Source organism: Lonchura striata, chromosome 10 (assembly GCF_046129695.1).
Source record: "Lonchura striata isolate bLonStr1 chromosome 10, bLonStr1.mat, whole genome shotgun sequence".
Taxonomy (NCBI): Eukaryota; Metazoa; Chordata; class Aves; order Passeriformes; family Estrildidae; genus Lonchura; species Lonchura striata.
The window spans coordinates 23,572,251-23,819,392 of NC_134612.1; the positions used below are offsets into that span (position 1 = coordinate 23,572,251).

Here is a 247,142-nt window from a genome sequence, read left to right on the forward strand (position 1 = left end):
AAGGAGTCCCTCAGCGTGGGGCTGTCACTCAGGATCCATGTGAAATATCCAGGATGCAGATATTGAGCATAAATTTTCCTGGGATGCATGGATGGGTTTCCATGGGCATCACCTCTCTGTTTTGTGCCACCCTGCCCTGTAGACCCTCAGTGAGGAGTGAACACCAACCATGTCCAGAGTGGGCAAGGGCTATATTTATTTATTTATCTATCCATATTAATTTCTCCCGTATTATCCCATTTATTGTTTCTCCACCACGCTTATTTGGATGGCATTGATTTGCTCCTTGGGCTTTCCCAGCCCTCCCTCCACATCAGATGCATCTCCACTGCTGATAATCTTTCCCAAGACAATTAAACCTTCATTTGTTGCTTCCTTGCAACTACAGATTTTAAAACTATACACTTCTTTTTTTTTTTTTTTTTTTTTCTGTTAGGTTAGGATTGCTTCCAACTTCCAATCCCCAATTTAGATTACACGCTCAGAAACTAACTCCAAACATTTACTGCGTTTGAAGGTCACAGTGCTATTGATTGATTTCCAGTTATAATGTATGTTGTCCTAACATGAGTTAAAAACATTCTGGGCTAAATCCAAAAATGCTGGGATCAAAGCATCTGGACTTGTTGCTTTCATGTTTGGCACATAAAGGGGCTGGCAGTCACCAATGTGGTCTTGGCTGGGCTATAGTTGTTTTCATTCTCTGATGTGAAACAGTTGGGAATCACAGACCCTCCAACAGTTATAGTGGACTAAATAAAAATTGGCTTAAAAACCTGCCAAGCATTTGAAAGTGCCAGTCTCCAGAGTTTTTCACAACTTATTGGCTATGGCATGTTTTTCTTTTCATTTCTCTTGTGTTTTTTTTTCTTCCTCTCTCTCTCTCTCTCTCTTTTTAAGAAAGAATTTTCTGCAAAATTAGACTTTCAGTTGGGTATTTGAAATAGGTAAAGTCTTCATCTCATCAGGCACAATTTATCATCTTTGATCTGACTTCACTCATTCCTTTGGCCGCTCCATCTGATTTTATAATTAAAAAAAATACATTTTTGCTATTGAACTTATCACATAAGAAAATAAACAAGGGCCAATTTCTTGGCTAGCCCATCTTAAAGATATCCCAGCACTGCATCTGCATGTCAGCTTTTCACTTTCAAATTCACTTTAAACAGATTATTCCTAAAGTTTTTTCATTAGTCTCCTCTAAAAGTCTTCTATTTATATTTGCTGTTTATAAAAACGCATCCAGAGGCCATTGTGCAACACGCTGCACAGAGTCAAAAGCCATCAAGCCCTTGAGACAAACAATGGAAACACTTTACAGATGGGAGCTGTTGTACAGATGGAGGATGGGGGCAGGAGGGACATGGAGGTTGGGAAGAGGAAGAATTATGGATGTTGGCCATGCTTGCGAAAGAAGCCAGTGGCAGAGCCAGCCACTTAACCCACATTCCCATCCAATTGCTTCCCTACTAATTAATTTTCCTCTCTTATCCTTTTAAGAAGGCACATTATAACTTTTACCCCCTTCTCTCGCGTTTCTAAAAAAATAAAGTGCTGGCAGTGGAAAAATCAAATTCTTCACCAATGTTATGCATTTTTTCAGTCACTTTGGCTAATTTCTAGGAACTGTGTTAGCCTTGGGAGGGATGCTTTGGATCAGGCATGGGGGTGAGGGCAGCACCAGGAAGGTCACTGCTGCCAAAGCTAAAGAGCTGCTCCCGTTATTTCCAGACAGACAATGGCACCTCGCTGCACACTGGGTTGAGGTTTATGCTCAGACAAGTTTTAGTGCAGTCTATCGGTCAGAGGGAGCAGTGCTGCTCCTCCTGCTTCCCACCCTTGACAGCTAATCCACAGGAAAAGGGAATTTATTGTGGCCCCATCAGTGGTTCAGCCCTGCACTACACCTCGGCCTCCAAGATTGATGCCGTCAATGTTCTTTGCCCATCCCTCCGTGCCTTAAGCAAACCTCTCCCAAGGGACCACGAGCTGCAAATCCCCTTTCTGCTGCCCAGACTGAGCTGAGATTCCTTGGATTCAGGCAAGTGATATCAGAGCAAAAAATGGGAGGAGGAGAAGGACTATATGATCCTTCACCTCTGCATGAGAAGCAGGGTCTTCTCTGACTGATTTTTAAAGAGACCATTTTCAACATCTCCAAGAGGCTTCCAATCAGTTCTGGGACAGTAAAACTTGGATTGAAGAGAGGCTAAAACCAGCTAAAAGTAATGTTTTAGAGACAATCAGGACATGAGGGATGAAGTGTTAAAGCAAAGAGATGATTTCAGTTCTGGCACCTTTGGCAAGGCTGAATATCTCTTCAGGACTCATAGTAACAAAAAAAATGAATGTTCCACTAAGAAAACCAACACTCAGCATAAAACACATATTTACCATTAATATATAGTCTAGAGCCATCAAAAAGTAAGATTACCTTATAGTAAAATGAATATAAATTTGGCTTGCTAAAGAATTTTGAGGGCATTTTTGTGTTCAGGTGAAACATTATCAATTGCTGCTGTGTGGGGCTGCATTTATACAGTTTGCTTTCCGTATTGCCATTAGAAAAACCCGTGCACATTCTTTCCATGTAAAATAATTCTGTAAAATAACTTAGTCCAACAGTTACACCTAGTCTGAGTATCAAAGATTTTTTTTCTATTTTTAATGTTTTGATTATAAGTGAGTAAATGAGCATATGTGCAATTATATTTTGGGTGCAATAGCTTCAGCCGCCACATTTTGGCATTTTATTTTATTAGCTAAAAGCTCACATATGGTTTCCATGTTTCCAATCTGGCTTTAAGGATGCAATGGCTGAATTAAGCAATGTTTCTCCTCACTCCAATTCCCTTAGATATACTTAAAAAGTCCATTCAGATTATAAAAAAAGTAAATTACAGTTTATAATATTCAGAAGGTGGCCCATGGTAGTGAATAATACAGTGCTATCTTGTAAGTCCCCTTGCACCCTGCAGAAACTGTTAAAGGCCAAGTTTCATAGCTTAAAATATTAAATCAGTCTGTGATCCTGTGGGGCAGAGTCATGCCTGAATCCCAGCAGATTTCTTTTATTAACAACAATGCCATTATATCAGCATGAGAACCCCCAGATAATGGGTCACCCCACACGGCCACCGGGATTTGCAGGTCCTCCAGCACCTCCTCACCCTGGACCTGGAGGATTTGGGGAGGATTTTGAGAGTCTCTGTTCGATACAGTCTGACAAAATCTAGATAAATGACCCGGAGGAAAGAGCTCAGATTCACTTGATGAGTAGCTGTGAGAGAGGTCAATAGGAATTTTTGGGTCTGGGAGAGGAGCACAGCTCCAGAGGGTTTTGGAAAGGGCAAGAACAGCTCTGTATCCCACAGGGTTTGTGGCAGAGGTGCTGTGGCTCAGACATCAGGCAGTGCTTCCCAACCACAGACACCGGAATCCCTAAATGCAAAGAGGGAAGTCAGGGAGTCCCTTGGGAAGAGGTTTGCAATAACTGCAGGCAAACACACGTCAGGGATGGTCTTGGCCTCAGTGCAGCAGCTTGGCTGAGTGACCTCCCAGGTCCCAGCCAACCCCACATTTCTGTGAGCTCATCAAAACACGTCCAACACATCTGGGAGCATGGGAACTCTCCGGGACTTCTCTGCTGAAGTGGTGAAAAAGAAAATCATATCCAGGATATCCCTCTTCTATCCCAGAATCCTGGAGTGGTTTGAATTGCAGGGGGGCCTTTAAAGACCATCCCATTCCAACCCCTCACCATAGGCAGGGACACCTTCCACTACCCCAGATTGCTCCAAGCCCTGTCCAGCCTGGCCTTGAACATTCCCAGATATGAGGTAGCCACAGCTTCTCTGGGCAGCCTGTGCCAGTGCCTCACCAACCATCCTAATACAGATTTCCCTAGATCTTCAAGTTTACATCTAAATCCATCCAAATCCAACCATCCTAATACAGACTTTCTTCTCCAGATCGTCAAGTTTCCATCTAAAAACATCCAAATCCAGCAAAACACGCAAGTTTGAACATAACCCATATCCATAGGTACACTTAAGCATGGGATTAAACGGTTTTCTGAATGGGGTCCCTATGTTGCTAAGGATTGGCTGTTAGTCTTGGCTCTTTTTTTCAGCTAAATTGAGATGGGAAAAGGTTTCCACGCTAGGATGAAGCCAAGGGCTTTTTCTCTCCATTTCTCTCTCTTTTTTTCCACCTTTTCTTCTCCAATAGAACAAGATAGATGCCTGACAACTTTTTGTATCTTACTAATATCCTGGAATTTGGGCCTTTGGGTGTGGGAAATTCAGGACTAAATCACTGCTCAGACACGTTCAGAACACTGTAATCCCAGTTCTCACATCCATGAGCTCTCCTGACCACTGGGATGTTTGAAGCAGCAGAGTTCTTATTCTTTGAGTAAATCACAGAGTAAGAAGGGGAGAAAATGTAAGGCATGGTCTAAATCCATCTGATTTTTCCCAGGGTCTCGGTGGTGACAAATAATTTTCTAAAGATTTGTTTTAACTGAAGTGTCCTAATCAACTCTAAACATTTGACTGACATTTTAAAGGGCGACCATTATTTTTTTCAGTTCTTTGGAGACATCAAACGACCACAACTTTGCCTGAAGTCACGGAGAAGGAGGTGACCTCAGCTTTTCTGAATATCAGCTGTACATATACCGTGTTTGTGAACAGAACTGCTGTCTGCAATCACCTTTAAAAATGTCAACCTTGGATGTTCTCCCTTTTGAGTACCAGTAAAATGAACTAATCAAAACATCGGGAGCTTGGAGAACAAGTGGATATTGTGTTGGGAATTCCACACAGTGCCTGGACATGGACACACAATCTGCAAGATCAAGAGATGCTTCAGCCCTTCTGCCGACACTTGAAAAAAAAAAACATTATAAGGTTTAAGGAGGAAAGCAAATTAATGGAAACATCCGCTTAAAAGGACCGTTTCCAATCACTGGTACTCCATTCATTACAGGCCTGAGTGGTTCCAGAGACAACAGAAAACTATGCATTGTTGCAATGCCAAGAACAAGAGGAGCAATATGGATGTTGTGTTGCTTCTCACTCATGGCAATCTGAATCTTTTCATGCCCTTCCCATCAGCCAGAAAATTACTGCCACTGTCTCCCTCGTGACCAAATGGGAGACAGGGCTGGCGTTTCGGGGCCCTTCCAGCCAGACACAGTTGGGTTGGGGTGCTGGCACTGGGGATGTGTTGCTTGCACAGCCCCAGCAGCAATATAAGGCAGGAGTTCTGCCTGATGCATCGTCGAGCTAAAAACCTTTTACGGGAGGCAAAGCTCTTTATGGGAGGTAAAAGCACAGCAGTCGCTTAATTACAATACCTCAAAGTCTCAGAGAACCACATGGCTGAAGTTTTCCCAGGGCCACTGTGATAACTTGTTAAAATTTGGTCAATGCAATTTAATCTTTGCTCCACCAGCCATTTCCCCAGCATCCCTGCAGTGTGGCAGTGACATTATGGCATGGACTCTTCCAGCATGGTGAGGATTTGAAAATGTCACCATATGTTACAGATATCTCAAGAGCACATGGAAAAACTTCATCTCGAGGCCTGGCAAAGCACACACAGTAACACTTTTTCAGCTTTTTCAGGGCTATTTCAGAAAGCGAAGCAGCATTCTTTCAGCAGAGCTTGCTTCCAATCCACGTCTAACAGAGGGGAGGGTGCACCATTTCTGATTAGTCCTAAGGAATCTGTACTCAAAATACTCACCAGGTAAAGCAGAAATAACTCTGCAATATCCAATATTACCTGTTTGAGGTCAACAGGCCATAACCAGGAGCAGGACATCAGCTGCCACAGCCCAGTGCAAAGTCCATCACAGTCTACCGGAGTCACCAACTTCTGTTGAGCTTGATGAAGCCAGAATGGGTTAAGAAATGGGCATGTGTGGTGAAATTGTGCAACTTGTATTGTTTTGGCACTACGTATATTCTAAACAAACAATCTTGGCTGAGTTAGACTTTTTTTTTTTTTTTTATCTTTCCTTTTAGGCCTCTTGTAATTTAATCTTACCCCAAATGTATGGAAATAATACCTACCCACTTTATGCCAATCAGTGAGGATTAGTCTTTGCAAAGACTGTTTCTTCCGTGCTATTTTGCATCTTGGTGCAGTTTTCTAGATCTCTTAAATGCAAAAATAAACAAACATCCATACATCTGGGAGCTGATTTCCAAGAGGAGCCCAGCGCCAGCTTTTTTTCCTGTTCTGAGTGCTCAGCACCCACAGCGGGGCCAGTTCAGCTAAACCAGGGCCAGGTTTCCATAGGAACACGGCGATCTGGAGGCTCCCATCGTGACAAATATGCGCAGATTCATCGTTTAACTCATCCTCCCACCCAGGAACGATAAAATGACTCAGTGCTGCAGCAGCAACAACATCAGCTATCGATAACAGCAGCAGCGACCCCGTTATGGACACATAAACAGCTGGGAGGAATGTTGGCCCTGCAGGGAGATTGCTCAAGTCCCCAGTGCAGACCTGAGTGTTTGCTTATGTTCCTGCTTGGCAAGATACGACACTGAGGAGATACTGGTCAGTGCTTGGGGAAGAGAATTATTTCTGCCATGTCACTGATTCCTAAGAAAACCATGCAGAAGGGAGATACAGCGTTGGTAACTGCTCTTCCTTGCTGATTTACTGGGCCTGATTTATGAGGTGCAGCTCTGGACAGGATGCTGCCAGTTGAGGCTGTGTGCTGGATGTCAGCTGCAGGATTTAGGGATGACCCATGTCCTGCAGGGAAATGGCTCTGCACTGGGCAGGAGATGGTCTGAGCAGGTGTTTTCCATCTCCAGCTTCTGTGGTGAGTCGAGTTATTCAGTCTGACAACTGCCAAGTGCATATTTAATTGGGCAGGAGAGAGAAGTTGGGTCAGCAAAGCAGAGAAGCTTTGCCCTTGTTCATACAAACAGCCTGATGAATTTCTTTCTGCTATGGTCCCTCCTTATTTTGCTTTTCCTCTCCACAAACATTTGAATGAACCAAATTCATGGAAAAGCAACTCCATGGTCTCATGCAAAAGAGTCACTTGAAATCATTTCTGCACACAAAAGTATTCAGGCTTGTAATCAGGGGACCATAACCTCATGTGCCAGAGAAGCCACATGATGTTGAGCTTCTGACCCTATAACTGAATATGCACAGAATCAGAGAATCATTTGGGCTGGAAAACTCTCTAAGACGATCAAGTCCAACCATTAACCCAGCACTGCCAAGCCCACCACAAGCCATGCCCCTAAACACCAAATTTACATGTTATTTGAACAATTCCAGGTGTGGTGATTCCACCACCGCCCTGCTCAGCCTCTTGCAATGCCTGATCACCCTTCCAGAGGAGACGTTTTCCCTAATATCCAACCAAAACTTCTCCTGGCCACAACTTGAAGCCATTTCCTCTTCCCATATCACTTATTACCTGGAAGAAAATACCACTCCCCACCTGGGCTCAACCTCCTGTCAGGGAGTTGTAGAAATAAGGTCCCCCTGATCCTCCTTTTCTCCATACTAAACAACCCATGCAGGCAGATTCAGCTATCAAACACAGGAGTGGTGAAGAGTCACACCAAAAAAAAAAAAAAAAAGATTTCTTGATAAATTAGTCAGAAAAACAATTTAGAGAATTACAATTGCATAGATCATCTTCCTTGCAAGAAATCATACAGCATGTTGGGAACAATTTTCAATGGGTGTGACTGCTTTGCATCTCACATCTTTTTTTCATAAGAGTGTTTTCCACAACATTATAAAAAAACCCCAAACATCCAAACCCCCACAGTTATTTCCTCACTGTTTGTAACACTCTGCAACTTTAAAAATTCTTCCTCCCCAGTGCAAACATACTTCCTCAGAGTGCCAGCAGCAGAGCCCCGCTAAGATGCTTAAGAGGAGGTCAAGAGAAAAGCCATTTACCAGGGGAATCTCTCTCAGCCCTTAACACATTTTTATTGCTACCTATGCACACAGTGTTCTCTCAGAGGCTAGATGAATAAATATGCCTCTTTTGAGCAAACATTTATAATGCTATTTGAACATGGGGGAAAACCAGTTTCAGCTTAAAAATGATACTCACACCATGTTTACATTTTTTTTTCCCAAGCTGCAGTTAAAATGAAGCTGTCCAGACAGACATTCAGCATGAGGCTCAGGAAAGCATGTTTCTTTTGGCCCCTTTCACTACAGAATTTCACCTAAAAATGAAATACAAAAGACTGGGGTTTTGGGGGGGAGAAATACAAAAGAAAGATTTGTTTGTAGATGAATTACTCAGTGGAAATTCATCCAAGAACATCAGTGTAATTGCTCATTAATAAGAGAGTTGGAAGATACTTAAAAATGTTTATTTTCCTTTGAACTTTCTGCAGCCTAAGAGTTCCCGAGCTGGAGATGTACTTTTGCATGGACTTCACTTGGAATGAGGGGCTGCCCCTTTCCTCCTCCTCCACCCTCCAAAACCCAGCAGATAATGCTCTGATCTGCTTTGGGGCACTCTGAGCTCAGCCCTCGGTGGCAGATCTTCCCCTGGGCAAGGAACTTTCTCATTTTCACCTCTTTGCCACCAAATTTTAAAATCCCAGGGCTGGGGAGCAGCTCTCATTTTATCAGATGATGGAGGAATGAGCTGGACTCTGGACACTGTCCCAGGAGCATTCCTGATGCCAGCTTTAAGAGGACTCCTCACACACTGAAAGTTAAGGAGCTCTGAAGGGCTTTCCTGGCTGGACTGGAGGAGAGCAATTAGCCCCTGTAAGGATCCCTGTTCTCCGAGCTGTGAGAAACTTCAAATCCCACTGACTTCACTGGCACTTCAGGGCACTCAGCACCTCCCAAGATTAATTCCTCAAGCAGGGAGAGGTCTAGAAACATATATATTAGAGCACTTTACGTCTTCAGCTGCAGTAGGGCTCTTTCTGGTGAGCTTGACAAAGGACAGATTATATATTATGCCATGCCATAAACTTCAGCAATCTAAGAATTCTGAAAATACCCCGTTCTATTACTCTCCTCGCTTTGACATGAAATATTAAACACCGCTTACCAAAGTGATGTTATTGAACACAGATGTCCACTATCACATTCAAATTGTTCAAGTCAATCTAGGTTTATATATTTTCTTTACTTAAGCGTTTGTATAAACCCAAGTGTGCCCTGACAGTAATGATTTCACAATATACTATACTCAATTAAGGAGACAAATATGCATTTACATTTTTACTGAACTTGTTTCACACACACACACACACACAAAACACTCACAGGCTCCAGCTCCAACTTATTTTTGACATTTGGTGGAAAATAAAGGAATAGAAAGGGTGCCACCTACTGAGTTGCTCAAACATTTTTGGAGGCCAAAAAATAATTGTGCAAATTACCAATATGCTCATTCCAGTTAAAAATAAACAAACCTTCAAACTATATTTGTAAGCCTGTGGGAAGATAGCCATAAGGAGTGCTCTGGTTATCAAATCACTCAGTGACTGGAGCTCTTACCAGGGTGTAGGAGACTCCAGTCCAGCTCTCCCTTGGCTCCCTGCAGGTTTGAATCCACCTATTCCTCTGGAAAAACCAAGCAAAATTAATCACTCTGTGTCATTGCAGTCCATGAACATCTTTTGCAAGCAGTGGATGTCCCAACATGTGAGAATGCAGCATCCAACAGGAACTGCTCCGTGGGAGCCGCATCAATGATCAAACTGACAGGAGTTGGGAAGATGTGTTGCCAAGTAGCTCCTAAACTCTATCAGGCAGATGAAACTTAGGCAGATATCTAAATTTACAAGCTGAAAAGGTGAACCAAGGTTCAAGAACAAAGACAGGCTCTCAGTACCACTTCAAAAGCCAACATCACCTTCTGACATCCATCAAGGCACAGCCTAGTCTTTAAGATCCTGCAGAGAGAGGCTGCAGTTTCCTCACCTGGGGAGGATAAACTATCAAAATAAGCTGCAATGTTGCCTTGATATCAGACAGAGCAGCTACAATTTGTGGGGTTTTGTCAGTTGTAAAGGTCAGCCTCATCAGCTTTGGCATCCACATGGGGAAGGCAAGCAAGAGCTCTGTAAATACACTTTGAGGCAGGAAGATCACACCTGTGGTAAATCATGACTTTGTATCTGGTACGAAGCCAGTGACCAAGCAACACCTTCGTGGGGATGGGGAATTACAAACAATCCCTCCTGACTGGCCCCCAACGCTGCTCTCCTTCATTCCCCAGAGCAGCCTCTGTGCAGGAAACTGGGATGTGACTGCCATGAGTAATTTGGGGTTTAGCTTTCTTCCATAAAAGACAAAAATAATGTTGATTTTCTTTGGAAAAGTTGTAGTTATGGCTGACAGAGCCCCAGCTTTTATTCATCTTGACTGCAGTCAGAGTCATCCCCAGACCTGCAGATGTGCAGCTGTATCTTGGTCTTGGCACATGCAGACAGACCAGAGGTTTCCACAGTTATTGTGTATTTAATATGTGCCAGTTTCTTGTGTTGGGGACTGGTGCAGCAATTAAATACTTGGGAAAATAATTGTGAAACATTAACAGGTCCTTATTGTTAACAGGTACTTCTGGCAGAGATTCCTTCAGGGCAACTTGGACAAGGCACTCTGGTGGAGCTGGCAATGGAATTTTTCCTCAGAGGGACCTTCAAGCCCTCTTGTGTGGGGCTTTGTTTTGCTGGCAGCAGAGGCAAGAAGAACAGCAGTTTTCAACACCCTCCTTCATGCCCACTCAAAGTAAAACATTAATTTATTGGTCATGATGCTTTTCCCATCTCCCCTGCCTTGGAACGTGATGCTGCAGCACCATTTATGCACTTGAGTTAACAAGAGCTGCAGATCCATCCCTTCTCAGCTCCTCAAGGGTCCTGGGGATTTCTGCTTGCACAAACCCTCACTGGGACATGTATCAAAATGGATTTCTACTGCTGAAATCATTCTGTCCCAAGTGCTTACAGGCATTTTTGGGATGTTTCTCAAAGGACAAAGCCCTGCCTCTCTAGAAGACCCTTGCGTGGTGGTTGGGGCTCTCCACATATTTTTTAAAAAGGCAAAAAAAGCCAAGGCTTTTTTTTTTTTTTTAAGCTAGAAATCAAAAATAAGAGAAAATACACAGCAAATTCAAATACTTTTGCACCAAATCACACATCTTGTTGCCCCTTGTAGAGAGCACATTATCAGAGCACTCACACTGAACTACCAAATCAATCCTCAAAACTTCCCAAGGGAAGGAAACCCCCAGCTAACACCCGACAGCAAAAGAGTTTGCACCAAGAAATCAAACCCATCCAGCCCCTACCAATGCTCTTTTCAAATACAAAGATTTCCAGGTGCTTGACATCCACATTACTTTTTAAGTAATAAAACTTGAGGAGAGGATTCCCGTTGGATCAGAGGGGAGACTTTGCTACAACAATAGCTGTGCTGGCAAACTGACTCCTTTCAACACATTCTTGAGTTTGTATTTTAAGTGGTTTTGCCACACTGGCAGCCAAAAATAACTATTTTCTGATCAAATTCACTGGTTCTTGTAAAATGTTTTAACACGCTAACTATGACCGTGAGCAGTTCTAATAGTCTTTCAAGCTGCCTGTTCAGACCTCTTACTTTTGAAAGGGTGAAGGGCTCCACAAAAGGCTCCAGCAGAGTGATGCCATCCATGGCTGCTGCTCCTGCAGCATTCCCACCCCTCATTACCCAGGGATACAGCCCATATTTAATGTGATGCTATTTGCAGCTTTGTATTTCATGCCTACCCTTAATGTAAAGTAATAATTAAGAGCAGCCTTCCCCTGTGCCTGGTAGTGCAAGGCCAAAATCCACAACAGCTACAACAGCTGAAATGTCAGGGAAAAAGGAACAAAAGCAAATGGACAGGCAGGAATTACCCCACAGTCTCTACTTGCACCAATCTTGCTCTTTGATGATGACGAACAGCAAGAAATCCTAATGTGGTTCTTGGAGGAGAAATAAATCATTTAGAAACTGGATTTCTGGTTGAAAAAAGCCTCCTCCAGCTGCAAAAATCAGAATTTTCATTAAGTCACTTTGTAAGTAATTGATGGCAATTTTTAAGACTTACCAAGTAACAAAGAAATGACAGGCTGGTTTGGATGGGAGCATGGGGCATTCCTACCCCAAAAAAGGCTCCACTTACCCAGCCACCATGAGCCCAGTTCACAGTGCTGCTCCCACTGGGAAGCCTCCATGGCCACCTCCAGAGCAGGGGACAGAGCTGAGACAAGCCCTGAATTTCTGGATGAACCAAGGGCTTGTAGGCAGAAAGAAAACCCAAAGCACAGAACCCACTTCAAATGGCAAAGCTGCAACTTTTGGACCACTTTTGGTGGGAGGTCAGTGAGGTCACCCGAATAGGTGGATCTCAGTTACTATGGACCAACATAATGGTCTTGAATAACAGACCTTAATTAATTAATTGATTGATTAATTAATTAATTACCATTAAGCTCTTGGAATCACTAGAGGGAGAAGTGAGCACATGCCTTAAATCAGCATGTTACATCTGGATGGGAAAAAACACCCAGCAGACGATGGCATGAAGCATTTAAGTATTAACTATAATATCTACACCACATGCAGCTTCTCAAGATGTTTTGCTGTCGTCAGCTTAGTAAAAGATAAAGATTTATTGGGCTATTACTGAAAAGGAAGCTAGATACTGCCAAATGGCACGGACAGTTAGATGACTACTTGCTGACATCTTTATTCATATATAAAACAACACAACTGACTTGTGTTTTTTTTAACTACCATGCTTGAAGGAATCAACAAAGAAGTGCCTTATCATACAGCACTTTAATGACATTTTTAAACCATTCGTGGGGTTTGGATGGTTGTTTTTATTGTGTGCATACAGAATATTCTATGAGCACCCCGTGAACTTCTAGTACTGACTACAAGAAGAGATAAGCAGTGCTGGCTGCAGATTGGGATGATGATTTCTGAAGGTGCTGAGGGACAATCCCATGGAACAGTGCTCCCTGGACACAGCCACAAGGTCATTCTGGTTCCACAGATCCCAGACATCAGAAAAAAAATCTTTACTGTGAGGATGATGAGGCACTGGCAAAGGGTGCCCAGAGAAGTTGTGGCTGCCCCATATTTAGCTGGAAATAAATGATCTTTAAGGTCCCTTCCAACCCAAACCATTCCACGATTTATGCACATTTCAAGTGCTGCAGAGGCATGGCTTTCTAAAGGTTTAAATCACAGATCAATGCTAAATCTGCAGAGGTTGAGAATATTCTAGTTTTTGTTCAGCTTTAAACAGCAATCTGAGAGGTTAAAATCAACATGATATGTTGATAGCATCACAGCTTCTTAGAGCAGTAGGAATATGGCTTCTAAAAAAGAAATTACTGGAAAAATTGCAAGGATTATAGAATTATTTTTAGAACATATGTCAAAAAGATGACAAACCAAATGAACTTAATTATTCTGTTCTTTGTTGAAAACTGCAGGAAGAGTGAAGTAAATCAGGCAAGACAGAACCCTGCAGTATTACACAACTCCATTCTAAATGTTTGCCCTGAAATTTCCAAAGGAATCCAAGCTTGCTCTCCCAGAAAGCAGCAAGCCAGAGCTGTCCACTTTTCCTCTTGACAGCTTGATCTACTGTTCCCCCTTTGTTACACATTTTGAATTCAATTTAGCCTGCTACTCCCAATTAACCAACACACTCTTACTGCACTATTTGGCATTAAGCAGGCACACAGGTTCCTTCAGCTCCTGCCAATGTGAGAAGACAATACCCTGAAGGTGAACCAGGCAATTTGTTGGCAGAACTGGGCCCTGGGCAGTGCCCGAGCAGGCTGATGGAGGCTGCAGGTGTGTGGTTTCAAACGCCTTCAAAGTGCTCTGTGCCCAAGCCTTCCCAAAATGTCACACTTCACAAGCATCCTCCTCCAGCAAGGTTCATGCTGTGTTTTGAATATTTCTAACACTCTGGAGTGCCAGAAAGCTCCATTTGTCAGGCTCAGTCACTGGCCAGCCTGCCCTGGTCAGGGATCATACACAAACCCACTTGGGCACAGGCCATTATTTATTCTGTACAAACTACCAAAGCAGGTGTGATTTCAGCCTGTTTGCTCTGAATGTGAATTAGTTCAGTAGAATAAAGTCTCATCCACAACGTAAGCCTGTTGCTTCAAAACTAGCAATAAGGGAAAAACAAGACCAAGTTTTAATGACATGTTTATATATATATAAAAAAAAAATCAGCATCCTTTCACTACAACATGTCTACAACAAAAAGTACAGTACAAATCTGAGATATACCCCACACATTTCTTGAAGAGGGATTACAAATTCACAGAGACATAACATTGCTATGCAAGTGCTTATTAAGAGCAATAAAAAGAACAGAACGAACAATTTATGCTCTACAAGGCTGAGATTTGGTGTTTACTGCTGGAAATTGCTTTACACAGTGTCAGAATTTAAAGCTGTGACCCTGCAAAAGAATTACTGTGCACAATTGCAGCCCATGCATGAAGCTGCTCAGGTCAACCTGAAGGAAAAGTCCTTCAAAAACTGGTGGCTGAGAAGGTTACTAGCCTAAATATAGAAATATTAACACAAGAATGGGAGGATAGAAGTTTCTTGGTCCATCAGCACTCTGAAAGATTGTTCCTAAGATTTACTTTGCTCTGATAAGAAGCTAAATTCTAACAGAGTCACTGTTTGATCTGCACAGTGAAGCCACGATGGCTCCCAAATGTGTCTTTGCCTCTTCTGGGAAGGACATGAAGGTTTTATTTCCATGTTTGTCCCGTTGGCAACTCCTGACACTATGCTGGTTATTACTTACACAAACAGAAACCTGCAGCCAATCAAAATAATATGGTTGGCAAGGAATCTGGGCAAACTTTAATAGCTATGGTTCTTCAACATAAAAAGGATAAAAGTAGAATAATAATTTTTGGCAGGGCAAGCGGGGAATTTTTAAAATTCTGATTGTTTTCCTATGAGGATAGTGTTAGTGAAATCTAACTTAAAACATGTTGTCCTGGCTTCATGAATTCACAGAAAGTGAGGTTCTGCTGGGCCCACTGAGTTACACTCAGCTCCTTCCCACTCCAGCTGAAGTTATCTGGAACACACAAGGTAAGAGAGGGGGTCTTGGCACGGGAGCTGCATGGCTGAAATAATCCCAGTGTCTTTCTGAAAGGAGCTATCTGCACGTGCAAGTGTGCCACAGAGGAATACACAGAGCTCTCCCTTCCAGGAAGTGTGATTAACTTCAGCCCCCTGGGAGCCAGCAAAGGCCTTCACCAAGAGGAAGATGGACATCAATTTAACTATGAACCCCATTGTCACTGAATCAATTTAACTATAAATCCCATTTTCACTGAATTTTTAACTTCCATTTTCAACAAGCCCCAGTGCTGTGCTCAGCACTACATTAGCCTGACACTCTTGCACTGGAATCTGATGAAGCAAATAAGCACAGTTGTGCTAATTTAGTAGCAACTACACTCACTTGCCACTAAATTAATCTCTGGGAAAGCTGATTTAGTCAGTTTTCCATTAAAAAAAATCCATCCTGTCTAATAAAGTTTGTAGGCAAAGAATCAGGTATATGTGTTGAACTGTAGTAAGGAGCAGAATAACAATAATAACAATAATATCAGAAAAAGAGTAAACTTCTTAATTAGTTGTTAATAAAGTTCTGGCTCTTCTAAGAAACAAAATTTTGTAAACATTTTCTCTACCTTATGAAAAAAGTAAGAACCAAGATCGGACATTCCAACTACCCAAATCAAAATTCCTCTTTTAAGATTTTTATGAAATCTTTAATTCTGATTTTTACCTGTATATGACTGCATTTTGCTTTGGAACAAAAAGTCATGCAGAGCCACAAATCAGAATGGTCTGTTTGATGGTACTGAAGTGAACTTCTTTTCCCAAGGTAATAACATAAAGCCAAGAAGCATTTTGAATAAAAAAGCCTATTGCATATGGAGTGGTTTGTATGAATTGGCATTTTTTGATTTTAAAAAAGTTTGCTGAAATATTTCCCAAAGCAGATCTACTTGGGCCCTTAATTCATTGGCATAGGCTCAGTATCAGTCACTTAAAATATGTGTTTCATCATGTACCTAAAGTCGTGACATCCTTTAAAAACACGTCATACAAAAATCTTTTATTTCCTTATACTGCATATTTACAATTCTATCATCAAGATACTGTAGAAAATGTAAACAAGTATACATGAGTGTAAATAATATGGCTTGATAAAGGTTTCCCCTTGGATTAGCTGCTCAAATCACACATCAATCTACAAAAATAAGAAAAAAACAGTACATTTGATACATTCTGCTGTCTAACAGAAGTGTAATGGGTTTTATGCTGCTGAGTAACCACGCCAGTCTCTGGGCAGCTGGGATGAACTGGAATGTCTGAGGAACTGGAATGTGGCCAGTGGATGGGGGGGTCTTCAGAAGAGAAGAGCAAGGCTGCAGCAACTACCCCATGGGGGCTCTGGGGGAGAGGAAGCCAAAGGTTCCTCAGAGATCCACAATTAAAGGATGAGAAGCAGTGGAACAAAGATGAAGCTGAAGAAATTCTGATGAGAAACCAGGGGGAAAAAAAATGAAGAAAATGAAATCTCCACTAGAACAGGTTAAAAGAGGTGGTGGGATCTCCATCCTTGGAGATGTTCTAAACAAGGTGGGAGGAATCTCTGAAATTTGACTTGAATGATGAATCTCTGAGCCATTTGACTCTGGAGCTGACCAGGCTTTAAAGGGAAGCTCAGACCTCCAGAGGTTTTCTGCAGCTTTTTTCACTTGATGATTCTACAAAAAAATCTTAAGTGCAGTGTGACACCTGCACTACTGTTGTAGTTTGGCTCTGCAGGAAATACAGAGCTAAGACCAAAATATGTCAACTGTTCAACTTCAATTGCTCTTCTCCAGCAGCTGCTAAGACTATATCTCATTGTCTCACAGGAGATTTACCTTGCAGGTTCCTGTCCAGCGAAACTGCCCAAAAGTCACATAACTGTAGGATCAGACCCAGGCCATCACACCTCCAAAAGAACATTTAAAATATCACTTCCTTGCTGAGAGTCACACACTTCTGGGACTGTTATTTTGCCACATTTACATTGAATGAACTTTCCAGTGACATTCATTGAGCTCTACAGAAGAAATGAAAAGGGATCAGAATCAGCCCCAGTGATTTTCTGGCTGAAAGCACAGTTATTTAATGAATTTTGATGCATTCACAAATACCTTTACTTTCAATACCTACGAAGTGATGAATAATTGTGACCTCACCTTCCCATCCAACCTCCTGGATCCTACGTCACCAACTCATCACCTACCCAACCACAACAACAAACTTCTCCAAAAATCCCAAATTACCATCAATTAATGTCATTTTTCTTTTCTCTTACAAAACAAAATCCTGCTCTTTCAGAGCTGCAGTTTGCTCTGGTGGTGAATGGAGCATCAGCACAAGAGCTGGAACTGCCCATGCTCTGTGTCTACCACTGTCCTGATGCCTCTTCTTAGAGTGGACTTTTGATACAGTCAGAATCAAGTGGTTACTACACAGATTTTGTAACTCCCAACCTAAAGCGAGGTATAAAGAGGCACTGAAAACTTTTAGTCTGGTTATCTCAGAATATTAAAATACAGAACATAAATTTCTTTATAATGACATAGTTCTATATCAAAGGCAAAACCTGTCTAAACAGACAAAATAGCACCAAATGTCTCCGTTCTATGAGGTGGCCACCAGCAGCTGTTGAATGGTATCAGGAGATGCTGTGAGATGACTTGATAAAAAAACCAAATTGCTCAATAAAAGCACAAACCCCAAAGATAGTATCTTTAAGCATCTCTCCTTGGTTACTATCTGCTTTCTCCATTCAAGATAAAACCTCTTCTGCATTAGCAGTTACTCTTTGATGAGAAGTGCTGCACAACCCACTGAGTGAGAAATTTATCTGGTAAGATGTGAGAACACAGAATTCCAGGAGAGCCTGGAAGATGACGCCATGCTCTTTGGAAGACAGATTCAGACAGAGACCTTCCAATCAGTCAAACCACACTAGAAATCCAGAAGATGCTCTTAAATAAATTAACAATATATTGAGGACTCTTGTCGGATTGTAGTGGATTCTTCTTCAGCTGCAAGTTCAAAATTAGACTGCATGCTTCTCCAGAACACACCACTTTATTCAAAGAGGAATTAACTTCATGAATCCCTCTAGTTTCTGTGCAATATGATTTTGCAATGAATCTGAAGAGAAATAATCTGTGGAATACTCAGACTTGGTGCTGGTTGTCAAGTGGGTTTAGAAAGTCCCTGATAGGGAGCGTGGCTCATTCCATGGTGATGTGTTACACGCTGCTTATCCTGATACTCTTTGGAGCTGGTCTGATTAAAAACATGTCCAGGCTTTCAAGCAATGTATTATATTAATACCAGAAAGAATGTCCAGAGTAGATTAATGGAGGGGCAAGAGGCTAGGAATGAGCACATGAAACAGATTCAACTCTTTAAAAGGATCCAGCTACTAAATGGCCTCTGTAGTCTTCCATAAGAAGTGTGAATACTTCAGTACAATTCAAGCTGAATTGAATAACTGTTTTCATATCCAAATTCAAATACCGTCTGTGCATATAAAACAGTTCATTTATTAGTCCAAATGTTACTGTTGTAGAGCTCTTGGAAAAATACTCCCTCTTTCTTGGGCTTGTTCTTCATAAAAAGGAAGCTTTGGAGGGCCACCTAGAGAATTAAGTAGAAACACGGTTTCAGGTCCATATAATCTAATACTGAAATATTATATAGATTATACAATTTACACTTAAATAATTCAATAAATGGTAGTCTTGAAAAGAAGGTAGAGGAGGGAGTTACACAGAGGCAGAGAACAGGGAAAACTATAAAACACTTCCAAATCAGAAGGTTCCCAAAGTTTTCCCTAAACTAAAGGAGGAATTGTGATTACACTACAACTGAGAGGAAACTCCCTCCGTACTCTATTTCATTGAGAAGAGAAATTATCCAAACGATCTCATGGGTCGACCCTCCCGTCCAAACCGCCCACCAGCATGGGCCAGAGGTGTTTTATCCCAGCAGGAAATGCTGGTTACCTTCTCTGCAGGTCGGGCCCATCCCGGAGCCGGGGCAGGCGCAGCTCCCGTTGCGGGGATCGCAGCGGGATCTGCCGGCGCACTGGCACCGCAGGGAGCAGCCGGGGCCGTACCTGTCCGCCCTGCACCCTGCAAGGACAGGAGGGTTTGGGACAGGGTGAGCACTCCTGGCAGCCTCCCCCTTCGGGGGATCAGGAAGCTGCTCAGACACCTACATCTGTTCACGTTCAGACGCCACATTTGGGAGAGACAGCGCGGCAGCCATCGAGTTTCGTCTGCCACATGATCTGCACAACTTCAGCCCAGCTGTCCTCAAGAGGTTCCCAGAATGGAAATCATTACTAAAAACAGGGGTTGACAGCCCAACAGAGAACATCTTAGGATCTGCTCAGGAAAGTTGCTGTCAGCATCCTGGATCCACACTTTCTCCTGCCCCTGTCTCTCCTGCATGGCTGGGCTGTCAGTACATGCTGGCCAAGAGCCTTCCCTCACAGAGTGTGACACTGAGAATTAATGCATTTATAGATACTCATGTCTTGCTCTGATTGCACAATTCTGCTGCATCCTGGCAAATTAAACTCACAGCAAAAAAAAAAAAAAAAAAAATCTCACTTCCAAATGCAAATACATTTCATACCTAGGCTGGTAAATCTTCACTTCAACTTTTTATGCATCAGAGGACAGGCAGGAAAGGAAAGTGAGCAGCAGGGTCACAAGGCAGGGTGTGAAATACACAGCAAACAATGGCCCTCTTTCCCCCACCTGAAAAACCCTGTAACCAGGGAATTTGCCTTCTCCCACGAGCACCCTCAGGTAAATGAAGTCCTGCTGAGCCCTGCATCAGCTGCAGCCCCAGCACGTGGGAGAACTCGCCCCGTGCGCTCCGAGCTTGGCCTTTTCAATTAGGAAATGTTATGAGAAAAGGTCTCCCCAAACACCTCTGGACCTGATTTTAATTTATGTAATACCACATTTTCATGTTAATAACAATGTGTATTTAAGACATCTGTTTGAAAGTCTGCAATGTTAATTTATTACAGAAAAAGAACGCCCATAAAAGTCTGTTATATTCTCTCTCTCTCTTTTTTTTTTTTAATTAACATTTTGCCTGTTTAATGGGTGCTTTACCAGAGTTCAAATTAAAATCAGGCCTTTTATCTTTATGGCTGCTGCACAGTCACAGCTGCTCACAGTTATATCACAGATGAACTGAGCCTAATTGAAAATAAAAATGCAAATAAAACCTATCCCATAACAGCTTTTCATGGATGGGGGCTACCCTAGCTGATTTAAAAAAAATAAAAATGACTCGCAGAGATTGTGAGGAAGAAAACCTCAATTCCCATTTTTGGTGCTGAACTTCCCCCTTGCGTTCCACTTCTGCCTAAAATTTTACTGGAAAGGCCCAGGGACACCCAGTGGTGTGTGGGCACTGAGGGTGGCTCATGTTCCCACTGGAACAGTGCTCCAGACTGGGAGCTTCATTTCCTGACCACAGGACACTGCACAGAGGGAATCAGATACTTTTCCATTTTAGTTTTGCAAGTTGCACTAATGCTTAAGCTCACAGCAATTTGTATTAATAACAGCTTGCTTAAATCTATTTCTGCCCCATCCTAGAACAAAAGGAGAAATAATTTTCCCCCTCTGCTCCAGGAGCTCAGGGGGATTTTGGTTCCTGGTGAAGCTCCACGGTAGCACATGGATGTTCACTCCTTTTATCTTGTTTGTCACAGCACTGGGATTACAAATGCTTTCCTACACTCAGTTAAACCACTGCAATTCCTTTTACTCCACTGATTACACTAAAACTGCTCCATCATAATCACAGAATAGGATAGGATAGCTATGGGTTAGAAACCCATGTGTCTCCAACCACAGGCATGGGACACTTTTCACCAGACCAGGTTGCTCCAAGCCCTGTCCAGCCTGGCCCTGAGCTCTGATCAGAGTCACAGCTGTAACCAGAGAATCTGCCATTGCTGCCCCTCAACCCCACCAGGGTACAGCAGCGGGGCTGGTTTTACCTACAGGAAAAATTCCTCACCTATTTTTATATCCTTGTTACAGAAGAATTCTGCTCCTGTGGGCCAACACACAGCCCAAGTGCCTGTGCTGCAAAGGAGGGAATTACATCTGGGTTAAAAGTTCCTGCTGAAGGCCAGGGCCAAGCACAGCTGCTGCAGCTCCACTGCCCTCACCTCTGGGGACTCCATCCTGCTTCCAGGGAAAGCAAATCCAGAGCTGGACATACTTTTACACTGGTCTGAAAAGGCTCACAAATGTCAGTGTGATAAAACACACAGCAACTGGAGCCCTTGGTGCCCAACTGCACCCTCTGGAGTCTTCTTAACTACATTTGCAAAACTTCTTGGCCTATCTTCCCCAGCTTGTGTTCTCCAAAACTCAAGGCAAATGACATTTTACAGCTGACCCATGAACAGTGTTCCTATCAGGATATCAATTTAAATATTGATTAAATCAAGAGGTACAAGCCTGCTGATAAAGGTGTTAATAATCACAAACAGCAATTTTCTACAAACAATGTGTTCTTGAACACCAACTAATGTCCTTTTACAGTTATTCCAAAACCAACAGGTCAGAGTGGTATAACAATACACAGTCCAGCCCTTAAAAATATTGCCCTTACCAATGTCACACTTGTCTCCAGTCTTCCCAGGTGGGCAAAGGCACTTCCCAGTCTCTGGATCACAAGGAGCATCTCCACAGTCACACTGATGCTGGCAGCCCTCACCAAACCAGCCCCTGGCACAGCCTGACAGCAAGAGAACCCTTTAGATGCACGTCTGAGTGGCAAGATGTAACATGAAACCCAGAGTTTTCCCAGGATGTCTCAGGGGAAAGCTCATAAATGAAATCAGTGTAAATGCCAAGCTTAATGAAAAAATCAAACACAGCAGAATGGGCACAATATTTAAATGAGCTCTCCTTCTGTTGGGGTTGTCTAATCTAACTTCTCAAAGGTATCTGTAAATCTGTCCCAGAAATGTGGCTGGCACTTATTTCTATTTTTAATTAGAACTCTCTAGAAGACCCCTCCATAACACTCAACAGGTTTGACATGCAGCTATTTAATAATCTTATTTGGAGTTTTAGAAGCAAATTTAGAATCAGTAAAAGGGACTTATTTTTAATAAATGGCATGTGGAACTCATTGCTGCAAGACATCACGGAGACCAGGACTTTCACTGTATTAATTGGAACCAGATTAGTTAATTTATAAGGGAATGGGAACACCCAGCTGTATAACAGGAAATCTGTCCCAAATTCAGTATTTCAGGATATTCATTAAGCTCAAAATATGGAAGAAGTGGCTCCCAACAAATATTTCAGTAATTATATGAGGTTTTTTGAGTTCTGCTTTTGGCTTTTTTTTTTGGTGTTTGGGTTTTTTTCTGGTTTTTTTTTTTTTTTTTTTTTGTTTTCTTTTCCTTTGTCTTTTTTCTTTCCAAGTACCTTTTTCACAGTGGACACCATGATAACCCAAAGGACAAAGGCACTGTCCTGTCACTGCATCACAGCTCGCTCCATTTTTACAGGCACAGGCCTGAAGACAGCCCAGTCCATAAAATCCCAGGGGGCACCCTGAAAAATTAAAATGAAGAAGGTTCATGGAGAAAATCACACACACCATAAAAATCCTCCGTGTTCTCTATGACATTCCCTGGCAGCCAACAAAAAATGATATTTATCCTTAAGTCTGCTAATTCCATGGACTTTTAAACTTCCATCACCCAGCACCAGAAACTTGCAAGATCTAGAAGGAGCTGGATGATCTGGGACATCCCCAAAATTTTAACGGAACTAATGAGGTGTTTCTTGACTCCTCTGAAGCCCCAAACCCGTGACAATGACCCCGAGTGCCTCCGCTTACCGTGCTCACAGGAGTGGCCGTAGAAGCCCTCGGGGCAGCTGCAGCAGCCTGTGAACCTGTCACAGGTGCCATCGTGCTGGCACGGGCAGTCCAAGGAGCAGCCAGCCCCATACTTGCCTGGGAGGCACTCTGCTGGCAGGACATGGACAGAAAAACAGACAAACCATCAAGCAAACAATCACTGCCCTCACCCACGCTGCCCTCAGATTGCGTTGCCAAGAGATGATACCCAGGGAATAATTTGCAGACCAAAGAGTATTTGTTATGAAGGCACAAAATTTCTGCACAACTATGATGCTTTTGCATACTTTGGTGAGAAATCTTTTATGTTATTTCTTCAGTTTTAACAGTCTGCCTTTTTCAATTTCTTTCACAGACTCGATGCTGAACCCACACCATGTGTTGTAAAGCCTTGTGGTGAATGGCATAAATTAGATTTTCTTTTTTCTTTCTTTATCTACAGCAATATTTTCTTTTAGGCACTTAAAAAGTGTGAAAGAAAACATGAAGCTCTTCCTCCTCTGTGTTATCACACTATTCAAATTCCTAATAAAACCAGGAGGATCTTTTTCACACATAGCAACAGTCTGTCCATGTATAATGAACTATCTGCTTTTACAGAACTAAACACATCTCAAATTACTGAAAGCCAAGTCATGCAGAAGGGACTGTGCCAATATAATTAACCTCAGCATCATCTCTGAATAAGTTAACTTCCCACTGCTGGGATAATTTGAATCTGGGCAGACGAACTTAAACGAGCGTGGCCGTCCAAATAATCAGATGGAGAACCCTGCAAATGCCAGACAGGATCTTCCAGGAACATCATATCTAATCTCTATTCAAAGGATGCCTGATTAGCTGTCTTTGATTTCCAGTCACAACACACTCCAACCCACACTGCTGTGGAGATCAAGACTCAATTTTCCAATAATTTCATTCCCTGTGTCAAAAGATAAATCGTGAAACTCTCTCTAGTGGTACAACACACAGTTCCTTATACAATGTGTGCATGTTTGCCCCCTGTGCTCCACTCCAGAGATGTTTTATCTATGAGATACACTCGCAATCCACTACTCCATGTGGGGACATCTGCACGATTTAATGATGACATTTGTCCTGAAAGTGTACTTAGAATTATTTACTTGCATTTCATTCCAGTAAACTTGTGGTTTCCTAACATTCAAGTCCGTAACTATACAGATATCTCTTACCTACAGAGAGAAATAGGAACACAGAAATGCAGAATGGTTTTTGGGAGATGGACAGGACAGTTGTGGGAAGACTGGGCTGACAGGAGAGATTCTGGAGTGGGATATGAGCTTATTCAGTTAGTGTGCTTTGTCTTGCTCAAGGGACAGGTGTCATGGAGAAATAAGGGTGAGAGAGCAGGACAATCTCAATTGCTTTGGACAGATGTTGTCAGAACATCTGGGAAGTCTACACATGGGAGGCTCAACTCCAGTCCAGAGTCAAATAAAAGAGAACACAGCCACTGAGGAGGAAGACAGAGGCTTCTCCTGCTCTGAGGATCACATGGAAGAAGACAAAACCCAACATTCCTATGGACAAAGAACACAAAAGTTGGACTGGAGAAGAAGAAGAAATAAGAAGTGTGTAAGGTAATTCATGAGCAGTACTCAGGAGAAAACTGTTTTGAAAAAAGACCTGAAGCTCTAACTAGGGACAGTTCTGAAACTGTCCTTGTCTGTGTGTGTCTGGGGACACTGCAAAGCCCCTCTTGAGTGCACAAATCCACTGCCATTGAAGCAGGAAATCACCTTCCTCACAGGATTTTCCTGTCCAGCCGAGCCCGCAGGTGCAGTTGCCATCCACGTGGTCACAGATGCCACCGTTCTGACAGGTACACCTCAGGTGGCAGTTGGGGCCATACTGTCCCTGGGGACACACTACAGAGAATTAACAAAGTTTGAAAAAACCCCAAAATTAGCACCCCAAGGAAAGGATGAAGGTGACAGGGAATAAATACAAACACATGCTCCCCACATGTATCCCAAGTGATTAGGGTCTCCCTGGGGTGGTGGGACACTACTCCATGATTATTATTAGTTTCACCCAAACACTGTGTCCTGACAAATTCCCACAGCTTCCTGGAGAAGCCAGTGGCCTGGCACCGAGGGTGGCAGGGAGGTGTGGGCAGGATTAGGCTGGGTGATGGAGCGGGGAGGGACAGAGGCTGAGCGCCCCAGACCTCAGCCTTATCAGCAAAGGCCCTGGGCAAGGTGGCTGTGAACAATGCCTGGCACTGAGTTTATTTGCTGTATTTTAAGTGTGTCACCCACTGGCGAGGTGACCTGGGTCCTGCTTGATTACCTTGCTGGCAGGCAGGGCCCGTGTGGCCGGGGGCACAGGAGCACTCGCCAGTCCGTGGGTCACACTGCCCTTTGCCACAGGCACAGAGCTGGGCACAGTCCTTCCCATACCGGCTCTCAGGGCAGGCTGAGGGAACACAGGATTTGTTAAACACCCAGAGGATCCAATGGCAGTTTTCATTTTTAACACAGCCAAAGTCTTAGGGGAAGAGCTGGCTTTGTTTTGATTCCCCCCTAACGCACTTCAAAGTATCAACCATGAAGCCAAACCCACCCAAAGACATGACTGCTTTTCCTTGTGAGACTACTTGTGATTATAAATATAACCCATGATTTCACATGGAATATTTACTGTCTTTCCCATCAGAAGAGTGAATGTATGACTGAAATATCAGCTGCTCATCCTTCCAGCTTAAAACATCTTTCCCTCAATATTGATGCTGCCCAACAATGAAGAGCAAAGCTATGGGCAACCAAACATTCAAACATTGCCTTTCTGTGAATAAACGGAAGAGAACTTCACAGAGACCAGAGCTTTGGAAGCAGCACAGAAATCCAGCCACACCATTTAGCTCTGAAACAGAGAAGTAACAGTAGGGTTGCCATGGAGTCTTTACCAGTTTTGCCATGACAAAACTTGATTTTTTTCCCATTTATTGAAAATAATGGCACCATAGTGTGAAGCAAAATATTGAGATAATTTCTCAACCTCAAAATTTTGGACAGGAAGAAGGAATTTGAGCAATTCATGCTGAGCTGGCTCTAGAAATAATCTTGGGCAAGCAGGTTGCAATCCTGGGGTAAGTGTCCTTGCTTCTATGCATGCAGCAGCGAGGGAAAATATTTTGCAAGAGATTTTTTTACAAAGCTGGAATCCTGATTTACAATTCAAGGAAGAGGTAGCTGAGATCTGTCTGTTTTTCTTCAGACAAGCTCTTATGCAAATGATTCTCTCTGCTGTGTTTTGACAGAAGCAGAACATGAATGTTGGCTTACTTTTGCTGCAGTTGGCTCCGATGAATCCGGGAGCGCAATCACAAGCTCCCGACGCGGGGTCACAGTGGCCTCCGTTCATGCATTTACAGGGATTTTGGCAGTTTGAACCGTAAGTACCTTCTGGACACCCTGTTTAAGAAGAAAAAATAGCCAGCAATTAGGTTAGGTTGCTACTGGGCCTGTTGCATTTCATGTCTTAAGCACTTTGTTGCTTTCAAAGTTTGATTTTCATTTTCTAATGTTATTCACTTCCAGTGGGCCAGTAGTAGGCACTGAGGAGCAGATGGCTCCTCTGGACAACATGCCCTTGGGACAGCAATGATTGAAATGTCAAATGCTGGGGAGCTGGACTGAGTGCTGCTGCTCCTGGCTCTGTGCTCTCCCATTCCCCTTATGTGACAGCAGCAAGAAAAACAAGCCTTGTTCTACAGAGATTTTCCTCTTGGGATTTCTGCTCCAAATGAATGTATTCCCTCTTTCCCTCTACACAGGAGAGATGGGGTCATTCTCCCTCTTCCTTTGGGCAGCAGCCACCTGGTTTGTCCAGGTCAGTGAGAAGCTGTGAGCCATTTCTGCCTCTTTTAGCAGCTGTTTCATGGATCTAGGGTGGGTCACGTCTTCTTAAAACGTGTAACTTGGAGAAAGTTTGTTTCCTTTATAATCTATTCCTTCCCTGCAAACTGGAGCTGGCATTGTTAGTGGTTGCCCTGAGAGGCTGTGGATTCTCCATCCCTGGAAATGTCCAAGGCCAGGTTGGAGCCACCTGAGATAGTGGAACTTCCCTTCCCACCCTGTGCATGGAAGACCATGAAAATGTGCACATGACAGCAACACAGAATTTCAGAAGACACCTCCTCAGAAGATAGATATGGGAGGAATATTATTTAAATGCAAAGACAGAAAATTCTCTGAGGAAAAAAAAAAGCATCTGCATTTTGTAAGACTGGATGGATTACTGAGGCAGTGTTACATGGCAACACTGGAGAGGTTTTCCACGTAGTAATGAGGATTTCTGATTTCTTTTTGGGATAGCTAATGTTCCAGGAGAATCGAACAAAGGATCAGAAAGATGTAAATGCATTTGCCATGCTTAGTTAACATCTTCTGGATGATCTTTCGTGATGGAGGTTGGAACCGAGGGGAAGAGCTGGGCAGAGCTGCTGAGCATGGGCACCATTGAACCCCCAGTGTGCCAGCTCTGAGCTCCAGAGATGCACGTTATTCTCCTAATTTCCCAGAAGGAGTAGCTGGTGCTCGAGCAGCATGATCATCATCCAACAGTTCCACTTGTGCTACTGCCTCCAAATGACATTTCTTTGCTCACCCTTCTTTCTCTTGTCTGGCAGAAGGAAAGTCCATGGCTACTTTAGAAACCTGGTTGAAAATATATTTGCTCACGTCTCCAAGCAACAGATCCCTTGCAATCTGTGCATAAATAACTTCATGTATTCTGTCTCTCCTAAAGGCACGAAAGCAGGGCCTGAGTGGCTGGAGAAATTTCTGGCTTTTCTGAACTATTCAATAGTGAGGGAGAGCTTATGGGAAAGCTTTGAAGGGGTGCCTTTGAAAATAAAACTGAACGTTGGCTTCTGCTCAAACCAGGATAGCAGGTCATCAGGACTAAGCAGATACACTTTTATAACATGCAGATACTCTCCCCAGCCCTTCTCAAACACAGATTCTTCTCAATGAACACTCTGTCATCAGTGCTTCCATCTGCCAGGATTCAAAATCTGTTTCACGTGCAAGCCCTGGCATCAAGGAGTGAGCCCTGCAACACCCCCTTCATTCCCACCAAGACTTGAAGTCAAGGACTCATTCAGATTCAATGATTTGGTGAGTTTCTCTTTTCCTCTTTCTTTTCCTTTTGGTAATCTGGATTTTCTCCTTTAAAAAAAAAAAAAAAAAAAAATTCTCCTTTTTAAAAAATATTTTAAAAAATTCCCAGACTCCAAAAGATGCTGCTTCTCCCTGGCAAGGCTTTCAGAGCTATTCCTTAGCTCAAGACTAGCTGTAGTTGCTCCATTACTGAACGGGATGCAGTAATTCCCTCCTTTCCCATTTGCAGTATTTTCTGTATTTTGGCTCGAGAAGGAGCAGCACAAGCTGGGCATGTTCAGCTGCTGCACTGTGCACATGCTCCATAACAAGGCCACCTCATCTGTTAGTACTTTGCAGAAGAATTTTGATGCAGGTAACGAGGGCAATTTGCACCATGTCCCACCATTTCAGTAGGCTCTGCCTTTGCACAGAGGGCTTTTCTTGCACCACCAGTTATCTCATAAAGACATTTTCTAATTTAACAGTTTCCCGTGCCTCTGACTTACGTTTTTTTTTGCGAACAAAAGAGTGGCAGCCAGATTTCCACCTCATTTCCTGATTTTCCTTCTGCTTTGAGTGGATTTGTCATGACCAAGAGCTCCTAAATCTTTCCATAGCAATTGCACACACTGAGGCTTTTCTGACCAATGCTATTAAATCACATTGTCAAATAATCCCTTCTGACACATCCTGTCACCTACAGCTTGAAGGTGAAGCTGTTGAGATCTTTCTGGCTCTGGCTACTCCCAACCCAGTCAATGTCACAGAAACATACCGTGCTTTTTAAAAAAAAAATAATAATTTCACCATCACTTACTGCTTTTTACTCCTTTTAACAAGTAGATCTGCCCATCCACCACATTATGGACAAGTGATGGGAACCTTATTGCTAGTTTGTCTGCTTCCTCTACACCATGCCAAGAGACTTTTTCAGCTCCTCACTCCAAAATTTGTGAACATGAAAGCCCCGTTGCTCTTGGCTCCTGGAAATTTGACTTCCCAGCCAGCTACACCTTTTATAGATACTTTCTTGAATCTTTTTTTCATAAATACAGCAACAGTTGCCAGAAACTGTTTCCAGCAGCATCCAACCACATGTTGACTGGAGCAGAGCCCGTTTGGGAGCGGCTCCCTGTGCTGGTTTAATATTCTGTCGGGAGCTTCTTCGCCCTGGAGCAGCCCCAGCCTTCCCTGCAGGCAGAGCAGCAGGAACTTGGAGTATTCCCACCAAAGTCAAGTGAGCCATCCTTGCTTTTCAGCCAGCCACTTCAGAATCAGGCCCACAATGTCTCCCTCCACTGACCTGAACTTAAAACAACGCACAATTAATTGTTTTCCTTCTATTTTTTGTGTCTGTCTACAAGTGGCACAGGGGACAATAGGAACAACACCAACATAGATGAGTGTTTTTCTGTGAACTTCCATAATTTCATTATTTCTCCAATAAATATCTAACAAACCCGTGTTAAAGAATTTGCTGTACATTTTTGGAATCTCAGAGTACAAAACACCATGAAATCTCAAATCTCGTGTGCTTTAGGTTTAATCCCAGCTACACAAAAATCCATGGCAAAAATCCCCCCTGAATGCAACAAAACTAATTTTCTTTTACAATGAGTCTTTTTGTCTTTTTATATCTTTACCATCAGAACTTCAGTGTAATTGTTTAAGCTTTAAATTTTAAAATTCCGAAATGAAACCTGAAATATCTAAGTAAGTTTGAGGACATTTACTGTAATGAGAGGTTTTAGTGCTATACAGACACAGGCATTGAATACTGAGAAAATGCTACATAAAGGTAATAGGCTGACCATGATTAAGTCTTTTAAAATGCTCCTGTTAAATAGTTGATCTCCACTACTGCTCTCCTACAACATTTATTACAATCTAATGTATAATGGATCCAGATGGCTCCAGCCCCAGTGCTGAAGGCCAGATTTCGATCTCACTTACAGCAAAAACCGATGCACAGAGGAGGACAGAATCAATCCTTTCTATTTTATTTATAATTTATATTTTAAAGAATAACTTGTGATTACATGATGGCAATACAAAGACCCATCTCCAAAGCGAGTCTTTCTCCTATTTCTGCTCAAGGAATAAAACAGTAGTTTAACCCTTACTGGGGCTGTGCATGTGACAGCTGGCTTTTGTATCCAAACTGTCACCCCAAAAGGTAATTAAGCCAAAAAGAGCTGTGCTGGATTCCCAAGAAAGGGAAATCAGCACTCGCCAAAGAGAGAAAAAAACTGAGCAAGAAAGACAACAGCTTTTTATTTTTTCTTCCCTTTTTTTCTCCTCTAAATGATACTATTACAAGCCGTGGAGTAAAACCAAAATTAAAGTTGTAAATAAAAAGGTAATTAACTGTCTCCTTTATTGGCTGCTTTGGTATATGTTTCTTATCAGTTGCCACATTCCACCAAAAACAACTTTACAGATGTCCTAAAATACCGGCATGAGCCATGTGGATCTGGGAATATTTTTTATGATGGAGCATTGGGCCAATTGGCATTTTGTCCTCTACACTAGTCACCATTTTTCAATCCAGAGTAACAGTTGGTTTAATTTGATTGTTCCTCAGAAGGCTCTGTAACTGAAAGGACTTTATGAATCACTTGGATTTATTGCCAATTTCAGCTTGTTGTTTTCTCATAACCATTTGTCCTTACTTGAGCACGCAGAGATTTCGGGAAGTATTTTGGACTTGGTATTTGGAAATGAGAGAGCTGCACAAAATCCAGGTGTAGCTGAGAGAGGCAATGCAGAGAATGATCTTTACATTCTTTAACGTGGCATGAGGTTGGAAAGAATTTAGCTGGTAAATCTGGTGGGTTTAAAAATTAATTTGAAGGATTGAATTAATTACATTTTTGAGCTAACATTATCAATGAATTTTTTTAGATTTTTTTTATTTTAAAAAAATTAAATTAAGTACTTGCAATAGTACTACTTTTCTTTAGTGTAAATTAACCCACCCTACGCTTACTTCTTCTACTATAACTTATTTGTAATACCATAACTTTTATAGTATAATTAGCCTCTATTTCTCTCACCGCTGTAATGACACAGAAGAACCCAAAGTTCCAGCAGATGCTCTCTGTCAGAAAGGCAGCAAACCCCAAAAATACTCACGGAGGTGGCAGTGGGCCCCATGGTAGCCCGGGCTGCAGGAGCAGTGGCCGGTGACAGGGTGACATTCCTGATTCTCAGCAGAGCACTGGCACACTCCTTGACAGTCCTGCCCATACGTGCCCACTGGACAAGCTTTGGGAAGAAGAAATGCAAACCAATAAATTAAATTTGTCTTGGTAATTACAGCGCTCAAACAAAGAGCGGGCTGAAATTTATTAAATAAAATCCCTGCCTACGGAATGACGCTCTCCTCCGGGACTTTGGATTTATTACATTTACTTGGGGGTTACTTGAATGCTTGATTTTGTTTTGTTCAGTCAATTTGTGCCCAACTGTCGAGGGCCAGATACAATTTTCTTGTCACTAGAAAAAAAATCATAGGGAAATGTCAGGTGAAATTGACTAAAATAACAGTATAATTCCCAAGGGACCAGGCGTGTGGATAGAGACATTCTACCTTTTGCAGAGAGTTTAGACTTGCAAAGCTGCTGAAACATCAACAGGTTTCATTCTGCCTGCTGACAGCCACATTGCCTACAGGTTTTGGACCTTCCACATTTAATTTTTACATCTTATTTCCATCTAGCTGCCCTGGTTGTGGGTCAGCATTTAGAGTCCTCTGGTGGAGGATAATGGACACCGATGTCAGTTCTTTCAATTCTTATTTATTGCTGGTTCTCCTTTGGCTAAAACAGGGCTCAGGCAAAGTTTTGTAGGGAGGAACAAAATCAGGGTGTTGCAGCTGGGGTCAGAGCAGGAGCCTGCTTCCAAAGACTGCTCTGCGGGACCAAACTCCATGCTAAGAAGAGCCAGAAAATATCCTTTCCATGAGCTCTGGGAGCAGGAATAGATAGCCTAGCACAGGGACAAGGCCAACAGAAGCTGGCTGTGGGCAGGGCAGAGCTCCACTGGCACATCCTCAGCCAATTTGGTTCCAGTTCAGCCCCCGGCTGCCCAACAGCTGCAAACACAGAGAGGCCAAACCCCAGCAGCCCAAACTGCGCTGGCACAGAGCTCAGAGCTGGCCAAACCATCTTGGGCAAGGACCAACCACCCCTTGGCCATCTTCCCACCCGCCAGCTTGCCGTCTCCCCCCTCTCCAGGCACCGCACCGCCACGTCCTGAGTCCATAAATCCCTTTCTGAGCGCGCTGAGCAGGGAAGCTGTGGCGAGGAACTCACTCTTGTGGCAGCCGTGGCCGGCGAGTCCCGGGGGGCATCGGCAGGCGCCCGTCAGGTGGTGGCAGGGCCGCGCGGCGGGGCAGCGGCAGCGGTGCGCGCACCCCGCGCCGTAGCGGCCGGGCGGGCAGGCTGCGGGACAGAACGGTCAGCGACGGGATAACGGGACACGGGCACCTGCCACAACCCTGCCCACCCACACACCCAGGGCCCCGCGGCCTTGCACCTGGAGAACGCTTCCAGAGCGCCTTCCAGAATGGTGGAACTGGGTTTATGAGTGTGCAATTTGAATAGAAGGGTGTGGTATCGCTGGGTGGAAAGCCCAGAGCTTAAAGTTTTAAGATATAAAGTTTTAGAATACAGGAATATATATAGTGTAGAATATATTTAGAATACAGTATATATAGAATATATATTTTTATATGTCTATATATAGATATACCTATTTCTATAGATATATCTAATTTATGTATGTATTTTTATATAGATTTTTATATTTATATTATTTAGATATTTATATATATTTATTATATATATTTTAATATATTATATATATTATATATAAATAATAATATATATTAACATATATTAATATATAATACTATTTTTATTATATCTATATCTATTTTTATATCTGTATCGATCTATATCTATGTCACATCTATCTATATCTATCTATATACCTATATAAAATTTTTATATTTATATCTATTAAATAATAATATATATAATCTATATATTTAGAATACAGTAATATACATAAGCAAGATAGAGGTTTTATATCCATATCTATCTATATCTATCTATATAGAATCAATCTATTTTTATATCTTTATATATCTATATCTAGATCTATATCTAGATCTAGATCTGTTATATAATGATATATATAATCTATATATTTAGAATATAGTAATATACATAAATCAAGATAGTTTTCTATCCATATTTATCTATATCTATCTATATATCTATATAGAATAAATCTATTTATATCTATATCTATATCTATATCTATATCTATATCTATATCTATATCTATATCTATATCTATATATCTATATCTATCTATATCTATATCTATATCTATATCTATATCTATCTATATCTATATCTATATCTATATCCATTATATAACAATATATATATAATCTATATATTTAGAATATAGTAATACACATAAAGCAAGATAGAGGTTTTAGGGTGGAAACCAGTCCTTCTTCTTCACTTTCTTCTTCATGGGTTTTGGGCAGTATTATGTAATTAGATAAAAAAGTGCACATTACAAATCACAAGTGGTTAGTTATTAAGCTAAAAATAAAAATAAGTATCATTTCTTAATTAAGACAGTCTATCCTTAAAAAACCTTACCAAAAAAAAAATACAACTCCACTTTTAACTTATTAAAATAAACTCCTATAAACCTCACGGTTTGTAAAACTATAATATAAATAAAACCTCACAGATACCTAAATCCAAACAAGAAACACCATCTCACACACTTAACCCCACCCAACCTTAACCAAAAACCCCCCAAAATCTCCACCCGCTCCATGCGAGCACCGCCTGCAGAAGGAGGGTGCGAGAATGCCCAGCGCGGGCCGAGAGCTCTGGGCTTGGGGGGCCACGGTCCCCGGCCTGAGCTGCTGCCCCACTCGGGTGTGTCCCAGCCACTCACGTTTGTCACAGTGCCTCCCTCGCCAGCCGCTCTGGCAGCGGCACGCGCCGGTCTGGGGGTGGCAGGACCAGCCGTGGGCGCAGTCACACCGCTCCTCGCAGCGCCGGCCAAAAAATCCCGGGGGGCAGGCTGGGGGCGAGCAGAGAGAGCAACGCCAAACACAAATCAGACACAGCCGCTCCACTTCACGTGGAAGTCGGTATGGGAACCTGAAAGTCAAACGTTCCAAATGCGGAACCTGCTGCAGCAATGTGCTGGCAAGGCTTAGGCCACAGTCTGCTCCAGCCAGGCTGCTTCTAGCTGTTCTTATCGGCACCCTCAGGGATTCCTCAGGGTCACTAAGATGTAAATTGTGCTAAATCGAGGAAGAAGAGGCTGAGAAACAGAACACCAAAACTGCAAGAACTAGATAACAGAGCGCTGTGAAGCACCTGGACTGGAACCAATCACATACTCTGAGAATTGCATGCAGAATGCATGGACAAGATAGAAGCACCAATCAAGAAGTGGGCAATTAGCATGGGCAGTAGTTTGTAGAATGTATAAGTATGTGGCAAGCACATTTCTCTTCCTCTCAGGATTTTTTCATAGAGGTGCACAGAGAGAAATGAAAGAGAAAACAATTTCTCTTTCTGCTCCTTGTTTTTCCCATGTGGAATGTGTTTGGAGAATTGTTTCCCTGGAGTGAGTGCTTGGTTGGATTCTGGTGAGGATTGTTTGAGCCTAGTGGTCAATCCAACCCACCTGGGGCTGGACTCTCAGAGAGGGGCACGAGTTGTGTTAGAGTCAGAGAAAGTAGTATGTAGTTTTAATATCCTCCTTTTAAATAGTATATTAATGTATTTTAGCATAGTTATAACAAAGAAATAATTCAGCCTTCTGAATTGAGTCAGACATTGTCATTTCTTCCCATTGGGTTCGCCTGCATTTACAATATAAGTAGGGTAAAATGTCAACAATGAATGGCTTCTCCTTAATCATATTGGTTAGTGGTACAGGAGTCCTGCTTCCCACAACCTGCTGCCTGGGGAGCAGCCTCCGCTGGCCCCCAGCCAGGATCCTCCCTGCCTGGGCTCCTGCTCAGGAGGATATTTAGCAGGCTGCGTGGCCAGAAAATATCAGTGAAGATATTAAAAATATTAGAAGCATTTAACGCTGGCTGCTAGTGAGTCTGCACAGGAAAGCTGCAAAGACTGAGTCACAGCCTGGAGTGAAAATCCAAAGAGGTCCAAGGAGAGGGTGATGCTGTTTGCTGTGACACAATATGCACACAGGGACAGCTGTTTGAGCAGTGGGGACTGTGCCCATGAACTGCTTCCACTTCCCAGGTCCCTGCAAAGTGACCAAAGGGAAAAGGAGCTGGGCAGGTTGTTCTGGTGGATGAGGCTTTGTGAGTCCTCAACACCCCAGGAGACCTCAGAAAGCTGCCTGTGACTTGCTAAAAGCACAGCACCATAGTGGCTGAGCTGAAATCATGTTTTGAGTCACCTGTGTATGAGATTTAGTCCCTGTTTCAGGGATTCAAATGGCTCTAAGCATGCCAAAGAGCTGTGTCGAGTCTGGGTCGTGTGCCACATCTGAACTATCTGAACCATCACAGTCCAGTTTGCTGAGCTCCCCTCAATGACCCACGGAGACCCAGCAGCAGGGGGCAGATCTGGCAAATTCTCCTTAAAACTCCCTCCCTTTCCTGTGCTCTTCCTTGTGTGTGAAAGGTAGAGAAATACCTTCATTTTCTTAAGCAGGCAGGGAACAGGGGTAGGAGGAGATAAAATGATTTGGACAAGGGCATGGCTGGGCAGAGAGCTGCCTGTGGGCCTGAGATGGGGTGAGAGTGCATAAATCCTGTCTGGCCTGCAGAATACTGGAAATCTAAGACAGAAAAGAGAAAACTGGCAGGAATGGCTGATGGTTCAAATGAAGGATTTGCAGAAGGAGCTGCCCTTACCAACATCACAGCGGTCCCCAGTCCAGCCAGCGTGGCAGAGGCACTTCCCTGAGGGCTGGTCACACACCCCGTGGTGGCAGCTGCAGTTCTGCTCACAGCCCTCTCCAAACTGCCCGTCCCCACACTCTGAAACGGGATGGGGGAGGCTGATGGGGAGCCAGGCTGGAGCAACCCCAGCAGAAACTCCCTCATGCCTCTGCAATATGATGAGCCACCCAAACTGGGCCTAAAAACCTTCAGTGAAGGAAATTTTGAAGCCTCCTTTGGCAAAATTCCATAGAAATGCACCATTTTCTTCTTTTAGCACTTTTCTTTGTCCTTAAATGGACCTCACTACCTATCTTCCCTGTTCCCAGCTTTTCTCTGCCCAACAAGTTTCCAGCACCATGGATATGTTCAAGTACCAATATCATGTCTCCCCACAACATTCTCATTTCTCACTAAATAACCCCAGATTTTTTAACTCCTCCCTGTCGCCCTGATTTTTTAAGATTTTCTAAAGCTTTCTAAGTTTACGTTTCGTTGGAGAACTTTCTCACACAACTTTCTGTAAACAACCTATTGTTTTGCATTCCTTCATAGAGGTGGAGAAACTTGATGTACTAGTAGTTTGTCCAATGTCATTGGAGAGGTGGCATCTTCACCCTCCAATCCACTGTTACCTTTAAAAAAGTATAAATGCTGGACTCAGAAAATAAACTCTCTCTTTTTCACCTTGCAATAGCAGCAACTTACATCATATTTTCACGTGTCCTACAACAACACCTCCCCGCCTGGTGTTTTCCACCCTTTTTCCTCCGGCTCATCTCAAACTGGCACAACTGAGCTCCCTTCCAGAGTGCCTGAACGAGGTGCTGGAGGCTGGAGGGGGTGGTGGGACTCACCCAGCTCACAGGCTGTCCCCGTCCAGCCCTGGGGACACTGGCACTGGCCGCTGGCAGGGTCACAGGTGGCCTGGCCGTGGCAGAGGCAGCGCTGCTGGCAGTTTGCTCCGTACCACCCGCGGGGACAGGCTGCCAAGGGGAAACCTTCCATCAGGAAGTGCAGGAGGGTAGGAATGTAAAAGGTAAAAGACTTTAGGAAAGTGCAAAAAGTCCCCAGAAAGTAGACATAAAGCTGAGAAAGGCTGGGAAATTTCAAAACCTTCTCATGGGAAGCCAGGAAAGTAAGAACCAAGTGAATACATTTCTATTTATCATAAGGAACAAGAAAGAACAAGAACTTATTGGTAGTTCGAGATGTGAAAAATCCTAGAGATATACTTTGCAAAGACAGAGAAAGTTTTCAATCTTATATAAAGAATTATTGTGTATTGTTTGAGGTTCATAGAAGTCCTTTTGTTTATGTTAAACCCACGTGGGTCCTTTTCTTATTGGTTAGAGTATAACGACTTTACACCTTTTCTTTTATGCTGTTGGTTCAAAGAATATGTAGAAAAAGGCTTTGCATAAGCTGCCATCTTGTCTCTGATCTGGATTTGCATGGATGTTGTTATTTTCTCTGTGTCTCTTGCTTTTTACTCGTATGACACAGTCAGATAAGAAATCCTGAGTCTGTAACCAGTCCGGGTCCCAGAGACACAGATCGGTCTGGCAGACAGGAGAAGGACACAGGGCCAACACCCCCTGTCCCACCTTACAGCCCTTCTGCCCTGGGAGATGCTGTGGGAGGTACAACCAAGCAGAATTGGGGATGCAACCACTAAGGAATTACTCTGATCATTGTAAAGCTGGTCTTGGAACAAAGAAGGTGATGAAGTGAATTAGTGGCTCACCAAATAACCTTGAGACTTTCTGTTTATACCTACAAAACCCATTTTTTTGTCCCTTCCAGCTTTCTCAACACTGGGGAGTGCAGTTCTTGATATCCCTGTTCTCAGAATTTCTTTGTACACTCCTCTTAAAATCACAGTTCCTTCTCTAACTGATCCTGCTGCACACATCTGGCTGATGACATTTCACCATTTACCTAATTTTATTTAGGGAAGTCTATTAATTCCTACCACAACCAGTTTCTATGGATAGAGCCTAATTTTTTGGAAAAAAAACCACACACCTCTGCCATGTGCCGGAGTGATACCTCTTTAAGATGGAAAGAGGGGCAAGCTGTCACTTTGGAAAAGCACAGGCACCAGAGGATGGCTCCTCAAGCCTCACACAATCATTCTACCTTATCGCTTCAAAGATAAAAGAAATCCCCAAACATGTATTTAAATAGAAAAGGTGTGTGTGAAATGGCTTTTGTAACTTTCATTTTGGTTTTGTATTTGTGGCTTTTAAACAAAACAAAAAATAGGTACGTCATCAAGAACAGTTGGGTGCCTTCCCAATTTTTAAATCCTTCAGGAAAGCTGTCTTCATATCAAGTTTTAAAAGGGGAATGTGCTAAATTTGAATATCACTCTACCCCTGCCAGCTTTCATCCCTTTTCCCTAACAATCCCCTTGGGATGCTGAAGGGCAGAGTCAGAGAGGAGGTGCTGACTCCAAATCCCAGCTCACCCAGGAGCACCCACAGCAGCATTCCCAGCTCCATGGCAGTGCTGCCACCCCAGGGACCTCGTGGGGAAGGCACAGAACAAGGAGGCTCTGCAAGGGGGATGGACAGACTTTTCCCACTGCCTGGGCTGCATGGATTAGGATGTGCAATGCAAGACACAGTGCAGCCTTTCTTTGCCAGCCTCTTCTTAGGGCTCTGTGGAGCTGGGCTTAAGCCTCTTGTACGGCTCTGATTGCCAAGGCTGGAAGGCTCAATGCCTTTCACATGTTCTGGATTTAGGCTCTGTCTGGAACAGCACAAGGTAATGCCAAGGATCAGTCTGGTGCATGGGACAGTAAAGCAGCCCATAGAAAAGAAACAGAGCTTCATTTCAGCGTCATAACTGGGAGTTTTATGGACCTTTTCTCCCTTCATCAGCCTTCAAAATCAGCTTTCTTCCCAGTTTATGGCTGTTTCCCCCCTCTGCCTTGTGCACACTGGGATCCTACAGCACAGTGCCACGGATTAATTTAATGGACCAACTCACGTCACTGCAGATCCAAACCCAGAGACAACTCAGGGCAACGAGCTGAGAGCTAAAATACCAGCGGGCTTTCCCCAGAAAAGGGTTTTATTTTTCCCTGCTTTAATCCACAGGTAGGGGGTTGAATTTCCAACTGTACCTTCTTGGCAGGTGGCTCCTTTCCAGCCCGGGCTGCAGAGGCACGCCCCGGTGACGTGGTGACACAGAGCTCCGTTGTGACAGTGACAAGTGTTCCTGCAGCCCGGCCCGTAGCTGCTCCCCTGGCAGGCTGCAACGACAGAATTCCATAAAACCCCATCAGGAAGTGTCCAAGGAACAGGGAAATCAGGTTGGAGCTGTGCTCCGATGACGCTTTTCACATCATAAGGGTGCCTAAGTCCATATAAAATCATAGAATATTAAAAGTTCTTCAAGATCATCAGGCCACTATTTGGCCAAATAACATGATCCTTAAACCAAATCACAAAGTGCTGTGTCTACATGTTTTTTGAACATTTCAAGGAATGATGACTTCACCATCCCTGGAAATACATATATATATATCTAAAACCCCATATATTAACCATGTCTAACTCTAGAAACAATAATAGAATCATTTAGGTTTGTAAAGAATTTTAACATCATCATGTTCAACTGTTAACTCAGCACTGCTAAGTCCACATTAGCAGCCAACACATAAACTGAAAAAGGCATTTAAAAAAAAAAAATTCTTCAAATTAAGATCACACAAAGTGCAATTGCTCTGCAACACTCGCAGTTTAGAGATAATGTGTCTTATGAAAGCCTAACCTAATAATGTGGGTTAATAATACGTCTCACAGCCCATTCTGCAGAGGTTTCTATGGAGGGGCTGGTTCACTGGGGGTGATGGATCAGCTGCCATCCCCTGCTCTGCAGAATGTCTTTGTGCTAAACTAATGGCCCAGCAGAACCAGCAGCCTGACAGCCCCGGTATTTATTTGCATCCTGGTAAGAGAACTGACAACTTCATTGTTTTCAGTGTTCATTTTGCACAGCTGGGTGCCTCTGCTCACCCAGACTCTCATTCTTTGGTCAGAGAGGGGTGATATTTTCAGTGAGTTTGGTTAAGCTGCTGGCTCCCAGGTGAAAACTCAGCGCAGTCATCTGGCAAGCAAACGCTCTGCATTCAGTGCTGCTGCCCGTGAAAAATGGCAGTGATAAAATTCCTGCAGTCTCCACTGCTCTGGAGATTTGGACAGCTTTGAATGGTGGAGAACAGACAGTTCTGCTCCCCTGTTTTCTTCAGGTATCACCCAAAATAATACAAAGGGGGTTGATGGAGCTGCATCGCCTCCTTGCACAGTTTTTGCTCTGCACTGCAGGAGCTCCTGTCAGAGCCTCTCATCCCTGCAGCACCTCTGGCTTGCACTGGAGAGGCAAAGAAAGCCTGGATCCCTGATCCAGGAGAGTGTCTTGCACTTGCTGAATGTGACATCTTCCAGGTTTCACAGCCAAATAGTGAATTTTCACTCAAACTTCTCTGCCTTGCAGGGTGTCAGTGAACATGGTGCAGTGCTGTGGGAGAGCAAGTCCCTGGGGATAGAAGGGAGGTGTGAAACCACCTTGATCTTGGAAGGGAACTTGGTTGACAGTCTCTGACCCATTTTCAGCCCTTTTTTCCCCATCTGAGAAAGGCTTCCAGCTTCCCAGCCTGGTTCTCAGACACCATTTCTCCCAGGACTTCTTTTCTACATTGCTTGTTCTTGTCATCACTTGGAGCCCATCCATGTTGAAACCACAAGAAAGAGCAGGAGCTCAATCCCATCACAGCTAAAAGTTTGTTCTGCAAATGAAGCTTGGTTGCCAAGTGAAAAGTTCAGCACATCTACAGAGCTCTGGCTCGGGTTTTGGGAGCAGAACTAAATATTTCCACAATACAGAACAGAACTATAGCACAACCAAGCCAAAGGAAAAACCAGCTCATCACCAGATCTCCTGACTGGTTACCAGTGGTTTGAGGGAGGTTTATGGAGTGTATGTGCAAAGCTCTTGTTACACTTACCAAAAAGACAATAGGGCGTTTCAGTGAAAATTCTGATAAGAATGCAAAAAATTGTGGAGAAGAAAATTTTGACTATTCTACTGGGTAGACACAAATGTTGCTTTGCTTCCTGGTGGGATAATCTTGATTTTCAAAGTACTTTTCTGAAGATTTAGGGAAAAAGTGATATACTGAAACTATTTGGTGGAGTTCCACAACTGAATGTACACATACCCCTGGGCCTTTCCTTTCTTCATGATGAGAGAAGAGAGATAACTTAATCCAAAAGTTTAAATTAATAGATTTCTTCCTGGTTCAAAATTTTCCTCTTGGTATCTTTCCTCTGCAAGAGGAGGATTTATTTGTTTGCAGTCTTTAAAATACCTTTTTGCATGCAGAGTAAGGAACACAAGAAACTGGAGACTTTTCTTCCAGACTAGAAGTCAACAAAATTCAAAAGTGCCCAAGAGCACAGGAAAGTGATGGGCTCTAATGCTCTACATGGTGTCCAGGAGCTTTGATTTCAAGTTACTTCTGTGGATTATTCTCCACAAAATGAAGCTTTAGCTTTAAAAGGACAGGGAATCTGCAAATTCAAGTGCTCACACACCATGAAATGTCAAACCCCTCTTATCAGTGCCTCTGGCTGAGCAAATTTTTCTGTAGTCATTTATTTTCAAACCAGTGTGGTCTCTTTTTTACCACAAGAAGCCACTTCCCAACAGCTCCAGAAAGAGGCATGTATAGTACTGACAGAATTAAGGCAAGATTCAGAGGTTGAAGTGTGTACATCTGCTACAGACCATATGCAGTATGAGATTTTTGGAGGGTTTGGTTGGGTTTTTTTAAGTTTGCAAACTTTGGATGAATTTGCAGTGAATCAGAATGGTTTGGGTTGGAAGGGGCCCTAAAGATCATCAATTTCCAACACCTCTGTCATGATCAGGGATGCCCTGTCATGATCAGGTTGCTCCTTCCATCCAACCTGGCCTTGAACACTTCCAGGGATGGAGTATCCAAACGGGAAAGTTACATCTCTATCACAAAGAAATGCCAAATGTCAGGTCCTCACTTCTGTATCACTGAGGTATCACTGCACTCAGTGAAACAGTTCATTAAAACAACACAACAACAACAACAAAAACCAAAATCTAAACAAACAAACAGACAAAAAAGAGAGAGAATAGGCAACATACTTTTCCTAAGCCTCTTTCTTGGAAACCTAAAATACCTCAGGTGGACACTCAAAAAAATCCCCAGATAAAATCTCCAAGCACAAACTGAAGCTGAGGCAGAGCTTGCTTGGCAGATTTCAGCCCAGATTAACATAATTCATTTTCAAACAACTGAAATCCACGGTCTGGTAATGGAAAGCATTAGGCAGCTTCAACAAAAGGCATCACTGTCCCTACTGCCTGTAATTAGATAGCAGAGTATAAAACTCACTGCATGGCTGGCTTAGGATCAATTCAAATCCCATGATGCCAAAATTATTCCTCAATATCCTCCAGCACATTGCCTGCAATCTGATTACTTCCACACGAGTGCTGTCCTTCCAGCTGTTGGAGCTGCTGGGTCCCAGGAACAGGCAAGGTGAATATTAAACACCCTGGGAGGATGGGGAGGGCTGAGCTCTCTCCCACCCAGAGCTGCCGTGGTCTGAGCAGCTCTGGAGCAGCGTGGATGAGGCCCAGGTGTAAAATCAAAATGTAGATCCCTCACTTAGCCAAGGGGAAAGGAGGAGACACCCTGCACTGAGAGCCGACCTCTCTCTCTCACTCATGGAGGCCTCGGGGGCTTTGGCACCTTCACCAGCAGGAGGAATAAATCAGCCCAGCACAAAGTTCTAATGGCTCTGGCTCAAGACAATAAATAGGATTTTTTTCCCTAATGTGAGTAAAGCAGGGCACCAGAGGCCATAGAGAAGGAGCTGCAACTCTTAATTGAATTTCATGAAATGTGCAGCAATCCCTAATGCTAAGGACTGGGGAAGGGGCAAGGTGACACATTGCCAGTGCTGGACAGGAGAAACAGGCTGTGAACAAGGACCAAATACTGAACATGCTCAGCAGCAGCTCTTCTGACCTGTGGCATGGGAAGGTGGCTCTGCTCTGCCTCTGTTGTGTGCTCACTCCACTCATCTACACTCAAAAGCTGTGCCACCACCGGCATCTCCAGGTGGTGGGAGGTGGAGAGCCAAGTGCTCCTGTGGGAGGGCACGAGGAGGGAAAACACTGCAGTGGTGGGATGTGAGGAAAAGTGTCAAAAATGGGGGAGATTCAGCAGAACTGACCCACCTGCAAACAAAAGAGCAGGGGATTGTGCAGGAGAAACCTTCTCAGAAGATGGGCTGTGTTGAATGGTGATGGAAAATATTATGAAGAGTGAGCACTGCCCTCAAACAGGGCTGATGATAAAAGTGTATGGCTGAAGAACAGCATTGCCTCAGTACAAGCCATATTGCTCTCTATTTTCTAAATTAAACCACTTTTCGACTGCAGAAAGCCATGACCTATGGACTAAAGAAGTGTTCCCTCACAGAGCTGTGAAGCTGCCCTGCAGCCCAGCTCTACACCCCAGTCCTGCAGACAGCACTCATATTTTCAAAAGGAAGTTTAGACCATGACATCATCCTAAAGGAAAACAAGGAAGCTGAGAAGGTAAAACCTGAAAACCTTAAAAAAGCCCACTTATTTGCTAAACTTTGCAAATAGGCTCAGTGATTTCCATATGTAATGCCATGCAGCTAAAGAAAATGACCTAATTTCCCATGAAATGGAATGAAAAATTTCTCAGAATAGCCAATTTTATATATGTATACATACAAGCACTTTGTTAGCTTAAAAACTATGGGATAATCCACACTTGTGAACATCTGGGAAGCTGAAATTTATTTTTAAAACAAATAACTTTCCTAATAACTATTTTAAAAACTATTTTGTCATGCTCAAATAACAAAATAGCCCCAGCTCTCATTTTTCCAATTTGCACATTTGTAATCTGACACTTCACAATTGATAATTAGATGAGATACACCAGAAACAGATACACAACATTTAATCTCTTAATGTCACACAAAAATAAAAACCAGGGAGCTGTCATATGGCAGGAGACAGCTCTGCTATTTAAAAACTGATGCTTATCATGTTTGACGAGTTACAGAAAGAAAAAACATTGAAGAGAGGTGGTGATTTTACACAGCCACCAAAAATTGCTCCCTTTTTTGGCATATTTGGGAAGGGAAGGTGATCTATGTGGAAGTGTGGCCTGGCAGGGCATTGCCCCATTCCCAGAGGAGGTTTGTTTTGTAAATGCAGGTGAACCCAATGGGAAGAAATGACAATGTCTGACTCAATTCAGAAGGCTGAATTATTTCTTTATTATAACTATGCTAAAATACATTAATATACTATATAAAAGGAGGATACTAAAACTACATACTACTTTCTCTGACTCTAACACAACTCGTGCCCCTCTCTGAGCCCAGCCCCAGGTGGGTTGGATTGGCCACCAGGCTCAAACAATCCTCACCAGAATCCAACCAAGAATCACCCCAGGGAAACAATTCTCCAAACACATTCCACATGGGAAAAACAAGGAGCAGAAATAGAAATTGTTTTCTCTTTCATTTCTTTCTGTGCACCTCTATGAAAAATCTTGAGAGGGAGAGAAATGTGCTTGCCACAGGGGTGGGAGCAGGGTGTACCAAGGAGGTTTGGGTGGGAGCAGGGAGTACCAGGGCAGGTTTGGGTGGGAGCAGGGAGTACCAGGGCAGGTTTGGGTGGGAGCAGGGTGTACCAAGGAGGTTTGGGTGGGAGCAGGGAGTACCAGGGCAGGTTTGGGTGGGAGCAGGGTGTACCAAGGAGGTTTGGGTGGGAGCAGGGTGTACCAAGGAGGTTTGGATGGGAGCAGGGTGTACCAGGGCAGGTTTGGGTGGGAGCAGGGAGTACCAAGGAGGTTTGGGTGGGAGCAGGGTGTACGTACGCTGCTCGCAGCTCTCCCCCAGCCAGCCTGGCAGGCAGTGGCACAGGCCCAGAACGTGGTCACAGCCAGCAGCATTCTTGCACTTGCACACCTGGTGGCAGTCAATCCCAAAGAATCCGTCTGGACAAGCTGGAAATGCAAAACATTCCTTTTTTAGCACACTTCTTTTTTTTTGCATAAACTCTGTCTCGTCTTTTCACAGATGCTTAAGAACTGAAGTCCCATCAAGGGTTAAGCCTGCCCAGCTCTGCTACAGTGCATCTTGGAAAAATGTGACCCTTTTCCACAAGCAACAGATTTCTGCACAGGAAAATAGGGCTGAGAATATTGAAAAGCTATAAAACAAGTGAGAGAATGGAGCTGGGCTGACACAAGCTGTTCCTTGTGCCTCTGTAATGGACAGAGGAAATAATTCAATGTAACACAGGACTCCAGGGCCATCCCTGCTGACCTCCCTCCCTCTGGAAATGCAAAACTTCTGCTCCCATTTACTGTCCTGACACTTTTCTAAAGATTCTTTAACAGTGAACCTAAAGCCACAGTGGTGCAGATCAGTGGTGGAATGAAAAACTGGCAAAGCAAATGAGCAGAGAAAACCAAGACAAATTAAACAGCAAAACAACCCCAGGGAGCTGAAGGAGCTCTGCACCTACATCTGGAACTGAACCTGGACTAAGGAAGAGCAACCCCATGGATTCAGTTTTTATCTGTACCAGGGCTGACAGCAGTGAAAATAAGGATCAGTGCTTGTCAGTGGACCATATCACACCCCAAATGCTGCACTACAAAAACACTAAGGCTGCTATGCAGAGTTTAAAAATGTATTCTCCATGTAGCCTTAATTTAACCTCTGTATGTGTGTTTAGATTGTCTAAGTGCGTATATTATGTCACACAGTACAGGCTATTATGTTGCACTAAGTTATAACAAATCTATAGATACACAACTGTGCATCATTCTTGCCACAGAATCCCTGAAACAATCTCAGGAGTGATGGTGCTCGCAAAATAAGCAGTAATTCAGTAAAATAAGCAGTAAATTCAGTAAAATAAGCAGTAGTTCAGTAAAACTTATCTCTTTGTCCTCCTTGCTCAATATAAACTTTTATTTAAAATCCAATCCTCACACTTCTACCATGAAATCAGAGTGACTGGATTCCCAAGAGAACTTAAAATGACTGCCACCATCAACACTGACCAACAACCCTCCACACTAATTCACAGCTCTCTACCAGGACAGACTAACACTGGTGTCACTGAAAGGGACCTTAAAGATCATCTGCCACTAGACCAGGCTGCTCCAGGCCCCATCCAACCTGGCCTTGAGCATTCCCAGTGAGTTCTCTGTGTGCATCTTCCACTCTTGGACTCTTCTGCCCCTTTTCTTGCCCAGGGCTTCTTCATGCCCAGGCTTTTTGTCCAAGTCAATGATACTGCCTCTTTCACAGATGCAAATTCAGTTCTCCAGCCACTGCTGGCTGCTCTGGCTACAAGTGGAGGGAATTCTCTATCTGTAGCTTTAGGAAAACCTGGACCATCATCCAGCAACAGTGCAAACCACTGAACATCTGCTGTGGCTGCTCTGCTGCTCAGCTTGTGACTACACATGGTTGTTTCATCCACTCAAAATCAAAAAGCTGCTCTTCCCTTTGTCCTGTCCAGGCTGCAGCTTCTTCCCTGGCACATGAGAGGTTTGCTGCCCTTCCCAGGTTTGTGCTGCCTCAGGAGAACAGAGAAAGGGCTTCATGGCAATGGAGCATCAGCAGCCTCTGCTCAGTGCTCAGCAGAAGAGAGGAGCTAACAACGTGCAACAAGAGCCACCAGGGTGAGGTTTAATGAGGTTTATTCTGTTATTCCCCATTCCCTCTGCTTCAGCAGCAGACATGGATGGGCTCCTCCTGCTGAACCCTCAGTGACTTCAAAGGCTGACCAAGTTCTTCTGAACCCTCAGTGACTTCAAAGGCTGACCAAGTTCTTCTTTAACACAGGGGCTGCACAGCCTTGTCAGCTATTCCTCGACGTGCACTTAGTGCTCACTTTCCCCTTTTATCTCAGCAAAGCAGCAATCCTGCTGGGCTCTCCTAGGGTAATGATTAACCTCTGAAACTCCAAGGGAAGGGTCCAGTCTGTCCATCCTCTGGCAGGGCTGATCCCACAGCAGTTCAGATGCAAGAGCCAAGTTTGGTGTTCCACCAGGGTGATGTGATATGTTGTTGTTATTAATGCATCAATTAATAAATATATTGTAGAAATGCTCTGAGACTCCTTCTGCCTTCAGTTAGTGCACTAATTGTCTGGTATTTTGGGATGTTTGGACAGATGAATCAATGACCTGGATAATTCTTCTGTTGGCCTGATCCCAAAACTGGAGACAAGCTTTGGGTCATTCAGCATATACCAGGAGCCCGTGGCTCAGGCTTCTTGCATGGCAGATTCTTACATTTAGTTAGAGTAAGCATTGATGTATTTATCTATTTATCACAATAACGACTGGTTTTGGGGTTGGGATTCTTTTGGTTGGGGTTTTTTTTTTTTGCCTTGCCTCTTTAGCTGGAATTGCATTATAACCCCAGCCCTGCAGCAGTGGGTGAACACAGAAGCACTTTTTCTGGAGAAGATTTCAGGTTGTCTGTGCTGAGAAAGGACTTACACAGGCACCTTGTGATCCCTGCCCCTGCAGAGCCCAGGAATGCAGAGACACTGACTGCTGCTTCAGGTCAGGAGCAGCCAGAACTCCCTGTGTCCCTCTGGCACCTTCTGCCCAAGCACACAACATTCTCCACTCACACATGGAAGCTGGCTGGTGGCACTGCTAGCAGCATCCACCAGAAATTATTCATTTTCCTTTGGTACTGCGAGACCTTGTGAAGAAACATACATTATTTCATCAGTGTTCTGCTTGTATCGCTTGCTGCTTTCAAGAAAATTCAAAGGAAGCCTTTCCTAGATTGCTCTCACAGACTGAAATAATTTCTTTGTAGATTATTTTGTTTTCAGCCTTATTTGCAATCGTTACCTACTCTGCAACTGAAGCAGTTTTGCTGCTTTTGAAACTCCTTTGAAAGAGTCACAAGGTTCATTTTCACAAAACACTGAGCAGGGCTGAAAGATGGAGCAGGCATGTACCACCTTCAGAAACGTCTAATTTTCTTTCAGAGAGTGTCTTGATAGCTTTATTCTTCCCCATCATTATTATATGTGACCACAGCACGAGTGCAGAGGCAGCAGCACCACTGAGAGGTAGCAGATGAAGAGCAGCTGATCAAAGGTGACTCAGGGCAGAGCAGAACTGAGATGCTGATGGACAGACAAAAGTACTTTGAAGAGTGTGAGGTCTTTTGTCAGCATCCTGTGGCTCAGGGCACTGAAGTTCAGTCAGCTCCTGAATAATTCACAGCAAAGGTCTCATGAAACAGCAGCCCTGGAGCAAAAGTCTCTTGCTAGGAGTGAGCTGGGAAACTGTCCTGTGCTTCTGCGTGATGAAGATGATGATGATGGTGTGGCTTTGGCTGTTATCTGTGTTACTGAGAGATGATATAAATAGAGACTCAGCAAGGACTAAGATTACATTAATAATTCCAACAAATATTGATGAGAGATTTGGAAATTTGTGGCAAATAAGCTTGGAAATGGTCACTGAAGTGGTGTTTTGCAGCAGCCTTAATTCATATTGAGGGCAGAAAATTAATGAAAATAAACAACAGCTTCCCACCAAAATGGGAAGAAACTTTCCCCAAATGAAAACCAAAAATTTGAAGGCAAATTTTGGGATTTCTGCAGTCTCAGATCCTGTGCTGCCACAATGCAAAATACCAAAAGCAACCACTGCAGGTCCGAACACCCTGACTGTGCAGGGGTAAAATTAATTATTAATATCAACCAAAATCACATTTTGTAAGGGATTGTCTTCTCCCAGGACCTCAGACTTAGAAGGGTGCAAAAGTCTCAGTCTCAGCACCTCTGTGATGATGGAGAAGCCCTTCCCAGCCACGGGCTGAAGCATCAGCAGCACGTTTGAAGTCCAAGGCAGCCAGGGCTCGATGTGAATTTCTGCCTGCAAGGCACAGAGCCTGGCCAACGTGGGTGGATTGCCAAGAGGACAGCAAAAAGCACATCCCTGCCAGAAGGAAACCCTGCCAGTCTCCCAGGCACTCGGAACAGAAGCGCTGCAGCTCCTCCCAGAGAAGGTGCCAAGAAGGTTCTACCAAGGGCAAGCCACCCACATGTTCTCCTCCCTCGGCGTCTTTTGGAAGCTGCCAAACTGTTCTGGTTGAAACTTCCTAAGTTAAGAGGTAACCTGGGTCAGCTGAGAGCAAACACTCTGCCTTCCTGAGAGAAAACACATGGAAAACGGTGTTTTACGGAGCCCTGAATTTCACTCTCCCCTCCACAATCTTCTTTCAGGAATTAAAAAAAAAGACAAAAATGTCCAACGTGACTGATTTGGAAGCTGAGATTTGTTTTTTTTTTTTCCACCAACAGAATCCCCCAGTCTTCTCCATATTCCTCATACCTATTCTGGCAAATGATGTTTAGCCTCTTTGTTCCCATGATAATTCCTGCTGAGATGAAGAGATTTACACAACACAGACAGCTGCCTCATTTTTTTTTTTTACAATAAAAATACAATAATTAAAAAACAGATTTAGTAGATTTAGGCAAACAGATTTCAGCTAAATTATATTAAAAAGGGACATAGTGGAGATACCATGAATTGCGAGGTGCAATTTGCAGCAGAACCTTGGAAAGAATTTTTATTTTGTATCATAGTCCCTGATAAGCATGAGAGGGAAACAATAACAAGGAATGTCAACTCCAGCCTGTGGGTGCCTTGCCATATTCCTGGTCAGGCTGTGGAGCATCTTCCTTCCCATGAGAGGGCAGCAGCTGCCTGCAAGTGCTGTCACTTCCCTCCATCCTCGCTGCTCAAACTGGCTGATTAAGCTGCTTTCCATGCAAAACAGTTGTGACTTTGGTTCAAATACCATAATCTGAAGAATCTTCCATCACCTACACTTAACTTTCACAGTGTCTGAATGTCCCTGTGTTGTTTCTCTTGTATTTTTTTATACAAAAAACCTGCAAAATGATACAGCATGACAGCAACCTCCTGTGATAATGCCACAGACTGACTCACCATAATGTAGCTAAATAATCCAGTCCAACACTTTACCAAATGACTAAGTGATAGAATAGAATTGGATTTATTTAAGTTAGAAGTGAATCTGTTCTTAAAGAGTTCCACAGGGATGATGTACACATCCATGTTTTTCTCAAAATCACTTCAGGGAGGCACTGGAAACAAGCAAGCAAAAGGCTGAACAAGCTTCTCCTTGCTCAGTGCTCAAATAGGGGGACTCTGCTTGAAAAGAGTCTTCATAAAGACTCACAGAGCAGAAGCCTTAAGCATATATCTAATTTTATCCACGTGAAAACACGTGCCCAGCCTTTGGCACCCAGCAGGATGCTCTGCTGAGTTAGGAGAGGGAAGTTCACATTTCAGTATCGGCTTCCAACAAAGTTCAGTGCTTCATTTAGATCCAGTGCTGTCAGTTGTAAAACCTGCTCTCTGAACAAAAACCAAAACAAATTCTCCCTGAATCCTGAAGGGGCCAGGGGGAGCAGCAGTACCTCTTTCACAAAAGGTTCCTGTCCAGCCCGCCGTGCAGGTGCAGGCTCCGCTGACGTGGTCGCAGGCAGCTCCGTGCTGGCACTGGCAGCTGGACTCACAGCCCGGGCCAAAGCTCCCCTCGGGGCACCCTGCAGCACAGGAATCACAGCCAGGTGATGGGTTAATGCCAGAGCACATCAGGGATCAATGCGGAATTTATACATGCATGGGAAGTCTGACTATTTCCAAAATAATCAAGGTGTAAAGGTAACGGCTTAAAATTAAGACTCGAGTGTTTCCCTTGAGGTTCAGGTAAGTTGGGTTACATTTAAGATCTTATTTTAGAAAAATTCTAGAGTGTTGAAAGACCAAATTCTGCGCAGAAAGTGAACACCTTCTATTGCAGAGCCTGAGACTTCACAGGTTCTGCATGATGACGCTTTGCCCACTGGTCTGGAGTTGCTTATGTGCACATCTCCTCTGGGACTTCATCAACTGGGAGGGGAGAAGCTCCCCTGTTTTCCTGCAAATCCTCTTTCCTAAGAAAGCTGGATAAAATATGAAATGTGTTGCTTGCCTTCACAAAGCTCCAAATTGAATGCTGCATGCTTTACTTTCATGCTCTGCTTTGAAAGGTTCAAGTGAAAACATCACATCTGGGGGACAGATTAACAATTACATTTCCACAGCAGTTAATGTGAGGAGTTTTAAAAGATTTGCACGGTACTTGCTATCAGCAGAAAGAAAACATTTGAGAATGAAAATAATTTCTTCCAGGATTATAGGAAAATCAATTAAGACCAGGGCCAGTTGCCTAATTCACATTGGATATTTCGGACAGGCTGAAACACAGAGATAGACTTGGCTAAATACAATATTACAGGGCCTCTACTCATGTTTGAAGGTCTTGTGAACATCCCTCTGAATGAGTTATGGAGATTATTGCCAGATCTCTTCTACAAGTCTGTGATTTTAGCATTTACAGCAACAAAGTGATTTTCAGGCGATCTGGAAGGAATCAGAGAGAACAGAAAACAAGAATCCTCAAAGACAGCTCCGTGTCTGGAACAGGGGGGTGGGTTTGGTGTTGTTTGTTTGGTGCCATGGGTGGGCAGTGATTGGAGCTGGCAGGAATTCAGGTGCTCCTGCAGATCAGTGACTCTGCCAACTGTGTGTCTTACAGAGGAGCTGGGATGGGAGATGAGAGAAGAGCAAGGTACCGTAAGTACTTCTTAGCTTTCAATAAGTCAAAAAATGGGACTTTGTTTAAAACATGTTAGAATCTCTTTTTTTGCACTTACAGGTGAAATCCCTCCCTCTTCCCAAAGCTGCACATCACTGTTTAACAAATAAATACATAAAGGTGCACCTGTGCCTTAAAAGCTTGATCCTTCTCCATGTTTCCCTTTCAGCTGAAATTTCAGTCAGAGAATCTGTGCAAGGGAAATGGTGCTGCAGTGCAGCAGGAGGTGTGGGGCTCAGCACAGCTCCCTTCAGGCCCACAGTGTTTAGCCCAGAGCTGAAGCTTTTCAAGGTGATGGCAAAGGGTCAGAGCACTTCACAAATGATTTCACAGTCCACAGCACAGAGAATCTGCCCCTGCTCCAGCAGGCACAGGCTGCTGTGATGCGTGTCAGGATCCAGCCACCCCGACAGAGAACCTGAGCTCCTGACAGGGGAAGGAGCCCAGCCTGCAGGGAGAAGGAAGAGATGCCTGGAGAGCAGAGGAAATATCCAGGGATAGTGAGGATTTCACCTCCAAGCTAGCATAAAATTATGTGAAGAGCTATGGTTTTGCACACACACATGCACACACACACATATATATATATGTGCAATTTTAAACATACATATACACACACACACACAAAGGAGTAAAAAGCAGACTAAAGTGAACAGAAAGAACTTTAGGGACTATCAGATGTTTTGTCAGTGGCAATGGCTTCACTGATTCCCTTCCCAGCGAGGCTTGCAAGCAGCTATTTGGCCACTCTCTCTCTGCAGAGATGCTATTTTGAGAAAGATCAAGAGTGAAGGAGAAGCAGAGCTGGCAGCTCCTTCTCTGGGAGCTGGCCCTCCCCACACACTGTCCTTCCATTCCCTCTGTGCCAACAGCAACAAGGGCTGCCAGATCAACTTTCCAGGCTTCCTTGTCTTAGGTCACGGGTCCAGATTAATTGTTTTGACATTTCTGTGTGACACCAGCAGTTAATCCTGCCCACGCTACTGAGACTCTGGTAGCTACATCTGTGCTATTGTAAGATTGTTAGACTAGTAGATAGAATGTTTGTTTTATTTAACAACATCAATATAATCAATAATAATAGTAATAGCAGCTTAACTATGCAACTTACTGACACAAGATGAAGTGGATTCCAAATGCTTGCATGAAATGAAAAAGAAAATAGGCACATTAATTGGAAAAAATTTAACAGTATTAAATATAGAGATATTGCTTTTGTCTCATGAAAGTCCTGAATGAGAAATTGATGGCACCTGGGGAGAAATATGAGGAATTGACTATGAGCCTGTTTTCATATGCTTGAAGCATCTGCTACTGACCTCAGTTAGAGGTGAATGTTAAGGTGAGGGCCATGGGCCTCTGATAAGACCATTGCACATTTTTGTTGTTAATAAATACAGGACTCCAAAAATTCCTAGATTTACTTCTGTTATGTACATATGAAGTATTTCTATATGCCTGACCTGAAATAGTGATTTTCAAAGGGTAAGTGCTGCCCTAAAACTGAATAAATAAAACCAATACGGAAACTCTTACGCCACAACCCAAATATACATCAATCCTATCCCTCTGATGAGATCCTAACATTAAAAATAGCTGATGGATCCAAAACAAAGCTGAAAATATCTTTTCTGGAAGTCCAATTAGGGAAAGCGTCTAACCCTGGCGAAACGCGAGAGCGCGGCGCGGGGCAGAGCGGGGGCGAACAGCCTGGGAGCGTTCCCGCGGGGAACGACCGGGACAACACAGCCCCCAGGGAGCTGGGATTTGGGAGCTCCGTGTGCTGGGGAGGCAGGCACTTCCTGAGCTGGCAGTGCTGCCCGGTGAGTCCCGGCTGGCAGGAGCAGGCGCCCGTGGCGGGGTCGCAGCCGCGGCAGGCGCAGGAGTTGGCGCAGCCCCGGCCCCAGCGGCCGCTGCTGCAGGCTGCCGAGGGAAACGGGGTCACGTCCAGCACCACCCCCAAACTCTGCTGCACCTCCACGTGAGAGAACATGGAGTACATAAAATAACACGGGGTTAAACTCCCAGCTGCAGCGCAGGCGCTAATTGTGGAAATGAAGACCATTTTTGCTGGCAGGACGCAGGCAGATATTACCCTATCCACATAAAACTAATAATTCATAAGCTGGGCCAAGGGACATTTAGGTTAGATGTTAGGAAAAAGTTTTTTGCTGAAAGAGTGTGTCCTGGTTTAGGGCAAACTTGGGAGAGAACCTTCAAAGGAGTTCCTCTAGAAAGCAGACTTGAGTGGCACATTCAAGTGGCTGAAGAGTGATAAAGATATTACTCTTATCTTTATCCAGAGTGATAAAGTTCTGGAATCATCTGCCCAGGGAGATGGTGGAATCACCACCCCTGAGTGTGTTTAAAAAAAGACTGGATGTGGCACTCAGTGCCAGGGTTTAGTTGAGGTGGTGTTAAGGCATGGGCTGGACTCGATGATCTTAAAGGTCTCTTCCAACCTAGTGATGCTGTGAATCCACACCCATCAGTCACAAATCTATAATTTAATGGAAATAAAATATCAGCTATTGACTCACTCAACGAAAATCTGCATAACCAGAATTAGTTAATGGGTTTAACCAGGCAGATTTGGGAGCACCTTCCATGCTTTCCCCAAAATACTGGGAAATGCAGCATGGACACAAAGGCATCTCACAATGTTTGTTAAAGGAACTTACTGCTTTCATCCTAAAATCACATAGCACTGTCACAATTACACCAACGTACCACAGCATGTCCCCTCTTTCGAGTAAACTATGAAGATGAAAGTGCCAATTAGGGCAACAGAAACCTGATTTTGGAGTTGGGAATCTGTTTAATCTGGTCTGCAATAGCTGGAAGAGCTGCTGTACCAAGATACCGCTGCAAAACAATTTTTCTCAGATCTTATCCTGAGTAGAAATAAAAGCTTTCCTTTGTCGTGGTCTCTCAATTCTCTAGACAGCCCAGAGAGTCGCCAAAAGCCATCTCAGTGGCTCTACACACTACCAACTGGCTTGATTTTTAAAATATGCATATGGGTGGGCACTTCAGATTTTCCCAGCATTTTCTTCAGCACAGAGCCTGAGAAGTCAGGTGCAAAACTTGCTGCTATCAACACTGCCAATTAAATGATTTTATGTGTATAACACCAAGTTTAGAAAGAGGTTTGTCTTCTATTGGCTTTTTGCAAGAGGCATCACAATGAATCAAGCAGAAGAGATGTGTCACAGGAAAAGGGAGAATAGCATCACATTTATATGGTGCCATCCAAAAAGGGCAAATCTACTCTCACACAGCCACCAATATGGAGAACGATGCTAAAGTCAACAGAAGGATGCTCTGCTCTTCCAGAGAACAGAATTTTTCACAGCATTTATATTCCTAAGTTAAAAAGTGACCTTTAGACACACGACTCTACATGCCACTCACTTGTTGAATAAATCTCCCCCAAACAAAATGAGAAATGGAGAATTAATCTCAAAACTAATCTGCACTGAAAATGAAAAACAAAACTGTCTGTCAGTCAAAATGCTGACGGGACAGATGGTATTGGGCAAAGGGATCCATAGTGTTGAAATAAGAGCTTATATCAATACTTTGCGCTTCATCAGCCATCTATTTCAACGCTTTGAACCTGGATAATGAAGGATTATAACCACCCAGGCTGTGCAAACCCACAAACACACCGTTTCAGAAGCAGTAAGATTAGCAAAACTATATTAAAAAACTGTAATAAACTAAGAGCAAACAGAGCAAACGTGCAGTCCCCAGAGGTTCTGGGTGCCCTGACTTACGGTGTTTGCAGTCGTGGCCAGTCCAGCCCGGGGGACAGGAGCACTCTCCAGTGACGTGGTGACACTGAGCACTGCTGCCACAGCTGCACAGCCACAGGCAGCCCTGTCCGTAGTGCCCGTCGGGGCAGGCTGCAAACAGAGACAGGCTCTGACTTCACCCAGCTCACAGCCCGGCCACACAATCATCTTCCCAAACACAGAGCAGCAGCTCACCCCCTAAAACAGGCTGAATCCAGGGATCAAAACGGCAACACAGAAGTATCTGGGATCTACTCACACCCTGGGTGTCTGGGGCTGAGTCTTGGAACGTGGGAATGCCTGAGTACAGGACTGGAGGAGGAAAACCTTCCTCAAAAGCCATTTTATGACTAACAAGAATTAAAAATGTGCCACCACCGAGGTCTTGCACAAAGCAGAGCTGTCCTGAGAGCCTCTGTGCAGCTCAACAGCCTCTCTCAGGCAGCCTTTTAACACCCAGAGGCAGAAGAGCAGCACAGAACAGTTCCTTGAATGTATTCCCATGGTCTCTGGCTGCAGGGATAGCACTGATACTGCCCCCTCATCTTCAGTATTATTTAATCCTAAGTGATCTACACCAAGGAGTGCTGCTGCAAATGTAACTCAAGAATGATGCCACGTGGGCCAGCTGGTCACACCTCTTGCCAAACAGCCAGGATTACACCACCAGCAGCGTGGCTGTTAAACATTGCATTTCCAAGTACAGCTTGCCATAAATTAGGTCTAATGATAACAGCCATTTGGGATGCAGCTTAGCTGATCACGTGCATTTATCTGCAACCTCCCTCCCACAAATAATGTCACACCCAAGCTGGGGAATTCCTGGAGATGAAGGGCACTTAATCTCAGAGCAGCGTGTTTTATCTCACAAAAGAGTAAGGCAGAAATCACACCATAACCTGACTTTCTTTTCATGGGGAGGGCTGAGGCAAGGACTCACTGGCAGAGCAGGATGGCCCAGTGTAGCCAGGGGGACAGTCACAGGCTCCAGTTTCCCTGTTGCACTGTCCCCCGTTGGCGCAGGGCTCGCAGGAGTTCTGGCAGTCTGGTCCCCACTGGCCATCTGGGCAATCTGGAGAAAAAGCACATGAGGTGTAACCAGTACCATTTTCTGTTTCAGGACAGTTGTAGATTTCTGCTGTTACTCCGAAGAATTTAAAAATAACAGTAAAACTGAGCTGGATTGTTATATTATCTCTACAGCCCTACATCCCTATCAGCCCAGTCATTAAACTGCAGCACAAAAGAAAGCTGAAGAGAGACCAAAGGCTCTCTCCCAATTTCCATCACAGTTTGTCTGTTTATTGGTTTGGGAAACAGCCAAATTCTACTTCACGTCACATCTTCCAACGTCAGGCACTCCCTACCTTGGTCCAGCACCTCACACACCTTGCTCACAGGCAGCACCAGTCTTCCCAGCTGGGCAAACACACTGCCCTGTCCTCGGATCACACGGGGCTCCTCCACAGCTGCACCTCTGCCTGCAGCCCATCCCAAAGCTGCCAGGCTGACAAGCTGGACAAAAAACCCCAAAGTCATGGTTAGGAGCATTTTGAAGACAATAGGAGGAATCACGGCCACCAATTTTAAACTGAGCTGAGCTGGTAGAAGTGATCAGTGTTAGCAGTAGTGTCTGAGAAACCGGTGGTCTGAAATTAATTTTGCAGCAGTGCCCTGCAAAATCTATGCCTGTAGCTTTAAAAGCAACTATTGTTACCTGGACAAATGTTAGTTTGGGTAACTGGCCTCAGCCTTGTGCCTCGACCTTTGCAGGGAGAGAGGGAGAAAGAGAGACAGCATTTGCCAGGCTCCAAATATCAGCCTGGTTTCAGTGGGGAACTGCCAACTCCTATACACAACAAATGTACCTGTTTATCTTCAACTTCTATATTTGAATCTAAGTTTCCTGAATAAGCTTTTCCATCCCAAGTGTATCTCCCAGGGAAACATGCAGTGAGTACCTACACAAATGGCATTTTTCTCCATGAAACCCAGCTGGACATGGATGTTTGCAGGCTCCTGTCTCAGGATCACACAGAACATCAGGAGGGCAGCTGCATCTCAGTTTGCAGCCAGCCCCATAAAACCCTGGGGTGCACTCTGAAAATAGAAGCAAATACAGAACATGTATAAGAAAAAGGAAAAATTAAGAGAACTGAACTAAAATGAGAAAATAATTTGGAAGAAACTTGCAGAGAATATATTACAATGTACATTTTAGAGGTGTTAAAAAGTGTAAATAATAAATGTTTACATTTCAAAGAGGTTACTGCTTAAATGTAACCCAGAAACAGAGTGGCAGAATGCTTAAAGATTTATTCAATTAGAATACTTGAGGATGTATTCAATTAAATACATTATGGAATTCTCCTCTTTGATGTCTAAGTTCTGCTGCTCTTTGCCTTGTGCACAGCCAGGGCTGGGCAAGGCATGCTCCCTGTCAGAACTCAGCCCATCAACAAGAATTATAAAAATATTAAATACTGTCATTATTGTTCTCCACCAAACCCACCAGAATTACTGCCATAAATCCAACACAGTCCTGCCTGGCCAGAGAAAATGTGAAGGGAGAATCTTTATTGTGTTCTCCACTGCTGTCTGGAAAGGGCTACTGAGACATGCAAACATGAATGCGGGATACAATTCTCTTTGAACTACCCCCAAAAACTACAAAGAGTAAGTTGAATTCAAAGAGCTGCAAATCTGAAGGAAAAGCTGCATTACTGAACCTGCTTACAAATCACCCTACTGCCATAAAACACAGATTTTGCCACTTATTTACTGACTGTGTCAAAAAAGCACAGAAATGAAAACTCAAACCATCTTCATTACTTAATGTTGTATTAGGATTTAGGTTCTGGATTTTTGTTGTCATTTGACCAGGTTAAAACTCCTCCAATTCCTAAGCTCACCTTCAGTGTCCCTGCAACCTTAGCAGGGTTAAAACCCCACAAAATCATTCCTAGGATACGAATATATGAGTAGCAGCAGCCAGAGAAAGCAGATGGGTGGAAGAAGGAGAAGTTAGTGGGACAGAGGAAGAAGCAGATGCGGGGAAGCCAGCTGGGGGTGGTACCTTTGTGGCACTTTTTGCCGTGGTATCCGGGCTGGCAGGTGCAGGAGCCGTTCCTGGGGCTGCACTCCAGCGTGTGCTCCTTCACACACTGACACTCCTCCGAGCAGCCCGCGCCGAACGCCCACCGCGGACAGGCTGCAGCCACAAGAAAAGGAAGCATCAGCTCTGGAATTATGCAGGAGCTGGCTGGAACTGCACACTGCTGCAGGATGCAACTGCTGCAAGAGGCAAAACCTCTGTCTGGCTTTCAGGAGTACGCCCCTGCTCCACAGCAGCACTTGTGCATGCATGGGTGGGTGGAAGAAGGGTTTACATGATCCCTGGGCTGGGCCTTCATTTTGTGTCAAGCAATACGTGGTGAATGCAAGAACCAGAAACATTTCAAAGCAAACTCAGTTGATTTTCCGAATGAAAAAAAAAAATTGGGTGCACTCCAAGACAAAAACTTCCATAATCAAACCCAAAACAAAATAAAACTAAAGATTTTTGATCTTGCACAGATTTTATAAACAAAACGTCTCAGTACAAAGAAACTCGATAATCTATTTTGCAAAATTTTTGTTTCAATCCTTTTTATTCCATCTAATGTCTGATCCTCATCCTGTCCCAGCCAGCCCTGCTCCCCAGATACCACTCCAACTCATCAGCAGTCACCAACCAGCTCCAACCAGATTCCAACCTCAACAATAACCCTAATGTTTACTTGTCCACCCCACCTATAATCCTCAGCTTTGAGCATCAGGAAATCTCAGTCCTCACAGCAAAGATTAATCACTAGAGTAAAAGATTAATGAGGCATCTGGGGCTTCCTGGCACATCTCAAAAGTCCTGTCCTCCTGCTACTCCCAAATTATTGCAGAATCCAAAGTCTTGATCATTTTATCACAGAATGTTTTGGATTGGAAGGTAATAAATCCCATCTCCTTCCATCCCCTGCCATGTCCAGGGACACCTTCCACAGTCCCAGGCTGCTCCAAGCCCTGTCCAACCTGGCCTTGGACACTTGCAGGGATCCAGGGTCAGGCACAGCTTCTCTGGGCACCCTGTGCCAGGGCCTGCCCACCTTCACAGCAAAGAACATTTTTCTAACAGCTAAGCTAAACCTCCACTGGTTTAGTAAATCCATTCCTTCTTGTCCTAGCACTGCCTGACTGTGCACAAAGTCACTCTCTTTCCTTTCTGCCAGCCCCCTTTAAGTGATGGGGAATCTTTTACAGCACACATTGAGCAGACCCCAAAAACCCCGGGGACTTACTGAGGTGGCAGAAGCGGCCGTAGAGCCCAGGGTCACACAGGCAGGCTCCATACAGTCTGTGGCAGTGGCCATTGTTGGCACAGTTGCATGGTTTGTTACAGTTCTTCCCAAATAAACCTTTTGGGCAACCTTTGGAGTGCACAAACACAGGAAGCATCAGCGCCTGCAGGTCAAACCCGGATCCCAGAGCGGTTTGTGGCCGAGCTCTGCGCAGCCTCGCCAGCAATGGCTTTTCTCACCCTCTGTTCTGCTCAGTATTTAAAACAAAGGAACACGGGGGCAGAGCTGGAGCCGTACCGTCCTCGCAGAGCTGGCCCTGCACGCCGGGCGGGCAGCGGCACTGCCCCGTGCCGGGGTCACACCGGCCTCCGTTGCGGCAGCCGCAGACTCCAGCACAGCCTCTGCCGAACGTGCCGGGGGGACAGGCTGAGGAGAGAGCAGTGAGTCAGCACAGCCAGAAACACTTCCCCTCCTGTGGGAGTCCAGGGCTTCCCTCTGGCTGCCCTGGCAGGGGTCAGGAACCCCCCTGGACAGAGCCCCCAGAGACACTGTCTGGGATCTCTGTCCATGAAAAAGGGTTTTCAATCTTACAGGGTGAATTACAAGCTCTCAGGGTTTGATATAAGTAATAATTAAGTGTGGTGTGGGCGCAAAAGTAAAATTTTAAGATTCTAGATAAGGGGTCCGAAGGGGACAAGCTGGAGGAAATTGGGTGTGCCTTGTCCTTTTTCTCCTTCTTCATGCCCTCCATGTCTCACTGTGGTGTTGGCATTTTTCTGTTGGTTCAGGCTGGGGACACACTGTCCAACGTAGGTGACAGATATTGGCACGTTCTTGTAAATCCAGCCCAGGGAGTTTCTGGTATTTAATGTTTGTCACATCCCACTGAGGGCAGAGCCCCACACGCTGCCCTGCAGGACAGAGCTGGGCAGGGCAGCAGAACATGGTAGAGATAAACAGAATAAACAACCTTGAAACCAGCACAGACCAATTATGGCTTCTTCTTTGACAATGGGGCAGAAAAACAGAGACTTTCTACAATCTCAGAATCATCAATACCTCAGATTCCAACACCCTCTGCTGAACAGCCAGCAAAACACGGCTCTGGTCATTGAGAAGGGCAGCAAGGCTGAGGAAGGGTCTGGGACACAAGTCTTGTGAGGGAGCTGGGGGTGTTCAGCCTGGAAAACTCATGGGAGACCTCATTGCTCCCTACAACTGAGAGGAGCTCTGAGAGGAGCGTGCAGCCAGGTGGGGATTGATCTCTCCCAGGCAACCAGCAACAGGGCAAGAGGACACAGCCTTAAGCTGCACCAGGGGAGGTTCAGGTAGGACATCAGGAGGAATTTCCTCAGAGAAAGTGTGATCGGGCATTGGAATGGGCTGCCTGGTGGAGTCACCATCCCTGGAGGTGTTTAAGAAGAGACTGGATGTGGCACTCAGTGCCATGGGCTTGTTGAGAAGGTGGTGCTGGGTCATAGGTTGGACTCGATCTCAAAGGTCTTTTCCAGCCTTATTGTTTCTTGTGATTCTGTGAAAACTGAGCAAGGAGAGAGTCCTTTTATTTGAGCAGGCTCTAAATGAAGTCATATTCTTCTGTAAAGTACATCCACCTGATGTTTACTAGGACATCTCAAAGGACACTGAATTAACCAAGCTTTGGGAAGCACTGTCACGTATCCAACCCTCCCCCTGCACATGCTCCCCTCCCCACAAAGCGCGGGCTCAGAAACCATTGCCTGTCAAGTCCAAAGCTTAAACATCAGAGCACAGCTTTGAATGCTCAGAGATAAATATTTTAAACATTCTTCTTTTCTCTCCCAAACGCTATTATAAAAATAATATCTTGTTTTTCAAATGTAGTTTCTGAAACTCCCCAGGTAATCATGGCAGCAATGGATCCACAACAGCAAAAACAAACTGTGAGATGCAGCCTTGCTCTGCTGTTTGCAGCCTGAGTGAATACAGTTGCTGGAGTCATCTGACTTCACTGACGTTTTATCAATGTACATTAAGAAAGTTGACATTTCACATCAATTTCCATTTGGCTTCTTTGGAGCATTATTAGAGAAATTTAGTTCTAGTTTTCTCCACTGTTTTAGTTTAGCCTAAACCTGCTTGCCCTAAAAACATGAATTGTGCTGTATATTAAAAAATGCAAGAGAAAAGAGTGAAAGCAATCACATATAACTAATTCATACAGAGAGATATTGTATTTATCACTGTCCCTGCTGACTTCATCAGACAGCAGGTTTAGCTCAGTAACACAGTCCTATTCAAATTCTTTAAATTCCAGAGGTGAATTCCATTAGACTACATGCATGGAGATCTAGTGCAAATACACATCACAAATGTTGTTATTCATGAAATGAACTAAAGAATTTGGATGCTGCCTTGAAATTTTTATAATCTATCCTGAACTACCAGCACACCAGGGACAAAAGTAAGAATATCCTCACTTGATAGCTTGAACTGTCTTAGACAGACTGGAAATTATCCTTTTAATCTTCCCTATTCTATTCTCTTAGCTGCCCCCAGTGTTTACAAACCAAAGCCAACATCAGTCTCCCAAAATAACCACAGGCAGACTGCTGGTTTCAATCACTTGCTTGATTTCTCTACATTTCTGTCCATGTGATGATGTCTCCTAAACAATCTTGATGGCAATTAACCTGAAGAGTGCTGTCTAGTGATGTCAAGTAATAAATTTTCATCGACTTTTTGTCTCATCAGTGACAGCAAAGACTTTCTGAGAATGATGGGCCATCATGTCACACACCACGAAATGGAGGGACCCATCTCAAACAGGAAATCTGCTGTATGATGTCTCAGACAAGCAGCAGACAAGTTTTGCCAAACTGCAGATGAAGAACAGCACATCAAGAAATCACCACTCTCTTTCCAATGGATTTTGACACATACTTCTGAATCAGAAAGATCTTCTGCCAGGAAACACGAGCAAGGAGAGTGAAAACCTGTTATAAAGGGCACTGACTTGGCAACGGAGTTCTGAAAAATAGCATTTCCAATGTGAAAAATTAACTGCTCCGAGAAAGTAATGCTAATAATAAAAAGAATGATAACTAAAAAGAAATGGAAAACATAAGAAAAAAATTTAAAAGGCAATGTCTTGGGATGCTACAATGGAAAACCTCAAGTTTAGCATGCATGTCCACTGAGAGTGTCACACCAACTTCTGGGACAAGACTTCTGGAAGTCACCAAGGTAGGCTGTGGAACGAAGCATGGCCAAGAAACTTCAGATATTTAGGACAAGGATGATTCTGTCCTGACCTTCACTGGAGTGCAGGGACCTCTGTGTACTGCAGCACCACTTACACTCCTACCTAATGTGCCCCAGCAGAGTAAATTCGATTCTGACACAGCTGTGCTCCTTCAGGAGCTTCTCAGATGAGAAGTAGAAGGGGTTCCTCCATCCCCCAGCTGCAGAGTCCCCTCCCAGCCCCTGTACTCACTCTCGTTGCAGATGACGCCAGCCCAGCCGGGCGGGCAGACGCAGCCGCTGCGCTCGCTGTTGCAGCGGCCCCCGTGCAGACAATCCTCACAGCTCAGGCTGCAGTCCTGGCCAAACGTGTCACCCAGGCACACTGGCAGCAAAAAAACCACACGGGGCTGAGTGAGCAGCCAGGCAAAAACTCCTCCACGAGCTCTTACCTACGGCCGGGCTGCGAACGCCGCCGGTTTGGCACAAAAGCAAAATAGGCATTCCCGAATTCCCCTCTTCATGTTTCCAAGCAAAAGGAAAGCTGGGTGTTCAGCTGGAATTTCCTCCCCTAAATGCTGTCATTCTCCAGCCAACAGCACTTCCAGCTACCTTTTAAAAGCAAGAGTTTTGCCTTCGGAAAAGGTGAATTTGCACCCAATGCTTGATAACATCGTATATAGCTGTAAGAATTTATTGGGACTTTCCTTCTCTCCTTGCTCCTTCTCTCTTCCCTGTTCTTTTATTGCAGTAAGTGGATGTAGTGCTACTTAAACATAGTGCAGTGGTATTTTCAACCACACAGTTTGAGTGCTCTAGGAAAACAAAGCAAAATACACATTTATCATGTCTCTTCTCTTCATGGATATGAAGAGTTTTATATAGGAAACCTGATATGAAAATGCATTTGTTCCCTCTCCTTTCCCACACTCCTTTTATCCCTTGCACCCTCATGTTCTCTTTGTTGGGTATATTGAGACAGGCATGCAAAATAAAATGAATGTCTGGTAAAATACTTCAGTGGCATTGAAGATCCCATCCACAGAGTTTAGAGCCTTCAAGGCTTTTTGGCTGTGGCTGGAGACTTTTTGGAAGGGGATTTTTAACAGCACCTGAAAGTGAGCTGGCAGCTGATTTCAGCCTTAATTTCAGTAAGTTACAGGCTGGTTGCATTTCACCAACAGTTTTCTGTGTGAGGCCAGATTTCCTCTAGGTTTGAGCACCCAACTGTTCTCTTTTTTGTAGCTGAACAAATGCCCAAACTTTCAGGGACATTCAGAATCCCACTGCTCCCACTTGGAAAAGGGTACAAATTTATACTTCAGGAGAAGAATACAAACTGCCATTAAAATCATCATGCTTCCACCTTAAAAAGTCATTCAAGTTATAGAAAATACTTAATTACTTGCACCAGCTTACTGTTAAAGCAGGCTTTTTTATAGTACAGATAGCAGCACACAGCCATGTCTGAAAACACAACGAATAAATTACTATTCAGAAGGTAAAAGAACTTACTAAACCATTTAAAGTTCCTTTTCTCCATCACCTTTTCATACAAACCACTGCATGCTGCAAAGCCTGAACTCTAGAAAAAGTGCAGCTGCTCAGCTGTGACTGATAATACCCAAATTTCTGTAGCTAAATATAAATAAAACATGCAAAAAGTGGCCAATAAATATTTGATTGTGGTTTCTAGGCCTGATAATTTTGCCTGTGGTTATCTCATTTATCAGTTTCCCAGCTGGTTACCGGTGTCGTTGAGTCCGGCTCTACACTGCGTGATTTGGGAGGGTCCTAGCAGTTTTGTTCTTAAAAATAAGGTGATTTTTTATTAAAGTCAAGACCAGCTCCTGATTTTTGCCCATAGGGCACAGTCCTCAGATGGGTAATTGTAGAGTTTATATAAAAATCATGGACACACATAGGAAAAAAACAGAAATCCTCCCTGGTGATTCACCAGCACTCAGCACAAAGCAAATAGAGGGTTTCACCTCATAAAACTCTTAAAATTGTGAAGTTTCCACCTTTGGGTGGAAAGACTGAATCATGCAAAGCCCAGGTGGGTGCAAAGCTGTTCTGCACCCACTCCTGTGACTGTGGGTGCTCCTGTGCTGTGTGCCACCATGTGAGCTGAGCAATACATGGATGGGTTGGTGCTTTCCCCAGAGAGTCAAGGCAAGCCTCAATCTTCAGGGGATTGTTTTTAACACAGACAAAATGCAAATATCTTAAACAAAAAGCCTCCAGTTGTTTTGAAAGGGTTTGTAAACAGGGACCCATGCTCCCAACTCTAGGAGGAAGGGAGTGTTTCCCCAGGGTTTAGTGCCCTGCAGGAAGCCATGGCATCCTCTCACCCCTGGCATGATGAGCTCTCCCTGGGTGCTGCCCCTGGGGCTGTGAGCATCCTGCTTTCCAAGCAGCCTCCCAGCCACTGCTTGCTGTGCTGCTCACTCTTCCCCTGCCTCCCTCCCAAAGCATCCAGGCAGCCTCCTGGCTCCTCCAACAGGTCCCATTTGGGATGGAACATGGACACAGGCAGGATGCAGGAGTGCAGGATTAACGCTCACCCCTCCTCCCGACGCTGAGCCCTGGCAGCCCAGCCCCAAATCCTCTCCCTGGGATGATTCCCCCCTGGTTTCTGTGCTGGCCCAGGGCCCTGCTGCTCACTCACCGACCCTGTGCACCAGGGTGAGCTCTCCTCGGGGGTCTCCATCCTCGGCCAGGGCCCCGAGGGCGAAGTGGAGCAGCTGGGGGGGCCCTCGGAACTGCAGCCCCGGGGCCCCAGCCAGCCCTGCTGCCTCCTCTGCATCCGCCTCCTCCTCACCTAGGGCTGGACAAACACAGCCATCAGCACCCCAGCCTGCCTCCACAGCCTCTCAGCTGCATCTTTTCTTACTACTACGATGCCATTAGATGTTCCACTGACCCCTCTTCCCAGCAGTCCCAGCCCAGGCATTTTCTCATCCGGACTTACAGAGTTTTACAGATGCCCTCCCCACCCCATCTTTCCCTTTTCTTTCTTCTGGAAAAAACTCTGCTCCTGGAGAATCAAAATTAAATGAGGAGATTCATTTTCCTCACTTGAAGTTTGAGATTATTTTTAGTTAATGAAGGTCATTACTCTTGCTCGTTTTGGAGATGACAAATAGAAAGTGAGGCTGGCTGAGCAATTTATTTTCAGAAACATTAAAACCTGGGCCTTAAAATGACGGGAAATCAGTTGGCTTTCTTTTTGGTGTTGGTTAGAATATCAAACTCTGGCTTAAGGTTTAGCAGTTGCTAAACTTGGTCATAAAACTGAGTTGCTCTGCTAAACTCTGGACTGGTTACACTGGCAGAAATCCAGGATAACGTCACTGACTAATGGAAAAGTTGCCATGGTTGATCAAAGGAGAATCTGGCTACCCTCGTTTTTTTCCCACAGGATGTTAAACTTCATCAAATAGTGCAAGAGAAGTGTCAAGATAGTATTTATTTCTAAACCAGGAGCTTTAAGTTTTCAAACACGTCCAGGGGATTTAAGTGTTCATCTGCCATTAATCTTTGGCAAAACCCATTACTGGAGGATGAATGTGGATCCACGCACTACACGTAGCCCTACCCTGGCCACGTTCAAAAACGGCTCAAGCTGGGCTCCCAAATTCCCAGGATCTGTGAAAATCCCCGTTCCAAAATCACTTTTTAAATCGGTGGGAAGTGTTTAATGACCCTCAAGTTTTGAGAAGAACTCACCCACGCAGGCCCATCTGCTATCCCCAAGCCTGTAACCCTCCTTACAGGCACACTCGTAGGACCCCAGGGAATTCACACAGAAATGGTCACAGTTGCCATTATCCAGACGACATTCATCCACATCTAGAAAATCCAGACATAAATGGTGATTAGGAGCAAGTACTTCTGCTTGGAGAGCCCATGCTGTGCCCAGCTGCATCTGACAAATTATTCTATACATAAGAAAACACAATTTTTCTTATGTGTTTTGGGGCTCTCCGCTTCTCTCTGGTATTGGAGGCATGAAAACATTTCAGGGCAACAGGGAGCAGATTATTTCACTGAAGTTTTTGTCTCGAGTGAAAACAGATGCTTTAAGCTGTTAAGCTCAGTTGATCCTTCAGTTATTTTGAGAGCTCTTTTTTTGTGGAAGGAGTGTTTTAACACACATCAGTATAAAGTGTCCATGGAGAGAGGAGGGAAAGTTTCTCTCTGCTGGCTCCTCTTCCAAATCCCCACTCCCCCACGCTGGATGCTGGGTTATTCCTGTATCCCAGCTTCACAAGGAGGAAATTGCACATTTGTGAAACCTTATCAGCAAAGCTGGCATAGGGTCAGTGACTCTCATTAGAGCAGTGCCCACAAAGCCCTGCAAAGGGCTTTGACAGCATTTCTTCTGCCTAGGGCTGTGATTAGTTAGTTCAAGCCACTGGTACCAGAAGGCTTTTGACAAGGGCGTGGAATGATGCAGGACAAGTGGGAATGGCTTTACACTAACAGAGGGAAGGTTTAGACTGGATATTAGGAGGGAATTCTTGACTCTGAGGGTGGTGAAGCCCTGGCTGCCCAAAGAAGCTGTGGCTGCTCCATCCCTGGACAGGGTTTGAAGCAGCCTGGGACAGTGGGAGGTGTCCCTGCCCACAGCAGGGGTGGAATGAGATGATCTTTGGGAGCCTTGCAGCCCAGTCCATCCCATCCCATCCCATCCCATCCCATCCCATCCCATCCCATCCCATCCCATCCCATCCCATCCCATCCCGCTCACCGTCGCAGGCGCAGCCGTCGGCGCTGAGCTGGAACCCCGCCTTGCAGGCGCACTCGTAGCCCCCCGCGTAGTTGATGCAGAACTGGGAGCAGCAGGACTCTCCAGTCTCACACTCGTCCACATCTGCAAGGAAAGAGCAGCACGTCCAGCCCTTGAGACACCCCCAGCTGCTGCCACAGCTCTGCTGGGAGCTTTTGTGCTGCTTTGCACCTTCTTTCAACCACATAAACACTGGCTGAATCCTGAATCCTGACAGCAGCTGCCTTCTATCTTCTCCCAGAGCAGCCAGGACCCTCCATGTCCTGGGAGAGGCATCTCCTCTACAAGTCTGAGCTGCCATGAGGGGATTTACAAACACCAGCTGGTCTTGCGCGTGATCAAGGATAGGACCCAAGGGAATGGCTGGAGGTGTGTCAGGGAGTTTTAGGTTGGATATCAGAAAAGGTTCTTTCCCCAGAAGGTGCTGGGCACTGCCCTGAGGCTGCCAGAGCTCCAGGAGGTTTGGACAATGCTCCCAGGGATGCACAGGATGGGATTTGGTGTGTCTGTGCAGGGCCAGGGCTGGGACTCAACAATCCTTGTGTGTCCTTCCAACTCAGAATATTCTATGGTTCTACAAAAAGAGACAACAAGGACTCACCAGCCCTCAAAACCATTCTGTATAACAGCAACCTACATCTGACCATTTAGACTTTACATTCAACCTCATTCAGTGCAAACCAACGATGCTCTGATCCAACCAGGCACTTGCTGGACAGCAGCAGCTTGGAAGGTTCAACTGTAGTTTTTGGTAACTCATTTCCTGTTGCCTCCTCCTGCTCTGTGCCTGCTCAGAAATTGGTATAATTGACACCACTGTTCTGGTGATTAGATAGGAGAGCTGAGCTGTTATCTGTGCACTGCAGGCTCCTGGCTGCTGTCAGGCTGCTGAGGAGGTCAGTGGCCATCCAAGGGCCACCTTGTCAATGCTGAGTCTGCAAAATGCTTCTGAACATGGCCTGGCTGAGCAGCTGCAGATGGGAAAGGTCAGTGTCTCAATTAACCTTGGAAGGAGCACCAGCTTTATGAGGAAACACGGACAGGAGAAAGAAAATGTAATTAATCAATCGAGGTGAGGAGGTCAGTGTGAAAATGATTAATGCAGGTTATTTGAAGGCAGTGTTTTCCAGAAATGTCACAAGCTGAGCTCCTCTGCAGTGCCATCAGGTGATGCCTTGCTCTGGGTTCCAGCAACAGCCCCTTGTTTGTGCAGGAATGCAAAATCTGCATCCAACAAAAAGGAGATTTTTGCTGTTAAGAGCAACTTTTCATGTCTTCAGCCTTCCTCTGCGTTCTCCCCCTTCCCTTGCTGTGTCTGGAGTATCTGCTTCCCTCTGAGCTCCCCAGCAGCAGGTCACTGAGCTGGGGTGTGGGCAGGAGGCTGCTTTGCCTCCTGTCAGCTCTACAGACAAGACTGTGTAACCCACCCACCCCTGAGAGGCTCTGGATCCAAATCTGCCTCCCAAACCTTTTCTGGTTTTGCTTTTTAAGCTCCATCATCACCCACCCTTGCAGCCCTCAGTGCTTCCCTCCTCCTCCTCTCTCCTGCACTTGGCTTTTTTTCCTTGCAAGACTCCTTTTGTCTGTAATGCCTCTTACACTCATCAGTGCTCCCACTCTCTACCTCTTCTCATCATCTCTTATCTCACTACACTGCTTTGTGGTGCCTGTTCCTTTTTCCATTCTCCCTCTCTTCCTGGCTATTCTTAAAAATTGTAATGGCACAGTGACAGCAAGCCCAAAGCAGAATGAGATACATTTTGCATGACAAAAGCCATAAACAAAACAAAAACACAAAATACACACATAAAAAAAAAACCTTGTAGTAGAATCACTTAAAACATGAATGACTTTTTAAGCTCTTGTCTCAAAATAAACCCAAATCTAACTCTGCTGCTTTCACCTCCCGAGTGAGACTTCTCACAGGCAGAAGTGCAACAACCTCATCACTGAGCAGATCTGATAGAAACACAGCAGGCTCTGGAGCACCAAGTGGAGTTTGGGCACCAAGGACTTGGGAGTGGCTGTGCTGCTGTTCCCACCACCAGCTGAGAAGGGGAGGGAAACAAAGTCAGCTCTGTGATGCTTGGGCTGCCCCGGGTGAGACACAGCCCTGGTACCAGGCGATGCACCAATGTCACGGATGCACCAGTGCCACTGGTGCATCAGGGACCCGTCCCAAGCCGGAGCAGCGCGGTGTTAATCAACACCTGCAGAAGGAGCGGAGGCACGCGTTTCCCTGAGCGACAGCTCTCCTGCGGGCTCCCCGGGCCCTTCCAGCCTGCTCCCTGCTCCCAGCACGGTTACCTGGGCAGGTTTTGGCGTCCCCGGCCAGGCGGTGGCCGCGGCGGCAGGAGCAGCGCGGCCCCGCCGCCGTGTGCTCGCAGCCGTGCTCGCAGCCGCCGTTCCCGTCCCGGCAGCTGTCCACGATTTCCATCTCGATGCCTTGCAGAGGAAGAAATCAGAAAGGGTGTTAAAAGGATCAGCCTGCTGGAAAGCAGCAGCCATGGGGGCTGTAGCAGGGAGTGTAATCAGCTCACACCCCCTCCCCAGCGGAGCAGGCTTTGGAGTCACTGAGCTCCAGGTGCTCGTGTCAGAACAGAGAATTCAGCCAGGTAAAGCTGGTTCAGTGATCAGCAGCCACCTCCTTCCCAGGTTTCCTCAGGTTTATGCTTTGTCTGGACACAGTGCTTTCCCCAGAGGAGGAACAGAAGCATCTGAGGAGCCCTGGTGGTGCCCCTCAACCCAGCCTGACACAATTCCCAAAGAGCAGCTCTGAGTTTTGCACGGCAACGGCAAAGAGCTGGGTTCTGAAACATCCCCCAAGCACAAAGGCACTGAAACTTCCTCAGCAGAGCCCTGCTGGTGGAATGGACACCCAACAACAATGCAAAACAATCCCCAGGTTTTGGTTCTTGGGTGTCCCTCCCAGGGGGACACAGCAGCTCCTCTGCTGAGCCTTTGTCCCCTGCAGCTCAGGCAGGGTGGCACAGTGCCACTGCCAGCCCCCTTTGCCCTGACAGACTCCCATGCCCTCCTCATGTGGCTGCACTGGACAGTCCTCAGAACACCCTGGCCATTTCCAGTGAGAGCCCTCACATGGAAAAGGGAACACCTGGCCACCTCTCTCCCACCCAGCTACTTCATCAGATGGTTTCTCCAGGAAAAAAAGAAACCATAGAAGTTCTCATATAAAGTTTTTCATGAAGGATTAGCCAGCTTTTGTTACAGAGCTATTTGGAGAGAAAATAATCTCTCCTGCTATGTAGAGAAACTGAGAAACTCCCTTCCTAAAGGAGTCACTGTACCCCCAGAAACACCCCAGCTCAGAGTGGTGGCCATCAGATCTGGCACAGAATTTCCCCAGACACATATATGTTGGTGGGCTCTGGTCCTACCCCTCTCTGTGCTCCCAGGGAGCAACCTGCTTGCCAACAAGAAATGTAATTCCAGCTGGAGGAGAGTATAAATTAAGAGAATAAATATCACTACATCTCATGCATAGTGTGATTATTTGCACCAGGGAGAAGAAATCGTGTCTCCTGTCCAGTGTGTTAAGCTGGGATTTAGTAAACCTAGCAATTAAATCTGACTTCATACACAATCTTCATCATTTACTTTGTCTCAGCTCTTCATCAGTAAAACTGAAATACCAGCTCTTCCCCAGTCACTGGGGAAATGAAAGAATAAACAAGGACTGTAAATTGCTCAAACACTGGGATAATCCTGATCATAAATATATGCAGAATGTTTTTATTTTTATTGTTTGCTCTGCAATATTGTACATGAGGCAGAGAGAATCACCATCCCCTGAGATCTGCTGAACATCCAGAAATATTATTATCAGAAAAGCACAATGAAATCTAAGTGGTCTAAACCTCTTTTTTATGCCTATGAGAGAAGATTTCATATCTATATATTAATCACATTTCCTCTGCCATTGCACCACTCACAGTTCCCCATCACCTATGAAATAACTCTCCAGGATGTCTCTCACATAATTGGGTTTTGTTTTTAATGTATGTTAATGCTTTGAAACTGGATTTCATTCTTAATAACTATTTCTTACACACACATTCTTAAATAAAGCACTCATTCTCTGGCATGCAGCGTATTTTCCTAAGGAAGCTCTGCTGAAAGCTCTTGCACAGTATTATTAGATTGAATGATCTTTGCCCACCTCTTTGCTAAAACAGGTCATGCTTTTGTCTGCATTCCAGGCAGCTTATGTTAGGTCCATAATAACCCCAAGTCTTCCACTTCACCTCCTTTATTAATCTAAATTTGCCCTCGAGGGCAGGCCAGGGATCACCTATCAGCTAACAGCACTGGGAGCCAGTCCCCCTCTCCAGAAAAGCTGTGTTGATTAAGAAACCCTGCTGGCAAGAGGTAAGCAAAGACAACAGGGCTCGCTTTAGATTGGGATGTTTGAGTGTTTCAACTGTTTTATCATCCCAAATCTTCCTTTTTTAGTTGCCTTTTGGTTTTTTTTTTTGTTTTTTTTTTTTTTTAAAGCATCCTCTTAATAGTGTCAGCAATCTCAGAAGAAACATAAGCAAACCCAGATAGGCAAAGACAAGAACAGAACATCGTGCTGGTTTTCTCTTGCAGAAGGGAGGAAGAGGAGGAAGAGGAGGAGGAGGAGGAAGAGGAGGAGGAGGGCAGGGATAAACACATTTCACAGAACAGCAGCAATCTGGTAACTCTGCAGCGGAATTCAGCAGACTCTGAAGATAAACCAACGGGGCTATTTGCTCTTTGAAAGGCAGTAATTAAGGTCTGTGAACACAGGCTTAAGAGCTCCTCACCCTGCAAACCCAGCAGCAGCAGCAGAGGAAGGAAACAGTACGAAGCCTGATCTTTTGCATACATTTACTCTGCTGGGGATGCTAATCCCAGAGAAGCAGAAGCGAGGCCTGGCAGGGAGCAGGGCTGGGCAGGGATGGGCAGGGCTGGGCAGGGCTGGGCAGGGATGGGCTGGGATGGGCAGGGATGGGAAGGGCTGGGCAGGGATGGGCAGGGTCACTTACGGTAGCAGCGCCGCCCGTCCGCGCCCAGCTCGAAGCCGGGACTGCAGGCACAGCTGAAGGAGCCCGGGGTGTTCACACAGCGATGGGCACACCTGGCCCTGCCCTCGGCACACTCATCCACGTCTGCAAGCACAGAGAAAAGTCCTTCAGCTGGATGCTGAAATGAAAAATAATGCTGGTCCACGTGGACGTGGCTGCGTTTCCAAGTGTCTGCTGGAAGGATTATCCTACACAGGACAGCACCCGATGAGCCCAGGAACATCGTACTCACAGTATTCTCCAGAACAATCTTTTTCTGAGCACCATTGCCCTTGACCTTCTCAGTGTGAACATTTACAGTATCAAACACTGTATTTGCAGTATCAGCCAAAGCTACTTATTTATTATTCCTGTAAAAAGAGCCACGGCAAAAGAAGACCTCATGTGAAGAACTCGGAAGAAACTTCCAAAACTCTGAAATTATCACCATGCCATCCAAGCCATTATAGTTAAATTAATGGAACAGGAAACAGCTGATTATTTTCTGAATGTCGGATGATCTGGATGAAGTGGTGGTTGGGTTTCAGCAGGGACCATGGAGACAGATCAGCCCTGTCCCTGCAGCTGCTTTACAGCAGTGCAGTGGGGAGGCACCTGCTGCAACCACAGCAGCCCCACCAGCCCTGTGAGGAAAGGAAAAGCTGCAGAGCCTCAGGTGGGGAGGCTGCTCTTCCCCCAGGCTGCTCCTCAGCTTCACACTTGCTGTATTCTGGAGTTAAATGTCCCCAGAGGTGCCCATCTTCCTAAAATCTCAGCAGAACATAAAAGTACTTTTAAGGAGTTAGTTAAAACTTTTAATTAGTTTAAAAACAAACAAACCCACAAAAATTTACACTAAATACAGCTGCACAGAACACCGACCTCTATGCAAAGACTGGTATCACACATGGCAAACTCCTGATGCATCTCCTGTCCCTTCCCATTCTGACATCTTTCTGGCAAAATGCACATTATTTATTGCACCGATGCTGGGTCAGTGTCTGGAAAATGGCAGGGAGCAATCTGACGTGCAGCTCTTCACCTTTCATCCCAGCAAACCACACTTTCTAACAGTTTTGCCCCTCCACACGTGCTGTGCCCAGTGCTGAGCTCGTGGCCCCTGCACTTGAGCACAAGGAGCTTGATGGATGCAATCAGGCTCCTTGCAAAGAGAGGCCCCAGGCACTGCAAACACCACACACTAGCTCATGAAAATTTCAGGACAAATGACAGCTTCTCTGAAGCAGCCATGGGAGCAGCTGCTGCTTAGAATAAAATGGGTTATTCCTCCTTTTTCTCTAATTGTCGTTTTGTGAGTACGCTGTGCTGGCCAAAGTTGTAAATACTCTTTTCTCTTCTTCTTTTTAAATAGAAAAATAAGAAGTTGAACCACAGCCACCATCCTGCACAGGTCTCTTCCTGTCCTACAGCTAATAGCTGAAGTACGACACTTCAGCTGCCCTCTCTCTCCTCCCAGCTCGGTTTCCAGAGAGTCAAACAGCTTGAATTTTGCAAAAGGCATTGAGTAACTTCTAGGAGAAAAAAACAATAATTGTATATCCATGTTAAGACATGCTGCTTAATGATTCAAAAGATTGTCGCCATGAGGTTGGGGAGAAAATTTGTTCCAATATATAACACTGCAAGTTAACTCAGTGACTCAGTTTATACATAAATCAACAGAAATGTCAATGTGCATCTGAGATAAAACAAATAACAGGCTGACCCTACTGCTAAACCCACTGTTGTTTCCATCCACTCATTATCAGTTCATTACTTGAAAACAGTTTTTATTTTCAGCAATTACTCATGAGTAAAAGAATCACTATGATGTGACACTCTACTCACAGAAGGGCTTACAGGCAACTGAGTAAAATACTCAGGGTAGGAAGTAAATATTTTGAAAGGCACCCAGCACCCTTTATATGAGACAATAATTGGCAAGATTTTGGCCAAGTTTTCAAAAGAGGAGTGTAAAATTAGTGCATATATATACATATACACACACAACCTGATCCTGACTTGACTTAAAAATCTGTGCACCATGAAGTCCACAAATGCTTTTTATTTCAGAAAATTGCTAAACTACCTTCCAAGAGTTTCACTGAAAGGGAGAAGAAGGTATTTTGATCCCTAGCTCCCCCAAACTTCAGGTCAGAAATGCTACAGATTCTTTTGACATCTCCAGACTAAACACAGGCCTTTAGAATTCAACTTTTTAAGCTCCTCTCTTTGGAAATCTTACACATCATGATTTCTTCCTTCACAGTAGTTTCTCCATTAATATGGAGACAGTTCTCCAGCTAAAAAGCCCTTTGAATTCTAAATAGGTTTTCAGTGACCTGGTTCAGAGTTTTACTTGAACCAGTTTTCCAGGAGCTGTATCTGGGACATTATTTTAAAGAGACCCTACAAGAATAACACCAGAGTATTTGCAAATCCACTTGCTAGAAATCATGACTTAAGAGATGACACAGAAATCTTCATCACTAAAAAAAACCTTCAAGACTATGGGCTGATGTGAACATCACACAGAGGAAGGCTGTTTCAAAATGCACACATATATTTGTCTAATATATTCCTTTCCCCTCACAGCTCAGTAAGCCAGAGCACTGATTAATAACATTCTTCACAATAAAGAGTGCAGAGTTTCTTACCTAAACAGGACTTTTTGTCTGCAGCAAGAGAATGCCCTGGATGACACCCGCATTTTGCAATTCCTCTCTCATTCTGACAGATTTGTGAGCATCCTCCATTCCCACTTGTGCAGGGGTCTATCACTGAAACCAATTAGAGCACACTGTCAACTGAAAGGTCACTTTTTGCCTGAAAATGGTCTTACCTGCCATTGTTGCAGCTAATGACGAAGTAGCTGTAAGAGATTAGACTGGGAAAAAAATGTGAAAGCATCTGGTGAGTAAAGCTGCTGTTTTTCTGGATGGTTTTTGTTGCTGGACAACATTTTTCACAGAGCAGCAACAAGGCTTTAAACAGCAGGAAACCGAGCTTGTATTACATTGGAAGTAGGACAAAAAAGTACATTTTATTGTTATTTTGCTGTATCTGAACAGATTTCAAGAGTTCTCTAAACAACAGCAATTAGCACTCCAGTATGTGTGAATCCATAAACACACACAATGATGGAGTTCACCACAAAACAATGAATATTTAAAAGGCTTGAGAGGAAATAAACACTGAAGAGCCCCCAAAGACATCTTTCAGTCTATAAACATATGCCATTCATGTTGTACATCAAGGCTTTTTCCTCTTCTGGAACAATAACATACCTTTTCAAGGATAAGCTGCCCTAAGTGGCAAGTACTTAGGAAAACTTTTATGAAGTGCCTACAGAAGCCTCCATCTCAAAGATTTCACTGTGTTGTATGGGTTTATTTCTGGAACATGTACCTGCTGGAAGGACACTGCCCAAATAGAGACTTGGCACACCCCAAAACAGACCCACCATGACTGTTCAGACAGGTCTGACTTGGGTTAAGATCTGACATTCTGCACCAGGCTGAGGCTTTGTTTTGGAGCATTCATTACACCAAAATTCTGGTGAATAACATACACAGGTAAACACTGAGAACACCTTGAAAATGTGTCCTCTACAGTTCTGCTTAGCTTCAAATAAAATGTCTAAAAAGCTATACTTGTTTCCCTACAATTCCAGCTCTGATTCAGTTTTAGCATTTCACTAATTACTGCCTGATTTGAGACAGATGACCAATATTCCTCACTTGCCCTGCTCTGTACAAGCCAGCTTCTCTCAGAGCCCCAGAGGAAAGCCACCATCAGTTCAACAACACTGGAGTCAGGGTTTGAGGAACCCTGGGAAGGGCTGAAGGAGATTTGCTCTTCCACTGGCTATGCAAGAGAAGGGAACAGGAGAGAAAAACCTCCACTTCATGTGGATTTAAATATGGGGCAAGGCTTTTTTTGGTCAGTTTTCTGTGCAGCCAAGTGGCATTTTGTGCCACCATCTAGTAAAGGAGGAAGCAGCCACAGAAGATCCTCAAACTGCCTGATGTCACCTCCTGCCATCCACACAACACACAAACCGTTCCAGTCTGCAGGGCCGAGTTCGACTTGACAGTCTTAAAAAAAAAATAATAAAAAAAAATAGAATATAAGCACGGTTAGGGATGTAGAACTGAAATTGGACTTCTGACACGATAGGTTGCAAATAGGTTTCCAAGGAACAGCAGCACCTCATCGTGCATGACACTTCCAAGGCTGACAACTTGGCTCTGCAGCTCGACAATTTGCGGTCTACAAAGGATTTAGCTCCAAGCAAGAACTCACTCCTTGCTGATATGAAATATTGAGTTATTTGCCCATTCCTTTTCTATTTGGGTAAATTAAATGAAATCACTATCAAACAGCATCTGTTAAACCTGCATATTATGAAGGTTTTCAGAGCAGCTAAAGCTTTAACTTGAGAATGATTACAGCATGGAGTAAAGCTTGTAATGCTCTGTGACATGACAACAGGCAAACAACAAATTACATGGTAGATGTTAGTAAAACATAGTAATTCAAATAAAGGTAGCAGCCTTGGAAGTCCTTGACTGAGGTAAGTTTGTAAAGGAAAGATGTTCAGGACATAAGGCAATCAGCGACTGACTTGCTTTCCAGCGATATGTGTGTTCCTGTTAGCAGCAGGTTTCAGGAAAAGCCAAAAATAACTCATTAGTGTTCTTTTTTCACACATTTGCCTCTTACTGGTTCATTTAATAACTTTACTAGATAACAGACTCCATCCTGCAAAGCTCTACTCCAAGCTGTTAAAGACTATGGTGAAAAATTTACTGGCATGGTTTCATTTCCCAGGTGCCTCAGGGCACAGAATCCCAGAATGGTTTGGGTTGGAAATGACCTTAAAGCTCATCCAGCCCCATTCCCTGCCATGGGCAGGGGCTCCTTTCACTGTGCCAGCTTGCTCCAAACCCCATCCAGCCTGGCCTTGGACACTTCCAGGGATGGGGCAGACCTTCCAATCCTTCACTTCAAGGCTGCAAACAACAGGGTCTCCAGTCCTATCTGCCACAACCTCTAGAGCACCTAAAGAAAAGAGGTTTGAGCCTTATCAAATTAATTTTCTTGTTCACAGCAACCATGACTTCACACTGGAGAAAATATGAAGTGGTAAAGAGCAAAACTGCCAGGCTGGAGTGTTTCTCTAAGGCTCTGCAGGGCTGTGGGTGCAGTATTAATTCACAAGGAGTTCACAGGGATGAATCCACACCTGCAGAGCACCCACACCTGCTGTGGCACACACTCTCATGACACTGTGGTTTCTCCTTCCAAACCATGACTCCAGCAGCCAAGCTTTGGTTGGAAAACAATAAAACCAGCCAGACTCACCTCCTTCCACCTCTTCTACTCAAAATATCTCTGAACTGACAACCCAAATGCATCCATGACCACTTCACTCTCATTTGTTCCTGTAAAAATCTCATCCATGGGCTTACCTAGCACTTTTCTCTCCCAGGCATTCATTCACTTAGGTATTTATTGGGGGGAAAGCATCCTACTCAATCCTCATTTTGCAAGCTGAGCTCTGCTTACAAGGCAGATCCTCCTTCCCCCAGGCACAACTGCTCTCCTGGGGAGGGCTGCACTTATTTAATTTGGTTCTAACACCCTGGGGTGAGCAGGCACCCAGGGAATGCTCACCTGCCCCTCTCCAGAGATTAATAACTACAGGCTGGTGACAAACCACTGCTTTTGGTGAGTGGCTAACTCTCTTCAGCCCCACCATGTGAGGAGGTGAACAGCAAAAACCTCCCCTTTTAGGGGGTCCCAGCTGAAAGACAGCATGGAAGTGGTCCATGGGAGCTCCAGGAGAACTCCCACCCCACTGAGCATCACTCAGACCCCTCTGACCCACCCACCTCAAAGTCCCATGCAGGCTCTGCACAGCCAGCTGGCCAAACGCATCTCGAGATGTTTGCAAAAGGGATGGGGAACAGCAGAATAATCTCTCTGACATCCCCTTCTCCCCAAACCTCCCATTTTTTGGCTCTTTCTGATATTCTCAGGGAAAAAACCTGAGAGACAGAGAGGCCAGGAGGCTGTGGGTGCTCCCTGAGTGCAGTCCCCACTGAGGGCAGCATCTGGGGAGGCCCAAAAACGAAGGGGAAGGGTTCTCTGCAGCCAGCAGGAGCTGGGAGCCATCTGAACAGCAGGATTTACTGACACTTCATCCACAGCGTATCAAATCTCCAAGCAGAAGAGGAGCCATATGGAAATGGTTTTGTGACAGGAATTTCAGCTCAATAAATCCATAAATTTGGCCTTATCTTTCTCTGGCATGTTTGAGGGTGTGTGTGTGTGCTTGTGTTGGGGAATGGAGGGGGGAGGGTTGCCTTCAAAACTGATGAATATGTTAAGATATACAGGAAAAGAAAAGCAACAATCAAACCCAAAGGTAGCATTGCTGTTCTGCTTGAGAGAGGGCTTAGAAACCTGAAGGGGAGGATGAATGAATCAGCCCGTGATAAGCCAAAAGGAGATAAAGAGAAGACTTTTTGTAGAATAAAATATGTAATGCAGGCCAACTCTATTTACAACTTGATGATCAATAAAATGTTAGAATTAAATCACTATGAAGTTCCTAACCTATGTCATCACCATCATTGTGCAAGGAACAGCCAGGGATCTAGGAGGCCAAAATCTTACTCAAAGTTGTGATTCAAAGTGAACTTCACACCTCAAACACGTGTTATTTTAAAATCCTGTCAATAAGCAATTCCTAAAGCTGCTTTTGGCCCGCAGGGGGAAATAGCAATGAACACAATGACCCCAAAACACCATCCTGGGGTCTTTTAAATTGCTTTTACTGCATGTCTTCAGGCAGGTAGCACAGGACTCACCTTCACAGGATTTGGCATCTGTCTTCAGCTGGTAGCCTGGCTGGCACTGGCACTTGTAGTGGTCCTCACTGAGCTGCACACAGTCCTGCTCACAGCCCCCGTTGTTAATGCTGCAGGAATTGACAGCTGGAGCCAAGGAAGCAGCAAGGGAATGCACGTCAGCAACCTGGGAGAGCTTATTGCCTATTTTAAATACATAAACGACAGCAAAAGCAGGCAAACCCGGCTGGACAGCTTTCAGAAATGCACCTGTCCCCTCCCCTGTGCTCACGGAGCCTGGCTGACAGTGTCCCACACCACTGAAATCCTGATTCCAGGGAGAGGCAGGTGAGATCTAAGGGCTGTAATGCTGACTGAAGCACAGCACCCTTTGATCTGACAGCACCAAAGCACTGCCAATCCACCAAGGCAAGGAGGGGAAAAAAGAACAGCCCTGCTGGCACTTGCCCATTGATTATCTTTTTCTCTCCTTGCTTTCATTGATTAAAAATAGTAATTGTCTTTCAGGCTGATTTCCTCAGCCTCTTAAATAAAAAAAAAAATTCAAATAACAGAAGCCACAAGCTATGCAGAACAGAGGGTCCTCTGTGCATCTTTAAAGATGCTGCTTCTTTCACCCAAGCAAATTAATATTCTTTTTTGTTTAATATATATCCCCGGCCTCTGGAGAAACATTTCTCCTCCTGACAAAACATGTCAACACACACCCACACCTATTCACACGCTGCATGTAAAAATAAGAGTGATGGTTTGATCCTGCTATTGTGCTGTGCTGAGGGAAGTGTGTGTGCGTGGCTGCAGCGAGATGGATTTCCACAGCACCATGTAGCATGGAGAGATTTAAATGAGATATTAGGAAGAAATTCCTGACTCTGAGGGTGGGCAGGCCCTGGCACAGGTTGCCCAGAGAAGCTGTGGCTGCCCCATCCCTACAAGTGTCCAAAGTTGGATGGGGTTTGGAACAACCTGGGGTAGTGGAAGGTTAAGGGTGTTTTAAGGTCCCTTCCAACCCAATGAAGCCAGGAAACAGCTTTGATATTTATTTTTTTCACATTCATTTTAGCAATATTCATATTTCTTCATTTATCTGTAACAGACATTAGTAAATGTTAGCTGCAAAACCCGCTGCAGGATTCCTTTCACCCCATGCCACCAATTAGCAAACACAGAGTTTGTGCAGTCAAGTATGTGTTAAAAAGGTGAAAAGAAAAGCAAATTTCTACATTCTCCTGGCTGCACACACAGCAGGAGGCAGGAGGCACCTCAGTGCCCAGAAACCTGACCCTGGTTTCTGATGTGCACCTGTGCCCAGAGCCCTCTGCCCTCCACACACAGAACCTGAGCAGCTCCTGTCTGCACAGGAGACAGCACACCCACACACCCTGAGCTTCCAGCTCCCTGCACATTCCTAGCCAAAGACCTGTTTTTCAGCAAGAATATTCAAATAAGATGAAAACATTTCAGAAGACGAAAAACATCTTAAATCCAAGTGACAGCATATACATGTGGGCTTTTAAAAGTGCCATTTTCTCCCTCTGTTTCTGGGCACAAGCCAGTTTGGATGCAAGGGGAGATGAGCAGCAGCCTGTCACCATGAGGGTTTGGGAAGATCTGAAGGTGGGAGGGGACAGGTGTGAAATCCTGTGCTGGAGGGACCCTGCATCCCAAATTTGGTGTGGCTGTGCCCAGAGGTTGCTCTGGAGCAGCCAGGGCAGGTTTGTCCCAGCTGCTGCCAAGGCACCAGGCTGGATCCATGAGAGGAGGTGCCAGACTGAAGGAGAAGAGCCTCCAGGGACAGGACAGGATTGTGCTGGTGGCTGCCAGGTGCCAGCAGCACGTCTGAGCAGGGAGAGACTTGGCACCTCATGGGTCTGACTCCAGCTGGCACAAAGGGCCTGTGGCTGCAGGGCTGAGCACCTCCACAGGCAGAAATATGGCCTGACATTCCCTTTGTAAGATTTACTCCTGGGATTTGGTAGAAACCCAGCCCTGATGTGGATTCCAGACAGACTGGGGATGATGCCAAGAGAGGGAGGGGGCATCCAGGAAGGGGGAAAGAGGTGGGAGACACCAGGTGAGAAACACAAGGATCAGAGAATCACAGAATGGTTTGGGTTCATCTTCAAGACCATCTCATTCCAGCCCCTGCCATGGGCAGGGACACCTTTCACCATCCCAGGCTGCTCCAAGCCCTGTCCAGCCTGGCCTTGGACACTTCCAGGGATCCAGGGGCATCCACAGCTGCTCTGGGCACCTGTGCCAGGGCTCAGCACCCTCACAGAGAACAGTTCCTTCCCCATATCCCATCTAACCCTGCCCTCTGTCAATTCAAAGCCTTTCTGCCTTGTCCTGTCACAAGTAAAAACTCCCTCTCCAGCTCTCTTGTAGGCCCCCAATCTCGTAACAGTTAAGAAATACACATTTCTCAACCCTTTTTTTTATAATAAAGGTGGTAATTTCACCAAGAGCTGGGTCTGAAGCCATAGTTAAGACATGCATAGCAACCATGGGGTTAGACAATACAATCTCCTCCAACCTATATTTTCCATCACCTTAAATCCAACCTTGGCAGTGACCAGAAATGTAACTTCAGACATACAGGGCTTATATTTATGTTGGGAAACACAGATTATAGAGTTGTAGAGATATTTTCTTTGTTACTTTCTCAATATATAAGAGCCTTAGTGTGCTAAAATCTCCATAAAAACCTGCATCTCTACAGCTTCTCCACATAAAGCAGACATCAAAGGTAACAGCTGGCACCAGAGATGAATCAGGGTCTAATGGCTGTGCCCTGTTTTCTCTCCTAGGAGTTCAAACAGGAATAAATTCCACTGAAGTCAATGAATCCACAACAGTCCAAACCCACAGCCTGATACTACAATAAACATGTTCTTTCTGAGTTTCAGCTTTTCAGATACCAGCTGGTTAAACTCCAGTGTAGTCAAATTCATCGCATTAACATAACCAAGGCATTACAAACAAAACAAACAAAAAAGTTGGACAGCATTGCAGTGAGTATTTGGTCTGGCACGTGTATTTATAAATTAATTCAATGCTGAGCAAAATCTGTAGGACCAAAAAGCTGAAGGAAGAAAAGGAGCATGAAAGGAGATGGGATTTTATCATGGCACAAAGTACTGGATAACATCAAAGGATTCAGGAATTAAGTAGTTTATTTTCACACACTGGTCATCACTGAGCAAGGCAGCCCACTCTGGAGATTTTTGGGTCTGAGCAGAGAATGGGTAGAGTGCAGAAGTTTCCAATGAGAGCAGGAAGAATGACAAAAGCAGATCTCCTCTCTCCAGTATTTTAAGGCTCACAGTGGCAGAGGAGGGATGGACCACCAACTAGTCAGGATCCCAAACAAAATACCCTGTGAAGAGGTGGCAGGAGTAGCAGATTTACTGGAAAACTTGTGACAAAAGTTCAGTAATACCCCATGAATCACATGAGGAAGTATCTTATCCCAGGTTTTTGAGTCCTCAGATGTAGGCTGAATATCTTCTAAGATGATAGATCCACTTCCTTATGTATGGGAGATTTCCTAGCCATCCAGGCTGCAAAATCTGCTTCCCCTCAAATGATTTTGGCACTTTTGTTCCCACAAACACAGGATTGCCAAAAAAGAAAAGGAGGACGTGGAAAGAATGAACCTAACAGCAATCTGGGCCGGGCTCCTCTGAAAAGCCTGTCTAGAGGGACTCTTGTTTCTTATTGCTGCAGCTGAGATAATCACCTTCCATAAACAGCTCAGTGCCAGAATGTGGTCCCTTTTCATTCTCAGCATGCAGGAGAGATCCTCACATATTCTGAAGCATCCATGGAAGAAATACCACTGCTAATCCAAGCCTGTTTGAAATGCTGGGTGTTCTGCTTAGCTGCACCAGGTCAAAGGAGAGGGGCATTGCTGGTTTGCTTCTCAGCAGATGAGTGATGAAAGCTGGAGGTACAACCTGGTGCTGCACAAGGGGCAAACTCTCCATCTCCAACAAGCAGCTACTGCCCAAATCCTGATCCTAGGCACCCCTGATTTATATGAAATGCTTCTCCCTGCCCTCATCAATTAGTAACTGTCTTGTTCTCCAGTGCATGAGAGCTTATTATACCCATTTGTTTTGGTGTCTTGTCTAAACAGCTGGAACAGGACTCAATATCCTCCCTCAGTATCGTGTACATCCATTATCATGATAGCAGAGCTCTCTGAAACTCCTGCCTCCCATCCTAGGACTTCTTTTTGTTTCTCCTTGATAACTTCTGAGATACTGCAAACAAAGCTGTACTGTATGAAGTATTTTGAACAACTTCTTGAGAATATTTACATTTATGAAACGAAAACTTGTTCTCTGGTGTTGTTCACAGCTCGGAAGAAGCTAAACTGAGCTTTCCAATTATCTGAGGCAAGAGAAATTCTAATTATTTTGTGTCCACAGAAAACTTTTCATATTACACAAGTAAATTCATTTAATTGCCATTAACATCTACTTTTTGCCTTTATCACACAGTTCTCTTTCTCTTTTTCCCCTCAAAGTGCCTTTATTCCCCTTTTTCTATAAAAATCCCTCTTCACTACAAATGAGACTATTCAGAGGGAGTAATGCAGCTCAAACAACACATCTTTCACTTCTGGGTCTTCCCTGGTCAGATCTGATCTGAGCAAAATTAATTTATTTTTTAATTCATTTTCAATTGCTTCTAGTTAACTATGAACCACTCTGCTTTTATATTATTTTTTTTCCCTCACACACTATAGTGTTTCCTTATCCAGTCCTTCACCAACTAAGATAATCAAGAAAAGACTGAGACTTCATCACATTTTTAATTGCGGTTAATTACCAAAACACTGAAAGTCTCTGTAGGTGATAAACCCAAAAAACCTGAAAGGTTAAGTTTTAAAATAAAAAAAATCCATTATTCCCACAGCTTGAGCAGTGGTACCTCCTGTGTCCTGGCTGCATCAGAGAATGTAGTGCTGTGACAATACCAGGAATGACTGATGACATCTCTGGCTGAAGTTAAGCACAACCAAGGGACTTTGTGCAGGAACTGAGACAATGCCCAAACTGTGAGTGAACTTCCTCTGCAGATGTGGTCTGACTGCACTTGACTGTTCTTCCCATATTACCTCAAATCAGGTTTAAAAATGTAAACAAAAGGTGCCCTTTTCTTCTTCCCAGATGATAGAACATTTTAATCCTTTCTGCAGAATTCAAAAATTTGACTTTTGTACTGATTTAAACGCAACACAAGAACTGTGTATTTCATATTATTGTTTTTAACAGCACAAAGAATCAACTCTGGTATGCCTTGTTTCAGGCTTTAGAGTCCAACCTAAGAAACACAGGGTTTATTTCTAACGGCAGAGCTGCTAATCCCCTCCACACAAACAGGCAGTGTGTCATGGTTGAGCTCCGTGGTGCTCTCACTGACATGAGCACACCCTGTAAATCACGATCACTTACCCTGGAAACAACCTCTGACATCACCAAGTCCCAGGGCAGCAGCGCTGGGGATGTGCCACAAAGAAAAAGCACTCAGCATGAAAAAAAAATGTCATTTGAAACAAAGACCCCCTAAACTCTTTAATGCCTCCTGCAAAAGAATTTTCATGAGACAGCAACAACAACAACAACAAAAATAAACAAAAAAAAAAAAAAAAAAAAAAAAAAAACAACAACAACAACAAAAATTGAACCAGAATGGGTAATGGATTGGAAGATGGAAGAGATTGGATTTCAGACTGGAAGAGTCCAGAAGCCTTTGCAGTTAGAGCAAACCCCTGCTGGAGGGTGTGAGGGGTTCCTTACCGAGGCAGGTGCGCCCGTCGGCGTGGAGCCGAAATCCCGGCTGGCACTGGCACTGGAAGGAGCCCGGGGTGTTGGCACAGCCCTGCTGGCAGCCTCCGTTCAGCACCTCACACTCATCCTCGTCTGCAGAAGGAAGGGACACGGTGAGGAAGGATTGCACACACAGACCCAGGTTCTCCTGCAGGGCTCATCCAGAACGCAGCCAGGGCGCTCGCGATGGGTTGTTGTTCGCTGCTTCGTTTTGGCAGCAAAGAAAAGTGGGATTTGATGGTATTTTTCCAAGTTCCTGCAGGCACTGCTTCTGTAGTCTGTGCTTCTGAAGTCCTTGTTAATTAGAGTGATTTGTGACATGGCTCCTTTATTCAGGCCAAGAGAAAAATATAGGGGAAGAATTAGGGTTAGATAACACATCTGAGCCTGTAGGAACTGCTGGTCAGACCTGTGGATTTTATAAAAACTTGCTCTACAAAGATTTCCTTTTGCATCAAGCCTTGAATCCTATTTGTTCTTGGGGGTACAAGCAGGTACAGCTGACATGACTGGCAAACAGACACATTCTCCATCACCATTACATTTTCAACCATGGAAAGCACAGAGAGCTTAAAGAGAAAGTGTTAGAAGAGAATTTGTGCTGCATTTTCTGTGCCTTTTGCCATACAAGCCTAGAAGCACAGAATGGTTTGGGCTGGATGGGACCCTAAAGCTCCTCTCATTCCAACCCCCTGGGCATGTGCAGGGACAACTTCCACTAGACCAGGTTGCTCCAAGCTTCATCCAGCCTGGCCCTGGGCACTTCAGGCACTTCCCAGAAAAAGGATGTGAGCTCCTGCTGATGATACCTTTTCCAAAGCTAAGCCAGCATCGTTTCATATTTCAGGTAAATTTTGGAGGATTACATTCGGTCAAATGAAGAGGGAAACAAGCATTAAACCAGCTTGAGAACACTGCTGTAAAGCTCCAGCTGAAAATGATGGACAATGATGGACAAAGATCAAGAAGAATTTAAATAAACAGGTGAAGGTCTAAGACAGAATCATAAAACTGAATTTCCAGAAGTACCACATAAGCAGTTTTTGCACCTCTTCAGCAACACTGGGCTACTGTAAATAGCATTTGATTGACATGTTGACACCATTACCGTAAAAATCAACACAGGGGTCATTGGAAATAAGGGTCAATTAGTCCATTCCCTGAAAAAATATTCACCTAGCAGATACTTGCCTAGATTTTTTCTGTCCTTTCCCTAGCAGACCCCAGGGACAGCAACTCCACCTCCCACCATCTCCCCCAGGGGCGATGCTTGTCCCAAATTATCCAAATGCCAAAGATATTTTCTTCCTCAAGTCAAGCCTCCCTCCTGCAACAGACATCTCTAAAGAACCCCCCTTTCAACACTGAAGCCTCCTGCAGATTTAATTGCTCTTTAGATCATGCTCTGAAATTATCTAATGGCAGGCAAGTCCACAATTGCTTCTGTGGGGGAAGCAAGTCCACAGTGAAGGAATTTCCCCCCATATTGCACTTGAGGAACAAGGGGTCTGGCTTTCATATCTTTGCTGTGGTTGTATCTGTTTTGCATTTAACTTTCATGGTTTACATTTTTTTTTCATGCTTTTATGTTTATTCCATTTTAGAAAATCTAATCAAAATTAACTGAAAGAGGAAGTTTTAAAGAAGACTTGGAAATGCACAACATCCCACTCCTGAGGAAATGTATTTGTGAAGTTAAATTTTAATACTTCACATATGAATTTTCCTCACCTAAAATGAAGTCCTGGTGTTGACTGGTGTTTAAATTCAGATCATTTGTTAAACATGCACCACTTTTTGATCCTTCTGCTGTATTTGTTGTTTTATTAGACTGTATACTACATACATGTCCTACTGCCTGGAGACATCTGGAATATGCTTCTTTTTTAAACAGAAATTTTGCCTTTTAAAATGCAAACAGTAAACAGGACATGTTATTCACCTTGTTGAATTCCATGCTGCTAAGAACCAGACTGCTGAAAAATGCCAGGATGAAATCAAACCCAGGGAACCCTTTCTATGGAGTGTCAGAGAAATAAAATAAGCAGAAAGACTCAGAAAAAATAGAACATGGAAGCAGCTGAACCACATAGTGCAGCACGTTCTAGTATTTATACCTCAATAAACTCAAACATTGGGAGCTTCAATATTTTAATTTTATAGGCTACGATCAGCTGGAGAATTTCTCTCATATACCAAACGCAGTTTTAAGTTTGGATATTGGCACTTACAAAGGAGAAAAAAATAGTCCAGCTAATAAAAACGAGCTGGGAGTTAGTGATATTTGTTAGCTTCCATTTGGAGATTTAAAGGAGTGACTTGGTTTATGGGGGAGCTCTGCACCAGCAGCAGCTCTTCCCTCAGCAGCATTTCCCTCGTGCTGGCACATCCCAGAGGGCAATAAAGCAGTGACTGTGCTGAAAGGCAACACAATTCAAGGCAAAATAAAAGATCCTAAACCACTTGTGCACATGAGCTAAACCCAGCCCCAGCCTGAGCCTCCCTGCAGCAAGCAAAGGCGAGACCCAGGAGCTGAAAATGCAGCTCCACGACGCCACATCCACGGCAAATCTGATGACAGATGATCCCTTCCAGCCCCAGACTTCCTCTGCAAGATCAATATTTTAAGGATTATATGCTGAAAGATTCCTTCACATCCGACAGATAAAATCAAGAGAAATGCAAGGCGCAGTCGCCTTTCCACGTCTCCTCCATCTCAAGGCCAGGAAACAGCTTCGCCCCCAGTTACAGCAAAAAAATTCCCTAATTATTTTGTCTGGGGAGCAGTCTGCAAAGCAGACACTGATCTAAATGCCTGAACTGCGTTTGGAAGTTTTAAAAGCCTAAACTATTTGGACTTTCACATTTAAATTGCTGTACTAGTAAAGGACACACATAGCAGCAAAGCAACAACTTCTGCTGTCGTAGGTACACAAGTGGTGATTTTTTTTTTCCCACTTGGGAATAGCTATAGAAAGAGGAAATTATTCTAGAATAACAGATGTATAAAAAAATATTTAAAAGCATTCTTGAAATATAAAGCCCTTCCACAGCAATTCTAGAGCATCACAGGATTATGGGAGATTGTATCTGTACCTGTGATTAAATTTGGATTAGTTTCTGGAGCAGATCATACTGGAACACCTTCCTGCTCGAATTTCTATAGTTACAACCCAGGATGCTTATCTGAATAACCTGAATTTCAAGGCACTTATGGTCTGCTTATCACAAGTCAGACTGTGATGAAAGAAACTGCATCCCCACAAGACAGAGGGAGAGCAATTCCTGGAGACAAGAAGGAAAATGAGAGCTGTGTGCTGTCCCCAGGCTGTCTTGCCAAGGAGATGACACTGCTGGGTGAACAAAGCAGAGGTGCTGTGTGGATGTTCTCCTTCTCACCTTCAGAACATTTCAGAGATGCTTTACAGGGGGGTTCCCCACTTCTGTACCTTCCTGTGTCCTTGTTTAATCACCTTTCATCAGCAATTACCTAATACTCAGTCATACAAACCATCTGGGTGTTCCCAAGATGTAAAATATTTTAACCACATCTTCTTTAGCTCTTCATGCCCCTGAGGGCTGTGCACTTGGTCTGACCTTTCCTCCATCCCAACACCTCTAGTTCCAAACACAATAAAAGAGGATGTGATGTACAAATGCCCAATCCACTGCCAGCACCGTGCCCTTTCCAAGGGCAGATCCTACAGGTGGAGTTCCAGGTTGTGAAATCCTCCACACCTCTGACTGAGGGCCCTGCTAATTACCAAGGAGGCTGATCCCTAATTGATTTGATTGACCACATTGATAAAAGTCCATTTGCCCTGCCCAGCCTGTTTCAGTGCAGAGCTGTGTGGCTGCTTGTTTGGAATTCAGGATCGTCACATTAGCAGCTTTTTTCATATCATTATTAAAATGCTCAGGAACAGCTATGATCAATCAGTTCCTCAAAAATACAGAGAGCAGTAATAAATATGGATAATTAGTCAACCTGCATTCATGGTTTTTTAAAAGGAAGAAAAAAAAGCAAGATCCTGCCAGATCAGTTCTCTACCAACAGAAAGCTTTGCTTTTTAGACCACTAAGAAATGCAAACAAGATACAGAACTGAACTCCAAAAAAAAAAAAAAAAAAAAAAAGAAATAAAAACAAGATAATAAGCCTCCATTTTGAGAATCATGAATGGAGGAGAGATGATGTGCCAAAGGTATCCCAGGGATGACATTCTCACTGAGGAGGACACTGCCAGAAGCTCTGTGTGACACAGAGTGACAGCAAGGTTTGCCTATCAAGGAGCTTCCCCCAGCCAGTGGCATTTCTTGAGGGTGACAAATGAACAACCTTTCCCTCCCTTGACTATTAAAATTTGCAGACTGAGAACTGTCCAGAGTCAGTATTTTCTGAGAGATAAGCAGACAAAAAACTTCCTCTTCCTAATGCCCAGATACTGATGGAGAAAGAAACCAGAACTGGACAGTCCCAACCTCACCATTTACAAGAGATTTTGTCCTGGAAGGGGTCGTAAAGCATTGGAGCAGGATGGAGTCACCATCCCTGGACGTGGTTTAATGGTGAACACACTGGTGGTGCTGGGCTGACTGCTGGACTTGATCTTGAAGGTCTTTTCCAACCTCAGTGGTCATATGATTTCAAGGTTTTATTTAATTATTAATTAGTTTTCAGCAAAATCTCTTCACTTGCAGAGAGCAACATGGAGAGGCAGAGACCAAAGAGTTGTGAGCATCAGCCACCCCACAAGCACCAGAATATGGTGTTTTTCCATATGGATGGCATGGTTTCTGCTCAGCTGGCAGAATGTGAGAACCCATTCTGGGTCCTTGCTGGCACCTGCACACCCAAACCCCCACCTCCCCATCTGTGGATTTGGCCCAAATGACTTTCATGAAAGCATAATTACACCCTTTTTATTAAATGCCTAAGAAATACAACATAAAACAGGAATGAATGACACATAAACATTTCCTCTTTCCAGCCACCACAATCCCCCAGCTTGCTGCAGAAAGGATGAGACCAGCAGAAGCAGGGAAACACAAACCCCTACTTGTATTTACTTAGGGAATGGCTTATGCTGATGGTTTTAAATTCAGGTTATAATTAAAAATAATTACAATGATTATTTATTTTAAAAATCCAGACCAGAAAAGAGAAACTAAAGAAATGGTCTAGTCTTTGCATCATTACCTTAAAATTCACTAAAATCAGGGTTTGACCCCTCTTTACACAGGGAGCTCTGTAGACCCCTGGTCCCCAAAAAATATTGTGAGGATCAGCCAGGAATGATGGTGACAGAGAAAGAGGGAAGACTGGATCTTAAGTAAAGTACCACAACAAGAAACCTTAGGAGGCTCTATTTAAAATTATCACAAGTGGATAAACTGTTCAACTCCAACACAGATTTGGAAATAAGTTCCAACAATCTGGCTCACCCCTCCCTGGCCCCAACCAGCTCCCCCAGACTCTTCAGCTGCAGATCATTTTGTACATCTGATAAGAAAACCGATTGTTTGCTATTTAATGTGATATTTTAAATCAACAAAGATGCACGACAGTTCTTTGCCTTCTGTTATTTGTAACTACACTGTTACTACTCTCTTTTCTATATTCCAAAGGCTGTTTAAACCTCACAAAAGTTATGAAGTGAAAATATCATATGGTCTTTCCCCACTAATTACATGGTGGATTTTACACATTATTTAGTGTGTTTTTCAATTAAATAAATTATGTACTCATGGGAAGGAAGGGAAACAGGCTTGGTTCCCAGACATTCTTAAGCTGATCACAAAAGTCAGAACATATTCTATAAAGTAAAACTTAAAATAAGCCCCTGTTACTGTAAGTCTGTAAATTTATAACAGATTCAACTCACAGCTTCCTTTAAATCACAGAACTGCTCAAGTCTCAAGCGCAGAAATGTCCAAAATTTGACAACCAGTGTGAATCCCCTCACAAATGCACTCGCTACAGAGCATGACATAATTTGCTCTTGCAGCAGAAGTTTTGAAAAGGATCTCTCTTCTTTTACTAACACTAAAATGATTTTCAGGGTCTGAAAATTTGATTGGAAGGAGTTTGAAACTCCTGGTGCTATAAAAATATTTGGCCATCTTTTCCACAATGAAAGGAGTTTTACATTGGTATTAACTCTAGGAAGGAAAATAGAGGTTTGAAGTCTGGTCCAAAACAAAGCCTAAAATTAAAATAAACAAACAAACAAAAAAAAAAGAAATCAGTTCATATTAACAAAAAACTTATTTCTTTTTCACGGAACCAAGCTGAGCAGCAAAGATTGAGAAGAGCAGTTTTGGGTGGCTGGGAAGTTTTGAACTGCAAAACTCCTGGTCTGGGGCTTTTTTTTAGTGCTCCACAAAACACCACAAATATGCTACAAGCTCCTTTGAGTGGTTTCTTAGAACCTGGTGTTAAAACACCTCCACGAAACAGCTTTCAGCATAGATAAATGTGCTCCTGCAGAGCCAGCTGGGTCATTTTGAACTGTTAGTGCTCCCAGGCTTTTATTTTTGCTCCTCAGCTATTTGTTCTGCCCTTTGCTGGCCCCTGCCATGGATTAGAGGAGCATCATTGTCTGCTCCAGCCCCGACCTGCAGCTTCCTCACGTTCCTCACCCCCCCAGGTGTCCCAGGCAAGGCTGCTCCAACAGGATTAACTCATGCAATGGCTCCTGCAAACCAAGAGGAGCACCTCATGGCTGCTAAGAGACTGGTTAAAAGGCAAGGTTAATGATTCCTCACCCAATTTAGTCCCTGCAAACCGATTTCACAATGGAGGAGGACCCTTTGTGGCAAGCACATTTCTCTCCTTCTCAAAATTCTTCATAGAGAAATGAAAGAGAAAACAATTTCTATTTCTGCTCTTTGTTTTTCCTAGGTGGAATGTGTTTGGAGAATTATTTACCTGGAGTGAGTGCTTAATTAAATTCTAGTAAAGATTGTTTAAGCCTAATAGCTAATCTAATCTACCTGTGTCAAGATCCTCGAGAGAAGGTCACAAGTTGTGTTAGAGTTATAGTCAAAGAAAGTAGTATGTAACTTTAATATCCTCCTTTTATATAGTATATTAATATATTTTAGCATAGTTATAATAAAGAAATAACTCAGCCTTCTGAATTGAGTCAGATATTGTCATTTCTTCCCATTGGGTTCACCTGCATTTACAATAACCCTTGCTGGAGCAGCCAGTTTTCTACTACATTCCTTCAGCCAGGATTAAGGACAAAGCCACTTCTACCAGCAGCCATCCTGCAGGCACAGAAAGAGGCTTTACAAGTGATCTGATTATTTACCTGCCCTTGAAAATGGGGAGGGGAAGGTAAATAATGGCATTAGACCACCACAGCTTCTTGTACCAGGTTCACTGTCTGTCAGTCTGTCCTCCAGATCTCCTCCTGGAGCTTTGGTCCATTGTGGAGAGGAATCTTCTACCCTGCAGCTGGCACCTTGCCCTACACCTCAGATGCCTTCCCAGGTAGTTTTAAGGACTTCCAGCTTTGCCTAGGCCAGGTTTCACTTCTCTCCTTCTGGCTTCTCTCTCTCTACACAGAAAACTCCAAAGGATGGAAACCACAGAGCTGTGAAACGCTGAACAGCAGAGTCATCAGTGGGACCTTGTGTTAGGTAATAAATATTTATGTTCAGATCTGAAAGCAGATGCATTTCCTGATGCCTGTTTTCAAGGGAAAAGGACAGAGGCATCTCCAAAGTATGGCATTTCTGACAGATCCATGGAGCAGGAATGACAGGAGCTGCTTTTGGGGAGAAGCCTTCTGTGAGCACTGCAAGGGACAATCCACCCCATCAAGTCTAAGAGACCTGGATTTCATTTCCTGGTCTGTCACTGGCCTTACTGGGGAGTAGAGATGAATAAATTGTCATGAGATACCATGCAACCCTTTTAGTGGGGGCCACAGGTAACTGGAAAGAACAACAGTGACCTGATACAGATCCTGGTAATTTGAATTCATGGAATTTGAACTTGGTATGGCAGAGCCTCTTCCTTTCCCTTTCTCCCTTTCCTTTCCTTTCCTTTCCTTTCCTTTCCTTTCCTTTCCTTTCCTTTCCTTTCCTTTCCTTTCCTTTCCTTTCCTTTCCTTTCCTTTCCTTTCCTTTCCTTTCCTTTCCTTTCCTTTCCTTTCCTTTCCTTTCCTTTCCTTTCCTTTCCTTTCCTTTCCTTTCCTTTCCTTTCCTTTCCTTTCCTTTCCTTTCCTTTCCTTTCCTTTCCTTTCCTTTCCTTTCCTTTCCTTTCCTTTCCTTTCCTTTCCTTTCCTTTCCTTTCCTTTCCTTTCCTTTCCTTTCCTTTCCTTTCCTTTCCTTTCCTTTCCTTTCCCCTTTCATTTTTCCTTTCCTTTCAAGGTAAGACTGCCAGCCACTCACAGTGGTGACTTGTTGCTCCCAATGCCTGGCCCTGCCACCACTGTTCATTTCTCAGCTGTCCCCCAGAAGATCTCCTGGACAGAGTGATGAGAAAAGAGAAAATTGGCCAATATTTGCACTGCCCACTTCTGCTTACTCTCCATGCCTGACATGCCACTCTCTCATGAGATATTTAACAGTGGTTTAGCTCAATAAACATCCAAAAGCCCCCTCATCCACAGCTCTAAATGCAAACCATATGCTGCAGATGAAAACCCTGAAGATTATAATTAGAACTGTCCATTCAATTTAAACAAAGTCAAGAGTGAAAACTATTTCAAATTCAATAAACAGGCCATTTCAAAGTGTAGACACTGTGGAGGACAAGCTTAACAACTTAATTGACAGGTAAAGCTTCATTTCTAATCCTCATTTTGATATCATCTGTAGCCTCAGGAGTCAAAACACATCACTGCTCAGTGCTCAAAATATGCAGAGAAAATGAAAATGTCAGCTGAATGAAAAAAAAGGAAAAGCATCTGTTTGATAGCTGTGTAAGCCTGTGATATGTAAACTGCTTTGGAGTCAAGCAGCCCTAATTAGAGTTTCAAGGAATTCTTCATTAAATATAGAGAGACATATATACATACATACATACATATATATATATACACACACACATATACACACACACTTTAAGCAATTATTGAAACCAGACAATTTGCAAGAAAACCAGGTTATAGAGTTAAAAGAATGAACATGACAATTTCACAGGCAGACCTCAGACAACACTGTGATGTTTTCACACAGCTGTGTAGAAATACATTTTTCCATCTTTTCACAAAGCAGTTCGGTATGTTTTTCTCCACTCTAAGTATTTAAAACAAAAAAAAAAGAATGATCATTTTTAGGATCTTGGTGTAGTACACAGCATCTCAGCAAAGAAAAGCCAAAAAGGAAGAGTTGATAGGGTTACCAGCCCCTACAGTGGGGTTAGACTAATAGATATTTTGGCAACTGCACCCTCTAAGCGGCCCCAAATCCCATCAACATGAAACCCACACATATGGACAGAAACTCTCAGTCAAGAACTGTGCCAGGATAAGTGAATGGCCACATGAAATAACCAGGGAGTACAAGCTGAAGAATGACAAACCAGATGAAAGGGTAACTTAGGCTCCTAAATAAACCAAACCCAGCCTCATTCATACCACTGTTTCCAGCAGAAAAGAGGCAAACGTACCAGCTGTAAACAGGGAAGTTGGGAGGGAACCTTTTAAAGACAAATAACAAAATTTTAGGTGATTTCTGCTTAGGACAAAGACTTTGAGATCACCAGTATCATCAGCTACTGCAATGCTCCTGCAAGATTTTCTGATGTGGGGCGGAACAGCAGAGAGAATATTTGTTATAGGTCTCTCAATTTTTAAATACAGCTCCTCAGCACAATCCAGTTGGGCCCTGCTGTGAGGTGGGAGGGTGGCAAAGGAGGAGAGGATCTCTACAAGGGGCTGCACTTAATAAGTGACAGAAAGATACAGCCCAGACTCCTTGTGAGGACTCAGTTCTGAGCTGCATTCAGGAGGTTTATATGTTGGGCCATCAGCAGCTTCTCTCGGCAGGATATGGCAGTTTGCAAGAGTAGCTGTGGAATAAAAAGAGAAATGCCTGATGTGATGAGAACACCTGGATTTTGCTAGCAGCAATATTAATGCACACTTGCTGAGATCTGTGTCTGCTACAGCAGAATGCAGAGAAATGTGTTTTCCACACACAGCAGGTAAAACATGCACAAGAAAATTACAATCATGCAAACACCTTCATAACGTGGTGTTTCCAGCTTGCAGGACGTGTGCTGTGCTGGCTGGAAATACAGATGTGATTTGTGACAGGGAGGGCACAGGCTCCATTCAGCCACCAAGCTCCACCTCTGCCCCTCTAAAGCTGAGCCCACAGCACAGCCTCCAGTCCCTGTGTCACAGCTGGCTCCTGGCACTGCTCTACAGCCATCATTCATGGGTGCCTCTTCAGGTGCCACCACAAGCGCTGATCCCCCACTGGAGCCATCCCAGCCCCAGGACAATTTAAGACATAAATGCCAGGCATCCAAAGACAGCATTTTACACAGGTTTTGTTGCTGTGCTTCCCTTATGACATAAATCACATGTGACTCTGCAGAGATTCCAGCAGGAGAAGAGAGAAGTGACATGAACACACCCCAAACCTATCCATGCCAACTTCCAGAGCTGGATCCTAATCATCCATCACAGAATGGTTTGGGTGGGAAGGGACCTTGAAGAACTACCAGTTCTAATTCCCTTGCCACGGGCAGGGACACCTTCCTCTAGCCCAGGCTGCTCCAAGACCTGTCCAACTTTGAACTCTTCCAGGTACAGGCCACCAATTCTCTGGTGAACTTGTGTCACTGCATCACAATCCTCACAGGGAAGAATTTCTTCTCAGCATCTGATCTAAACCTGCCCACTGTCAGCTTGAAGACACTTCCCTCTCTCTTATCACTCCATGCTTTTGTTGCAAGTCCCTCTCCAGCTCTCTTGGAGCCCCTTTAGGCATTGGAAGGGCTCTGAGTTCTCCCCGGACACTTCTCATCTCCAGCCTGAACCACCCCAACACTCTCACCCTGTCTTTGTATGAATAATGCCACCAGGCACGGAAGAATTTATTTTCCTTCCTTTTTTCTTCCTCTTCCCCAGATTAAAATCCACATCAAATGAACCAGTTGATTGCTCCACTTTTATTAGCTGTTTCTGAACTCCTTGGCTGACACTGAATCCCTTTTGGGACAGGAACTGTTCACAAGGTTCTCAGGTGGGCTTTTCACAGAGCCAGCGTGCAACAACAGCAGGTTCACTTCAAGTTGTTCTTCTAATATATCCCAGCTAAAGCCCTCAGGTACTCCTGTAATTGAAGTCTGAGTAATCCAATATGATGTTGATCAAACTACTGATCTTTTAATAACGCAGTGTAGCTCTCCCAGCAGTTGCTATCTCGCTGACAGTCATGTCTGGATCGCTTCCTTTGGGCCAAGGCTTTGAACAGAGAAGCTGACGGGTTTCTGTTTGCTTTAGATTTTATCACAAATTGTTTTAAAGCTTTTTTAAGGTTGTATCAGATGGCTCATAAAATCCACAGGCGTTTCAATAATAATAAAAATTAAAAAAAAAAAGGTTGTTCTATTAGGTGTCCAGGTGAAGAACAGTATTAAATGCTCCCAAAGAGGAACACAAACACCACTCAGGAGCTGTGCTCTTTCCTGTCCCCGTACCTGCCGTCAGTTCTTGTTTACACAGCCTGTAGGCAAAGCTACAGAGAAAGCTGTAGCCACGCTGCACAATACCCTCCTCTGAAAGGCAAATGTGCACATTTTTCCTCTCACAACTTCCATTTAAAGTAGGAATTTAAGGTTTTTCTAAACCTCGCCTCTCCACACAAGAATAATTCAGCTGCAATTTGCATTTTCGATGTGCTCGAAATGAACACCAAGATGACTCATGTGCTGTTTATAAGATGCCTGTATTTGCTGGTAAATACCTTGCTACAAACAAGCTATAATTTAAGTATTCAGAAGTCTTGCTTCTGCATAAAATTACTACTAAGTGTAATTTTGGAGACCATGACCAGTGCTTCAATTTCAGGCTTGCAAAGCTCTTCCTACACAATGATTCTTAAAAGTACGAGTGGATTTTCTTCTCTGATAACAGCAATCATTGTATCTCTGTAATTGCAGAAAAGATTACCTGGCTTTTAATTCACATTAGTCAGCTCCAACAATACTATGCTTCTTTCCTTTCCTTCAAAATAAACTAATTATTGTCAATCAGCCTACTGGAATGTTAACATTCTCTATAACCTGCCTTTCAGATGTAGTCATAAATGCAAAAAACTAGCTAATATAAACTAATCAGAGCTCTAGAAATATTTCAAAACATATTTGTGCTGCAGTCTATCATTTTTTGTCACATTATTTCCAAATATTATCTTTCATCTGGACAATAACAGCCTTTTCATATAGTTCTATAATGCTTTTCATCTAACTATTCATAGCTCCTCGGTTAATTAAAAGCATTAAGTCCCTGAGTAATACGGCAAACACTGCAATATTTCTGAACTTTAAATGTTCCCACTATCAAAAGCTGATCAATACAGCTTTATGCATCAAGTGGTGTGGACAAAGAAAACTCTCCAGGTCAGTTTTTTGGGTTTTTTTTTGCCCACGCCCAACTTTGTTGTGAGCACGAAGTCACAACAGCAATACCTGGAGTCACTCACAGAGGAACCACAGAGGGGGTGACAATCGCTGTCCCTACACATCCCACGACCTGAAGGACATTCTGTCAGAACTCAAAATGTCCCTCAGACATTTTTGGATGTTCCGGGCCCAGCTCAGAAGCATTTGAGACCCTGGCAGGCAGCTGGAAACAGCTGTGATTTTGGATTTGAACCATGGAATGATTTACCAGCCTTGCAGGAAGAACAAGAAGTCACAGAAGTTTAGATATTAGAGTAGAAGTAGTCACAAAGTAAAGGGAAGAATTTCTGAGTGCTGTACAGGGGGGTTTTTACTTTTGTACATGGGGGTCAGAAGTTTTAAGATGGATTTGGGATCTGGGCCTGCCCTGTCCTCCCTCTTTCTCCTTCCTTACCTCCATGTTCTTGTGATGTTGGCACTCACAGATTGGTTTAGAGTAGAAAAGCACCATTTAATATAGGTAATAGGCATTGGGGAAAAACTGTAAACATGTAACATGTAATGTACCATATAAAAGATAGAAAATCACCATTTAATATAGGTAATGGGCATTGGGGAAAACTGTAACCATGTAACACATAATTTACCATATAAAAGACAGCAGCAGCCCTGGGCGGGGAGAGAAGAAGCAGTCGGAGTCAGAGAGGATGTCAGGGTGTGTGTGTGCCTCTGCCTGAGCTCTGAGCAAACCACAGCAGCTCAAGGAGAAAAACTTTGAGATAACTTGCAATAAACTGCCTTTGTCAAAACCCCAGCCTGGTTCAGGGGTTCCGTGTGGTGGAAAAATCTCTCCTCCAACCCGTGCTTCCAAAGAAAATCTCTGCAGCCTCTTGTAGTTCAGTCTCAATGCAGTTTATTGCAAGTTATCTAAAAGATTGTCTTCTCTGGCTACTGCGATTTGGTCAGTAAAAACCCCTCTGTACAGGTGTTAAAACCCCCCTGTACAATACTAAAAAATTCTCCCCTCTACTTTGTAACTACTTCTACTCTAATATCTAACCTTTTGTGACTGCTTGTTCCACCTTCAAAGTCGGTAACTCATTCCATGGCTCAAACCCAAAATCACAGCTGTTTCCAGCTGTCCACCAGGGTCTCAAATGCCTCCAACCAGGGCCTGGAACCTCCAAAAATGTCTGAGGGACATTTTGAGTTCCAATATGCCTTGAGACAAACAACAGAAGACTTCTGAGCTTTTCTTTGAAAGCACAGGTTGGAGGAGAGATTTTTCCACCACTTGGAGCCACCCCCGAACTAGGGTGAGCTCTGGCAACATTCCTCCCCAAGGATGATGGCAAGTTGAGGTCCCTGCTCCATGTTTGCTTCCAGCTGGTGGAGCTGGAGGAAGAGGAGGTAGCTGGAAGGCTGGGGAGCAATCCCTGTGCCGGGTCTGTGATCAGCTGTGGCGCACGGGGAGCCGCGAGCGCCGTACGGCAGCGCCGTGGAGATGGGGCTCTGCGTGTGCTGTGACACCCAGAAACGAGCCTTCCCCTTCAGATCAGGGACCAATAATTCACCTGATAACTGGAATGCAAAGGGAAAAGGTGCCAGTTTTCCCCGGGGTACGAGCAGTGCTGTGCTTTCTGAGACGCTGGGAATGTGCGACACGGTGACAAGCTGCACTGCACCTAACCCTGCGGAGTCCTGACAAAAACTGAGAATTAAACTGCCAGGCCCACGGTTTGTTTATGCAAAAGGCTGTTATTAAAATGTTGCAGCTGAATTAAGCGTTCAAAGGCAAAAATCTAGGCACCAAAAAACAAGCTCCGTAGAGAAAAACAGATTTACCAAGATTATCTGGAAATAATCATTGAATCCTTGAAATATAAGTAGGCCCAGTCTTCCCCAAAAGTCAAGGGCTTTTGGGTAGGACTTTTTCAACTGTTGCTTTGGAGCCTTGGATTAGGATAACAATACCCTTGACCCAACTGGTGCGCATAAAACTCCTACTTAAAAAGTGACTGCAAACTGACTCAGCCTGTTCTCAGCCCCGATGGATGGGAACACGTACCAGGATAAACGAGCTGAGCCTCCAGTGGCAGCGCTCACTTTGGAGGGAGCTGTCATAACTGTGAGCCTGTCTACCCCGAGGGATGGCAGATGTGAGAATCTGGGTGGTTCAGCTCGCAGCCGCCTTTGTTCGGTGTGGGAGGGAGGAGCGGGGAGCCTTCAGCAACAGCCAAGCAGGAATTGGGAACAAACTAAAGCAGGGCAATTAAAATTCAGCAATAAATCAATTATCAGAGCATCAGATGCTCTTCTCGACACAGAAATACTGTGAAACAGGTGGGAAGTGTCTCTTCTGGCCTGAGTAACGTGTCCCTTCCCTGACTGAAGAGAAACAGACACAAAATTTGGGATTTGCTGAGTTTAGTATTCGATGTATTCAAATAAGATTGAGAAGGTTTGTGTACCTGGGTGGTTCTTGCTGGGGAGGGCTCACAGAAAGCAACGTTGCCCAGACCAAGCCACTGCCAGCCTGGAACAAGCCCCCGAAATTCAGCTCAGGCTCCTGCCTGCTTGGGCTAGCCAGGAATCAGCACAAATTAATTTTAAAACTCCAATCAGCTGAAGTCAGTGTTACCCTTACTACGACCATGTTGTCATTTTTGCTACTAATTTGGAGGGCTTTTTTTGCTGCAGAACTACCAGGAATAGACAAATGCAGACAGATGACACAATTTGCCTGGGAGAGTGTAACAGCTCCATGCAGCTATTGATCCCAGGGAGAGCACGAGGGAGGTCAGAGGAACCTCCAGCCATCGTTTTTTCTCAGAGAAATGCTTGAAATTGAGAATTCCGAAAGAATGACTTGGGAGTAGAAATAAAATTGGATTCCCCATCAGGTTTGCAAATGTAAAATATCTCCAGCAGTTTCTGCCCGGAGCTTCTCTGCAGCCATGCACAAAAACCACACAGTCCTGCCTAAATCCAGCAGTCTCCAGAAAACCACAGAAGTCTGACTGCCAAACAGTGTTTATAATGCACAATTAATCCTTAATCTCACTTAATACAGTTCCCTCTATAAGAGAAGTAGGGGAACTGTTTTTTTTTTTTTTTTGTTATTACCAACTGGGATCTGAAATCAAAAGCAGTTATTAAGCTTTTTACTCATGACTAAAAATAATGATTTGACAGGTAGGAGCAATCATAATTAATACTTAAATGCAAAAACAGATATTGCTTCTTGTTGAATTCACTTTAAATATAAGATATTTACCAGTATTCTGGATGTATAAACTAACAGAGAAGAAAATGCTTACTCTCCACCTGCCCTGGCGGATTACTGTGAGTTTTTTATACTTTGAAACATAAATACTTGAAATTATCTGACTTAGCTCTAAAACCTCAAACTAAAGTCCCAGGATACCTGAGAGCCACTAAAAACACATTTGGAAAAATCAGAAATTAGGCCTTACCTTCTCTCCTCTCATAAGTCTTTTTCTTTTGCCTATTCTTTTCTCTTCTTTTTAGAATTGCTGTAAAATTCCAATATCCTGAAATGCCTCAGTTATCAAGATGTTCCACCCATGGTCTGATAAGGTGAAGAGGTGGAATTGTCTATTCCCCTCACTCTAGGAGGCAAATATTAGGTGGAGAGAGTAATTCACTTACAAATAATTAGATAATTGTGAAAAAAATCCTGCAACTGCATTTATTTCCTTGTCTCAAGACAAGGTCTTGAAATAGAGGAAGATGAAGAGGGTTGGGTGGCTTCACCTCATCTAAGAGTGACTTCACTTGAGTGCTGTAAGATTTGAGCTCAGCTGGTCTGGTACTTGCTACATCTGGAATAAGAACTGGTACTGTTTGATATTTGTAAAATATATTCTCCTTGTTCTCCTTCTGCTGAAGTGTTCCTGGCAATAAGTACCTCAGTGTCATGGCCTGCCAACAATGTGTGTGGAATCAAGTGCAACTGTTAGAGTGAAGATCATGCAAAAGCATCCTGAATGCTTCCAGTAGACTATTTTCTCCTGTTCTAATAAAAAATAAATAAATATAATTAAAAATGCCTTGGCATTTCCCTCCAAGTGCATGGTATTCTGTCCTTCAGTTTTTAATCACAGGACATGGCAGACACCTATACATTGATTTGCTGGGCAGGGAAAACAGCCCCAATGCAGAATTAGCATTTGTTCTCTCCAATAAAACCAGAATTAGACAAGAGTAAGTTGTGTTTCAGACCTTATTAACTTAATAAATGCTGTCACCATATTAATAAACACTTTCTTGCTCTCAGACATGTCCCTTTTAGCCCACCATTAACTCTTCCAAGGCAACAAACAGTGTTTGCAGAGTTCCCCCCTGCCCTGGGACCAGGCTCCAGCAGTGACCCCTCCATTTCTCCATTTCTGGGGTGACCAGTGGTGGCCCTGGCACAGTCACACTCTGGCTCTGGGGGCAGCTGCTCCCAAAGTCCCCCTGGCAAAGGTCTGGAAAGCTGCCAGAGCTCCGAGGTTTGACTGAAACCCCCAGGGAGGGGGCTACAGCCATTGCAATATCACTCTAATTAACCAAACAGGAGCTCTGTCTCATCAACAGTTAATCACAGGACTTCACTTGTCTCTAAGTTCCTGCAGTTGCCTTGACAGATGAGAGCACAATAATATAAATAAGAAATGACAGTTTACCAAAGAAGGTTAACATAAGGCCACGACCTTTTTCTACTTGACTTCTGCAGCTTATTCATGTGTGAAAACACGCTTTTGTAGCTGTAGCTTCAGCATCCCTTACAGATCTGGACTTGTGCCAACAACTGAGCTTTAAAATTACCATTTAAAATACCATTTTAAATGGTATTTATGCTCAGAAAATACCATTTCTGCATTTTGCGATGCTCGAGTAGAACTGCTTCGCATCAGAATAAAATATGAAATGAGGATATCTCTGCATTTCACAGCCTGTCTCCCTGACACAGTGGTGCCTCTGCTCCACAAACAAGGAGGCATTGGGCACACACCCATCTCCTCTCCCTTCCTCAGACCAGGTCACACCTTTCTGAGCAAACCCACAGCCCCTGCCCGGGCTTCCTCAGGAACAGCACACGGATGCACAGGGCACAGCATCAGCCTGACAGTCCTACACTGGTAAATGTCAAATATTAATTTGTCACATTATTTGTGCAGCGATTTAAAGCCAAATCCTGTCTCATCATTCACTTCCATCAGGCACACGAGGAGCGGGAGGGAAGCAGGAGCTTTCTGTCACAATCTGAAATGCCTGCGCCAGGAGCTGCCAGGAAATATTTCTCTGTCAGAGAAGCAAACTGAAGTTGTGAGCATGAAGGCTGGAGAGTGAAAGCTGCAGTACAACATGGAGATAATTAGTTTTGAAAGGCTAATCAGGTCACTGCTCTGGCTGGCATTTCTATAGAGATGCACAAGCCTCCAGCTCACCACAGCTTGCCTCTCCATACGAGTATTCCTCACCAAAATGAAGTAAGACCTTACAAACTGCTTAACTCTGAATGACATTTCCTGCCATAAGAACCCCCAAAGAGCCACAAAAGATCCCTACAAATAGCCAGGAAATATCCCTACAGCCCTTGGAATGAGGACAGACCCCACAGCATGGCTCTGTGCTGCCCAATCCCCTTCCCCATGTGGGTCCAACCAGCCACAGAATCACTCAAGAAGGAGGTTTAATCAAAGCTGCTTGCAACAACTATTTTAAGATGATCCCACTTATTTTGTGCTGTTTTCTGGTGCATATTCATGGAGCCTTGTGTCTTGCACACACCTCTGACACCCAAGAAGGTGGAGAAGTTGAGCACTATCAGCTCTCTCAAGCTGTGAAATTAGGCCTTTGTGTCTCCAAAAAAAATTGCCCTCAAACCTCCAGCAATGCTTGATTAAAACAGCATTGCACTTCAGTACGCTGTTTGTTAGTGAATTTTTATCCACTTTCCCTTCCTTAGCATTAAGCAGCTACAAATGGCTAAAAAAATATTTAAAAAACCCCAACAGTTCTTTCCTGACAGAAAGAACTTTCCCTTTTGTCAGAAGGACGCTCTACTTTGTTTCTGAAAAACACGATCAATCTTTCCAGTAATAATGACTCGCTGAATAAGATCTGTGCTACTTCCATGCTGCTTTTCTAACAATACACCTTATTTGTACCTTGGCTTATAAAAAAACCCCGTACACTGATCGATCATTGCAGGCACCAGTGAAATAAAACCAACCACGAGACAAATAATGGGAGCAGAACAATAGTGAACATCTATTTAATGCCTGAGTTTAGACTAAGGGGTAACATAAAGCACAATGATGCTATAAAGGCAGAAAGAATGGAACAATCCAGAACAACAATAAACTTTATTCCTCCAAAACCACTGGTTAACCTGAATGAGGAGCTGTTTTACTCTTGTCTGCAAAAATGACTCCTTTGAGCAATGCAGGGGCATTAATAAAACCACAGTTCACGCCCTGGAAGGATTTCAGCAGCACTCACAGTTTTGTTTGAGAGCTCACTTTCCCCTCAAGTAGTAACCAGCCACTAAATTACTCATATTGCAACACCTGATGGCCAGAAGTTGGCTGAAGCTGGCCTCCTTGCAGGTCAGTACAGCCAAATTCTGCCATTGTCACCTCTGCAGAAGTTCAGGTGTATTTAGTGACACTATCACATTCACTCTGTTGTATGACTTGCTTCCAGTTCATTGTATTTTTCCATTTTTGCCTGAAGATTAAAAAAAAAAAATGGCCTTAAAACAGCTAATAATATATTCCCCTGCAATTCCTGGTCAGATAGAACATAGTACAAAAATCAAATACCTTAAGCTCTGTTTGAGATTTTAAAGACTGTCCAAAAGCTTGAATTTAAAGTGTATTGTAAGAACTGAATTGTGCAGAAGGAACACTAATTTGACTAACTTATTAAAATAAGACTAGTGTAAAAGAAAAATTGCTCTTGCATGCTAAGGATTATGATGAGTAGGACTCCTGCTTTCAAAAACCTGGGGGTGTGGTGAACTTTTATGCACTGAAAGCAGCAAGTAGTCATCAAAGCACAGACCTGTGCACTGGCCCATGGGCATCTTGCCAGTCAGTCTCCCAAAGAGGCAAGAGAGGTGAAGTAGCAGGGATCTGTGAATCATAAATGATATACCCTGGGTTGAGCTCTCCAAAGGCCAAAATGAAAACATGGAGGACCATAATTAATTACTTCAATCAAAATAACATAACTATCTACAGCTTATATTCACTGTCAAGGTGGATCTCAACTGACAGGCTGTCATAAAAAATAATTCTATTGTCTTTTAGTGAAAAAAGCAGTGCAGCCAAATGAATTTTTAAGTTAGGATAAATCATATGACCACAGACAAGAAATACAGTGCTTTATACAAACCTTTAAAAGTAGCTGGAAATGGTAAAATGAAATCTTGGAAGAAGGGAATTTGTGAGACACTGTGCAATGGGAAAAGTCAGAGAACACAGTTTCTTTTGAGAAGATATTAATACAGGTCATGAAAAGCTACCCTGAGATGAAAAAAAAATCATCACTGATGCATTCACTGCAGCACTGAAAAGCAGGGGAGGTCCAATCCAGGCCCACAGCAGAGCACACCAGGTGATGTGGCAGCACATCCCTGTTACCTGGGTCAGAGAAGAGCTCAGGAAGAAGGAACTGCCTGGGCCTGCAGCACAGCACACCCTGGGTACCTCACACCTGACTTTCTGCAACCCCTGATGCTGCACAAAATGTAGTGACTGTAGGTCAACACATCACCTGGACTTGTTTACACCCACTCTGCTTGCCAGTGAGCCTTTAGGAAGTCTGACCATAATTCATTATGTGTTCTAACATAAGTTTTTGCATAAGAACGAATTTTACCCTCTAATGCACTAACTAGACTTAAATTTCCCTTAGGAAAAAGACAAATGGGTTTACATAGCATGTGGTTTTAAATCCTTTTTTATTCAGTTAATCTCTAGCTGTGGAATTGTGATTGAAATATGAAAATGTATGTGTATTTTCTGATAAGAACCATTTTGCTTAAGAGACAGATGAAATATTATCAAGTGTATACACTTTCTTCAAGTTTTTCAACTGATGACGGAAATCCCATAATCAGAACATGGCACAGCCAATCCAGGTTAAGTGATAACATTTTTTTCAACAAAACAAAACAAAACCCCAACCCTTTGAAGTGTTCTTACAGTTACATCTTCATAATCCAGACATGAGAAGATCTGCGCTCTCGACAACTCTGAGCACACGCTCTCCAGCCGGCTCCACATAAAAGCCACCATTTCCTTCCCCTTCCTAAGTCTGATTCCTTCCTAGCAGTGAGACAAGGCACAAAGCATTACCTGCACAGGATTTTCCATCTTCCCCCAGCCTCTGGCCAGCTGGGCACTTGCAGTGGTAGCTGCCGATGGTGTTACAGCAGCGGTCGTGGCAGCCGCCGTTCCCCGTGCTGCACTCGTTGACATCTGCCAGGAGGAAGCACAAGCAACCAGTGAAGAGAGGGCACCGACCACAGCACCTGAAGATCTGGGGGCAGTCGTGTCTGACTGATGTGAAAAAGTGAGAAAGTTTCTGAGATGACCAGCTCGGGACCCTGAAGCAACCCCCGGATCAGCGACTCCCGGGCCACGCTGCTGAGCCCCTCCGCTCAGCCAGGCTGTGCCAGGGGAGGTTTAGATTTGGTACCACAAAGCATTTCTTCATTGGAAGGATTGCCTAGCACTGGAAAAGGGTGCCCAGGGAAGTGGTGGAGTCACCATCCCTAGAGGGATTTAAAAGACAGATATCATAGAATCATTACTGTTGGAAAACACCTCTAAGATCCTCAAACCCAACCATTAGTGGATGTGGCACATGGGAACATGGTTTAGTGCAGGGGCTTGGCAGTGCTGGGTTAATGGTTGGACTCAATGGTCTTAAAGGTCTTTTCAACCTGAAATATTCTGTAATTTCAAGAGTTGCAGGGGTGGGATTTTCCTCCTCCTTTTCTAAACAGATGAGTGCAGAGCCTACCTGACACCAGCTTCAGGCTCTACCCAGCTCACCAACTTCCACCTCTGGAACAACCTCTACACAGTTATTTCCAGCAGCCTCACTTGGGTATTAGGTTGCTTCTAGAAGCAGTGGCAGAGATAAGAAACCTCTGAAAGATGGTAGGATTTTAAATCAATTATGGTCCTGCTTTCTGTCAGGTGCTGTTATCTACACACATGACTTATTCACCTTGTGAGCTGGTGTTTTCCTGTATGCAAAATAGAACTTTACACATTACAAATGAAGAGCATTAAAGGACTAAATGAAAAAAAAAAATGTAAATAGACAGCTAGTGGCAGAGAAATAAATCAATAGCAAAGACCTTCCCTTACATACCTACTTAAACATCCTACATATGAAATTTCAAAGAAATATGATAGAAACCACCAGGCCAGCAGTGCTGCTCTGCTGAGCAGGAGCAGAAACAACAAACAGTATGGAGGTGATTTCCAAAATAGAAAATTTGTTCAAAGAGGATGGTAAACGTAACAAGCCCAGCAGGTATTTGCTGCACTGATTCCATGCACAGTGAACTTGGGAAATTCCTTCTCACTCACTTTGCTCTCTGAAGTGTTCATGTCCCACATACACCCAAGCCCAGCAGTGCAAGGGTAAGCAGGAATGGACCTGTGTGAGAATAATGGGCTCTGGGGAGCTTGGCTTTAATTTTTGGGCAAATGTCTTGATCTGCCTTGGTGGCAGAGACGGGGCTGAGGGACATGCCACCTCCTCAAAGCCCAGGCTGAGGGTGCTGGTGACAAATTTGATATGCCTTTGGCACTGGGAGAGAGCTCACATTGCTCTCAGGTGAGACAGCAGGAAAGCCAGGAGGAGGAGGATTGAGCAGCAGAAGATAAGCATCATCATGACTGTAAAAACCACAGGCAGTTACTTCGTATTAGTGGCACTCCTCATCCCAAAGGGAGGAATGAGGCTTTAAAAAAAACCATTTAATTAGTTTGCAAAGAAAAAATAATCAAAAAAAGAATTTCACATTCATGCAAGAGAGGTGAGAGCCTTTCGACTGCAACCCTTCGGTGTTAAAGGGTTTCACTAAGATTGACCAAGGTTTGTTAGTTCTTTGATGAGCTCAAGTCTCACTTGACTGGTTCATTTCTGATCCTGGCGAAAAGCCACAGGTTAAAAGAAATTTTTGAGGAGGTTTCAGACTATTAAAAAGCTAAAGGAAAAGTGTATCATGAAACACCAACTTTTGCTGAAGTGTAGCTGAAAAGGCACAAACCCTCTAAAACCACCTCATTTCTCTACAGCTTTAGATTCAATGCAATGACCGACAAAATGATAATTTCTTTGTCCTCAGCGATACTGGAAAAACACTGGCAGGCTATAAAGAAATAAAACAAAATTCAGTTATCCCAGAGCTACACAACAAACCAATTCCTAACTCGCTTGAAGCCAACGAGGCTCTTCTCCACTTCACGGGAACGCGATTCAAACAGAAACTTTTCCAGCAGAAAAACACTCCCCTCCCCTCCTCCTCTCCAAAAACAAACGGCACCAAAATAACAACGCGCGTCTGCTCGCTTCTCCTCGGCGAGAGATGGGGAGAACATATGACAGGAGGCAGATTTTGGACGTGTTCCTCCAAGCTCTGGGAGGAGGCACGCGAGCGCTCGGCGCCGCGCGGCCGCTTCCGAGGGGTTTGCTCGCTGTGCCTCGTGGTGACAAACAGCAGCGAGCCACAAAACAACCCAGCTCCGCAGCTTCCACTTCTGTTCATACTGACAGGATGAAAACTAATAAAATCTCCTTGCTCTTTTCATTATTTAAACGAAATTGAGGGAAGAACTGCTTTATTTTTTAGCGCCCACAGTGCTACGTGACCTCCTGGTGTAAAATATTGACTGGGCGAGGTGGTCTAGGATATACAGCCCGATTTATTAACACCAGTGTCTATATTTTGAACCAAATTATTGGAAGAAAACCTTTCTAGCTGAGGAGCTCATTATTATCCCCTTGATTTCACCAGGGTATAATCCATTCGGAAGTGTATAGTGCTGTTGCATGCTAATACATAGGAAGCTTCTCCTTTGATTTCAGAGTGTTCCTGTTAGCAATTAAAAATATTTTCCTTCCTTGTTCAGCATAAAATGCTGTGGTCCAGCTATTGGTGCTGCATGACTGAAAACCTCATTTCCTCCTCCTTCTAAGCCTACCTTCTTAATGCTCTGTCCAGGATTTCCTTGTCTCTGCCTTAATATTTGTTTTCATCTTCTGATGACATATTTTCATGCCCTTTCTTCGCTGCTTTTTACACCAGAAACCCACCACTTCTTCTGCTATATTCAGAAAACTTGACTTTCCATCTCCATGTGTCTTTAAAACAAACACCTTCTTTAAAACTGATCATTATAAAATAAACTGTGATTTAGTTTCTGAGTTAAGACACTAAGAAAAGCTTTTTTGATACAGCTTTATTAGAGAGCAATCACATTAGAAGGAATATACTGAGTAGGAATAAATCTCACCAGTTTTAGCCCTAATATGATGAAAATTTGCTCTCTAAGCATCTGCATCCTTTGCTCTCCTGTCTCCTGTTCAAGACCTTCCCCACTGCCTGCTCCCTGCCAAGCTGTTTTCTGCAACTCCATAATAAAGGTCAGATGTTGCCTCAGCCCAAAGAAGCACAAAAATAAATGATCAGAATGTGAAGTAATAAAGAATGTGGTTTACATTTGTAAAAGGCCGGGTCATAGAGCTTTTACAAGCCACAATCAGCTGTTCCATATTCCTAGAAGAGAGTAGTCAGGATTTTAAAATCCAATTACAGTTTTGCCATTGGAAAAAAAAAGAAAAGAAGGAAAATCAAAACAAACTCAACAAAAACAATCCTGTCAAATGATAAATTTCTGTCTGCTTTCCATATTCAATGTCACTCAAGGTCGCAAATATATTTTGCCTTTTGAATAGTGAGCAAAATGACAGAAAATTTCTGACACGTAACAAGTCTGCCACGTTAGGTCTGACAAAAGTTCAATGTTATCAGGCCTATCAATCTATCTGTAATGACATGCTGTAGGCACTTCAAAAAAAAAAAAAGTGATGTTTGCTACAGCACTCTTTCACATTTATTTATAGAGCCAATGTTGCAACACAAAAACATTATCCATGGGACATACTGGATGTGAGCCTTCAATCTTGCCATAGGAAAAATAATTGAAAACACCTTGCATCTAGATTAACTTGATATTAACTTTATATATGATCTGTCTAGTGTATATGTGTGGGAAAAAAATACACAATGTATTTTAAATCCAGTAGTATGTTAAAATATGTATTGTTGACATGTGCCCATGTCCCACACTCCCTGCACTTGTGGTATAATAGACAGAACTATGTGAAAAGGTGTCTTTTCTCCAAAAAGCTTATAAAATACTTGATATGGATGGGAACATCCCTTTTTTTTTCATGAAGCTAATCACCTTTGCCCAATTAACCCTGCCTAGAAGCTACATACTAAATGGAGAAGGACAATTCCAATCCCTTCATTTCTCTGTTCTTGTTAATGCTATTCCATCTGAAAATGTCACACATGCTCAGCTCCAGGGAAAACAGCCCTTCATCAAGTTTTTATGAAAATGTAAGCAATTTCAGATTTCTACAAAGAAATGAAGGTTTTATGTAAAAGCAGACAGTGGACAAAGTGGTTTTCATTGGTAATTCCAGCTTGAAATCTAGCAGCAGTGACCTGCTCTATCACTCGCTCTCAAAAGTAGAAAGCAGATGAAGAGAAATCAGTGTGAAAAGCAGAAATATGTGCTGGCATTTGGGCAGAAGTCTCTCCACTGAGCTGCTGGTGAGGGCTGCAGCTCTGCAGGGCTGCACCTGGAGCTCAGTTCAGCATCTCTGGAAGCCAGTGAGGGACTAAACCTGCCCTGGGCACAGGACTGGCCAGAGATGGGCAAGGAGAAAGCACCTGCAATGAGCAGGGGCTCAGCTCTGCAGCAGGAAAACCATGAAGTGAAAGACCATCTAATTTTGGCAAGTTTTTATGTTTAGATCCATGGAACACAGCAGTTAACTCACTGCCTACAGGTTAAGGTAGTTTTATTTTCCCCATACAACAAGTTGAATGCCATATTCATTAATATAAAGACTAATTTTTAAGATAACAAAAGGAATCTCATAACTGCCACACAGCGTTTAAAACCCATTTTCCAAGATTTCTGTATTTATCTGCTGTATAAGAGCAATAACTTTACTTATTGAAGGCAGCCACATGCAAATTTGCCATGTGGGTGCCCAGTTTTGGGGCTAACCTGTGCTGTGACCCTTGAGCCACCAACTCCAGCATGTGTCACAGCTCCCTGGACTTGAAATAAATCACTGAAGTGGAATAAAATCTGTAAAATCATTGCCATTGTTATGGCAATCCTGCCTGAACAAAGCCCACCAGCACAGAGTGAGGAGGTGATTTTGATTAGTTTAAAAGCGTTAGGGTAACACACCCTGCTTCAATCAGGGGTCACAGCAACCACAAAATATTTATTTACAGGGAAGACAACATCCCATTAATAACACTTGGGACCTTCTCCTGGGGACTATGATGAAGATGGGTGGATTTCAGGAATCTAAATATTAAATATCTTTAAGAAAGCAGTTTGATTCCTCTCTCTAACAGGCACTGGCAGCTTCTATTGACTTTTATAGCAATTTAGAGATGTAAATTTCTAACTCAGAAAACACAAATGCTGTTGGGCAAAATAAACCAAACCCTCACCCTCATAATGGTTAGGATCAAAGTCTAAATATAGTTTACCATGTGCACCTCAAATGCTCCTATATGCATACTTTAGTATATCAGAGAGCCTGGCACACAAATGTGTAGAACTGCAACTACCTTACAATTAGCTTTTATAAGGAGGTATGATAGGCAAGTGTCTGCATGTCACAATGCCCATTTGACAACTTCTCATACATTGATCTAAATAACTTGATTCAAGCTGAAGATCAAAAAAAAAAAAAAAAAAAAAAAGAAAAAAGTACCTCCTTAAGTTTTACACACTGTTTTTGGGTTTTTTTAATTACAGCTTGGATGGTCTGCAACCAAAACCATATGTCTAAATAAATCCTGAAACCCGAGAAAGTTGATTTGAACTTTAAAGGCCTCACTCACTGCTACAATGCAATGTAGCTCACATGAGCACATGTGTACATATATCAACATTACATATACGTATCATAAAATGAACAAATTCACTGGACAGGTTGCCAGGCACAGCACTTGCACCCCAAAGACTGCACGTGTCTTTTGGCTCCCTGCAGAAAGCTCTGCAGCAGTTGTCTCTGAGCAGTAATTGTCTCTAAAACAGGAATTACATACATCACTTCCAGCAGTAACCATAAATTACCCACCTGAATAGCAAACAAAGCTGCTCGTTCTGATAGTCAGCGCAGCCCTGCCCGGGTATTGATTAAGCACTCTCAATGCTTTATTAGGTTTTCTTCCCTCACAAAGTCAATACCAGGATGAATATTTCTTCTTGGGCTGTTATGAAGTATCGTAAATCTGAGTCATTATTAACAAGTGCCTGATTAGTGGAGCAAACTTATCAGAGAGTTTGGCACAGGCTCCTGGAGCCTCACCCCCCAGCAAACACCCATCACTGCCACTGCTGGCAGCTGTGGTCCTTGTGCTTCCACAAGTTATCACCTCCTTTTTCCAATTTTTTAAATTTTTTAATTAAAGAAATTACTGCTGCACTCATTGCTCTTTATCCCCGTGTCACATTCCCATATGTAGAGAGCATCCATCACATAACGAGTCTGTGCATGGCCTCTGTTCCCCAGGGATGGGGGTCTTTGCCATGGTTTGCTTTCTTTTCTTACTGTGGCACTAAAACATTTCATTTAATTCAGCTTTGATGCAAAACCAAAAGCAAACAAAGCTCCTTGTTAAACATACTTAGCCAGCATTCATTTCTCCTTATTAAAATCATCATCTGAAGGGAAAAAACCACATTCATCAATCATTTGCACTTGGTCGCATTAAGAACAACTCCTTTGAAGTCAGAATAAAATCCTGTAGGGGGAAAATACAGGCTCAAAGTTTGAGTAGGTGAAATCAGAAGCTCTTAAAAGCCCAAGATGCTGCTGTGTTAGACTGGACCTGTAGCTTATCTCATGCCATTATGGGGAACACTGTACCTGCTGCAGGTACAGCGATGGCCCCTCCCAGCCCAAGCTCTCCTACACCACAGACCAGACTCAGTTCTGAAACTACCACTTAAAAATCTTTTTAAAATCTCTGTCCCTGGTCATGGCAATCCTCCATAACCATATGCATACCTGCCCACTTTTTAAAATTTTTCTTCTATTTTATTCCTAATGTCCTGCACATTAAAGACATTTTGCAACGACTTCCAAAACCAAACTGTTACATAAAAAAAAAAAAAACACCAGCTTTGATTTCTTTTGATCTCTCTTTAAAATTCTCTGCCAAGCAGGAACTATTTCCTAGAAGTGAAATGCAGGACCTAGAACATGCCCGAAGTTTTCCTCTGTTCACTGACTAGAACTAAACTGAGAGGTGGAGCTGGGAGAAGGTCTATCAAAGTACAATGAAACCCTGCAATGGTGCTCATTTTTAAACTATGTTTTCCCAGCCAAGGTATGAATAATGCAACCAAAAGCCCAGAACATCTGAATAAAGTGGCAGCAGCCTAGTGGATGCTAATTGGCAGCAATTGGCGCTGATTGTGGAGTGCGGCTGGAGCTGTGATTACAAACAGAGCTGATGCAGCCAGCCCAAACCTCAAGTACTGCTGCTGCAATTAAAGATATTTTATCAAATTAGACAAGTGTTTGCCTTTCCCTGCTATGATGGTTATGAGCAAAACATAAAAGAAAGCGTGGCTGGCTGTACGGCACCTTCCCCGCTCCGCCGAGGCGAGTTCCTTTCTGCTTTGAGTTTTTATGCCACGAAATGGAACCCTTTTAGAAAGAATTCAGGGCTCTGCAGTGGAATCCTTAAAAGCCCTTGCTTTTGTGTAGAAGTGCTTTTGCCCTAAAAATGCAGTCTTTTTACAGTGTACCTGACTTCCAGCACCGACAAGTGCTGGTTATGCACACACAAACACGGAAAGGCTTTGAACTTTCCAAGTCTGATTTCACAATGTAAGCCCTTAGTATTTTTGCAGGCAGGTGAACACTCCTCAAACATCATTTCCAAGGCAGTGACTGCCAGTGAGGCTTCAGGACTCTTAGCAGCTGGATTGATGTTCTGAGTGCTAAACCCCAAGCACAAGCTCCACAGTTGACTCCAACCAAGCCAAGTCCTGGAGCCCAAAGGAGAGTTCACAAAATGCACCTTGAACTCCAGACATCCTTGCACCTTGCTGCCTTCTGCTTTCCTCAGGGAGGAAGTCACTAAACCACCTGGTCATGAACTAAGGCTGGCTCTTTGCTAATATTTTCTGTTATCACCAACTCTGCTCTCTTGCTTCTGGATCTCAAGAAAATTAACATGAACTTCTGCCTTTTCTCCAGTTTCCTGTAAACATCTATAAAGCAGGTCAGCAGAACTGAATTGAAAAATATACAGAAAAAAACCCCAAAGTGCTGGGTCATTTCTGAAAGCTTAGCATTTACAGTGATTTTTACAGATCTCTGCGAGAACAACAACAACAACAAAAATCAAGGCTATGCAAATGTATGGAAGTTTTCAGGCCAGGACAGCTGGAGAGTGACAGCCAGTATCACATAAAAGTGTGAATAACCTGAAGATACCCATGGGTTAGCCAGTGTCAACATCTTCAGGACCAAACACAAGCTCAGAGACCACAGCACTGACATCAAAAAGGAACAGCAAGGAAGCAAAGGCAGCACTTTGTGTACCCTGCTCAACCTGTACTTTTAAGGAATTTATGATGTCAGGGGCTATGAAGAGCACGGCACTGATCCAACAGAGCAATAACAAAACCAGAGATAAAGATAGATGTGCACGATGGTGCTGCCTTTGAAGCTCCCCAGGATGAAAGGTGAATGAACAATTTCAAACAGAAATAAATGCTTGTTCCAGGTAAAACCTGTAAGGATGGATCAGATTCTACCAATTTAGTGGTGGCATACCACGTGCAACGTGGGGTGTTGAGAAGCTCTGCTGTAATATTACTCGAAAATCTGTGTACAGCAGCAATCTGAGTTTGTGACAGCAGGAGTGTGAGAGGATGAGCTCGAGCCAGCAGGATGCAAGAACAGGCAACCGAGGGCTGCAGGAACAGCTTATCTGGAAATCAGCTTCCCAGCATTCAGGGAAAGGACACAAATCACAGCTTTAGCTTCTAGCTGCAGAAAAGACAACAAAGAAAAGTCCTGTTGGAAGTGGAGAATAAAGTGTTTATTCTAGCTTTGTCCCTGTCTTTACTCTGTCCTCAGAAGAGGAGAACGTCTCCTTTTGTCTACACAAAATGTGGAATAAATGTCTCAAATCCAGAGTGTCCTTGAATCCACTGCAACACGGTGGGAAAGGGATACCTGAAGCACCCCACAACCAATTTTGGTACTTCAAACCACAGCAGGGCACCTCTCCCCTGGCCCAAAGCAGTCCCTGATGCTGCAGTGACCAGGACTGCAGGTGAAGGGTGATGGTGCTGCCACCAGGGAACCCCCAAAACAGAAATGTCCAACCTCTCTCCTGCCCACAGTCCCCCGTGCAGGACCAAAGCCCCAAGCCCAGAAGTTGCTGCTTAACCTACAAACAGGCTGAGTGTTACAATAGGATGGTCTGAGCAAGCTGACAAATTAGGCAGCTTAAATTTGAGGGCATTCCTATTGTAGTAAGCCAGTTCCTTACAAACTGTGCTTTTTCATAATATAATTAACCCCAGCACTATGCATGTGAGCAAATGAGTTCATTTTTCACATGAATAATGGAAGCCTTTTTTTTTTTCTTTTTTCTCTTTTCTTTTCCCAAACCATTACGAGCAGAAATGAATATAAAAAAATTCTCAGCAGAAAAAGGACGATGTGTGCTGGCTTCTAGTTTAGAATAGGAATTCATTATGGAGATTTAAATGGAAGCTCCTATTTTCTTTCCTTATTTTTCTTAATAGTTGTCCTTGCCAGTCTAATCCAAAACTTTGCTCATCATCATCAGATCTAGCCTGGGGTTAGATCAAACAGCCTCAGCTATGGCCTGAAAAGGGTTGAACTTCTCTTCCTTCCCATATCCTTCTGAATATTCTCTCCCATCTTTTGTTTTCCATTTCTAGAAGATCTTTCTACAAGTTCTGTGGGCAGAATTACTCACTGCCCTGACAAAAATCCTGTGCTAACTTTAAATGTAAACTCACTCCACTTCCTACTACAGAAAATAACATTTCTGTCATCATTCCCCACGTGGCTGAAACACAGCCACACAACCAGATCACTGGTTTACAAGAGACACGAATGGGAAGTGGTTATTCAGTTTACAGCAGAGCAAACTGTAAGAACTGGCAGAAGTGCAAGGCATAGTGACTGTGCCTTCCAGGAACTGGAATCTTGTGTGTCAAGGGCAGAGCAACCCATGGGAAGGAAAAAAGAAGATTAAATCCTCATTAGTTTAATTTGTAAAGAAACCCAAGGGATGTCATTATTCCCAGAGACTCCATTGCCTGATTTATCTTATGAATTCTTCCAACTTCTCTGACACCAACAGGTGCTCGTTAACTATTGCTTACTGTGATTGCTGCTGACTCTCCCTGCTGAAAGGGAATCCCTTGAAAAGGCAAAATATGGCATCTAGTACTGAACAGGAGATAAATATTGCACAGGTCTGAATCCTGCTCATCAGAAACGGCAGCCAGGTGAGCATCCTTTAGCTGAAAGGGAATTCCCACTAAGGAATTCAACCAAGGCACTTAAACTTGAATATGGAGCTACATGGAGCTTGAAAAAAGAGGGATGTACAAACCATTAACTCCCATGCAGATTTCACCAGTGACAAGCTCGAAGCACAGAACTGAAGAAACAAGATTTTCTCTTTCCAGATAAATTAACAACGAGGAGCAGAGCACAGCTGGGATTCCCCAGGGCCTTTCCCAGCAGAACAGAACAGCACAGAACCTTCCTCTAAAACAGACAAATCAGGCCCAGCGTGGTGGGGCAAGGCAGACACTCTGCAGAAGGAACTTTTTGGCAGCCAGTCCCCTCAGCAGCTGAACATGGGACCTTCCCTGCTCCGCTCACACATGTGCTCACCACGTGAGCACAGGGAGCAGGCTCAGCCTCACACCCCAGGAATTCTGCTTATAAAAATATGGGACCCCAAGGTTTTTCCAAAGGATCAGTGTCAAAGGTGATTGCTGGCAGAAATTAGAGGGCTGAAATTGTTAATCCTGCATGGCTGAAATTAATTCGGACCAGAGCAGGAAGAGTCAGTCTCATATAACCCAAACTTCACGTTCTGGTTCCCAGCACAAACTAAATTTGCCTTTTAAATCTCTCTGGATGTCAGGCATCTGGTCTTGATGGAAAGTCATACCCTATTTTTTTCAGGGGGTATAACCAAAGAGAAATTTGCATTTATGTTTTCAGGGAGACATCAGCATCTTGTCAGCTTAAATAATTTAAAACTTCAAAGTTACTACATGACTTGGTCTTTTTATATATGATAATTTTACACCTTAAAACATGCGTTCCTCTACCTCTCTCCCTGCAAACAGCTGACATATATTTCCATGTTCCTTGCTATTAACAAAGTGTGTACCATGGTAAAATATTAACATCACACCACACTCCTATAAGATCGTTTGGTTTAGGATAACAAAGTCTGGTTTTTTGAGCCACAGTAAGGTCAAAGTATTAAATTTAATCTCTTTAAACAGAATGTGCATTAGAAATAAACTCAAAGTTTTAGAGATCTATTGAAAATGTTCAAAAAATTAAAAACAGACAGCAAAGGGCAAACACAACAAGGAGAGAAAAATTGAAATAGGGCCAGAAGGCTGTGTAAAAATAAATACATATCCAGCACACACTTGTGTGCAGCACGCCTAAACGTAGGCAAAGACAAGTATATTCCATAGACATGTGTATTGTTTGGAGTCTGAGTCCTGTTTTCAGAAGAGTGAGGAAGTAAATCAATAAATATGTTTACCTTTATCTTTAGCTCACTCTTACAGACCACTCAGAGCATCTCATTTAACCAAAGCTCTTCAAACCCAGCGCTGCCAGCTCTTCAGCTGGTGGAAAAACAGTCGTACAACGCACGTCAGAGGATCCAAGGCTGAACAGCCCGGGCTGGGCACATCCCAGCCTGGCCTGAGCACTGATTAAAACCAAAACCTTTCCAGCCATGTGAATAAAACACCCCCAAACCTGAGCAGCAAGGCAGGGCTGCCGCAGCGCCGCGGGTCGATGCCGGTTCGCAGCTCAGGTTTCCACGTTCAGAATTTCACCCTTCAGTTCCAATCAAAAAAGAAATTCCTCACATTCAACCCAGGCTAATTACTTCTTTGCATGGAAGAGGCAGCCAAATTCCCCGTGACGCACAAAGGGGAAGTGTGATCTACGAGGGAAGCACATCCACCACAACGTTATGGATGGTTCTGGAGATGCGGCCAGAACCAGATGTCGCTCCCACATCGCTGTTGCCAACAGTTACCACCTAATGCTGCCTGAGAGGCTGCAGTGATTTCGTGTTCAAAGGGAAAGGCAAAGCCTCTGCTGTCTCAGATCCCACGTTACTGCTGGCAGCGGGGAGCTCTAACACCTGGAGGATGCTCCTGGAGGAGGCAGCGATCGCCTTCCCCACGTGGGACGCAGCCGCTGCCTGCGCATCCCCGAGGTACCCAAAAAACAACACACCACCCCAAAACCCTGAGAGCTGGCCTGAAGGAACGAATGCAGCAAAACCATCAACTATTCCTCAGTTAGAGGATACTTCAGTTATTAATTTCACTTTTTCTGCCCACTCTGCACTGCCTTTTTGGCCCACATAGGAGTGTAAAACGATTAATTTTACTAGATACTTATAACTCCTAATTTTACTAAATACTTGTGTCTCTTCTCCAGGATACCTGCATTATGAACATTAACAAACAGTGAAAAGAGCAGATTGTGTGTGAGCATTTCTCCATAGTTTTTTTTTTTTTTTTAATACAGAAAAGGCGTCAACAGTGACCAACCCGGATAATGTTAAAACCTGGTTATTACTAGGCCAAAAGACCAGAGGCTCAGAGATGGGAGAGGAGAAAATTAATAGTTTAACTTAATGGGCAAACTTCTACAGAACATAAAGCTAAGAAGGATAACTTGTTAGTATTAGACAACCCAAAACTATTAATGGAAATTGTTAGGATTCTTGAGCATGCAGCCACACTATAGACTTCTGAAATGTACATTTTAAAACATGGCTCCTTTTCTTTTACATCTTTCTCTTTTTAGGGATTACTTTCTGAAATTCCTGTTGTGCATTATCAAAGGAACCAAGAGAGAGCTTTTCCAGGAAGAAATCACTTGGTTTGGGAGAAGACTAACAAATCTCCTCAAGCCAAGATTTAGGCTGTGTTCCAAACTGCTCCCCTAAGCCTGCAAACCCAGAGAGGCAACACTCCCCTGCAAAGCAGATCTCAACTTACAACAATCTGCTTCATCTTCAGGTGAAAGTTCTTCACAAGGTGAAAAATACTATTAAACATTTTGTTTCCTTATTTCTTCCTTCTCCCTCACCTCGACAGTCCCACACTTCCAATTAAATTAAAAACTGGACCAGTGCAGTTTTGTGGGGTTTTCCCCTCCAATGTTAAATATAATTATAAAATGGGGGGAATAGAATTACAAATTCCACCAAGGTCATTAATGTACAAAATGCAAATTGTCTCCCATTTGTCAAAGACCCTGGGGAAGTCTAGAGATAATTGAAATGATAGATGAACAGAGGAGACTAACTGCTAATGGTCTGTATATCAATGAATCAATGTCACATTTATGAAGGGCTTTGGGAAATTATTCTAAATACTTCATCTACAACAGCTGAAGTTTAGCCTACTTTTTCTTTTTAATACTGAAAAATTAATGAAAAAGTTCAGTTTATAGTTACACAAGTGTAAACCTGGGGTAATGTAAGGTGGATGGCAAGAAATTGAAGTGCTCCTTATGTCTGTGCCAGATGTGACCAAAATTCTCAGGTACCAGGGATTATGGGATAAAAAAAGCAATATGTATTTCAGAGATAAATATAGGACCAGCCTCGCCCTCAAAGCATTTAAACTCAGCTATTCACCTCTGTAACTCAATTTCTTCAGAATAAGAATAAACTAAAAAAATCATGGAGTACACATACCACAGATCTCTGTGCTTTCCTACTTTCCTGACATTTTCAATTACAAAGTGAACTGCTCAGATCAGGGCCTGTTTCCAGATGCATTTATGGGGCACTGGCAAAATGGGAATAACAAATGGAGAGAGGAAAACCCAAAACATTTCCTTTTCAAACAAAAGGTGAAGCAAATCCTGCAGGTAACTTTGGTACAGTTTCACAGAAAATCATATTTCGACTTCAAAAGAGGAAAAGCTACAACCAGTAAGTCCCTCTGCAGAGCATTCTCCCAGTTGTGTGCTGGCCAGGCTACATTAGTAAGGGACAGGGAAGAGGAGATGTAAATAAAAAGAACATTTCAACATTAATATGTCACTTTGGTTGAATTTGTAAATAGTTTGGGGAGCTTGGTCAGTTTAGACTGTTTCTTCTGTGATTATGATTATTATTATTACATTTAATATTCTTTTTTTTCTGCTTTTCTTCCCACACACCAGAATGGTCTGGATGAAGGTAAACCAGAAGGATGACTGCATATTTCTTTTGTGAAAAAAATCTTTTTCTAGATAAATAAACCATCACACCCATTTGAGAGGCAGTTGACACTGCAACAGGTACCACCACCACAAAACCACACACATTAAACCCATTTCCATCTTGATTTCACTGTACAAAATCACAGGAAGGGGATGGGGAGAGGAGGTGGGTTTACTTCTCTGTGGGAATGATTTGTTTCATCCAGAAATAGCACCACGATTGCCTGGCTCGTGGAGACATGAACTGATCCAGAAAGACACCTGATTTCCCCAGAATCTGAATGAAATGGTCCTGTCTGAAACCCAGAACTGCTTCTCCTGGCACATAAATCAAACAAGGGAACAAGGCTCTCAGGAAAACAAAATTGAGGGGAAACTTTGCTGCTGTCTGAGAAAAGGTAACAAGTACACACTGCAGGTAAAATGATCGCACTACATTTTCTGTTCATTACAACCACAAATATTCATAAAAAGAATCAAGATGTGCCATCAAGCTGCTGAGAAAACAAGGAGGGATATCCACGTGTTGGAACCTACCTTCTCAATTATAAAATATCACTAAGGATGATGGAGATCTGAAGCAGCTTCCCTTACAATAAACCTTGAGGCAAAACTGGTCAGAAATGTAAAGTCCACGTGAAAAAGGAACCCCCAAGACCAATCTGCTGCGTCACTGACATTAATCAGCACTGGCCATACTGATTGTCTTTTTTAATAAAGATCTGTGAAGAAATACTCAAAAAAATCTCCAGAGGAAGGGGATAATGGGGTAAATAAAATTTGCTCTGGGGTAAAACAAACTTTGCAGTGCCTATTGTGAGGAAGGGAGGGAGGAAGGAAAACTAGCAGCACAAATAAAAGAAGGCGTCTTGCAAACTACAGGAAAGTTTTGTGGAGATTGCCCATTTTGGATGTTTCAGTTGGTTGGCAAAACCTGAAAACACACAAAGCCAGTGCCTGCCTGATGGTGATTTGTTAATATTCTGTCTTTTCTCCCCCACTGCCCTGTCAGTCTTGCTCAGTGCAAGCTCAGACCAACCACTCTAAACCCAGCAGTGTAACAGCCCACCTCAGCCAAAGGAGCAAATATTTGTCTCCTTTTATCAGTTGTTAGATATTTACCAGTTGGAGGGGAGCAGGAGGGATCCCTCTCCAAGGTCTCAGAGCTGCCCTGCCCTTCCACAGGTCCCCTGTCCTCCCCAAATCCTTCCCCTGAGGAGGAGGCACAGAGAGGAGAAAGAGGAAAAGCTACCCCAAAGAAATAAAGCTGAGCTTCACAGAGCTCCATAACTGACACTGAAGGTGGATCTCAAGGGCTTCCTCTGAGCATCTCAATTTTGCAGCTTTCCATCCGTGCTGGACTCCCACCTGGGGTTTCCTGGAGATGCTGAAGGAGCAAAGCCCTGCCCTTTTTGGGTTTTCTGGTGCCAGGTAACCCAAAAGGGCTGTCAGTAATTTCACCCCACAGGTGAAGTGCAGCCCCTCTCTGCTGCTGTCACAGTTTCCCAAGTAGCCAATTAACAGAACACTCAATTCCTCTGTTTGCTGAAGCACATTTGTTCTGCTAGATCTTAATTTTTTGAATGAGTGAAATACGAGTTAGGACAATTTACATGAGTTAATGATACAGTGCAAGTTAACTGATGGGTTATTCTGGCTTTTGGCAGGGAACAATCTGCACGCAGCCTTTTTTTCAGGGCCATAATTACTTGCAATACTAGAGTCTCAGCACACTCTTCCCTTTTTTATTTTTTCTGTTTTACAGATGTGTCACTCTCACAGTACTAAGTGAAAACAGATTACCTGCCACTGATCACCCAACACATCCTCAGAGGAAGGTGGGGGAAACGTCTCTCCAGTGACAAGTTTTGATTTGTGGATTAAATTCTCCTCTTAATTGAGCCATGCTTCTTCTGCTAACAAATTCCTGTGGAAACCCCAGGATAAATTTACCTCTTTGCAGAGTAACTTTTCCTCACGTCACACCCTCCCCTTTCCTTCTCCTTATTTCATTAAGATTTTGAGCTATACATACAAACCCTTCATCTCAAACACTCATTATGGAAATACTGCAAACCCAGAAGATGTCACAGTCGTTTCTTTTACAGCTTTTCTTTTTGTAGGCGACATTCATATTGCAGAATAATTTAGACAGTAATTTAATCACAGGGTTTAGAGGTCCAGCAAATGTTACATTTACATAATGTCAGTCTTTCAGCAGATAATTTGGTCCTTTGCATGTGTTAAAAGACGACATTGCTTGTTAAGTTCATGTTAGTACGTTTAACCCAGCAGATGAATGGCTGGCTCCTTAATCTGCCATATATTTCTAATTTTCCTAAGGATGATTAGAAAATTTTATTTAGAGTAAATTCATGAGCACAGTCATTCTACTGGAGTGACAAATCAAAAAGATTATTAAATCTCAGTGTCTAGAAATCTCCATAAAATGGTCATAAAGTCCTTGTAACACAGAAAGTGCCATTTTTTCCTTATATAAGTACTTCACTGGTCAATGTATTGCTTCTGCCTCCTTTGAGTACGTGACTGAAGTTATTGAAATGTGCCTCATTAGTTTTATAATATTCTCCTAAGGACATATGGGTACTTTGTAGTTTGGAAATGTAGTGTCTTTGTCTTGGCAAATGCTGTTAAAGAGAATGAAACAGGTTATAAGAAATGTGATTTTGTTTCAGTGTACCAATGCTACTATCCTGGACATCCAAAAGATAAAATAAAAGGTGGCAAATCATCATTACCCAAAGAGAAGTAGCATGTCTGTACAAGTGATTTTCCAAAAGTACAACTGTGCGTTTAAACTTAGAAGAATAATAACCTAGGCAAACATCTCAGGAGCCTTAACACTGAATACTTATGTTTAATACTGAATTTCTACCTTTTTATTTTGAAGTTACACATTGTATCCTCACTACTTAACATGTAAATTGAAATCTCCCTTTTAATTTAAGATTGTACAATATTTACAGCAGGAAAAACCCTGTTGCATCATCTGGCCAGCCCATGCCACTGTAGGATATTCCCTTATTTTCCACTGCCTCACTTGTCTGGTTTTAAATCTACTGTAGGTAGCCACAGACCAAATCAATGAGCCAAAAACCACACCAAGAGCTGGGAGCACATTTTGATCACTCAGTTGTAACTTGCACCCTTTAAAATAGAAATGTGTTTACCTAGAGGACACATTCATACACCTCCTATCAATGAACCAGGTACCAGACATCCCCCGTGAGGGGCTGGGAGCAGCTGCAGAGCAAGGCAGCAGACCAGAGTGAGAGGAGACACTCTTTATTCTCCTTAATTCACTCAACTGGCAATTGTCACCAGCCTGACTTCTCCAGCACACAGAAACCCTTCCTCCTGCCTTAAGGTCTTGAAAGGATCACATTTCATTCCCCCTGAAAAAAAATTCATTTATTCCCATCATGCACTTCATGCCAAATCAGTTTTCAGTCTGTATCCTTTATCAGTTATTTTTTTACTTACTAAAGGAGTTGAATGGGAATTTCCATTCATTATTTGTTTTTAAAATTAAATCCAAACAGTTTTTCTCTTATGGCAAGTTTGGGCTGAGGACTCCATGAAAATAAGGAAACCAAGCTTCTTCCAGATGTAAGACAACTGTGTATCCTCTCAGCAATGAAAAAATTGAATTGTTTAATTTGAATTAATACTTAGATGATAAAGCTTGAAAACAATCAGAATTAAATCAGATAAAGATTTAATTACCACTAAGGTTAAAAAAAGGATTATTTGCTATTGCCACTGAAACAGAACAAGTTCCAAATTTAGAGTTGACACAACTGACACGGGCAACTCAGCATGCACTGATAATTTTGTCATCAAAGTGATAAAATTCTAAGCTCAAGGCACTTTCTTTGATTATTCTTTAACACAGTTTGCAGTATGGCTGGATGATCCATCCCCAAATGTATTTCCTTACTCAGCTGCTGAGTTCCTAAGGCAGTTTAAGGAAATACCTGACCCACACGAGGCTGGATCTCCTCGAGAAGGTCCCACCAGGTGACCCCTTTGTCAATGAGACTGGCACAGGTACAACAATTTGTGGATACATTGGAGAAAACGTGCATGATCTGAAACTATGCCAAAAATCAATGTGAGTATTGATGTACAATGAGATCTTTAATGGAAAAATCCTTACAGTTCTTTACATCAGCCAAATAATTAAATTTAAAAGAACTAAATGTTTTCCTAATTAAGCAGCATGAAGTGCCAAATACTGATCTATTTTAATCTCCAACATGTTTCTATCATTTTTCTCCTTGCAGTCCCTGATGTTCCCATATTAAAAAAAAAAAAAAAATTAAAAAAAAGCTGTCTTACAAATCCAAACTAAACCTCCAAGAAAGCACAGAAAAGTTATAGAAGTCACTCTAAAATGTTCTCATTAGCACTTCTTTAGGTTAGAATGAGAATGAAAAAATGAGCTCTGTGAGGGCTGAGTGTCACAGCTATTTGCTGAGGCTATTATAATCATATCAGTGGCTTATTGAATTTCATAACCATGGTTCTACATCCTTCACTGACATCTACCAGAGAGCTTGACTCAAAATAAAACTCCAAGTCAGAATGAAGACATAGACAGAATATGCTTACACACTGAAGAAAATAAAATCTCCAAAGGTCAGATTTATTTTATGGTTAAATAGGGACACACATAAAGCTCTAATTCCTACCTTAACCTAAGTGAAGCCACAAAAGAGTGGAATGGGAGTACATATTGTGTATGCACTCCCTGCTGTGCATCACCACAGCACAATACAACCTGAGAGAGAACATTTCACTGGTTTTATCCTGAACCTCCATCCAGTGCCAGGAATGAGGCTTTAATTCCATTTCTGGTACTGAACTGCCACAAAACTCAGTGGGAATCAAGGCCAGCACCACCAGGATCAAACCTGGAGTGGGAAACAACCACCCACTGGTGTCAGGCACAGGGAGGGCCTCCCTGAGAACTCAAAATTATGAGTAAGTGGAAGCTGGCACGAATCAACCTTGCATGATGCTAACCCAGCTCATCTTCCCCAGACTGCACCACTGAGTCATGCAGTGCAGAGGGAAGCAGTGCCTTCATGATATATAGGTTTTCCTTACACACAGGTTACACATTTAATTTGCTCTTTACTGAAGCCTCCAAGCTTGGCAGCAGAGGGAGACTGCATGATTGCCAAAATGATTGGGGAGAATTAGGACTAGACGGTGCAGTAATGACAAAAGGCTTGGGAGAGATCCCACAGATGTTTCCTGATGCTGAGCAGAAACTGCAATGCTAACCCAGCTAGCAAACAATAAACTGACTAATACAAGTCAACAACCAAGGCAAAAGTGGAATATTCAGTGACTCAGTGTGCAAAACACCTCACCTGCCTGCGCTGGTGCCGTGGCAAAGTCTGGGAGGTGCCAGACTCCAAAGGGCAAGGAGGCAAACAAGGTCTGTGACTTTATTAACCTAAATCTTCAGGGAGCTCCCAGTGACCTCTCACACAGTGTAGAACCACGATTCATTCTTTTAATCATTTCTCTCTGGTAAAAAGCTGTGTCAGTGTTTCCCTCCCTCCTCTGAGTAAGACCGAGGGATGCAGGTGTGTGTGGGTGAGTTATCACTGCCACCACCCCCCTGCTTTCTAAGGACACTTCCAGTCCCCCAGGGAAGTGCTTGCACAGGCAGCACGAAGCCAGAGTCATTCAGCTCTTCCTTGGTACCAGCTGAGTGTGGAGACAAGGAGCAGCTCCCTGCATTTCCCACCAGAAGGGAGACAGCCATACCTCCAGAAGAAACCCTCACAAAGACCACGCTGCCTTCAGAAGGCACATCCAGAGCATTCCTGCTGCCCTCTGGCCTTGCCACCACCTGAAAGGCAGGTCTGATAAATCCCTCCAAGTCCTCCACACGCAGCCCCTGTGCCAAATCCCAAATGAATCCTGTTTACATGCAGCACAAACACTTCATAGGGTTCTTCTTGGGGGGAACGAGCCCATCTGCTCTTGTGTTGGCTGACCAGGAATGGTTCTACCTTTGAGGCACAGCTGCTAATTTCCAGGGGAATTGCCTGTCCATTTGAATGCCCAGTGAAGAGTGGAGCCAAACACGAGCTCTCATCATCAGAATTTTTTATACAAGGCTCCAGCCCCAGGCACACTCAGATGAGGACATGACAATGGACTTTTATGGCACTTGCAACTTTTGGGCCAAGTCCTCGGCAGGCAGAGCTCCAAAGACTCCAGAGTTACATCACGAGAGAATATGTCAATTGTCTGGCCAAGAGCATAAAAAACCTTCTTGTTATTGTTGTTAGAAACCAAATGACAAGCAATTCATTACTGCACTGCAATTCAGTGCAATTTATTGGTTGATTTGCTGCGAGGGATTTTAGCTACATACTAATACACATACTATAAAAAGAATGCAAATTCAGTAATGCAAGTCTAAATGAATGAGACATAACATTTTCTCACAGTTTGCAAGAAATTAACCTTTAACGTCTTTTCTATGCTTTGGGAACAGCACTTGGCCAAAAGCTCTTACAGTAATAAAGCAGTGACCCATAGCAAAGAATAAATGTCAGAGTGAAATGATAACAGCAAGCCTATTTGCCAGAAAGTGGTAATTTATAAGATTTTAATTTGAGATCATCATGGGGGGTCAGCCTTATCAAATAATTCAAAATGTAGGTCACAATTATAGCCCGCAAACTGTGGTTCTGCTCTGAAATGTGACTGCAAAAATGGCATGTTTATTATTTCTAAATGATTTTTTTTTATCAGATGCATTGAGTTTACAAGTAAAATGCTAATGGGACAGGCTTGCTTTTTGCTTTCTCCGTTTTTTACATTTGTGTAGCTCACTGATTTCAGTGCTTATTTCTGATTTACATTCCCCTAAAAGGAAAATCAAACCCATCAGTTTCCCACCTTCCTGCTTGAAAGCCACAGAGCCAAATTACGTCCTTGTTGTTCCCTGTGTCACCAAAAGCTTTCAACAAATTTACACTTTTCTGGGCTAACTAGAATGCAAAGCCCTCCCAATTCTGTAAGTAATAAGGAAAAAAAAAATTCAATCCACCTCTCACTTCAGGCAGATTCTTTGGGTGGTGTCCATCCCATCGATGGAGTGCTCCATCAAATTCAGAGTTCACCCCACAGCTTTCTCTGCAGCACTGTCCTTGGCCTTGCTGGCTCCTCAGTCTAACAGCAGAAGGAGAAAAGGCTTTTAACAGGTTTTTCAATCATCCTGCCCAAATCAGGAACTGTGAAATGCTAACACCTGTCTGGAGCAGAGCACCCGGCGTGGCTGGAATCCAGCCTTTGTTTCAAAGTGAGCCAGACTAGGAGACGGTCCAGGAAGAAGGAAAGAACCATCAAACACATTTCCTACCTTTTCTCAGAGCATTTTCCAGCCCTGTGTTCTCCAGCTCCAGGTGGATCCTTGATGCAATGCAGTGTAATTGTTCATTACTCCCAGCCCTTCCTCAGAGATGCTCCTGGGGCATTTCTCAGCCCATTTCCAGAGAAACTGAATTCTTTCTAATGAACCAGCAGAATGAATTGAGAAAAAGTGAGTGAGGCCTGGCTAAAGAGAAGTGTGTTTGCTCCACCAGTGCCTGGATGGAGACAGGAATGTTTCTTATGTGCAGGAGGAACCTTACTGCACACACAGGGAGTCAATATTGTTACTGCTAAACAAGTTCTGTTAATCCTCATGTGCTTTGAGAATTTGTGCCTTGGCTTCTTCCTCCTTGGAACTACAATGAAACTTATTAAGGCTGAGAAAGCCCTTATTCCTCTCTTTGGCAAAACAAGCTGTAAACATGGAGAACAAAACCCACCCAGAACAAGCTTAGAGTCAATTAGAGTTTGACTTAATAGGATTTAACACAATGCAGGTGAGATGACATGAAACATCTCCATAGTCTTCATTCAAAACAGGGCCATACTCTAGTTTTATCACATCTCTGATTTTATTTAATAATTTTATTCTATAACTAAATTTCTGCAGTAATTCTGTCTTTTGACATCCTTCTTCTGCCGCAGCTTTCTGTAAGCCAGCACGTGCATTCACAAAACTCAACACTGACATGCCAATGGATGATCAAAAGTCTGCATTTGCCTGTCATGGGCTAAAAAACAAACCCAACCACAAGAACAGAGATTGCTGGGCTCAAAATTTCAACAAGAAATTCCATTGTTCCAAAATCCACCTCACCTTCTCCAAGGTATATTCCCAAGAGAGGGAATAACTGGCCAGTTACACAGACTGAAGAGCTGGTGGCATTGTCTGGGGGTGCCAACAGAACCCAGGCAAGCATAACATTAAATATAATACCTTTAATTATAAAACAAGGTAGGAGAAATGCAACATATTATTTCTTACAGACAATTTGTTGCTTAATGGCCTGAAGCAACTCCAAGGGCTGTAAAAGCTGATATGACAGTCCTTAACCACAGTAACAATCTATACACTGGGATTAATGCCATCATAAAGTTTAAGCAATGGTTTATAACTCCAAACATTGGCAGAAGCAACCAATTTTCTGTCTCTTGGAAAGCAAGAGTATCTTACATTAAGAAAATCATAATTCAAAAGCAAGGAGGGGGAGAAAAGAAAAACCCCTGCCCTCCAAATGAATAGATTTCACTTATTAAAGTAGGTGTGGTGTGTTGAAAAAGACCTAATGATGAGTCAGGAAACAGGACTGAGAGAACCTTGCTGCTGCTTTCTCCCAGGCTCTTCAGGCAGCATTTTAGGGCTGATGCACAAGGCTCAGCAGACAGCTTATTTTATGAAAAATAAGCTGCTTTCAGGAGGAAAATGCCTGGCAGTGCATGCTTGGTCACAAATGCACACGAAATGACTGGAGATCTTCCAGAAGCAGCCGATAATTTGTCTCTGATAGTGTGCCAACAAAACCAGCCTAAAAACCACATCCTCTTTAATGGTACCTCGCTCTTCAAAGCTTCAATGGACAGTCCAAAGCTCTTGGAAAGAAAGGGTGAAAACTTGAAGGGTGACAGGGAGAGTCAAAGCAAACCCAAAATCTGTCCTAAGAAATGCTGTGCCCTGGTCAGAGCTTTTAAGAAACCCCACGGGCTCCAAATCGCACCACAGCAAATCACCTCATTCCATCTCCAACATTCAACTTCTGATCCAGACTGGGGAAAAACTCAGTGATCATTTCCCTCCTCGAGTCATCCACTGCATTTGAATTTCCAGATGGGTCTAGAGCAGCTGTAAGTTCCAGGCTGGGTTCCTATCACAGCAGCTTTGTCACAAAGCATCAACAGCAGGTTAATTGATATCAGAGGTATGTTTTAAGACTCATGTGCACTAAGAACTCCAAGATGAAAGCACAATATGTTTCAGTGGGCACAGCTGAGTAGTTTGTATTTTGCTTGCACTGGAGGGACAGTGTTGAGGGACTTGGCAGAGTGGCACCATTTGATTTATCCCTGCTGCCTCCTTGGACAGTGCCAGCACTGGGGCTTCTCTGTTCTGCTGGGTTAAAAAAAAAAAAAAACACCAAAAACCCAAACCAGAAAGACCAAACAGCATTTTTTTCCCTCTTTGCTACTGTAAGTTAAAAAAAAACCATGAAACAACAAATCCCACATTTTAAGTTTTAAGCTTTCAGAAAATACGTTGGTTTTTTGGCACTTCAACACCTTGTATATTATCTCGCCACTTTCTTCTCTCTAAGTGGTTACATTACTCTTGCAAACTAGCAAAGGGTGTGGAAATATTTATTATCATCTACATTTTCTGTAGAGATCATCAAAGGACAGTGAAAAGTATCTGTGTGCCGAGTGGGGGAAGGAGAAACGCAATTACTCCTGCTTGATCTGTTTATTCCACAAGTTGGACACAAGTCATTGCCGTGACATTTTCATTTTCCTGGATACACGACTGGGCTCTAATCTCATTTGTGCTGGTGTAAGCACAGGAGGATCAGCAAGCTTCCCCCCATTTACATTTTGGGAAGTAACAGCAGGAATCAGGCCCCCCTAACCCTTGATCATTAATTCTGATTCACCTCCTGCATGTAACAGTAGCTGTCAAAAAGATTTTGGAAAACTGTCAATCTCTGGTAAGAGATAAAATCTTGATTAATAAAAATAATTTAAAGCTGAGTTTGTTCATTGGAAAGAGAGGTCATTGGCACTGTGGTGTCAAGAAGCCAATATTTTACAAACACATGGTATTCTTAAGGGAAATCAAAGCAAAGTCTGTACAGAGCCTCCTGCCAAGTGAGCTAACAACTCCATTTAACAAAACAAAATCATCCCAATGCTTAGAAGAACTCTATCCTTAACAAATAAAAATCAAAGCAAAATGCAGACCAAAGTGAAATTACTTCCACGATCAAATCAGAAGCTAAGGGCCAAGCTGTGCTGTTGGGGGAAGGGGAGGGAGATGGAGTTTTGCCTTTAACAAGCAAGAAGACGAATGGAAATGATCAGCAGTGAAAATTCAGTTATCTGGGCTTCTGTTCTGCTGGCCCATTATTTGCAGTGAGGCCACTGAACAGATTTGAGTTTGCAGCTCTGCCACAGTGAGGAAGGCCAGAGATAGAGTCCAGAGGAGCTGGGATCAGCTCAGCCTGGCTGCCCTTTGAGCTGCACCCATCACCAGGTGAGCACCTCCTCCCAGCCCAGCTGTTTGGGCAGCACTGCCCAGCTTGCTCAGCAATAACCAGGTTATTTCACCTGCAAACCACCTGGCCTTGGGCACTGCCACTCCTGACCCCTCTGAGAAACCAAACCACCCCACTGAGGGCGTTCCTGTGCTGGGCTGGTGCTGTTTTTGGGGATAAAAATCTCCTTTCCACCTCTGAGCGGTCATGCTATTATAGCAGCACAGTGCACTGATAAAGGGGGGAATTATCCCACCAGTTAGAAGTACAACACTTTTTAGCCTTTAGCTGGTGATAAATTTCCAGGGTACACAGAGATTTTTTTGCTCCAAATTTTAATTTGGATGAACCACCCCCAGATGCAACACAGATCAGTGAGAGGCACCTCCAGCTAAGCTCAGAGAGCAGCTCCAGCGCTCAGAAATTCTCAGATCAAAACCCAAAATACGTCTGCATCAGGTTTTCCTTATTGCAGCTACAAGAGGCTATGCCTAAGAAGGGAGAAATAAAAGTCAAGCTTCATCCTGTGCCTCTCTGAAGGGCGCTCCTGCGGGTAGGAGTGTGTGTCTATGTTGCAGATAACTAACTAGCTACATGACAATATGCATTGGAGATGAAACCAAAGCAAATGCCAGCATGATATATTGTGTCAGTAACATCAAAGGAGACGGGGAGGGGAAGTGAGTGTGAAAATCAAACAGAGTACTTGGGAAAGAAAGCTAATTTTGAGTTTGATGTGCACGAGTGACACTCATTAAAAATTGACGAGTGCATGTGAAAGGATGCCACCTGGGATTATGCAACTGCTAATTAACATTTAACACCATTTTCTAACCTTATAAAATATTCTTAGCCTGCTGAAGGCTTCTTCATAACAAGCACAATGGAGGGAAAAAAAAAAAAATCCAGCACCTAGCAACAGCAAATGGAATGGGAAAACTTTATGAACTTTATAAAGCAACACAGAAGGCACGAAGGGCTTAAAGGGAGAGTGACAAGGCAGCACAGGGGAAATACCTGTGCCTGTACCCTGCTCCCTGTCCTGCACCAAAGGGAAAGGAGCACAGGGATGTGGCACTGGGGGCTGAATGTGTGTCCTGGTGCACTGATGCTCCTGCCCATAGGATTCACTGGATTTCCATAGAATTGTCACTTTTTGGGTTGGAAAAGACCTCCCAGTTCATCAAATCCAACCTTTAAACCCAGCACTGCCACACCCACCTCTAAACCATGTCCCTACGTGCCAGGTCCATACACCTTTTAAACACCTTCAGCACATATTAATATTAAATTAATATAAAATCCAGCATGTTTTAAATGTTTTCCAGCACAGCACCCAATTTCACCCTACATGACACCCTCCTACTTACTGTAAGCCACAACTGAGAGTATTAAGTGAGGTCTCCCACCCTTGGAATTTAGCATGAGCCTTGCAGTAGCTGCTGATTTTCCCCCCAAAAATCCTTCTCCTGGATTCCTGCCACTAGCCAGCAGGGAAATCCCGGGTTTTAGTCTTTTTTAGTCTTTTTCATAATAGTGGTCAGGGGAAATATGGACTCCAAAGCACGAGCATCTGTTCTAGCTGTAAGTTCACATGGATTGGGGGTCCCAAAATAGCAATATTTTTAGAAGCTGAGTAGGAAGTTCTCTAGAGAAAAAGGGAGGATAATTAAAAAGAACAGGAGAAAGCAAGAGAAAGTGAAGGGGAGGCAGATAAGGTGACAAGACCTGAGCCTGGTGGAACAGATCATTGCAGCGAGGGAGGAGAAAGGGGCAGATTTGCTGATTCAGAACAAACCCCGAGGAACCTGGGAACACTCACTCCAGAGCATCTCAAAAAACCTAAGCCCAAAGCAACGAAATTAATAGGTTACATTTGGGTTTGGCTGTTTCAGCCGCGTGTTTACATTGTGTTGTTTTGCAGTTTAAACAAAGAAAGGGAGCCCAGAGGGACAAACCCAAACAGACCTTGCCTTTCCAGGGCCCAGCGTGGGGCATCCCAGCAGATCTCCCTGCTGCAGTGACAATATGGTTCTTTGCAGTAATGAGAAATTTTTATAAACCCAGGAGCCTTCCAATTTTACACACGTATCCCAGAAATAAAGTGCTTTTTAAAAGATAAACAGCTAAAGCTGTCTGTGTACAGTGAAACTTTATGATATAAAAGAGATGGCCCTAACTGCACAATACTGACATATTTAAGTAGATTTTAATTAATACAATGGTATTCATACAGCATGCCCAGGAGGACTCCTGTGTCTTTTTTCACATGCTTCCAGATGAACTTGCTAATTGAATGGTTAAATGCTTTCCAAAGAGGCAAGACATCCCCTTTTCGCTGGGAAAAGGGAATGGGATTAATTCTTACAAATCATTCTGCAGCACAGTCAAAATCTTTCAAAAGACAGTAATACCTCTGCCACTTTTAGATGTGTCCCAGATGAACCAAGCTTAGATTCCACAGATACCAAGAGCTGTTGATGTAATATCGTTTATCCACACCCAAAAGATGTGAGGTGTTGCCTTGCTGCAGTGAACTCTGGTCCTTCCATCCTGGGTAGGGATAACAAGAACAGCACACACTCAGGGAGGGCTGTCAGACAAAAAAACCCCAAAAAAAACCAATGACAAAAACCAAACAAAAACAAAAACAAAAACAAAAAACCCAAAAAAAAAACAAACAAAAAAAAAAACCCAACAGAACACAACAGGGAAGCCCAAGACGGTTGGGGCACAAGCGCCAGCAGAGGCTGCCTCAGAAGACAGTGCTAAAGCAAAGCAGGGAACTGGAGGAAAATTGATTTTTAAGTAGAAAAAGAGTAGTTTCCCCTTGCTGGATTTGAAGCAGTGAACTTTCAGATGCTCAGCTTGGACAGTGCAAGCTCTCCCTGCTGCTCCTGCCCCGTGGCTGCTGTGGGGCAGTGCCAGGTTTGGGAACAGCTCTGGGGTCACCAAAGCTGCACCCAGAGCAGAACCCTGCTCAGCCCAAAGTGAAACCTCTGAAGAGAAATAGAGGGATGTCAACAGACAAAAGAATAATGAAAACTCTGTAATGTAACAACATTTCCCTTCCTTATGAGCCCTCTCCATCACCAACATCCATTCACACTTCTGAGCATGCCTGACCTCCTGATTTCATCTACAAATCCCAGATATTACACTGGCTCTCTCCTTTCAAATTGTAAAATCTGCCCTGATAAAATGGAGAGAATGAAGTTTAGATTTCTTTTTTTAAGGATTATCATTCATCATTACCATTGTTTCAAAACTTTTTTATGTATGGCTTTTTCTGAAATGGCCCCTGTTTAAAACGTGGGACTATATTTTCACATAAAGAGATATTTATTTTCCAGAAAACCCAGAAAGATAAAGCTCACTGATTGCCATGAACTGTCATCTTTGCAGGAAAAAAAAAAAAAAAAAAAGATAAAAAAAGATCAAACACTTGAAAATCTATCCAAAGCTTCCAACCCTTAAGCTAATAAAAGAAAAACAGTAAATCAGCTTTCAAAATATACTACCCAAAATTTTGTATTTCTAGAAAAGCATGTATCTGAAAATTATTACCAAGTATGAGGTAAGCAAAAAGTCAATACCCTGTGTTACATGCCAGAAGGAAATAGGGCAATTAAAAAAAAAAAAAGAAAAAGGAAGAGTCTGGAAAAGCCTGTTCAGAGGATTGGGGAGCAGATAATTTTGATTGCCAGTACGCAAATGAGGAAGGATGTGGATAAATGGCATGCAGAGATGTGATTTTATTTCATTATTTTTTAAAACTCTCGCTGGAGTCTTCCAATTTTTGAGCTTTCCATTTCTATAGTGAAGTATCAATTTAAGGCTTTCCTCATTTCTTTATTTTCTAAGTGTTTGAGCTTGGAAAGCCACTGATAGTGAATTTTGGAGCATATTTAGAGCAGGTAGCTTGTTTTGTTTGAGATTATTGTCAACAACATATAAGGGATGCTTTTATTTGTCCATCCTTCCTTGAGTTATATTTTTCTGTCTGTACCCAGAGGCAAAACCGAAACCCAAAGACATGGAGTGGATTTTCCCTAGCAAAGGGCTAATTCCATGGTCCACTACATTTGTCTCCTGTTTCAAGGGACTCAAAACCCAAGATATATTGGAATAATTAGTGCAGAGGCACCTGCACAGGCAAACACAATCAGATCCACAACCAGCAGAAATATTAACAAGGATAAGAACCACAATCACTGGGAAAAATAACTCTTTTCAATACCAGGCATCACAGACTCCTTCTGCTTCCTGCCAGCTTTTCCTTTGGTTTATTTGGAGCTGATGACACCACAATAGTTTGCTAGAAATTTCCATTCTAATTTGCCAGATAGGAATGTGAGTAAATCTTTAGCTGTGCTGAATGAAAACCTAAACAGTTTTTCCAACAAACTTCAGAAATTAAGATTGGGTACTGGAAGGATAAGACAATCAGTCATTACTATAGGATATATTTTTGATGAGTTTCTTGTATAAAACTGGCATTCTCAAAAGGAGAGCTAACTGAATTTTCTTCAAGAAAATTTAGAGAAAAGTAGGTGCAGCATAAAAAAGAACATAATCCCCTTCCACATCCTAAAATTACTGTAATATAAATTCATCACATTTTGATTTTAGTAAGTTACGTAAAATGGAGAAGGAAACAAAGAAGCTGCAGCCAATGATACCAAGGTGCTTTCCACAAAAAATTGTAGCATCTATGAAGCCTCAGGATAGGATAAACTTCATTTTGTTTCCAATCACTGTGCCTTAAAATCTCCCTTTAAATTTACAACTCATACGACAAGAAGGATGGCGAGATTTCAAACCCTCCCCACCAACAAAAGGAAAGCTGGTATCTCCCAGTGCAGAAGGCTCCCACCACTCTCCATCCAACCTCTCCTCATCCCAGGCTTTGCAGGAAGAGGGGAGGAGCAGAATTCCTGTCCTGTGTTTTGTGGGAGCATCGGGACCCGGCGGAGACGAGCGCCCACAGCCCCTGAAACCAAGTATGGGTCGCCTTAGAGTTTGCTCACCAGGTCTTACCCACCCTTGATTTCTGGAGCCATGGGGCTGCTTGGGCAGAATCTGCACCTCGAGACATTAATTTTGAAGTCTGGGACCGAGACATTAATTTTGAAGAAGGGAAGTTAAGATGATAGTTAAATTAAAAGTTACTGAGTTAGTGGAAGTAGATAAATAGGCTTTGCTGTCGTTAACAACAGCCAGATCTTAGATAAGAGATCCAGGATCTATGAACTCATTGCTTGTCAGCTTTATGTTTGGGTAGCTGTGCTTATCATGAAAAACAGAAAGTGATAAACAGATCTCAGGGACACAAAGTAGTTGCAAACTTCTCATATTTGAGGAATCCATTGAACACAGGAAAACTACAAGGATTCATATGCCACATATGCATTGAAAAAGTAGAAAGGTCAGAATGAGGAAGACTTATTTTTCTTTTTCTTTTGGAGACCCCCTCCCCAAAATGGACCCTCGACTCATTTCAGGGAACAGAATAGCCTTAATTGCCTTTTTGCCAATTAACACACAAGCAGAGGAAGTGACAGGGATATGAATATTCATATTTTGTGTATTCAAGACTTTTGTAATAACAGAGCTTTGTAAGACCTGTGATTTTTACACTGTGCATTAGGGAATTATCCCACGTGCTGCCTGGCCGTCACAATAAACACACACTTTTTAATTTTAAACTGTTGGAGAGTTTTTTTGCATCTCAGTTGGATATTGATATTACATCAATATTCATATTTTAGTAAATCAGGACCAGCGTGAGATGAGGATGATGAGGGTGACATCTGTCTGCACCCAGCCTCACAGACCCCTTACAAAACAAAGGGGTTTTGGCCAAGAAACACACGTGCCTGATTTTGTGACTGATATTTCCTGCACAGCATTCCTCTTACATCATCTGTACTGTCTCCCTTGCACTTTACTGGGACTAATAAACATTCCACACTTACTTTGCAATGCATTTTCTCCCTGCAAGACAACCTACTTGCTATTAGCATGTAAACTGCACACTTGCCAGTCAGGCTAACCTCATCAATCTGTCCAAGGCAGAAGAGCTTGTACCCTCTTACAAGATTTCTGGAACTGTACTTTTTAGTTATTCATCCAGTTATTTGAAAGGAAAAAAAGAAAAAAAAAAACTTACAAGATTTCATCTCTAGACTTCAAAAATAGGACATATTAATGGGAAGAAAAAGGATCACTCGAGTTATTTTTATATTCAAATTTAAATTTTTTCCCCCAGAGGAATCCATTTTTGTGTTTCCCAGAAGAATATAGTTCAGTTCCATCCCTGCTTTGAATTAGGAAAGCAGAATGAAGGAATTAAGATTTTTAAAATAACTATCAAAACCATGCCTTGGATTTCTGTGTTTGTGCTCTTGCTCAGTAATGGCTCACCACTCACCCCCTGAGGAGCAGAATAAATTAAGCATGTACCATATCAACAAGCCTCCTACTCTGGGGCTGACTCCAACATCCCTGCATTGTGTGTGGAAGATGAGCTCCTCCAGGCCTTGGAGAACAGGATTTTAACCTCACCCTGCTGCCCTGCCCTCAGGAAAGGCTGGGAAGGGTCCCCAGTGTCCCCTTGATGGTCACAGCCTGACCTGGGCCAGCATCCTGGCTGGCCAATGGCTGGGAAATCAGCACATCAGGAGGAAAAGCAAGAATTATAAAAGCATAAAACAGCCTGAGTTGGAAGGGACCTTAAAGCCCATCCCCTGCCATAGGCAGGGACACCTTCCATTATCCCAGGGTGCTCCAAGCCCTGTCCAACCCAGCCTTGGACACTTCCAGGGCAGCCACAGCTTCTCTGGGCACCTGTGCCAGGGCCTCACCAACCTCTCAGGCAGCAATTTCTTCCCAATATCCTATTTATTCCTGCCCTCCTTCATTTTGAAGCCATTCCCTGTCACACCAAGCCCTTGTAAATAATTTCTCTCCATCTCTACTGTACTCCCTTCAGGTACTGGAAGGCCACAATTGGGTCAGTCCAAACAATTGGGTCACTCCCTCTGAAGCTTTTCTTTTCCAGGCACCCCAATTCTCCCAGCCTTTCACTGTATTCCATCCTTCTAAACTCTGCTTGTATTCTTTTGAGATTTCCCAAGACAAAACTTGCATCTGGGCCACACAATTCAAGCATTGCAGATGGGAACAGAATTAGTCTGATTTTTCAAAACTTATTTGTACTCTTTTTGGGGGTTCCACACACTGTAAAACTGAGTTCCTTCATTTTGTGTTGCTTGAAAAAGTAATTTTTCACTTTCTCTAAAAAAAGGACACATGGGCAATTTTGTTTTGCACTAAGAAGAGAAAGGCAGAGAAAGATTATGAGCTTCGTTCAAGACTGTAAAGGAAAAACACCAAAATAATAAAAAGACCTTTTTAAATTTCACCCCTGATATTTCAGAACCAAGTTCTGAATTCCTCTGGAGGATTTGTGAAGGAAGAATTTCAATATGTTCCCTCTGCCAGAATTAACATGAGACTTCATTAGACAGAAGTGAAGCTGAAACCTGAAAGATTAGACCTGTAAGTGCAGAAACACTGGGCATTTCAGGGACTCCTTTCTTCAGCAGAGCTGCTCCCTTGCAAAGCTTTTCCAGATGATACTCCAGAAATGGGGCACTGCTCAGAATGTGAACAAAAGCTTTCACCAGCAGGAGCGGGGGAAAGCAGCCACATTATTTCATTCTGAAGAGTGGTGTTGTACAGCAATTACTTTGCATAAAATCTCCCATAATGAATTAAGAACCCCGAGTTAGTGCAGCAGCCAGGCTGACGGAGCAGGCAATCCATCAGAGAAATGATTCATAAATTAAACCATCCCCAACTAAGGCCTTCACATATCACCGTGTAATAGCTCCTAAGGAGTCATTATGGGTATTCTGTCAATAATGCATAAACTTCACGACCCTTTTAACTCCCACCTCTCCTCAGATCCCAACAGTAATGGCCCATCACTCCTTCCCCCACCCCTGATTCCTGGGTGCTGTTCTCCCACCCCATGAAGTCAATGAAAGTGCTGTCATTGATCTTCAGCAACACAAACTCGCCTTTCACCTTAACTCTAACAAACAAATTCAAACTCAGCACTGCCAGGGCTGGAAATGCATGCAGAGGATAGGGAAAAAACAAGGGAATGAAGGATTAAATACCAAATTTTCTCATGCTGCCACAGCTCTGTGCAAGCCATCCTTGGAGTGTTACACAACACGCAGAGAGATGGGCTCCTTCAGTTTAACTGGCACCAATTTCATTGATCCGCCTCGATTTCCTGCCTTCACATCACACTCTCACATGCAGCTTCACTGACAGGTATTAAAAAAGCCATGAGAAAACACCTCATATGTGAGAATCCAGAGCTTCCTTCTGGCTGCCCTGGCAGGTCTGGGACCCTGGCAGGGGTCAGGAACCCCCCTGGACAGAGCCCCCAGAGACACTGTCTGTGATCTCTGTCCATGGAAAAGAGTTTTCAATCTTACAGGATGAATTACAAGCTCTGAGTGTTTGATATCAGTAATAATTAAGTGTGGCATGGGTGCAAAAGTAAAATTTTAGGATTCTAGATGAGGGGTCCAAAGGGACAAGCTGGAGGAAATTGGGTGTGCCTTGTCGTTTTTCTCCTTCTTCATGCCCTCCATGTGTCACTGTGGTGTTGGCATTTTTCTGTTGGCTCAGGCTGGGGACACACTGTCCAACGTAGGTGACAGATATTGGCACGTTCTTGTCAATCCAGCCCAGGGAGTTTCTGGTATTTAATGTTTGTCACATCCCACTGAGGGCAGAGCCCCACACGCTGCCCTGCAGGACAGAGCTGGGCAGGGCAGCAGAACATGGTAGAGATAAACAGAATAAACAACCTTGAAAACCAAGAATTATGACTTCTTCTTTGGCAGTGGGGCTGACAGACAGAGACTTTCTACAATCTGGGAATCATCAATACCTCAGATTCTGACACTCATACAACGCTGCCTACGAGACTTGGTGGCTCTTCTGCAATATCCCACCACAGCTCCACCTTCACCAGATCAAAACCACGGACCAAACATCAACACTGCCCAGGTGAGCCCTGCTGGAAGGCACCTCCTGGAGCATCAGGGTCCTCAGAAGCACCTCAGCAGTGATGCCAAGGAGAGGTGCTCTTCAAGTGAAGCGTTTTATATCAAGAAGTAAGCAAAAGCATCATTTGAAATCTGAAATATATTGGCTAGGGAATGAAATAAGAGAATGTGAGCCCTTGTTTGCAGCCCTTGTTTGAAGCCACTGGTTTGCACATAGTTCTTTCAGTAGAATATACCAGTAGAATTTCAGTAGAAATACCATGGCCACATTCACATATGTGTATTAATATTAAACCATATATAATAGGTTATACTTTATTAGTTTAAGGGCTTTAGCAGAAGGAACCTCTTCTTTCTCTCAAACTCCTGAGTAAGTTAAGCAACCTGTTTTTTTACATGCAAGAAAATATCCTGTAACTTCATATGAAACAACACAAAAGCAACACTCCAAATACCACAGGGATTTTGCTCAGAAGGAAGATTTATAAAAAGAAAATAAGAAATCCCTTTTTAGCACAATGTATATACAAGAGAAATTATACCACCCATAAAATCTCTCAGTTTATAGATCCATTTGGAATGAATGAAAACTAAAATTCTGGGGTTAGATGAGGATGCCCTTTGGTGTGAAGCACAGGGGTTGGTCTGTGCAACCTGCAGCTGCAGACACCTGAAAAGCAGAGTAAAACACAGCCTGGCTCATTACTGCAGCTCCTGCAAGTCATTGCTATTCTCCTTCCACCTTGCAGGGTTCACTGGCAGATCAGTCCCATCAATTACTGCTCTGTGCTACCAGGCTCTGATATTACCTCAAGGAAAGCTCTGCACATCCAAATTCAAAGGCTGCCAAGGTGCAGTCGTGACTTAAACATCATCATTTCGTTTTCACACGCAACAAGGAAACCTATCATTGTGAAAATGGGTAATCAGCCAAATAATCTTGCTTTCACTTCATTTACAGGTCTGCAGCTTGCAGTTTTAAAAACACAGTGAAAGTGTTGGGGTGTTCTAGCAGTAAATATTATTCACAGTATACTGGAATTTTCCAGGTAACAGAAAGAAAACAATGAGAGTGAGATGATGAATACCAACAGCAAGGAACCACACATCCCGGGTTTCTTTCCAGTATTGCTCTTCAGGATGGTTCAGATGCTTCTCTTTCAGGGATTTTATGCATGGTAAGCAGTAAAAGTAACCAGAAATATTTTCATTGCCCCAGCCTTCTGGACCCACCAGGATAAATCACCTCTTAGAATAGTAGCACCAAATACTTCATGTCAGTTCAAACCTCTGGATGCCTAAACCCATCCTTTACTTCACCAGTAATTACTTTTTTAGAAAAAAAAAGAAATATTACGTGCTTGACAACTTAAGCCAGCAGTGACACATTAATCTTTCTCTTCAGGTAGTGTCTCAGACTGAGCATTGCTCCCAGCAGCAAAACCCTGACTTGGGGAGGGGCGAGACATCCCCACACTGGGGAAGGTCACACTCATCCTCACCCTGCTTCTCTCTAAGAGCTGTTAGATTTGGAAGAGTTAGTAATTTTTTTTTTCCCCTAAAAAATAACCCAGATTGAAGTTTTATTTTCGGGGGTTTTTTTTCTGTGTTGTTTCCATACCTGACACCAGGAGCCTTGAACTCTCCCACAGCTCCCAACTGTGTCTGTGCCCAGGCTGACCCTGATGCTCACCCTCTTTAGCACCAGCACAAAACCATTTTTCTCAGGGTATCCAATAACCTAAAAACCATCATTTCCACGGGTAAGAATCTTGAATTGATCAACTCCTTGCGTTCTCAGTGAAAACAAACCAGGGTTTCTGTTGCTGTGCGGGTGCCAAGCAGAAGCTGCCACTGAAGCACAGGAGGCACAAACGGGACAGTCACACACTGACACGGTGCCAGCTGTGCCCGTGCCAGGGACACGTCCCCAAGCGCTGCCAGCACCAGGGAGAGAGCCTGGCAAAGGCAGCCAGGAGGATTTACAGGAGCTGAGCCTCCTCCAGGGTCAGGAGACTTTGTGCACTCCCCGAGATGCTGCTTTTACACCTGACACAGCTGCACAGGCACTGCAGGCCCTCATCAAGGTACACCTGCAATTCTTTAGCATAATAAGTGGTGGGAGAAGCAGCCAAGAAGATGCCTGTGCTGCATGGGGGAGAAGTGCTGAGGGGGGAGGTTTTGTTGTTGTTGTTCTCCTTGGGTTATTTATTAAATATGGAATTCAGAATATGGGATAATATATAATAATATAATATTAGATATTACAGATATAATACATTATATATATTATAATGATATAGTATCATATTATATTTATTATATAATTATAATTAATAATTTTAATTATATTATAATTAAATATATTCTATATATTATACTATATTACATTGTATTATATTATATTATATTATATTATATTATATTATATTATATTATATTATATTATTATATTATATTATATTATATTATATTATTATATTATATTATATTATATTATATTATATTATATTATATTATTATATTATATTATAGTATAGTATATTATAGTATAGTATATTATAGTATATTTTAGTATAGTATCTTTTAGTATATTATAGTATATTATATTATAGTATATTTTAGTATATTTTAGTATAGTACCTTTTAGTATATTATAGTATATTATATTATGGTATAGTATATTTTAGTATATTATAGTATATTTTAGTATATTTTAGTATATTTTATAGTATATTTTTATAGTATATTATAGTATATTATATTTATCATACTATATTTATCATATTACATTTATATAATCCTGGCTGCTCTGTCCCTGCACTGAGCAGTAACTGTTCAGGTTTAATGGTGGCACTGGTGAGGTTGAACATGAGAATTGCCCCTGTGCATGGGTTTGTATGAGGAAAATCAGCTTCACACAGCCAAGATCTATAATTTCAAGTGCATTTGGTGAAACATGACATCCACAATTCAGCTGCAGACTTAGATCCAAGGGGCTGTTGTGGATCTGGAACCCAAGAAAACCAAAGTGCATTGGGCACAACCACCTGACCCCTTTGTGGGCTCCTTGGAAGAAAGAAATAACTCTCCCAGAATAAGAATTCTCCTTCCACTGAGTATTTTATGTACCCACACGCACAACAAACCGTACTTGATCTCTCTGCAGCATTTGCAGTACTTCTTATTCAGATGAGAACACAAATGCAATCCACTGGCTTCACGTCTTTGCTTCCTGCAGATTGGCTTTTTTATACCCTTACCTGGCCTAGTTCCATTTATTAGGAACATATAAAAAATTATTGCCTTCTATAACTCTTCCTCAACAATGCCTCCAGCCTGAAGGCTTCATGAAGTTATAAGCAAAGATTTATATGCAATAAATAATTGAAAATGAAAAATATCCGTCTTCAACAAAAGTAATATATTTCTGGTAACAATGACTTTTCTAGTGAAGGGGAAGATAAAAGTGTATTTAACAGGTATTCTGATACCATAAACTAGAATACAATATTTGCATGTTCAAATATATTACAGAAAAATATGCTAATTCAAATCTGACATTAAGAAATTACTTTCTATTGCAAATTGGAATTCCAAATGAAACAATAAGCTGCACTAGACTTAGCTACACAGTCCACTTGGCAAAGAGAATCCACCTATAACATTAATAAAAAACATAAAACAAAAAGCACCAAAAAAAAACCCAAAAAATGCACATTACTGTTAAAACCAGAAAGAAATACTAGAATGAGATTTCCTGCCCTTGTAGCACATACCTTCTCCCAAATACCCACTCATAAATTTCCCACAGGAGTCTCACATCCACACCCCATCACTCAGTGCATAAAATGGTTCACAGCTCTTGTACAGAGAACCTGCTAAGTGGATTAAAGCTTATTTTTCATGTGTGACTTCATGATTTACTGTGTTTGGACAAGATTCTTCCTTGACTGAACTTGACCTAATCCATTTATGATTTAAAGGGGATTTTATGTATACAAACACACGAACAGATAGTAAAGTACTGAGGTTCATTATACAAGAAAACAACTCTGAGATTCAAACTCCAAAGAGGGTTCTAAAACCTACTGTCACATGTGCTTTTTGTGTTTTTATTTCAAATGAGAATAAAACCATTTTTACTGTTGACTTTGACTCCACAGCTCAGGATCAGATTCCACTAGTTTTAGATGGTTTGAACTATTTCTATATCTTAAGTCACAGAACCTAAAGTGTACATAAAACTGTCCAAACAGAATTTATACTTTCAAATAACAGACCAAGCATGGAAGCCAAAATGGGAATGGCACATTCCCAACAATAGGAATGAAATAATATTGAAATAATATAATATAAAAACCTCAAAGGAATTTTTCATCTAAACTGCAGTGTTAAAAATCTGTGCTATGGTTTTACTATAAAATGTTTCAGTATATTATAATGACAGAAAAACTTTCTAGAAAAAGTTGTTTCCATTCTCAATACACAGAAGGAAAAGAATTGTGTAAAACAAAGGTTCTAAGATGGCTACAGGAGGATAATTCCAGTCTTAGAAACAATTAGTTAACAACCTTATTGCTGCTGAAGAGGAGGTTACCACTTGTGCTCCTGTCACATCGTGAGAATAAACTGTAAATTCTGAATCCCAGCTGGTTCCTGGGATGTGGAACTTGCTGGGAAAGCTGATCCTCTGCCCTCCTCTCACTGCAGAGTTCTCAGAGAACCACTTTAGAAATTCAGTGAAACTAATCCCCGCTCTGTGAACACCAACAGGCACCTACCACTAACTCCAATTTGCGCAGAGGCTGAGAGAATCCCACCTCTCAGGGGGAAAATCTGCCACAAGCCATGCCCATCCAGCTGGAGCTCATTTCAGCCACCTGGGCTCATCCCTTGGTCCATTTAAGCAGGGAGATGGAGTTTGGAGCTGGGCAGGACATCGGCCAACGTGGGAAACCCTCTCACAGCTGGGAGGAGGCTCAGTGAGCTGCTGCAGGAAAGGAGACTCCAAGAGTGGTCACTTGATTATGGAACAGGAAAGGGAAGAGAATGAAATGAAAACACAACAGTAGTCTGAAAATAAAAATATGTAAGGACTTAACTGGCCCACAGCAGCAGAAAATTGGAGCTGGTTACCCAAAATCCTGGCCTTTGGTATTCACCTAGCAGCCCTGGATGGTGCTGGAATTAGTAAATAATAGAGCCACTAGCAACACCCTACTGCTTTTCTGCCAGATTTTTTTGTCTCCCCAGAATTTTAAGAAGTGATACAGCAGCCCTAAATTCCCCCCAAATGGGCACTTCCACTTCCATGGTCCTGAAAATGCCATTGCATCCCACCTCAGCACACCTCTAGGAATACATCAAAAGAATCAGGTTTTAATTCCAGACTTAGTTTTCCTTTCTAGCCTTGTGTACTGCTGACCAGGCTCTGCACAGAATTCAGATTTGCAGATTGCATTTGAAAAAGGAAAGATAAAAACACAAAACCTGCCACATTTTTCCCTACAATGGTACATTTCTGCAGCAAAGGAATGCACTTCCCTCCTACTAGTACTTTTTTGAATGGTCCAGGAGATTATCCCATTCCCAGGAGATCTTCAGGTTTATCTTGATCAGTTTATTTGCTTCCTAGCAATTTCATTTTGAATCTAAAAGCATTATCAATTTTCTTTTTTATGCTGAATATGTTAGTAGCCTTGAAAGATCCTGCTAGCAGAGCTTTCCCAAGGATGGGTGGATTTGCTTAGCCCTGAGAAAAGCTCCATTTCCTGGAGCTAGTCAGCAAACAGAACCTATTACAGCTTCTTCCATCAGCAGGTTGGACCACAAAATACCTGCAGGAAGTAGATCTGCAAGTCAGATGGTGTCATCACTACCTACTTACTCTGAGGAAAGTGCCTGGCTTTAATACCTTCATAATCACAATTTACTATTGAGAAGCTGCCCCAAGCTATTGCCACTTTATGGTGGACACCCACGATGCACAATAATGGCTTGTACTGTGATAAAATAGATTTACTGTCAATATAAATATACTTACTGCAGCAGCTTTTCTTAAATCTTTATTTATAAGGCACACCAGATAGCCCAATGAGGGAAAGGAAGTATTTCTATATACCAGACTTTTCACTTCATTTCCTAGAAAGATTACAGAACATCATGGACACAAGGATCAGACCAAAGGTTACGTATTCTAATTTCAGAGAAAATAAAACACTGTGAAGAAAAGTAACTCTACTGATATCCATGCAAATATTAGTCTATATACCCAGGTTTTACTCTAAAATGAACCCCAGACTTCAAAAAGGAATGGAGTTGAGTTGATGGGCCCTCTGGAGATATTTATCTCATAAAAGACTTTCAAATTATCCTCCCACCCCCTTAAGATATTATCTTCATAATGTACTAAAAAAAAAAAAAAATCCTGGCCTTTGGTATTCACCTAGCAGTCCTAGATGGTGCTGAAATTAATAAATAATAGAGACACTAGCAACACCCTATTGATTTTCTGCCGGATTTGTCTGTCTCCTCAGAATTTTAAGAAGTGTTTAAACAGATATATCCATTATGTGTTGGAAGGAATTTTAAAACTCCCCAGTAGGGCTGTAGTTGATGACATATTGACAGTATCTCAGCCTGAAATAATTTTGGACATTCTGCCTGTGTTGTCTGCAGATGCAGAGCCAAAAACACCCAGCTGAAGGGCAAAGTGAAGGTCAAATGCCTGAAGCACTCAGAGAAAGCAGCTACACTTGAACACTGTTGCTTCAACCCTCGGACATCAGCTTGTGAAGACAGAAGCAATTCCTGTTATCAGCTGTACAAATAAAATTATTAAAGCATCAGACTGTTTTTCCATCGAAAAGAGCGCCCCAAGGACTGAGATTTTAACTCTGCTGCGAAAGAACTGAGGAGTTCTTATCTTCATTTGCTAATATAAACAGAATACCTTCACTAATTCCCCAAAGCAGCTCCAGCTCCTTTGCAGAGCTTTCCTCCAAGTTCCTTCCTCATGCTCCGCTTCTACCGCAGCCCAATGTAAGGAAGCATTTAATGCATTAAAACTGGAAGGCTTCAGATTTTCCATTTGAAATGTAGGGCACCAGAACACTGTTACCTTGCTAATAAAATGGGATGATGTGGTTTCAGAGCCATTAACCAATCCCTTGGAAACTTTTTTTTACATTTTAACGCACGAGTTAAATGGAAGAGCATTTAAGAATTTTGGTACTACTTTGACAGGAGACTAAAACAAGAACGTGTTAATCAGCTGTGTAAATGCTCCTTTTTGCACTGATCCTATTTGCTTCTCCTTTGCTGGAGCAGGAATGTTCTCCTCATTATGGTCCTGATTAAGAAGTTTGATGTGCTGACCTTGAATATCAAATTAAGCTCCACGCTGCAAGCAAAGCATCCTATCTTCTCTAGTGGCTTATAAATTCATTAGACACTTTACACAGAGTTTTAAAATTTGCTGACACTAAATTCACTCAATACGGAACAGAACTGTTAAGATTTATGAGGCAAATCTGCAGTTAAGTGAAACATGCAATCTCCAGGTGATTTCCACCAGGAATCCTTTCCATCTAGGCCCTTGCCTTGTTTTTTAAACAATGCCCTATTGAATTTCAGGCTGTTAATTATCTTCTCCTTTTCCAGCCAAGTGATCAATAGCAGAGGACAGACAGCTGCTGGCACGAGCCCGAGCCAGGAAGGCGACAGCGCAGAATTCGGCGTTTGCCCGGTGCCGTGGCTCCAGACACTCGTGTTGCACACCCCTCCAAAGTTCAAAAGGAATAACTTCTGTGCAGAACCTTGCTTGCTGCTGTGTGGAGTGAAAATAATTTATCTCAGGTGCCATGTTTCTGAAGCAGCTGGATCAGAATTTTAAATCTTTTTGCCATCTATACTCCCCAAGGGCACGAGAAGTGAATCAAGGCTGGTTTTTTACTTTCATGGATTCCAGGCTTTGACAGGAGTTCACAGCAGAAAAAAAAAAAAAAAAAAAAAAAAAAGAGAGAAAAAAAAAAAGTAACTTCTGAACACCAGGCAAGCCCTGTATGCCTGGTCTTTGCTTAACAGACTTTATTTTCATTTTGTCAGAATATGTTTTGTTTGCATTTAAAAAGGGGCATTTGATACCAAATATGAGTGCTTAACTAGAAAGCAGCTCCACCAACAACACCAGCCTGACACACAGGATAAGCCTCACGAAAGAAAGTTAATTCAGTCATTTGTGAAGATTTAAAGGGGATGTCAGGATGTAAAACCTGCTCACAACAGGAAGGAGAGATGGTGAGAGGGAGACACGGGGCAAAATCAATCCTTGGAGTAATATTCTCACAAGACTAATTTATCCGATATAAGGAAGGGTTTGTGTCGCAAACCTTTGCGCTGACAAGAGTTAACTAAGCAGACACACCGCAGAGAAAGGGTCAAGATGAGGACACAGAGGCACCTAAAATACCCAGCAGCCTTCCTAAATCCCCAGCTGAAGTTATTCTCTCTCATCTCGCACATGGTGTGCGACACAAGAGTCTCAAGCCGTATGGCACCGAGGATGCTGATGTGCTCTTCTGCTGCCGTCCTGGCCAGGAACCCAGAGCAGCAGCAGCTGCCACAGGGATGTCTCTTCTTTCACATTGATCATTTTGTAAATAGAGAGGAGCAGCGCAGCTGTACAACTCCCAGCTCCAGGGTGGAGCCAGCACGACTCACACCAAGACTTTCTTAGAAGTCTGGTGTCAGTCTGCAAATTAGTTTGGATGAGAGGATCCAAATTCCAAGTGGCAGACAGGATGCTTAACAACCTGATGAGGCCTGAAGCACAAAAATAATCTTTTTTTTTCTGGTGTAGAATTACACTTACAACCAATTCTGCCTCAAATAAATTTATCAAAATGGAACACAAATACAAGCAAAAATTTGCTACGCTGATAGAAACCACATACAAATAACTGGGATGGAAATTTTTATCTGGAGTGTGACTCAAAGTGGCCTGATGAAGGAGTGGCATCAACAGAACTTGATATCAGTGCTCAGTTGACTTCTCTGCTCTCAGAGCTGTTGGAGGGGAAGCAGATATATCTAATATCAACCTTAACTGCTGGAGCTGCAATTCCAACCAGAATGCCAAGGTGGAAACAGGGGTCATACCTTGACCTTGTAAACAAAGAAAATAGAGAGCATAATTACAGACCCCACAAAACAAACACACAAACATGAAGGGACAGCAAAAGGACTTTATCCCATAGTCCAGCTGGCATTTCTGGGATTTATAACAGAAATTAAGGTTGATAAGAAGTGTCATACAGATAATGACATCAGAATGGAGCGTGACCTTCACCAACCCAAGGAAAAAAGAACTTACATAAAACAGCCAGTTAAAAGATGAGGTGAGAAATTAGATGAGACCAGCAGCCATTTCTGCTTCCTCTTGAACCAGAAAGAGAAAATTAGGGGAAAGAATGGCACTGAAGCCTGTATGGGGTGAGGGGAAAATGTGACCTAAGGTCTTCTACCACAGCTAATCTCTCCTCTTTCCATAGACAAATGTGACTGGATTTAAGATACAACAAAGTGAGATAGTGCCAAGGAGTGTTTCATTAATGCCACAAATCTGCTTTCTGAAAACCAGAACTGATGTACTGTGGTTTAGCCACAGGTAAATAGACAAAACACAGCATGAAAAGTCATACCTCGTGTCCATAAATGTTGTGCAAAAGAATCCAGAGTTTTGCCTGCATTTTTAAAAATATTTTACATTTCACCTACAGCAGAATGTCCTTTAAATGAAATGTCACAGCAACTAAAATAACATCTTCAAACATAATTTCATCCTTGTTCTCCTTCACTTTTTCCTCTTTCCTTTTTAATACCGTAGTTGCTCACATCTGATATTCCTGTTAATCATCACCACAGCATTTTACTTGCTTTTGCCATGAAAGGTTCTTGAGGCTTCCCTCCAACCTGATATCCTGTGATTCACCTCTCCTATTGCTGCCTTTCCCAGATTTAACTGATTCTATCTCCAGAAAAAAAAAAAGCAAGGACTTGACACAATAAGTCCAAGATCTAGAAATATTTTGTGCTCTGAACTGTGTGTTTTACTAAACACATATGAAAATGCAAAATTTCCATCTCGACAGTCAAAGTTCAGTCTTTGGTTCAAATGAGTGTTGCCTGCACATGGGTCATAAAAGAAAAGCATTAATAGTGGTTTAGTCCCTCGGTTCTTCATTTCTTTGCAGTTACATCTGGTACTGAACCAGGAACTGCAAACCCAACAGGAGAAATTTAAGAAAAAACTAGAAATCTGCGTCCACTGCCAGATGGTCTACCAGCAACAGCAATGAAAAAAATATTTAATGACAGTAAGATCTGAAAGGAAGACACAAATACTAGAGCATAAGGTTTATAAAGTAATTGCTTAACAAATTTATAGAGGGATTAATAAGACATATCTGCTCACTCTAGCTGGAAATTCTGTCAGCGACCCAGGAGTTTCTCCCAGTCCTAGGTTTATGTTATTTCATGAGAACCTCTTAATCTCCTATCAGTGTTCTCCTGTGAGGCAAGGAAACAGAAATCTTTCCACTTGAGCAGGAAAGGGGCAGTTTGAGAGCCCTGCCTGGGGAGGAGAATTCAGCTGCCCTTGGCACCATCACACCTCCCTCATTTCAGTCTCGCCCGTGCTGCCCCAAGTCTCCTTGCTGAAACACTTCATTCATTGCTTTACCCACAGTCAAGTCTCAAATTCCACACCTCCCCTGGCTGCTGCCAGGCACCTGCATGTCGTCCTGATTCTTAGGATTTTCTAAAGCCTTCTGAGTTTATGTTCTGTTAGAGAACTTTCTCACACAACTTTCTGTAAACAACATATTGTTTTACATTCCTTCATAGGGGTGGAGAAACTTAATGTACTAGTGGTTTGTCCAATGTCATTGGAGAGGTGGCACCTTCACTCTCCAATCCACTGTCACCTTTGGAAAAATATAAAAGTTGGAGTCAGAAAATAAACCTGCTTCTTTACCTTGCAAATAGCAGGTGGCCCGTGTTGTGCTTTCACGTGTCCCATAGCAGCACCTGCACTCTCTCTGCATTCAGAGCTCACCCCACGTGTCAGAAGCCCCAAAAACACTTTGTTCTTTCACCTCCGCCCAGGCCCTACAACCTCATCTCTATTACTATTTACTTTAGCAAATACCAGCTGCCTGTTCTTCCCTTCTGCCACTTAGCACATTTTCAGCCCCCTCCACCCTCCAGGAGGGATGCTGAGCTGCTCTCTAACATGATCCCACCACACCAGCCATCTTCCCCTAAGTGGTTTCATCTTCTCTCTGATGAAATAATTACCAATTCCACCTTCTCCGAGATCAGTGAATCTCAGTCAGCCCTCATTAGTGTAACTCTCTTATCACAGCACACAATATGACTATCAAAATTACTTCCTGAATCCTTCCTATTCTTATTAACAAGTTAGAAACAGCTCCTGGATGGAAGAGTTAAATACTGAGATGTAATTTACAGTTTACTGCATAAACCTCAGAACAACTTACACGAACTTAAGTACATCAAGCTCTGTGCTCAAATTAAGCTGCTCCTCTTCCACCCCAAAGGATGACAACGTGTTTAAAGAACCAGCAGAGTGGCTTAAACTAAACTTCAGTTCCAAGTTCCTTCTAAGGCAATCAATCAGGAACTCAAAACCTCAGAAAAATTAGCTGCAAAATTATCTTAGTCCTCCAGCAGCTACAGATTCATAACCACCTTCCTGTTTGGCAGCCTGATTCCAGAGGTGAGCCTCACATCCAGGAAATTCATCTCCTGCCGTGAGGAATGCTGAAGCACAGCAGCCCGGTCCTGGTGCCGGGGGACAGACACCCCTCAGCTGTGACAGGCACTTGGCCCAATTTCACTGCCAGGTGAACCCACATTTGCTGGGAAAAGGTTAAAAACCGCCCTTTAGTCCAGAACAAATGCTCAGACTATTTTTTTTTTTTTTTTAATTAAACAGTCCTACAAGGCAATGCCATCTTTCCATGATCTCCTGGCTGCCCGTGTCAGAGATCCTGTGCAGGTTAATGAGAGCCAGGAGTGCAACATTCACATTTCTGCACAGCTCAGCCCCAGCTGCCTTCCAGGGCAGACCCCTAAAAAGCCACCAAAACTCAGTTTTGACCAGAGATAAACCTGTCTTAATCCCTAGTTCACTTTAATCTAACGACTAGATTTCGAGGTGCCTAGCCACACTTTAAATGCAACAAATATGATAATGGCTTTTTTTTTTCTCCTGGAGGAAAGATAAATCTGATAAAGAGGAAAAAAATCAATTTTTTGTCATGCAGCAACTTGAAGTTAATTTAACAGTGTTTCAGGATGACTGCACATGGATTCTCAGACTGTCAACTACACAAGTTACAATCCCTTTACACCTTGGGATCTGCCCATTGTTTTAGTCTCCCAAAATTAGTTTGGAAGCCTTCCTTGCACACAGCTTCTTTTCTCTGTTTGCCATAATTTTACCTGAAAAATGAGCCTATAAATGCTTCTAAGTATGATCAGTGTTTCTGATAAAATTAGAAGGTGCTTTGTGGTATGCTGGTTATGGTTTTAATTTGCTTTAATGACCTAAACTTCTATTTCCTAGCAATTAATTAATTCAGCAACAGGATTTTATAGTTCTCCTGGAGGAAAGAGGATTCCTGGAAGGTTCTCTGCAGAAGACAGAGATGTCTACATGCACCTTTTGTGCTGTTTCAGTGCATCTTCAGCTCCTTTTATCTCCACCTCAGCCCTGTGTTTTATTCAGAATGATGAGTAATGCAAACCTCAGTCATCATTTCTGCCTTTCTCTTTTTTGGACTTATGCACAATGCCTTTAGGAGCTGAGGTACTGCCAAAAAAAAAAAAAAAAAAAAGAACTTGAAAGAAACTGGTCCCACCTATGCAATAAAAAGAGTTTATGTTTGAGGATATTAATTTCTTCTTACATTAGTGACAAAAGGATAGAAGGAAAAATCTGCTAGCAACCATCAACAGAGAGCTGGGAGAAGATTCTAATTTGAATCCTCTAGGGAAATTTAGGCAGAGAAATTAAACATCCCAGTCTTAGCTGGTTATCACATCATTAAAGGGCAATGAGAACCAAGTTTTGGATTTAAAACCTACCACTATCCTTTTACATCCAGGGCTAGGCCTTTGCTCAATGCAGGAAGACACAATCTCTGCTCACACTACATTAAAAAGCAATTTCTGCTTTATCCTGGGTTTAAAGAAAGACTTAAAGGCCTGGCAACAACAGCACATGTAATAGGACAAGGGGAAAGCCACCTCCATGCAGCAGAAATACCAAAAGATTGGTCAGCAAAGATTTTTCCCAGTCTTCTTTAACTTCCTACTCCACAGTGCTGAGAACTTCCAAGCACTTGAGAATCTCTCAGAAGAGAGATTTCAGGACTGCTGGAATTGTACTTTTATCAGGATGATCCTTTCAGACCTGTCAACAGCCCCCTCACATATTTCTCAAAGCCTAAAGTTTTTTGGAATTTGCTCTCAGATTAACTGGGGAGGTTTGTGGCCCTTCCCTAGGAAATGCTGCTTAATTTACTTCAGAATATGCAAACAGGTCCGAAACCTGAGAGACAGCATCCACAAAAATGGATGGTTTTACTTTTGGGACATCAAAAAAATCAAGCTATGTTTTAAAGCTTAATTCCTGAAAGAATTCAGATTTTTAAAATCTTTATAGTCTTGTTGAGAGGTTTCCACCTAAGTCACTCCATAGCAAGGTGTGAGTGGTTTTACACATCAGCACCACTTTAGAGCCTTTTATCACAAAATCCTCCCTTTTCAGGGGGCAGTGTAAAAGGTGTTGCTCCCAAACTTTTACATTTTTTTCTGTCCTGCAGCCCAGGCTCAGTGCACTGGTGTAACACCATCAGGGGCTGAGGAGATGCTCAGGAGCCACTGCAGAGCTGTACCTGGGGACCAGAGGCTGGGCAGAAGGATTAGCCACAGCCTACTGAGCTAATTGAGCACGTTTCACTTCTCCTGGCACTTAAGAGCCAGAGATTCCGAGTGTGCTGGTGAATAAAAGAACATCTGCCTGATAACATCCATTTCATGTGAGTTACAAGTTTCAGAGAGCAATTACATACCATTTTTGTTTCTAATCCAAATCAGATGTTTAAACCATTTTGTGATTGCACAATTATCTTGTTTTATGAGGCAACCCAAACATCGTTTAACAAGATTTGAATGCCACTGTGTATTTTCAATTTATTAACAAAAATACAGAAGCCAAGCCCCCAAACATGACAGGGAGAGGCAATGGGAAAAGGATAACAAGGCAGTGGTGAAAACAACCCTGCTTGGAAAACACCACAGCACGCCTCAACAGGAGCAGAGATGATCCCAGCTCTCCTGCTTTGTTTTTGTAGGATTATTAAGCAGGCAGGAGCTGCTGAGGAAGCAGAGGCAGCTCATTCCTGCCAGCTTTCCCATAGCTGTCACCTGGGGATGACACAGAGAGGGCCAGAAGAGCTTTCCCCACAGCACGACACAAATCCAAACACCGAGAGAAGCTGCTGCACTTAAAACTCCCCTGGATTTTTGGCCCATACTGGGATTTTGGTCTGCACGTCTGGTCAAGCTACGCAGCAAATTGTGAGTACATAAGGTTGGAATCAGTGATTTTTGGATGTCTTTTCCAACCTTAATGATTCTGTGAATGCTTTCTCACCGAGAGACAGAAGATTAGAGATAAACACATCATCCTCCTAATTTGTGTACTCAGAGACCTCCCATGACCTGCTCCAGCACAGAGCCAGGGAAGGAGTGCAGCAGGACTGGGTTCCACAAGTTACTTAGGGATCTGCAGCACAGCCCAGAGTTTTCTCATTCGGACTTTATCCAAATGTAAAATTGGGAAGGAGAATAAGCCAGATGCTGCCTTGGAGAGAAGAGAGGCTGAGTAGACAAACATAATTCTGTTACTCGGGAATTAACTCCCACAAAAACATATTTCTGCCACATTGAAATTGTAATATTCGGCTTCCAAATCTACAAAACTCATTCCAAGATCATTCAGTACAAATTACACCCTTACCAAAAAAAAAAAAAAAAAAAAAAAAGATCTTTGATTTATCACGTCTCATTTATATAACCTCCATTTACAGTCAAAAGCTAATTTAGTGTTTTCTAACAGAAGATTTCCAATGTTACTGTACTGAATTAAGCAGCAACACTGAAAAGTCCAGGCCAACTCTCAATCCTGAGCAGGGCCAACAACCAAGACTTTAAAATCTCACATGCACCTCCCAGTTTTCTCGGCAGGAGCACAAACACGCTCCACGCAGGAATGACCAGTCGTGACCTTCACCTGCAGAATGACAGGGACTCCAAACTTCACTTTTTAAGGTGAAGCTCATCACATCCTTTTAGGCTTTGGCAAGCTATTTTAAGAACGAGGCTTTTCTTAAGAGGTCATGGAATACATCATCCTTGCTGTGCAAGTTGCACTCTCAGCATCCAACTGCTTGGTGCAGCTTTTATTCTTCCGCCCCTGCTTGGACCTGTCTTTCCTTCTCATGATACATTCCCAAAGGCTGGCAGAGCAAAACTCTGAAAAACTCCACCAAACCAGACTATCCTGCAGTGAAAGAGAAGGAGAAGCCAGGAGCAGGAATGGTGCACTGTAAAAAACTTGGAAATGCAGGAGGATCACCCCAAAATCTGGCTACATTCTGCCTAATTGCTTGACAGCACAAGGAGGGAGCCAAGCAGGGCTGCAGCCTGAAAATTGTGGCAGAAAATGAGGGCTGCAGATATAAGGCATTTAGAGAACAATGAAAACCACAAATCCCATAGATAATTATGACCAAAAATAGGAGCGCACTAATTTTTCTACCAGTAATACTGTTAGTAAAGAATCATTACTGTATTCTCTCTTATGGGAAAAAAATGCTTATGGAAGCAGACTAATGTAATCATTCCTCTACATTTAGGAGGTCTGAGGTCCAAGGAACACAGAAAGCAGTGAAATATGTGCTGCTCTTATTTTTGTTTTACCACTGAGTAATTTTCATGAGCAGTATACTCAGACATCATCTCCCTTCTGTAATGTTTAAAAGATGTACAGCACAGAAAATAACCCACCATCAGCACAGGCACGGACCAGAGGACTGAGAGGTCTCCCAGAGCTCTAACTTTTTAACACTCTGATTTTCTGGACTTTCAGTAGAGCTTATATAAGTCTATATAATTTGCAAACACATTTCCTCCTGAGTCATCTTTTATTTACCTTTTTTCTCCTCGCCGACTTACAGAACCAGCTTTGTGACTAAACAATTTTGGTAAGCCTTGCAATCAACAGGATTAAACAGTGTGTGCTGGGTGAACTACAGACAGAATACATTTGTCAGATCCCCAGTGCCCTGACTTTAATCAGGGGTAATAAAGCCAGCAGTACTGCTAATCCAATCAGCAAGACCAATGAAAAAATAAATTTGTTACTGCAGTTCAAAAACTGCCCTTTCACTGTGCAAAGCAAAAGTGGAATGAAAATCTCTCCCTCTCTCACTCCAAAGGTCCCTAATGAACAGAAGAGGGAGGAGGCAGAGGAGTTGCATATCAAAGCCCAGTTGTCCCTTGAAATCCAACTTTAATTATTAATACATGTGATGTGCTGAGCAAAGACAACATGTTTGAGGTCTTGCAAGCTTACACTGCAGAATGTAGTGGCTGCAAAGCCGCATCACTCAAAGCCAAGGAGACTGCCTTTTCATGAAATTTCTCCCAATGAATTGTTGACCTGAATATACTATTTTTCTACTGTGTGCTAAAAAAAAGATAAATTTCAACACTTAAGATACTCCTTCTCCCAGGAAATTGTTTTCTGTGAACAGCTGCTTCTCTAATTCTGTTTGCAGAGGGACAAGGTGCAGCTCAGAGCACTGGAAGCCACAGAAGAGTTGCAAGGACTGAGCAGGTCAGGATGATTAATGAGCACTTGCTGACTCTGCTGGCTCAGACTGATGCCAGGAGCTTCTCCAGCTCACCTTCAGCAGATCCCTGTGGCAGCACTGCTTGGAAGCAAAGCAAAAACTAAGGAGTGGGAGAATTACAGCTCCACCTGCTCTCCACTGCTCCAGGAATTACCATGGGATCACAGAACGGCTGGGGTTGGGAGGGATCTGAAGGATCATCTCATTCCAGCCCCCTGCCACAGGCACACCTTCCTCTAGCTCAGGCTGGTAGGTGTCACTATTTTGGGATGGGATATGATGAATATTTCAGTTACTCACTGAAATGTTTGTGCCAATCATTTATTACACACAAATCCACGGGCTGAGGGCAGAAGCATTTCCCTCCTGGTGGGAACAGACTCCCAGCTTTTACAGGATTCTGTGCAGATCCCTTTCCTTCTTAATGGCAAGGCACCAGCTTCCCAGACACACCTCAATGAGGGCAAGGACTGCAGTAATAACTCTTTCATATGTCACAACTTCATGGCAGGTATTTTCAGAGAGAACCATGCTGGAGGAGCATCATGGAACTCACCTCCCTTGTGTCCTGCGCTCCTCATCCTGAGCTGCCCACACCTGCTGCCTTTGAAATCTGAACTAAAACATTACTGTGGCTTTTGCGTGACCAGAAAGAAAATCCAGTTAATGCCAGTCTCTGTCAAAGGGGGAACTTCCCTCAGAGCTGCTCCTGTTTTTATGGCCCCAACAGCCTTAACTTTCTTTGGCTGATTTACTTCCATGGACAACAGCCCCTTGTCATTCTGGCCAAAACTGAGATGTTGGAATATACTTGTAGGGACATTTGTGTTATTGAGCTTGGTCTTCTTCCTCATCAGACCTCATATCTTCAAGCTTTTCAGGAAATGAATTGGGTGTTTGTCTGCCAGCATCGCCTTCACTTGTTTGTGAGGGTTCCACAGATATGGGAACTCCCTTGGTCTCTCCATCAATTTTTAAAATTATAGACTCTAAGAATGTGGCTGAGAATGGACAATTCTTAAAATAATTTTTTGAACTTTAATAAAATTTCTTTCCAAGGAACAAGTTTTGGGGTTTTTTTAAATAAATTTTTGAAAATACATGCCAAAAGTAACATGGGTAAAAAAACAAATCCCCAGCACACAACACTAAATGCTCTGCAGTTGTGGTAAGAGCCATCCTCTAGACCAGATTTTGAAGGTCTAGTAATTGTTATAAATCAGTAATGAATGCATAGAAATGGGAAGATGAGTTGGCATTAATGACAAAATGGCAATGACTTTTGGAGGGGTTTTTTATTGGAATTTACATTCTTACCTATATAATTGTTACTTTAGCTGGAGAGGTTGTTCCAGACAACAAAGCAGCTGTTGTAAAACAACCACTGCTAATACTTTAATTATAGCCACATCATCATTAACTTGTGCTCTCTCAATCTGCTGCCTCCACCTGTTACTGTTAAGTTTATATTTATCTTATTATTGTATCTGGGAAATAAATTATCTTCCTGTTATGTAGCTTTACAATGCTCAGTGAAACAGGAGCCTGAACGTGATCAGGACCTTCATACACTACCAAAAGAGGAGAAGAATATTTTTTACACTCTCTTTCAGCTTTCTCTAAGGCTACTGGCATGTGATGTAAAGACTGAAGAACTCCAGCCTGCAGGTTAATGCACTTTCACAAGGAGAGAAGCAAAGAAGTTCATAAACACTTCATAAAGCCCACAGGCGCTGATGAAAAGCAGAATATACATCAAATATAAAACGTTTTTCAAGATGCCAACCTCTTAGCAGGTAGGCACTGCCTATTTGAACAGATTTTTTTTTTGCACTGATGATGGTTTAATGAAGTAACTTTTGCTAGGTGTTCAAAGAAAAATCACTGTCTCTTCATTCTGCCTTATTATCAGAGCCTGTTGATCACTGAAGTGGAAGCTCTTTTGGTCCTCTGAGTCACAGCAGGAAGCCAACACACAGCCATGAGTTGATTGAAAGTCTGAAACACAGACTTTGGAGCAGCTCCTCAACAAAGGTATAGTTTTAGAAACAGTGACAGACTGTCTAGAGCTGGAGAAAAAAAACTGTCACACATGACAACCCCAGCACAAGTCCCTGACACCTCACCTGTGAGCTCACTCATAAAACCAGGGAAAAATTGAGAAAACTTTCCAAAACTCTCTCTAGACAACAAAATTACTTCAAATTTTCCCCAGACAATAAAAAGACTTCAATTAATCTCTATTCTGATAGACTGTTTCTGGGCATATTTGTAAATGGCCTAGGGAACTATAATTAAGCAGTTAACTTGATGAACAGCTGCACTTTTTTGAAAGCAGTCATTAAAAGTAAGGACAGAGTTACCTGCCTCATTGTTTAACAAGATCTATTAGAATAAAAACATGAAATAGTAACCCTGGAGGAAAAATAAATCTTCATAAAATATTAGATGGTTGAGCTTGGTTTCCCCACAGAGTTTCTTTCCAGGCTCCATATTTCTTTGGAAAGAAGGCAGCATCTCATTACTGCTCCTGCTCTTTTCAAAGAACAATGCTTGTCATTTAGCTGAAGTGAAGACATTCCAAGGAAGTGGCTGACCTCTAAATCCTCCTTGGATATAAAAATTCAGAAAAGACATGCATGGGTCTGAGTTTCCTCAAATTTTCAATGAAAACAATATTACCAATGTCACAGAGTCACAACAGAGGTCTGAAATGTCATAAAACAGTTCACCTTAAATGGTTTTCCAATGCTAATTTATAATTACTGAAAATTTTATTCATTTATAAAAACTATACATGAATAAGCACAAAAGTTTTTCATGCTATCAGGGTTCAACAAAAGTAACCCAACAGTCTAGGATGCTTCAGTTTTGGAAAAAAGCTGCAACAGACAAAAATATTTTCATTTCTTTGCAGCCAATAGTTCTATCAAGCTGCTATAGAACAGATAAAAGTATCTGAAGCTATAGCTCACCCTTATTAAACTTCATGAAAAATTCCTATTTATTTCTAATATATTCTATTGTTTTTATTTTTTGTATGACCTTGGTTAGGGGTTAATGGGAAGACTCTACTGATTTCCACTCACAATGGTGCCAGAATGTTCCTACAGGGGACATCAAAACCTGGTGCAAGAGAAGCACCATCACTGTTATTTTAAAATATCATCATCACTGTTATTTTAAAATATCAGTTCGCCTTATTTAACAGAGTCAACTTTGGTGGCTTCCAAAGTCTCTTCTCTGTTCAAACACAAAAAGAAATTAATTCAGTAAAAGAAAAATAAGCAGTCAAGAGGTCAACTTTTCATTGCAGGGACAATTAGAGCCTGATCTATTCCCAAAGTAGCAATGGAAAGACTTAAGAGCATTTGGCTCACTGAAGACAGAAGGAGTAAAGAAGCCCTGACCTGGATGCACATTGCAGGTTTCTTTCAATTTATGGTGTCATTAATCTGGAGGGGGAGGAACTGTATTTCAGCTTTTAGCTTTGGACAGGTTTGGTTTAAGGTCTCATTTATGCCCCACTGCACTTGACTCCAACCAAAGCACTGAACACTTGATTATTTACCACTGCCACGGCACCAGTAAATGAAAAACTACTTTTCTGGAACTGAGAAAAACAACTTGCCCAGAGAGGGTGTGGAGTGTTGCTCCTATAAGACTCGTGAAAGCACAATGTGAGCCACCTGCTATTTGCAAGGTAAAGAAGACAGTTTATTTCTCTGACTCCAACTTTTATACTTTTCCAAAGGTGACAGTGGATTGGAGGGTGAAGGTGCCACCTCTCCAAAGACATTGGACAAATTACAAGTACATTAAGTTTCTCCAACCCTATGAAGTAATGCAAAACAATATGTTGTTTATAGAAAATTGTGTGAAAAAGTTTTCTAATGGAATGTAAACTCAGAAGGCTTTAGAAAATCTTAAGAATCAGGGCGACAGAGTGTCCCTGGCTGTAGATATTCCAGAGCCATGCAGACACAATCCTGGGCTCTGGGCAGGGACCCGTGACCCACCTGGTCCCTTCCAACTTGACCCATTCTAGGACTTAACTTTGAAGGCTGTGAACAACATTTTACAACCCCAAAGTCTCCTTTTCAAAGCTGTCAAGCTCACACACCCCAAATGAGTTGCCAGATGGCTTTGGTGCCAGCATTTCTGAAAAGCCAAGCTCGAGGAGCTACCTGCCCTTCAGAAAAGGGAGAAAGTTACCATCAAAACAGGTACTCCTTGCTGGCAAGGGTTAAACCATGCATAGATCAGCACCTAGGAGCCATAAAAATAACTTCAGATAGGGAAATTTGGCTTAATTATTGCTGTTTCCACCAAGTCATACATCCACAACCGCTGAACAACAACGTGCCTCAGTTTTCCATATTTATGACCCAGTTTATACAACACAGCTGCCATGTGCTTACAGAGGGGATGGTCAGGGTCTGTCATTTAAAAATTAGTGTATTGATGCCTGCACCTCAGCCCTGAGAGAGGAGAGGCAGAAAAAAACAATTTGGCAACCAGCCCTGCAGTTCTGGTGCCTCTGCGGCACTTTGGATCAGCCAAGGAGCTGCAGCAGATGAAGCTGCATTCTGCACCTCCTTCATCCTGCAGCTTTTGTGGGAACAGCAAAAAAAAAAATATCCTCGAAGTTCTAACCTTGTGTGAGCATGAAAGGTTAAACAGGCAAAAATCAGGCCACATAATGAGAGACTGAACGGAGGGAAAAGAAACCGTCCTGGCTGAAGGATTCTCTGCTTCTGGAGCAGATAACCAGGCAAAGATCACACAGCCTGCCCCCAGAAGATAAAGTTTCTGGTGCCTGCTCAATGCAAAAGCTTCTGCTTGTTCAGCACAGTATTTTTTGTTGTATTTGTTTCCCTTAGACCTTGGTGATCTTTCCTGCATTCAATTGCTTGGCTCCATTTCTCATCACACTGTGCGCTACAAAAGCAACTATTCAGGACTTGGAGGTGCTGAAACTCCTTATCTTGAATTTTAAGGACAGATTACACTAACCTCACTCACAGTGAGCAGTATTTTGTACAAAGTGTATGCGTCACCAAAGTCCCCAAGAACACCATAGCTACAGAATATGGCACTACAGGAACAGAGATATCACACAGGATGGAAATGTTTCCTTGGTACCTCATGCTGCCTGATAAATATACCAATGAACTACAAAATTTAATGCATACTAGAAGTTTCTGACATTTATTAACAAAAAAAAACTTTGCATTAATAAAATCCATACTTGCACCAGAAGAATAGGGCAAGCTGCATTTGTAAAAATCTGCTCAAATTAACTACTCTTACAATGTTTCTCTCTGACTGGATTGAAAGATCTTGTAATAATCTGAGCAAACCCAAAGGGGAGGGTAGACCTTTCCTGCTTTGGAATAGATTCAGATGCCAAACCACAGGGATTGCTTTGGCTCTAGAAATCGTCTTCTGAATTTCCGTTCCTGGCAAGAAACACAAGAAGTAAACCAGGAGTAAAAAGGAAATACGATGTCATTTCCAAGAAAACAAAACTGCAGGACCTCGTCTGTTAAACTTTAGAAAAGTGGGGATGAGCAGAGTAAGCATTTGTGGGCACAGAGAGGCTTCCCAGAGCCTGCTCTCACAGATGGAGCCGGGCTGGAGACCGGCAGCCCTGCCAAGGTCAGGCTGGCAGCAGGGCTGGACGGCAGGGCCACAGCCCAGCCAAGCGCTCCAGGAGCCAGCTGCCAAGCAAAACTCACACCCTGACCTACAAATTGTGCCCATCAGTGGTCTGCAGGTGAAAAACAAGCACAGAATTCTGCAGTGCAGCTCCCCTGCTCAAGCGTCGTTCGAGTTTCGGACGCGCCGTTTCTCCATTGCCCCGCACTGAGTCACAGGCTGAGCGGTTTATGAGGCTCAAGATGAATTTTGAAGCCTGTGCAGTGCCCCAGAAATCCCATCAGTTCCCTCACAGATGTTCCTCTGGGCCCTTATCTGCCCCACAGTGCAAACAAAGCAAAGGCTTCAGCTGAGTGGGGCGAGCCAAGAGAGAGCCAGGATTCCTGGCACCCCCAGAAAAGCAGCGACAGAAAAGCTCTGGAGGCCACCTTTTAACTCAAACCATCTGTGAAGGTGTATACTTTGCCACAGCATTTTCTCCCCTGCACTGTATTTTTTGGTTTCCAGCTTCACGAATTATCTCAACAAAAATTAGTGTACATGGCCCAACCAAGACGTTGCTTTTTTCCCCCCTCATTAATTAATCTCATGGATCAGCTACCACAGCTTATCTGCTCCAGAGATGAACCTTTTTCATTAAATCCTTGAGAAGGTTAACATTAGTATTCCTTAAAATCATTTTTTAAAAAGTTGTTTTCTTCAAACCTTGGGCTGGGATTAGTTTATCATTTGTGCTTTTCAGTATATTCTGAGAAGGATTGTAGAAAATTTCACAATAACGAATTTTCTATTTCCCCTGAAGTATCATTAGTTGAATGCCACATTCTCATGGCTTTACACATGCCATTAATTTCAATCACTTGTTATTTCTTTGTATGAAGCAAGTAATGATGAGAAGTGAGTAAAATTAAAGACCAAAGGAAAGTACAAAAAGACACAACCTGACTTTATCTTAATCAGCCTGTACAAAACCAGCAAAAATATGGTTTCATTTAGAGGTCTCAGCTGTAAGAACTTGTACAAAAGCAAGCAAGGTGCCTACATAGCACAGCAAATTGCCATTTCCAGCACTTCCCACACACTTTGTGCTGTTAGCTCAGGTACCAGGAGCAGAGTGGCTAAATTAGCTAAAAAAAAAAATAGCAACAGAGTCTGGGGGAAATTCCAAGTTAGCACAGCTGAGAGCACACAGCAGTGAGAAATTGTCCCCATCCTGAATTAGCTCAAACAAACCAGAAAGGAGCAGTAGGAGGTGAAAAAAAAACAACACAGCAAAGCCAAAAGAACTCTCCAACACAGAGCAGAAAGCAATCCTAGAGCCACACCAGGTTTCAGACTGCCCCAGAGATCTGCCACACCACAGAGCAGAATTCTGCAAGGTTACCAGCGAGCTACATCAGCTTCAGGTGTGGGGATTTGTGGCAAGCACATTTCTCACCCTCTCAGGATTATTCATAGAGGTGCACAGAGAGAAATTAAATAGAAAACAATTTCTATTTCTGCTCCTTGTTTTTCCCATGTGGAATGTGTTTGAAGAATTGTTTCCCTGGGGTGGTTGCTTGGTTGGATTCTGGTGAGGATTGTTTGAGCCTGGTGGCCAATCCAATCCAATCCAACCCAAGACAATCCAATCCAATCCAACCCAATCCAGTCCAATCCAACCCACCTGGGGCTGGACTCTCAGAGAGGGTCATGAGTTGTGAGTTAGATATGGTAGTTAGAAAAGTAGGTTTGTAGTTTTAGTATCTCCTGTAAATAGTATATTAATGTATTATAGCATAGTTATAATGAATAAATAATTCAGCCTACTGAATTGAGTCAGACATCGTCACTTCTTCTCATTGGCTTCACCTGCATTTACAATAGTGATTTTTATATTTCTGCACTCTGCCAGAGGGGCTTTGTGCAGGCACCTTCTGCTGAGCAGCACAAGGGATGGGGATTCTTCTTTCAGGTGCAAGAACTGCTCCTTCAAACGCTGCTCTCCCCCCATTTCCAAAACACCAGAGGTTCTGGCTGGCAGGATTAGCAAGGGCTCTTCCAGCAGCCAGGAAATCCCTCCTGGAGCTGCCCCTCTCTGCATCCTCCCTGGCAGTGCCTGGGAGCAGGCACAGCCCTGCTCCTTCTGCCCACAGGGCAGGACGTTCTGCTCCCACTGCCAAAATCACCCATTATCTGTCACCAAAGGACACCAATACCTGAGCTGAGTGAACACAGAAGTGCTTTCCTGAACAGAGAATGTATATTCACTGCATATCCACCATCTTTGTGGAGAAATAACTTATAGACCACAGATGCTGCCCTAAAATAACCAAGCATTAACACAGTGAAATAAGGACAAAACAATACTGAGCAATGGTCTAATACAGTTTTTACCTATCATAAACAAGAAATTAAGGCCTTTGATATAGAAGAAACGCTTTTATAGACTTGAATCCATTTAAAATGGATTTTGTTTAGAGTCACTTCCAACTCCTGCAGCTTTCTTACGAGCCTCAGGATTTCATTTTTAAACAAGGAACCCTTTGTATTCTGTCACACATCCACAGTAGTAAAAGCCAGATGTGAACTGCAGAGTCTCATTAAAAGCATCGTTGCAAAGAGGTGATGGAAGGAAGCTCAGAGGACCAAGCAGGGAGGTCTGAGATTCCAGTAATGGTTGAAGAATACATTTTCAGAGAATAAAGCTGTTTAATGTGAAGCAGCCTTTGAACTTTGGAATCTGTGCAGTGCTGAGAGCACCGCTGCTTGTCACAGAGTGGCAAGAAATAAAGATAACCAGTATTTGTTAGGTTTGTTTTACTCTACATATGCTGAACGTAACGCTGGTTCCCAGTCAAATAAATCCTGTACTCCCACCACTGTTTCCAAAGCTAAATGGCTTTTACCCAGATTACAGCTAATACCTCACCAGACAGAAAATAACCCAAATTTACACAAATTGCAACTGATGTGGGAGCAAAGGCAACTTTGCTTGCAAACATTTCCACAGGGACAGCAGCACTGAAGCACACCTGGTGGTCCAATAACTTGGAAGGATCCAGAGCTGATGTTCCACATGGTTCTGCTTCTCCTCTCACAACAATCATGCTTACAAGGAATATAAAATAAAATGTGGAACCAGCAGAGTCAGGGCTTTAAACACCCCTGGGATTTGTGCTGTGACCATTCTGAATGTTGCTGATGGGGCTCTCTTGGTGGTAATTAGGAGGATGCACTCACTCTGAAGGATGATGGTAAGGCCTTTGTGAGCATTTTCTTGATTCAAGTGCTTAAAATAAACTCAAGGCAACACTTAGGACAGAAACATACCCAGGTTAAATTAACACAGTAAATTCAGCATTCAGGTTAAGTCTTCAAACTTTGTGCCCGTAACAGTCAAGTTATTTCAGTAAAATAACTGAATTTTGAATTTTTTTTTAATTTTTTTGAAAATCTGCTTCTCTTCACATGAAAACTCAAGCATCCCTGTTTCCCTGGATAGTCATTTTAGTTAAAATGAAGCCACATCTCCCCCCCTGCCTCTCTTGGACGCATAAAGAAGATATTGCACTGGAGAGAAACGGAGCAGATTTAGCAGTTAAAACTTATTTCCTCTTTTCAGAACGATGTAAGTGAATTTAATCCAGAAAAACTGTATCATTAATATGTGCTTACAGGCATTTCCTTCAGCTTTCAAGTTTGTAGAACAGTGTGAGTTATCATATCAAAACCTTAAGCACCAGACAGGGAAAATGGGAGCTGCATTATGATTAAACATTAAGATAAGGCGAGTAAAAAAGTTTTATTTTCACATATGTAAGTTCATTTTTCTTCAAAAAAATAAGTGCTAACTTTACCCGCCTTTTCAGCACCACTGCATGACTCTCCTTGTATTAGCTCTACTAAACATGATTAAAGGGGATGAAGTCCTCTTTGTAACTAACAGAAAAAAAAAAAGATATCAGTGATGAAATATTTCCATCTGGTAAACAAAGTGCCAGGGAAATATCAGAACCACCGTCAGCACTGGCAGCAGCAGCAAGGCAGAGATTTCCATCCAACCTTTGCCTTTGCTCCAGCTATCTGAAGTACTTAACATTTTATTCCACTTTAGCAGAGGCTGCTTGAAAGGAAAAATAATTCAGCACTGTCTACGCAGAGAAAGAACAAAACTCTACCTTATTATAGCAATGCATCTTATTTTTTTTTTCATTAAAATTACCGTTTCCTAAGTTTCAGATATAAAAACTGTCCTGCAAGTACCACTACCAGGAGTGACAGAGACAAAAAAAAAAATTACAGGTATTTAACTAGTGATTCAAATCCAAGGATGATAGTATGCAAATTTTAAACTGAAAATCCTTGTGGGTTTTTTTGTGAGGAGTTATCTAGATGATCTTTTTTAAGAAAAAAAAAAAGCAGTTTACTGGCAGCTGTGTATCAGGCACGGCATCGTTATTGTTGTTTTTTTATCTCCAGCTTGCAGAGGCAAAGTATATTAATAAACATCCCCCTTGTCTCTGCCACAGCTTCCAGTTTGCATTAATGTTGTGATAGCTGGATTGAAAATCCTGCCCAGGGAAGGGATTCCTGACCCAAATGGCTGCACAAATTCCTCCTCTGGGACTCGCCCCACTGCACTTCTGCAGCACCTGATAAAACAGGGACACATCCTTGGGAATGCAGAGCCAGGGAATGCTGCTGACAGAGACACATTTCCTCCCCCTGCACATGAAAGGGAAAGCTCCTGGTGCAGGGGGCAGGATCACAGGGCAGAATAACAAAACACTCAGCTGCTCATTTCACCTGAGCCAGAGAAAAGGTGCATTTGTTTCTGAGCAAACAGCGTGGCAGACATGCAATCAAAAGGTTGTAATTAGCTACTAATTATAGCAGCCAGGATCCAGTCATGGTGTAGTCACTCAACAACCCAGATCTCCATTTCAAACAAAAGTTCCTGTAGAAAAAATATTTCTGGGGGGAAAAAAAAATAGAGAATTGGCACTTTCCAGTGTCAAGCATCAGCAATTAAAAGCAATTATAACCAGAGGATTTGCTTGCCTGCATAATCATATTCACTCCAATCTGTCTGCTGGCTGTACAAAGGGAGGGTCAGGCAGGAGACAAACACAGAGCTGCACAGGTCAACTCAATTTATTTGGAAGTCTCAGTGGACTTCCAAAATAAGGGATCCTTATGGAGAGGGAGTGTGTCAGCCACACAGGTCTGAACCTAAACATGTTTCAGCTTCAGAAAAGAAGATACAAAAGAAGTCCACGATGAAGCACAGAACATTAATAGTTCTGGTCACTGTCAGGCATTTGATTCATTTCAAACTGACAAGGTGGGGGGGAAAATTGAGAGCAAAATAACTGTTAGCAACTAAATAATTAATTATTAAAAGCAGAAAAATAATGTGAGGACAGACCCTACTGCAGATAACAAGAGAGAGCATACACTTGACAGTCAGGAAAACTAAGAACCATCCAGTCCCTGGGGTAACTTTTCCACTTAAATGAACTGCTTGAGAATTGGTTCATCAGCTCCATCTGTATTTTCCTAGTTCCCCTATGGTTTTGCTCCAAACAGCAGCTAGTTTAATGCTTGCTCTTACCTGGACATAAAATTCTAAATCTGCTTTTCCACAGAAACTCAAATTCCAGGTATTCCATTTATTTCTTTGCATCCACTTTTGAATGGACAGGCTAATTAAATTGTTTTGATGCTTTAATGAGACTCCAACTCCTCTGAGGGTTTAGCTGCAGTGGGGAGAGCAGGGCTGCCATATTTTCTGTCTAGGTATTATTTGGAGAGAACAAAAGCTACTGCTACACCTTCTTTTGCCTACCAAGCACCTCCTTGCCATCCTGGGAGGTGATCTCCAACTCTGCACATCACTTTTTTCAGGGGTTTTTTTTTGAGTCCAAGCATTGTAATTTCCCTTGCTTATATCCATAAAGACTTGGGAAACCCCCAATCTGGGTAAGGGGCATTTGCAGCCAGATCTCAGCACTTTTTCACTCTTTCTTCTGCTGCTCCTTCATCTCTGCGACACCCAAGTATTTATTTTCTTGCCTTTCCTTCCTTCCAAGGTCCCCAGCAGCTCTGTCCCATCAATCAAGGTGTCAGGCCACATTACCCATATGATAAAAATAAAAGCAAACAGCTCTCCTTGCATATTGTCTTACATTGTCTCTCACCTTGCAGGACCAGGGACTCCACTCTCCCTGAACAATCAAAAACCTCTGGAACAACTTCATCACTATGAAGCTCTGCTAAGATTAATTTGTGTATATGACAAAAAGCCACAACCATACCAAATAAATAGCTTAAATTCTCACTGGTTTTCTACCTGTCTACAGTCTTTTACATTTAAGGTGCAATTCTGAGCAGAGATAAGCAAAATTTGTTTTTATTTTCATCAGTCTCAGGACCTCACCCATAACTGAACTCCGTGATGATGTTTAAGTTAAACACCATAAAAAAATAAAATACTTTTTACCCCTACAAGTTAAACAAGAAATAAATCTACAAAATCACATCTTTCAGAGTTTGATGACTCCTGTATTTTGTCACTTTTTTCCCCAAATCACAAGGAACATCCTTCTCTTTCTCCTTCTGGTCCCCACCCAACCTTTGTGATTTGGCAATTCTTTGCATATTTATACACAAGTACTGTATTTTTTAGTGAAATATTCAAGCCTTTTCAATATCACAATGAGGGACAATGCACTTACTTATGCTAAAATGGTTTTAATACCAAAATGTTCTGTTCTTGCAATGTTTTTAACTGTGGAGTACACAGAGTGTGCTGGGCAGGCACTATGCATTAATCCTACTGCCAGAAAAAGAAATAATTTCTCATTGCAAGCATCTGCTAAAAGCACACTAGAGGCCTTGAAACCATGACTAGTGCTCTTACTATTTGCAAAAAAAAATGAGTACAAATACGCACTAATTTGATTTCCCTGACCCTGTTTGCCCAATAGGAACCATCTGCTTCTGTTCATTGCTTCCTATGCACCCTGATCCAAGATCACAAATCCAGCAGCAATCATCCCTTCTTTGTCTGCAGTGTCTTTGCATTAACTCAAAGCAGAAGATGAAATAAAGAATGTTAAAATGAGCTTTAACAATCTATAAAATTCTTCCATTACGCAGTTTATGGCGAGTGATTATCGCTACACTTTGGATTCCCATAATGAGTTACTTTCTTAATAACCTCCTGAGGGCATCATAGAACAGAGTCAATGGCTGAAAATTACAGGGCAAACACGAGACAGCTCCACGTCAGTGTTTTATATTCAACAGAGGTGCAACTGGGCTGAGCTGGGCTCTGCGTCCTGAGCTGATTTCCATAACGAGCCTCAACGAACTAAGAGAAGAATCAGCAGAGTTCCTCTCAACTCCACTCAGCAACACCCGTGTGTTCTTGTCCTCTGAAAGCAGAGATCTGAGACATTCAAGTGACATCAGCCAGAGCTGGTGTGGAACACCAGATCTGCACGAGGAGGAGGAGCTGTGAAAGCCCCATGCTCTGGCCAGCATCTGCACCATTACTCACCCGGACAGCTGGAATGGAAACAAGGAGCACATGAATCATCCCGGCTGCTCTCTAGGAACACACGGGGCTGCTCTGCACAGGCCATAATAATAACATTTGTTATTCCACAATGGACTTTTAGATTAACTGTCTTATCTGGTTTTACGATGCTGCGCTCGGCGCATTTCGGCGGAAGGTAAATCACTTCAGCAGCCCTCCACCAAGAAAGGCACCGTAGATCTTCCAGGAAATAAATATTGATCAAGCCTCTGTCATAATTACAGGCTCTTCAGAACATTCCATTTGCACCAAGGAAGTTTTGCCATTATTGGGGAGGCCTGTGCAACTGCAGTGAGATGTACTATCTCAAAAATTAAATTGGAAAAATAACTTTACCTGGAAGTCAGGTTCATATAAGCACCAATATGACCAATATTTATTAGAGCCCTAAATCAAGTCCTTCTGTAAATGATAACCAGTGAACAGATGTAGCATTATTAAGTCAAACCACAAACAAGAAGATGCTGCAATATGCATAAATTCTTTGAGCACTTAGCTTAATGTAATTTTTCTGGGGAGATTACAGGTGGCAATGCAACAAATAAAACCTAGGAAACAGTTTTCTACATCCTGGCTTTTTTTTACTTCCAAGGATGGAAGTCGCAGAGGTACAACCTTTGGAAAAAAGTAATATATGTATATTATGCACAAGGTTAGCAGAGTTTCTGAAGCTCTTTCTGTGACTACACTTTCTCATTCTCGTTAGCTATGTAACAGTTGTCAAACACCTCATTACAAGATAAGCTCAGTTTTATTTCAGAAACCAAGGAACAGGCGAATTAACTGACAGCCCCAAGAACAAATTGGTTGTAAGAAATGGGCTCAGAAGCTGCTTTTTATAATCCCATGAAATACGTATCTCGAAAAAGCATCATTAATGAATTTTCTCAGAAGCAATCTTTGAAAAATCCTAAGAGGTGAGCAATACAAAAATCTAAAAATAAAAATAAGTGGGCATAAACCTGCAAGATCTTCAGTTATTTCTGAATCTCCAGATACAAGAGAAGCGGAAAAATAACATAAAAAGGGAAAACATTACAAGAACAGTTAAACTGATAAATGTGTTCATATCTTAAAGGAGTTAATAATTTACAGAATGTTAGAAATAATTACTTGTTCAAGCAAGCTACCCACTGGACAAATTTTTAGAGCCATCAGGGATTTTTTAATTCAGTGTATCGGCTCAATTCTGATTCAAAAAGAAATACATTTTACTCTGAAAATAAATTGTAGACACGATGCTCTCTTTGAAATCCAGCACGAGCCCCCATTCAGCTGCAAGAAACGCTTTGGGGGAGAAGCTGTGTTTCAAATTTATTAATGATTCCTCAAGTTGTTATAGAAACGCAAGTGCAGCAAGGCAATGTCTAGAGACACGAGCCCCTTTCATGTTCCCTGTCAGAGGAGCTGGTTGCTGAGGTTACCTAACAATGGAGGAACTTGTACATCCAATTCCCTCTTTACAAAGGCCCCACAAACCCAGAGCTTGCCACACAACAATGCTGGCTGAAGCAACCACTGGGCTTATTTACAGTGTGCAGATTTAGAAAACACTGCTCTGGGGTTTCTGCAAATACCTGGTGGCCACTGGAGCCAGATTCAGCTCTTCAAATAAGGCATCAAAAGGCTTTTCCCAGGGAAGTAGAACAGGACATTTCTAATACAACAGGCTTCAACTCCACCAACTGCTTCAGAACCTCCAGCAGGTGCTAAATTCGTTTTTAATTTCTGCAGGACGGTTGGGTGCTCAGTGAGATCTCAAAGGCTTTCACACACTCCAAGAGCTTCAGTCAGGACTTGCAGCTCCTCTCAAGAACATCTCCAGGAGCCTACACCTGCCCCAGGAGGGGAAGGGAAAAGCACTGACCTCTTCTCTTTGGGGACCAGGGACTGGACCCCAGGGAATGTCTGGAGCTGTGTCAGGGCATGTTTGGGGTGGATATCAGAAAAATTTCATCCCCCAGAGGGTGCTGGGCACTACTCAGGCTCCCCAGGGAATGGGCACAGCCCCGAGAGGTTTGGAAAATATTCCCAGGGATGCCCAGGGTGGGATTGTTGGGATGTCTGTGCAGGGCCACGAGCTGCACTGGATGACCCCTGGGGGTCCCATAAATTGTTCAATCTAAAGAAATAAAGTTTCTTGTTAGTACAAATTGCAACTAAGAGCATCTGAACACCTTGCAAGTGAGCAGGGATGAAACATTGAGTAGAGAGGAGAAGGCAAAGGAAAAAAAGAAAAGAGAAAGGTTTTGTTTTCAGATTTCAAATGGAAATCTCAGTTTAATTACAGTCAATGAGTGCTCTTCTATCAATTTTAAGAGAGCCATGACTTCACCCCCCAACAATTATTACGTGTAACCAACTACTACATCTTTTTTTTTCCTTTAAGCAAGGAGAGAAATAGTAAAATGAAAAACCTTTGAGTCTGGCAAATCCCGGAACAGCAGCTGAATATAAATGAGGAGATAAATGATGAAAAGTGTGTAAAAGCAATTCTTCAATGGGTTGGAATAAAACAAAAGTTTGCGTTCTCACTCCACGTGCCCAAAATGGTTTTTGCATTACTGGAATTAGAAAACCATGGCTGGGTATGGGGAGGTGTCTCAAGGGTGACTGAACAACCTCCATGGATTTGGTAAGAAACTCCTACAGCACATCTGTGAGGTGAACACGCACACGTGTGTGTTACACACAACCACATTTACTACAAAGAGACAATGCATAAATAAACAGTGTCAAACAAAGCACTTCTTGAGAATTCACCATTTTTTAAGTTCCTGCAATAAGATCTCTAGACAGCACTCTTTGGAAAAAATAAAAGCTTCAACTTACACTGTGTTTTTTTTACCTTTGGCCTCTCTGCTACTCGAGCCACGACCACACGAGTTCTGCGTGGGATGGTTTCAGAGCTGGGATTTATTGAGACTGCAAAGTGTTCCTGCACCTACCTGGCCTTTCCTTGAGGCAGGCACAGGCTGTGGGGCCACGCTGCCATGGCCAGCTTGCATCCAACACCCTTCCAGACACATCCAGAAACTCCTCCCTGCTGGCAGAGCTCTCCTGGGTCCCAGCCCAACACACACAAACCAGTACTGGTCCCAGTATAGAGGCACTGGAAGGACCCTGCACCTATGCAGGCAAAGGGACTGGCCTTATCTACAACTCCCTTATTCCAAGTGTTCAATTCTGAATACAATGGAAGAGGCAAGTGAATTTTAAAATTAAGAAAAACACGCCTAGTAGATGTTCTTGGTAGATTTTCACAAAGAAAATGAGGTTTTTCTTTGTCAGCCTTCCAGCTACACGCTTTCTACTCATGATGTGTCCACTCCTCAACACAACCCTCCTGCTACAAGTCACAGTGCCTAAAAACCCCAGTTCAACACTGAGGAATGCAATTTTCTGTTCAGAGCTCTAAAAGATTATAATAAAAGGCTATTTTTCAAAGAAGTGGCATAAAGAACACTCAGTAATTCCAAGTGTGTGACTTGTGTATCATTTCTGTGTATCATTTAGATGATTAAAACAGTAATGGCACATATGGCTAGAACTGGCAGGCTTCACTTAATGAAAATACTGAAAAATTAAATGCCTTATTTTCATTATGCTGTTCAGAGGGTGTTGTTGCCTCTTCTCCTGGCAAAACACCGTCTGAAATCCGGATTCACCCACAAATCATTTCTTGCTGACACCTGAACCGTGGGCCAGAAGGGAAATTCATCCCAAGCCCTTCCTACCCATTCTCCAATCTTCTAATGAAAAGATCTTGGGGGCTCTGAGAACAGCTTTTTATTTTCTTTAATGGTTATAGTTCAATAAAGCTGACATAATCCAGAATGGCTTGAAATGAATAAATCTGCTGGATAAGATCCACAGATCTTACAGTCTGCTCCAATAAGAAAAAAATTGGTTTCACTCAAATGAAAAAATTGATTATGAACCTGTCTTGAGAATGGCTCCTTAGCAGTAGACAGCATGCCTTTAACAACTGCAGTCCCATCCTCAGAGATGACTGATGATCTGAGAGTCCAGTGTGCCTCACTGGACTTTATTTAAACTTATCACAGCTACACAATTGCTCTGGAGTTCTCATGGAACTCCATCTCCAAATGTTCATCAGTAGGTTTTCACCAGGCTGAGGCTCCCAGTGCCTTTTGCTGCAGACAGGCAGGGATTTGGGGGATGCAGGTGTGCCAGAGCATCCTTAAAAATGAGTTTTAAATGGTACCAGACCTGCTCAAGCAGAAAGCTGAGCCAGTGGGAGGTACCTGATCCCCAGGGGACTCTGGTAACAGGGTACCTGTCCTTGTTCCACAACACACGGGCTACTGCTCGACATAGCACCAGCACAGGAGGACTAAAAGCTCCTTCTCTTAAGAAAAATTCTGCCACAAAACCTTTTTCAGACTGCTTTTCAAACTCTCCACTTTCAATTACATAAAGAGACTTCAGACTGGGGCCAGTCAAGCTGCTCCCGATTTACAGTGATGGCAATAGAGGGAAATTTAGCAGGAGAGTTCACAGAAAGTTAATTGGCTGAACTTACAGGCAGAGAGACTTTCTGCATTAGACCATTATAGAAAATATAGAATTAAGAAGAAAATGATCCCCTGAAATTGTGGGAACAATTTAGTCCACAAGACAACAGAAGGGGAGACAACAGCAAGTGCTCAGCTCCAGCACTGGCTGAGTCAATTCCCAGTTCATCTCCAAAGCTAAAAGCAAAACTGACTGCCAGAGGAAAAAGAATAATGTATATTTTATAGATTCTCCCTCCATCCTTCCAATGGTCTGTCCTCATTTCCAGCCACCACTGCCAGGTCCTGCAGGTTTCCATGCCTGAGAGGGAGCCTGGGGAAGGGAGAAGGGTCTGCAGGGCAGAGTGAAGGGGACCAGGAGCTCCAGCTGTCACAGCAGAGTCTTGCTCTGTATCACAGTGCAATATTCACAATAAAGTGGGGCAGGACAGCTTTAGGCAATAACTTCTCCTGTACCTCTTCCCTCTTTCAGGACCTGATGCCATTTCCAGTGTCAGGACCTCGGAATCTGGATAAAATCACACTCTCAAATTCTCACACAGCACATTGAGGGCAAGTGTTTGAAATTCCCACTAAAGTGAACCAGATGTTGGAATGCAGCAGTGGAACTAGGAGTCGCATCACAGATCTTTAAGAATTATTTAAAAGTCTTTGGAAGACACGACATTTCTAGAATTAGGCCAACTTATAATAAGATGAACATTTTTAACATTAATACAGAACAGAGCTGAAGGCTCAGCTCTCGTTTCTATCGACTGTAACACATTTTTCCTGAAAAGGGGTGATGAGAGAAGATGTGTTTTCTTTCAGTGCCAGACACGCACATGGACCTGACACTGAAGGAAGTGTTTCACAGTATTCCCCAGTGACTGCAGCTATGATCCAGAAACTGATCCTTTAAGAGCATTTAGTCATAACACTGGTACTTTTTGAATAAATCAAATCAAAGTGGCCGCAGCATTAGATAAGACATTGAATAATTTTGCTCAGGATCACATTTACTAGGGCTGGGAAGAGCCTACTCCACTCTTACTACATTTTCTTTAACTTTTAAAAGGATTGGAGTTTAGAGGGAAGGTGGCTTTTTCTATTTTCTTTTTTTTTCTTTCTTTTTCTTTTTAAAAAGTGATGCTGTAATTCAAATCCTGGTAACCTTGGAAACAGCCTCTCTCCTCAAATATGTCTGTGTCAATTAAAGTAATTGGGACACTCCAGCTAATGGTGCCGAGATTTCAATATCCAGGCTAGTGCCCAAGCATTAGTCCTAAAGGACTTTCAGCTGAGACACAGATCCTCAGAAAAAAAGCATGTCTTGGAAAGGTTCTGCTTTTCTTGTGAGCATTTGTAAGGAGGACGGCTGGGAAGAAGCTACCCTTAAAAAATGCCTTTGTGTGTATTCACAATGCCCAGATTATTCAGTGACAGTAAACTTGGGGTTTGTTTGTATGTGTATGCCAACAAAATTTCTAAGCAAAGCAGGAGAACAGCATTAATACCTTTAAGATTGACTAAAAAACTCTATACATTTACAGAATTAAGCTTTTTTCCTCACCCTTTGATAGCATGTGAACACAAACATGGACACACACCCCTCAAAATTACATATTCATTAGGAGGCAACCTCCATGCACCCCAGATTTATGAACAAAGAAACAATACTGACTATTCTAAAGTGACTTAGGCTAGCCTGAAAACTGGAATAAACCAGGATTCCCACCTTGTAACACTGGTGGCTGGGAAAAAGAAAATCAACAAACTGTTCAGAATTTCTGACAGCAGCTCGCTCCTTTTTCAGTGAAACCAGAAAAGCTTATTTAAGAAAAGGAATAGCCTCTAATGTGTTTTGAAAACCACAGACATCAATCAATCACTCAGTTCAATGACAGACATCACCACCTTTCTGCAGATATACTTTAGCAAAACCCTTTTTTTGAGAGATCTTGAGGCCCACCCCCCTTCCACAAAAGAAACATTAAAAGAAGTATTTCTTCTACAGAGGATACTCACTGTGAAAATACTGGCATGCAGCATGGATAATTAAAATTAACTTTTAAAGTCTTCTGGAGATAAACAGCTTTTCAAGGTATTCTAAAGATATTTATTTTTGTATATTAAATTGTTGTATAGCAGAAAGTGATTTGTAGTAAACGTTTTTTGTTGTTATGCAAATGGTAAAGTGCCTAAGCCACATCTAAAATCTGTCCCTTGCATCCCTATCAACAGCAGAGAAGCAGAAGGAATTACATAGCCTTTGGGAAAAATAATCTAAATAATGATGGTTCTAAATGATTATGACTGGATATTTTTGTTGTCACACATAATACAGGCAAAGAGAATAAAATAAGAAAGTCCAAGCTTTGAGCAGTCTTTTCCCATATGAAAGACTGACTGTAATTCTTTTTCTAAAGCACAGATGATCCAGGCCTTCCAGGCTAGAAGACCAAAACTGAACTGGGTGTTCAGACCCAGGCTGAGGTTCCTAAGTGATCCTCTGATATTAATAATGGAAAAGAAAGGGAAAAAAGGCAGGCAGAAGAGTGCAGTAGCTGAGTCAGGACCCACACACACATCACTGCCAGCAAAGGCATCAAAGATCAGAAAAGTCCCAGCCCAGAACTGTTGTTTCAGTCCCTCTGGGATGTGGAGTTATTTATATAAGAAATCTGTAATACAATATGGAATAGCTCCATCAACAAGATGTGAAGTGGGACGGGTCCAAGTCTGCAGCAGAGCAGCTGCCAAGCTGGACTTGGACAGCCCAGCTTTAGAAGGCCATTCTTCAGTTTAAAGACTACAATAAGCAAAATCCCAAAATATTATGCCTGTAAAACACTTTGGAAATATGCTGTAATAGTCACTGAAACCAGCACAGATAATAATGCAAGTTTCAACTTGTTACAGTTTGAGTATGGAAAACACATTCTAGTCGCTGAAAACCCAGACAGGAAGGGGTTTTGTAACAATTTACTTTTACAAAGTAAAAATTTGTAGTTTCGCTCTTGAGATAGGTCCAATTGTCCTCCCACTGAAGGAAGCTGAGTTTGAATTCACATCAGCAGCAGCAGAATTAGGCTATAAAGCTACAACTGCATATAAACAGCTGTCAGACGATCACATTGCAGAATAAACACAAACCCAAAATTAATTCAGAATAATTATTTATACAGGCTTAAGTGAGATCAGCGCTGTGGATTTTTTTCATTTGGTGGAGATAAAGATTATCTTTGTTTTATTACCTTCTTTTACGTGAGTAGATGCTGAATACTGTATCTTGCTGTAAAACATTTCATATTTTAGCCTAAATATTTATACTGAGTTTCATTCTGAGGCAAAGGAGTTTAAACTTGGTGTTCTATTTTACTAGTTTTGCATTAGAATAGAAATAGTCATGTTCTCAGCAGAGGAGATTTTAATGCTGTACTAAACCCATCTTGCTGACCATCTCTGAGAAGAGGCCCAACGCAGTGGATTGTGCCAATCAGATCTTCCAGAAACACCAGCAGAATTAAATTTACAATAAAGGCTATTGAGACCCTTCCAAGAAAAACAAGCTTGTTTAGTTTTTAGATCATTCAACAAAGCATCTCACAGAAAACACGAGCTGGAATCCAGCTCTGGTGAGACACGGAGGAGGCACATGCTCGTGCAGAGCAAAGCTGCTCAGAGAGCAGCTGGAGATGCCTGGTCTGCAGCAACCCTGAGAGCCCATCTGGAGGGGTTGTGGACCCCAAATCCCCAGGGTTTCCTTCACTCACAGCACTGGGGTGGTTTTGGGATGCTGAGCTGGCACAGAGCTGTGTGACTGCAGGGCTCCTCGTCCCAGAGAGGGCTCACCACAGTGAGCACTGCAGGTTTATCCAGCACCTGCCACAGCAGGGCTCTGCTAAGCTTAGAGGTGTTCTCTACCTGAAGCAGAATAAGGGAGGTCTTCAGCTCCATAACTCTTGAATTTTGTTGCTCTGTTCCAAATCAGGGCGAGATGAAGACAAAACATCTCTCTGATGTAGAAAACAAGCTCAGAACAGAAATCGTGAAGCTCAGCCTGTTCTACACCACAGCACATCTTCTCTCATGCTATTTGCAAAGGCATCTGCAACCTCAGCCTTCTCTGTCTCTAATATTCAGTGTTTTGCTCACTTCAGACTAAGTGCAGGATGATGAAAACTCACGGAGCACGATGGTGCCAAAAGAAAAGCTGCACCACCATTAATTGCTACACGAGTACATCAGATCTGTCACCAGCAGTGACATGCCAGGCATAACAAGCATCTCTGAAGTCAAACTCCCCATTTCTCGCTGCCACAGAACAGAGGATGCTGATGACAGATGGGCAGAGTTAAGCAAGAGGACCGGCCAAAATCTTCTAGCTGCATTTCACTGCCAAGACCAGAACCTCAGTTTATAGCAGACACCACTAACTTTCAGGCATCAGACAGGAAAAAAAATATATCTATAAAAAAATAATGATATAAATAATAGGAATTAAAAATGAAACAATCATCTATTCTTCTGGCACCTATTCCTACGTTTCTCCTCTGGCTCCAGGACTATTCCCTCTGCCTGCATAGTCCCAGATCCACGTAATTGCAGAACTGCCACTCCACATCATTTAACTCTGCTATCCACTGAAGTCAGAACTCCTCTCCTCTCTTCTGACTGTTCTTTATCCTCTCCACCTGAACTAGGATGTACTTTAATTCTGCCATGCTGACTGGAACCAGCCTGGAGTCCCTGGACAGAGAGGTTCAGTCACGCCTGGTGTGTGTGAGGTCTCCCACCACTTCTAGCAGGAGGTGATCATTTCTCATTTACTCCATGGTGACAGAACATCTTTTATCAATAATGAAGCTTCCAAACCTGCTGAAGGTGTGTGCAGTCAGGAGGGACCCTGCCAGACAGAGCCACTGCATATAAAGTGGTATTTTAACACTTTGCCCCTGCTCTCTCCCACATTCTGCTGGGACAGTTTGTTTCAGGTCCACCCAGCTTAGCCTGAACCTGCATTGTTTCACATTTAAACCTCCCAGTGATTTCAGTATGAGCTGCAAGTACCTAAGTCAGGAAGGTCCTCTATTTTAGTGTGGTTAATGGTGCATCAAGTCTTCTGCTGCCTCATATCCCTCCCTCGAAGTCAGCAGGGCTGAAAAGAGCCTAAGTCAGGGTAATTTCAGCCAAAGTCCCTTCAAGTATCTGCAACATTCACATTTTCCTGCCTATGAGTTATAACAGCAAGTCACGAAGCACTGTCATTTATATAAACTTGCATTTTAAACTTAAATCTATTCTCAAGGAAATTAAGACAATGATTTACTTAAGTATGAGAAAGAATGAGATCATTACAAGTACACTACATCAAAAATAGCAAGAAACTTTTCAAACCTCTTTTTATATTGGCAACTTTTGCAGACTTACTTCACTATTCATTAGTATCTGGTCAAAGTGAAAACAATCAATACAAATTTCTACCAAAAGAAAAACATAACAGCACAATATCATATTGTGTGCATTAAATCAATAGCCCACCTCAGTTTTAATGTAGTTGCTGCAATACTTTAAAGAGAATTTTGAAATGAGTGGTTTTTAAACCACAGAATCTCACTTCATTGTGAACTGAATAGGCTTTTGGTGAGTGTTTCTCCATACAGATGAAATTTTCTAGAAGGGCTTCAAAAGGCTTTGCAATTACTAAGATAAATAAACCATGCACATTCCTAACTTCACAGATGGGTAGGATGACAAAAAGTCTGAAAGCTGCTTGCCCCAGACACAGAGCAAACTGGACAGTGTCCAGGCAGAAAGGGACCTGGGGGTGCTGGTGACAGCAGGTTGGATATGAGCCAGCAGTGTGCCCAGGTGGCCAAGAAGGCCAATGGCTCCTGGCCTGGATCAGGAATGGTGTGGCCAGCAGGAGCAGGGAGGTCATTCTTCCCCTGTACTCGGTGCTGGTGAGGGCACACCTTGAGTTCTGTGTCCAGTTCTGGGCCTCCCAGTTCAGGAAGGATGTTGAGATGCTTCAGCACGTCCAGAGGAGGCAACGAGGCTGGTGAGGGACTGGGAACACAAACCCTGTGAGGAACGTTTGAGGGAGTTGGGGGTGTTTAGCCTGGAGAAGAGGAGGCTCAGAGGTGACCTCATTGCTCTCCACAGCTCCTGAAGGGAGGTTGTAGACAGGTGGGGGTCAGTCTCTTCCACTGTGAACTGGCAGAACAAGAGGACACAGCCTCAAGCTACGTCAGGGAAGGTTTAGGTTGGATATTAGGAAAAAAAATTTCACTGAAAGAATAATAAAATATTGGAATTCTCTTCCCAGGGAGGTGGTGGAATCACCATCTCTGGATATGCTTAAAGAAAGACTGGACATGGCACTTGGTGCTATAGTCTAGTTGTGGTGTTAGGGCATGGGTTGGACTTGATGATCTCAGAGGTCTCTTCCAACCTCATGATTCTGTGATTCTGTGAGTTAATCAAAGGACAGACCCATGGCAGTGGGGTTAAGAGTTCATCTCCTCTGGAAATGAGCCTGCTGCAGAGTTCAAACCTGGCCAAACACACACCTGCCACACCAAACCTTCAGAGACAGCCTGGGAGAGGCCAACACAAGCAGCTCCTGCTGGGCTGGCAAGAGCAGCCATGGGGCAAGTGCTCTGTGGCTGTACAACCTAAAGCCATCACTTCCACCCCAAGGGCTGGGGATGATCTTTAAGACCTGCAGCAAGGCAACAAGTCCCTCCTGGCTTGGGAAGCAGACCAGGAGCTTCCCAGTGCTCTGCAGAAGTTCTGCACCAATGCCACTGGCACTCCAATGTGGTAAAACACAAGAGATGCTTCCCAGGAGATGGCAACAGCCTTGTCTGAGGGACTGTCAGACACAGCCACGCTCACAGCCCACATCCTGCAGCATTTAACACAGGAGAGGGAGAAAAAACACTGCAGGGGATGAAACATGAGCCTGAACTGCACTGGCAGGAAGGCAACTGGAGGAAAGGGCTGGGTGAAGCAGGAGCTCTCTGTCCCTCAAGTGGGATGACAACACAGCAGCACGAGAGGAACCTCCAGTCAGTCACTCTGCCCTCACACAGCAAGGCCAGATGTATTTTCTTTTCCCCAGGACTGTGTACACTAAGACACGGCCACTGATGTGGTTTCTGGACCAGCACAACCCCTCAGCTTGAGTGCAGCAAAGCTTTGTGAGTCCCCAATTAATTTAGCCCACAGACATCAGAGCATCACTAGGAAGAGACTGGCACATCTCTGCCAGTTATGCAGGCAAGAGATCTGCACCATCACTGGTTAAAAATCTCACAGGTTTGCTGTTAGCACTGAACAAGGTTAATAATGACCACACAGAAAACCTTTGAAATGGTGACAGAAATATGGGCCTCCCAAGAGAGCAGGAAATACAGCCTGCTTAAAACCCCCAAGGCAGGAAATTTGATACGGGACAGGAATAAGCCTAATAAAATAAATCAGGTGATAGTTACTGAGTGTCAGGGTGAGGGGCAAACAAAACTCACAGCATTACACACAGAGATGCACAGAAAAATGAACTGCAGGGCAGATCTGTCGGGTGTAGGTGCAGGGTGACACACACTGGGATGAACTACATTTCAGTCCCATTCTGCTCCTGAATCCCAAGGCACACTGCTACCCAGAGAGCATATCTGAAATCTATTTTGATATTTATAAAAAAGAATGTGCTGTTGCTATACACACTTTCATCTCAATGCATTGATATGTCTATTAAAAATAAAAGAGATACTGGCATTGAATTTGCAATTTTGAAAGCTTATGTAAATGAACATTTATGAAGAGGCCATGAGAGCAAAGTATCAATTAATAAGAGGAACTTGCATTAAGAGAATAGTCCTGGTTCAAAAAATGCTGGTTAGCCAAGGCCATGTCAGAGCAGGTTTAACCTCACTCAGCTCTTCTCCCATGTATTCTCCCCGACCCCAGCCTGTGCATCTCCCTTTTCTAAATGTTCTGGTACACCTGAAACTTCACAAATATGGTGTCTGGATATTTTGGGAAGTCTTTTTTCTTTAGACAGTCTTCTTTATTTTAAGACTCAAAGAAACAAAATAATTTCATTTCTGAGATGCAGTAACAACTCTGGAGTGCTGATCTCACAAATTACCTGACCAGGCTTTTACAACAACATGCTTGTAGCACACCACCTTTTTGGGGTTCTTTTTTTGTTTTGTTGGGTTTTTTTTTTTTAATAAAGACAGCACCCTTACATTACAAATGCTTATCTAAGGATCCACAGGAATTTTGAGACAAATGAGACAAGGCAGGTACCATCAAACCTCCATTTGAACTGCTCTGAATGGATAAGTATAACTTCCTGTGATATTTTAATGAGTTATGCTACTCTCCATACACTTCTCTGAATTGCTGGTTAGCTTTATCCTTCACCTCCAGCAAGCTGTGCACAGTCCATGAGAGGAAAGATGGCATTTCAGGTTTTGGTGAACCTATTTGCCATCCCATTTCCATGCAGAATGAGACAAAACCAAGAGAATGTTTTCAGCAAAACTGAATTAGTCTCCCAACCCAAAAATCCTGAAATATTTATTCACAGATACAGTTGTTCATCAGCTCTGAAACTCCTGGCTTTATTATGTGCCTGTCAGGATGAATGATAATGCCAAGAGGCTGGCAAGATAATGAACAACTGCCAGGATAAATGGATCCTCACACAAAGCTCTCTGCAATACAAAGATGATGACGAGAGCCACGCTCAGAGCTACACCTACAGCTTCTCCTTTCCCATTTTTCCCCATGTGTTGTGCAATTTTCCTCTGTCTCGAGTTTACTTGGCTGGAACAAAGGTGGAACGTGAAACAAATTGTGGCACAATTCTCTAGAGATGTGAAGCACAACACTGCTGCAATCAATGTATAATTGCCTAGTCATGCCATGGATGAATTTGCTCTCCATGCAAAGAATTTAGCAAGCATTGTAATATATTCACTTATTTCACAGTTATTAAGTCTGCCCTCTGATGAACATCTCTCCCTTATCTACTGTGTTAGCACATTCTCCCTCCTGTTGCTTCCCACACCACATAAAACTACTCAAGAAAGATTATTACAAGTGCAGATTGGGTGTGAAAATAACCCCAACTTCAGTTCCCAGATCTGCTAATACAGAACCACCTTCCAGAGCATGAAAGAAGATTTTAACCACAAAACACAGAAATCAGGGAAGAGAAGATTTAAGTGAACTCCCCACTTCTTTGCACAAGGATCCAGAGAGGATTCACTGCAGATTCAGCTTGGAAAACATCACTTACAGAAACAGCCCCTATTTACAGCAGCAGCACATCAAGGATATTCAGTTAAACAAGACTTACACACAATTTCAAGACTATTTTCCATAGGATACCAAGATCCAAAATGAGAAAATACTCTGAAAGTTTAACATCATATTGAGGTGTTTTTTTTCCCCAACCCCAAAAAAGCTATGTTTACAGTTTCTAGATTATTTACAATATAAATGCAGCACACAGATCTGGAGGCCCCAGTAAGAGTTGCAAAGGGTCAGTGGGGAAGGATAAAAGTCACACTGCAAGTGCACCTCAGACTGGAGCAGGTGCAGGAAGAAGAGATGGATGGACAAGTGAACATCTAGCCATAAAAACTTCCATGGAATGATGTGGGAACTCAAAATGTCCCTCAGACATTTTTGGAGGTTTCAGGCCCAGCTCAGAAGCATTTGAGACCCTGGCAGGCAGCTGCAAACAGCTGTGATTTTGGGTTTGATCCATGGGATGATTTACCAACCTTGCAGGAAGAACAAGAAGTCACAAAAGTTTAGATATTAGAGTAGAAGTAGTCACAAAGTAGAGGGAAGAATTTCTGAGTGCTGTACAGGGGGTTTTGGTTTTGTACATGGGGGTCAGAAATTTTAAGATGGATTTGGGATTTGGGCCTGCCCTGTCCTCCCTCTTTCTCCTTCCTCACCTCCATGTTCTTGGTGATGTTGGCACTCACAGGTTGGTTTAGAGTAGAAAGGCACCATTTAATATAGGTAATAGGCATTGGGGAAAAACTGTAAATATGTAACACTTAATGTACCATATAAAAGATAGAAAAGCACCATTTAATATAGGTAATAGGCATTGGGGAAAACTGTGAACATGTAACACGTAATGTACCATATAAAAGAGAGCAGCAGCCCTGGGCAGGAGAGAAGAAGCAGTCGGGGTCAGAGAGGATGTCAGGGTGTGTGTGTGCCTCTGCCTGAGCTCTGAGCAAACCACAGCAGCTCCAGAAGAAAATCTTTTAGATAACTTGCAATAAACTGCCTTGAGACCCAACAACAGAGACTGCTGAGCCTTTCTTTGGAAGCTCAGGTTGGAGGAGAGACTTTTCCACCACATGGAGCCACCCCTGGGGCCCAGCGTGGTCTCCAGCAGAATGGGTTATTTCTCCCCTCACGTTGCATCATGTTAACACTAACAGGATTTCCAGCACTCATATGTGAAGGAAACCACGTCAGACATGCAGCAGATCAGCACTGCCTTCCCTGCCTCCTGTCTGAGCTCCCAAACAGTGAAATTACAGAGAGAAAAAACAGATTCAGGTCAGCAACCCTGCACACAAAAGCCACCCTTGCAGCATGGATAACAGCCAGAAAAGCAATTGCCTGAGAATTCTTGGTGAAGCAAAAGCAATTAGATTTTACAAAAAAGGAAACTGTAAGAAATAAGTTTTCTTTAAAAGGATAGCACAGACACCAATTCCCCCACTTCAGTACCACCATGAGAATCTCTCAAATGTCTGAAAAACAGGAGCAGCCACTTTTATTCCAGGTGGTCACAAAATAGATTTGGCCTTTTCAACTTCTGGTGTACTTAGAAGAGATTATTAGAAAGTACCTGAAGAAGCAGAAAACAATTTTGAAATAACTGGATCTAAAGTTTAAGTCACAACTTGAGCTTTGGAAAGTAGCAAGGATGGAAAAAAAAATGAAGAGGGAAAAGAAAAAAGAATGATAAAGACACTCAAAAGAAATAAGAATCACAGGGCCAGTGTCTCCAGGGACCACTTCATCCACAGTTGCCTCTTCTTCCACAGGAGATGCAACAAAGCAGAAATTAAATATCTGCCTAGACAAATAACAGCTGCATTTCCTTTAAGCAGAGCAAGCCAGTGCTTTCATTATCATTGGGGGGGAAAAGGAAGCACCTATGAAAGACTCAATTTTCAAACAGTCAAATCTGAAATTTACCCAACCTTCACAGCTTTTTATGTCACCAACAAAACCTATCTGGAATGGGACCCATTTTCAGAGGTAGAAAAAACACAAAAGGGTTTCCAGCACTCCAAATCATTACTCACCTCAAAATTGAAGAGAGCATGGGAAGTCATTTTAGGAAGCAACTGACCAATGATGCTGGAAAAATCATTTAGACCAAGTTCTTGCTCCAGCCTGACTTGGAAAATACTTTAATTTGCCTGTGGAAGTTCTAGCTATTAGTTTTAGTTTTACAAGGCTCAAATTCACTTTAGAATTTTTGATTTTCCATTCATAAAAGCTGAAATATATCAGCAACAAAATAATTAAAACATAATCCCAGTAGTCACATACTTCACCATTTCAGTGTGGTAGTCTGTTACTGACATATCATTGAATAAAATGACAAATAAAGTGAATTTTCAAGTATCTTTAGCACATGTTTAACCTTCTCCCATCCTTCCCTGTTCCAGACAAGCTTTCTTAAGATTCCTACAGAAATACAAAAAAAGTCCAGTAAATTGCATTTCCCTCCTAACTTGTTGAGGTCAATCACACAACCAGTGCTTAGATTAGATAATCTACAACTTTTATTTGTGAGCAGTCTCACATTTTTGGGTGGAAGCAGGAGTAAAAGCCCACAAGCCTGACATATCTGAGCAAGAGCCAGCGAGACAAAAAACAAACCTCATCCTGCAACCTCCCCGGGGAAATCTTTATTCATTTTAATACTTGTTCAGTCAGCTGTCTCAGTGAATGACAAGGTTTTATCTCTAATGTGAATGGCTTCGAAGGCTACTTGCATTATCCATTCTTCAGCAGCTGCTGCTGAAACCACAGGGTTGCAAACTTATAATTAAATCCAGCTGCCACTACTGAGAGCTCAGTTCTATCGAAGTGAGCAGCAATGCCTTGTGGTTGCTGGCAAGATTCTGCCTCCCTTTCTAGACAATGTAATTAACTCTTCTGCCCCTTTTAGATGAAATAAACATCAGCACTGAAAATGCTGTTAAATGACTGTAAAACAGTATTTATGCTGAAGAATTCCGCTGCAGTCATTACACCTGAGAAAACAAATTTCCAGGTGGATGATGGCTGACAACAAATAGCTGCTTCCTTCAGAGCACTGAAAGGACGCCCAAGGAGACACAAGGCACAGGATGGAGGGAGTTTGCTGTAGAAAAAGTGACAGATATACATTAACACATCTACTCTTAAGCCTTAAAACACAGCCTCTGACAAACAGCACATACCCAGACCCAGCTTGAGAGAATTGCAGAGCAGGGCTGGAAAGGAACCAGGACAGGCACCACAGGCTTTCCTTTGATGCTAAAATAATTTTTGAAGGCCATTGTTCCTGGTTTAAAATAGATTTAGAGGTACCAGACCAGAGAAGTTGTAGATCCCCCTTCCTGAGAGCGTTCAAGGGCAGGGCTTGGAGCAACCTGGCCCAGTGGAACGTGGCATGGCAGGGGGCTGAAAAAAAAAATGTTCTCTAAGGTCCCTTCCAAACCTATGGCCCAGTGCTGGCTGAACAGTTAAACCCATACATTTCTAGAGGAATCCCTTTTCTCCTTTTCCAGTGCCAATCCGTTCATATCCACACTGACAGAACAAGAGGACACAGTCTCAGCTATGTCAGGGAAGGTACAGACTGGATATTAGGAAAATAAAATTTCACCAAAAGAATAATAAAGTAATGGAATTGTCTTCCCAGGGAGGTGGTGGAATCACCATCTCTGGATGTGTTTAAAAAGACTGGACTTGGCACTTGGTGCTATAGTCTAGTTGTGGTGTTAGGGCATGGGTTGGACTTGATGATCTTAGAGGTCTCTTCCAACCTCGTTATTCTGGGATTCTGTGAGTCAAAGTGCTCAGGTCAGCAAAACTAATTAGCCACCCAAATGTGACTTTGCCAGCCAGAGCCCTGCTCAAGGCAGCTCCACTCATCCCTCCCTCAAGAAACACTGCAGTGACAGTGCCTCAAGAACACCCCATGGCAGCAACCAGCAGTGACACACTGCACCATGCCACTGAAGGAGAAAACAGCAGCCAGGCTTTGTTTGTGAAGGGTTCTCCTGCTATTTGGACACGCCAATCCAAAGATTTTTGAGGGTGGGAGAAGTGCAGCAGAAGTGTTTGACCTCTGACTAAAGGGGAGAGCTCTCTGCAGACAGGACAGCAGAAACCATCTCCAACTGAACTCTGAAAAGTTACCAAAAGACAACAAAAATATTCATAAAGACATAACAGTCTGCTGGATATTCTGCCAAATCAGTTAAAATTCCATGTTGTCTAGAGCTTTATTAATATAGGGGTTGCATCCAGAGCTACACAAGCACTGCAGGAACTGGGTGCTGGCAGAGCTTAGCCTTGGTACCTTGGGCTAATTAAATCCATCTGCATTACCTGACCAAATTCACTGTGATCCAGCTCAAATCCCTGAAGCAAGCTGGAAGCCCAAATAAATCTGCCCACAGCCACACAGAGGCCATGCAGGTGTCATGAAACAGAATCCAGATGTTTCTAGAGACTCCAAGTCTGCTCATTCACCTTTTGTTAGCAGGGGCGGGGGGAAAATGTACCTGCACAGCACCTCTCCCATCCCTCAGTTTGCTGGGACTTGCAACCACATCTCCTCACCCACCAGCAAAAAAAGTCAGCAGCCAGCCAGCAGCTCTTCCCCTGTGATTTTCTCCTTTTACCTTCTGCAGCAAACACAGAATAAACAGCTTTTTGTGGCAAAGACAACAGGGGTGAATTCCTCTCTCTCCAGTGCTTATTCTGAGGTTCATTTCCTTCTGACATATTTGTTTGCAGCTCCAGCTCTGCTGCCTGTCTAGCTGTGGAGCCCAGGCAGTGCATCCTTCCAGCAGGATGGGCTGATGATTATATCCTGTCACACCTAGCACAGAGCCAGGCAGGATTTTTCAATCAGCCTTTCCTAGCGCTCCCGTTTCAGAGCAGCACAGCTTTTATTCCTCTCAGCTCTTTAGTGGCTGCTTTAAGGGGTTTTTTTCATCTGGAGAGGCTCGTGTCTTACTGCTGATGAAAGGTGTTTCTGTGGGCAATGCTGGCAAAGAGCAGGTGGGTGTGAGGAGGGGAGCAAAGAAGAAAGAATGGAAAGTTTGGAGGAAGCCACGCTTTCAGGGTATTTTGAATCCTGCTTAAGGGCCTTGCTCACAACTGGAATTAATCTCTGAATCAGCTGTTATCTATCACCAGAACAGATAATGTCATTTTTATCTCAACCACAACTTTTTTCACTGAGATTACAGATAGCTTGGACCTCCTGCAGTGATCTGTGCACTGCATTTGTCTCCTGCACATCTCTGCCCAAGAGAACACCCAGCTCACCTTTCTCATGGGTTTCTAATCAGCTCCAGACTTGTGACACTTCATACTCAGGTCCAATGTTACCTTCCCACTGATTTGTAGCTATAGAGGTCTGCAATTTAAATATACAAATCCCACGATGTTTTAAGTGTCAGGACACCTGTCAGCTGTCACCAGAGCACAGGAGACAGGTTACAGAAAGGTGTGTCACCACGAGACCAAACCCTGGCAGGAGATGACTGTTCTGACAGATCTACATGATGGGGATGACATTGTGGATTAGAAACAGATTATTTTTCTTAATACTCAAAGTCATTGTTTTTTTTTCCCTCTTTAAAACATTTAAAAATCTAATGTAAAATTTATAGGTTTCATTTACGTTTAGAGGTTAAAAAAAATCAAAATCAAGGAAAAAATCAGAAGTGTCTTTTTATTTCTCAGATTTTGAAGGCAATCATGTCACTGGAGGGCTGAAGGACTAACGCTCCAGTGAGGCCAGAATCAGCCAAAAGGCTGCAATTGAAGACTTTACTGCATCTAATTTTTCACTAAATTTGATAAACTTCTTAAAAACTGAAAGAAAAAGCCATCAGGTTGAACACAAGATCAAGCACTGCTTGCTGGCCACAACCAACCTGCCAGGCACAAAGGGGAAGAAGACATTTAAGCACCTGAAATAACCTGAAAGTGCCTCCCACTGCTCGTGTTTGCTTTGTGCCTCACACAGGACAGACAGAAAGGGAGTGCCACCATCCACTCTCCACTTCTGATGAGCTGAAACACTCCAACACACCCTGCTAGCTCTGCATGCTGCTCAAAACACACTCATGTTGTCAAATCCCACTCCTTGCGAGGGTTTTGGAACCCCTAAGCACAAAGCACTGATATTACCTTGATAAGTGCTAAGAAAGGCTCATTAGCAAGTCCCTAATGCAGAACAAGTGAGTGCAGCACATTCCCAGCCCAAGGATGCTCTCAGGAGCTCACTGGGGCTCTCAGTGCTGCAGGAAGGCACCAAAGCATCTCCCCCTTCCCCTGAGCTGCCAGCCAGGGCTCCTCTGTCACAGGAAGGGCATGGCAGCCAAAAAACAGGCACAGGACTGATGGATCACTGCTGCTGGGAGCCAAAAAGGAGCAGAGGAAGAACAAAACACAGTCCCACTAGGAGAGAGGGTGATCACAAGGTTTTCCTGCCAGAGGACAGGTACTTGGCTACCCTGAGCAGCCTCATCAGTCACCTCCGCTGCCCTTGCTGTGACATTTTACTAATGAGACCGAGTCATTCGGGGCAGGAGAAGGACTGTGCTAAAACAGAAAAAGAAACCAACCTGGTATCTTTAAGGTATTACATGCACTAAACTAGAGCAATCTGAGCACAGATTATCTTTTGTGCCATCCTCTTCCACTTTCCCTATGGGCTAATGGCAGATTTTCAAGTTTAAAAGGTTGTTTTGGGTCAAACTTCAGGGCAGTCATAGACAAAATATGAAAACAAAATGCCAAAAACCCTGGTACAATGAGGGCCCAGCTATCAGAATTTATTTATCCTCACAAATATTTAAACATGTTATAGTTTCAGTGGGAAGCAAAGATCCATGAAACCTGAAGACATCTCAATGGGCAACACATCCATGGGAGCTTTCAGCTCGCCATTTGCTATTTTAAATAAGGAAAATTTGTAGCATTGGTTCATGGATTTACACTGCCCTGTAAGGCTGGTGTAGGTCTTCAGCCTCAAAGAAGAAAACTTAGAGAGCAGGATGGCAGACAGGACATTAATCAGGAGTTGTATGAAACAGCTCTTTGCAGGAAGAAACATTTCCTAGAGGAAAATGAAAAAAAATATTTTTACAGTGAAAGAAAATAATATTTTTATTTACAAGAAAATGTATCAGAATTCCTGCCATTTTAATCAATGATTTCAAGAAAAAAAAAAAAAATCACCTTTGTTTTAAGCAGTTTATAGTGCAAACTCCGATCTACCTGCTCTAGGAGGTGCTGGTATTTTTGTTTACCATAATCTTTATATAGTTCAATATCTTAATAGTGTGTGACCAGAGTGAAGGCAGAGATTGACAGCTAGTCAATGAACTGATGAATATCTCCCTCATAAGCATTTCATTTAGCTACCCATGCACTGCATTCTGCCTTTATACACACATTCCAATGCTATTATCTCACACTTAATTAGTTGGGTCTCAAAGCACCTGACGAAGGAATGAGCCACCATTATCAACATTGCATGTACAACAAAGCCCAGGCAGAGTGGGGTAATTTGCTAAAAGTTACTGCACTAAATATCCAAGGTCAGTGGCAGGTGGGAAAGCAATCTCTCACCAGGTGAGCACTGCAGCCAGCAGAGCACACTGCCTCTCCAGGTGTGTGCTTGGGAGGCTCTGATGCAGCCTTTAATCATCTCCACCAGGCTCTGCAAAAGAGCTTAAAATTCCACTTGTGTGGCAGCAAAGAGTAGTGTGAAAATTAATCTGTTGACACTTTGTTAAACACTGGACTGTGGTATTCAGCTTTCTTTGGAGAGGACAAGCATCATGCCACCACAAGATGACTTTGCTGACAAGTCTTCCCTGGTCATTCCTGTTTTTTAAACACCTTCCAATTACACCCATTGTCTCATGTACTTATTGTTTCATAATTATGGGAGCCTCTTGTAAAACATTACTCATGCTCGGATTTTGTATCAGTCAAGAAGTTATAAAGTCTGTTCAGTTCCCACTCTTTTTATACTTCATGTTTTAAAACCCATCAGGAGGCACTCAGTAAAACCAGCAACAACTTGAGATTTGATGAGAAAACACTTAAGAGTCAAAACTAACCCCTCATTTTCCATTGAGCAATTCTATGTAAATAAACACACCCTTGTTTGTAGAATTTAGAATGTTTTCACTGGCTGCATGTCCAAGTAAAAGTCCCAGGGCTGAATTAAAGAAGGAAAATTAATTTCATTCAGTTCCATGTCCAGCTCAGGTGGCCACCAGGCCTTGAACAAGACTGCCAGGACAACTATTGAATACCAATGACACCAGCACTGCAGCAGAATTCATTCTTGGTACTGCCTTTTACCTTCTCTCTTTTTTGGTACAGGTTTTCCCTCCCTTTCACTGGGACAAACGGGGATCACAACTTCCAAACAAGTTAAAAAAAAATGGAAAGAAATACAGCTTGCAAGTTCACACTGTAATTGATATAAGTCTATTATTACAAGACAAATTGCAGCAGACAGTGCAAGAGACAGCTCAATCTGTTACCCAGTCCCTGCAATGGCTGTATGAAGAACTCGACCATTTCACTCATAAATCTTCCTCCTAAGTTTGCATTGCTGCTTGTGTGGGTAAAATAATAAAACCACGGAGTGAGGTGTACAAGGGGGCAGTAACAGATTTCTAAACAATTCCATTCAGTTTGTTACAGGAGCCCTGGCAGCATCTCATCAGGACTCTGTTGTGTCCCAGGCTGCAAAAACACCCCCATGGTGGTTTTTTTTTAATTTTAAATTTTAAAAATTGCTGCCATGGCAATTGTGCATGATCTCTGCTGGGATGGCTGTGAGGCACCGAGCTGCCATCAGCCATTCTGGAGGACACACCACAAACTTTCTGCAGGACAAAACTTCATTTCCAGGACACTGCCCTGCTCCCTGACTCAATGGCAGATATAAACTCCACAAAAGGAATGAATAGAAGATTCCTGAGATGTATGTTCCCATTTACTTCTTAGAGTAATTGAATTTAGTAATATTTTTATAGAAATTTCTTGTCTGTTGTCTGTATTTCACCCAGCAAGGAGATCAAGAGAGCTGCTGCACAAGTGAAACTTTAGAATCAGCTGCCAACACTGATGACAGAAACAGAGAAGAAAATCAAAAAGGTTGGAGAGAGGGAGATATAAAATGGGATACACGAAGCAATTTTGCTCAAATGAGTTCAAGTGCAGCTATGAAACGCCTGTGGTTCCTCCTCTGTCAGGAGACTGACAGGAATCCACAATACCAGAAGTGACAGAAGCCAAGATTACAAATGTGGGAAATGGATTTATAGAAAATTCTCAAAGCCTGACAAAAAACTCACATAGTATACAACTATATACAAATCTTAAAATAAAAAATACTAACTTAAAAATTTCATTAAACAAAAATTATTTTTAAAAAACTAAACTAAAAGCAAGTTTCAAAAAATCACCTTACAAATAAAACGAAATACTTTAAAAATTAAAATTATAAAAAATACATTATAATAAAACCCATAAAAATAATTTTGGTTAAAATAAATTAATATTTAATATTTAAATTTAAAAACCTTTATGACATAATAGAACTAAAACTAATAAACCAAAATACTTATAATGTATTATATTTAAAAATTAGATGCTGGTAGAAGAAATCCCCTTTTTCTTTTGGGTTCCCTTCCTTCCTTTGGAAGGAAACCAGTCAAATTTGCAGTAAGGTCACACAGACAAGTAGGGAGGAGAGGACAGGCTAGGCTTAATGATCATTTAAACCCAGAATTTATTGATTAATGCAGCCACACTAAATACAAGCTCCTTTAAGAGCAACATTCCAACTTCAGCCAGGAAAACTAGAGGCTATGGCTGTTAGTCCCACAGGACACTTCTCCTTCCTTTTGCCTCCACAAATGTGATATAAACCTCAGAAGAATCTGACTGGAGGCACCTGCAACAGTTAAGAGCCCTCACACTCTAAATTACCTTGCTTTTGTTAGACAGGTGAATGGTCCATAACATTCTTCCTGAAAGAAGGTTTTTCCCTTCAGAATTCAATTTATAAACTTACTCCTGCCAGGCTGCGATAGCAGCTGCTGTACAAACCTGGAAATGATGACTACTGGAATTCCATTCAAAGCTCAGGAATCAATAGAAAGCAGACAAACGAGCAGAGATAAAAGTTCCACCCAAGTGCAAAGAGCAAGGACTGCAGGATACCTCTCATTGTTTTTGCAGGGGCTGCAGTCACCAGCCTGTGAAACAGAGCCTGCACAATCTCATTTTCAGCTTGAAAATCTGACCCGTGCCAGCCACACAACCTGCCTGCTGGGAATGCCTCAGTTCCACTGGTATTTCCAAGCAAAAACACTCTCAAAAGGCAATTTATTACGGCAAGGGCAATTCATAATTCACTGAGATATAGTCCATTTGGTAATAACTTATTATAAGGCCTCCTTGGAGATTGTCATCCTGCTTGCCTTGAAGCAGCAGCTCACAACCAGCCAGCTCTGGTTCACCCCAACTCACCCACGTAAACTTGTTTATGTGGGCAGTAAAGAAATACCCAAACACAGCTCAGCAGCACCAGCTCCTTTGCAAACAGCTCTGCATTTTATTTCCTGTTCCAGTCCTCCTCCCTCATCCTGCCTGACAGACAAGCCAGGTGAGGACACGAGCATATTAGAATTTAAAAGGGAAAAAACGAAGCACTTAAAAATCTGCCTTCCTTTGAACAAAGCACAATATGCTTCAGTTGAAAAGGAAATTATCATTTGCCTAATACAAAAGAAACTCTTTGTCCCAATCACAGCCTACTCTGAAGGAATGACTTTCTTCCCTCCCTTAAGAAGCCAAATGGATGCAGTGCTGTAATTTTGGAGAGCTTTACAACAGTGTGGTAAATTACAAGACAACCCATTGTGGGTTTATCAAATTGTGAGCCAGTGTGTGAGACAAAAAAGATTCTCATTGAGAGTAGGTGATAGAGTCTAAGTCACACAGAATTCAGCCTATAGCATGCTAGAACACAGTGAAATGAAAGATTGGTGCATATATTGTTCCAGGAATACTATGAAATATTTGATAGTGAGCTATAAAACCTTCCTACTTTGAGATGCACTAAAAAAAAATCCACATAAACACAGTGATTCATTTGCTGCATTCTTCACCTCTGCCCACCTGCTTTGACTCAGAATTTCCTCTCACAAAGGTAAAAGCAAGGCTGAGAAATTCAGTAAGAGCACCACAGGAACATTCAAGTTGAGAAGCAATAGGCAGATACTGGACACCGTTGCTGATATTCAGTGATGTTATCCACCATAGACACTCACTCATCTGATACCAAATTAAATTTTCATTTTGCTTTGTTAAAATTCAATACAAAAAAAAAAAAAAAAAAAAAAAAAAAATCCTGGAAAACCCGAGAATGATCAAATAACCACTTAGAAGTACAGCAAAGGCACTTTTAAATCACTCTCATTTAAACAATTATTGATGAATTATTGCAATTAATCCGACCACCAGATGCCCTTGAGACCATTCCCACTGCACTCACCATACTGGCAGCGAGGCCCCTGGAATCCTGCAGGACACTGGCACACCTGGGGTCCCTCTTCAGAGCATTTCCCTCCATTGAAGCAAGTGCCAGCAGTGCAGAGCACTAGAGCACACAAACAGAATGGGACAGGCTATTTCAGCTGATTTTGTGCCAAGGATCCTCCAGAACTGCCTTTCTGACAGAGTCCTCTTGCAACATGAGTTCCCAAATAAAAAAATCCCAGATTTTTAGTGAAGTGCAAAGGCTGGACTGCAGCAGGACTTGGTATCATGGGTGTAGCTACCTTGTTGAGATGAAGGAATGTAATAAAAGTAAGATTTAGATATTGCAGTTTAACTTGAAGGTGCTTCAGAGACAGAAGACAGGACTCAAAGCACTGAATCCAAAATAAAATAAGAAAAACTGCCAGACAGCAATGGAGGAGTGGTTAAAAACCACTGATGCACTGGGAGATATTACATATGTGCAGGGGAATTGCAATTCTTCCTTTCCTCTAACACAGAACAGTTTTATTTACAACAACTTAAATTCCACATGTTTGAGCCAAACTTGCAAAGAGTATGAAATACAAAAGAGAAATTCAACCACTTTGGTGCCTTCAAGAATTCAAAGCAAATCTCCACTGCTCTTTCAGGAAGAAAATTTCATTTTGCCACTGGTGCTCACATACCTTAAACTCCTTTACACCAGAGATTAAAACACAGATTGTAAACATATTTTTGACTTCTTACAACTAAACAGGTGCACACTAAATATGTAGATTCAGGCTGAAACTAACAGGAATACCTCTCAGGCTTGTTTTTGTTTTTTAACTACAAAGAGACAACCATAAAAGCAAGCTCTCTGAATGCAGCCCTGAAGTCAGTATAAAGATTAAAAAATAAATAAGAACAGATGCTAACTTTCATACAGAAAACACAATTACTGACTAAGCAGTAACAAAACTAAACACTGAGTAGGCTGCCATCTTCTACTGATGTGTTGTTAACAGTGGCTGAAGTTCTGCCTTATCATTTAAATTAAATTCCGTCTTTTAGGAAAACAGCCAATCACTATTAGAAATTAGTGATAGAAATGGATTCTCATCAGATGGAGAATCACAGGGTAGAAATAAAACTGCCTCAATGGCACCAGCAGAAGGGAAAATGCCAAAACCAGCCAGACTCCACAGCGAGTGCTACACCCATGAAACAAGCACCTCACAGCAGATTTCTCTGCATAATTTGGGTAACAGCAATAAATTTGGTTGGCCTGTCAAAGCCAGGTTGGCACAAAAATATTGCAACAACTCCAATTAGAGTTTAGACTGTTAATCCAAATTGTGTGGATTAAAACTGGAGCTATTTGCTGCTTTTGCATGAGCGCTTTTGTATTTTTAAAGGACGTTTACTCCCCCGTCAATGGGGAAATGCCCATTATAAATCAGAAGAAACAAAATCCTTGTATCTAGAAGGGGGAATTTGGTAGGAAGGCAAGGCCTGAGGATGTCACCTCGTGGTTTGTCACAGTTTTATCCCAACTCACAGTGCAGACAGCCGGGTTCATCGTCCTGCTGGGCCCAGCCAGGGCAGCACTTATAGACAGTCTGCTGCTCCATCCTGTACACCTGCTTGTAAACCGTGTAGTAGCCAGACCTGTGGGGAGAGGGAGGTTAAGAGAGCAATCACAACTCCCATCCCACTCACTCCCACCTCACCAGGAGCACACTGCACTCCTGTGTCATATGGATGAGATGCTCTTTCAGCCTCCATCGGGAGTTCTTGTTAAAAATGGACCAAATATAGCAAACCTGATAACACTCAATAGCTCTGATATGCCATGTCCACACATTGTTTTGAAGAATTTGTATTTAGCTAGTCAAAGGTGAGTATATATATTTTTTTTTTTTTCAGTCAGTTTTGGGTTTAGCTGTTGGGGGAGTCAGATCTCCCATCAGTTCTAAGCATGTGACAGAAACAGAAAGAAGTTCAATTTTTCAAAGTCAACGACTTGACAGCTGGGCTTCACCTGAACAAGAACAAGACAGAAACACTTTCTGATAGTGTAAAATTCTGAATCTAAAGCCAGCCACGAAGCTCACGAGCAACCCAAAACACATTAAAAAGTCATATTTTCTACTCAGTAATAACAGATTTCAAGTCAAATCTCAGGAGGACACTATGTCCATAACCACATATTTCAGATGAAACAGCTGACAACTTCTCTCACCAAAAAAAAAAAAGTTAAAGAACTTGCACAAAGATTAGCAACAAAACCCATTTATAACAATAGGTAATATATTACCTTCTCTCATAGCTCACACACCACCTCCTCTTTGTGCAGCCTTGCTTCCACATCTTGACCATCCGACTGAAGGACTGAACACAGGGCTCCTGGTGTCCCACCAGAGCCAGCTCCAGCACTGGGCACACATTGGGCCTGGGGAGGGGGAAAGAAAAGGTAATTTTTATTTCCAACACCAAATTTAGACATCTAGAGAAACACACGTGAAACTCTGCTGTGTGTAACAGTCTGAACCAGAATTTTTACTGGTGTTTGAACACTCTGCAGCTCCAAGCATGAGAAGGCAGCACGTGAGCAATGCACTGAAATTCAGGCTGCACACAAGCCAGTGAAAGATTTACCACAGATTCAAGGGCAGATAAGATTTATCTAAACTATTGCTAGGGAAATTGTATATTCTGTAAGAGCCCCCCTTGCTATCAGTCCCCTCAGGGAAACACAAAATTGGTAAGAGGAAGTATCCTTGTTCTCTGCTGATTATTCCTAAAATAACCAGACCAAAATAAAAGCGCTGCTTTGGAGGATGATATGTAATCTTCATCCTGCTACCTAGCCAGAGTTACAAAAATAGCAGGCTTGCAGGAGGTATGGAGGGTCAAAAAAAAAGGTTACATGCTGATGGTTTTGCAAAGATTTTGTCTGCCTTATCCCAATTTCCTTGCCCTGATATAAATCAGGAAATTCTGCACGACAGAAGACAACAGCATCAAACATTAGGAGTCTAAATAAAACCATAAAGAATGAGGGGTTTTGTCATCTTTGAAGGCAGGAACCTGTTGTGACATGAATGAAATTAACTCACTGATTTTTTTTTTTTTTTTTTTTTGAGTAGTTTATAGATCCTTAGTGCAACAATTTAATCACCAGTTCCCCAGGACAGCCTGGTGAGGTTTTGCCAGCACGAGCCTCAATAATTCAAACATGGGGGGACAGGGACCTTCCATACCCACCCTGGCAACAACACCATTCAGCAGACGAGTCCTTCCCCAAATTTCAGCCTGAGCCCTCTCCAAGCTAGAGAGTGACCAAGCAACAGCCTGCCACACATGTTTCCTCTGGCACATGTAGGAACATGACCCTGTGCTAGAAAACCTGGGGTGGCACTAATAAGAGAGCAGCTCTAGCCCAAAAGCTGCCTGGCAGCTGGTCATCATCACTTACACTGGATATTGTTAATATCTCACTCAGGATTTATGGTGTTTTTTAACTCCTCTGAAGCCTGAACACCACACAAGGTAGCCTTGCTAAGGAGAGAACATCTTCCATCCACAGGTCTTCAAGTGGTTTACAAATATCATTAAATTAAGCCTGCCCAGAGCAAGAAAACACTGTAATCACAATGAATTTTCCTGCTGAGCTGAACACTTGGAAGAAGCCCTGCCTGGGTCAAATCCCACAGGATTTGACTGGACAATAATCCCAGTGCTGTGCAGAATGCAGAATGAGAACAGCACATCCAGGCAGGTCCCCCAACACCACCACAGCTGCCAAGGGAACATCTGGGACACCACCTGAGGGTAAAGAGGGCCTTTGCCCAACAAGGACACTCCAGGAGGAGGATCAGAGCAGATATAAATCAAACAGCCCTTAGGAAGGAACTCAGGCAGCCCATGTAAAGCAAGGCAGGAGAAGAAAGCCCAGAGCTGTAAACTCTGACTGTCCTGTAACACCATGGCAAAAAAAGGTAAAGAAACCATTTGTACTGGAGCACCTGACCTTGGCAAAGTTACTTTCCTGAACTAAAACACCTGATTCTCCTAGGCTTTAGAGCAATTAGAGCAATCATCTGCATCATCCTAAACCACACTGCCAGTGGACATCCTTCCATGTTCTTCCTCCTCCTCTGCTGCACAGCCCATATTCAATATTGCTCCGTATTTCCAGTCCTCAGGTCTGCCCTGGGTGCCAACACCTCGGAGCAGAGCAGGAGATGGTCACAGCTCAGTTCCAGATTGCCTTAAATTCCTCAAGCAACAGCCTTTCCCTACATTCCCAACGTCATCTCCATTATTTAGCAATCCTCCCCATGTGTCCCAGCTTCCCCTTCCCTCCAGAATTACCTCCCCATGTAACATATTGAGCTGAAGCTCAGAGCCATTGTTCCCAAGCCATTCTTAGCACAAAGTCTGCCATTTGTTTCCCATCCAAAGAAGATCTTTGTGTGCCCAAAATCTTGCCTGTTTTTCCTCCTCTCCATTACGTCAGTGGGTCTAATAAAACCCTTGCCTTACTTAGCAACCATGCCTCACTTAGCAGGCTTTTTAAAATGACTCTCCCTCCAGTGAATAGAACATCATGTTCTGATAATTCATGCATATCTCCTTTTATTAGAATTGCCTAAAACTTTCCAGATAAAGGTACATTCATATGCATCGCTCTTCCATAAATAAAAGAGAGGAGCTGACAATTGTTGTAATGACACACTGAGCCCATCCCACAAGTTCCTCCTCATGTGATATTGCCATGTTTCCAGGAATAGCAGTATTGACTTCTAGGATATGGTTAATGGGAACAAATGATGCTCACAGAACAAAACAAGCCAGCAGCAGAGTCATATGTTTATGAAGATTTATTCAAAGTAAGCCATTCCTCCTTGATGCCCTTGGGATAATTTAAAGGCAGATATCAAAACTGCTGGAACACTATAATTAAATCGCAGCAATTGCATAACATGTAATCCTGTGCTGGCAAAGCTGGGAATCAAACATGCCCTCTCCAACAATTCAGCATCCTCACAGTTTTGAGCCATCTGACTCACTCGATGCCTCTGAACCTCAGAGCAGCTCCTGGAACAAGGCTCCAGCTAGGGAAGGCACAATTCAGCACTGTGGGGCTCTGCTCATTAGGAGCCATCCAGGACTAAGCTGAAGCCCCAAGTGGATGCAGCAGTGTATTAGAGAGCAGCTCCTATTTTAGTGCCGTGCCCTTTGCATCCAGACGATGTTTCTTAACGAGGGTTTAAGTGTTAAAGCAAGCAAAAGCCTCAAAGGCATATTATGGGCCACGATCTGATTGATACACCAGTCCCTTTAAACCTTTTTGCACTGGTGCTCTGTGCTAGCCAGGGCTAACACCAAGGCTATTATTAGCTTGTCAGTCTGACTCAGGCAAGGCAGAAAGCTCTCTTAATATTTGCATTAGGAGACTGCCCTTTAAACAAAGACACCCTACACACTGCCAGCTCAAGACTTGAGATTCTAATGAACAGATAATTAGACCAACAAGGAGCAAGAGCAGCCTGGGCTAATCACATGGCTGTGGTGCCTGTGAACCACTGCACAACAGGAAAAGTTCAGAGAAAATGAAAAGCATCTCCAGACGGGATGTAATTCGTTCCTGTGTTTGGAATTTTAAAAAGAAAAGGAACAGATCTACCACAAAAATCACAGAATGGGTTGAGTTGGAAAGGACCTTAGAGATCACTCAGTTCCAACCCCCTGCCACAGACAGGAACACCTTCCACTATCCCAGGTTGCTCCAAGCCCTGTCCAACCTGGCCTTGGACACTTCCATTCATAAAGACCCATCTCTGTGATAGGGATATTCTATTTTCTGCCCAACACCTGGAATGCCAAAGTAAATCTCCCATTCTACCCTTCTACTTTTTCCCAGCTCAATACAAGAAGTTGAAGGTAGGTGGATTTAACAGTAGTGAGAGAGCAAACACACATCAAGATATCCCTAAAGATTTCTTTCAACAGCACAAACTTTAAATCAAAACATTAACGAATACAAATCTGGCTGTCTGATTTTAGGTCTTTCCACAGAGACTGCCTGAATGACACCACCTTCTACACTAAGTCAGGCAGCTGTTAACATCTCCCTAAAAACGAGATGTTGCAGCCTGCATTGCCTCAGCTGACGAATTTGCAGGCTGAACGCTATTGATCTTCCCATAAATCAGTCAATAGATGAAACCTGTCATGAGGAGCAACTTGCTGGAATCCTGTATTTTCAAAACACTAATTGGTTGCTGGTCCTTCCCCTTATGCTGTTATTAAAAGTTTGGAAAACCACAGTCTGCTTACTCAGTTTTTAGTTTGAAAAGATCAAATAAAGAGTTTTCTTAAGGGAGCCAAGATTACAGTCAGGGCTAAATTCTCCACTGCTGTGATGATATCTGGTTTTGCACTAGAGATAGACTGATGTTGATCTGAAAATAGCTGTACACTGCTACAAAGGATTTGGTTAGGAGCTTTCAGGTTAACTGTCTGAATCCCCTCACACCTCCAACATCACCATTGTTTTATAAAAAGGACCTCTGGAAAGATGAGGTGGCACCTTTCAGAAACATGTGGCGCTGTAGAGGAGGATCAGCCAGCAGCATGTTGTTGTATGCAAAAGAGATTTTGAGTCAAAGTTTTTAATCCATATGATCTCAATTGGAAAGGAGAAAAAACCCCAAAATTTATTTGAACACAGGAAAAGAAAAGTCAAATCAGGAAATAGACCACAGAAACAAAAGGTCTAAAGAACAAGTTACATGTATTTGCTTATATACATAAATTTTATCTCCAGAGACATATTGCTTAATAATTCACAAAGGCCAGAAAGACAGAAAAGGCTTTTATTTTTTCCAACTGCCAAGCTCCCCTTTCTACCCTTAATCTATTTTAAGGCTCATTTCCCTGATCAAATTAATCAGCACTACCAGAGACAATTAGGACATCCTGCTCCCTTGACCACGAATCAATCCCTGCTCTCTCCTGATGCTGTATCAATATTTGTGATGTTCACAGCCCCTGTGGGACATGGACTGTAAGCACCAGGCTCGTTTAGATTAGGTCTCATTATCACTGCTGTCCTCTGGCCCCGAGGATGAAGGTCCAGCACACAAGGCTCCCCCATCCCACAGGTTACTAATGCACTGCTGTGTCTCACTCACATCCTCCCTCTGATTAGATGGAGCAGCTAAATAACACGAGAGTTCCTCCAGCCTTTGTGCCCTGCATCTAGATGAAGAGCAAATCAATAGGAGATGATTAATTACACGCTCAGCTATTATAACAATAAGATTTTTAGTTCTTGCTGCTATCAAAGTGCAGCGCCTGTCGTTTACCTTCCACTTAACCATCCTCCTCCCTCCCCCAGGACTGAATAATCTATTTTGGTTGGCAAGAAAAGCAGAAGATAAACATGCACATCCAGATCATTTAACCATGATTGGCCAAGCCACCTTTTTTTTTTTTTTTTTTTTCATTTTGAAATCAGGGAGTGATTTTTTTTCTTTTAGTGTCATGTAAATGCAATCCCCAGCAACATCCAGTTTTATAGTTCTGTCTCCTACATCCAGGAGAGCACCAGGCCTGCAAACCAAGCAGCTTTACAAACTTAAGGACCAACCAGTGTCCCAAGGATCTCTCTCTTAATTGGAAAACCATATGGGATGTCACATAAAGGAGGCTAAGAAATAGTTGGGATGTATTCATTGCTAAGACAAAGCAGAGAAGGGTCCAAAATCCAGGCTAAATTGAGGATGTAGAAGTGTGAAATCAGGGAGGAAAGCTTTAGGTGTAATTTCACATTAACTACACCCACTGCCATTTTCACTCCCCTGCAGAGGGGTGTGTAACACTCCAGTAAATTCCCAATAAATCTGCCAGGTGCACACACCTGAGCTTCCTTCAGCAGGGAGGCACAAAGGGACCTGATGTTAAAATATTAAAATAAAAATCACTCCAAGTGTCACACCACTTTGTCATAAGGAGAGAAAGCTCGCTCTGGTTTACAGCAAGTGCCACACTGTTTGACAATTAAATGAGTTAGAAGGCACTGAAATCCTCAGTTCTATTTCAGCAACCATACCCAGGAATTGTTAACTGCTTTTTTGGTGTCTGCCAGATTTCAGCAGTTTCAAGGCAGAACTTTTTTAAAGCTTACTTTTAAAATAACATGAAATATATAACTTCCAGTCAAACTGAAACAAATATGACTACATCCAAAGCAGGCAATATATGTAACAAAAATCCCTACATGCCAACATTTTAGGTGTTAAAATGTTCCAAGTCTTTTACTCCTCTATAAATCATTAGCTTGATACCAATGATACCAATGTCCATTTTTGAGGGGTTTTGTTTGGTTTGGGGTTTTTGTTTGTTTGCTTTACAGTAAGAAAACTTGGTTAAGCTAAATATTTAATTAATTTTAACCACAGAAAAACTAACATGCATTAGTGGATTAGTGTTCAGCAGTGGCAAAGTAGAAGAGGGGAAAAAAATCTCAATTTTTATATATTTTGAATTAAGAAGCTTATGCTGAGGTTCTAACTAACCCACAGTTCCTAGTGTTACTCTACAGAGAGAGATGGACAGGCTTTGACTCACAACTGTAAAATAGAAGCAATATGACAATGAGAGGAGCTCAGTGTTATATTTACATTGTCATTTACAGCTGTATTTTTCACTATGGTGTACTGGTCAGCACCAGCAATTACAAACAAAAGGGCAACCACTGAAGAGTCTCCTGAGGGTTGAGGTGAATAAAAACTCATTTCCTACAGAGGAACATTCCAACCTGAGAAGACCAGGCCCAAAATATCCAATTTTTCATAATTTATGGGGATTTCTTTATTAAAAGAACAGCACAGAGCACCCTATAAAGCCTCTTTTCAGGCACATCCTGGGACGTTATGCTAAATTTTCAACATTGAATTAGGTCATGTACATAAAAACATGGTCTGGGCATGGCATTCTCTTCTGAACAAGATTTTGTGTCAAGCTCTACCCTGACTTGCAAAGGGAATACGGCAAGGTGTTCTTAGTACAGAACACAAAAAAAAAAGTGTCAGCACTCTGACTTGAACAACATTCTCCTTTCCACACACAAATAAATATTCATCCACAGGCCAAAGGCACTGCAGTGCAGCCACATCACCTCACACCAAAGGCAGAAATATCAAGTTCCCCTCAGGAACAATTAATGATTAGTTTTAAAGCAAGGCTAGAAACTGGAATCCAAGGCACAAACTACATATGTTCAGTACATCATTTTAAAATGCTTTGATTTCGCAGTAATGAAAGGAAATTTCTTTCTGCTCAGAAATAAATTAAAAGCAATAGATTTGAGAGGGAATGTAAGCAATAACAGGCTTGAATTTCAGAGGAAGGAAATCTATTAACTGTGTTCAAAGAGAGAAGGTATTTAATTGGTGAATAACACAAGTCTGCAATATGGGCTGTTAACCCTCTGGGAGCCAAAGTGTCAGTTCCATCAAAGTTCTGCTAAAAAGTCACCTCGAGACCAGATCTGCCACCACAGATAATCTCAGCCCTCCTCACCAGGGGGTTTCTTCAAATTTATTAAAAATATTCCACAGTCTGTCATACCCAGATCATGGCATGCCTACAACAAGGAAAAATAGGCAATGCTGGATATAAACAATGCAGGAGGGAAGTCAAAGCAAAAACCAGGCAATTTTCCCAAGAAATACAGGAAAAACACATTTCAAGCACATTAAACTATTGCATAAATAATTAAACTATAGCAACATTCCATAACAATTACACCTAAAGAAACCTGACAAGCTTTTTCCTCTTAGAGTGTATTTTTGGGCAGCAATGTGAGAAGTCAAATCCCATTAAAAGTGAAGGGATGTCCCCCTTCACGTTCTTATCTTAAATGTGCAGATCTAAGAATCATACAGAACTTGTAAGCTACTGTGATTATGAGCAGGAAATTTCTAAGCCTCTTGTGAGATTTAGAACCATTTTATGATGCCTCTGATACAAACCCAGGAATTTCTAAAACTGGAAAATAGTTACAGTTCAAGTTCATCTTTGATAAATATAACAACTTCAGGCTATCAGATTTTATTATCCTGTCTTACAGCTATTTCAGAGTTTAGGAGAAAGTCCTGATCTCATTTTTCTCCTGAAGAGCAGGAAAACGTCATAAATCAGGAAAAGTACAGTACCACCACGACACTCATTCATTATCTTTAAGTCTCCTGACAGTGAATATGCTGGGGCAGAAGAAGAGGAAAAGAGCACTTTGCCATCTGTTAAAAGACTAAATTCAAAATTAATATTCCTCTAGGAGCTGTGACACAGAAGCCTGAAGTGCCAAGTCTGGAGCAGTGGGATTCGGTGCTGCAGTGCTGACCAGCATGAGCTCTATCTGCTGGCAGCATCCCGTAGTGCACGGGCTAAAAAGAGAATTCTTGTTCAGTGTGATGTTCACATTCACAAAGATCAGAAACATCTTCAGCTGCAAATTCAAGGACTGGGGAAATGAGGGGATGAACCCACCAGGAATTTTGTGCCAAGGCGTTTACACCATGCTTACTAAAATCCCATTATCCAAGCCTCAAAGGCTGGAGTGGCTGCTGCTCAGGAGGAGTTGAGGGTTTGCTGCAAACCCATGGAGTCTGAGCAGACAGGAATGGGAAGAAAGGCTTGAGGTTTCAGCTGAAAACAAGTTAGCTGAAAACAAAATTCAGTAGCCTAAAGCAAAAATTTGTCAATTACTCTCAGTTGCCAGCATCACTTCAACCCAGGTTTAAAGAGAAATACTTAATCCTACTTGATGTACAAATTTAATACAAAATTAAACTATGGTACAAATTTGAATATGCCACTAGCAAACCAGGTCCTTATTTTCACTACAAAAACTTGCAAATTTATTTAACTACAAAACCTCCAAGTGTAAGATAACCCATCCAAAGAAGAGGAAGGAGATTCCACTACATTATTCAGCTCAGCTCAAGAAAGTAGACATACTTTAAACCCTTATTTAATGCTAGGAAGACAAGCTTTCCTCACACCTACAAATTGACATCACTGGAGGTGAAAATAAAGTATATTGGCTGAACAGCCAATACATTGAGACAATTTCTCACCAAGAAATGATTACACAATCTACTTTTCACATCATTTTGACAGTATTATAACATAATTCCAGGCTCCAAGTTTAAGTTGTATCTCCATATACTTTATGGAAGCATTTCTTGTTTTGTTTTCTACGCTGCATTCCAAATATTCAAACTGACATGCAATTTGTTCCGCTGCAACAATCACAACTCAGAGGCATCTCCTCATATGGAAACGCTTTGCACAACAGCAGTTAATTCTTGAAATGTATTCCATAAAAAAAAAAAAAAAAAAAGTGGACTTTGCCTTTTTCAATTATGCCTTAAAAATAATTTTAATTTACTTTAATTTAGTGTCCACAGCCACATCTGTTTGCAGTGGTGCAAAACCAGCCCTGTGTCACTGCACCCAACAGCTGGAACAGCTGAAGGGCCAGGTTTACTTGAGGTTTGCAAATGCAGATAACATGTGCATGCTAGATTTTGCATTTGGGAACATGATTTATCAGGAGGAGCAGAAGAAAGCCGATAGTGCCCCAAAGAATTGAAGAAGCTGGAAAACAGTAACTCAGGCAGGAATCCAGCCCTGCATCCAGGTGTTCCTTGGAATGCGACCAGATTGCTCGTGGATAAAGTGAAAATATGCAGCTACAACATGTGAGCAGGAAAGAGTAAAACTACTAAGCAAAGTAGTTTTATTGCAAGATTGAGACTGGATCCTCTAAAAGCAGAGCAGCCCCTTCAGGTGTCATCCTGGACCTGCAAAGGCACAGAGCGAGCCAAGGGGCTTCATGCTGGCAGGAACAAAACTCATCTCCTGCCTTTTGCAAAGAAGTCCTCACCCACCTCACCTGGGAGCAGAAGGATCCATTCTTGAGCCCTGTCCCAGCCCTGACTCTGAAAGGTGAAATTTATTGCACAAAGGGGGTTCCCAGCACATCTCTCGTAGCTCCACTGCCTCTGCTCCATCCTACACCCCCAGCTATGAGCAGACATCTGTACTGCTCCAACTCCCAGGGGAATGTTTGTCTAGGAGAGGATTTACCACTTCTGACAGCAGCTCAAGTCCTCTTTTAGGTCCCATTTCTGCACTGTCCCACAACTATCCCTGATTTCCGTGAAGCCCAATGCTAGATAACCACACATCACACTTGCATTGGCTTACACACGCCAGTTTTGGGCTAGGGAGCTCACTATGAAGTGTTAAAAATGTGCTTTTTATCATGAGACATGATTAATTCCTCATTTAAGGGCCCAAATATGCTTTACAATGAAAATGGCTTGTCTGTTCTCTGGTCATTCCAGAGTTCTCTGAAGTTCTGTTAGAGGATCATCAAGGGCTAATTGTATGGAAAAGCAGTTGATAGAAGTATCTCATCATTCTCTAATCTGTTCTACATTAAACCTCCTCAGGGGGGCTTGGAAGCAGAACACCAACATCCACACAGATCCCTCCCATTTCTAGCTAGGAGCAAATGCTCAAGTTAGCAACAGAACAAAAACAATTATGAAGAATATCCTGTATAGCCTCAGCCACATAAGATCTCAATCAAAACAACAGCAAAGAACACACTCAGCATGGTGCGTTCCAAGGGATACATTTGCTGTTCTGATTCCATTGCCTGCAGATGACCAACATCAAAAGAACAAACCAGAATTGTTAGGAAAAGGTTGATTCATTAAAAAAAATCCTCCTGGACATGTCACTGTTGCTTGGTGAAAGCTGGTCTCACTCCTAAAGGGTGGTGACATCTTGCATTTCTGCTTACACCAAAGATAAATAGCAGGAAAGTTTGGGACAACACTTATACTTGCCCCAGGTTGGGAAAAGCAGGAAGAATGGCAGTAATTTCAGGAATATGACTCTTGGGAAAAGCACTCAAGGCTCTGACACAGGGCTGGGGGTTCGGGTGGCTGTTCCTGGTTGCTGCTGGCTGCTCCCAGTGACTTCCAGCCCAGCAGCAACATCCCCACACAGCATCACCTCCAGAAGGGAATGGTTCCTCTGCTCTTTCAGTGACACAATCTTTAAAAAGATAAAACAAACAAAAATTGTTTGGAGGCAATTCACAGTTAACAGCACCTCCAGCTTCAAAAGTGCAGAATCATAGCTATTACTGATGTCAAATGCAAACGGATTAATGTAGGCCAATGCTATTCCTCCTCCTGATAGAGTAATTGCTCAGAAAGAGAGCACAAAGCATGCCTGAAAGAAACACAGAGCACTTTTAACAAAGGAAAATGTTTTACCACAGAATGAGCTTAACTTCTCTAAGCACTGTGATGGATACTTTGTGCTCCAGCAAAATGGAGTAATATAAACCACCTTAAAAGCACTTCTGATAAATGCTGTGTAAATATGTATTGCATAGAAAGCCAGTGAGCAATAAGCTTGGAAATTTCAATTTTCAGACAGAATAAACTTAACTGCAAGCAAATTGAACACATTAAATATGAAAGAGAGGGATGAAGTTCATGAAGATAAAACCGAGGCAGATAGGAGAGACTAGAAACTGGGGTATACACAGATATTTGAAAAGGCTGTCAGGTTGCTTTGGGAGGGGGGCACATTCCTTAAAACACAAGACGAGAAAGGTACACAAGGAAAAGCAAAGGCATACAGCAAGCAGTTTCCAGCAACATTCAATTTCAACACGCAAAAACTTTAACCACAGATCCCGTGCATGCGGGCAGCTACCCTCTCCTAGAAACCGAGCAGAGAGCCAGGTCCGGACACGAACCTTTACAACAAAGGGCGTTTGCGGCTCATGCCGAGCAGAACCCCTCGGATAAAGTTGCCCGCACACGTGCGGCCCCGAGCTCTTTGTGCGCTCCGGGCCGGATGATGCTCCGCGCTGCATCCCTGCCCTTCCCGCACGCATCCCCAGCTGCTTCCCCCATCTTTGCCCTCCTGCCCTCCCCAGCTTGATGGCGAAGGCAGGAGCAGCCTCAGAGCTGCCTTCACCTCTCACGGCAAAGCCCGGCTCTCCTTCCTCGCGGGAGCCCCGCAATCCCACCCGGGAGAGCTCCGCGGGCCGGCGCTGGGGACGCGCCGAGTTCCAGCACAAACACCCAAACTTTCCCCGCCGGCCCGAGGGGCACAGGCGGCGTGTCCCGGCCGAGCCCCGCACACTCACATACCCCGCACAATCACGCACACACTCACATACCCCGCACAATCACGCACACACTCACATACCCCGCACACTCACACTCACTCACAATGACCCGCACACTCACACTCACTCACAATGCCCCGCACACTCACACTGCCCCGCACACTCACACTCACTCACACTGCCCCGCACACTCACACTCACTCACACTGCCCCGCACACTCACACTCACTCACACTGCCCCGCACACTCACACTCACTCACACTGCCCCGCACACTCACACTCACTCACGATGCCCCGCACACTCACACTCACTCACGATGCCCCGCACACTGCCCCGCACACTCACACTCACTCACGATGCCCCGCACACTCACACTCACTCACGATGCCCCGCACACTGCCCCGCACACTCACACTCACTCACACTGCCCCGCACACTCACACTGCCCCGCACACTCACACTCACTCACGATGCCCCGCACACTGCCCCGCACACTCACATGCCCCGCTGCAGCCGCGGCTCGGCGGCCAGAGCGCAGCCCAGCAGCACGGCCAGCAGCGCCGGCCCGGCTCGCATGGCGCTGCCGGGGAGGGAGGACGGAGCGCCGGCTGGAGCAGCAGCAACACCCGCGGCGGCAGCAGCAGCAGCAGCAGCATCAAGAGCAGCAACCCCGGCCCCCAAATCATTTAAAGCGGCGGCACAGCCGCGCCACGGGCGGGGCGGCCCCGGCCCGGCCCCATCCCCGCCCCGCCCGCGGCGCGGAGCCCGCCCGGCCGAGCCGCGCTCGGCAGCGCTGCCGTGCTCCTGCTGCACAGGGAGCAGCTCCGGGAGCCGTGCCCGCCCGGCCCTCGGCAGCGCCGCTGTGTCCCTCCTGCACAGGGAGCTCCGCTGCCCCGCATCCCTCGGGGAGCATCTCCGGGAGCATCTCCGGGAGCGTTCCGGGAGCTCCCCTCGGGAGCACCGCTGTGTCCCTCCTGCACAGGGAGCTCCCCTGCCCCGCATCCCTCGGGGAGCAGCTCCCGGAGGGGATGGGCAGGGGATGCTCTCCGTGTCGGTGCGCAGGGATGCGCAGCCTCCAGCCGCCCTGCTCTGCCGGCACCCCGGCAGCGTTCTGCTGCGCTGGCAGACACTTGGCTGCTCTTTATTTCCTCTGGTCTTGGCTGCTCTTTATTTCCTCCGGTCCTTCTTTGTTCTGTACAGGATGCCCAGTGCAATCGTACCTGAGCATTTCTGGGAGGCAACCGTGAAAATAAACGCATTTAACATCTTGAGTGAGGCGTAACACCGCTACTGCTGAGAGTTAGTGACAGCAAGAACATAAAACTGGGAACTGAGGAGTGGTTTTTCAATCCCAGGGCTGCCTGCCGTCCTCTAGACCATCCTCTCATCTTTACGATCTCTCCAGACCTTTACTGCTGTCAAAACACAACTCTTTCCCCTTTACTGCTCAGAGAAGCGAGACCAACTGACCTGGAAAGGGAACTGTGCATAGTAGCAAATAAAAAAAAAGAGAAAAACACACCTTAAGCGTTTTATGATCTAATGCAGGTCCCCGGGTCCATTACAGCACGGTTTCCTCTCTCCAGAGAGCTGTGACTAACCAGGCACTGGGCTGTGAACAGCAGATGGGCCCTGAGCCAGCCGGTGCTAAAATCTGATTCCTTCCCACTCCGATGGAATGGCTTGGGCTGCCCCTGCTCTAAGGGAGCTCCTCCTGCCCAGATTTGTGACAGACACAGCTGGATGGGTGCACAGCATCCTCACCAGCCAGGAGTCAGCCTCTGTTCTACAGAGCATTCATTTTTCTCCCTTTCAGCCCTGAAACACGATACACCCAGTACTCATTTTCCACACACTTTACAAGTGGTTTCCTGTATGGTTTTTATTTTCCAAGGCCTTTGCTGAAGTAGGTAAACATTTACCATTCAAAACAAGAAAACTGCTTTTATATTATCCATTGCTTTGAAACTTGTATGGACATGATCCCTTGGAGATTTTATCAACTGATTTCCTTTTCATGGGGAAGAAAATAAAGCTGTTATCTGGCCTTAGAGCAGAATAATTGTACCCTACATCTCAAATGAATGGCTGAGTCTTTCTTGTGTCTGGAGTAGTTTTAACTCCCCAGGACCTTGTGTTGAGCTAATCTCATTACCTCCCACAGAGCACATAGTTTTTAATAATTTTATTTCTTAAACCCCAGAAAATCTTTCTTCATAAAATAATAGATGTTCATTATGTCAAGGCTGAGTGTTCATTATGTCTTGTGATGTCATCCCAACCTAGATTATTTTCAGGATCACACCATGGCAAAATAGCAAAAGATCTCATTCCTCAGTTGTTGGGAATTTTTCCAGAAGAGGTAAGTTAGTCTTTAAAAAATACTTTAATTTTTTCCATCTTAAGGAACTTAAACTATTCAACGTTGCTCTTCAAAGCTGTGTGTGATCACTAGAAATTATACACAACATTTATTATACCCAGTTGTTAAGAATAATGGACTGGCAACATGCAAACTGGGAGGTTCTGAAATGCAGAGTGAAGGCCACTTAATAGATGAGACCTTTGCCTGGGGGCCACACAGCAAAATGCAGCTGCAGCCAAAGTCTGGAGTGAAAAATCCCTGATTTCTGGGCAGGAGGATTCAGCTGCTGTGACCTTGACATTGTCCTGAGCTCCAAAGCCACCCCAGTCAGTGCAATGTGCTCTTCTCACAAATGTGATGTGCTCCCCTCTGCTGTGTTTCATTTGAGACTATCCTGCAGAGCTGTTGACTTTAATGGGATGATTCCCATGGGTAGAGTTGCAGCATTGGTGGAAGCAGTTTCAAAGCCTCCTGGGATAATTGATCTGCTGGGATCCCAAGTCAGTTAAACCTTCAGACCTGACACAGAGGTAGAAGCTGACTCATTTATTCCAGTTCTTACCCTGGCCTCTGGTAAAAAGAGCACTGGGAGCAGCATTAGTGACTTCTTTATATTCCACATCCTTGCTATGACCAAGCAGGCACCTTCCTGCTCTCCTGAAATTTATTTGCTCCAAGTTCTGCCTCTTTGACCTCAGCATCTACAAACAACACCCTGGCCACTACCAAAGCAGTCACTGGACATGTTGTCCAGAGCTCCCCTCCTGGGAGGGGAAAGGAGTAAATTAAATTGCATCTTGCTCAGCTAAAGCAGCTTTTGAACTGAGCAGGTGAAGTGCCAATTCTCCTTGGTGGCTTTGTGCAGTTATAATGGGATGCAGTTGCCTAGAGTACAAGTGGTTAGGGAAAAAAAACCAGCTCGTGCCCTCCATATAGTACTGAAGGACTTTCTGAGGGATGGAAATTGCATTATTCTCCTCTCCTGTTGATCAGAAAATTGTTCTGTCAGATTCCAATGCAATCCAAATCCAGCACATTATTTACAACACTGCCCAGATCACAAATTCTGTAAAAGATTTGGTATCTCTCACAATGTTCCATCCCATCCTCTCCACTTTAAAGCATATTTTCCCCCTCATTAGCATTTTAATTTTGATGTGTAATTTCCTACAAACAGGCTGTGACAGTTGTTGTGTATCCCCAAGCATGAACGAGTGTTGCCCAAAACTTTGAGTCAGTGTCACTGCATCCTGTTCTATTTTCATTTTTCTGTCTAATTCTCAGTATCTCCATTGCCAGTCTTTTTAAATTGTAGCTAGTTACAGGATTTAACAGTCCAATCTGATATAAAGAAATTTTCGTGCAGAGATTGTAATTAGGAAGGCTGAGCTCTGTTCTGTTATTAGCAGAATTGTGATTTTTGGAGTGGTGGGTTAATTGCTAATAACCATATGCAATGCTTCTGTCAAGATGTTTCCCATTACAGTAATTAACTTAGCAGCTGGGGTAACAGACATTTACCATTTGTCTTCACAGTATCCCTGATTTAGGGTTGTTCCAAAACCCTTTTTGGACTCTGTTTGTTCAATTCCCAGGTGTAAGATGAAAAAGAGGGGAAGCTGAGGAGGGGAGATCTGGGAAGAACAACTTGCAGGGATACTACCTGTTTCGGATAGAAAGTGTCCATCAGTGGATTCTCAGGAATTCTGGATTTTTCTTCACTAATCTTAGCCTTGGACCATCATTTTCACCAGCACTGACTGAATAGAGAGGAGCCTAAAACAGAGAATGTTTTCAGAAATGATTACTCAGCTGCTTAAATTAACTTGATCATTATTGAGGATTTATTAAATGAAAAGTGCAGAATGTTTCATTGCCTGTTCATATCCTTAAACCTCATAATCCCTATGGTAGGGTTTTTTTTTTCCTTCATGTTTTGTAGTCAACTATACAGATATAAACATTTTTTGTTAATTACTTCCTTTCTGTGCTGTCTCACTGGAGCTCCTTCCTTCACAGAGCTGTGCCAGAATTGCAGTTATATTATTAAGTATATGGCCAACCTGAAAACCAAGAAGAAAATAAAGTTGTTCTCTGAAGGCAGATCACATGACAGAGCAGTAGCAGTTTCATTGATTTAATTCATCAACAGAATATATTGAAATAATTCATTTTGTTTATGAGATAATTTTAAAGACTTTTAAGACCATGATGCCAGATTCTTTTTTTTTTAAGTTTTTTCTAGCCAGAACAAATTCTGTACAATGCTACATTAAAGGTTTGTTAGTACCCGTAGAGATGTAAAGCAGCACGCCAAGGGCACGGGAAACTTTCTCTGATGCAAGGAATTGGCTTTGCTCCACTGCAAGGAATTGGGGAACGCTAATTCACAGCAGCTGAGGATCTAGCCCATGCTGTTAATCATAATTATGGACTTATTTTGGGAGGTGCATTTTCTAAAGTAGTTGGGGGAGACGAGAAAATTAAGTTAGAATTATTTTCTTCCACAGGAGGTAAAAGCAGTACATAAATAAATACTTGGTGTTGCAGTAGATCTTTAAAACCTACAATAGTTTCTGGCACTGCAGCGTCCTGTGATATTTTTTCCTCCAGCACATAATAGTAAGTTTCTGATAATAGTGCTCACAGACAGCTTTGATTATAACCACTTGTCAGGGAAGGGATAACTAGGAAAATAACACCATATTCAACTGTAAAAAAATGCTGCCTGCAGTACGTTAACACAGTGATAATTTCTGCTAATAGCAGCCTCCGAACCCCATCCATTAGCTTTGAATCGAAATCCCTGCTTCATCTCTGTCCTTCCGAGCAGTCCTGCTGCCCTCTGACCCTCTCTGCCTTTCCTCGGGAGCAGCAGAGTCATCCACAGGCACCAAGAGTAAGGATAAAATCTGTGTTGGAGCAAATTGTGTGTTGAACCTGCTGGGGACAGGGACAGGGACGCTGCTCCTGGTGCCTTGGGCAGTGCCAGCCCCGGGCATGGCGAGTGTCAAACACCACCCTAGGTCAGGGGTGGCTCCATGTGGTGAAAAAAACTTCTCCTCCAACCCGAGCTTCCAAAGAAAGGCTCAGCAGTCTCTGTTGTTGGGTCTCAAGGCAGTTTATTGCAAGTTATCTAAAAGATTTTCTCCTTGGGCTGCTGTGGTTTGCTCAGAGCTCAGGCAGAGGCACACACACACCCTGACATCCTCTCTGACCCCGACTGCTTCTTCTCTCCCCACCCAGGGCTGCTGCTATCTTTTATATGGTACATTATGTGTTACATGTTTACAGTTTTTCCCAATGCCTATTACCTATATTAAATGGTGATTTTCTATCTTTTATATGGTACATTACGTGTTACATGGTTACAGTTTCCCCAATACCTATTACCTATATTAAATGATGCTTTTCTACTCTAAACTAATCTGTGAGTGCCAACATCACCAAGAACAGGGAGGTGAGGAAGGAGAAAGAGGGAGGACAGGGCAGGCCCAAATCCATCTTAAACTTCTGACCCCCATGTACAAAACCAAAACCCCCCTGTACAGCACTCAAAAATTCTTCCCTCTACTTTGTGACTACTTCTACTCTAATATCTAAACTTTTGTAACTTCTTGTTCTTCCCGCAAGGTTGGTAAATCATCCCATGGCTCAAACCCAAAATCACAGCTGTTTGCAGCTGCCTGCCAGGGTCTCAAATGCTTCTGACCTGGGCCAGGAACATCCAAAAATGTCTGAGGGACATTTTGAGTTCCAACAGGTGAGGGGCAGGGAATGTTTGTTCAGGAGGTTTGCATTCTGTGGGGATTTTCTGCCAGCATCCTGCTCCTTCCCTGGCCACCTCCTCCCCCCCAACACGAGTCAGCAGCTGCAGTCTCCCTGTGTCACAGGAATTTGGGTTTTCATTCCTGTTCCTTAGGAGGAGAGGGCGAGAGGGGTTGGAAGGGAGGGAAAATAGAGAAGGTCTGAACAATTCAACCCCCGAGCAGCAGAATCAGAGATCACAGAGCTGTTAGGGTTGGAAAAGGACCATCAAAATCCACTGTCAGCCACCACTGCACTCACCCTAAACCACATCCTCAAGTGCCACCTCCTCAGGCTTTTTGGACACTTCCAGGGACAGTGACCCCACCACTGCCCTGGGAAGTTTGTTCCAATGCTGACAACCACAAAGAAATTTTCCCTAATATCAACTGCAAACCTCCCCTGGCAAAACTTAGGACCTTTTCCTCTTGCCCTGTCACTGGGACATGCCTGACCCCCCTCCCTACACCCAGGTAGGTTCAGAGGGCAGTAAGGGGGCCCCTCACCCCACAGAATCTCTACAAACAGCAAAAATGTTCAAACAAAATATTTCTTTCTGACATAATTAGGAGAAGCCCATTGATATTCAAGTCAGGAGGATATTTCTGTAGGGACCTATTACATCTGATTGGGAAAATACAATGTTACCCACATCCACAATTACTTCTATAAAGACCACTGATCTCATTCCTGAGCTTTTCTCTTTAGCATTAGTTAACCAAAACTCTGGTAAGAACAGGCTCTTGACAATATAATCCTAAAATAAGTGTTATGTTGGCAGGCAATAGCAACTGGGAGTACTTTCATCTATTTCTGGATTTGGGATAAGGACACTCCAATGAGTGGCTTAATCTGGGGTACTTGTGTACATTGAAATGAAAATCACACATTAGGGGGCAAGTCACATCTTCTCTGACCTACACAGGTGAGAGCCAAATGTTACTCTAAATTTAACACAGCTATTCCAGCCTCATCTCAACACAAAGGAAAGAATTAGGGTTTAGAAACTTCAGCACAGTCCATTTTTTTGGCAGAGCAGTGTATTACAAAATATTTTCTAGGAGGAACTATTTTATTTGGGTTTTACTTTTTTTTTTCACAGTGATCTTCTTTTGGCCATGCTGATACCCACCTGAAAAACCTGCAAGCAGCTGAACAAGCAACTCGTTCAAAAATTTAGCAGAGTATCTTCATGTTTGTGCATTCAGAGAAATCAAATCTGGGATATTCATGCTAGAAGTGTCTAAAGGCTCATCAAGTCAGGAGATACCAAGAGCCCTTGGAGACTTGGCCAATCTGATTATCAAATATTCCCGATCCATCCAGAGGACAGGAAATTTCAGAGAGTTAATTGAAGTAAATAAATGAAAAACAAAACAAAACAAAAACAAACAAACAACAACAACAACAACAACAAAAAAACCAACAAACCCAAGTCCAATAAAATATGTGATAAAAGAGGTTTGCTGCCCCTGATGAATTTTTCAGTTGGTTCACAGCACAGTTCAGTGAGTGCCAGGGCAACACTAAAGGGATGAAGTCAATCACACAAACCAGGCAGTAACAACACTCCAGCAACCTCAGCCTGTTAAACTCCAGCCTCAACCAGCCCTGATACTTCAATCATTCTAATTTATCCTCCGGGGTAGGCAGCCCCCTCAAAATTTGCTTTTTAGATGTTCAAGCTGGTAACTCTCATCTACATCACTGAAAAGGCAGTCACAAAATAAATCAAAGTAAAAGAGGGCTCAGAAGTGGGATTCTCCTCAGGCTTTCCCTCCCTCTGGGGTTGCTGGTGGAGCTCAGATGTGAGCTGCCTGAGCTGCCTCCTTTGTCTAACAGTGCTGAGCACATCGCCGGCTCTTAAAATACTCACATTCAAAGGAATAAATGCTTTGTTTGTTTGCTTCCAATTAGGAGCTAATGAAATCCCAGGAAAACACTTCCAGGTGGTTTGTCACAGAACTGAAACTCGGCGCTGTGTTCTGGGTGTAGCTTCCCTCTCTGTTCTGCTGACACAACCAGACCACACTTCATCCTCCCAAAGACATCAGAGCCTCACTTTACTGCTTTTTCCTCCAAATTACCTGCCTGGCTACTGTCACCATTGATCTTTTAAGTCCTTGGCTGAGTAATCAGTCAGAAAGCTAATTAATGTAGTGGCTTGGAGGGAAGGATGAAATGAAAAAGGAGATTTTCCCCCCTTATTCTTGATGCTTTTATTGCCTTTGAAAGGTGCTTTATCTGTAACATAAAGGAGCATTTGTCTGCGCTTTTTCCTCCTGTCAGTTCACCTACTGTAAATCTATTTCTCAACTATTAACAGAAACCAGGAGAATTCCATGGAAATGGTGATACTGAAATCTAAAGGAAAAAAAGAAATCTAAGATTTTATATTTGTTTTTCCCCTATTGACACTCACAGACTGCAGGGTGTGTTTGGAGTGAGTAGCAACTGCAAGACCTAACCCACGTTTTTAGATGGTTTTAGAACTAAACAGGTGTTTTAATATTAAGATAACTTTGTTGTATTTTTTAGGAAAAGCAGGGTTTTTTCCTTTCCTTCCTTCCTGCTGGGTCTGCTCTCCGCAGACAAGAATGACCTGTGTGACCTGCAACCCCAAAAATTTATCCAGATTCAATTCTAACCAAAATGGGTCAAGCTCAGGTGCCTGGACATGTGGTTTGAACACCACCACTCAGTTTGAATTTAGTCTGAGACCAAGGATATGAGAAAAGGGAATTTCAGAACAGTTTGGCTTGGAAGGGACCTTAAAGATGATCCAGTTCCACACCTTCCACTATCCCAAGCCCCATCCAACCTGGCCTTGAGCACTTCCAGGGATGGGGCAGCCACAGCCTCTCTGGAATGCCCCATGCTAAAACATATTCCAAAAGTACTCATCAGGCTTCATGGTTCAAAAGAAAAAGAAATATTCAAATGCTAAGGATCAAGTTCTCCTAAAAGAATAAATTTAAAAGTTAGCAGTACACAGATGCTGTTTTCCTCATCCTGGATATCTAAGCACAGAGTATTCTTGTCACTGTAATAACTCTGATATGTGAAAAGGTATTTAATTTCCTTTATTCTCAAGGAATTCTACATGCCCTGGAAGAGCTCTTGTAATCCACAGAGTTAACCCCATACTGCCATGCACACAGAGGTTGGATATTTACATATTCTACAGCAGGATTTAAACACTGCTGTCCACGGGGAGCTGATGAACCGAAAATGGTTTAATAAGCTTTCTCTTCAAATTCTTCAGGGAGGCAGATATTAGCATCAGCAGTATTTGTTGCTAAATGCAAATAAAATCACGGTGCATGTGGGAATTGTGCTGCCCATGCTCCAGGAAGCAGCGAGCCCAGGGCTTCAGCAAGCAAGTGGCAATTAAATATTTCACACATGCCTGCGTGGCTCTTTAGCCACAGCACCGTGGCCACATCCAGCAACAATTAATGGGGTTGGGGTGGAATCCCCAGCTCGTAATTCTGTGATTAACTCGTGGAGAAACACATTTCCTACAAAGGCTGACACAGGAAGGGTCTGAGAAACCCACGTTGCTGTAAAGAACTATACAAAAAGAAATATAGCAGTCCAAAAAGCAGCCTGCCCTCCAAGAAAATCAGCATTGCCTGGGCTGAGTGCTGCAAGCTGAGCATGTTTTATTAATTCCAGTATCAAGACAACAATAAATTAAGCACCGAGATATACAGGGGGAAAAGGCAATGTCAGCAGTTACAGGCTTTTTAGACTTGACCTCCTAATTTGTGCAAAAATCAAAAATATTTCTGAAGTTTTCTATAATTAAAGATTAATATAAATGCTGTAGAGTTCTGAAAAGTTTATGAAGCTAAACCTTGCCACTAACTTAACATTTTTCTTCTATTATTGACTTTTTAGATGCAAACTCTGATCTATACAGACTTCAGCAAAGCATTTCTTAGATGTGGAAAATTCCTTGTTTAACCTTGAGTGGTTCTCTGTGCAGGAAAAGCCAAGGAGGATATAATGGTGAGTTGTGTCAAAAGAGGAATTATTCTGTTATGGCAAGCTCATTAATGAGCTTCCAGTGATGATTCTCAAGGGAAAAAATAGCAATATTTTTGCCCCTGGCACAAGAGATAGAACCAGCCTCATGGAGTTTGCTGTGGAAAAGAATGATGAGGATGAGAATCTCCTGCTGGAGAAACAAGATTACTTTGAGGCTGAAGTCTGTGGACACCATGGATGGAATCTAAAGCCATGAAAAGCTGGATGACACACTTGGAGACTAAGAATAATTTCTCCTACTGGAGGGGTCTTCTGAGCTACCTCATCCAAATTTGACTATTCAGGAGCTGAAGAAGAGAATTCAACACCAAGCAGACGTGGAACAGGACTATTGGGATGAACCAAACAGCAGGAAAAGAGAAGGAATTTGATAATTTGATCTGTTTAGAGCAAAACTAAGACTTGTTTAAACTAGCAGTGATGCCTTGTGCAGGCTGCCCTAGAGCAGAGGCTGGGCAGAGTCCCAGAACAAAGCAGGGATTTATTCAAGGATCTCCTCCATGGATCCACCTTGGGCAGCACCAGAGCCCAGCCAGGGCTGCACCCAAATGACCCAAAATGGTCCCAAAATGCACGAGCGCTCCCGGGGCTCTCCCTGGGATCAGTTCTGCTCCATTGGCACCTTGGAGTTCATTGTCCCATTCCAGCTCCAGCCCATCAGTCCCACCCTGCTTGTTTTTCTCTCTCCAGCACACGCTGTTTGTGCTCCTGGGCTGAGATTTGGATAATTTTTTGTCCTTGGTGCCCAGCTGGAGCAGGAATTGTTTTGTCTCCCTGCTCTGTGAGGAGAGGTCACCAACACTTCATGTGAAGCTCAGAACTGCACACTAAAGTAGCACAGAATCTGAAAAATAGAAAAGCTAAATCTGAGGCAGCAGCAGGATGAAGGTGAGGGAGAAAAAGGGGATGGCTCTGTGAGTGCTCTCCTAAAGCACTCTGTGAAAGGGACACCCAGGAAGGCTGGCACAGGAAAAGCCAAGGCTGGCACCAGAACAAGCCAGCCCCAAGCAGCCACAGGGATGCAGTGAGTGAGCACAGTGAGCAGTGAGTGCCTGGGATAGCCCAGTGCAAGCAGTAGCAGCAAAATGAAGAAGTAGCATGGGGGAAATTTTTAAATTCATTAAAAGCATTCTAAAATATGTTTTTATGTGATAACGGGGAACTGTGTTTGGAGGCCAGGCAGTGCCTCTCAAACCCGCGCTCCTTGCTGGGTTTTAGATGTTTAATTTTGAATCCTATCACCATAACCAAAGTGTGCTGCAGCCTCAGGTAAAAGAACAACACTGATCTTCTTCTGATAACTCCTGTGCTCAGAATGGGGCTATGCCTCAAATCCTGCAGGAAATAGCTTTGGAGGAGGCCAATTTAACTAACTTCCAGTGAATACCTGAATTAACAATTAAGCTTTTTGCCCCCTGAAATGGGAATAATCCTTTTGGTTTGTGTTTGGGTGCAAGAGAATCCTGCACCTTGCTTGGGGATGTTCAGCCTTGTGCAAATCTAAATAAGAACCAAAAAATAGACAACTAACCCAAACATTACAGCATGCCATGGTGTTTCCTCTAGGCAGAGAAATGTGTTTGTCACATAGATCACAGAAGAATGCCCAGAGGCTGGATAAATCAAAGGCCAGCTGCAATTTGCATGCACCCATATCATGATAGCAAGGGTGACTTAGCAAAGGTGCCAAGGCACTCCAAACCTGCTGGCTGAGCTTGTTTGCAGTGTTCTTACATTGGGAAATTATCAGGCTTTATAATTTAGTTAGAATAAAAAAATAATATGTGCCAACTTTCTTCTCAGTGTAGCAGCACCTCCTTTTTGAACCATATATTTACTGCTCAAGGTTATCACTGCAGGGCTGTCAGAGGCTTCTATCACATCTGTATCACAGCAGCAAGCTGCCTCCTAAATTTTCTTTATCCTCAGCAATGATGCATGCAGGAAAAACGGCTGTGGATTGATCAGCAGTTACATTTTTGTGGACCTAAACAGCTGCAGAACATTTTGTGCAACAGCATTTCCCCCACTTTGGTACTGAGGAAAATACGACAGAGACATTTAATTTCATAAAGCTGGTATGGCAGACAACACTCATTTAACATCAATTAGTGATAATAACTGATAATTTGGGTCAGGGCAATATAAAATTGGCAGGCAGAGCTTGGTGTGGGCATGCCATGGATAAAGGGGATGCCCTGTGGGTAAAGGGAGCTGAGGTGCTCCTCCCCTGTCACGTCACTCTGTGTGTGTTGAACAGCAGCAGGACACTGTTCCTGTTATTAGGAATTTTATCCATCTGCTAAAACCCACTTTGAAAGCATTTCTCTTTGTGCACATTATATTCAGTGAAAATGGGATTTGCTTCCTGACTGCTTGGGATGTATTTTGGCTGTTGCAGCCAAAATCTTTAAATTTAAGGTGTTTTTTGGTATTTTGTCTGTTTTAGTGTTGAGCACAGCAGTGATACTGTTCAGATATACATTATTTACTGATAAACCATTCTGTCCTTCTTGAGGTTTGGTTTTACTTACTGAAAGCTCAGCAAATGCAGCATGGGAACCAGAATCTGATAACTTAGGAATGAAAAGTTTATGGGAATTGGGTTTGTTTGCTTGCTCCCAAAGCTAGGTGACCTGAAATGAGCCATAAGAAGAGCTGTAAAGTTGTAAAAAAAAGACAACTTCAGGCTGTTTAGCCCCTAAAGTAGAGCTGCAGTATCTAAACTTGGAGCAGAGGAGAAATGGATCTAAATTATCCCCTAGGAAAACATAAGGGACAAAGATGTGTCCTAAATCTCACTTTCCTCTAGCCTTAAACATTGGGCTGTGAACAAATTCCTGTCTGTTTGGGCAGTCTGGGATCACCCTGCTCTTTATGTAGAGTGATCACTGATAATTCAGCAATCTTTAGATGAAGGGTCAAGGCCAAGTTACCTCTTTTTCAGCTCAATGTCTTCTGCTCCTGCTCTGAGCACCTGTCTTGGCTTCCTCTTCCTCTCAGCATTTTTCCAGAAATTTGCAATTTCTCGTCCCAATTTCTCCTTTGTCAGGTGCCTCCAAAGGTGAAGACTGGCAGAAGCACAGGAGACACTGAAGGAAGATATTTCCTTTTGAACTGTTGGGCAAGAATAGAGACCTGTGTCCTCCAGCATAATTCCTGCTGAGGATAAATACTGGCTCCATGACAGAGGGGTGGCAGCAAGGGGCAGGCAAAGCCCTGCTCAGGCAGAGGCAGCTCTGAACACAGGCTGGAACAGGTTGTTAAAAGCATCAGGGAAACATCACCATCAAAATCACAGCCATTGTGAGCTTTGGGCTGGCAATTCTCACTGCTCTGCCAGCATTAAAGCACTTGTATTTCACCTCCATGTCTTAGGGCACTGGGGGGGTTGTGCTTTAATTTCAAATTTCCCTTTAAGTTCTCTCTGCCTTGCCAAGGTGGCCTAAGGACAAATCCATTAATCTGAGTGATGAGCAGGTCTGTTTACATTGTGGGAGTTATGTAAGCAGGTAGAGCACATCAATAATTAAAGGCTCTGTGGGTAAAGTAGAGATGTGGCCATTTCCTTCCACCTTCTCAGGGTTTCTGTGCCAGCCCCACAGAACTTATGCTTTTCTTCTGAATAATGGGAAGGGGTGGTGGTTTAAGGGATGGCAGCTCCAAGCCTTCCACCTGCAGAGGTTGTGTGAGCCTCTCTCATTTCTCACAGAAACGAGCTGGAGGAATTACCAATGGAAAACAGGGATTAGAAAGGGAAGAGGATCAAGCTCCCTGGTTCTGTTTTGATGGCAGTATGTACAAGGTGTAATAAAATCAATAGTTTCTCTCACTGAAAGGGTTCTTTCTATCTCCAGCAATGACAAGAGGATAGTGGGCACAGAGCTCTATTAGCTGTTCCTTAAGAATCAATCACACTTAAAAGCAATAGTCAAAATGACAGCAACTGCACAATAGATGAATAATTTTTCACACAAATAGCCCAAATTTCAGGGAAGTGACACGTTTTTAAAGAGATAGTAGATAAAATATCTGCTTCTCTTAAAGCCAAGAAAATACTAACCATTTATTACTAAAGACACTGAAACAAAAATGTTCAGATCCTTAAGGGGAGAAAGCCAAAATATCAATTCACCTGAGCAAGAGCACGAGATAATGACCAAGGTTCACTCGATTCAATTTTAAATGTCACATCAGGAAGTACAAAATTCCTGAAGCTGCACTCGGGAAGAAAATCCTCGTGGCTGTGTCACTTCTGCTGTCAGACGAGGGCTTTGCCTCACCCACAGGACAACAGCCCCAGCCTCAGGGGCTGGCATCAGGCTGTGCCAGGTTTAGGTTGGGTATCAGGAAAAGTTTCTGCTCCCAGAGGATGCCCAGGCTCCCCACGAAATGGGCCCTGGGAGCTCCAGGAGTTTTTGGAAAACACTCCCAGGGATGCCAGGGTGGGATTGTTGGGGTGTCTGTGCAGGGCCAGGATCCCTGTGAGTCCCTTCCTGCTCAGGATATTCTGTGATTTTATAATTTGCTGCTGATGATCCAGCACAGAGCCTTTGTCTCACACCAGATGAGAACCAGCTGTGTTAAATCTCCATTTTATATCTACATCCAGCATCAAGATGTAATTGGCAATTACAAAGTCACATTAAACATTATGTAATGAGCTATTTAAATACATCAGAACTGCATAAAACACCAGGAAAAAAAATTATATCAGGCAAAAGCCATATTCATGCATAAATAATGAGGGGGAAATACAGCAGCCAGCTTGTTCTGATGTATCACATTGAAATTTCCACGTGGCCCCAGCAGTGTGGAGGAGCAAATGGAAGCCAGAGCAAAGAAGGGAGCTGTGCCTGGAGAATTTTTCCTTGTTGACTCTCCTTGTTGTGAGCTTCTTGTGGCTCGACAGCAAGCATGAAAGCACCATCAAGGCCAAAAAAACCCTGGTTAACATCTTCCCCCTCCTGCCTGGGGTGCAGCTTTGAGATGCTGGAGAAGAGGAACACTGTCACTCAGTTTGAGGCAAAACCAGGCAAAAGCTGAGTGCTGGAGCTGCAGGCAGGATGACTTTGTAAATGTGGACAGCAGACTGTACTCTGTCTTTTCATGCTGTCGTGTTTCTTTGTTGATGTCTCTGTTTTAAGATCTTTTTTGCTCCATGCATCACCAATTGCCTTTTGTTTTCTCACAGCAGGAAAGGCTCTGTTAATCCATATGTCATGACAAAAAATCCAGCCTTCTCTTTGATAGGAACCAAGCATGACAGCAATCTATTGAAAAGGTGTTTTGGACTATCATTTCTTCCAAGCTAATTTATTGACTGGATGGCTTTCAAAAATAATAGGTCTGTTTCCCAAGATAATGAGCTGAGATGTGACTCACAAAGTCCGTGTGAGCACACAGACAGCCTAATTATGAGAAATAAACTAATAATAAACCATCAGTCTCTAGAAATCACTGGCTGTTGTAATATACAAGTCCAAACATCAGAGAACACGAATGTTTCCACCTGCTCCCTTCTGCAGTGGTTTTGTTTTATAATCCCTAGATATGTAAAATAAATTTCTTACCATTAAGCCCTAGACAGATGAGGATTCTGAGAAAGATCTGATCTTTGGAGCTGGGAGGGTGACAGCTTTGCTGAGCAAACTCCAGCTCTAGAATGTGGTTATGAGGGGAAAATGCTGCTCAAATGGATATTTAGTCAGAACCCACATATTTATAAATCAGAGCTGGCAAAGTGAATCATCCATGCAAATAAAAGCCCTTTAACACACCCCATTGACCACGTTTTTTTCCCCCAGTATATTTCACTTTAAGTACAGATCACAGTGTAACTACATAAAGAATGTTTCTTTCCTGTAGCATTTGTGGAACAATTTAAACCATTTTAAACAAATAGTTTCTGTCACTCATTTTCACATTTCTTGGACAGATGATGGACAGGACACAGCCACATTTTGCCTGCAGAAAAGGCATATTAAAGAAATGTGGCATGCTTAGGAAACATGAATTATTCTCATTCAGTGAATCTCCTGCTCTAACAAACAGGATGCCCACAATCTTCTCTTCCAGAATAAGGGACTGTGCCCAGCCTGTGCTGAAGCTCTAAGAAGGCTGTCACTACCTGCTCCTGCCAGTTTTCAACTCATGGAGCCCAGAGGGAAAATCTCACCTTGCAAAGAGCTTTTCTGACATGTTTACAGCATACCAAAAAAAAAAAAGGGTATTCAAAGAAACTTTCACCATGTTCTCCTCCCCTCAGGTGTAAAAGCAGCAGGGTTTTTTATGATTACTGACTACCTGTGCTCACTGTGGAGTAATCAGCTGTAAAACCAGTTGAACAGTGGAAAATTCTGTGTTTATCACTCTTTCAAGGCTGCCACTTTTAAGTCTGACCCTGAATCATCCCGGCCTCCACTTTGCTGGTGAAACATCTCTGCCTCATGCTACCAAGGAGAGAAATTGCTGCCTTAAAATGCTTTGACCTTGTCCAGCACATTCCTCGTGCCACAAGTGACTTGCTTCTCATTGCTGTGTTGGTTTGAAAAGCCAGGTGTCTGATGCCAGGGATGGGCGAAATGACTCGCACGATTTCAGAAGGCAAAATGAGCCTTTATTCAAAAGCACTTCTCTCTTTTATAGAGAACATTGTGATCATTAATTCCATTGGTCTTAAAGTAAAAACATTTCACCTGATTGGTGAAATCATTGCACTTAGGTCAGTGGTGATAGAACATATCTATAAACAATGGGAATGGAAAGCAAGATAATGGATGGTTTACATTCCTCTCGGACTTCTTTTTAGGCTTAGCCTGGTAGAATTTTTTTTCTTTTTCTCTCTGACTGAACTGAGGATATCTACAAGATGTCTGCTTAAGGAAGGCAGGAGCCTCCCCTGAAATGCAAAATGTAAACCACCTCCCTCTGAATTATTATAAATTTTGAAATTAAAACGCTCTCAGGCAAAGGTATGGGAATAGGAATAACAGTTCTTCACCAGGAAAACTAAAAATACAAAAGCAATAGTACAAACAGAAAAATAAAAAACAAAAACACTGACAGTCAGAGCAGCCCTGTCCCCTGTGGGTCAGGGAGGTGGCTCAGCCCCATCCCAGGGGGGCTCAGCCCTCCTGCAGTGCCAGCTGTGCTTCTGCTGGAGCAGGATCTGCACAAGGGGGGAGTTTTCCTCTGGAGCTCCAGGGCTGGGGGAGATGGGCCTGGGCTCCTCTGGGAATGCAGGGGGAAGAAAGCTGCTCCTCTGGGAATGCAGGGGGAAGAAAGCTGCTCCTCTGGGAATGCAGGGGGAAGGAAGCTGCTCCTCTGGGAATGCAGGGGGAAGGAAGCTGCTCCTCTGGGAATGCAGGGCCCAAAGGCTGCTGTGCTGTTCCCAGGTCAGATTGGATCCAGGTAGGAATGTTTGGCTCCTCCCCTGGGCAGAGCATCTCCCTATAGGATGATGGAATTTTCTCAGCCATGCAGGGACACTCACTGGTCATGAACAGAAGATAATTAATAATTAATGGTCCATGAACAGCAGAGATCATCTGGCGGGAGGATTGGCCGTGGGAGAGATAAAGAAAAGTGCCCCATGAACAGCAGAGAACTGCCCCAGCCCTGACAGATGGAAATAGAATTCACACATATTTTACAGCCCAGGTCAATTGCCAATCAAGCAGAGCCCACATGCTCAGAGATGACAAGCCAAAGCTGCCTAAATTGCATTCCAGGAGCATTTGTAATTCCCCCTAAGGACTTGGAGCTCCCCTCTAGCAGGGTGAACTCCAGGCTGCTGGGGATGCTCTGCGTCTGGCTCACGTTTCCCTGAGTTGTGATGGGATTTCTCCAAGAACACTTCAGCCTGCTGTGCTTACATCAACACTGAACTGATGCTCAGACAGGCTTTCCACAAATCTGGTTTGTTTTGGGGATGAACAAACAGGGGAGCTAAGCTGGAGCCACAGAGTCATCATTATTTTCTAACTTTGTTTTGTCTTTAGCACAACAGCTGTCCATTGAAAAGAAAAACATGTTCCCAATGCTTTTAAGCTTGCCAGGATTTTCCCTCCACAAGTATCTCCAACAAAAGCTGTTCCTGAGAAAAGCGAGTGACCCAAAGCCCCATTTGGAGCTGCCCTGAAGAATCCCATTTACACAGATTTCCACTTTCCTCTCCTTTTAGGCCTCCAGTCTGAGCAGTTCCCAGTGATTGTGGGGCTGTGCAGTGGTAAAAAGCTCACTTAGCAGAGATGAACAGATGCATTTTGAGTTGTGAAATAAAACCTGGCCCTTAAGGGGTGAAATTCTGAGACATGAACAATCCTGTCACGCCACAGCAACCCTGTTAGGATAAGTTTGAAACCAATTTGCCATCAATATTTTTGTACATGCCCAAGTATACAAACTCAGTACCAGGTAGGCATTTCTAACAAGTGCAGGTGAGACAGGCACCTGTTGGTTTCCATATAAGCTTTGCAAAACCCCCTCTTGTGCCAGGAGAAAAATAATGAGCCTACATGAGGCAAAAAGCTTCACTTCCAGTGCAGACTTTGGGCTGTGTGAATGAAAATTGCACTGAAAATAAACAACTCACCAGCACTCTGAAAACAGCAGGTCAAGGAAAAGCAGGACGAGAGCTGCAGAGGGGGAAAGAAGAAAATGAAAATGTTTTGTAAGCCCCCAGTTTCCATCAGCCAGGTACAAACACTTTATTCTCGTTTCCAATGAAACTCTGTGGATTGTTTCAAGGTAATAAACATCCACTGCTGATCATCACACTTGGCACTTTTGAGTGTTCATCCTGCAGATCTCTTTACAAACACTTTACAAACCTCCAGCAAAGGCTGCCTGAAAATTCTGGAAAAATATTCCTGAATGTTATCAACAATTCATAGACAGAAAGAAAAAAAAATCCATTTTTAAAAATCACAACAAATATTTTTCCATTATATTAATGTCCAGGGATATCCACTGAAACAAAATCAGTTGTAAAAATTACACAGTGGGAGATGAAATTTTTATAGTTTAAATAAACCACACATTGGAAGAAGAAAATTACCATCCCTCATTCCCAGGGGGGGAAAAGGCAGCTTGGGACATGTCCAAAGTAAAGCAGAGATGGGATGCTCAGAGCAGTTATGCCGAGGGCCACACCAGCTTCATGGGAAGCTTAGGTGAGCCTTATCACAGTTTTATCTTTTGTGACACAATGAGATCTCTGAACTCAGTGAAGAAACCGCCACAAACGGGGCAAGGATTTTTATTTTCCCCCTCATTTTCTATTTTCCATTTCTTTTTTGGCTCTGAGATAAAACTGGTGAGTAAAAAGACCCCTTTGAATTAAAACATGACAGGTGCTCCCAGCTAACTTTTCCTTGAACAGATTGAAGAGGGCAGAAGAGTGGAGGAAGAGCATCAGTGCAGTATTTACTGCTTTGTGGAGGAGGAAACGCTGCTTCCTTCAGCTCTTTAGGGCCTGCAAAATTCCAGCTGTTCCTCAAACAGCTGGGATGGCACAGGAGCAGGGGGTGTGTGGAGGGAGGAACAGGAAACCAGCAGCAGCCCAGGGCAGATACAAACACCCGAGGAGCAGAACCCATCCAGCTGCAGGTCTGAAGGAATTCTGTGGCACAAAAAACCGAGGAAGCCAGGGCTAGGAGGATGAGAGCAAAAGAACTTCTCACCAAGATCCTTCAGACCAGGGGCCAGCACTTCCACAGCCCCCCAGAAAACAAATGTGCTGGTTTAGGGAACTCTACAACCACAATTTGAGCGTTATTTTTTTCCCAGCAAGTTTAATATTTGGAGTTTAGTTCAATCTCTGTCGTCACCTTCTGGGGAATTTTCATTTTATTAAGTCTGAAATTGAAACCGAAGTGGTTTTACCTTCCCAGGGCTTCATTTGGCCGGACAAAAAGGAGACAAAAGTGGAACCAAAGCTGTCCGTGCTCAGCCCAGCACTGCGGGCCAGACCCAGGGAGCTGCGGGAATGGCCGGGAGATACAGAAATACTCGGAAAAGTGGGAATGCTCGGGAGATGCGGGAATGGCCGGGATGTGCGGAATTCCCAGGAGATGCAGGAATGGCAGGGAGATGGGGGGATGGCCGGGAGGTGCGGGAATGCCCGGACAAGTGGGAATTGCTGGGATGTGCGGGAATGGCCGGAAAAGTGCGACTGGCCGGGATGTGCGGAATTCCCGGGATGTCCCCCAGCATCAGGGATCTGGTGTCACCTGGCGGTCGCATCCCGAAAAGGCACCGGGCACGGCAGGAAAGAGCCCGGCCCCCCCTTCCCGGCTGCTCTGGGGCTGGAATTCGGGGCTGGAGGGCGCCCGTGGGATTCCCGTTCCCCGCAGGAGCAGCATCCCAGTGCTGGCCCCGCGCTAGGTCTGAAATGTTGCCGGAATCTGAGGTATTGATGATTCCGAGATTGTAAAAGTCTCTGTCTGTCAGCCCCCTGCCAAAGCAGAAGCCATAATTGGTCTGTGCTGGTTTCCAGGTTGTTTATTCTGTTTATCTCTCACATGTTCTGCTGCCCTGCCCAGCTCTGTCCTGCAGGGCAGCGTGTGGGGCTCTGCCCTCAGTGGGATGTGACAAACATTAAATACCAGAAACTCCCTGGGCTGGATTTACAAGAACGTGCCAATATCTGTCACCTACGTTGGACAGTGTGTCCCCAGCCTGAACCAACAGAAAAATGCCAACACCACAGTGAGACATGGAGGGCATGAAGAAGGAGAAAAAGGACAAGGCACACCCAATTTCCTCCAGCTTGTGCCCTTAGGACACCTCATCTAGAATCCTAAAATTTTACTTTTGCACCCGTGCCACACTTAATTATTACTGATATCAAACCCTCAGAGCTTGTAATTCATCCTGTAAGACTGAAAACCCTTTTCCATGGACAGAGATCACAGCCAGTGTCTCTGGGGGCTCTGTCCAGGGGGGTCCCAGACCAGAGGGAAGCTCTGGATTCCCACAAAATGTCACTGCCTCAGCAGCCACATAGACCAAAGCTCCCCGGGTTACCCAGCACGGGCTGGTGCTGCTGAGGAATATCAGGGTGTAAACAGGAGAGAAATAGAAATAATTCAGGGATAAAGATCATCAAACAAGGGGAGAAGAAAGAAGAGGAAAGAAAAAATCTGAAACCGAATGCCTGAATGGTGGAGAAGAGAAAAACTATGTAAAACACCCCTTTGTGTCAGAGAGAAGCACCAGGTGGACTGCAGAAGTGTCTTCCAGGCATGGATCATAAAGCCATGGAATCTTTAAGGTTTAAAAGACCTCTGAGATCATCAAGTCCAGTGCCAGCCCCACATCACCACCGTGCTCACCATTAAACCCCGTCCCCAGGTGCCACATCCACAGAGTCTCCAAACATTTCCAGGGATGGTGACTCCACCACTGCTCTGGGCAGCCTGCTCCATGGCCTGACAACCTTTGCCATGAAGAAATTTTCCCTAATATCGAGTTTAAACCTCCCCTCGTGCAACTTGAGGCTGTTTCCTCTCGTCCTGTCACTTGCTGGAAGGAAGACCAGCCCCACTTGGCTCCAGCCTCTGTGTTTGCTGAGAAATTCAGGTGCCAGTGCCATCCCTAGACTGCGATAAAAATAATCTAATGGATAAAAATAATATAAAATGAACATTGGGGCCACACCTGAATAGTTTCAGGAGCAACCACCCCATCCTGATAGTGCCCATATCCACAGAAAGTAGAACTCTGCTGTGCAAATTGTGAGCCAGAACACCTCAGCATTTTCCCACCAGGCTGCACTTGCAAGAAATATTTCTGAAATATTTGTGTCACTGGATGTTCTTGTTACAAGGTGTTAAATTTGGCTAACAAATATACTGCTCCTTTTTCATGTAGAACGCGGCTGCACTTCAGTCAGCATTTCCCCCCTCATTAAAAAGTAAAACGAAACCTCATCAGCACAAGGTGATTTGCATACAGAGGCTTCCCTGCCACGTCTAAAACATGAAGTCATATTTCATTGAAAAACCCCCAAAAAACAATTATGTATTCACTCCAAATAACTTAATTGTTATTCAGCATGTGAGAGGTTACTAAGAACCCCAGAAGGATTTGCTGGATTTTTTTTCTGCAAATACTGTCACAAATGTGCTCCAGTAGTTTACTTTTGCAGTGCTTAAAGATGAAGTTAAAGGTCACACATCCCTCAATCCACATGGAGGTTCCTAAAAAAGCTTGGAGAAGCTTCTTGCTGATGAATAGGAATCAGAAACCTAAAATGTGGCAAAAGGTAGGTGGCTTTTGTCCAGAAGGCAGCTGCATTCTAGGAGGAAGTTAAAAAAAAAAAAAAAATATGACACACCAGGGACCTTGGAGTGAGGAATTTTTGGTGTGTTGCCCTACTTTTAAAGAGATTATTAATGAGCTGGGGATCATCAATCAGCCTCTTTGCCTCTTCCTTTTGTTTCTCTCCTTGTTTCTCTCATCATCCTCTTCAGTGGTATCAGCATTGTTGGCCACTTCTGGAAGGGCTCTAGGGAAGGAGAGACAGCAGTAAAAAGCTCTTTAATGCACATTTTACCCTGTATTTTCTAATCCCTTTTCAACTACAGAGTCCTGATCTCAGGGGTAAATATGGTCTCAAAGTAAAGTCCACATAAACTTCAAGGCAAAAGGAATTTATAAGATATTGGACAGAGAAATAGCATGATCAAAGTAAGATATAAAATAAAAAAAAATTTCCAGACTCAATCTTTAGGTGCAAAGGAAAATAACTTAAATTGGCAGGGGCACATTCCTGGTTGGTTGTTTCAGTAAAAGCAGCTCATTATGTGAAGGCAGAAACCCTTCCCCAACCTAAAATAAATGGAGATTTACAGTGCAGCCCCCACCTGGCTTGGGATGACAACAAGACTTTTCTACAAGGTATCCAAAACAGTCAGAACCCCAGGGTCTGGAATATTTTAGTCTTAGAACCATAGAAAAGAATCACAGAATGGTTTGATTTGGAAGGGCTTAAAGACCCTGTTCCACCCTCTGCCATGGGCAGGGACACCTTCCACCATTCCAGGGTGCTCCAAACCCCATCCAGCCCTGCCTTGGGCACTTCCAGGGATCCAGGGGCAGCCCCAGCTTCTTTCTGTGCCCAGAAAGTGGCTCAGGGGCACCAGGAAGGGAAAGCCCCAAAGAGCCTCTTGTAGCCAAGCCCCTGAGGTGTTCATGGAAACCTAGGATGGTTTGTGTTGGAAGGGACCTTAAAGATCACCCAGTGCCACCCCTGCCATGGCAGGGACACCTTCCACTGTCCCATGGTGCTCCAAACCCCATCCAACCCCGCCTTGGGCACTTCCAGGGATCCAGGGGCAACCCCAGCTTCTTTCTGTGCCCAGAAAATGTGGAAAATCCCTGGCTGAACTCTCCCTGCTCTGTAAATTCCACGTGTCACCTCTGAGGGAGGTGTTGTCCATCCCCACAGGGGATGTTGGTGTGGAAAGCAGCTCAGATCACAAAATCCTGACTGCTGGGGCTGAGCACAGAGCCTCCTCTGCTGGGCTGTTTTTAAAGGCAGGGTCCCAGGCAATGTTTCCTGTAGTCAAGGAGAATCTGTGTTGAAAGGAATTTAAATGGTGTCCCAACAAAGCACTGTGGCATGGAAACAGGATAGAAAGCTTGGATGCACGTTCTGGATCTGGTTCATAATGAGAGGGTTTGGGGCCCAGGCAGTACTGAAGAGATTTCCAGAGATTTCAAGAGCTATGGCCAGATCTCCTGGGCAAAGTTTGCTGTTATAAGGGACTGCTCTACCCAGGCTGAACTGCACAGTTTTGTGAGTGAAAAAAAACCCCAAGGATGATCATTAATTGAGCTTTGCACTCTGCAGTTTTTAATGTTCACATGCAGGAGCTGTGAGCAGTGGTAACAGCTTTGGCACCTTAAAGGATGTTTGTTTTTGCCAGAGGAATTCCTGCACTGACTGAGAGTGTTGGGCATCAGCCACTTACAGGTTTGTCACAGAATCCCAGAATGGTTTGGGCTGGAAGAAACCTTAAAGCCCATCCAGCTCCAGCCCTGCCTGGGCAGGGACACCTCCCACTGCCCCAGGCTGCTCCAAACCCCATCCAGCCTGGATTTGGACAATTCCAGGGATCCAGGGCAGCCCTCAACCCAAATGAGGTTGATGTAAAGCATCCTCTGAGGTTAATATGAAGTGTAAACCAACTCTTGCTCTTCTGGAACTGCTGTTTTCCCAAGTCGGGACACTCAGGAGTGTCACCCAGCCTCTGAGAACCCTGAAGTTTTCAGCTGGGTGTTGCATTCACATGAATATATCAAATATCATGTTATATCTGCATAGGCTTTGGAGTGAGCTCTAAAAAGCACATTGCTAACAGTGTGAGGCTTGTTAAAGTCAGGGGTTTAGCTCTTCCCTTCAAATAAGGGAAGGAACCTGTTTCAAGAAGAATGTTCTAGATACTGTAATTCCTACGGGGAAAAAATGGAAATTTATCTTCCATTTAAAAACACTTTGCTTCAGATGAGGCCATGTGCCTTTGGTATTTATAGAGAAATACTGGCAAATTTGGTTAGAGGTGACAAAGAGGATGGGTAATCCTGACTGATCCTGATGCTTCATGCCTTGAGAAAATAATATAAAAACTACTTCTTGAACAAGTTTCAAAATTTACACTGAAAAATGTGAAGAGAGCTCTAAAAGGACAGTGGACACTGAGCTGAGGCGAGGGAAAAGACAGCAAGTGATATCTTGAACCTGATATATCACCAAATACCACAGTGATGAATGCTGTAAAAAATTCAGGGATTTAGGATGGACACATCAAAGTGGAATAAGAAGTTTCCAACCTCATCTACTCTGTGCTTACTCTCATCTATTAACCAAGCCCCATTTATGTGTCCCAAAGTAGAGACAACCTTCTTTTCTCAAAACACCCTGCAAAAGTGGAAAAGGGAGAGTCTGACTTCAAAAGCTCTCCAACACTCTAGCAGTAGATCAAGTGTATTTTAATTAGAAAAAGGTTCAGGCTGCAGAATACAGGTCTGGCTCTGGACCCAAACTGCTCTGAAATGCAGCCTGGCTGTCATCTTTCAGCTGGGGCCTCTTACTTTTACTGTGGAAATAAAAATGAAAAAAATCCTCCACTGTAGCATTGGTAGGAGTCCAAATTGACAATAAAGTTGCTGGAGTTTCTTGGGATTTACCCTAACAGGAAGTTTTATCGCTGCACATCAGCGTTAGTCATGCCTCAGGTTATGAGTCAAGTCAAAACAAAGCAATCACCTCTTAAATTGTGAAGGGAAAAGAAAGTAAAAGTGAAATTTGGAGTATGCTGTAGGCAATAACCTGATGTTGGCTTTAACAGAAGGAGGGTGTCACCCAGAAAATGGTCTGTAGGAATTCCAGTCTTTGTTTTATTTTGCACATAATACACATTAAATAGCAATTCTGAGAAGTGCAACCCTTAGGTGAACATAGTTCTTACTTGATTTGGTTAGGATTTGCACTATTAATCAATCATTCTTAAAGGTAAGAGGTCAGCAATTATTTTACCTTTAGATTTGGAGATTTCTGCCATCTGAAACTGGAGAAAAATCATCAGCTCTTCCTAACAGTAGGTTTCTTCTACATGTGCTACATGAACCCGAAAGCTCTATTGCTTTGCTGCAGCAGCTTTCTCTATTCTTTCAGTCTCCTTAGAGATAAAACAAGTTAATTTTAAGCAACTGGGATGTTTACCTGGGCCACTGCAGAAAACTCACCTTAATAAACTCCTATTTTATCGAAACGTGGCAAATTCCCTCTCCTCGTTGCTGGCATTTGAATGTTAAAATATCCAATAATGCATTTTGATTTCCAATTGTTTTGGTTATTTCACCCCTTGGAATACCACAGCTCTAGTCCAGATGTATTTTAATCTTCCTTACTGCCCCTGCCAAATTTCTGTTTCCCATTTGCTGAGTGCTCTCATCATGAGCAATATGTCTATGTCACTTCCTCCCTGTATGTTCAGGCTTTTCCTTGACTCATGCAATCTGGAAGAAGCTAAGCCCAAAGGAAAATTGAAACCCTTTAGGGTTGCTATTTTTAAATGCAAGAACTTCCATGGGGCTGTTTGAAAAGGAGATCCCTTTTGAAGATAATAAACAGCATGCGAGAAATACCATTCACAGTTCCTCTTCAAAGCCTCGTGTCCCAGCCCTGGAGCAGGTCAGCAAAAATGACACTCCAAAAAGCATAAAATATCCAAAGAGAAGCCACGGAGAATCAGGTTTCCACAGCCTGATGCTGTGGGTTTTGAATTATTTGCTGAAACAAGTGACTGTCCCCACTGATTGTGGATGCCCCATCCCTGGAAGTGTTCCAGGCCAGGTTGGAGGGGGCTTGGAGCAGGCTGGGATAGTGGAAGGTGCAGGGGAAGGTAGAAGGTGGGACTGGATGGGCTTTAAGGTCCTTTCCAACCCAAACTGTTCAGGGATTCTGGATCTGCATCACCAGGCTTCTGGGGTCTCTTCCTCTCTCCCTCTCCTCAAGGATTGGCCTGAGCTCCTGCAAACCCATCTTTGATCCCTACGGGTGCAAGGCCAGCTGCCCATGAAACAAATCCTCCTCTTTCCACGTGAAATGGGCAGGGAGGGAAGGTCCCTTTGAGCCCGGAGACAGGAGATGCAAAGGTGTCCCAGGGGCAGCACAGGGATCAGGAGATCATTCCATTCCTTTTTGTTTCTCCTGGACTCTGTGAATTGTCATCCCCTTTTAAATGAGTCCCTGCTGGCAGTCACACACTGCAGTTCTGAGCCCCCTGGACACAAGCTGATCTCACATTTAAAGCAGAGGGAGAGGCAAACAGCAAGAACGTGCTCAGAGTGCACCAGGCTTCTCTGCTATCAAACAGCAAGAGCCAGCCAGGGTGGGCAAATGTTGGAATCCAGGACATCCCTCTGGCTGCCCTGGCTGGCTCCAGACCCTGGCAGGGGGCTTCAAGACCCTGGCATGAAGTAAAAAACACCTGTGAGTTCGATTTTAGCCTGTGGAAAAAGCTGTCATTTTTGTATGAGGGTTTGAGTAGTGTGGTAGTTGGAGTAACACAGGGTGGAAAAGTAGAATTTTGGGATTTTTAGAATGTGGTTCAAGGGGATACAAGATGGAGGAATTTGGGTGTGTCCTAAATTTCTCCTTCTTCTTGCCCTCCATGTCTTGCTGTGATGGCGACACTTTTCTATTGGTTCAAGGTAGAGATTCACAGTCTAACACAGATGATAGGAATTGGTGAAGGAATTGTTAACATCCACATGTATCTTTGAGTATATAATGTGGGAGCCACTCGAGGCTCTCAGCAGACTGCCATGGCCTTTCTGGACAGAGCTCGGCAGGTCAGAGAAAGAAAGTTTAGATAAGAAGAAATAAACAACCTTGAAAGCACAGTCAGAAGCATCCCAGGCTCCTTCTTTGGCTGTGTTGGGCTAAGGGAAGCAAAGACTGTCCACGATCTCTTGGGGTCACCCTGACCTAGGAACGCTGAGAGAAAATCGACGGGCAAACACTTTGGGGTTCTGCCAGCACCTAAATGAATTCCAGCTGAGAATCCTTGTGGCATTCAGAGGTGCCAAGGTGCCAAGCAGTGTGCTGGGATCCCACTGCAGGCTGGAATCAGGAGTAAAACCCCTGCTGCTGCTCAATGCCCCAATCCCACTCACATCCCTGTTTCACTACCACTTTTCTGTTGCTTTTGCCTAAATAAATACTTCCAGCAGAAGTTTATCTTTGAAAATCTTGTGGTTTATAGTTTACTATGAAAAGTAATGGTAGATGGTTTTTTTTCTGTGCTAGCAGTATGAATTAAGTATTTTCCCATGTTAGGGGCCAATTGATGGTACTTTTCCCCCTGGCTGACTCTCCTCTACCTGGACACTTACTTCCATGAAACTTTCAGGAATGTCATATCTGAGATTGCTGCCCTCTGATAAATCTACTTGAGTTAAACAATTAATTACAAGGTTTGAAAGTGAACAACACACAATCACAATGCCCTTGTCTGATTGTAACATCATTTCCTAAGGAAATGAAGGGTTTTTTTCAATCAAACAAGAAAAGACATGCCCTGAGCTGGACTTCGTGGCTCTCAGGGACTGTTCATAATCATGGCCAAAGCAGAGGAATGTCTGATAGTGTAGGTGAGCAGATTTTGCTCTCAAGGCTCATTATTTACAAGGCAGTTACTCTGTGCAGAGCTTCTTACCAGCAGCTGTAGCACTTCTTTATTCACAATGTAAATGTGCTGTGTAAATGCCTGTAAAACTTTATGAGCTCCATTGCCTCCAAGCACTTCAGCCCAGGTATGGTTAATAAATCCTGCATGTGCACTGTCTCGACCCTCTCCCCAACCTTTCCAGGGCAAAATTCCACAGGCAAATATCTCCCCTGCACTCTCTGAGCAGTGTTAGGGTTTTTTTTGTTACCTGACTCTAAAAGACACAGTCCCCTTGTAAGGAGCAGACATTTAATTAACTTTACTTTTTCCATCCAGCACCTGTAGCCTCCACCTCACACACTCCCAGCCTTACTTAATGACGCTGCTGAGCGCCCACACCATCATCAATGATTTCTTTATTTCTCTAAGAGATTTTTTTTAGGGTGAAAAGCAGCAGCCTGGCTCTCCTCGATCTTCTGGAGAATTCCCACTAGGTGGCACCGATATCCAACATTCCCTCTCCACCCTGCGTGTGGATGCCCCTTGCTTTGCTCCAGGTCTTCTTTCCCCCTCCCTTTTCTTTTTCTTTTTTTTTTTTTTTTTTTATGCAGCATTTTCAAACTCTGAGCTCATCGGGTTTAATAACTACAAAAACAAACAGCTCACGGGATTTTTTTTTCCCCTCTCCTTACAGTGGTAGATGGATCCAAGCCAAAAGCCAAGTTATGTTTTTTCACAGGCAAAAAAAGGATCAATTTCCAGTGTGGTTTCTATAGTTGGTTCAGGAGCCATTAATTATTTCTTTTAGGACCTTCATCATTCGAGTCCTTAGAAGTTTTTTACTTTGTCATCCTCACTCATGTGCATCACAAACCTGACCTCTGCAGGAGCACCCCGATCCCAGAGAGACCAGGGAGCTGGGAAACACGGACAGCTGTGAGGAAAACTCATGTAGCAGTGACTGAGAGCTGCCAGCAGCCATTCATCTTCCAGGAAATAAAAAAAATGCCTCAAATGAGGCTTTGGTAGCAAATAAAACACAATTGTTCTTTCAACAGGAAATAGTCAAGGGTAATTCTCACTAATAGGACTGAAGTAATTTTGGATATCTTTCAGAAGAGATTGAGATTTTTCAGCAGGTCTTTCTCAAATTCAGCCCTTTTCTCCACTCCTTCCTACTCTTATACATTCCCAAACAAATATGTAGAATTCCTTTGGACTGGAACTAATTTTAGATGGTAATGTAGCAGCAAAGCCTTCCAAGACTAACAATTAGGAAAGACAGTTTTGGAAAAAAAGCCTGCACACATTTTCCTGGTAAATAGCAAGAAGCTAGAAGTCAATAACTCAAATTAAATTAAAACTATTATTTGGGGATAACCCTGTAATTGACTGGATAAACAGCTTCTGTTTCTGAGTCTGCCAGGCCATGATAATATCATTAACAGAGATAACAGTCACATGAAAATCAATGTGGATATGGCTGTTGAAGTCCTGAGTTCATTTTAAGCTCATTTAAAATTCTTCATCTACATTTCTTCAGATTTTAAACATTAATTCCTGAGTGGTTGTTTTTTCTCTCCTCAAATTAACTTGACAAAGTAAGAGTTTCCAAACTCCATTTGAAAGTCTCTGTTTCAGATCCTTAAAAAGTCACAAGGACATCCCAGACATAAACATCAAGGAATGCACACTAGTTCATTACTCACTATCTTACAGTGCAATAAATAATGTAAACAATTATGAAGATGGGATTTCTGGAAGTCCAGGCAGCTTTACAGCTGTGGAATATCAGACCCTGGCTTTTATTCAGGTACTGGAAAAACAAAAGACTGTGAAAAAGAAGTGGATAAGTATGACAGGAATGGAAAAAGCAGGGGATGGAATAATTCAAAATTCACTGACCTATTTACTCCTGCATCTGCCACAGCCTCTGGACAGCCCAACGGGAAATGCACCAGGAAAAAGTAATCACTGGAGATTATCCTGTGTATGAGAGAGAAACAATGTCTGCAGTCAGCCTTCCCAAGCTCAACAATTTCCTCTAACTCATAAAAAGCAGAATGCAAATGCTGCCCTTTGGAACAGCAACGTGGGGCAGACAGGACAGAGAATTCCCCAACACTCCAGGCACAGAGAGCCCACCAGGCTCCTGTTCCTCACACCTGCCTGGTGCTCCCCCAGGAAACAGGGATCTTTCCTCCCATTTGGGATTTTTCCTCCCATTTGGGATTTCCCCCTCTCATTTGAGATTTTTCCTGCCATTTGGGATTTTTCCCTCCCGTTCCCACCTGGCTGCAGGCACAGCCCCAGGGCTGTGATGTGCAGTTGTTCATCCTGGGGCAGCCCGAGTTGTTGTCTGCATTTCACCCACCGGTTCAGAAGGATCTGCAGCAACAAAAAAACACACAGAAGCAGAATACAAACAGATCCCTGTGAAAATGCACAAAATGTGCCTCTAGATCAGTGTCCAAAGGCTCAAATATCCTGCCCCTTAATTGTAGGAGTATCCAGATTATCATTAGCACTCAATCATTATTATTTTTCTTTTTTGTTCCTCAGGAACAGGGGTTTCCAATTGCATATTTCTCTCTGAATTTATTGTCAGGTGGATCACCTGACCACTGTTTAAAGTCAATTCACTGTTTAAAAGACATGGGATCCTACTCTTTATTTTAAGTGTTTACTACTGTTTTTATGGAAGCTGTCATGTTAAGAACAATGGAGCATGTAATGACATGAGGAGGGGTTTTTTCTCTGGGGATTGCAGCAAAAGGCTGATCAAATTTCAGTGTTTCTTAGAAGTTATTCTGCCTTGAAAGGCAACTAATGGCTCCAGCAGGGGATGCACTGAATTTCAGCTGCGGTGACTGCATGGCAGTGACACAAAGTCATGTGTGGCCATTCCAAGTGCATCCTGCATGTAAATGCAGCAAAGTGAATTTGTAGCTCTGTGGCAAATACAGCTCCACCACTTCCAAGTCCTGCTACGACAGCTGTATATTTGAATCCATCTACTTACCTGCATGAATTATTCACAAAGGATAATGGTTTTGAGCCAGTAAAACGACAAGACTGTTTTAAGTCAGGAAACAAGATAAAGTCCCAGTGTAGCCTCCTCAGTCATCTCCACCAGGAACCACATTTCTATTTTTCTCAGTAGGGAATTGTTTAAATTACTCCTTGTACCCCCACAAAATTTTCTCACCAATGTTTCATCCCCATTCCTACCACAAATAATGAAGGATTTACAAAAAGGTGTCTTTACGTGAAGTAAAAGTCAATCATTGTCTCCTACTCCACATGCAGAACTGGGAGCACCAGAAGATAAATGTCAAAGCTCTGACACCTTGGAGTGTCCAGTTTGGGATGCCTTATGTTTGATTATTTTTTCCCCTGGAATATTAAATAGCACAGAAGTTTCTATATTAAAACACAGCCCTGCTGTTCTCACCTCCAATCTGGACATCAGCAAACAGAGTTCAACTGATTACTCAAGCTGGACCCTCAGACACAGCTCAGCTATAAAAATCTGGGCTTCCCCCAATGTCACAAACTATGACCTCAAGCAGAGGTAAATTCAATTTTCCCAGGAGCATCCACCTCTTCAAGTCCAATCTTTTTATTCCTGCAGCTCCCGATTGCTAAGAGATGACACTGCATGTTAAAACAATCTTTGTATGTCTCAGTAAGCTTTAGCCACTGGGCAAAAAGGTTAAACATCTGCAGCTGGAATGTACTTTGTAGCTGCAGAGGTAACAACAGATGCCTTGCCAGGACATTCCTTTACTTCTGGCAGCCAAAGAAATGTTCTGTGACTTGTGTGGGACAACCTGCACTGTGCATTTCCATTGCTTGGGATCTCTGATCCATTGACCGGGAAGGTTTAAATAAAATAAAAATAAATAAAAGACCTGCTGCCTGTTTAGCTGCTGTGCTCATTACACCATTCTGGAAAAATTCAAAGCTGTTCAATGATAATTTTTATTAGAGATGTAATAATTGTGGCATGAAAAAAAAAAGTGACAGAAAATACAAGAAAATTATCTTATGAGGAGGAAAATAAACAAAGGAAACAAGCAAACCAAAAACCATAGTTCTGTGGTGTCCAAATTACAGAGAGGTGCACTTCCCACATCTTGTGGTTGATGATGAGAACCTGTGTCCAAAAGAAATTGGATTTTTTTGACCTCTCTCCCCTGATCAGGTTCTCAGTTACCCAGGTCTGAGTACACGGAGAGGAACTTACAGGGTGATAATTTATACATTTCTCCCAACCTAGAGGAACTTTGCTCAAGATTCCTTGGTTGGATGTGATGGAGCTGGCCAATCTGTGGCCAAGGGCTGGTGCTGAGCAGCACAGACTGCACAAGCCTCCCGTGGCCAGGAAATGCAGCCAGAGCTGATAATAAATGTGATAATAGCTGTGAATTCCTGCCACGAACCCCCTCTGCATCCTCCCAGCTCCCCACGCTGCAAACCACCCATCCCTCATCCCTCTGATTAGATCAGTGACGCAGCCAGAGATTAGGCCAAGTTACATTTCTCTCCTAGCAACTAATTTAATGCTTTTTAATAGATTACAGCCTCTTTTAGGTCCAAACCTTTCTATTTTGGGAGTTCCAATTCAAATTTGCCTAATAGCTTTGCATAATAGTCCCTTGCTCCCAATAAATTCCTCATTTCAGCTTTAATTGGTTTGTTCATGGAGAATCACAATTTACACGAGCAGAAGAGATCTTTCACTAGCAGCTACTGAATATAAGTAATATTTGATTAAACAAAATGAGATAGTCATTTGCTCTTTTTTCCCCCTAGCATTTGTTAATGATATTGCCAATTTCTACTAGCAGTTAAAGTATATTTACACCATAATCAATTAAATGTATTTAGAATAGATATTAAATAACACTGTGGGTTTGGTGTCCTTTTAAATTTACATTTTATCATTTTAAACACTTTAAAATTTCAGCCAACTGTTCTCCAGTGCAAAGTAATCAAAACTGAAGACACAGATTGATTTTATGAGTGGTGATATAAGCAACAAGTGGAAACACAAAAAAAAAAAATAAATCATTTGAAGAGCTGTAATGCTGAAGCATAAATCACCCCCAGTGATTTGAAAATCTCAGTCCAAAAATAAAGAATTATCTCATTTTACTCAGCAGAGCTCAGCCTGAAGAGCCTGGAAATGGAAAAAGCACAGGACAGCTCAGGAGGAGTTTGGTAGAGGGAGGGGAGCTGGAGCTCGGGTGATACTAAGGAACTTCTTGGAAATATTTTTGTGAAAGAAATGGATACTCTAAACCAGCATGAAAATACCTCAACTTGAAACACTCATGTTTGGAAGAAAATATTTTAAATGTAGCTTTGAGTACCCTAGGAGGCTTCCTAAAGACAAGGTGTTTGGTTTTTTTTTTTTTTTTTTTAAATCATCACAGTTTCAAAGCTATTACAGTTCCTTCCTGGGTGTCTAACCCATAATTTCAAACACTTTGGTCCTCAAGTAAGAGCAAGGGATTCCATTAAATGAAAATATATCAAACAGATATTTGAAATACATGTAGAAATCATATTAGCTTGTGGTACTGACTGCTATTAATTACTGGAATATGCAGAATATTTGAATAAGAATTTTGTAAGCTTCTTTGATGTTTTTCTATTAAGGCCAGAATAATGCCTATGCAAAAGACAGATTTATGAGTTAAGTATATTTAGGAAAAAATAACTTTGGCATATTAATTTGATTTTTTTTTGCTCATTCTTCTAGTTTAGCTTGAGAGTTGGTTGGGTTTTGTTTGTCCTGTAATAAAATACACTAGGAGAGGGAGCTGTATTTAGGCTAAGTCTGAATTTATGCCGATGAAGTATACGTGACACATTTTTCAGCACCAGAGGGGGATTTGGGAACACTGAATTAGGACGGCACATTTTTGGGAGCCTGACCTGAGATGCACCAGTGGCCTGGGCTGGGCTCTGGGGCAAGAAAAGGGCAAGGACAGTGAAGGCTGTGACAAACAACACCCAAAACAAAGTGCAGCCAACAAGCCATGAAAAAATAGATTAATGTGGTGAGTAGGTTTAGATGGGATATTGGGGGGGAATTCCACCCTGTGAGGGTGGGGAGGAGCTGGGATGGAATTCCCAGAGCAGCTGTGGCTGCCCCTGGATCCCTGGCAGTGCCCAAGGCCAGGCTGGACAGGGCTGGGAGCACCTGGGACAGTGGGAGGTGTTCCTGCCATGGCAGGGGTGGCACTGGGTGATCTTTAAGGTCCCTTTGAACCCAAACCATCCTGGGATTCCATGAACACCTCGGGGTTGGCTACCAGAGGCTCTTTGGGGCTTTGCCTTCCCGGTGCCCGGGAGACCCAGACGGTCCCGGCGGTGCCACTGGGGCACCTGCGTGATGCCCCCGCTGTCATCTCCCCTGTCACAGCCCCTGTGTCACCCCCTGTGTCACAGCCCCTGTGTCACAGCCCCACGGTCACAGCCCCGCTCATCACTGCACAAGCCCCATTCCCGAGGCGGCCCCACACCGGGGGATGAGGGCATGTGGGGATGAATGGTTGAGGAGATGAGGGAATGAGGGGATGCAGTGATGCTGGGCCGAGGGGATGAGGGGATGCGGGGCTAAGGGGATGAGTGAAAGGATGCAGGGCTGAGGGGATGCAGTGATGTAGGGCTGAGGGGCTGAGTGTTTGAGGGGATGCGGGATGAGGGAATGCGGGGCTGAGGGGATGCGGGGATGCAGGGCTGAGTGGGATGAATGTTTGAGGGCATGAGGGGACATGGTGATGCGGGGCTGCGGGGATGTGGAGATGCAGGGCTGAGGGGATGTGGAGATGCGGGGCTGAGGGGATGTGGAGATGCAGGGCTGAGGGGATGTGGAGATGCGGGGCTGAGGGGACGCGGGGCTGAGGGGACGCGGGGCTGAGGGGACGCGGTGATGCGGGGCTGAGGGGATGTGGAGATGCGGAGGTGTGGAGCTGAGGGGACGCGGGGCTGAGGGGATGCGAGGCTGAGGGGTTGAGTGGTTGAGGGGCTGAGGGGATGCGGGGATGTGGAGATGCGGGGATGAAGGGCTGAAGGGATGCAGGGCTGCGGGGATGAGGGGACGCGGAGATGTGGGGATGAGGGGATGCGGAGCTGAGCGACGTGGGGCTGAGGGGATGCGGGATGAGGGGATGCGGGGCTGAGGGGATGCGGGGCTTAGGGGATGCGGGGATGCGGGGCTGAGGGGACACGGGGCTGAGGGGATGCGGGACTGAGGGGACGCGGAGCTGAGGGGACGCGGGGCTGAGGGGACGCGGGGCTGAGGGGATGCGGGGCTGAGGGGACGCGGGGCTGAGGGGACGCGGTGATGCGGGGCTGAGGGGATGTGGAGATACGGAGGTGTGGAGCTGAGGGGACGCGGGGCTGAGGGGATGCGAGGCTGAGGGGCTGAGTGGTTGAGGGGCTGAGGGGATGCGGGGATGTGGAGATGCGGGGATGAAGGGCTGAAGGGATGCAGGGCTGCGGGGATGAGGGGACGCGGAGATGTGGGGATGAGGGGATGCGGAGCTGAGCGACGTGGGGCTGAGGGGATGCGGGATGAGGGAACGCGGGGCTGAGGGGATGCGGGGCTGAGGGGATGTGGAGATGCGGAGGTGCGGAGCTGAGGGGGTGCGGGGCTGAGGGGATGCGGGGCTGAGGGGACGCGGAGATG

The 247,142-nt window shown here is 43.2% G+C and overlaps 1 protein-coding gene across 1 annotated transcript; it reads right to left on the minus strand.

Moving 5' to 3' along the window:
- Nucleotides 1-14,216: 14,216 nt before the first annotated feature.
- LOC110480370 (uncharacterized) lies at nucleotides 14,217-211,676 on the minus strand. The gene is made up of 38 exons (XM_077785741.1): nucleotides 211,527-211,676; nucleotides 199,101-199,235; nucleotides 198,342-198,451; nucleotides 196,815-196,919; nucleotides 106,894-107,016; nucleotides 85,895-86,017; nucleotides 80,085-80,210; nucleotides 75,864-75,986; nucleotides 73,189-73,311; nucleotides 70,466-70,603; nucleotides 68,120-68,242; nucleotides 67,096-67,218; nucleotides 66,035-66,193; nucleotides 63,617-63,748; nucleotides 60,439-60,567; nucleotides 60,142-60,270; nucleotides 58,887-59,021; nucleotides 57,776-57,910; nucleotides 57,200-57,325; nucleotides 56,751-56,882; nucleotides 55,793-55,921; nucleotides 53,811-53,936; nucleotides 50,791-50,919; nucleotides 45,161-45,289; nucleotides 39,314-39,442; nucleotides 37,038-37,166; nucleotides 36,154-36,279; nucleotides 34,206-34,334; nucleotides 32,531-32,659; nucleotides 31,350-31,481; nucleotides 26,394-26,522; nucleotides 25,399-25,524; nucleotides 24,846-24,974; nucleotides 23,065-23,193; nucleotides 22,647-22,775; nucleotides 21,820-21,945; nucleotides 19,170-19,298; nucleotides 14,217-18,801 (listed from the first exon to the last, which is right to left on the minus strand). Exons 1-38 carry the CDS (start codon nucleotides 211,601-211,603, stop codon nucleotides 18,722-18,724), a joined length of 4,770 nt encoding a protein of 1,589 aa, XP_077641867.1. The 5' UTR covers nucleotides 211,604-211,676; the 3' UTR covers nucleotides 14,217-18,721.
- Between the last annotated feature and the right edge of the window lie 35,466 nt (nucleotides 211,677-247,142).

Coding starts and splice junctions, on each gene's coding strand:
- LOC110480370 (XM_077785741.1), bottom strand. CDS start 211,603: ATGCGAGCCGGGCCGGCGCTGCTGGCCGTGCTGCTGGGCTGCGCTCTG. Junction 196,920..198,341: donor TGAACCCGGCTGTCTGCACT/GTGAGTTGGGAT, acceptor TGTGTGCTCTAG/TGCTCTGCACTGCTGGCACT. Junction 23,194..24,845: donor AGGAAAATCCTGTGAGGAAG/GTGATTTCCTGC, acceptor TCCTGCCAGCAG/AGTGCCTCCCAGGCAAGTAT.